The sequence below is a fragment of the Fistularia commersonii genome, chromosome 3, assembly GCF_037954325.1.
Source record: "Fistularia commersonii isolate RoL2024-O1a breed Wild chromosome 3, RoL_Fcom_v1.0, whole genome shotgun sequence".
In the NCBI taxonomy this organism is placed as follows: Eukaryota; Metazoa; Chordata; class Actinopteri; order Syngnathiformes; family Fistulariidae; genus Fistularia; species Fistularia commersonii.
In genome coordinates, this window is record NC_141286.1 from 18,976,403 (window position 1) to 19,233,483 (window position 257,081).

At 38.5% G+C, this 257,081-nt stretch overlaps 2 protein-coding genes across 2 annotated transcripts; both read left to right on the forward strand.

Annotated features, from left to right (window-relative positions):
* Nucleotides 1-3,917: 3,917 nt before the first annotated feature.
* LOC147235776 (protein kinase C-binding protein NELL1-like) lies at nucleotides 3,918-222,281 on the forward strand. The gene is made up of 20 exons (XM_086143989.1): nucleotides 3,918-4,090; nucleotides 4,535-4,663; nucleotides 40,039-40,189; nucleotides 55,423-55,593; nucleotides 82,639-82,735; nucleotides 87,822-87,894; nucleotides 88,123-88,205; nucleotides 92,373-92,507; nucleotides 94,047-94,149; nucleotides 95,336-95,409; nucleotides 99,202-99,301; nucleotides 100,624-100,752; nucleotides 144,142-144,267; nucleotides 158,889-159,011; nucleotides 187,980-188,075; nucleotides 197,872-198,012; nucleotides 208,526-208,719; nucleotides 212,795-212,971; nucleotides 213,222-213,446; nucleotides 215,799-222,281. The coding sequence occupies exons 1-20, from the start codon at nucleotides 4,042-4,044 to the stop codon at nucleotides 215,847-215,849; spliced, it is 2,427 nt and encodes an 808-aa protein (XP_086000115.1). The 5' UTR covers nucleotides 3,918-4,041; the 3' UTR covers nucleotides 215,850-222,281.
* Nucleotides 222,282-242,126: 19,845 nt separating this feature from the next.
* Nucleotides 242,127-244,217, forward strand: LOC147235777 (uncharacterized). Its single transcript, XM_086139879.1, has 2 exons — nucleotides 242,127-242,843; nucleotides 243,798-244,217. The coding sequence occupies exons 1-2, from the start codon at nucleotides 242,127-242,129 to the stop codon at nucleotides 244,215-244,217; spliced, it is 1,137 nt and encodes a 378-aa protein (XP_085996005.1).
* The last annotated feature ends 12,864 nt before the right edge of the window (nucleotides 244,218-257,081 follow it).

Below are 257,081 nucleotides of genomic sequence, written 5' to 3' on the forward strand. Positions count from 1 at the left end.
AAACTAAACAACTATATAAATAGAGCAGGAATAGAACAAAAATAGGCAGGATGCGTGCGGGCTGGGACCAACAAGGATAAAAAGGACAGCAGAGTTAGGGCATGACATGTGAATGGGTGAGGTAGTGAATGGGGTGAGATAGTGAGGTTGTGGTCGCAAAAGTTTTTGGGAACACTGTGGCAAACAACACAGTGCACCGGAGAAGCGTTATATAGTCCCACCAGCGAAAGAAGAGTGTACAGGTAAATAAATAAGTCAAGAAAGAAAAGAGATAGAGGTAAAGATAGTAGGTGCTGCTGTGACAGGCTGCCATCTTCCAGTGCCATCTGGGAGAAGCAGTTCAAATGTAACCTAACGAGTTAACTGAGTAAAAGCTATAAAGGTAAGGGATGCACATTTATCAGAAGACTGTTTGTATTTCTTGTTTCATGTTTCTATACCTTGCTGCCATCTGTAGGAACTAAAATTGATATGAGGGTCAAATGTTGCCAAAATCAACTCAGCCTGGCAGCATGACACATGCATAATCAAGGTTAAGACTTGTTTACTTTGTACTACAACAAGCAGATTGACTGTGGCCACAGAGATGGCAGAGCGGGGTTCAGGTGATGCTGTTACAGTAGGGTGAAATGGCAGGGATGCAGAACAAAAGGAATAGTCCCACAGCATTAACCTGTATAAAAAAAGCACTTACAGGACCGTCTCAGAAATTAGAACATTGTAATAAAGTTCTTCATCCTCTGTAATTCAATTAAAAAAACAAAAATGACTTTTTCATGATATTCTGATATTTTGAGATAGGATTTTTGAGTTTTCTCAAGATGTAAACCATAATCAGCACTTTCAAAATAATAAAAGACTTGCAATATTTCAGTTGATTTGTAATGAATCCAGAATGTATGACATTTTTGTTTTTGTAATTGCATTACAGAAGATAAATAACTTTATCACAATATTCAAATTTTCTGAGACAGTCCTGTATAGCAATTATTCACTTAGTCCAATATTCCCCCATTTTTCTTTTCACGTCCAATCCCACCATTGTTTAACAGGAAGACATTTATTTTTCACACCTTTGCTTGAAATAACAGTTTGAGATGGTGTCATGGAAACTGCGACATACATGGAGACATTCTGTATCACATGAAGCCCTGCATGTTAGTACACAGCTGTCCATGGTGCCTTTTTTGCCCAACATCTAGTCACCTTTGACACTTTGTTGTTAAACTCCTTAATAGCTGTAATAGAAGTATTGTCAATTCACAACAGAACTTGGACAAGTGTACTGTTTTGAAGAAGTAAAAGTTTCTGTCATCAAATTTGTTATCATTGGGATGATTGTATTTTCTTGGGTTTTGAGTGGACGCAGCAGACCTCTAATGAAAGGCTGTGTATCCTGGAGTAATATTTCAGCCCTATATTAACAGTTCCCACCCTGAAAGATTATTTCTGTATCTTCCAATTCAATTTTCTTTTTCTCATTTATGTACGCAAGATTCTAGGTAATGATAATGGTTTCTATTTTCAATACTTGATGAGCTTTTTAATATCTAGTCCTTGTATACATTGGATTCTGCTGAAATGCTGTTTCACAGTTCTTATATGAGATGATGGGATGTCAAGATATACCAAGCACCAGAGGCAGAGGTGTATGGTGTTGTGAGTGTCGGTAGCAGTTTTAACAGTATAATTTATTACACGGTGAAGGATATCCCCTCTATGATAAATTTGCCTGCATTAATAAATCTTATTGTCTTTTCAGGACTGTTAAGGCCTTCCATGTTTCATCCCATAAACTCAGTGATTAACCACATTTTGCACACAGAGAGGTCAGTTGAAGGCAGGTTTTTAAAAAGGGAGAGGAGTTCAAGATAAGGGCTTCACTTTTACATTACATGTGGAAGATATGCGATTAAAAATGCAGACTACAGTGTTTTAACCTGCCACACTGTAATATTCCTGCTGCAGTAGAGACCAGACACGGAATTTTAAAGAGATGAGAAAAATTTGGTGACTTGTTGGTATTAAATGTGTTCTTTTATGATTCCTTTGGATGTCATTGAGATGGAAAATGACTGTTTTATGCATGGACAAAATAAAGACTTGTAACTTTGTTCATTGTGAAACCTATCAGTTTATATAATCCAGTATCAGACAGGGTCATCAGGTTGTAAGGTAAATATAAACTGCACATGCTTCAAGTTACTGCCATTGAATACTTAGTTGCCAGCATCTTGAACTGTTTTATTTGTAACACTGGAGTATTGATTGGCATGATACACCGAGCTGCCACAATTAAAACTGGAATTAACATTAAGGTATCCTGTAAAATTAAGTGACTGCTCAACAACTGAGTACCAAAATATGATGCCAGTTCAAAGATCTGCTGATTGAATCTTTTTTGTATGTATTGTATGTATTTTCCTCACATTTCATGTCTGATGCAGACAATGTGGTATTTTTTTGAACTTACTAAAATAAAAAAGGATCTTACTGCATCAAAATAAAAGCCTTTTGTTGAACTGAGACCTGACTGTACAATACTTGTTAAGTATTGTTAAGCTACAATCACACAATGGTGGAGTCCAAACATTTTTGGAACGCTTTAAAACCCAAAGTCAAGCTTGGGAACAACAAAAATCAAATAATGTGATACATTTCCGAGTATGGTTCAATATTGGTGGAAAAACTAAATAGACAGGATATGACAAATCATGATTTTAAAAGCTCGATACCTAACCACAAACTGTTCTGATCACTGCATTTAATATCCTTGCTGTGAGTCAGTGAGTTCAAATTCACACTTCCACAACTGTACTAGCTGCTATGCCTTTTCCACAGTTCCGGATCAAAATGTAGTCAAGGTGTTACGTGTTCAAATAAGAAGAATTCTGGCTTTGACATGGAGGGCTAGAGGAATGTGACGGTTATTGAAATGAGTTGTAAAATTCATGGAATAGCAAGCTGATTTTGGACAACTGTTGGTTATTTTATTATAATGCCTTAAAGGCAGGATAAATTATCTTTTAGTCCCTGTCATCTCATGCCTCCTGCAATATGTAACATCTTTGTATTTTCCACTTCACCTCTGGATCACTGATTAGGGCTGCAAATGTTGCTTTTGTTTACATTTTAATTTGACTGAGCGGAACAGAATTTTTATTGGTGGAAGAGGCAGTGCGTGTTCCCTAACTGCTATAATTGTGAAGCAGACAGCAATATTCTTCCCCTCAATAGTTTGTGTTGATGCAGGTGACCCAAACAATCTGACAATGTACACAAATTAAGGTGAGGCAGGAGAAAGGAATGATGAATGGTTCTCAATAAGGACATGTCCCAGAGGAGAGCTGCTTTTATAAATCCCATGGATTCTCTCAGGCTAGGTGGAGGGAAGTGAGAGGAGAGGTTGGTCCATGGTGTGTGTGTGTGTGTGTGTGTGTGTGTTGGGGGTATGCTTTTGGAAACAATTGAAAGAAAGGGCTGTTTCTGTAATTGACAGAATTTCGATACATCTTTAAGCAATAGAAACACTGTGCACCGTACGGCATCTTTATGGAAATAAGTCAGCTGTTACATTGTCAAGCGTATTAAACCGAAACTATTTGAATAATATCATCTGGAACAACTTACTATCGATTATAAAGGATACCATCCCTCCACCCTGGATCACTTTTCTGTGAGAGCTCCTTTTCTCAGCTCACAAATGGGAAGTTTCCCTGGTTCCAATTGCTCTGAATAGGGGGGCGTCGCAGAATAATGTGTGAGGTCCTCGTTTTATCTTCTATCTACCGTCAAGAACAATAAGCTATTCGAATAAAGACGCGTGGATTATTCTTCACGGTAGACGTGACTATCCATTCATAGTCCAGTCGTGCGAACCGACTTTGATTGGTTTGTGGTAACCCCTCGGTGTTTTGGACCGTTCCGCGGCGCCTCCATACCCAGGCGAAGTGCTAGCTGCGCACAGCTCCGGACCAGAGCGGGTTCGGTGTGAATACAACGCAGCGCACGATTGTGGACTCCGGAACAACTCCATCATAAATGGATATTTACGTGACTTTGTTATGTCTTTTCTTTTTTACCGAACCGGGTGAGTAAAACTACACGATCATTTAGATAGGCTCTGTACATTTTTTTTTTAATTTACATTTTACGTGACACGCGGAAGTATGTCAGTTCATTTTTTTTTCAGTTTTCATTTTTCAGTCGTGTTTACGGGCAGATAAAGCTGGATTATTTAATCACCAGCATTCTAGGTGGTGTTTGATCTCTATAAGGGTGTATTATTTAAAGGTTAAAATCAATGCCACCTCGCACCTTCTGCGCCCACTGCACCTACCGCTGCGAGAGCGCAGGTGTAAGGCTGCGGACTGACACTGCACCTCTTTAGTGTCCTGCATTTAACAACTGAAACCAACAGGAAATTTGGGCGCCCACTATGTGTTTTACATATAATTTTATTTTCAGTCACGAATCCCACAGGTTTCATCTTATTTCCAATCACGTGCTATAACCTCCATCCTTTTTTCGCCAGCATTGGCTTTCGGGTCAGATCAAGAATACCAGATGGATATCATCAACGAGTTGGACCTGGCTAACGCCACCTATGGAATTACCCAAGTGGCGGGGCTTCACAACAGCAGCAAAGCCTTCATGTTCCGAGGTGAGATAAACGCCGACGGGATCTTTTCCGCTCGCAATAAAGTTCATGCAAGCTTGCCTGTCGTCCCCCCCTCCCTCCTATATGCCGCGGGGGCGCGCGTAAAACTCGTCCACGCTCCTTTGTTTCAATTGTCAGTGTGTGAGTAAAAGCCACGCCGTGCACTGTCACCCGGTATAACATTATTAGCGGGAATGCCCGCGGACCAACCACTCCGGGGAGTCTACTCTTATAATTGCTCAACGTCTTAATTTGTCCCGGCCAGCGGTGCGCACTTTTTTGGACACACTTGAGCGCGCTGTCTCTGCTGGGTTTCTGCAGTTTAAGGGGGACGGGGGTGGTGGGAGGTGAAAAAGATCATCTCTGTTACTCATACAGCAGCTGACAACCTGGCAGCAATTTTCACAGTATGGCAACATAGAAGTATTCAACAGCTTGCAATATGCAGTGTACAGCTGTGCCTTTGACAGCCTGTATACATTAGAAGCAGAGGGGTGCATTGTTCTTAAAGGGGAAAAAAAAAATCAGCTGATAGTCATTGATTTGGCTGTATTTGCTGGGTCCCAGTTGGAAAAATAGTCTTTCCAAAAACTGTGAAAAGCAAACAAACAGACTTTCAATATTCTGTCAATGCAATAATGTAATTCAATACAGTTATCTCGTCATTATTTTTTGGAGGGAGTGGGTTTTTCTAATGCAAATAATGCAGGCTTTGACTAGCTTATTGTTTTCATTGAACAATAATATACCACATCGTAGATCAGATGTGAGTGCACAGAACATGTGGTGGTAATGTTCCAAACCTCAGGACGAGGTAAAAGGCTAATCTAAATGATGTCAAAGCTTAGAACCCTGAGGTTGTTTTGAGGTGAAAAGATCTAACCCTACTTTGCATGGTATCTTGATTTCTATTTAATATGTCATTAACTTTTAGCAGAGGCTGCTATGTTAAAGAATAGATGTTGGTGGACAAAAACAGATGTGCAACTGTGAGCCTCTGGTAGAATGGATGAGAGTGCTTTGCACCACACAGAAGCATGTCACTACTCCCATACATGCACCCCTCACACACAAGCCCTTAGATTTTGGTAATTTTCACATCGAAGCATGGTCCACGTGATATGTTTGTATCACGTGGACCGAATGTAATTTTCACATCTGAGCATGGTCCACGTGAAACAAACGTATCACGTGTGAAAATTGGAAATGAAGAGTGAAGAGTTTTTCTGTGCTATTGTGATTTGAATATTACATAATGGGCTGAAATATTTTTAGATTTTATTTTTTTATTCTTACCTGCCGCATACCTGTTTTCAGGTTTCAACAAAAATGTTAGCAGGTATAATTTAAAATTAGCACATGCTGTGTGTTTGTGTGTGTGTGTGTGTGTGCATGTGTTTATACGTGTGTGTGTGTGTGTGTGTGTGTGTGTGCCTATGTGTGGTATTGTTTTCTAGGCAGCTTGGCTGATGTGCCAATGGCTCAGACTGAATGAAGCCAGGGCTTCCTTGGCCAACCACCACTGTGTTGGAGCTGTCCAAGATTCTGGGATAGGGGCCATACAGGATATAGACCCTTCGTTTTTTATTTAAAACACGGCACCCACATTCCCAGGCTCCTACACTCCTAAGCTTCAAAACCGATTTCCCCGTGGTCTCCAACTTGTTTTTATCATGTGGGAAACAGGAGACTGATCCATTGGAGAACATCAGACCTGTGTGTGTGTGTGTGTGTGTGTGTGTGTGTGTGTGTGTGTGTGTGTGTGTGTGTGTGTGTGTGTGTGTGTGTGTGTGTGTGTGTGTGTGTGTGTGTGTGTGTGTGTGTGTGTGTGTGTGTGTGTGTGTGTGTGTGTGTGTTTTGAAAAGAGGCTTGTACTATGCCCACCCTTGCACTACTTTCATGCTCCTGTAACCCATATGGCTCCACAAAGCATCTGTAATCACAGCAACAAGCATAGTTGTTCAGAAATGCAATGTTAATTTTCATAAATCAAGGATTGTCTGTTAAAAGCTGTGCTGGAGCCAATGTTGAAGAGTGACCCAATTGTCATTCATGATGATTTATTGATGCTGTATGCAGTCATATTGCACACTTGGTTCTTTATCAGACTACTTTTTTGGTCCATGATTTTTGAACACATGCAATTAAAGTGTAATGGTTGTAATATGTTGGTGTTCCAAGTGGTGCTGATAATCCATGTGTGTCCTCAGCTGGGCACAGTGAGCAGCCTCTCTTGTCACCCTTTTAGCCATTGACTGACAAAATGATAACGCTTTGCAGATCTGCGTTTCTACATGTCCTCTCTTCCCCAAGATTAATGTTCTGGTGCACTTCCTAAAAGACATCTTAGGGACAGCAGAAGGGTACCAAAAGACTGTTCTCAGGTTATGTACTGACCTTTGAATGAAAAAAAAGAGAAAAAGGTGGTAAAAAAAACTAAATTGGCCCCTGCTGAGGACTAATAACAACACATAGAAGTTAGCTAATTGCTAGGATATTATCATATCTGCATTGGCTTGTAGCTGAACGAGGGGAATATTTTCATCAAGGAAACAATTTTCTTTTTTTTCATCCCCACTAAAGCCTCAGTTTTCTACCTCATTATTTGAAGCCCTCTTGGTGGTTTAAATAACATTCATAATAACTCATCAAATGTTCAGTAAGCATCACTACAACAATTTAGTAATGACCACAGGATTTACATATGTGGTACATACTGGCAATAGAGGAAATTCCAAGGCACCTACCTATTAACAAATGCCCGATTTAACACTGTCATTATTGGCATCCTTTCTGGTTTTTGACTTCAACCTTGTTTTTTGTGCCAATTAAAGAGCAAACTATACATACTTTTTTTCTCTCTTTTTAAGATAATTACTTCTAGTTGTTTTTCAAAATAAATGGGTGACAGCAAATCTATGCATTGCAATTTCGCACATTCTTATGATGAATTTGTGAAGAATCAGTTCTTAAAAAAAACAAAACTATTTAAATCCCATTTTTAATTAAGGCCAGTGAGTTTGGTCCTTTTCCACAATCCCTGATCTTGTGTTTCTGCTCTAACAATATCTTGATGTCCCTCTCCTATGATGTGGATCATATTTGTCCCATAATGAGAGCTTTTTGCCAATGTCTCAGTCTGCTTTAGCTGTTACAGGGGGGCAAAAAAGTATTTAGTCAGCCACCAGTTGTGCAACCTCTCCCACTTAAAGAGATGATAGAGGCCTGTAATTTTCATCATCACTTCAACCATGAGAGACAGAATGCGAAAAAAATCTAGAAAATCACATTATCTAATTTTTAAAGAATTTATTTACAAATTATGGTGGAAAATAAGTATTTGGTCACCTACAAACAGGCAATATGTCTAGCTCTCACAGACCTGTAACTTCTTTTGTAAGCGACACCTTAGTCAAGTTGCTCAATTGGATTTATCTATCTATGTAATTATTATATATTTTAACTGTGAAAATGTTTTCATACATGCACCTTATACATACAAAATTCCATACAGAGTGCTATACTTGGGTTTCTTTTTCAGCAATCCAGGCCGTCCATCTTGAGTCAAAACTTGATGAGGATCAACATATAATAAAGGTTATAGCAGACATCTAACACGGTAGCAATTTCTGCTGATGCTCTTCATTAGAAGGCTTTTGATTGGCTATGTTCTGCACGAGTTCAACTCCATGAACTCTCAAATTCATAACACAATTGAAAAATTGTTACTGTCTTTCTCTAGTGAACTGACACTGATATTTGTAAAAGCCTCCATAATGGACATTTATCATTGGCGTTTTACACCTGACACAGGTCTTGAGTATCAAGGTCTTCTTGATCATGGAGGAGCTTTATAATAGTACTTGGAAGAAAGCAACCCTAGTGTTTTTCCTCAGCTGATGTCAAACTGGTATATTCCCCTGTTAATACATTTTATTTGTGAAGCAGAGCGAGATTTCTGAAACATTTTAGATTTTCTACTATGCCACAAAGGTCAAAGTAATTGGTCATAACAGAAGGGTTCCAATCAAAGCTATAGAATTAGCTTATATGTAGCTGAAAAATTTTCATCAGATAATGCACGGCACTAATTGTCAGGAACATACATCTTATGAAATTGGAGACTCAAGAAGAAACAATAACTGCAGTCAACCTCGGGAGAGAATAAAAATAAAAATTTAATGCAAGATACCCTTTGCTGGGAGTAGAAAGCAGCCTCTATTCTAAACAGAATGTTGAAATGTACTACTCCTAGTCATAATTGTCAACATTCCGACAAAGAAGTTTGATTGGACTTCATGGAAACTTGTGTCTGAATATTTTATAAATAACTGGCGGTGGTATGTTGGTGCAGTCATAAGTGCTACCGCCTCACAGCAAGAAGTTCCCTAGTTTGATACTGGCAGGGGGCCTTTCTGTGTGGAGTTTGAATGCTTGTTCCCTGTCTGCTTGGGTTTTATTCCACAAACTTGCAGTAGGTAAAGTGAAGAATATAAATGGGTTTCATGTGGCCCTGTGATGAACTGCTAACTCATCTAGGACGTACCCTGCCTCTTTACCAATGATCAATGGTATTGGGGCCAGCCCTTGTGCAACCCGGAGTGCAAGATAAGTGATATAGAGAATTAATGAACGCTTTAATGAATTGACAGCACAGGCTTTAAACAAATTGTAACAGATATCAACTTCAGTGAAGCCAACATGAAAGATTAACAAAATTATTGCTCATAGGAATAATTACTCTACACTTAAGTCTAGAAATAAATGCCATGCATTGCAAAGTTAAATGAACTTTTGCATGCAGTAGTATTTCATTTAATTATAGACAAGAGGGGTTTTCATTATGGAGAGAAAAATACTTTTCTTCAATATGATTTTTTTCCAATTTTTTTTGTTTAGTTTGAGCAATAGCAGTAATGACAATGCATATATTTATGAATAACTTTTCATCAAGCTGGTGTAAATAGAGCACTCATACGTAGTCCTCCTGGCAAGTATTCTCATGATTTTCTATAGAGATATACTCTTCTATAAATCTGTGAATAAATTGATGAAGTTGCCTTTCATGTAACCGTAATGTAAATAATGTAGTGTAATGGAATGCATAATAAATCAGAATCTCTTTAATTGCCAAATCTTCAATGTACACAGAAATTTGATCTGGTAAGACGGCTCCTTAAAGTAGGATATTAAAGACGACAGTTAAAAGTCTAAGAGAAGAAAACAATAACTTCACAACAAGAATAACACAGAGAAGTTGAATCCATACCCAATAAGAAAGGGGGCAAGTGTCTTTGGGAATGGTGGGATGATTACAAAAAAAATGTTGGGGAGCATGAATGCCTGCGGGAAAAGGCTGTTCAAATGTCCGGTGGTTCCGGTCTTGATGAATATGGCTTGGTGGGAGGGTTGTGAACAGGCAGTGAGCTGGGTGTGAAGAATTCTCCATAATCCTTCTAGCTTGCTGCCTGGAACTACCATTGTGCAGAACACCCATAGGTTCCTGTTTGTGGCCCGTGAGATGACTGGCTGTTCGCACAATGCACTCTGTGTTTGGTGTGGCCAGAGGATGCAGGGTACCACACAGTGATGGAGGAGATGATGACACTTGATGGTGGTTCTGTAGAACTGGTGTGCAAAATTTGAGAGACATTCATCATGTGTCCCAATAAGAGGACTCATCGTTGTGTTTGATGAAGCCCAGGACCGGGATGTCATCTGCAAACTTCGCCAGGTTTATGGAGGAGGCTGGAAGTGCAGTCATTGATGACCAGGGAGAACAGATAAGGGGAGAGGACACAACCATGTGGAGCTCTGGTGTTGGTGGTGAGGGGGGCCGATAGAAGGCTACCAAACCGTACTCATTGCCTTCTGTTGGTGAGGAAGTCCATAATCCACTCACAGATAGTACGGGCTACCTGCAGCTGTAGCAGCTTGTTGTGCAGACGGCCTGGGAGGATGGTGTTCAGGCTGAGCTATAATCGACAAACAGGGTCCAGGTGCTGGAGAATGTGGTGAAGGCTGAGGTTGATGGCATCGTCCACAGAGCGGTTTCCTCTGCAGGTGAACTGTAAGGGGTCCACGACAGGCTTAGTGATTGTTTCAAGAAAGGACAGGATGAGTCTCTCAAATCTCTTCTGTCAGAGCAACAGGTCTGTAGTCATTCAGACATGTTATCCTGTATTTCTTTTGGACTGGTATGATGAAGAAAGTTTTGAAGCAGGATGGCACATGATATTCATCAATGGACTGATTGAAGAGGTGTAAAAACACTGGGGCTCAGTGTTGCTGGAGAGACACTATCAGTTCCAGCGGCTTTCCTAGGCTTCAGTTAGGAGAAGACCTTAATGACGTCCTCTGTTGACAAGGTGAGGGTGGGGGGGTTGGAGGGTGGAGAGTGAGGGAATTGGAGGGGGAGTTGAAGGGAATGAGACATGTAAGGAGTGGGGTGATGAGCTCACAGTGTCAGGGTTCACAGCTGATCCCCGTCGTAATCTGCGCCAGCTGCAGCAGATGCCGCTAATCGAGATCCCTATAAAGGGCAGCGGCACTCTCTGCCTGGCGCCGGGGGATTGTGGTCTTCATGGATTACTGTGGGACCCTGCCACGACCCGGACCTCACCCCTGCCAACCCGGACCTCACCCCTGCTATGACCGGACCCCAGGTAGGACCTCCTTTCCCTTCCCGAGTCACGGCCGGGCCCAGACGGCCGGCGTGACCTCTGTTCCCTTCCCGAGTCACGGCCGGGCCCAGACGGCCGGCGTGACCTCTGTTCCCTTCCCGAGTCATGGCCGGGCCCAGACGGCCGGCGTGACCTCTGTTCCCTTCCCGAGTCACGGCCGGGCCCAGACGGCCGGCGTGACCTCTGTTCCCTTCCCGAGTCACGGCCGGGCCCAGACGGCCGGCGTGACCTCTGTTCCCTTCCCGAGTCACGGCCGGGCCCAGACGGCCGGCGTGACCTCTGTCCCCTTCCCGAGTCACGGCCGGGCCGAGTTGGCCGGCGTGACCTCTGTCCCCTGCCGCAACCCGTACTGTTGAGGCCCAGCCTCTGCCGTTCTGTCTGCAACTCGTCCTGTCTGCATCCCGTACTGTTCAGTCTGCCACCCTGCCTGGGGCCCGCTCCGTCTGCAATCCATACGGTTGAGGCCCAGCCTCTGCCGACCCGTCCAGTCTGCAACCCGACCCGTCCAGTCTGCAACCCGACCCGTCCAGTCTGCAACCCGACCCGTCCAGTCTGCAACCCAGCTTCTGCCGTTCTGTCTGCATCTCGGCCAGTCTGCAACCCGTCCCGTCCAGTCTGCATCCCGTCCAGTCTGCATCCCGTCCAGTCCAGTCAAGGCCCAGCTTCTGCCGTTCTGTCTGCATCCCGTCCAGTCTGCATCCCGTCCCGTCCAGTCAAGGCCCAGCTTCTGCCGTCCAGTCTGCATCCCGTCCAGTCTGCATCCCGTCCAGTCTGCATCCCGTCCAGTCTGCATCCCGTCCCGTCCAGTCAAGGCCCAGCTTCTGCCGTTTTGTCTGCATCTCGGCCAGTCTGCAACCCGTCCAGTCTGCAACTTCAACCGAATAAAAGCGCTTTCCACCCATCTCTGTCCCGAAGTGTGGTTCCCTGCTCGAGTCCGCCCCAGCACATCGTGACACACAGTGGCTGTTAGAGAAGAGGGAGGGGGAGGTAAGTGGAAACAGGGATGTAGCATGGAGTGACTCAAACCTGGTGTAGCAGATGTTGAGATCATCAGCTTGTCAGGGGAGGTATAGCAGGGCTTTTTCTTTTGTGATTTGTGATAGTCCTGAGAGTTCTCCAGACAGCGGCAGGATCATTATTGACTGAATCACGCCCTGGTCAGGCTCTTTAGATCTCCTTGGCAGATTTAATGGCCTTCTTGAGGTCCTGCTTGCCCAGCCTCCCCATGTCCATGTCATCCTCTCTATACGCCTACCCTTTCTGGTGTCTGAGCTCTCAGAACTTCTGGGAGAACCAGAGTTTTTTGTTAGTATATCTTGTTATAATTTTGGTTGGAAGGTAGATCTCCTCACAGAAGCTGATGTAGGACCAAACTGTGTCTGCAAAATTGTTGTTATTATACTTGGTTCCTTTTGGTGACTCCCAGGCTGTGGACTCCATGCAGTCCTGGAGTATGTCCATTGCCTCTCATTGCCTCTGTAGTCTACCACCTCACTGTGGCCCTGAATGGTTTGACTGACTTCAGTTGCTGCCTGTATGTAGGAACCATCTGTATAATATTACATTACATTACAGTCATTTGGCATACATTTTTAGCCAAAGCGACTCACAAAAAGTGCAATTCAGTCACCGAAGATCCGAAGTACCAGTATTCGGATGTCAGAAGTGACCACTCAACCAAATAGCCATCTCAGATGGCATTACATCGTTAATGGTTTTTTTTTTTTCTGGAGAGGTTGGGGGCTAAGTGCGATTATTAGGGTAGTGCTTGGTGAAGAGGTATGTTTTCAGCATGGTGCAATGGTCCGAGTGGTGTGTGGGGGATGGAGTGGTAAGAAGGTTTTATGGTGGGGTAGAGATGATCCAGAGTTTTAACATTGTGTGAAGCACATGTCACCCGCTGTTGGCAGCTCAGCAGCTCCTGAGAGATTACATGAGTTAAAATCTCCCATTACGAGAACTACCAAGTTTGGCCGAGAGTTTTCCACAGTGGTGATCTGCTTAGCCATCCGCTGTAATGCTCCACGGGCAGGGGTTTGCGGTGGAATGTAAACACCTGTGAAAGTAGCAGAAGAAAACTCTCGGGAAATAGTATGGTCCCCAATCAATAAAATCTGATTCTAGGATACCACAACCATGTTGGTGTAATATCACTGCATCCGTGCACCAATTATTTAGGAAAAAGCACAAACCTACTCCTTTGAATGTCCCGCAGGCTTCTGTGTCATCGTCCACTGTAAGCAGCTGGTATCCAGGTAGCTCTACTGGCGCATTTGAAACTCCATCATGATGCCAGGTTTCACAAAAAACAGAGACTTCCAGAGGAACTCTGGAAGTCCTTATTGGACCTTAACAGTATGTGGAATTTGTCAATTTTATTGCAAAGACATCACACATTGGACATGCAAATGGCAGAGAGCTGAGTTTGACGTCTTTTTCTTCATCTGTGCCTCTTGTAGTGCCGGGTAGGACGCACATGTGTGTTCCTGGTCACTGCATCCCGGCAGGGATGCAGTCCTTCATTACCTCCTATGGCGTCAAAGAAGTTGGAGAAAAATTGAGAGGCATCAACTTCCATAAGAGTAGGGGGGAATTAGGTCGCAAGTATGATGTGTTCCATGTAGATAACCCTAAAATACAGGAGGTCATGAAGAAGGATTAGGCTAAAATATCAGTAGATCAAACCTTTTTTGGTACCACATGTTTAAAAAATGCGAGATGTCTTCCTGGTCTGAGCCAATAGCCATTGACCCACAACACACCCTTTCAAAACCATCAGGCATTACAGACCTAAAAAAGGAGAAAACTTTCTATGATTTAAACAAAAAAAAAAAAAAATCCCAAGCAGATTTATTAACATTATGGCTTACTTCTTAATATACGGGTCTTAAGAAAACATTTTAATGAAACAATTTTTTTTAGGTTGTCAGCACCAGGCTAAATTACTTGGGGGAATTAGTCTGGCCCCACCCGACTTCATTTTTGATATTCTGGAGACATTACCAATCGCTTCAAATTGAATACTTAGCAATAGCAATAGCTATCACGCGCAGTCTTTTAGTTTATCCTATCAAAGTAGAGGGACAAAACATAGAATGCACTATCTTGTTTTGAATCTAATGCAAAACCTGTTCCAGACTAACATGCAAATTAAAACTATTGACTTTCAGTATGATGCTGTGTAACTTGGCTTAAAAAATAGAAGAAAAGCTATAATATTAACTGGTGACGATACTGTGCATCAAGATGAATACGTCATTTTCCATAGCTGTGTTCTCATGCCCAGTAATAGGTGTTAAGGAGGAACAAAAAGGCGTTTGCATCATTGCAGGTAATATCTGTAATACCAGTATAATGCCTTAGTATAATGTATGTTGAAAAAAGGTTTAGAGACAATCTCACTATCTGCTTTTGAAGGAAAATGTGTGACATGTAAATGTCTTTCCAATACCTCTGAATTCAATGCATCTTTCATACTGTTGTATCACATTTTGTTACATTATCAAAATAGATGTGTATTTACTTTACAGAAATGTTGCAGAAAATGCATTTTATATTTTCTGTTATATCTAGACATTAATAAGGTGAGATGTTTTTTGAACATAAGAGTACAGGGGTACCCTTTTGGTCAAAATTTGAAATTTGTAGATTTGAAATTAACCAACTTTAAAAGATTCTGTTGTCTATGCTTGTGCCAATATTGTAATTGCCTTCTGATGTGGGCATTTCTTGCATAGAACACATGGTTGTCCCCTACCATTGACGTACTGTTCTGGCATTTATTTTTCTGCTATCCTATTGAAGTGTATTTTACAAAAATGGTCACCTTAACAGCTTGTAGTCAATCAATATGCAGCTGATTATTTACAGAAGTCTCAACTCAAAGTATTTCTTATTCTGAATCATTTGCTGCTCAGAGTGCCACAAGAACATTAACTGACTGCATATCTACTTTGTAGCTTTTTAAGATTGGTGCTTTTGCATCTTTTGTGCAACCATATTTATTTCATATAGCACTCACAGTTGCAGTTCTAATTAAGTAGATATTAGAAGCCTATCACAGTGCAGCCAAGCTTGATTTGACAGCTTTCTCTGAGTTTCTTAATGATACCTTGAATCTAAAATAGAGTTTTAGCAGTAGACTTCTAACCTCAGAATACCATGGAAGGAAAAATCTTACTAGGGCATTTTCATAGGCTCTCAGTTTTAAATTCTTAGTATTAAACCAGGTCTCTGCACATTACTCTTAAAAAAACAAAACAAAATATGTCCGTCCATTATGTACTATGATGAAATGATATATATATTTCTGACAGCCTACAGGGCTGGAAGGTTTGGTAGCCCTCGAATGAATCTGTGTGCTGTCTTATGATAGAGATAAAACCAAGCATCCTGTTGCAGAATGGATAAGGAAAATCAGGGAAAAAAAACAAATAACGCTCACTTTAGCAAGCCTTCCAGATGCTGCTGTAAAAATAGCCTGTAGATGGTAGTGGGAGTAATAGGTAATGACACATGTGGGAACCCTTGATGAATGTAAATATAATTGCATAGAATTGCTTGCATGATGTGCAGTATTTCGAGATGTTTAGAAATTGAAACCTTTCAGCAAGGTCCCGTCTGTCTGTGCATCCCCGCTGTCGCTATTTATACCCGTTTGCCCCTCAGATTACAGAGGGGAGCCAGGTTGCATATGGCACAGATATTACAGAAAAAGCCACATGCAGGCCGACCCAAACGGCTGTAGGCCGTTCACAGGCTGCATGCAGCTAAACAAGGCTATGGCCACAAAGCCTGCACAAATCCCATCCTCTGAAAGCATGGGAGGCTATCAAACCTTTCATCTTTTATGTATGAGTCTCCTGGCTATCCTACTGCTGGAGGAGGCGAGACATTGGTCCCACCTCGCAGGAACCTCAACGGAATTATTTCATCTGAATTATTCATTGTACAAGAGGGTGATATCTTTTAAAGGGAAAGAAATGTCTCTATTGCGCCCCTTCTGTCAAATTAAAGGCAATGTGTGAACAATGGCCTGACAAAAGGGCCTTCAGCTGAATGTGGGACACACATGGGCATCTATATTTGATTTGACACAGGTGACCAGACAAGATAGACCCGACACAGTTGTATCATTAGTTTCAAGGTCAATTTTCATGTGCTGCATCTCCTAAGAAGACAGTCCTCCTGCATCTTTGTTCACCAGTTTTTGTGAAAAATTAGTGTGTTTCAGGCGGAGGCTTGGAGGAGTCTTCACACAAAATACCTTTTACCCTTTAAATTTTTAGTCCAAAGTCCAAAAAAGGATTATTCAGGAAGATGATACCACTTCTGTGCATAATTGGATGTACGGTACTGTTGATCAGCTATCATGAGTGTGCCCTTGATTGAAAGTTTCAATATTTACACAAAATTTAAAGTAAGAAAAGGAGAGTGAAATATGTCAGCTTTGTGTAACCACTGGAGACTGAGTTACTTATTGTAAACAAGATGCTAAGCATTTGCATTTTGCCCTTTGTTAAAATCACGATTCATATTTGAGCTTTAGCTGGTTTCAGTCGGACAGAATAAGTCACCTTAGACCAAAGATTCAAACTGCTGCCTGTAACATTGTTAAAGAGGCCAACTAATTTAACCAGGCTGAGACAGTGGAGAATTTCCCAATAAGATGGAGTATTGACTGGTGAGAAGTTGAAATGGTATTGATCGATATTGATTAGTTGGGCAAAAATAAAATATTTTCAGTATCAGAATTTGTTAATTAGTTTTTGTTTCATTAAATTACTTTTTATCATTATGACATGATATGAAATCTACTAACCAACACATTTGAGAAATTATTCATTCATCATGGGGATGTAGACCAGCGGGATCTGTGACCCGTAGTCAGGGTTGCAGGGTGGCTGGGTGAGAGGCGGGGTACACCCCTTGTCTGTTTTCTAGTCAACCTCAGGGCCACATGTAGAGACAAAAAACTCTCATTGTATCATTCACACAGGCAATAAAGGATCTCCTTTAAACCTACTGCTTTTTTGTACTGTGGGACAAAAATGGAGACCCCAGTGGAAATCCAAGAAGACACAGGGAAATCATGCAAACTCCACTGAAAGGCAGAATCAAACAGGAGCCCTCTTACTGTGAGTCAGAAGCACTATCCACCGTGCCACTGCGCCTGTATGGTGCATTACTGAAAAGTTAAAAAACTATAAAATACAGTCATTGCTCTGTTATAGAAGTCTTGACAAAGGATTTTAAGGTATGTCAGTATGTTTCAGATAAGACAAGCACAAAAACTATTATACTTGCTTGGATGACATTTTTCAGTATTGTTCTAGGAGTGAGATCTTTGTGTGGTTTAACAGTAAGGTACTGTGCTCAATCAAAGTACTTGAATTAAATTCTTCAGCTATTAATTTAAATGGCAGCAAATGTACTAATGAATAAATAAAACAACTACTTCTTGACAAAATGGGTTCTGAATCTTATCTTACAACTTCAGCAATTGTAGTTGAACATTTCTGACCACCCACTGCACAGGGCGTCAATTAATGATGATCAAAAGACATCATAATCTGATAATGAGATGAGATGATGAGATGAGAACAACTTTATTAATCCCGAAGGAAATTGTTGTGCCAGAGTTTCAAGTAAAAAACATAACAGTAATAGATAATAGTAGAAAGGAGGAAAAATAAGAAATACAATTAAATATGAATTGTCCTAACTGTTAACTGTAACTACAAAGATTGAAGACATGAGACTTTATTTCTGTCAGACTTCAGTTTATTTTAATTAAAAATTAGGCTGACATCAAACTACAGTGTTGCACATACAACCAGCAAAGAACTACATTAAAAATGTTTGGATGATCAATTTTAATAATTTCTACTCCCCTTCCCTCTCTCTCCCTTGCTCGCATAGTCGCTCTCTCTCTTTGCCACCCTAAACATTTGAGACTGAAGGCCGCCCACATTTAGCTTGGATCTGTTCAAGATTTCTGGCTGGTAAAAAACAGATTTTCACTTGTTACTGTTGCCAAGTTGTTGGTTGTGGGGAAATGTTGAGTCTATGTTAATACTTTTAGAACTATCTACTTCACGATTTAAGTGGCCTGAGACAGTGCTGTTGTGATTTGGTGCCATATCAATCACATTTGACTTGAACACTTAGATTGAGCAATGTCATTGTTTGGATTAAAGGGGGCAGAGGAAGCAATAGACACATGCCTTCTTAAAATTATCCATTGATTTGCAACCTCTTCGTTAATATGGACGGATTTATATATATGAAGAGATATTAATATGTATATTTTCAAACTGAGCAAAAATAATGCCATTTGCAGTATCACTCATCTTTATCCCATGACTGAACCGTGGCACAGTAACCTTGCTATGGACCGATTTAACTCCTCTCTATTTTTTGCTTATTTAAACTCTTCGCAGAAGATGCAAGAATGAGACTTGCTATCTCTATCAAGCGCCTGATATAATTAGCTCCACTTTTTCTTGCCTGTAGCCATTGCCTTTGTTTTGATCGTATCGCTGCTGCACTGTAATTGGAGTCACGTTCAATTGGGTAACTGAATAACCCAACATAGATTGGAAATAGAATTTCTTTGGTTATAACTAATTTCAGGTAATTTTTGTACCACTTTCACTTAATGCAGGATAGGCTATATCAAATGCTAAGACTTTTATATTTAAAAAAAGCAGCCAACAAAGATGTGGAAAAAATATTTAATAGAATAGTTCATTGATAGTCTTCAATTAGCTGTTTTTGTTTATTTATTTAGTGAAATGCTTTTGCTCCAAAGACTGTAGGACTATAGGGGTGATGTGGCTCTGGTGATAAGAGCTTGCCTCCGAACTTTCCTTGTTTGATTTCCAAGTTCCTCATAGTCTGTGAAACTGTTATTGAGCTAGACCCTGAAAAGTTGTTGCCTACTGCTCATTGTTCATCTGCGACAGGTTAAATGCAGTGGTCAAATTATGCTGATTTTGTGCTGTATTGTACTGTGATAAAAGTAGGGCTGTCCTTTTTTTGGTTGTCACAAATGTAGCACAGGATGAAATCATTACAAAGAGTTCATAATCAATTTCATGAAAAAAGATTTAAAAAAATAAAGAAAAAAGTTCTAATAATTAACTTTCTTTTTGATTTCTTTTGAAAGCAATACTACTGCTTGGAGTGAGCAGCAGAGTTAAAGTTGTGTGTTGCGTGACTGAATCCCCTAAGGTTATCTTGACAGAATTAGAGTGTACATTCCTTTTCTTGTAAGTTGTTTTTGAGGCAGCCAAGGAGCTTGTGATATCTCAAGAGCAAAGACAGCCTGTTGGAGTGGCGGGTACTGTTGTGATAGACCATATTAGCATTAAGTCATTGAGGCTGAAAAAATTACCCTGTCTTTTCTTGAAAAAAAAAAAAAAAAAAAAAGTGATGATGTTCAAGAAGGTAACTGAAAAAACCTTAAGATTGTGGTTTTAATTAAAGTTTTTCCCCTGCACAATATGGGATCATTAGCATCAAGCATGAACAATTCATGGTGCGATCCCCACGGTGCCAACTCCATATGCATACAAAGAGAATATGACACATTTAAAGGGATATTGTGGTGTGAGAAGGAAGGATTGTGGATAGGAAGGGGAGTTCCAACTTTATTTATCAAACACCAACACAACAACTCACAACGAACTTCTGTAGACCAACATACCTGGGACCTAAACCATGCCCCAGTTCCAAGTCCCGTGGGGTGAGAGGCCACATCATGTCTGCCACACAGCCCCCCTCAAAACACCCAGAAGAGACTCCTGGAAATATACAAGTCTCTCTTGGGAGGCTTTAGCAGTTTGCCATAACTACTGCGTCGTCCCTTGGTCGAAGAAGCTGGAGACACTGGACGTCGGACCTGTGGAGGCACTGCTGAGGTCCTGGAAGGAGGCCAACCTCGAGTGGAACCTAGTAAGGAAACACAACTTCACCAGCCACACTGTGTGCTAGTTTCAGCTGATACAGCATCACACGCTTCTTACGCTTACCTATAACGTACCTATAATGCACAAAACGTTCAACCCCCATCATATGGGGGTTGAAGAGGCTAGTGGTGAGCAATGTGTCGCACAAACAAACTGAGCATGAGCTCTGCAGGCACCAAAGACTGCGGAAAACAACGGTGAATGCGGCCTGGAACCCGAGAGCTGCTGGTCAAGAAAGGATCTGCAGTCAGACGGGGTGAAGGAGCAGATCTCTTGGGCAAAAATTCCCCAACTCGTAGCAGCTGATGGAGAACCAGCTTGGCAGTGTAGCGTTGAGGTCATCTTTCGGAACTAAACGCAACCCTGCGACCACACTAAGCAGTCCACCCATTTGCTATCCGAATGCTCAGGATGCAGTGCTGCCTTGAGGGAACGGTGGAACCATTCACTGAAGCCATTAGCCTGTCAAAAGCACTGTACTTGCGCTCGCTCTCCTGCAGTTTGTGGCTAAAGAATGCGAAAGGCTGCCATGCATTCGCCACACTCTGCTCAACCGCAACCCCAACGACAGTATCAGATGCATCAGTTGTTAACTGAATTGGACAGGGGCAGGATTCCACGGCAGACGGACTATACCTCTGTAGCAGAAGCTGTTTGTGAGCGATGTACTTACAGTGTTGCGGTGGGCCACACAACAGCTGCAAGACTCTCCTTATGGACTGCTGGTCCAGTGCAGGGACTACAATGAAGTACCTGGCGTTGTTCGAGACAGTTCTACACAGGTGGAAAAACGCCTCGACATGCTGGAACCGGGAGGCTGGGTCACTCTGCCAGAACTCTGGGGGTGTCAGGCCACAGCAAGGATGACTGGCTGGGGTAGATGGGGCAACGTGGCTGAAGTGTGGTCACACACTCAGTCTGAATTAGATAGAACGGGGGTCAGCAATTTGGTATGGGAAGGAAGGATTGCGGAGACTAAGAACAGTTCCAACTTTATTGCACTAACACCAACACCAACTTCTGTAGACCAACATGCCTGAGACCTAAACCATGCCTCAGCCCCTATCCCTTGGGGTGAGAGGCCATGTCCCTTAGTGTCACAATATGATTAAAAGAAGGAAAATTAAAACTAGCTATCAAAAGTTGAAGCGTTCTTGTTATAACCATATAATAACCATATAAAAGTAGAACATAATACAGCATTCATCAGCTTTTAATAAGCTGGTTTTAGATATTGGTCTGCTGCTAATCACCACAACATAGAGCCATTGTCTCTGGCAACCTTTAAACTCAAGTTGAAGCCTGTAATAACCTTTTGTAAATAGAGAGTATATCACTGCCTCAATGAGAATACCTTGGCCTACCAATTTCACTAATTTGAATATTTGAAATTGTGAGTTTGACGTGAAGCCCTTCTTCTCCGGTTTGTAGGGTATTTTGGAAGTTTCAAACAGAGGGGAGGCACTCAGGCAGGCCATGTAGATTTCCCTGGTTTACTGACAGTGGGTTTGAAAAGCTTCAGATCAGTTGGTTGTTATCTGACGTGCTGGTTGACAGCCTAATTCTGCTGCGTTTTAAGCACCAGAATTTCAGTGATTTTTTATACACAGTATGGGAGTCTTTTTCAAGAAAGAAAGCTTGATTTAGGATAAAAATGTCATGATGTGTTGTTGCCATGATTTTCATCAAACCTGTGTGTGCTAATGGAGTACTTTGAGGCTGATCTACCCCGAAACAAACAAAAGGTATATTTAACACTCACAGATGATTCTGCTCTTAAGCTTATCAGATTTGTATTCCCAAGAAAATAGGTGCATTATCACTTTATTCTCTTTGCTTCCCACCTCTCCTCCTTTTATCGCTATTATATCAGTATCTCCATTCACTGTGACATATCAGAGGAGACAGTTCTTTTCCTTTTTTTTGAAACTATCCGCAGTCCATGATGGCATGGAAGCCAGACCTATAAAACAAAATTTGAGAGCAAATATTTGACAGATTATGCAAAAAACAGGTGAAAGTAAAAGTATTGACCACTGAACTAAATCATTTCTAAAGCATCAAAGATAACTCCAAATTTGCCAGAGTTCTATAACTGGATGGTTAAAAAGAACTTGAATTGTGGATAAAGAAAAAAAAAATAGACTGAACACTGCAAAAAAACAAAACAAAAACTGTACAAAACACAGCACATACAGTGATACAAAGAAGGTTTAGCTCTGTTAGAACCCATATAAATGCTGCATTGCTTTTTTTTTTCAATTTTAGAGGAAATCAAATCTCTTTATTTAATCTTTCAATTTATTGGTAGGGTGTAGCAATACTGTATCTCTTTTCCAGGACAAATATCTTGATTGTTTGTAGATATATATACTCTGTTTCAACTATTGTATTTCCTGTTATTACTTTGATGTACATTTAAGAGCCAATAAACTCAGTACACACTGCCTTAGTTGGGTTTATGACTACAATGAAAATATGAAAAAGGCTCATTGCATTTTCAAATCCTGCTCTGGTTACTTTCAATCAGGTGGCAGTTGGGCAAGTTTGCCACAGCTAGAAGGTTTTTACTCAGGTTGTTGACTTCCTTTGACGCTGCTGTCAACAAATTCCAGTATTGTGACTATAGTCAGTACATTTGAATGTTTCTTTGCAGCTAGTGCACGTGTTTCTTTTTATGCTTAGAAATTCAATCAAATTGACACATTATGAGATAAATTCAATGCCTATTCATTAGAATAATTTGAATGCTGAGACTTTCTCCGTGCGTTTAGCCGACAGTTCAGACATTTGAATCTGAATACAGATATAGAAGACTGGAGAAACCACATAACCACAGAAGTCTAATTATAATTATTATTATGATTATTAATATTATTACTGATTGATCTCGCTATCTTTTTTGAATCTTATTTTGTGTTTAAAAGTAAAAATAAAGACATTTGAGATTACTGGAATTTTTTTTTAAACAAAGCTTTTCTTGTGAAAAACCTGATGTGGCCAGACTCTGCCTCTAGCGGCCCCCAGTTAAATTGAGTTTGAGACGCCAGGTATAGAGAGCCTTTGAGTACGGTGGAGGGTCAGTTTTATAACTGAATGTCATAACAAGAGGTTTAAATATTTAGGGCTGTACATTGTAATCTAACCAAATGTTGCATCAAGTTCCAATTATGTTCATATAATTAAGAAATGCCATCATTTTACTACAGAGAGGCTATTTGGAGGCTTTTTGCTAAAGCATGGCCTCAAGGACAGCAAGGTCACATTCCAGTGTTCTAGATGCCACAGACTACCAGGAAAGTTATATATCCCACAGATATATTGGTTATAATTAATATTCTGTCCTGTGTCATGACACCTGTCTCAGAACTAGAGTTTCAGTCTGGATTTTCCAGTATGAATTCTCTACTAAATATCATAGCTTGGCCAAAGCTAAGATTGATGTCCTCCCTTTTAGATTAATTCCCCTTTGAGAAAGAATTAAATTCTCTGTTAAGAGGCTTTTTATTGCATTCATTGCTCAGAGATTTAAACCCTACTAACTTTGGACTGAGTCAGAAATGTTCAGTCAGTTTTAGTTCTGTGAAGATTTAGAGTGATATTTTAATCAAGATAGGATGAACAGGCTGGAAATATCTGGTCCATATTGCATTGTATTCCTGTTGTATCTCCTTTTTTTAAATGCATCACAAAAATACCTTTTAAAACCACAAATGTGGTTGGTCGTCTTAAAAGCAGAACCACAAGGGTATTTATAATTCTGACTCGGCAAAACAGTTTCTAAATGTTGATCTCAAATAGCAAAAATATCCAAAACATATGTACCCAGAAATCACATTTGGATAACTGTGTAAACATTGTGCATGATGGAGTCACATGTACACCATGGAACTGCAAAAGGAAAGAACATCCAGTTTAATGCCAAGGCAGAAGAACTCTCTTAAAAACCAACAGTGTATTGTTTCCAGAGAGTCCAGCAATTTATAATCACAGAGCTTCTGTGCGTAAACGTGTAAATGTACCTTATCAGAAACGGCTGACCTGTTTGTCTGTGCAACGTCTGTTTTGCTGTTTTTAACTTTCAAAGAAGAAAAAAAACAACCCGGTAAAACTGTCCAAAAATGAAGTCTATATTTCAACATTGTGCATTATTTTTCTACAAATAGATGGTTTCTCACACCTATATATGATGCTTTTAGTGTGCCAGATACTGGGAAGAGAACAAACATTTAGGCTAATTTTCATCACACTGTGGAGTTTACTCAGCATGAGATGAGTCATAATTGTGATTGAATCGCTGAACTAATATGATTAAAAGAGGGAAGTTAAAGTGGCTCTCCTGTTGTTGTGGTGCAACAGAGAGAAAAAGAAAATATGTTGAATGACCTTTTTCTATCCACATAAACATTTTTTATGTTGTTGCAATTTTCTGTTTTAAATTTTGTCATCACATAATGTAATCTCTTTATGTATTTCAAGCTGTGATGTAGCTTTATTTATTAATTTTGTTATTCATTTTGTCATCTGAGTTTTCAGTCTTATTTACATTATTTAAGCAATGTCTTTCTCTAGTCCAGTAGTATGGATTTGCCAATTAAAGCTGTTTTCTCATGCTTGCACTTGTCAATACTGAAATATACTTAGCTGAGCACACATGCACACAAAGTATTATATTAGGCTGTTTTGCTAGTTCTTTAATATTTTTACTACCAATTAATTCCTTTTTCAAACCATCCTATGTTATCCCGTGACAATTTAGTTCAGGATATGCAATCTCTGCCTGCCCCTTGTAAACAGATGTATAAAGCCTTAACTTTACAATGATAAATAAATGAAGCACCTCAAAAGAATGTAAGCTGCCATTTCAGTGGTACAAAGCTTTATTTATTCATGTTTTTGTCAGCATGTGCTATATTTAGCTTACCTTGTCATGGGAGAGACAATTGTGTTTGTAATGAGGAAGGGCAAACATCTGTAATGCAGTTTGTTTTTAATAATGTATTTTTTTTTTACTTCATAATCAACCCAACCACATTTCATGTCAATAAGCTCCTCTCCACACTGAGTCTCATAAGAATTATCTTTTGCTGACACATGTTGAGAGTATTTAAAGAGATGCTACTATACAAAGAAGAGCCTAGCCTTTATTTGCATTATTACTTGATGAGTTGCCTCCCATTTTTTATTGCCTCAAATTAATGCATTATTTGTCAGGCTAAGAGATTGAGTTTTCTGTTGTTTGTTCTGCCATGGTGTTCTTCTGACAAACAACAGGATTTTTTAAAATGTTCCAGTTTGATATTCAGTAATCTTCAATGAAGGGATGGGACATGAGCTACGGTAGAATCTCTAAAAGGATAGAACAAATAAATAAGTAATAAGAACTTTTAGGGGGGGGGGGTTTATTCCATCCATCCATCCATCCATTCGTCTTCGCCTGTTTATCCGGAATCGGGTCGCGAGGGCAGCTGCCGGTGCAGTGAGCCCCAGACCTCCCTCTTCCTGCCACATGAACCAGCTCCTGTGGGGGGACCCCAAGGCGTTCCCAAGCCAGCTTGGAAATATAGTCTCTCCAACGTGCTGGTGTCGAGATGGGGGGAAATCAATATGACCTCACCTGCCCGGCACCTCTCACCGGGAGCAACTCCAGAATTAAAGAGTCCAGCCCCTCTTGAGAGGCCTGGTTCCAGACCCCATGCTGTCAGTCGTAGTGAGTCTGACTATATCAAGTCGGAATCTCTCAGGCTCTCACTCCAGCTTGGGCTCCTTCCCCACCAGAGAGGTGATATTCCATTTTCCAAAAGTCAGCTTCTACAGCTGAGGATCAGAATATCAAGGTCCCCCACTCTGGCTACGGCCTGGTTCTCACTGCACTCAGCCCCCTTGGCCCTTTCTGTGGGTGGAAAGTCCAGGTAAAGAGGTACCCAGGTCGTTCCTTCGGGCTGTGCCCAGCTGAGCCCCATGGGTGAAGGCCTGTGCATGAGGCGCTTGCCACCGAGCTCTGCCCCTACCCTTGCTCCAGGGATGAGCCCCAGGGAAAACTGGGTCCAATGGTTGTCGTCTTCATGAGGGTCTTCTGAGCCACACTATGTCTGGTCCCTCAACTGCCTTGGGTGATCCTTCCAGCGGCATAGAGCCCCTGACAACATATCTCCCAGGATCACTGGGGCGCGCAAACCCCTACACCATGCTAAGGTGGCAGCTGACAGAGGGGGACATGTTATTATATAATTGAAATAGATTATTTGTACAGTTACAATAACTGTACAAATTGATTTTTGTACAGTTACAGTAACAACACAGTATTGCATTGATTTATTTCTGATATGAATGATCGTTTATGTCCTGACTTGAGATATCAGAACTGTTCTGAGGGAGAAAACTGGACACTTTTGGTTGACCTTTGGCTGTATTATCTCTTCATGGGTCTCTTGCCTGAGTGTTCTGTCCTGATAGCTTATCTCCCAGGGCTTCTCTGCATGCTGCCTGCACTGTACTGCTTTTCATGCTCGCACCAGCATTGTTCCTTTTTTTTGCTCTTTTTCCTTCTAGAATGAAAAGAGAAAAAAGGGGCTGGCAAGTGTGCAAATTATTAAGGAAGCTGCCATAAACATGGCTAAGTAATTCTGAGGTTATTTGCTGATTTGCTTTATTTGACACTTAATGATACAATGTTATTGAGCTGCCACGTGTTGATTTATCATATAAATAAGCAGAACAGCACCAACACACACACTGTATGCTTGCTTATCTTTCCAGTATGGAGTGCATGGCTAATTGAGATAAATTGCTGTGTAAGCAAAGTTGATGATGGCATGACAAGTCTGCATGTATCACACTGTACTGTTCTCAGATTTATTAAACAGTCTGGCAATCTGTGCAGTGTAGAGACAAAATATGGGCAACAAAGTGACTGCTTAAGTATACCATCATAATCTGGGAAAAAAAATCACCATGAATGGAACAACGTAATCCCCATGAAGCGTCTGCCCTGCTTGTATTCAGTGCGATGTACAGGTTTACGTGGTTTGAAGCACAATGTGCCAGCGGTGGTGTTAGAAGCAGCAAAAAGGAAGACTGTATGAACCAATGGGGGTGGGGGGGGTGGGTGTAGCAGATTACATATAGAGTCTCAGCCTAGAGAATTGTGAACAAATGCACATGCACACACACTCATGGAAGCAAATCCACTCTACTCAAACTAAATTCATGGCACCAAAGACTCTTGATGAGTAGTTATATTAGAATTTTAAATGATACTTTAAAAGACAAACTAATAGAAATTCATCATACTGAATTGTTTGCAATGTTACACGATCCCAGAGTTTATCTTTTTACTTGAATGAATATATATCCTGTACGCACATAGCATTGCAATATGAAGAGTGGAGTGATGTTTAAGGCTAGTATTAAATTTGCTTCCACAATATGGTAATGTACTCTGCAAAGGACCACATTAGAAAATTGCTCCAGAATATGAAAATACTTTATATACTCTGTCTGTGTGTGTGGAATGGGGGGCAGAATGGAAGCCTGAAATAGTTAAACCTCAGAAGGGAAGAGAACCCTTAATAATCCAACAGACCAGCTATTGTTATTGGCAGATGGTGAGGCGCAAACCTGAGCAGCGATGAGAATATATAATGGCTATGGATTTATATTAAAGACAGAAGCAAAACTCTAATGCAGAAAGAACTGATAAACTTGACATGTACTGTACATTTTTGGATTTTTCTAAATTAACAAATAGTTAATGAAAGTTAATCAAACAGTTCTAACTCCTTTGCCATTTGCAGTCTCACATTAAACAAAATTATATTTACTGTTACTCTTAAAAACTACCATCACTATTCCTATACATACACTATATGGCCAAAAGTATTCGCTCCCCCATCCAAATAATGAAATCAGGTATTCCAATCAATTCCATGGCCAATAAAATCAAGCACCTAAGCATCCACTGTTATTTATTTATTTATTTAGTTTTTTATTCATTGATTCATTCATTCATTTATTTATCAGGAACTCAGTGAATTCCAGTGTGCAACTGTGATAGGATGCCACCTGTGCAACAAATCCAGTCAGCTGTATTGTAAGAACATAGAAATGTTTGGGAACGACAGCAACTCTGCCACAAAGTGGTAAGCCACTGAAATTGACGGAGCGGGGTCAGCAGATGCTGAGGGCCATAGTACGAGGTCGCCAACTTTCTGCCGAGTCAATTGCTACAGACATCCAAACTTCATGTGGCTTTCAGATAAGCTCAAGAGCAGTGTGCAGAGAGCTTCCTAGAATGGGTTTCCAGGGCCGAGCAGTTGCATCTAAGCCACACATCACCAAGTGCAATGCAGAGCGTCAGTTACAGTTGTGTAAAACACTCCGCCACTGGACTCTAGAGCAGTGGAGGCGCGTTCTCTGGAATGACTAATTGCACTTCTCCATCTGATGGATGAGTCTGGGTTTGACAGGAGAACTGTACTTGTCTGACTGCATTGTGCTAGGTGTGAAGTTTGGTGGAGGGGGATTTGGTGTGGGGTTGCTTTCCAGGAGCTGGGCTTGGCCCCTCAGTTCCAGTGAAAGAAACTGAAAGATTCAGCATACCAAGAAATTTTGGACAATTCCATGCTCCCAACTTTTTGGGAACAGTTTGGAGCTGGCCCCTTCCTTTTCCAACATGACTGGATCAGTGCACAAAGCAAGGTCCATAAAGACATGGATGACAAAGTCTGGTGTGGATGAACTTGACTGGCCTGCACATAGTCCTGACCTCAACCCAATAGAACACCTTTGGGAAGAATTAGATAGACTGAGAGCCAGGCCCTCTTGTCCAACCTCAGTGTGTGTGTGGTCAAAAATTCCCATAAACACACTCTGAACTTTGGGACAGCCTTCCCAGAAAAGTTGAAGCAGTTATAGCTGCAAAGTGTGGACTGACGTCATATTGAACCCTATGGATTAGGAATGGGATGACTCTTTAGTTCATATGCGATTCAAGGCAGGTGAGCGAATACTTTTGGCCATATAGTGTATCTCAAAGATTAAACTACAAATACTAAATGATTGTTCATACTATCATCCCTGATGCTTCCAAGACCAGACGTGTCAGAGCTGTTACTGGACACACTTTTAACATGGTGATGTGGTATCTCTTAAAATGTTATTCTCTGCTTATACGGATTTTGGATTTATTTCCATATTGTGATTGAGATCATCTGCCAAAGTAACCCTCTAGCTCTTGTGGTTCTGTCAGCTGTAGATGAATGACAGTTCTTGATGTAAGGCCTTTTGAGGGAATCAGGATTGACCTACAGACTCTTGCTATTCATTCATATCCACTTTTCACATTAAATTAAATTCCTGCAGGTTTTAGATTGACCTTTGTGAGGTACTGTGTTGTAGATTGTGAAATATTTGAGATACGTTTGTATATATCTTTCAGGAAGTATACTGTTGATCATTTGGGAAAAGGTAGAAACATCCCACAATCTTTACTATTATAAGTAAAAATAATATAAAGTATCTGAATAATTGTCTTGCTTGTATATTCTATAACTACCAATTTTGCTTAGTTGGGTTTAGATTATATTATGTTTTGTGGGCTTCATTCTATTGTAATAATATATGCCAAAGCCAGGAGAAATAGTCAATTTTTTGTATTTTATGATATGTTTTAGAATTCCAAGTGCAACAGAAATCATGTCAAAATACCCACTTAACAACTGCCATTAAAACAGTTTTACTCCAGTTTGGCACATTTCATTGTAAACTATTTGGTTTTGGGGTAAGGGGGGGGCACTAACAAAAGGCTTTGCGATACTGCACATAGTTACTGTTATTTTCATTTCGGTAGTTCATTTAATCATTTATAAGAAATAATATGGCAGCTTTGTTGTTTTTTTCTTTGAACTTTACAAATACAGATTTTGTCTGCTCAAAGTGTTCATTTCACATTGTGTGTGAGTCAGAGATTAAATAAAATAAAAAAAAAAAACAGCACAAAATAAATAATACAATATTTGGACAATTAAATAATTTCCAACTGCAAGTATGCACTTTCTTTTCACATACATTTCATAAACACATACTGTACACTTGGTCCAGAACCTCAATATACATGGTTCGTATTGGAGAGCAAAATTCCAATACAGGGTCCCCCCAGAGGAAAACAGATGTTTATTTTTCAGAGCAGTATAAATTATTCTACTTGCTGAATCTGGGCTCCGCATCATAGCCCTTTAAGCAACAGCCAATGACTCTACTGGAGATTGATGAGCTCATTTCTATGTTCCAACATATTTTATTATCAACCTGTGCTCAGTATGATAGCTGCGATAAAGAGCTGTAAGATCTTTCAGAGGCAACACCAGTTGAGCTCAACTTTACAGGATGTTGTGTGTGGCCTGCCTCATTAGATCTGTGATGCTTAACCTCATACCAATGATAGATCTTATACGGTTTTAATGTTTACAGTCAGATTATATCCTTGCAGTGGAAGGGGAAATCTGGAACTGAATCATCAATGTTTTATAATTTTAGATTCATTAATTTTTCAGTAGCCTTGGAGTTCTTCAGAGTTCTTCAAATGTGAGTCAAGTAAACTTAGAGGATTGCTGAGAGCTCACATGCAGTTGTAGGATGCTTGAAAAGCACCTGTTCAAGTAAATCTTACTCCTTCTCTGTCTCTCTGTGTGAATGGCTTTTACTGCCTGTGACATTTTAAAAGCCCTCATTCCATAATTTTCCCATTTACATCTTACTCAATCACACCATGGTGTTTTTTTGTGCATCACCGTATTTATTCAGTTCTTTCCTTTATTCTAATCTTGTTACATCTGTGCTTAAGCTGTAGGATATTTAATAGAAAACTTAAAAGGCCTGTTAAGGAGAAATAAGTACTTTCCTGATCTCAATCCTGAGATGGGATGATGAGTTTACCTTTTTTTTTCCTAATCTCAGGATTCCATTTCCAGTCCCATCTAAGCTCTTTATTCTCAATTCCAGGCCAGGCCCTGTTATGCAGTCCAGACTGCTCTCTACTGCAGACCCACCTTGAGCAACGAAAGCAGGCTAGCTCCTCAGAGACAGTCTGACGTGTACTCAATGGATGACGTGCTGGCATGCTTTGATGGGTTCCTTTCAGGATCATGAGGAAAACAAAAAAAAACTGTGTGTCCGTTCATGTTTTTTATATATATATATTAGCTTTCCTCACGACCGTCAAAAAAAAAAGGATGTGTATGTTAATGTGTGTGTGTGTGTGTGTGTGTGTGTGTGTGTGTGTGTGTGTGTGTGTGTGTGTGTGTGTGTGTGCGTGCGTGCGTGCGTGCGTGCGTGCGTGCGTGCGTGCGTGCGTGCGTGCGTGCGTGCGTGCGTGCGTGCGTGCGTGCGTGCGTGCGTGCGTGCGTGCGTGCGTGCGTGCGTGTGTACACGTATACTGGCCTCTTTGTCCACCACTGGCTGCTGTTTGAAACCTGTACTATTCTTTACCTTGAACATTTTTTTTTTAATGATGACATGGTAGAAACTGACTTAACATAGATTGTGACATAGTTTGTGTGATATCTCTCACCATTAATTAATTTAGGATGCATAAAAAGTAAATTACTACCTACGAGATCACATTGTAGAGATACATTTTTTCCATCAAATAGAATGCTCTATAATAAGCAATCCCTTAATGGAAAAGTGTGCATATTCTTCTTCAGGTGAATAGCATGTTAAGGCACTGTTGGCAGTCCCCGAGCTGATGGTTCATTTCAAGCCTGAGGCTCTTAAAAGCTTAATTGAAAAAGAAATTTTTAATCACATGTGAGTAATATGGAAAGACCTCCTCCTCCTGTGCTTTGGACAATGCAGAAATGTGTGTGTGTGTGTGGGATATATACATATATATATATATATATGTGTATATAGGCCTTGCGATTGACTGGCGACCAGTCCAGGGTGTACTCTGCCTCTCTCCCAGTGACATATATATATATGTATATATATAATGTGTGTGTGTGTGTGTATATATAATGTGTCTGTATATGCCTGAATAGAGATGGATTTTCCTCACAGTTTAGCTGTCCTGACTCCTTATACAATCTAAGATGATAAAAGTGTGATTTCTTTTGCCTGTTATTTTAAGTAAACATACTACAGCATTTTTTGATCAGCAGGAGACTCTCACAAGGCTTTTTAAAGCAGCCCTGTAAGAAGGAATAACAGCAATTTAAGCCTTAAATAAATTTAAGGATTTGTTGTGTTAACATAATGACTGAAGTTTTAACATTGATGAGAAAATGTAGTTATGCCTTAAAGTATGTCTTTAAATTTACAGTTTGAATATAAATCTATCAATTTAATCATCTGTTTGAATATGCACATAGCTGTAAGATGTAACCTTTGCACCTTGACATTTTCTTGTCAGTCATTGCCCCACTTCAAACAGGCCTTCTCCAAACTCTTTCCTGATTTACTTTGTGCCCTTGGCAAAAAAAGTAGAGGGTAGTACAATAATGTGCTTATCTCCTTGTGACACTGTGACATGAGTTTTTCATATCAGGCCAGACAGACGTCCACACAGAATCACTGGCAGCGACTTGTGAGTGAAGTCCCTCTGGACTGTGGCTTTACTCCTCTTCCTTCCTGGCAGTTTAAAAGGCCATTTGTAAGAGTTAGACGAGCTGTGGATGGACCAGTGCTTCTCTTGATTTAAGTGCCAAAGTTTGGAAGAAAAGGACTAAAGGTTGTTGCAGATGGCTACACTGAGCTTCATCTGCACCTGACAGTTTTGTTCCACAGCGGAATAGAAATTGAAGGTTTTGTTTATGTTTATAACCCTCAAATGCCTCAGCAGTGGTAATAATGAGGCTGGCTGCTTAAGTTAAATGTTGGGCTCCACTTAGGGACACATAGTTAGTGTAGACATTTGTGGAAAATTCTCTAGAAATTATGATAATACAAATTAACAAAATAATTATTTGAACATTTGCTATAAATTGCCTCCCATGATGATGCCAATCAGCTTTAGGATGCCCTTTCTTTCGAAAGTGAAAGTTGTTAGTGCTGTAAAACTGTGCAGGATTCTATAACACTTTAATTTTAATGAAAAGATTGGTTCCAAAAGATGAGTCGGACTTCAAAAGCTGATCTGGGTCACATTTCACTTTGATTGACAACCGTTAGCTCAATTTGAATGTATAAGGACGAGAATCATAGCGGTTGAAATGGAAGGATGACAACAGAGCCCCTTGGAACATCAGCATACTTAAATGAGCCAACATGGCACAGCACAAAAAATAGAGTTCAAGATAACTGGCCCTGATATTGCATTATTTTCAATGTTTTTTTTTCTGGTGATACTTGAAAGGACACAACCAAAGAAAATGTATTGCATGGTTGTCATCATCAAATGAGAACAAATATCTAGTAAGAAAAAAACAAGTGTTTTTTCCAACTTTTGAGTCAGTCTGCTTGTAGGTGCTAACCATTGAAGTGAATGAAACAAAAACAATGCTCAACACTTAGTTGTTTTGCATTTCGTTCCGGGACCGCTGTCCTCTTCATGAGACTTTCAAAATAAAGGATTTGGACTGCACATTTTAAGAGTCCATAAATCATTTGATACATAGAAGGAATGGTTTTGTAGTGCTGCAACATTTCTCTTTATACCTGTCAAGTACTGGGGTATTCACGCTTTCAGATTTTGAAGATGCACTGGCTCATATGCACTTAGTTGTGCTGATGGCCAGTCATTTGCTTCTGTTTCTCCATCTGAAAATGTAAGTACCGTAATTTCCTGACTGTAAGCCCCTACTTTTTTTGACGTGCTTTGAACTCTGCAGCTTGAATGATGATGCGGTTAATTTATGGATTTTTTTGGGGGGGGCTAACAAGCTCCACGCCACCGAAACATTAAGCCTGGTCACATCGGACCAATGAAATTGATGTGAAATTCTGAGGCTTTCAGTTCTGACATTCGAGAAGTAGACTTTAATTGTTTTAGTGCACATGAGGAAGACGAAAATAGTGATAAGTTGGAGAAGGACAAAGTGGGGATACAAAATAGATAGATGAATGGACTTTTCCTTGTTATTATTAATCTTTTTCACCAGTAATGTTACCGGCACTGTTTGTGGGATAAAAGCATTTCCAGTATGCATTTGTGGATATTAACAGCATGTATTTAATTAAAAGTAAAAAAAATATATCTTTCTGTGTAACATCTTTCTGTGTAATTATCACATGTTACAATGGGGAAACCTGTGGCTTATAGACAAGTGCTGACTATATATGTGCACATTTATTTTCTTTATTTATTTATAGCTGGTGGGCTCAGTAGTCCAGAAATTATAGTGTCATGAAACACTGGCCCATATACTGTAGTTCTGTGGATGTGGTAGAAGTGGTAGAATTCCACAGTCCTAAATTGTGTAATTTAACTAACCGTTCACACTATTAGGAGGAACATTTGCTTGAGTGAAAACACCATTCATTCCTGCAAATGGCAAAACCAAAATTTTTTATTTCTTTATTGTTATTTTGGCAAACTGGGTCACTGTAATAACTAGAATTGTGTTTCTGTATGATCCAGGATAAAAAAAAAAATACAGGGTTGTAGTACTTTGTTTCTTAGATACTCTCAACACATACATGATAACTGTGATGCTGGGTTTATTTTGCATTTCTTCCCCATCTGCATTGCTGGTGTTCTCGCTTAGACTTCTGGCGTTTTTTCAAAAGAGTATTAAGAATTATCCATAATCTCAGATTGCATCCCTCAGGTGTTTTCACTTCTTTGCTGAAGTCTAACCTCTTGTTGGTACATTATCAGCTCAGTGCAGCTCAGTGCAGTTTTGATAACTCCCAGCTAGTCCTGCTGTGGATGGTAAGAGTCCAATAACAAACATTACACAAGTGTATACAAGAAGTGATAAGTTAAACTTGGCTGTTGTTTCCGACAGAGTTATTGTCCGTAACATGCTTAGTGCAAGCTTTTACTCCTGGAATTTAATTACTAACCAGATCTCATATTCTTTTCTAAAATATTTGATATGAGTTTCCTGTTGATTTTTTTTTCCAAGTGGAATTATATTGTTCATGATTGCTGTATTGCCAGGGGAGCAGTTTGGGGTGCAGTGTCTTGCTCAACAACACTCCGACACACTTGAAGGAGCTGGTAATGAAACCAGGCATTTTTTGGTTCCAAATACAATTGTTCTACCTCCTACGCCTCGCGGCCCCCCCAGTGAGGACTGATTCCACTGGGGCTCAAACCCAGGACCCTCTGCGTGCAAAGCAGACATGATAAACGGTGCACTATGGAACCTTATCAGTTGGCTGTGCTTGTTAGGTCATTGTGTTTCGGACATTATATCATCAATCTGACTTCCGTTCTGCGTGGACCTTGCAGAACATACAGTATTTATCATTTCATGTAGCATGTGATATAATGAAGATACAGATTTGTATTTGGTGATAAAATGGGAGAATGTAAAAAAATGTTTTCCCGAGTGTGGAAATATTTTTCTATCGCTTCTCGGTATCGATAACATATATCACTCTTTTAACCCCTTTCATAACTGTATTGCAGGTATTTGGTCATGTACATAGGAGGGATAGTGAATATTTTGGTCGAAGGATGGTTGGAACTGAAAGGCAGGATGCCTAGAGAAACACCAAAGACAAGATGTATGGATTTAGTGAAAGAGGACATGAAGTTAGTCGACATGAGAGAAGAGGATACAGAGAGTAGAGTAAGATGGAGGAGGTTGGTTCACTGTGGCAACCCATTAAATGAGTAGCCAAAAGGAAAAGAAGATTCTTGGGTATTGAAAGGTGGAATAAAGCGTGCATTCTAATTACATTAAGTGACGTTATCCAAAACATTTTGAAAATGGAATTGTATGTTCAGAAGCAGTTCAATGTAGCAAGTTTCAGTTGTGAAGTGGCTCTGTTCTGTCTTGAGCTTTGCTTTTTGCTTTATTTGGCCTTTCATTCTGGAACCATTTATGACATTTTTTGTCATAAATGTCATAAACATTTTCTCGACATTTTCTAACATTTTCTATGACATAACCTGATCCTATGTTATTCAGTGCAGTTCTTTGTAGCATGATCATTTGCAAGACATATGAGTAAGAAATGTCGTCATTAAAATTATCCAGACCTTAGCTAAAGAGGTATCACTTCAAGATATACAACTAAGTTAGTGATTCTGGAGGACCGAAATATTTGACCTATAATAATGTAGGAAAACTTGGTTCGAAATTGTATTTTAACAAATGTTCTGACTTAGAATATGGGGTTGATATAAAGAACCAAAACTTCTCATGTAGGTATGCAGCCAGCTTTTTAATCCACCATTTTAGTGTGTTTGTGTGTGCACGCGTGTGATGTCCATAAATAATTTCAAGGTATTGCTGTTCACTCTGTATTTCAGTAAGCTTGCCCTATTCTGACATAACTATGCTTTAATGTGAAACTAAAAATGCTCTTACCCACAACATTTTACTCCATAGGTGTTTGGAGAAGGAACACAAGTATAATAGAATCAACAACTTTGCTATTATCTGTCTTTTATGAGTGGTACTGAACTATGTGGCTTTTCTGAATGTCAAAGAAAAGATATCTAGGTTTGAAGGTTTGAAAATCAAGAGATTAAAAAAAGGAAGTAATGGCTGTATGTGAAGGCAACATAGGCGAACATAACCCTAGGAAGTACTGTGTACACCACTGGATGTGTACACCACATACAGGGCAGTGTAAGGTAATGAACCCTCTAAATGTTTCTGCTGTTTTTCGTTGGGTTCATAATAAATATATAAATACATATATACATGTAATACTTCAATCAGTTGGTTGTGTTTCTCAATTATGGCTTTGGGAAACCTCTCCTGCTACACATCCATCAATCAGTTTATTAATCAATCCACTTCAGTGCACTAATTTGGGACTGAGTCTCAGTCTTGGCAGACTGAGTCCATTACTTGAGATGTCACTGTCCTCATTAAGGCACTCCAGCTCAATCTTTGGGCAAAATAACTAGGCCAGATAAGCTTTATAATTCCTCCAATGTTTTCTGGATTGATCACTAGGCCTACTTCCAGTTGGACATGCAAGGAAAATCTTTCACAGTTGAGGTCCATGATGAATTTTTGTAATATGCTTGAATCATTTGTTATGTCGTGGGAAAGACAGGGACAACCATCTCAACTTCGCTTTCTTTAGATTTTTGATCTACTTACCGTGCCTCGCAAAGAAGAAGTGGGACACTGAGGGGACTGAAGACAACAGACAGAGTACAGGGAGATACAGCGTTAAAGATAGAGGTAGCAAAGGCAAGACAAAGGGCGTATGCTGACTTGTATGCTCGGTTGGACAGTAGGGAGGGAGGGAATGATTTATACAGGTTGGCAAAACAGAGAGCTAGAGATTGAAATGATGTACAGCAGGTCTGGGTGATTAAGAATAGAAAGGGAAATGTATTGACTGATGCTAGAAGAGTGATGGGAAGATGAAATGAGTACTTTGAGGGCCTGATGAATGTGGAAAATGAAATAGAGGGAAGGGTAGAAGAGGTTACTATTGTAGACTATGAAGTAGCAGAGATCAGCAGAGGTGAAGTGTGGAAGGCATTGAAAAGGATGAAGAATGGAAAGGCAGTTGGTCCTGATGATACACTAGTGGATGTATGAAAGTGTCTAGGAGAGGCAGTAGTAGAGTTTATGGCTAGAATATTCAACAGGATCTTAGAGAGTGAGAAGATGCCTGAGAGATGGAGAATAATTGTGATGGTGCTCATTTTTAAGAACAAGAGGGATGTGCAGAATTGTGGAAACAATAGAGGGATACAGTTGATGAGCCATACATTGAAGTTATGGGAAGGGGTAGTGGAAACTAGACTGACAGCACAAGACAGCATTTTTGAGCAGCAGTTTGGGTTCATGCCTATAAAGAGTTCTACAGATACATGCAGTATTTGCTTTGAGAATGCTAATAGAGAAGTACAGAGAAGGTCAGAGGATGCTGCATTGTGCTTTTGTAGACCTAGAAAAAGCATACAGCAGGCTGTTGAGACAGATACTCTGGAGAAGCAGAGAAGTATGGTAGATGGGTGCAGGACATGTATGCTACTTGTGAGACATTAGTAAGGTGTGCTGCAGTAGATGTAACAGAGAAGATCTTGGTGGAGGTGGGACTCCATCAAGGATCAGCTCTGAGCCCCTTTTTGTTTGCTGTGGTGATGGACAGGCAGACAGATGAGGTTCGACAGGAATGCCCGTCGACCATGATGTTTGCAGATGACATTGTGATCTCTAGGGAGAGCAGGGATTCGGTTGAGGAAAATCTCAAGAGCTGGAGATATGCTCTGGAAAGGAGAGGAATAAAGGTTAGTTCCAGCAAGACAGCATATATGTGTGTGAATGAGAGGAACCCGGATGGAATAGTGAGCCAACAGGGAGTGGAGATCAAGAAGTTGGAGGATTTCATGTACTTTGGATCAACAGTCCAGAGCAACGGAGAGCCAAAGAGGCAAAGAAACGGGTTCAAGCAGGTTGGAATGGGTGTAGAAAAGTGTCAGGGGTACTATGTGATAGAATTTGAAGACAAGGAAAGGTTGTATGCTGCATGGTCTAGACATAGTGACAATGATGAAAAGACAGGAGGCAGAGTAGGAGGTCACAGAGATGAAGATGTTGAGGTTCTGTTTGGGAGTGACAAGGATGGATTGGATCAGGAATGAGTCCATCAGAGGGACAGCACCTATTAGATGTTTTGGAGAGAAGGTCAGAGAAGCCAGACTGAGATGGTTCAGTCATGTACAGAGAAGAGATAGTGAATATATTGGTAAAACAGTGCTGGAATTTAAGACTTATGGAGGTAGTGAGTGAGGATATGAAGGTAGTTGGTGTGAGAGAGGAGGATACAGAGAATAGGGTTAGATGGAAAAGGTTTATTTGCTGTGTTAACCTCTGAAGGGAAAAGCTTAAAGGAACAAAAGGAGAAGAAGACCATACCTTTAAAGAATGTTTTTGCCACCATGCAAAACATGCATTATATTTCTTTTGGCCATGGACCTCATTGGTGACCTCATACAGGGGCATTAAAGTGGTGATAGTTAAATTGAGAGATTGGATTTCTCAGGTCTTTCACAACAAAAGCTCCATGCTGTGCAGAAATCACTATACTGATCCACTCGTCTTGTAGACATTCCAGCTGGCCCATTTCCTATAAGAGAGGTAACATTTCATGTCCAGGGGCCAGCACACCCAAATCCTTTACTCTGCCTCAAGGCCATATGATAACACACCTGACCTTGAGGGCTCCCCCAGTGGGTAGAGGGACCACAGGGCAACAGTTCTACATAGCTTTTTCAGGCTGTGTCCAACCAGGAGTCCCCCACCTCTTTTTTTCCTGCGTGGGTATTATTCAGCGAAGGATAATCACATTGAATATGTCTTTGGAGGTTCTTAGTCATCCAGGTCATGGCGAATTCTTGTTGAAATCTTCTCGTCTTGGCACCTGGATTTGAATTTCTTCACTTGAAGATGTTTCACCCCTCATCCGAGAGGCTTCTTCAGTTCTGAACTGAAGAAACCTCTCATTGAGGAACACATTAAGGAAGCAGGCAGTATAATGCCTTTTATAATATATGTATAATGTATAATGTAAGTATAATGGCTTTTGCAACAGATACAAATTAATGATTTATCTTGATTTTCTTTATTTCTTTTAGATGTGGGGAGAGCAGTTCATGCTCCGGCTCACATCACAGAGAAAGTTGTGCAGCTGTTCAGGAGTAAAAGTGAATTTACATTCTTGGCCTCCATTCAGCAGAAGTCCTCTACATCAGGAGTGATATTCTCCATCCACGAGTCTGAACACAGGTAATCCATCTGTAATCCTCTTCATTTTGGCCCGCAGCTCCTTTCTAGCACAACATTACTTCAATGGATTACTGATCTCTCTCATTTTAAATTAAACCATGGGATGCTTTTTCACGTACTCACTGTTTGCAGATAGTGGTTGTTTAGAAAAAGCCAATTTATGTGAGATTATTCCAATGTGATTGCAAATCAGGAGGTCATTGGAAGGCAATTCTCTGAGTGGAAAAATTCAAAGCACCCTCTTGTATGCTCCACGTTACAGACAACCCTCCATGTAATGTATCTGGAAGATGAAGGCAAAATGACAGGCATGCTGATAAAGTTTCTTGTACATATTTATGGAAAGACCCAGCTTTCTGCGATTATTATATTGATAACTTGAGTGACCAAGTACTTAACAGGATCATGCATAACCTGAACGTTTTAACATTGTTATTATGTCAGCATAGATTACACAAAGAAAGTCTCAGGGGAAGTATTTTTTATAAAAAAAAAAAGCATATTTAATGAAATTATGGTTGGTAGACAACCTTGAGTGGCAAGAGTCAGTTCTCTTTACTTATGTTCTGTTCAAAAGTGACTTGTTTTAAAAGGGCAGGCAATATTGATTCCCCTCCACTCCTTTGGAGGTAAAAGCCTTGAGTTGTGTCAAACAAAAGCAAATCGTACACGAAGGGAGAGTGAGATTGAGGCCCCTTAACTGATGGAGTGAACTTTAATGGAAGAGGTCCTTGTAAGCCTTGTTTTAGGAAAGCTTAAACAAAAACAAATGTTGTTAATATGAGGTAAGATTAAGTACTTTCATGGTAAGTCTCAAATTTTTTATTCAGTTTTAGTCTCCGCCTCCCCATTGCAAGTAACATCTTTGTTGTCAGATGTTTGTTTTAAATTTAGTTTTAGTTTATTTTATAACAAACTAAATAGATCTGTAATAAATTGCAACTGAGCCAGTGAATCTACAGTATCACTTTATCTTATCACTCGATCTTCTCTTACTCTTGAATCTCCAAAACTAGCTGTTTGGGTGAGCTCTCTTTTGTACTGGCAAGATAGTTGTAAAAATGTCCTGGAAATGATCTACCCTCATCTAACCCTATCTTCTGCATCTTCTTCTTTCAAATCAGCAAACTTCATATAATTTTCACTACATCCATTAATTTCCCCCTGTCTGGTAATTTCAATTCCAGCATTCTCCTATCCATTTTCAATGTCCCTCCTCTGTGTATGTCCAAAGTATCTAACTCTAGCCCAAAAAATCTAATATGTGCTGTCCCTCTGATGGAATCCTTCCAGTTCTTATCCATCCTTGCTACTCCTGACTTTTCCGCAGTGCCACTGCCTCTAAAAGAAACATCATCACTGGTCTCACCACCATTTTGTCTTGCTGATATAATTATCACACGTCAACTTCCCTCTATCTGTTTCAACCTGCATACACCCTTTTCTTAATTTTTTTCCACAGTGTTCCGTACTCTGGACTGTTGACCCTAAATACTTAAAAAAACCTCCATCTTCATCTCTACTCCCTGTAACCTCGCTGTTCCACTTGGGTACCTTCTCATTTCGGTGGAGGTTCTCACTCATCCAGGTCATAGTTAATTCTTGTCAAAATCTTCTACTTGTAGCAACTGGACTCGATTCTCTCCCCTTGAAGATATATCGCCTCTCATCCGAGAGGCTTTTTCAGTTTTAAATGGATGGTGGGGAGTTTTCAAATATAACCAACAGGCTCTGATCCCTTATACTGCTCATTCTTATTTTCAAAGCAAATACTGAATTGAAGTACTCTTTCTTGGTAAAAAAAATCATTCTGCCGCTCAGAAATGCCAACTCCTGGCCTTTCAAACATCCACTATTCTTCCCCAGAACCTAATGATGTCATCAACTTAATTCATCTGTAGCTGCAACAGCTCTGCATATCTCCCTTGTTCTTAAAATCCACACCAGCACACGTCTCAATCAGGCATCCTCTCGCTTTCAAAGGTTCTATTGAATGACCAAGTCAAAAATACTACTGCCATCAGGACCTTTCGTCAACCCTTCATAGTAATCTTTGCACCTTCTATTACAATTGTTGCTCCTGTCTACATTTCCCTCTCTATCCAGAATCACCGTAACCCGCTGCATGTTCTTCCCACATCTATCTCCCTGCTTCCCCAACCCGTATAAATAAGTATCTCTTCCTGTACTGTCCAACCAAGCCTACAATTCATTGTATATCTTTTGTTTGGCTGTACAATGTACTATACCTTCACCGTATGCTTCTCCCTGTACTCCTGTCTACTCTATTCAGTCCCCTCAGTGTCACTGTGTCATCTAGAAGTCTGATGCAATTGTTCAATCATCCAGAAACTCCCGCTGACCACCCAGAGCCTGTCTCAATTCCTCCCTGAATACAACAGCACTTTTTCAGTTTCCACCGCATGGTCCTCTAGTTTTACCTTGCAACCAAGATCATCCCACACACCACTATCCAATACTCTCTGCTACACACTGTCACCCTCCTCTACTTTGCAGTCTGATTGACATCAGATTTCATCTACATAAGATGCAGTCCATCTATGTGATCCTACAACCACTCTTAAGTTACCCCATGTTCCCACTTCCTCTGTGATAGAGGATTCACTTAAGCAAAGTTTACCACCATATCCCCCTCTTTATTCCTATCCTGGATAGAAAAAACCTGCTCATCAGTTCCTTATCCCCTCTGCTGTCTACAACATATTGTTGATTGAAGCCTGTATCTAATGTGTTACCATTTTCTTACTTCTGGGGGGTATTCTGCATCTTTCTTTTCTGCAAGCTCACATCCTATCTCCCGGGCATATCCATGAACAACATTGAACATCACACCTTCAAATCCAGCTTCAGAGTCACCACTCTGTCTGTGTCTGACACTCTTTTCACCTCCACAACATTGCTAACAAACTTCCTCCTCCAGATAACTCCTACTTAATTTTTCTTCGCACCAATAACACGATAGAACAGCTTAAATCCGGCTCTTAAGCCTCTATCATTGCCATGTTTCCACTAGTCTCTTAGATACACACTATATTCCCCTTCTTTTTCTGCATCATGTCAACCTACTCTAGCTTTTCCTCTCATTTGCCAATGCTCAAAGCCCCTTCTCTCAGTGCTAGACTTTGGCTTTCCTCCTCTTTTGCTGGCATCTTCGACCCACAGTAGCCTGTTTTCCAATAATATCCTCGACTGATCCAGTATGAAAGTCATGGATGTGATTTGCATATTTAATTTGGCATAGGTTTACATCTGATGCCCTTCCTGGTGCAACCCCTGCATTAATCCAGACTTGTGACTGGCACAAGGGGGGGGGCGTTGCCTTGTGCCCCCATGGGACAGCGACAGCGTGTATCAGAATTATACATGGTAACATGATACTGATGATGAGTATTCAATACTGATGAGTATTGAACATCAACCCTTAGGTCAATATTTTTAATTCTTGAAGAAAAATTTAAATGCTAACACACATTGCTTTAATTTTAAGGTGACCCCAACAATATCAGTGTTATCATTAATCCTCTAACTTTATGATCTCTTTCTCATTCACATTACCCCCTTGCATAATTGTCAAACAGTGACTGAAAATTGAGTCTAAATAGGGATGACTGACTGATTTGCTTTAGTAACAAAGACTGTAAGTACGTCCTCATCTTGAAATTAGTTTTAGCTAAATCTGATATTCAGTGTCTCTTGCATCTGGAAGTAATGTTTTTATATGGTTCCTTGACATATAAAGTAAATACATTAAAAAAAAGATTAAATTACATCAGTCAAAAAAGAGGTAGGCTGAGTAAATGTTGCATGCAATGCAGCATATTTGAAATACAGTACATTTCAGGAGTGAGTTTTTGATGTGGGGGAGGATCCTCTAAAGTGCCCTAGACACTGAAAATATGTTGTATCTTTTTATTGAAACACCTAATTAAAAATATTGATTCTGAAAAGTTCATGCATTGTTTATTACAGGATTATTACAGATGGCCCATGTATTTAAAAAAAGTTTGGACAGAAGAGGTTGGTCCAGGCTGTTGCTTTATTCCATGGACTAATAATTTCCCTTTGGAAACTGAATTATATGGATTTTTTTTAAGAATTCAGCCAAACTAAGTTGTAGCAGGCTGTAGTTATTTTGGGATGTGTAATTTTGACTAACGCTCTGTAAGTGTAATTAGCTCTGTTGTGATTGGCTGAGCCAGGACTTTCCCATTGTAGACTCACACTCCTTTGTGACTACAAATGTGTTCAGAACCTTTGCATCATCTCTTCAGGCCCTCAACGCACTGTAGAGCCCAAAATGAATTCCTGTTCTATCTTTCTATAACACATATCACCTGTTCAGATAGATAACAAAATGCTGAATTTGCTACTCAGGCAAATCCATGTTTTCCTCTCTGTGTCTTCTATTCTTTTTCATCTTTCTCTCTGCCTCTTCCCACTCACCTCCTGTGCTAGTGCCACTTTCTAAATATGCCAGTATTCATCCATTCTTTCATTTTCTACTGAGCACATCCTTCACCGTTACACCCCCCAAAATAATAAAACAAAACGAAAAAAAAAAACAACACCTTTTGAATGTAACTATTCTGTTACCTATTGGAAAAAATAAAATCCCTTTTTTTGATTGGATGGCACGGGCGAATGGAAGGGAGAGCTTATTGCAGCTCCATTAGGCTGAATAGAACAAAAGAAGCCTATTTCTGCATAGCCAGCACTTCCATAGTTCCCAGACACATTGTCACTGTCAACAAGCGGCAGTACATTTCTGCCAAACCAACTCAGAGTTCAGTCACTCTCTCCCACTCCGTTCTTCCCACCTGAGTACTCAATAACATAAGATGCCCTGCCAGCTCCTACACTTTTTCATCTGTTTGTCCTTTATCACTTGGCAGGCTGCAACTCCAACCATCCCACTTGCAGGTTTAGTTTTATTTATCAAGATTTCCCTCGGTGAAAGTATTTCTACAGCTATTCTAAATGGGCTGTGCCGTCTTTGTCATAATACATGACCTTAAAACATAGCAAAGAGCTAAAGGAACAAAGCCAACACTTAAATTCTATTGTAGGAGTTGGTCCAAAACACATTAAAATCTTATACATTTGCTACATTTCATGTCAGCTTCATGTTTTCATTTGACATTGTTTTAAAAATGTGCAAAAAACATCTGTCATTTTAAGTATCTTTGCTCTTATTTCATGTATTGAAGAGAATACACAATGGATTGCTTTAGTTTCACTATCAAAGACACCTCGATATTTCTGAGATGTTCTATTTTGAAATTTATATTTTGATTGATATGATATTCCTTATCTTTTATGTATCCTATTAGTTAAGTTAATTACTCGCTATGATGTGTGTCAAATTTTAAGTTTTAAGATTGGAGATGGGATGATCTTGCCTGCCATTTTTATAAAGATATTGAAATATTGAAATTTAAGTTTGCAACATGATAAAAAAGCAGCACTAGCAGTAAGTATCACACAATCCTTCACAATCTGGATTTTGTGGCACTCTCTTGTTTCTCTGTCACCAATATAATGTTTGTTGAAAGATTTATTATATACCGTGACTTTCTATCGCTCGAGTAATGTCTGTCATATAGTGTGTAACACAATTGTTCTCCATAATTGCCCAACAAACTGCAGAGAGAAGTCATAAGGTGAGGCAGACAGTACTGTGCAGCACCTGAAGGCTGATGTATGATCTGACAAGTGCTTGTTTTCTTGCCATCCTTCTACAGTAAAAGTAACTAAAAATGTAACTACAGATCAAAATTGAAAATGTGTTGTACACCACTCTATACTTTCATTTGGTTACAATGATTATATGTTTAGAATACACTGAGGGTGCATAGCACATTTGCTTAGTTCTTTTTTTTGTCTGAGCCAAATATGTTCGTGTGTGTGTGTGTGTGTGTGTGTGTGTGTGTGTGTGTGTGTGTGTGTGTGTGTGTGTGTGTGTGTGTGTGTGTGTGTGTGTGTGTGTGTGTGGATGTGTATGTGTGCCTTAGTGAGACAGAGGAATGCTGATGGGATTAAAAAAAAACATTACCAGTGGTCAATATATATGCTGACAATTGAATAGGGAATACGCTACTCTTTTGATTCCTACAATTGTAAATCTTACTCTTTAGGAGTCACTGCCACACGAGTCATGAACCTCACCGCATGCCACTGCATAAGGCGTGATGCATGATGGAGAGTTCCTGAATATAAAGAGCTGATCTATTTTATACCTTTGAATGGTTCAAAGCTGCATCAGCATTTAATCCAGGTTTCTACAAAAGGGTATAGGGTGCTGAGGATGTTTCATTAATCCAAAAAGTAAGACTGTCTACGTGTGCAATTTTTAATCTCTTTCTTAACAAACTAAAGTGTTGAGCAGAATGGTCTTGCATGAGGTGTCTTTGTGAGTGTGTGCATGCATGCAAGATAAAAGCACATGCAAACCTGTTGAGTTCAAATGTGTCCTTGTTGCTTTAGGATACTATAATGGGGGTGGATTGTCAGTTTGCCCTGTATCAAAAAAGTAATGTCCTCTCTGTGCATCTTTGAGGTTTGGCAGCAGTTGTTTCTGGTTCAGTGAGAAGGCGTTTGTTTTAATTCTCAGATTTAGAGTTTGATGCTTCTGAGACACTGGGGTTTCTGCATGACTACTCATTGATCCTTGCACATATGAGTTTTTTATCCAGCAACTGGTTTCAGTCTAAAGTGTACCCTCTCAGTTTACCTCCCACAGCTCCTAAGAGTTTTTTAACCTTATACCTTGCGTCCCGAACCATGTCTCTCCATAGCAAGTTTTTTTGTTTTTCTACATTGAAACAGCAAACATTTCAATTTGTTTTGCAAGCAAAGAAATTATGTTATACTTTATATATATATATGTTTTAAGAAGGGAGTAATATTTCCTGCTGTATGCCCAGTTTGTTGAGGGCCACTTTGGCTAACAAGATTTCCTTTGACAGTAAAAGTGTACCTATCTGAAAAAGAAAGACAACAGAATTAGCAGATTAAGACATTTTTGTGCAGAAGAATTCTCATGAATTAAGTTGTTGAGGCTGTAACAAGACCTGTCATTTACACCAGAACCTGCTCAGACAAAATGGATACGAATCCTTTTGGTGGACAGGTTGAAATGTCATGCCTTGAATTTGGACCTTGACTTTAAGATATATCCATATTTTAATTAAAAAAAGGAAAAGAATTGATTCTGATTAATTTTAACTTTTTTTTTGATATTTTACCATTGGCAAAAATCGAAATCTCCTGCTATGGAAAGGGATTTAGGCATAAGATGAGTACTCGCACCTCTGAAAGGTACTTGTCACCAAACTCCACTCCTCTGGCCCATTTTCAGTTGTATTCACTCTGAGGAAAATGATTCAATACAGTGCAACTAATATTATTCCTTTTTCTACTTCAGAATTTTGTCCTTCTTGTGTTGAATTTCAGAAATGTGCTCTAAAATGTGCTTTTCAAATCCTCTGTAAGGATAGGCAGATGTCAGAATGGACAAAAGTCCATCAATTCCTTTTTGTCCATATATTTTGCTTTACCTGTCAATTCTTTACTTCTGTTCTAGTTTAACCATGGAAAGGTGAAAATACATTTTCAAAAAAGACTAATAGTGAATATTAAAAAAAACAAAAAAAAAAAAAACTCACATTTTGTCATTCGGCACTGTTGGAGGAAAAGAACTGCAAACATATCAAAAAAAGATATTGCTCTCACAGGTTGAGAGAGAAACTACTTGTTCACTAGCAACAAATAGACACTTGATTATGTACTCTGAAAGGCACATTTTGTCAGAAGTTTGAATGACAGGACCGTCCTAGTGCCAAAGAGGAAGCCAGCCTTTGTACACCTATCTGACAGACGAAAGACCCTTGAGACATCAGACTTTGTTGCCCTCATCCTCATGCAAGTAAAGAGCGCAATGAATTGGCAGCAAACATGAGAAACCCAAATAGAAAGTAAAACGAAATGTGTTAATTTTGTAACATTCATGCAAAGTGAAATCAGCAATATTTGTTCTCCATCTTGAGCAGCGGGCAGCTATTAAACAACCCCTGGGGGGGTGTTAAGGGTAAAGTATTTTGCTCAAGAACACATTTACAGGTGAGGAGAGTCTTGGGATGTGAACCCAGAAAGTTTGGTTCCAAACCAGACGTTCTTACCAAGAATACTATTTGACTCAATTTCAACGACTTTATAACTATATTCAAATGTTTTCAAATTACTGATTTGAAAAAAGGAGGCCATTTTGCATTCTCATTTCCAGGAGATTGCATTTCATCTCTTGAATGGTATGCTGCTGAACATCATTTGTTGGTGCTCAAGTGAAGGACTAAAATGTTTCTGAAAGAGAAAAATATGTGAGATCTGTAAACTCCTCTTGTTTGTGGTGGCATGTATCCTAATCACACAGCACCATATCTGAAGAGTTCCTGAGAGTTATCTTGTCTGTAGGATGTATCTTGTCCAGGTAACTAGCCTCACATTGGACACAAAACCATGTGCTGTGACTTAAGTGACAAGTGCTTTATCTGATTACCCCTCAACTGACCTACCTTCTTGTCTGCAAGGCAACTTATTTCATACAAATCACTGTACAAGATCAGAGAAGAAGATAAATGCCTTTATTTGCAATTTTTCTCCTCCTTTATGGTCATTACCACTTTGGCTGTTAAAGGGCACCTGTCATTTTAACATGAATACTTAGCCAATTAGAAAAAAAGTGGAGCCCCATGATTTTCAGTCTCTCATAATGGCACTTTAAGAACTTGTTTGTCCTCAAGAGATAAAAGCCTCAAGTGTAAGACTATTGAAAGCCATAGATTGGGGTTACAATTTCGGGTTGTAACTTTTTGGCATTATTTCTTGTTTGAGAGTCAGTCTGATGTCAAATGATCATCCAGAGGTCTTTCAAATTTTTTGGGAGATTGCATTTTTTCTAGTGGGGGGTCTTTTGTTCGGTTTCAAAAATGCATCCCTTTCTGTAAATGATTTGTAAAGAATGTGTCGTGTGTGGTAAAGTTTTTGTAGCCCAAAATGGTTGGTGCCTGTAGATGCTCAATCAAAGCCTTAGATGAATAAGGCAGTTCTAACCTGCCTTTACCAGGAAACATCACTGGTGTCAAAGACCTCAAAACGGTTTTGGACACAACATCATTGTTGACAATATCACTGTGAACATTGAAGATCCATAGAGAAGACAACTGTTTTTTTAATTTCACTTTTTTACATATCACAGCTGGCTCATCCCTGTAGTCAGGTCTCTGGATAACCTTAAAGTTGCAACCACTAGCCATAATTGAAGGACTTCAATCAATTATTTACTAAATCCAGGAACTCCACAAGTGTGATCCTGTGATGGGTAGAGCATTGGGTCTCAGAGGTAATCCTTGTCACATTTTCCGGGTCTGAGTCAAGACATCGGTGGTGCATTTTTACCTTGCAGTATCTGGTTTGCCGCCTTCTCCCCCCATTTCACAGACATCCCTGAGTGTTGACCTCCCTATTGAGCAGATAATTGGCTGTCAGCTGCTCGTTATAAAGTAACTGCATGACACCGGGGGTGATCAGAAAGGACAAAATGATATATGGCCAACCCAGCAATCTTGGGCAGCCATTCATTTCCCAAAGTTTTCTCTAAGAAATGGTGTAAGTGCATTTTGATGAAGACCACTTGTCACCTCAACAGCTTCTTTTCACAGTTGTCGGGAGACCCCTCTATTGCCAACAATCAGCCCCTCAAGAGACATGGCCTGCAATTCAGCCACGTTCCTGTTTATCAGCAGAAAGTATGAATTGCAATCTTTCCGAAGGGTGGTACATTTCTAACATGATCGAAAACCAAAAACCTTAGGGCTCCATTCTATGTTCTGAAATATAGCCATATTTACATCATGTGATAATATTTAATTCATAAGCTTATATTCAGGAAATGGACAAGAGGAGCAGTGCAAAGAGTAATGGTCAAAGCAGCAAAATTTTATTGGGATTTTTATTTTCAGTCTGGGTGGTTTGTGAAACTAAATCTCAAAAGGAGATTTCAATAATTTTAATATGATTTTCTTTTATCTTACCTTTTGTATCAGATAAAAATGAAAATTTTATCTGATGATAAAATCAGATACCATCCGTACCAATTAGTCTGTGCATTCTAAAATTGTTCATATGTTTCTCATAATACCATACCTTCATTTGTTAACACAGAAAAGCTTTATACACCTAGAATTTTGTTCTCATATGTTGCACAGTCACAGCAATTGAAGCAGGAATAAGAACATAGAATTGGTTATTACAAGTTCATGATTGAGGTCTTCATGTGGAAATCAATACGAAATTTAACAAATATCTGCCAGCTACCGTCTGTCAAGCAGATGGACACACTAGACAGTCCATATGAAGGAAAAAAAAGATTTTCAAGATAACCATAATGGTGTTAAAGAAAATAGTGAAGCTACAATGTCAGGTATTTTTTGTATTTTTCTGTTTCACTTGAAATTATGTAGCAAAAAATGTCGATACTGGTAAGAAAATCACAATCGTGAGTGTAAACACATAGCCCAATTCAAGCCATTGATTTGTAACACAAGTGTCAGTCAAATCAGTGGACAGGATTCTGATTTTTTGATACTACTTAAAGGAGGAGAAGTAAAAAAGTGTTTTTTTTTCCTTTTGGAGTAGTCTGCTAGAGCAGCAGCTTGTCAGTGGCTGACAGGAAAAGACAAGGCACACTTCTGAAGGGGTACCATGGACTCAGTGCAGGTGGTGGGAGAGAGAGAAGAATCATGGCAAAGCTATAATGTCTGAGGAACCATGTCTTTAACCTCCTCACTCAATAGAATTCATTGATTGATTGATTGATTGATTCATTCATTCATTCATTCATCCATCCATCCATCCACACATTCACTCACCCATACATCCATTCACCCGGACGCCCATAGGTTTTGCTACTGTAATCATTGTTGTACACTGCTAGTTTTGCACTTTTATACAGGTACTTTATATGTATTGTTATTTTTTTTCATTTTTATTCCTTGTTTTATTTTTATTTTCTGTTCCTTGTTTTTATTTTTATTTGTTCTGATATTTATATATCTTTGTGATTGTGTAGTGCCTACCGCATTATCCACTTCCGCTGTGTGTGAATTTCAATTTCCTTACTGTGGGATGATAAAAGGAATATTCTGTTCATCTATTTTATTCAAAATTCCATCTGAAAATTCACGTTTGTGCCAGGTGACTGAATTTTAGAAGTCTGAAAAATGGGCGCGTAATATGGATTGTAAAATTAGCATCTAAAAAAATTATAATTAAAATGATCACAAATATAATACAAAACATATGCCAGTTTCAACGATTAAAAAAAAAACTTTTAATTAGAGGGGTACTTTGATCGATCTGCCATGTTTAATATCTGGTGTGGTGAATATGAATACAAACAAACTTAAGGGTTATGTTTGAATGAATGAATCAATAAGCCTTTTTGGTATGAATTTGAAAATAAATCCTTCATCTCATCTAAACCTTAAATCAAATCTGTCAATTTGCTGGCTATTAGTCTATGAACATCAATCCATCTATCCATCTTCTGCCTCTTATCCTGCATTCAGGGTTGCGGGACCCTATCCCAGCTGTCATTGAGTGAGAGGCGGGGTACAAAATGGACTGGTCCCCAGTCAATTGCAGGGCCACATATATAGACAAAAAATATTATCTCGGGGCTCTTTTTCCCATCATTTTCCCACTTGCTATGCTATGGGACAGTAGGAGGAAACTGGAGAACCCTGAGGAAACCCTTGCAGGGGTAAACATGCAAACTCCATACAGAAACGTCCCCTTGTCAGAATCAAACCAGGGTCCTTCATGTTGTAAGGCTAAAGCGCCAACCACTGCACCAACGAGCTTTTTTTTTTATATGCTTATTAATATCGCCCCCAATATACACACATGTATACATCAAACAAATAAAAATAACCTAGAAAAGAAACGCAGATTTGTTTTCCTTTAAAAATATTCTAATCGGAGAGGGCTGTCCTACAATGCAAGCCATTTTTTGTGCTCTTTGATATGCAAACATGACTTTTGTCTTTGACCGCTTCTGATCCTCACATCTGGGAATTCTTGGGTCTAGACCGTGACTGTAAACAGAAAATTGGCTTTGTAAATCACGATTTCTAAGCTATTCATCCTCAAATATACATTTTAGATGTTGTTATTACTCATTGTTTATATTTAGCTCTGAAGCACTAAAACCGATTGCCCATTTCAAGTGTCTTTCAGGCATGACTCATTACAAATCGTCATCTTGCCAATGGATTATTCCTCTTCATTAAAAATGTCCTAATGTGCAGATACAAAAGCTATCACTAAATGCTTCATAAAATAAATGCTGGCTGTGAAGTAGAGTTAATGCCTTTGATGATTATTTCATGAGTCAGAGCGAGATACGCTGTGTCTGTGTGTTCAGAGAGTCCAGGCCTCTTAAAGCCCCGAGGAGGCTTCCATCAATGGAAGCAGCGAAGCTAGAGAGCCCTCATTCTTCTTTTACTTTTCACTCCATGCAAATGGCTCTTCTCCATTTAACAAGTATCATTGGCTCCGTTTCCTCCATCATGATGCTCATAAGCATTCTGGTCAGTTACGATCAGCACGACTATAGGGCGATATAAAGTGTTTGATTCATTTCAGACATGGTCAAGGACAGTTTAGATGCAACCTGTAGAACTTGCCTGCATTTGTCATTCATCTGTACACATTCATATAAGAATTAGCTGAACTCTATTGTCTGTAGACAGGAATACTTGCAATTTGCTTTGTTTCCCCCACAAGCTAGATAGCTTTGAATCGAGAAATAGTTTGGGTGATAAACACACTCTCCAGATATTAACAAAATTATGTTTCAAGGGTATGTTGCAGTCTTCATAGATAATTAACTTGGTTTGTAGTTCTTTTTGTTTGTTATTAACCATTCAGTCACAGTTAAACTATGCGTTGTCACCCCCTTACCCGCCTCCACACACACACACACACACACACACACACACACACACACAAACAAAGAAAAAGTTTGGCCTGGACATATTTTCAATCAAGTGTTTTTACAAAACAGTTACATGGTACAACCCTGTGTTTTTGGTATGCACAGTTCCATATGTGTTTAATGAGTTTTGATATAAATAAATAACTTCTAGAGAAGATGCATATACCATTTTCTACTGCAGGAGTTCAAAACATTAGTTGTTGAAGTTGTATTTTGATCAATTGCATCAATCAATGACATTTCTTATTCTGGGAAAGCCGAAATGTATGCAGACCAGACATCCATCTAATAAGCACCTTTCCTGCCTGATGATTATATACTACAAAGATTGGCATATTTTGTTTGCATTGGTTTAGATAATTTCTTCTCAATTTCATCCATTTTTCCAACAAGAAGATGAATATGTCTGCTAAAGCTCAGCTGTGATTGATATTCTACAGGGAAGGTTTACTTTGCCTCCTTATAAATATGCATTAGCGCTGTTGAACTTTTGTATTGAATGAGCTTGATCCCTGTGTGTGTTTCCATTTGTGTCGTGTACCACAGTATATTGGAAAAGGCTAGGTTGATGCCTGTTTCAGGTCATGTGCATATGATCTACTTTTGACAGTGTTGGTGTGTCTGCGTGTATGCACGTGTTAATGGGCCGCTGCCAGGCAAATGGTTCCACTGAAGGGGTCATTTGCAGCCACAGGGAAGCTTAAATGTCACAATTGGTTGCCCACGGCTTTGGGCGGCTGTGGTGACTGGCTGTCTTGCTCCTAATTTACCATGGCTGATGAGGGTGGAGTAGAGTGTATCTAATGTTGGTACAGACAGCAGGTCTAGAGACTGCTGTTACAATAAAAAGTATGGCCAGCAGCATGGAATGAGATGTGTGCTCATTCTTAATTAAAATTATAGTTCACACACAGCCGTCACTTTGCCCATGTGTATTTTGCTTTCCTTTAAGTGTCAACATATTAAGTTCTTTGTTAGCTATATAAAAATCGTATGGCTGTGCTTCAAGACAAAAAAAAAAAAAAAAAGATATATTTTTTTTAAAGTCTGTTCTTCACTGGATATTTTCTACGCTTGTATCATGCTGGCACGTAGTTAGCATTATTCAGCTGAATATAATCTGATAGTTTCTTTTTCCAAGACTGCAAATGTGTGGATAGGTAAAGTTTGTGTCAATGCCGAAATAGACTTATAATAATTAGACCTTATTAATCCCTCATGGGGAAATTCATTCTCTGAATTTAACCCCTCATTGATGAATCATGAGCAGCTAATGTGAGCTTATTAGTGAGATCATCCTCTTTCCTTTCCCAAGGTTTTGAAGGATCTGTGAAAAAGTTCTAGTTCAGCCAGCAGTTCTATAAAATGCGTCTCGATTTTATAGAGTATATCTAAAATATAGAAAACTCTTTACTCGTCACATTCAGCTATACGTACAGTACATCAGTGAAATTTGACCACTCCATTTAACCCAGATGAACCATGAGTAGAAGGCAGACACTTTGCAGCGCCAGGGGGGCAGTTAGGGGTTCAGTATCTTCCGCAACAACATTTCCGACAGGCTAGGAGGAGCCAAGAATTGAACCAGGAATGTTCGTTTCCAAGGATTCTTTGTTTTGTCAACAAACCTTAGACTTAAATTAAATATTATTACAATATTATATATATATATATACATATATATATAATATTAATATTAATTATTAATTCCACCTGAAGTCGGAATCAACATGTATTCAAATAAATATCAACATATAACAGGTGGTTAGTTGTAGTCCTTTTGCATGGATCAAAGAATGTAATGACAAAAATGAACTATTGAAAGTCTGTGTCACCTTGGAATTGAAGTGTGTCTAGAAAATGTAGTTCCAGTTCACTAAAACCACCTGGAAAAAATGTATATGCAACCTTATTACTTTGTAATGGACATATTTAATTCACAAACTCAATGTCATGTTCAAGTTAGAGCAATAACCGTTTTCGGCCATCATGCCAACTTTTCAACAATTTCAAACTTAGTTTTGAGTAGATGATATGATTGTTCTCTTCACAGCTAAATATCAAATCAAATTTAAGGTTTGTATCTCCACTATTCTTTACTTAGCTGGGATGAAACCCTGCATTTTTCTTCTTGCTCATCCTTTCTCCTCTCTTGCAGTTACTTTGAGCTGGAGAGCAGCGGTGTAAGAGAGGAAATACGTTACCATTACCGCTTCAAGGGCAAGCCACGCTCCGAGTCCTTTCCCTACCGTCTTGCAGACGGCCAGTGGCATAAAATCGCCCTCACCATCAGCTCCTCCCACCTTCTGCTGCATGTAGACTGTAACAGGTAACACACACACAAGGATATTCTAAATGTCTTTTTAATAAATGTATGCACCAATTAATCTGCCCTATAATCTTTTCAGGTAATGGATGTAATGAGCTATCAGAAATTATAATTAAATATGGTTTGCTTTGCTTTCTGTGTAGAATACAGACTGTTAACATTGAAACATTCAAGGACAAATTAGCACCCACACATATTGTACAGTATCAAGATGTCTGTATACCTGTATTTGGCTTGGAGGTTATTTACTTAGCTCACACATTCGATAATGTAGTGGAAGGCAACAATGATATAATCGCCTTATCGATTGAGCTGCAAAGGTCTTTTCCTGAAAGAACTCTCAGTTGGGGCTGATCTATAAGCATGCTCTTCAGCCGTGACAGTCGCTCCAAGGCCTCATCTCCCCAGAGTAAGGAATTTGTCACTTGTCTTTGCCTCTGGTACCAATTAACAGTTCTACTATTGAGAAGCAGTGTAAATTTGATAGGTGACAATACTCACTTATGAATGAAACGCAGGGGAGTGTAATGTAGTTGAACTGAATTTTCAGAGGTGCCTATCAGTTCTATCATGATGTTGGTTTCTCTGTTAATTATTACTGTAGTGGCTGTCAGGCTCTACAGTGGTGAAAGTGATAGAGCATGTGATTTTTTTTGGGGGGGGGAATCAAAATTTAACATGACACAATTGGAAACAACTTTTTGATTAGACACTTGGAGAAAAGCTGGATTCATTTTGTGGTGTGAGATTTTATGAGTTGGTTTAATGCTGTCAGTTGTTGCTCTGTTAATCTCATTAAGTTAGGTTTTATTTGTGGCTGTTCAAGACTTTAACTCATGCAATATAAATAACATTGTTTCATTGTTACTACTGTTTGGGTTAGTTTTGGCATAGAACCATACATTAAATGGCAGTGTGAACATTTAAATGTTCACACTGATGTGTTGCTTAACATTTCTAAGAGATCAATTCAAGACTCCCTCAATACTATTTACTTGATTATTTGGTCTTGTTTCAGTTTGTGTCTTTAGTTGTTGTTTAGGTATATAAAGATAATCAACCAACATGTAAAAATCTTTTTGGCTACATTGGGCTCTCAGGACTCTCCATTCTACGAAACTACCATCTGCACCTTGCTTGAATAGAATTGTGGCTTTAAAATTTCACCTCATTGTTAAAATGTTGGGTCACTGTATCACTTTTCATCAGGCATACAGGAATTTGATAGGGATTTTCATGTCAGAGTCCCTAAGTCTAGCTCTTCACTGTTTGACTTTTGCTGTGCGTATCCTGGATAGTTGATAAGACGAAAATCCCTGAAAAGGTTTAGTTGACCCTCATATTATGTTAAGGGTCAATTTGACCCATTTCACCCATTGAACCAATGGGTCAAATTGACCCTTAACATAATATGAGGGTTAAATGGATTCAAACTATCCCAGTATTGTTGGGCACCGTCTTCAGCATCACCATGAATGCAACTCAAGATATTAAGTCTGATTAAGGTAATTTAATTTTTTTTACAACATTTTCAAATGATTGGTATGTAAATACAATTGTTACTTGAAATGGTCTGTGTGCTTCCTCAAAGAACATTTAATACAGGAAGAAAGGGTTCACACAGCATCTGGCTCCATAAATGCTGTAGTATTCAGTAACCTTCAGTAACCTGTGGTTACTGGAACAGAGACTGGAAGCTGATAATCAAACTAAGTTTCAATTCTCTGAAGGACTGAAATATAATGAGATTAAGATCAATAAGAACAATAATAATACCAATAATAAGAATAACAAACCCGCTCTTTTGTTGTATTACAAATCCCGTTATTTCAAAATAGGGCATATTTTGATGTATTATTTTTAATCTGACACAAACAGAAAATGTATTTTCTTTTTCTTTTTCCTCCATTCAGTCAAAAAGACTACATTTAACACATTTACATAATATATAACCAAAGTAGAGATTTCATTATTGAGTGGGGACTGCTGAGGGTGTAGGACAGAATTTCAGTTAGTACAAAAAGCTATTCTGAATTTCATTTATAATTCAAAGTGTCTCTTGAACTGTTTATCTGCACGGGGAACAGTCTGATTAAACACAGAGAACTGAGAATTTAAATTATTCTCTTTCAACAATTAATGATAATATGGGCATTTACTATAAAACCAAAAACAGAAAGGAAACTAAAAAATCCTTTCAACTTGATCTCACCCACAATCAGAAATAATTTCTCCATTCGGAACAAATTTTTTAGACCAGTTAGCCTCAGAATTTAGGGGGAATTGATTTTGGCACCGAACACTTCATTGATTTCAGGGCCTTTTAAATACTTTTCAGCAGCCATAAATGTTGAGGAGTTTAATTTATCCTCAACAGTGATGAGCAGAGGTTAGAAATTGATAAATGATACTGATTTTTATTCTTAATATCCCTTTTTTATATAATAGCTGTGTTAATGCTAAGTGTTCAACTTGAGATAATAGGTCTTTAACAAGATTAACAAGGTGGCTGCTTGGCAGTTAGACATAGATTTTTCTCTTCGTTTTGACTACGATGTTTTTTTAATCATTTTTATTAAAAGAGACGGATAAAAATTATAGTATTTTATTGTGCCCAACTGCGTCTGTGAATTTGCTCATTTTGAATACATGTGACAAATCTTACTTAGTTTATCACTGACAAAATCGATGAAAATTTCTCTGACTATGGTATGGGCTTTAATCCACTTGGGATATAAGTGCTGAATTACAATCATTCCCAGAATCTATTCTTTCTGCACCTTATTGTCCCTGTTTTTCTTGTAATAACCCACCGTGTACTTGCAATAATGGAGAAGCTGCAGTGCTTTGTGTCCTCTGCTAGACATCTTACAAGATTTCATTTTGTTATTTTATCATCCATTTCATCATGTACATGATTATCCACTTTGGACGTACTTCTTTTATAGAAAAGGATTTAGAGATCTGCAGTTTTTCAAATTCATATGAGTGGTAGTTCAGTCTGCTGATGGTACCATATGTTTTGGTATTTTAAAATACTTTTTAATGCTATCTAACAACTGCTTTTATCAATCCTGTGCTCAATTTATCAGTTAGTTGCAATAATTAAAAAATCATTATTTTTTAAGCTTGTTATACTTGCCATGAAAATATATTAATGCCAAACTAGGTTCATATAACTTGAGATGATACTAGAACAAGAACACTCTGCACCCATTACTTTCCCCATTACTTATTTAAATTTCTCTATATTTATGTATATATTTCTTGATTACAAATGTATCCGATGGTTAGCCTGCTGTTCTCTGTGTAAATACTTATAAATTATGATTGCTCAGGAAGCTTTCATAATTTTTCATAAGTTACCTGACCTCAGTTTTTGCAACACACATTTTCAGAAATTCCCATCTAAACAGGGACCTGCGGAGAAAGCTGTGAACCCATTGTGGACTTATCTGACAAATTTTCAGTCTGTAATTGTATTTCCTCTTCTCAATGATTAAAGCAGTTTGCCTTGAAGCACATCCACTTTGCTTATTCATTGATAAACGTGTCTACGGTCTGTCACGCCAATAACTGAATTTAAAAATGCCAATTCAGAGACAAGGCTTAAGCCTCTAAGATCATGAAAGAGATATTTCTTTTCTTTGTTTCACGCCATTGTATTAAGTAAGATTGGTACTGCACTCGTATCATGTCTGCTAATTAACAGTTTCCCTAAAAATGCTGTCTCTACATCAGATGTCTCAAACTCAGTTTACCTTGGGGCCACTGGAGGCAGAGTCTGGCTGAGGCTGGTCTGCATCAGCTTTTCCCATAAAAAAAGCTTTGTTAAAAAAAAAAAAATCCAATCTTCTCAGATCTCTTTTTTAATTTTTTTTTAGACAAAATAAGATTGAATAATTAAGAATTAAGAATGAATAAAAAAAACAATCAATCAACAATCAAATTGCTAATGATAATAATAACAGTAATTAGAATATTAATAACAATAATAATAATAATAATAATTATCATTATTATTATTATTATTATTATAATCATCATCTTCATCACCATCATTTAATTTCTCCAGACAGCAACTATATGTAGTTTCTTCTATATGTCAGTCTAGCAGCCCAGTAGCAGTCTTCTTTGTTTGTATGCTCGAAGTTCATGTCTTTTATGATGACATGAACACCATGGCATTTGTAAATTGTCGAAAGTACTGGGATAGCGGTGACTGCCCACGGATTGTTATCCCCCGTGCTGTTGTTAGAGGAAAAAGAAGCGGAAATGACACTGCTGTTGTCGTAATTTGTTTTGACCACTTTTACATCATATAGAAATATATGTAATATTCATGTGAGGCAGTGCAAATACAATGCAAATAGCGCGATGCAAATAAAAAACAATGACACACAAATAATGGTGCAACCCTATAATTGGTTCGGGTTTCAGGGGACTGTTATTGCCGATGGACAGGTGTTGTTATGTGACTGCAGACTACATTAGTCCCATACTTTTCCTGTATTTATGTGATTGGCCCTTCAGCCCGATTTCAATTTTCACAGTCAATAATATGGCAAAAATATTCAGACCAGTGGACTTTACAACACATTTGAATACATAGTCCAAGATTGGCTGCCTTCAAACATGTCTGGCATATACCAATTCATACCTGCCCAACACCACACCAATCAGACATAAAATCAATAAATAGAGGAATAGAGTAGTATAAACTACTTTTAGGTAAAAAAGAGGAATGACATTTTTCATACACTTTAGAAACCTTGTTTTTTGAATAGTAAGGATGACTGTCTGTTCTATTCTACCATGATCAAAGATTCTGAAGTGCTTAACACTTAGAACTTTGCCCACAAAATCTTAGAGACAGAAAGTTATCCAAGGCCATCTAAGAGCAGACCTGTGGGCTTTATGTTTTAGTAGAACAATTTATAAAATCATTTTCTTTTTTCATCTAACCATATCCATGCCAACTACAACAGCTCAGATATCCTATGTGTACTTGTCAGAGTGCAGAGGGCAGTTCTCTGCAGAGGGCAGAGAGAAGTTGTCAGGTACAAAGTATATATATTCAACAGAGTCCAGGAATCATCACTGGTTTCAGTATTAATTTAGGTCATTCTAAGCCTGTAAATGTTTAGAATATGAAACAGAAGATTTGTTGGTTTTAACAATCAATCAAAAACAGCCATAGGGAAACACCTTTATGACTCTAACATTACATTTATATCTGATCCCAAAGCAAGAGATGCACATTACTCTTATAGCAAGACTTGGATGACTAAGAAACTCCATAGACTTTACTCTGATTGGTGAAAAAGTATTTCTTGTGTGTAGTCCAATGAGAAAAAGGTTTGCAGGCTGCGAACTAAAAAACTGTGAACTAAAAAAAGCTAAACGAGGAGTTTCATTAGCTTTCGTTTGAAGCTGTTTCATCTCTTGTCCCCAAAGAGAACCGATGAGGAGAAAACATAAACTGTACTTTAAGGCAGGCTCAAAATTCACATCCAAAAGATCACACATTTATCAGAGCCCTGACAAAACTACTTGCCAAAGAAAAGGGGGCTGCAGTAGCTGGCAGTGAGAACTGAACAGCAGTGAGAACAGCAATGACCTTCTGGGAAACACCTACCAGTCTGCATATGAAGTTATCTTCTGCATGAATTATTAACCACAAGGGTCAAACCTAATGGGAGAACCAACATCAAAAATTTGATTGGCTATTAAGACCCAAAATAAAATGATGTCTCTGAATATTTGTTGGTGGAAACTAGTGGTCTTTTTATACACTACACTTTCTGTAGTTGCTGACATTGAACAGGACTCAAAATGATACTGAGAGAGAATGACACAAGAGGGGTCGGTGAAAGATGTTGGAAGTTAATCATAAGGGACCAAGAAAGTCAAAAAGTCTGATCTTCAAATGAGATGTAGGTCTCTATTTTCTTTCTTATGGTCATGCCTTAAACTATTATTTTCAGTAGTCAGTAAGTGTTACATTTTTGTATTGATTTATTGAGCAGTTCATCTATGTCAAACATTAGTGTTGGTGTAATATTATATTATATAGTCTGTTCACTTTAAAACTTAATAAACTTGTTGCGTTTAGGGGTGGATGTGGGTAAACACCTTAAAATTCAGCTGAAAACACCTCTTTACTACTATAGTAGCTAACCTCTTAATAATATTACTGTTTTGATTGTGATCATAAGGATTGCTTAAAATGTGAGATTTAGTGTTGTAAGGTTCATCAATCTATGTGGTGTGTCTGGATTGTGTGTGTATGTATACATAGATATGTATATATATGTTAAATAAAGAAAGATATTGTCTTTTAGATTTATTTCATACTCTATGCAGCGAGGGTTTATTTGTTTAACAGAGTGGGAACAGTCCGTGAAGGAATTACCTTTTTTTTTTAATAAAAAAAAACTTGAGGGAAAGCAGGTATTTTAAACATGTCAGATAAACAGGAACAGGTGGGTGAATTATTGTAGAAACAGAACATTGTGATGTCTAGCATGCAGGTACAACTGGTAGTGTCTAACAGGAAGGTATGCACATGTTTTTTAAGAAGGTTGGCAAAAATGAGGCAAATGTATTCTGACCTTGGACTTCAGAGTCCAGTAACTGCTGTAGTTATACCAAGGAAAGCTGAGCGCAATCAACAGGAATAAGTGGGGTCAGTGAAAAGTAATGGACCTCTAATCAACTCCAAACCTACGCTTTTGCATGAGCAGACTCAATTCACCAAATGTGCAGCTTCTCATCAGATTTCTGAATGTTGAATTCACTGACAAACAATAGATTGATTTTTTTTTTCCATAACTCAAGTGCCAAACTATGCCGGATCGCAGTTTTATAATAGCTGTAGCTGGTGGATATTGGGTGGTCACCATTTCTAAAGTTCAATGGCCAGTTGAGTCATTCAAAAATATGAGAATGAACATGAACATTAGTGGCTCTACCCAATTCTTAGCAGAAGTTCAAATTGTACATCAAATTTACTCATGGGACTTGTCCAGGTGCAAACACCAGACCTATCCAAATGATGGAAGTATAGGGGCGCAATAACTCATATTCCCTTCACCTTGATAACTATCAAGAAATTTATTTGTGTAATTATGTATGATTATGTATTCCTGCAAATTAAGTATCGCGGCTTTCTTAGACAGTTTAGTGTCTCTTTTGACATCATAATATCGAAAATAACCAGCTTCAATGAGTGTTTATTTTCTGCACAGTTGCAAATGGTTAAGACAACAAAGAGGTTGTAGACCAAAGCTAAAATAGCAAGGGTATTTATAATTATCATTATCCATTCTCCAGGCTGTGAACAGTTGTCTTTGAATAGTCCAAGAGCTGGGAATTATAGTGGTCCACCTTTAGTTACTTTCATTCAACGTTGGAGAGACTGTTGATGTGCTGTTATGAAGGTCCAATTTTGAACATGGTTCTACGATTTGAATAATAATGAAATGCGAGGTTTTGGGTACTGCATTCCAGGGTTAGCTTTAGTCTTATTGTAAAAAAAAAACTATTTCAAAATGGACTACACATCCACAAACCTTAGAAAATGCCAGGTTTCACCAAACATGCAGCAATTTTTACTAGCCCTTAGTTGGGAAAAAAAAACAATTCAAGCTGTGACATCTATATTGACTACAATGGGAATTTGATCCTGGGACTAATGAGTTATAATTTCATTTTAAACTCTGTATTGCCCAACTGCCCAACTTAACCCCCTCACCTACATTTTATGATCCAATCAAGATTTGATTATTTACTTTGCTCTCATTTGTGTCACAAATCACAACAAACTTTTTTTCTAACTGGAACGCACACAGGAAATAATTTTTCCCCCATACCAGTAATGTCTATGGAGATTCGCAGTCATCAAAGTCATGCTGTGAGAGTAATGTGCTTCTCATACTTTGGGAATAAATGTAAATGTAATAAGTGAAAAACATGAATGTATTGTGAGAAAACATAAAACTTTCTTCAACCTAAATGGATGTCATATTATGCCATTTATGAATCAATTTATATTTCATACTTTTAATATGTTGATAATGCAATCAGTGGTTGCTCTACCAAAAGCAAAGATTTGGTAAATGGCAATGATTGTGCTTCAAGAGCATTTTTATTCTGCTCAGTATGTTTTGAATTCTAGCAGAATTCTTTTGATATCATACTGTGTCTAAGAAATGCACACAAAGTTGTGAAAAAACTAAAACAAAATCATGAACGCCGCATTCCACAAGCATATTTAACAGATCCTGTAAATGTGTGTCTTAAAGAAAAAAAAAAACAAAGTTTGTGGTACTTGGCCTAATAGTTAAGTAAGCTAGTAGGTTGTTGTGTGTAGGTGGATGAGTCATACGAAGAAATTAATGGAAAGAATACCTTTTGTGAGAAACAGGATGGTTTCATGCCAAGTAAGAGTAACACAAAAAATCATGAAAAACTGCTCTGGTGTTGATGAAAGATGAAAGTTTGTCAGGAATGTTCAAGGACTATGATGTTTGCAGATTACATTAAGCTTTGTAGAACAGGTGGAGGAAAATCTAGAAAGTTATAGGTATAAAAGGATACAACAGATGGAGAATGTTGTTAGTTGCAGTGTATAATAAGACTATCAGCTATAATGAAAGCAATCATGTGCAAGAGGGTTTCTGAGGGAAAAGACAGGAGATAGAGCTGGAAGTAACAGAGGTGAAAATATAGAGGTTCTCTTTGGGAATGACAAGGATGGATAGGATCAGGAATGAGTCCGTCAGAGGGACAGTGTATGTTAGGTGTTTTGGAGATGAGTCAGAGCTCAGGTGGTTTGGGCATTGTTTGGAGAGAGATGGAGAGACAAGATGGCTTTTGTGGTTGGGCTCTTGTATATCTGTCTGCCTGCCTGTTATGACTTCCCTGTTTCTGTTGCTTGTTGTAAAAAAATATATATACTTACATCTGGCATATGAATGCTGGAAACTACTGGATCTATTATTTTTCACCTGAAAATTAGCTCAAACTCGTCCAGGATGAGCAATGTCTGTTGCTCTATCTCGGAGTCCTTACTTACCTTTGGTGGGTGGCCTGTTGACCTGCCCAAAGAAGATGTCCCAACCCCAGGGGAAACATAGTGGGTTAGGGATGAAGCTCTCTCCAGGAGCCCTTTCTGTTGGATTTTGATTGGCATACCATCTTAGAAATGCTTACAGCTCTCTGGATTCCATCAACCCCTGCTTGTTTCTTGTAGCTGGTTTGGATGTTTACCCAAGTACCCCATACCACTGCCGCCACCACTTCTACAGACAAGGTATGAACTTCGGCAGGCTTCAGCAACTGGCTTGGGCCCCTTGCATGGTTAATGTCGGCTCTGTTTTTCATCAAAATTGACTGATAGATGCTAGATCACTAGCAAATTTAACTTTCATGTAGAATAAGTTTTTCATTCTACTGAAATAACTCACAGCTAGGTGCTGTTTATATCCCTCCCAGCTCCAACAGCAGGAATCAGACTCTGCTCTACAGTGAACCGTGCCAGGCCATCAGTGAGCAACAGATAGCAAACCCAGATGGATTCATCATCCTCACTAGCGATTTTAATCATGCTGATCTCAAGACTTTCCTCCCAAAACTTCACCATGTTGATTTCCGAACAAACAAGGTCAACACCTTGGACTTAGTCTACACCACCAACATAGGAGCATACAAATCTACCCCTCTCCCCCCTGAGACTCCATGACCACAACACTCTTTCAACAGGGTAAAAGTCACCAAACCGGTTGGAAGCAGATGCGGGTGTGGCTGGGGGGGGGGCTCCTTGCTCTCCAAGACTGCTTTGACACAACAAGCAGGGAAATGTTCAAGCATGCAGCCACCTACAATGACCACATGGACATTGAGGAGTACACAGACAGTGTTACATCCTATTTCAGCAAATACATTGATGATGTGACTCACACCAAAACCATCATCACCCAAGCTAACCGTAAGCCGTTACTCACAGGGGATGTCCACCAGCTGCTGAGGGACTGAGACAATGCTTTCAGAGCCAGAGATTAAACTGGCCTGAGAGCAGTGAGAGCCAACCTGTCGCGGGGCATCAGAAAAGCCAAATGCAACTACACTAAGATAGCCCGTTACTTCAGAGACAGCAGAGACTCGTGGAGCCTGTGGCAGGGTATCCAGACCCTCATGGGCTACAAACCTGTGCCACAGGTCTGCAACGACAACATATCTCTGCTCAACAACCTCAACAGCCTCTTTGCACGGTCCAACAAACATCCATAGAAGACCTCACCACCCCTACACAACCATGCCCTGTGCCTGTCTGCTGTCAACTTGAAGAGAACACTCTCCACTATCAACACCTGGAAGACAGCAGGCCAAGACAACATGCCTGGTCGTGTGCTGAAGGATTGTGCAGAGCAGCTCAACAACCTCTTTCACGGATGTCTTTAACACCTCCCAGAGGCAGATGGCTGTTTCATCATGCTTGAAATCCACCGTCATGGTACCTGTGCCAAAGAAACCTGCCCCATCCAACTACAATTAGTAATGCCCTGTACCAGTGACTCCAGTCCTCATGAAGTGCTTTGAACAACTAGTCATGGTGCACATCAAATCCATCCTTCCCCCTGCCTTAGACTCTTCAAGTTTGCATACCGGGCCAAACGGTCCGCAGAGGACGCAATTCGCTTGTCTCTCCCAGAGACTATGAGAGAATACTGTTTCCAGATTTCATTTCAGCATTCAAGACTATAATCCTGCAACAACTTAACAATTAACTTTCACAGCTTGAGCTCAACACCTCCCTACCAACTGGCTGCTGGACTTCTTCTGTGAGAGGCCACAAGCAGTATAAGACAGCAACAACATCTTGAGCAGGATAACACTCAGCTGTGTGCTCAGTCCTCTCCTCTTCACCCTGCTGACTCATGACTGCACACCAACCTACAGCACAAATCAAGCAAGCGAAAGCCACCACACCCATCATGTACACTTTCTACCGGGGGGGCACCATCAAGAGCATCCTGACAAACTGTATCACTGTGAGGGACGCAAGCTGCACCAACTACAACAGAAAAGCTCTGTAGCACATTGTCAATGCAGCTGGAAGGATCATTGGTATCCCACTCCCCTCCCAGAAAGACATACACACCACCCATCTCACTCGCAAAGCTTCCTCCATTGTGAGCGACACAACCCACCCCGGTCTGTTTAGCGTCCTGCCCTCAGGGAGAAGGTACTGGAGCCTCTGTGCCCGCTCCACCAGAATCACAAACAGCTTCATACACCAGGCTGTTAGGATGCTGAACTTCCTCCCCACTCTCTCACTCCCTCCTCTATGCCATCCTCCCTCTACCCAAGATTCTGAAGTCTCTCCCCACTCCCTCCACTTAGCCCCGCCTGGCCCCCAAAACACTGGACTCCGACAATATATTAGTCAATGTACAATATATGCACTGTTTTGCACGTTGCACTATTGCCATTTTTGCATGGTTACAGTAAAATCCTTTATGTGGCAACTGACTTTTTATGCTTTTAAATCCACTTTTTTTTGTCTCTGCTATTGTATTATATTACTTAATGGCTGTTTTTTGTACCAAACTGTACAATTAACTCTGCCTCTACTCTCTAGATTCAAATTCTAATTACATATATTTATACATTTCAGGTTTTTAGGCTATTAAATCTCTATCATCCTTTCACCTCAGTACCAGTAAATTGCACCTGAATAGATTCTATACTCTATAATTTAACGCTTGTTTATTTATTGTGTACTTTACTATTAATGTGCACTCTATTATTATTTTTTTATGTCACTGTGGAAAAGCGAAAAACTTCCCGATTCCTCTGTACGTCTAGTTCATATGGAGAAGTTGACAATAAAGCTGACTTTGACTTTTCATCTCCCTTGGATTGGATTCCTTCAGTGTAATTGAGTACTGGTTGGTTTCTCGTGAGCCCGGAACTTTTCCGGACTTCTGCCTAACTTATTTCAAAGCACCAAAAATGAATCGAGGAGGAGTCATTGTGACTCGTTCCTGTCACCACCAGCTTTAAATTGTTGCTGTTTGAATTTGGTCAGTCAATCCCGGTACTTTGCGAGTGATTTACTGGCCCTCTGAAAATGCTAGAGATTTTTTATGATTTTCTGTCTGAAATTCTGAAAAATATGTTCAGGTCCTAATTGTTGGAATTTTAACATCAGGGTATGGTGTCCTAATAAGCTATTGGCAAGATATTTTAGAAAAGTTTGATTGATCATTTTAATCTAGAACAGGACATGACTGACCCAACAAATGGACCGGGAAACACTTGACCTGGTGTTATCTTATGGAACATCAGCTTTTAAAGTGGAAATTTGTGATGCGGATCACATGTTTTTATTGTTTAGTGGGCTCATTCCTTGTACTATTTAACACTACAAACTGAGCATTCCTATGCACTGCTGTCAGGTGTTTGACACCTCTTCTCCAGCACTGTTCTCCTCTGATTTTACTTCCAACTTGACTCGATGTCTCCTCCACCACTAAATACTAAAGAATTCATCTTATCGTTTCTTTCCATGTGCTCATCCATCTTGAGTTTGGTAGCCAATTTTGAAATCAGGTACCCTAAACAAAGTCCTCAGTTTTGGTCTATTGATGAGACTCCATCTGTGAAAGGGCTGTGCAGGAGAACAGAATGCAGGTAGAGGAAGGATATAATGCAGGTGTCTGTCAGCATCCTGAGAGATGGTTATCATACAACAGGCAGTGAGGTATGAAAAAAAAAAAATCTGATTTAACTGCATCCAACTGTCATAATCCCCACATTCTTTTTAGCATTCTTAGTGCCATTCTAAATGCCAGTCTTAGTGGTCCCTGATTATCAGGCCTGGAATCCTCTGCTGAAATCTGTGAAATATTCCCCCTTTGCTTTATCATTAAAATTGCATCTACTAGAGCCTAGAGCTGTTTTTTTTAACATTGACCCACTCAAAGACCTATACCTAGCTTTGATCCTTCAATTTTGTCCAATTTCATGTCAATCTACAACCACCTGTTCATTTCAAGTCATAGAAGGTTATTCACCAGCAGCTTGTAGTCTCCTCCTAGAGACTGACCATGTTTTTAAGGTGTTTCTGTCTATGATCAAAACAATATGTAGTACTGAATCTCCGCTGTTAAGAGTCTCAAATGACATTCTGCTGGCCCCTGACTTTGGTAGCACGGATATCCTGGTGCTTGTAGTCCTTGCTACAACATTTGACAATATTGATCATAACATTTTCCTGTCTTGTCTTGAACACTGGGTTGGTATGAGGAAGGTGAAGCTCCAGCCTCTCCCGTGGTGGGCTACTAGATTCTATCCTCTGACCCCTTCTCCTTTTTCTATGTCTGATTCAATAGGGGTTCGTTTTCAGGAAATATGGTGTCTTATTCTACTTCTGAGCCAATTATCACCAAAAAAATGGAAGTGTTGAAACATAGCATGAGTTCTGTCCAGTGTCAATAAGAGTGTTTTGATTATATCACACTTTGGATGGTTCTTAACTTTCCAACTTTTAACAAAGGGAAAAAGTACTTGTTACCATGTGGTCCAGGCCTCAGCCCACATGCTGATCTTCGTTCTTTGGCACCAATCTTAAAACCTGTTGCCCCCTGGATGTTTTAATAAGCCCTGATTTTTAAATTAGGTAAGCGGATAACCTCGTTTTAAAAAAATGGCTTCTTTTAACTCGAGCATATTTCAAAAATGAAGGAGTTCATGCCTTTTTTATTACTCATTTAAGTTTTTGTTGCGCCACTACTGGAATCAGCCAGACTTCTGATGCTAGTCTTCAGCTGTTGTAGAAGGCTGCAGTTTAACTTTTAATTGGAACATACAGACAGCATCGCATTTCCCCTATCAAAACATCCTTTCATTTGGGACTCTGTGTGCTGTAGGGTCCATTTTAAAATCTTAGTTTTTGCATATATATGCTTCCATGGCATGACACCACCCTTCCACCTCCTTCCTCTGACCTCCTTAAGCCCTACGCTCCTTCACAGTCCTGAAGATCAGTTGATCAGCTGCTTTTCGTGGTCTCTAAAACCAGGCTGAAGCTTTGAGGGGATCAGGCTTTTACTGCAGCATGCGCTAAAATGTTGTATGATTTGTCACTCCTCATTTGACAGACTTTTTCTCTTCCTGTTGCGAAAGCCCTTTTGAAAGCACAGTTGTTTTATATTTGACATTTGTTTCTAAAGTATCTTAGATGTGTCAAATGTTCATGTTTACATGGCTTTTAAATGTATTTTATCATCATAATGAAGCAATTTGGTCAACTTTGTTAAAAATTTCTCCCATTACAAGGTGCCCTATTATATGTTGTACACTTGTCCGTATTGTATTATTTGTTGTAATTCTCTGAAATTGTATATGGTTTATTTTTTGTGCTTCATAGGTGAGAAAGTGGGTGAAAGGGACATTTAAAATGCATTATATCCCTTCCATTCCTTCTGAAACCTCTGTATTTATAATATATAATATATAAAATATAACAATATTATATAATATATAACAATATTAGTTAATGCTGACTGGTGTTCTGTAAAGGAAACCATATTATGAGTTTGATGTAGGTTATGAATGAAAAACTGTGTTTCATTAGATACTCAACTAATTAAGTAGGAGAAACATTGTGAGCACTCCGCCTTGAAGATGCTATAATGATACAGGTCTTACCGCTTTTCTATCCAGCAGTCAGAAAGTCATTCTCCTGTTCTCATTAAAAACACCAGTGAGCTGGAAGGTAACATTTTTTCTTTTTTTTTTCCCCTTTTGTTACCTGCCAACGGGTTAATCAACCTTTGCAAAACTATCATAAGGATAAGAAAATGACCTGAAATGGAATTTAGTCTGAAATGGAACATTAGGTCACTGACATTGCACTTTCTTTATATCACTTGTGGTGTAATTTTTTGCACAGTTTGAGAATGTTTCTGTGTAAACTTTATGAGATGTATTAAGATGCATGGCTATGTATGTCATGGTTAAGCCATGCATACAGAATGAGACATGTTTCTATGAAGAGCTGATTCATGGGTAATATTCAAATTTCCTGTGAAGGGCAATTCCAGGGCCGCTAAATAAACCTGTTTTATTCCCTTCATTACTTGATCAATGATGGCTCAGCCAAGATTGGGCCTCTGCAAAATATAATGGTAATGGGTTGATATCAGGTTAATGGTGTCACCTGATGCTGTCTGTTCCCTTCATTTGGTGGTCAAGTATTGGCTTTAAGATATTGTCTGAATTTAAAGCCCTTCTGTTTGACCCAGTTGTATTGTTACAGAGCTTGGCGCAGTTAAAACAGAAGAAACTGTATTCTTTACTTGAGTCTAATCAGTAGTAGCTTCAACAGAATAACTTTAGATCAATGGCTCTTGTTCCACTGCAGAAACTGAAACTGGGTTCTCCAAGTAGTTGCTACTCCAGAGTATTGAAGAATTACAAACATTATTATAAAATCTCAGTAACCCCCTCTGTCTTTTTTAATTTTTTTTTCAATATTTTCTTAATTGCGCTCTCCAAGAATTGTGGAATTCACAAACAAAACAGGGCTATTTTTTTAATGACTCCAGATAGTCTTTATGTATACCATGTATAATTTTAATCTGATGATGAAGACATACTCAAAGATATATACAACTTGAACCCTATCAGAGACAGTTTTATGTGTCCTCCCCAGATGATAATATCCTCCTTTGTTGGTGTACTGTGGATAGAAGGGCCTACATAAAACTGCTACTTTACTGTACACAATTTTCCAATGCATGCATTTCTAATTAACAATGGACATGCTGACCAACAGTGTTTGCATTTGAGCAGTGTCTGTTTTCTTGTTTTCATTGATTTTTGCTCTACCTTTGTAAATCCTCACCAGTAGTAAGTTGTAGTTTTTTTTTTTTTCACTTCACATGTGATAAATGCATCTCCTTATGTCATGAGTTATGATCTGTGGAACAAACACTGCCTCGTAGTCTTCCCTGAGCCTCACTCATACTGATGTTTAAATAACCTAACTCTTTAAAATAAGAGGATGTGAATCCTCTCCCACTGGCACTCTGTGTTGGTATTGCTGCAGTCTTGTGTCAAGTGTGATGAAGTGTGTCATTGTTTTGTTGAGCCAAGCAGAAGCCAACTTACCTCCTGCCAGGAGGAACCTGGACCCTGGTGGCATTGAGCAGGTGTACCAGGAAGACCCAAGGGACACATTGCTATATACTTACACTCAGTAGTCTCTCCATGCCACATTTTATTCACCTTCAGAACATGTCTGGAGCTTTACAATATTTTGTCTTATCAGAATTGAACAGAAGCCTCTATCAACAGATAAGGTCATTTTTAAGGTGAAGTAATTACAGCTCCCTGTGGCAAGAAGAAAAGCCTGTCTGCTTCTCCTTTGGGAATTTTATGATAAAGCCATATTAGTTTCTATCTTCATCTACATACTCTAGGTTACACCAGCCATGTCCTTAGCACCAAGCTGGTAGTAAAGAAATATGGGTCATTTTGTCCATTAAACATGATACATCTGCAAGATCAGTGGAATATGCTCTAGTTTCACATGTAATTTTCTATCCTTCTCGTTTACAGTTGTTCTGCTTCTTGCATTATATTTCTTTAGTGTGAAAGAGAAAAAGGAAAAAAAAATAACAAAACATATTTCAACCGTGTGAAATCTCTATGCCTTTCATTTCTAAAGCAAGATAACTTTGACTGGATTTAAGAGCAACCGGATAAAATGAGTGGAGTTGCTAGCTTGTCATCTCAGAATATAATAGCAAGGTCTTTCAACCACTGTTGGTGGTGGAGCTACTTTGAGTTGGGCTGGTAGAGTTCGATTTATCTGCAGCACTTAGGAAGCATGAATAGAGACTGACAGATGCCCTTTCAGAAGTAGAGGCTTAAAAGTATAGCTATGGTGACCGTTGCTTGAATATACACCGATGTTTCTGGCAATGGTAAGAGCAGATGAAGAAAGAACAATGAGATCAACATAATTGTAATTTTTTTTTCAATTTTTTTTTAACCACTTGGGAGCTGCTTAAGTGAAAGAGCAAATTGAGTTTAAAAAAAGGAAGGAAATGGATAACAAAGAAACAAACAACCTACAACTAACATTCAACCAAAAAAACAAAACAAAACAAGATTTGATGATGTTCTTAATGTCACACATTATGGGATCTTTTAAAGCAATTTGTTTTTAATGGTCTATGACTAATTGGAGCTGTGAATATCTAACCAGTCAAAAAGATGACTGGTCCTGATAACTGCTTTTCTGAGAGAACATATAATTGAGAGAGAGCAGAAACATTGGAAACATATATATTTCAGCTGGGCGTGCAACTAACCTGAAGATACTAGTGATTTCAACCATCCACCCTTTTTATTGCAATCATGCATAGCAAGGCAGCCGTAATAATTGACATTTTTATTTTGAGACATTAATGTGGAAATGAAAGTGAGAGATGACCTATTAGTGGCACTGCCGTGCATAAAGATAGTGCATACAATACTGAGATATTAAAGTTTTGAACAGACATATTCTTGTTTTTTTTAAACTCAATTGTTTTTGTTTTTCTCTACATCAATATGACCGGTACATATAGCACATATAATGATATAACAGGATCATGTCGTGGCATGAAATTTTAACAGAAATTTCAGCAATGAAAAAAAGGAGGGTGAGTGAAAAAAAAATATTGAAATAAATCCAATATATATTTGTAATATGAAAGAGTATGATGCTTATGCTTGGGGATAGTCCCCCCAAAAAAATTATTGTATTAGTAAAGACGTGTCAAGTGCCCATCGTTTAGTAAAATTAAGCTTCTAAAATCTTAGACATAATCTTTTTAACTTTTTTTATTTAACTATCAAGATTAGTCTGGTGATGTGAGTGAACAGCTGCCCAGTCCTTTTGTAAATTGCTGAATGTATGCATTTCTGTCTCAAGGATACTACTACAAATTATAATAAAAACAATATTATTATTATCAATAAGAATAATAATACACATTGATTGTTGGTGCCTTTTCTAAACCGAGGGACACCTTACAAAAAGTTAAGAGAAAAGATAAAACGATTAAAATAAGGTACCACAGTTGGGATTGAGATGACAGAGAATAGGCGTGTTTGAACAGATTGCTTTTGAGGTTTGATTAAAATTGAGGGAGAAGGCATTTCTGATGTTGGGCAGGAGTGGGATGTGTGAGTTCCAGTGCCAGGGAATAGAGTATCCCAAGGTTCTAACAAAAGCAGGGAGAACAACAGGTTGAGTCTTGGATGAGGATGTGAGAGGACAGAAAGAGGTAGCAATATGAATAAGGGCAGATAGGTATAGAGGTGGCGGGCTGTGGATTGACTTATTGGCGATAGGCAATATTTCAGGGTGGCACAGTGGTTAGTGCGTTGGCCTCACAGCACGAAGGATCCTGGCTCGATTGAGACAAGGGGTGTTTGCATGTCTGCGTGGGCTCCTTCCATCGTCTGAAAATATGAACCAGGTTAATTGGAACAAAACTGGAAAATTACCCTGAATGAGAGTGTGATACCCCACCTCTCACCTGACGGCAGCTGGGATAGGCTTCAGGAAGGATGGAGCTCCCAGGATGGAATATTGGAGTTTTTTTTGGCAGTAATCTATGTGGGAGGTGACTAGGCTACGGACAAGAATGTCTGCAGTATGTGGCGAAAGAGTTGGAGTCTATTGATATTGCATAGGTAGAAATGGGCAGCTGATATGGGATATAATGGAAAGGACAATATGTATCTAGGAAACCAACCTAAACTCTTTTGACTTGAGTAGAGGCAAGGATGGAGGAGTTGTCAGTGTTAATGGGTAATTGAGGCTGTGGCAACAAAAAAACAAACAAACCACTGTTTTCTTGCTGTTAAATTAGAAAAAGTTGGAGGAGAATCATGGCTGGGTTAGCAGTAGATACAGAGCTTTGTGTCATGCAACAATGACAGTTGATGTGTCAGGTTAGGGACCCTGTAAATGATAAATAAAAGAGCCTCCAGAACTGAGCCCTGGGGCACAGTAGCGGAGATAGGAATGGAATGTGAATAATGCGATTTAAGCTGGATGTACCGAGTGTGACCAGAGAAATATGAAGTGAACCAGAGGAGGGGAGTGTGATGGATGCTGATGGATGTGAGAGATTGTCAGTGGTTGCACTCAGGATGAGGATGGTGAGGAAACTAGACTCAGCTGCTATGAGAAAGTCATTGGTAACTTTTTTTTTTTTTTTTAATATATAAAGCTGGCTCTGCACTGTGAAGGAGGCGGAAATCCAACTGCAATTAATTGTGAAATTTTGTGATTAATGACGTGTGAGAAGCTGGGAGGTGACAACCTTCTCGATGATTTTGAAGATAAAAGGGAGATTAGAGGTTGGCCGGAAGTTATTGAAGTTGTATGGATCTGAGACATTTTTGGAGAGCCGGAGTAATAGAAGCAGTTCCGACTGATGAGGGAACAATTCCAGGACTAAAGTGAGACTGGATAATGAGGGTAATGAGGTGCATTGAAGATATGCTTAAAACTAGAACTGTGGGGAGAGGGACAAGCTGGCAAGGAGACTTTCGTTTTTAGAATATTTATTTAGACATCAGTAATGGAGGGGAGAAGGAAGGTTCCCTAAAGATTGAAAGATTGAGAAGGGGGGAATGAGGCGTCTAGAAACAGTAGCTACTTCAGAGGCAAGTTAGAGGTTAGAGATTTTGGAAGTGAAGAAGGACATAAGGGAATTAAAAAAGTCAGAAGTCAGTAGAATGCATATGAGATGGAACAGTGCCCAGGGGCTTGGAAATGTCACTTGGACTTAGATTCATCGGAAGCGATTAAACCAGAATAGTAAATGGATTTGATTTAGGAAATGTAATCCTTATGAAACCTAGTATGGTTAATGCACAGTTCCTTATGTATGGTTAGTCCTGTTTTCTTGTAGAGGCATTCCTGTAGGTGTCTTCTAGCTTGAGGAGATGTGAAGTAGGAGTGAACCATGGTGCAGGGTGGGGGAAGGAGACGTATTGGTGTTTGAGCAGTGAAAATGTGTTGAAAAGATTGCTGAGCTTGACATTGTAGTGAGCGCACAGTTTGTCAGGGGTTTAGAGGTTGTGGGAGTGAGGGAGGTCATTAATGGCAGATAAGAAGGCATCCAGGTAAATATTATCTTCAGTACCTTATGTCTCAATTTGACAAAATATGTGGGGTCTGGCGCAGTGGTTAGCGCTTGTGCCTCACAGCAAGAAAAACCCAGTTTTCCACTCTCTGTGTGGAGATTGGAATTTCTCTTGCATGTCTGCATGGGTTTCCTCTGGTCTCCTCGTTTTTGTCCCACAATCCAAAACCATGCAGAAGGTAAAGTGGAAAAATTGCCCAGACGTATGAATGAGAGAGCGAGTGTTTTTTTTTTTTTTTTGTGTCTATATGTGACCCTGCGATCAACTGGTGAATGGAACATGGCGTACCCCATCTCTCACCCAATGACAGCTAGGATAGATTCCAGCATCCTTGTGACCCTGAGTGCAAAATAAATTAAAGATAATGGATGGATGGATGTTGAATTTGTGTTTATGTGTATTTGTAGACATAGACATACATTTGTGACTATATATATGGGGGGATGATACAGAAATAAATTCAAAATTCACAAAAATTCTGCAGTCCCTCAGGGTTGTGGACCTGCTGTTGTAGAGCTTTGACTTTTACCAAAAAATCAGCAAAAAAAAAAAACTGAGTGGTTGAAGATATTTAATCACTTTGAAATGGTCATTAACTGATGTGATGAAATAGTTTAATTATGAGTAGTTGCAGAGGGAGATTCAGCTAAAGTCAATGGGGGAACTATAGGAGCACAGACAGTAGATTCAAATCTGAAACACAACTTGTCCAATGGACTGAAATAATTACAAGTTGAGCTTGAAGGGAGCAAATGGAAGAATTTAACCCAGCTGCAGCTGTTGCAGAGAAGTCAGAAGCTGAACATTAATCGCTGTCAGATGGTGAACAGGGCAGGTGCCTGTCATGAAGTTGAGATACAAATGTCAGTCTCACTGTTAGTGGAGCGACAGGCGCCCAGGTTATCTTTCCAGCACATCCTGATTTCTGCTACATACACTTTTAACTGCATAAGTAGTCACCTGGAAGTACACCAGCCAATGGAAAAGAAAACACTGGAATACTTAAGTAATTTCTTCCCATAAAATGTTGGTAGCAGTCAGATTCACCCTTGTTTGTAGCACACCGCTTTTACCCCAGTGTGTACAACACAGTGCTGAAAGAGCGGATATTGTCAGAGCCCTTGTCAGGGTCACTACATCACAAGGAGAGTAAGATAAGATAAAGGGGATTTTTTTTTTTTCAGCCGCAAAACAGTTATAAGTATCAATAAATATGAATATAAATATAAATAGACAGACAATTAAGAAAAGCAAAAGACATTCACAAATAAATAGACAGCACAGGGAACAACAACAGCAACAACATCAAGGATAAGAATAAACAGAATGGAAAGAAAAAAAGACAATAAGGGTGAAAATAGACAACCAAAACTAAACAACAGCATAGACGGAGTGACAGTAGCAATGACAAGAATAACATAAATAAACAAAAAAAGGCAGGATGTGAATGAGCTGAGATCAGCAAGGATTAATGAATAAATAAATAAGATGAATAAATAAAATAAGACAACAGAGTGAGGGCATGACACGTGAATGGGTAAGGTAGTGAATGGGGTGACATACTGCGGCCATCCTCTGAGGTAGTCCAGGATCCAGGCAGGGATGTAGAGGTTCTGGAAGACCCCAGCAAGCTGCCCAGCACACACCTTGAGGACCCTGGGACTGATGTTGTCTGGCCCACTGGCTTCGCACTGCCTCAACCTAGTGAACTCCCTCTGCACCTGGCTGGAGGTGAGGGTGAGGCCATGGTTGGGGAGAGGGTGGAGGGGAGAAGTGTCTGTGTCAGTATTCAGAGGGATACTGTCCAAGGGAACTGCCAATGTGCGGGAGGAGGTGGGGGAATAGTGGTTGTGTGTATGAGGTGGGGGAGTAGTGGGTGCGTGTTTGAGTACTTTTTTTTTATCTCAGGGAAACCTTAGTGCCTGAAGGAAAATGAGAAACAATTTAAGGGGACAAAGAACATGCAAACACCACAGAGAAACTTCTTCACCACCAAGATTTTTGTTATATTAATAAAACTAACTGTTTTTGCATTTAAAACAATCTGATATTGGTTCAGAACTCAATTAGGCGGTTTGGCAATTGAAGACAAAAACCTTGTATTTATAACCAATTTGAACAGAAGAGAGATTGGATAGAGAAGGTTACTTGAGGGGAACCATGGCAAAAAAGATTGCGGTGAAGAATATGGGGAATGGACTGTTTGTTGATTATTTAATGATTTGCTGAATTTATAAGAAAGGACGTCTAGTTTATTATTAGATTAACAATCCTCCAAGAATCTTGATCAGAACCTTGAGATCTGCCTCTGAAATCAATAACAACTGGAAGTCAAGCTATTAAACAAACAGACAAGACATAAAACTTGGAGCAACAGGACATTTAATTACAGCTATGTGTTCTTTGTGTGTATTTACACATACACAATACAATAGGTCCTTTAGCTGTGATAGATTACTGTTAAAAACAACCATGCATCTTAACCACTATCAGTCAGGCCTTTTGTGACTCTTACAGATTAATTTTATTGCACTACATGGCCTGTTGGATCAGGATCTTGAAGACACCATCATTTGCAGCCTAAGATAATCATCGGTGTTCACATCTGTGCTCAAATCTAGTGATACTAATAACTACTATTACTACAACTACTACTACTACTACTACTACTACTACTACTAATAATAATAATAATAAAGGGGTAAAGAAGAAAGAACTTACTGTACTTGTCGAGGGAGTTGCATCAGTTGCATCATTCACAGATTTTATGTGACTTAACAGTGCACAGCAATGTTTAGTTAATGGCAGTTAATGAATATTTCCTGCTGAAATGCGTTTATCTTCATTTGCTTCTGCGATACCATTATTTTGCCCATTTTAAATGCTTTTGATTTAGTTGTGTTAGCCTGACAAGGGCAAATCCTCTGTAGAAATGTGTTATGATTCATATATGTTTGAGTCACATTTTTTTCCATAATTTTTTGATTTATTCCAATTAGACCAAAAAGAAAACATTTACAAGAATCATGTGAAATAGAGAGTACATACAGTGGCCATTAATTGTTTTGACTTTGTTCGGTTTTACTATTAGGGAGTCAGTGACTAAATACAGAACTTCTGTAATGGAGTGCATCATTCGATCTGTAGAGAGAACGACACAAATAAACACGGTCTCAATTAGTGGACAATTGAAAGGAGTCTGGAGCTGAGTGTGGCCAATAGATGTTGGCAGAGTAAATGACGAAGGTTTTGATGGAGATTGCTCTTTTAACGGAAAGTCACAGAGGCTGCAAAAACCTACATTTTGGGTCATACTTTTGGAAATGAAAGCTGTTCGTTTCAGAATTTTCTGACATGTAATCTCCAAGTTACACAGACACAGTCTTTGACAGTGTTTTGGGCATCATTTTGTGTCCATGTTCTCTTATCAGGGGCTTAACGTCTAGCTTGGGAAATAGCGAGCCAGTATGACTTAAATCCTGCTACTTGTGATTTAATGTAGTTTATTCAATTCAGTCACCAGTCCATCAGCTCAGCTCGGAGGAGAGTAAAGTGAATAAGTGTGAGATGCTGATATAGTCTTACAGTGCTCTAGCTCTCTATGGCTGTAAGTTTTTTCTTTTGTTTATCCTCCCCATTTGAGGAAATATTGGCCAATGGTCTGCATTTGGCTTTCTCCTCAGTCAATTGAGATGAGCCTCTACACTGGCTGCTAGTTATGGATGAAGTGGTATGTGTGGTTCATCTTCCTATTCCCACCATCCACCCAACACTTTTATTGATCAGCATTCTCCTTTGAATGTGCTATAGCTGCAAAGGCAAATTGGAAAATAAAGCTTCTCCGCTACTCCCACATTCAAGATTAGTGCCTGTTAATGAGAAATAAATTCTCAATTATAGTTATTCTATCAGCTCTCTGGCTAAGGCTTTCTTGGACAAATGGACAAATAAGTTAATTCATTTATTGCTATTTTTCACAATTTTGTTTTGGGAATAATTATTTTATGAGAGGTAATGACTCAAATGACTCACAGAATTGCTTGACAATTTTCGAATAACCGATGTATTGTTTATATCGCCTCTGCTATTTTAGTTTTTAAATGATAAACTTGAGAGTTTGCAGACAAACTAGAATTGTCTTTTAACTTATCAGAACTGTTGCATGCAGACTGTGAAACATCAGATAAACCTTGTTGCAAGTTTAATTAGATACTTTGTTTCCTCACCATAAATAGTGATGTAGATAAAAGAGGTGGTTAATTTTGATATAAAAAATGTCAACTGTCACTTTATAATTAAATGTTTTCTCTCAAATTTGTTTATAAATATATCATATATAAAGCAGTCCAACATGACTAACCAGATCAATCACTGTTTTTGGTATAAACCATATTTGGTATAAACCATATTATTACATGGTAAGACATTGTTCAGAAGAACAGTGTGCTTTAATTAAAACATTAATTGGAGAGGGGAAACATATAAAGAAGTGCAGAAAATGATAGGCTGCTCCGGTAAAATTATCTCCAATGCTTTAAAATGGAAAGCCAAACCGGAGATATGTGGAAGAAAACGGAAGACTACCATTCGAATGGATCGAACAATAGCTCCAGGGACATCAGAGACTGTCTGAAGTTACCTATGGTTACTGTGACAATTAGATACTTGTTTCAGGCTAATCTGCCGTCAAGAAGTCCCTGCAAAGTCCCACCGTTAAAAAAAAAAGACGTGTTGGAAAGGATACAATTTGCCACAGAACATATTGACTGGCCTAAAGAGAAATGGAGAAACATTTTGTGGATTGATAAAAGTAAGATTTTTCTTTTTGGGTCCAAGGGCAGGAGATAGTTTGTCAGATGACCCCCCCCCCCAAACCCTGAATTCAAGCCACAGCACATTCTGAAGCCGTGAAACATGGTGGTGCAAGTATCACGATATAGGGTTGTTTGTCTTACTCCGGTGTTGGGCCTATTTATCGCATACCAGGAATCATTGATCGTTTTGCTTATATCAAAATACTTGAAGAGGTTGTGCTGCCTTATGCTGAGGAGGAAATACCCTTGAAATGGGGGGTTCAACAAGACAACGACCCCAAACATACCAGTAAGCGAGCAGCATCCTGGTTCCAGACCAACAAAATTTAGTTTATGGAGTGGCCAGCCCAATCCCCGGACCTTAATCCAACAGAAAACTTGTGGGGTGACATCAAAAATGCTTTTTCTGAAGCAAAACCAAGAAATGCAGAGAAATTGTGGAAAGGTGACAAATCATCCTGGGCTGGAATACCTGTTCAAAGTTGCCAGAAGTTGGTCGACTCCATGTAGCACAGATATGAAGCAGTTCTCAAAAACAGTTGTTATACAACTAAATATTAGTTTTGTGATTCACATGCAAAAGCCTAATGTTTTTTTCAGTTTATTGAGTAAATGTTTGAGTTTGTTATAAAGAATGCAGACACTGCTATTTTTTTGAACAGCCCAATATAATTTGTCCCTCATTTTCTGTAAAGTAATTAAAATATTTATAATTTTTTTCTTCATGTTGTGATGTAAAATAATTCCCAGTGAATAGAAAAAAAAAACATATAGGCATTTTGAGCTTTACTTATATCTTAAAAAAACACTGCTGTTATTTTGAACACAACTGCATATACTTTATATCAAATACATATCAAATATCATAGGCAGCCAAGAGTTTAAGGGGAATAAAATCTCCATCAGCAAATGGTGTATATTTAAACTCATGAAGAATAAGTGCATTTGCTATACACTTAGGGATAGGGATAGTAGATCAGAGCTGTGTGAGAGGTTCAGTTATTCAGAGATCTCCTGTGCTCAATTTTAATCGTTTGATGTTTTTACATCACAGGGAGTAATTTCACCCAATGCTAATTAAAAAAAAAAAGTTATTTTAGTAGTCTAAAATTGCATACTTCGGTCTAAATCACACAACTGACTGTGACAAAGTAAGTGGAACTGCGCAGTTTCTGACCTTTCTTGCTCACAACTCTCACATCCTGTCCTCAAACCTGTTATTGAAACAGCCCTCCCTACAATGACAAGTTTTATTTTACATTGCAGTGAATTTTTTCTCTACATTTATGAGGGTCTTCTTTTTTCGAAGTGAATTATGTGATAGATAATGTGAAAGTGGTTTGAACATAGTCGTTATGAGAGAAGAGGATGCAAACAACAGGGTTAGATTGTGGTAGATGATTAGGTGTGGAGACCCCTGAAGAGAATAGCCAAAATGAAAATAAGTATTTGAGAAATAGCTGCAATTCCATTTCTATTTGAAATGCTTTCTGACAAACTGAAACAACGAGAAAGAGGACAAATCAGCTTGAGCAGATTTGCTGAAGCGAGTTGGTTTAGAGCAGGAGAAGTCTGACAAATTGTTCTCTGATTTCCTGAGAGAAGCTCATTGGTGCTTGCCAGTATTGCTCACCTCAGTTGTGGAGAAAAAATACTGAGTGACGCAGAGGATGTTTGTCTTGGTAATGCTAAAGCTTGTTTGTGTCTATGTCGGGAATCTTCAAGTTAATCCTGCCCACTTCCCGGATCCAGGTATCAATTCTGCGTTAGAAAGCCGTGAAGGCAGACTTACTGTCATGGTTGAAGAGAACAGCCTTTGCTTTGCACTCTCAACTGCCTGCATTGGAAGAGACGGGGAGCCGTATGAGCTCAGTCTGCTTGAGCTACTCTTGTATTTAGTTGTGTTCAATCCATGTCCTTGCCAGACCAGGGCAAATAAAGATTTGCTTATGTCTTTTTTGCTTGTTGTCATTTTAATTTTTTTTTTTTTGTGTTTTGGTGGCAGGATTTATGAGAGGGTTATAGATCCTCCTCAGATGGAGATCACCCCAGGCAGTGGAGTATGGCTTGGCCAGCACAGCCACAAGCACGGCCTGTTCAAGGTAAGCACGAAAAATGACACCAGCCTCCACTAATATGCAAACACACATGCCCACAACTCCCTCAAGCCCCTGAATGTGTCTTATATGTAAACTTGTTTGGTATAATTGGATAGATTTGCACTTTCTACGAGCTGGAAGAGACCCAAGTGGAATATACAAGAAAGAAGTATCAAGAGCTCACAGAAGCGCCACATTAAACCCAGCATGTCCTTTGAAATGAGTATTCCCAAGCACATAACAATGCCGTTGATTTTTAATCACTGCTCGTTTTCCAAAACTCCTTCATGTGCCCACCGCAGGAACAGGATATAACGGAATATGGAAAAACACGCACATGCTACTCCTGACCCGACTTAGGTCACCCTCCCACAATGCAATCAATGGCTCTTTAATTTTTTCCTATGTAACGTATTGATTAGCTGCCAGGCCCTGCAATGGTGTTAACTGTTTTGACTGTGCTATAATGCTACTGCTGCTTCATCACTGCCTGCTGTGTCTTGCTCTCTACCTATTTCTCTTTCACACCCCATAACATTAAGACTTCAAGAAGCTCCTTCTAGAGGAAATCTCTGTTCTTGAAAGATGCAGCTCAGTCATCTAGTTCTCTGCTTGCAGTTAGCTCTGTACTCTCTCCTCCCTCTATGTGCCGGGAAGGCTCAAAAGTGATTGTCAGCAAAGAGACAGATGGTGTGGAAACACGCAGAGATGTGTGAAGTGACAGAAAGGATGAGAAGATTTCACTTTTAGGGTTACAGAAGCTTGACTTGGCATGTTGTCTGACAGTTTCAACTGTAACACCTTGAATCATGGACCTGTTGCTCAGTTTAACAGATGACCTGTCATTCCACAATCTGAGTCTGCTACCGACATGAGTGAAACACGTGGCTGAGGTTCTGCATTCGAAAGCCTCTTCTGGTTCCACATTATATATGTAACATTAATTCTTGTGCAAGACATTATATTACTAGATACTACATAAGGTTTTGACAAACAACTTCATAGTATTACAATTTGTATTAATTTCAGGTGTATAATACCATACTGCCAGACTACAAGTTGAGGTCATATGGATGACAGTCAAATGTAGTATATGTAAGACTCCTGATAATGAAAAAAGAGGTTGAGGGAAGAACATAAGAGATATTGTCTAGCGCGAAGGGCTGTAAGCTTGAACGGTAATGCATTTTTTATACATGTGAAGGAAGCATTATCTGACTAAGGGTGGTTGTCAAAAAGCTGTCTAACCCCCTGAAGAAAAAGAATGAGCATTGCCTACATAGACCTCATGTTAAATCCAGAGAATGATGGAGAATGTGTGGGGAAATGCAGAGAAAGGAATATAGAGGCATGATATAAAGTGAGGTGAAGAATAGTCAAGAGACAAAGAAGTATTGGGCAATGGTTAAAGTCATAGTTCTGATCTTTGCAATTCAGTTATCAGTAGTAGGATAATTAGACAACTAGGCCTTTAAATAAATTGCTTTAAGCCCTTACAATAGCTGGAAACAGTGCTATGTCTTTTGCCACTTCCTACGATTGGCCTTTTCCTCTGACGGAGCAACTATAATAAATTATCTTTATCTGAAATCCATTGTGCTAAGGATGCTGATTCCTTGGGGGCTATGCAGACACATTTGGAGCCAATGGTTTTGAGAAATGCTCAGTATTTGAAGCCCCACGGGGCATTAATGAATCTAACACTGGCACTGATGCTCAGCTTGAAAGCATTACATAAGGCAGTGCAATGACACAAAAGCAAAAAGAAATCTCAGAAACTCAGCTTTGAGATCCCTCACTCTGGCTGTTTTCTACTGCCATTCATAATTCTTGTCTTACTTACAATTTTTTCCCATTGTATACAAACATTGTGCAATTAACAATTCATTCATCTTCTTATTTATCTATTCATATTCTATGTATGACAATCATGAACTATGCAGTAGTTCACAGATTGGTGATTAGTTAGCTTGATTGCTTTTATTGATTAATTTCTTTTAGTCTGGGGTGATGTGTTTCAGTTTGTTTTATTCATGAATACACCTCATCATTAAATTAACTAAACACGTGGTTAATAGAATTGTAGTGTTTTGTAGAACATATATATATATACACACACAGACATATATACATTTAGGAAATATATGTAGGTATATATATATATGTGTGTGTGTGTGTGTGTATTTGTGTTTGTATATATACATATATGTATGTAAATGTGTGCATGTGTGTGTCTGTGTGTGTATGTGTGTATGTATATTTGAGGGTTAGATATGCAATATGCATACATTGACCAAAATTTTGTAAACCAATTAGAAAAGCAAGGCAGTTACTAATTATCAAATGATTCTGGCAGAAATTCAGGCAAAGAACTTGCCAACCATACCTGTCTTATTACTATTATAAGAAACAGGCTAACAGGTTATTATGGCTGCAAGAGCTGGAAGACAATGAAGATGCAAATTTTGAAATATATCCCTCACATACATACAAACAAACTGTGAAGACCGTAAATGTCTATATTCATGTCTTAGCTTACAGCATAATACCAAATGTTACTCCATCCTTAATACAATATTAAACCCTAAAAGAAGTCTCAGAAAACTTTACTGATTCATCTGTTTCACAAATGAATACAATAAAGATATCAGCTACAATGCGGTTGATAGCCATAGTGGTGGGTGAAGCAACAGCAATATCGGGAAGGAAAAGCATGTCATATTAGTGACTTAGGGAGAGTTGGAGAAGAAGTGGGCCATTAAAGCAGTAGTGTTCAGCCTGGGGAGCAGTAACCCCTAAGCTGGGAGAATTGCTCCAGCAAATTCGAGGAGGAACATCTGAGATCCCTGTCAAGCCTATGTGTTCCCGGGACTGTTGTAAAAGACATAAGTTAATGTATATATATCTGTGTATACACATATACACTGTGTCACTGTATGTATAAGGTTAAGATTCAGTTTTGAAAATTATCATTCTGCCTTTTGAATAGCTTACCTTAGATGCAAAATTATATACAGTAATTGAATGTGATACTGGTTGAACTAGATGCCAATAATTATATTTCTTGAAAATAAGAAAAACAATTCTTTTCTTTTGCGCTCTCAGAAATATACTCTTACATATGTTCTTCAATTTGATAATTTTATGATTTTGTCCTGGGTAGCTAGAGGTGCAAACATTTCTAGATGCTTGTCACAATAAAGATTGCAATGTTTTCTATACAGTCTGAGCTGGATCAATGATATATCTGAAATTGGTAAGATGATATGCAATCATAATAATTTTCACATATTATAAAATGCACTTCTATTGCATTCTGTGTTGTACTTAAGCATAGAACACTTTTTAATGCAGTTCTCTTATTTTGTAGAAAGTCTTTTTTCCTGTTATATCAACACACCCATTGTGTTGAGTCTTTGTATTTGAAGTATTATTGTACTATCCTTAAAGTTATCATTTTTTTATTCTTAATTTTGAATATATATGGTGTTTAGTCTATGTTTTGTTGCATCTAGTGTTGATTGTAACATGATGGTGGCTAATGAAAATGCATAGAACATAAGGTAGAATATACTGTATGTGACTGTTTGTGCCCTTATTTGAATACCACAATGTTATTATCCATAATGTTATACAAGAACCATTCTATATAATCCTATGAAATATTTAATAGTCTAACATGTAACTCTTTAGGGGCGTTTTTTTCTAACTTCTCGTGTAAGCCTTATGAAATAATTCAGCTTAACACAACCATACATAATTAACTGGATTTCTTTTGCACTGCAATATGATCGCACTGAATAATATAATGAAATGCATTTCCGCATTCTGCAGTTATTCGTGGCACTTATTAGAAGCACAAGTAAATGACCATGATTAGAAAGAATTATTGCTTGCAGTTTTGCTGAGAGGCATCTTCTATATTTCCGACACGCTGTTTACATTAATAGGAACAGAACATGGAAAAGACAATATAATGCACTTCTGTTCAACACTGCCTTCCACAGGGAGTTATTACTTCTCCCTCAGTGCTGGAAAAAAAAACAGCATTGAAGCATTGTGTTGAAACATATGCACATCTCTGCCTCTTTCTGTGTACTAGAGAGAGGGGAGATTTTATGACTTCAATTCGATTACCTACTGATCAGTGACAGTGATTTGTGGTCGGACCCTATATTACACCACTGGAATAGACATCCGTGATCTACACCTTCATTTTCATTCTGAGTGACACTGACAATCTATTCCAAACTAGCCACAACTCACTCAGTCAGACCGGGTGATCGTGTTTCTTCTCAATCTGTGCTCTGAGTTTCTGCATCTCAGACCGGTCATTCTGTGAAAAATAGCTGCTGCTGGCATCAACCAAGCCAGAAAAGCTAATAGATTTCAATACACATAATACAAAGATGAATTATTGTGAATCGTGCAATTCATTTACTGCCAGCCAAGACATTGCAAAAGGGAAGGCTCTGTGTGTCTGAGTGTATATTTGACAAATTTAGCTGTTCATTTAAGTTGGTCACTATGGTCATCATGCATCTATATTTCAGCCCTGCATTCTTGATATAGCCTATAAAATGATTGACAGAGGGCCCAGAATCATCAGTCACCAGGATTCTACTTTTGCCAGCATATAAAGTACATTTTTCTCATAAATGGATGCTTCAGATAATATCCATAGTCTTGTATCTATTTTTGAAATTATTTTACCAGCAAAATATAAATAATATCAATATATGCTTGTAATGGATAAGGGTGTTTGATACCACAGTCACTTTTTGTTTCATAGGTATGATTTTTGCAGGTTTAAATTTAGTTGAAATTGTGAAATTTGCCTATGAATTGTGGTCACAATATGGATGAAGTGCTTTTTTTTTCCATCAAATAAAATCATCCAGTCTAATCAATCATATATCTGATTATGAACAAATATATTGGGGTAAAATGGGATAACATTTCTCACTTTTGACTTCTTATCTCACATATAATCTCTAACAATTGCAAGACAGCTAACAGCAACTGGAAAACATGGAATTCCACAGAAGTGATTTTTCTGTCTCCTAAACATTTTGTTTTGTGTTTGCAGGGCATTATTCAAGATGTAAAGCTGATATTTGCTCCCAACGGTTACATCTCTCAGTGTCCCAACCTCAACCGCAGTAAGTCTCATGAACAAAAGGGTAAAGAGCTACTCATCGTTGAAACTGATAAAGTGTTTTTGAGGTGGTGGCCTATACCAGCCTCCCTTTAGTCTTTTTTTTTTGTTAAGTAAGATAAGTAAGCTAGAATGCTACTTCTGACTGAATCCCATATCTAAACCTCTTGCTTTTTTTCTGCTTTCCAATCCTATTTTGTTTGGTTTTTGTGCTTATTTTTCCTCTGTTGAGCCTGCCCGACCTGCAGTGATTTCTTAAGCCTGGTGCAAGGCATTATGGACCTCCAGGAATTACTCGCCAAGATGACCCTCAAGGTAAAAACAATGAGGACACGATGAGTTCACCACAATTTTAAACATACTGGTCCTAATATACTTTAGTACAAGCTCTGGTACCATAAATGTTCAGGAGACCTGCAGATAGACGAAGAAAATGAAAAAAAAAAAAGAAATCAAGAACCAGTATTGGTAACATTAGCCTCCTGTTGTGGTGAAGGATCCATTCCAAAACTATACTTATCCTGACCTTTGCTCCACATTGCTGATATGAGACGCAGCAAGGAAGATGCAATCATACAGGTTTTAAATGGCCTTGTGTTTTTACATTTTGAAGCAAATAGCAATACAGTGTACCGTGAAGAATTGACTAGCCTGGAGTATATAAGATGGTATGCCAAGACAGAGTGATGAATTGAGATGGCAGTCAGATGGGTTTGTTTGTCCATTGACTTGAAGCTCATCATAATATCTCACTATTTATAAAAAAAAAAAAAAATCCAACAACTCCTTTCAGCATTGAGCAAATAGCATAATGCAATTCTAGTATGCTCATTATGTAAACAGCAGTAAAATATTCACAAATCAAATTTCACACTAAACAGTATTGTGAAATAACACCAATTACCTGATGTCAAATTCTCTACAGTAGAGCAATCACCTTTGGAAGTGAAAATCCCTGGTTCAATTCCCGGCTACCCTGTCGCTGGTGGACAGCAGCTTACTGCTCATGGTTCATCCATGATGGGTTAATTGCAGAGACAAATTTACTCACAGGGATGAATAAAGGATAAATTATCATTATTACTGGAAATGAAATATCTGCTTATCTCTTCCTCACACATTCTCACAACATATTATGCAGTCACATATGAAATTACACAACAATAGGTGAAATTAGTAACAATATAATATATAAACAAATAAACAAATAAATGAATAATTAAGTGCTTATTTTTAACATCTCTTGGATGCTTTGCACCAATGCATGCTTATTTAATTTAATTTACAAGGCTGTGAAACGCTATCTTTCTGAGGTAAGTAAGACATGTTTAAGTGCGTATATTGTTAAAAATGAAATCTAAAAGTTTTTTTTTCTCTTATTTTGTGTTTTTAGACTGGTTGAAGTGTCGTTTTATTGTCTTCTTTACTGGCAATGAGATGGTCGCAAGGGTGGTGCTTTTGACACATTCTCCCGCATTCCATTCTTTAAATGGAATATGTTGTCACATATTTTTCTGTCCTTGCCAAAATGCTGTCTCAAAAAATTACATATTTCATCAACAAGAAACCAGTATCTTTACAAAAAAAACAGTTTATTCTTACTTCCCTGTAATACTTTTTTCATCTAGCTTATGTCAGGAATTTATCCATGTATATCTTCATTTATTATTTTTTGATTTTTTTGCAAGTCATCAAGGATAGATGATGCCCAAAACAACATCTTTACAATAAAAGTCAAAAGTCTTTCACAGCCAATATAAGAGGATGGAAGCGAGCCCTAAAAGAAATTAAGAATATCAACTTTCCAAGAGACCATAAATGAGTATCTTTGGTAAATTGAGACACTTAACGATGCGACTTCCGGCAACCAAGGATTTCATTTGGAACGGTAATATGTCTGACCTACTTTAGACCTTGAAAAACAGATTTTTTTTTTTCAAATGAAGTCTTGCAGTGACAGTTCAAATCCAATTTTTAAATGTTAAACATGTTTTGGACCAGTTCAATTGTTGGTTTTAGCTAAAGTTATTCTATCTGGGTCATTGTTTTCCTCTTGGCTTTAATATGTTTTGCAGAAACAAAAAAAGGATGTCAAAATTTTTCATTTTGCTTATTTCTTTTGCTCTCCTTTTTATTGTTTTACATATTTTATTTCTCAGTATAATCACAAATCAGCACGGGCCTCACATGAATAAAATGCTAATTCGCTTAAGCTAATTCGTGGGAAAAACTTAATGTAGGCATGCCGACTTTGTCCTGAGGAAGACCATCTCCATGCAGGACTGGAAACGATTTCGTTGTTAACATTTTCCATTTGCAGTGTACGATGTCACCTTGACACCTTGTCACCTTGTACGATGTATAATTGAACATTAAAGCCCAAGCTGCCTCACACTAAGTTACCAATGATTTTCCTGCATTATTATCTGATCTGTTACACACAAGTTTGACTCAAGCTCTCAAAGTAACCACTGTTAATGTCTGCTCTCATTCTGCCGCAAGCACTTTGGTTTGTCACGAGAATTAAAGAACTTTGGAAACCAAAGTTCAAAGTATTTTTAGTGTCTGAAGAATGTTATTGAAAATGATTGGCATGCCATTTGATTGCAAAAAAGGCACCATGAGATTCAGATTTTACCTTGGTAGAAGCCTTTTCACCGGACAAATCTGGCAATATCAGATTCCTCTGGCCCAATTCCTAGATATTACGGTTTAAAACGGTTTCACAAGCACAGGGTGGGAAAGTTTGATTTAAAGACTGGCTCCTTAGTAGTATCCCCAAAGAACTGGCAGGCATTTATATGGGATATTTACGAACACAAAGTTGTTACCAAAGTCAAAGAAATGTGAACAACCTGCGTGATAAGCACGAGAACTCTAATTAGTGAAAATGGCAATACTGCTGTGTTTTCTGTATGATTGGTTGTGGACCTTGCCAGTCATTTCCCCTGCAGTATTTGGTCCGTGGCCTTTGTTAATGTCCAATAAAAATCCAAAATGAATTGAGGGAGCACAGATTAATATCCTGTTGTGATTCCATCTGGTGAAGCCTGGCTACGCTTTCTTTTCATTTATTCTTGGCTCAGAAAACTGATGGACAACATTATTATTTCAAAATCCAACCCGCTGATTTTTAAGTGGAAGCACCAGTCTCTTGTGTTTATTTTATTTTTTCAGCAGGCATGAAATAATTTCTGAAATAGTAAATAAATTCTATGGATATTAGACAATCCAAGATGGTAATTGCTAATCAAAAAAGCGAAACAAACAACTTCCTTTATCTTTAAAGCTGATGCTCCTGCATAATGTCATAGGCAAATTTGTCATAAATGTTGCCCTATAGACATACAGCCAAACAAAGAAAAGCTTTCTTGTTATTAATGTTATACCTCACTGCTTTATATATCCACCTAAGAAGACACATGTCAAGCCTTTGACCCTTTTTTTTCTGATATCACTTTGCCATTTGATACTCACAGTGCTGGGAGAGTATCCCTTTGATGCAGCGTACTAGCTTTTGAAATGGTCTTTCAAACATTTTGTTTAGGGCTTTGACAGCAAACACATCTCTCCTGCAGCCAGTGAAAACCCCTTTAAGTAAAATAAAAAGCTACGATGACATCCAGAATTCCTGTTTTGTTTTTTTTTTTCTTATAAAGTACTATCCTTGCTTTGATAGCCCTCTTTTTCAGCAAACAGGGTCTGAAGTGATGCCTCAGTAAAACAACAAGAGCCTTTTAGTTTTACAGTTTAGTTGACCTATACTGATCAGTAGTCATTTATTGAATTCCCCAACCTTTTCAACGAACAAACCCTGACTGCACATAGATCGGATGGTACTGATGCATGTGGACAGCCCAAAAAGGACAAACAACTGTATAGGAGTTAAAATGATAATAAAATATAATGATAATAATAATAAGTAAAATAATAATAATAAATGAATGTGGGGTGGCAGTGGTTAGAGCTTAGGCCTCGCAGCATGAAAGACTCTGGTTTGATTCCAACAAGGAGACCCTTCTATCCCACAGTCCAAAAACATACAGCAGTTTAAATTGTAAAAAAAATTGGGAAAATTGCCCTCAAGGAGTGAGTGGTTGTTTGTCTCTATATGTGGACTTGCGATAAACTGGCGACCAGTCCAGGGTGTACCCCACCTTTCTCCCGATGACGCTGGGATAGGCTCCAGCATCCCCCATGACCCTGAGTGTAGGATAAGTGGATTAATTGATAAATGAATGAATAAAGCTATCAAGGATCTGAGCTGTCAGTCCTGTCTGTTTTTTGGCATGATTGGGTAGCTTACGGCCTTTAACATGACATGAATGATTTTGTTATTTGTTATTATATTTGTTATTATAGCTCATTAATAAAATTGTGCGAGACACACTGGAGGACTATAGAGTAGGCAAAGGTGCCTTATTTTTTCCTGACTTTTGATTTTTTTTTTTGTGAATCTGGTGACTCTTTTGTTGTCCTCAGTTAAACTATGCAGAGTCCAGGCTGACCCAGCTGGAGGGCTGTCACTGCGAAAAGACCTGCAGCGCCAACGGCCAGGTCTACAGGGACAAGGAGCTGTGGGTAGAGCCTGAAAACTGCAGAAACTGTGCATGTAAGGTGAGGGCCCCCACCATTCTCATAACAAGAAAATTCAATTGTCTTGAATGTCTTCTAGCTGTTGCACAGTAAACACCCCACTGTGGGACTATTCTATTCTATTCTATTCTATTCTATTCTATTCTATTCTATTCTATCATTTGCTGTTGTATAATGCTTACATTTCTTAAAACCAAGAGTCCATCCCATGTCCAAAATCTTGGAAATAATTTCTGAAACAGGTTGAGACTTAAATAACATAGAAATGGGTTTAATAATTTAGATTCACACAATAATTGTGATAATAATTTAGATTCACACAATACCTGTTTACCTTCCCCTCAGGACTCAGCTTCCTTATTTGCACTGCCATGAGGCCTTCATCTCTCCCAGTCCGACATGTCTCTTCCCGCTTTCTTCATGCTTTCTAATAAACCCTCCTGCCTGCGCTCATACATGGAAAACCGACTTTGAAATGTGTTGAATCAGGCCATTTGGTTCCCTCAGGTATTAGACTTGCTGTATCATTGCACAGCCAGCACAGGTTTGAGTTTGGTTGGTCTGATTTCCTCCTGCGGACATACCATTAACTGATATCCATGGCATCCCAAGGGAACCATTTCCAATGACTCATGAAATGAAGAGGCGCTCACAGAGAGAGATATCCGCCTCCAAACTGAAGGCAGGTCCTTTGGGCTTCAATAACTACCTGCTATCAGCAGGCAACTCAGTTTCAGGATCCATCATATGGAAAATTCGTAAATATGATAGCTATCAGATCCTTTAGGAGATCTTGATATGCAAGACTGAACTTTATCATTGATGAAATTATTGACGGCAAGTGCTGTGAATGTAATACACACCTCATGCTACCTGCATTATCCAAGGTACAATATTTTGCATGCGCTGGAGACAGAAAACGATGGCAATTTGTTTACTGTGTCAATTTTAACACAGTTCCAATGATGTATTTCAACAAGTGTTAGGTATTTCTATTTCTAATGTAGTCTCAGGGGGGCACAAGCCAGTGTCTTTTTGGGCTGGTCCAAAGCCCAGATGAATGCAGAGGGTATTGTATTTCTAAACAGTAAGTTTTCATTTTGATTTAAAAGACTCTTCTGATTTCAATTCATACCCGTTCATTTAAACTGTATAGTGTTGCATTTTTTTCCTGCAGAGACCTTATCACACTAATCAGTTTATTCAAAGTACATTTTCATAATACAACATGAATCCAACTTTAAAACTGTTCACATCCACGGTTTTAAGTTTGTTTTACCTTGGCTATTGTATGTAGATACATAGTGTGTGTGTGTGTGTGTGTGTGTGTGTGTGCATAGATATATATATTTCTAAGTATATATCTATACATATACTGATCTACTGATCTATACACTTCTCCCATGTAATCACATTTGGTACTAAATATTGTAACATTTCCAGTACTATTTTGACGTATCACCATCCCTCAAATATTTGCGTTATGTATTGGAAGAATTTTACATTTTACATTTACATGATCAACTTTTTTTCCCTTAATTTCTGTTGTACTTTCTACAGAATGGTGTGGTTGAGTGTCGCAGAATTTTCTGTCCTCCTGCAAACTGTTCTGAGGACTCGCTGCCTGTTCATGTGGATGGAACTTGCTGTAAAATATGCAGGCGTGAGTATTGAACAGAAGCTGACCATAACATTTTGAAAATCCCCCAATATGATGAAAATTCTGGAAAACAAATACTTGTAGCCTATTTTGAGCAATGGTATTCAAACTGCTCCAACATTTCAGTTGTAACATTAAAATCACAAAAAGGAGGGGGTATTGTCTCACATAGTATGCTATGTATTTAATAGTTTTGCATAATCTTTTTGAGTTATTCCATACTGTTCCAATGCAAGAGAGTCAGTTGTTATCTGAATGGAAGATTGAGTTTCTCTAGTCATATTTAGGGTTTAATCACATGCTCCTAAAAGAACGTTTTGAGTAAACACACTATTGAAAATGACAGATGCTGAGAATAACATGATTTTATAAAATACAAAACAAACAGTGCCTGATGGCAAATCGGCCCATATTGACTGTCCAACATATGATACTTTATTGCTTGGTGTGTGTGTTTGTGTGTAGGGGGTGAGCGTGTAGGCGTGAGAGAGACAATTAGCGAGACCACAGTCCTAACAGCTAGCCTGCGTTAAAAATACATCCAATCCAAAATCTTTATCTTAGTGGAAGTTTGTGCTGTCAAACCAAAACTAAACAGCCAAATTCAAAGCACACAAGGTTATTATAACTGTTTAAAGCCCTTGTACACCGGAACACCCAAATCCCATTTGTATAGACTATCCTTGAATAATCCAGACCTCCTCTGCTACCCTGCATCCCTCCACATGCTCCTTCATGCTTGTCCCATGTGGTACTCAGAACTCTGGCACAAACAAACGAGGAAGCTTTGCTCCAGAGTTGTTACTGAGAGCTTCGCGGTCCTGCACCCTAGAGAGGAGAAAAGCAGGACTCCATATGCCATACTTCATTTTCTATTTCTGCTTTATTGCCAAAGGAATATGCAGAAGGGACTCTGCTGTATTCTTAATGTGCTGCTACATGTTTGCTTTTTTTTTTTTTTTACATTTTCTGCCTATGCACATCTGCCAGGAACAAGTTTGTTCCAAACAGAACTTTTTGCACTTGTTTTTTTTGTTGCCATATAATCTGAAAAAACATTTGTTAGTTTTATTTAATGTATCATAAGAGCTGAGACTCGCCAAGGAGTCATTGTATTTCTTGTATTTCGTAGTTGATGGACTAACCTTAACAGAATGTATATTGAATCGATTGCCTTTTCTTCTCACAGCAAAATGTACTTACATGGGTCAAGTCTTTTCTGAGGGCCAGCGCTTTTTATCGAAGAGCTGCAGGGAGTGCAAGGTAAAGCTCTTCATGGTCTTTCATGTTTATATATTTTCGCCCTGTGGTTTAGCCTTTGCTTTTCAGTCGGGGTATCATTTTGATCATAGATTATGCTTTTGAGTGAAAGGCATGTGATGTGTGTGTTGTGAATGGTGAACGTATAAATATGCTTTTCAATTAGCCAACAGAGTCTCAGTTTTTTTTTTCTCCTCCCACAATATGTTCAATATGCCTTTTTTCTATCTCTTTGAGATAGCCAGGTGATTGGAATAACTTATGAACAGAGAAACACAAAGACCTGGCATGAAGTAGAGCTTTATCACTGCATGGACGATAATTAAAGTCATTACTCCAGTTTACAATGGAACAGTAGTGAGTTTTCTTCACTGTGAAGTGATTTATCTTTATAGACCCTGTTTTAAAATAAGCATAGTATGCATGAAATTGCCTCCAAATAGCAACACAGTAGATAAACTCATTATTTGCTCAAGAGAGCCTAAAACATAATTTTAACAGTGGTGGGCATTGTTTCGTGTAATCACAGCCATCCTTAACTTCCTAATGTCTATTCTGCTGAATGATTGGTATGTAAAAGTCTTTTAAAGAACCTGCTTACTTCAATGCTTTCCTTTCAGTGTCTGTAACCAGAACATATGTGTCTTGGTATTTATAATTTTTATCATGTCTCAGTCATTTTTTCGGGAAATTCTCTTTCGTTATGATTGATCTGGTCTGTAAACCAGCATCATTGCTCTATCACTGCAGGTTTGGTTTGAAGTGGGAGAATTAGCGTGAAATCAGAGAAAAATATCTCTGTCTATAAGCCATAGAATCAGCGTGAAATCGGAAAAATATCCCTATCTATAAGCTATATATTATTCTATATATTATTATTTTTGTATGTATTGTAGACAGGGAGATTGGAGAAGAAGCTCAAAGCATCAAAGGAACAATATTTGGCCTATATGTATAATGTAAAACAAATATATTTCCAAAATTGTATTACTGCTGCTGTTCAAAAGTCCATATGAGATTTATTTTCTACTTTTTCTCTGATTTTCTTTTATAATCTGAGTGTAGAGTTATGTGGAAATTTGGCCGTGGATTTTCTTGAGAACTCGAACTGTATGAAATGGAAAAAAAACAAAAGCATCAATTTGTAAGACCTTTTTGACCAATATTCAAATACTGAACAAAGACATGATATTGATTGTCCAAAGTTATTTCATATACTTTTTTTATAAGTATTTGTTACATTGGATATGACTAAATATAGTCTAGTATAAACTTGTTATGATAGTGCAAACTGGGGTAAATTCTCACATCTAGAACAATGAGGAATAAAAATGAGGTGCTTTACTGCTACTTTATGTCATTTGATAGGTGTGTTTAGCTTTGATTCCAGAAGCATATATTGGACAATGAGTTATACTTCACTGTTGTTTAGCTAAAGTTGACATGAGAACTTTGTTGAACTTAAACAAATTAAAAATCTTCCATCCACTCCAAAAAACTAAAATGTCATTAGTGTGCAGTGGTTTGTTAGAGTGGAAATGTTTTGGGGGTACACATAAATTGATAACGAGATGAATTATGATGTCTGCTGCCTCTGGAATAATGATGAGCGCTGAGTATTGATCAAAATCAGGTTAAAAATAATCTCATTAAAGCTTATCTAGTGCTGTTAAACTTGAAATTCCCACAAGGGGTTGTTCGAATATGTTCTAGAGCTGTTTGTTGAGTCTTAAATCCACTTGAGATGAATCATATGAATTTGGAAAAACTGGCCTAAACCTGTAAGAACCAGCATGCATCACACTTCCACCACACAGTAGATGAGATGACCTTGCCCATAACTGCTACTCTAGTTTATTCAATATGTTGAAGATGGTGTTTAGTCTTTGTGCTGTCCATTAAAGTTCTTCCACACAAAAAATGTCAGTTGCCATAACAAACCTTACCTTGTACATGTTGGCAAAGTCATACTGGGAAAGAAATTGAGCCTTTTCCCATACTGCTGTCACATTTTTGGAATAATAAACAATTATGCTAATAGACTATTTAGCACCCTTGGTATCCCCATCCATGGTACCAACATGGATCAAATCATTTCCTGAGCGAATCAAGAAAAAAAGTGATTCTTGCAAAAGAGGGTCTGTCACAGTCATTACTTTTGGAAACAGAAGTCAAATAATAATTCTGTGGACCATGAAGCCAAGCAATGTGCAATAGCAACAATAGCTTGATCAGCATACATTTCAATTAATTGCAAATTACTTAACACTTTCAGTCACACAATGACATCCTTGTCTGCAGATTGCTTTAGAAATGCATATCAAGTGAGGTTTTTATCAAGACATAAATCAATTATCAATTTATCAAGACATAAAGATTATTTTTTCTGTCTTTTTTTGTTTCTATTTTTTTTAACCATGACTTAACATATTTCACTCACTTTCAGCAAGCTATTGAGAAGGTAAAATACATGATAATATTGTCCATTTTAGTTAAGATGTATTCCAAATTTATTTCATTGTTTTATGTAGGGCGTGGCTGAAATTATGTGACTAGCAGTTATAATGTAAGACAGTCTCAGTTGCTTAGTCACAACAAAACCTATTCCCAGACTGTTTTTTTTATAATTTTTTTTTTTTTCAAATACTCTTGTACGCTAAGTCGAAGCATGAGTCATTCGTGCTTGGTCCATGTTTGGTTTAAAATTTTTTCTCAAAAAAATTATTGAGAATCTGTTCTATTGAAATGATGCTGTCCATGCTTTGACTGAGCACCAAGATAAGTATGACTTTGAAAATGTTGTTAAGGATAAAAGCATCTTGGGGCATTTATTCGAAACTTCAGACCTTGAGAGGCAGAACAGGGGTGACAGCAACTTTGATACAGCGGCTGCCAGGCTTGTGCTATTCTGTGTTTGCTATTAGTCTTGTGGGCCCAGAGGAGGTGCAGTTTTATCAGCCTTTTTGTCCCCTTTCTTTGGTGGTTAATATCTTCCCTCTACATGTGTTATCTACATTCTTGCCACCCTTATCATTGTGAGGAGGATGTGTAGGCTATATTGTCATTGCACCTCATCCAGGCACAAAATGGAGGACAGTTACCACCAAAAAATTGCAAGTATGTTTACGAAAAGAAACTGAGTTTTGTGTATTTCTGTATGTGAAGAATTGACACAAAAATATGTCTGTGGATCCTCAGGTCCTCACAGAGATATACTAAATAAGGAGGCAGCAAGCCAACATACTTTGCTGCCATTCTTCCTCATAAAGTATCATAGTTCCTCTTTCGGCACCCTGTAATGTGCATTAGTTCTTCTAATTTAATGGGATTTAATTAAAACATAAACCTCATGTTTTGGAAGTATTGATACATAAAGAATGTGTATATAAAGCCACAGGTTGTATTTAACTGGTTGAATACTGATCACTGTCTCTTTAAGCAGGAATTATTTAATGCACATCTGAACACATGCTGTTTCTTAAATTATGTTGGGAAACAAAGCTAACAGAAAATGCTAAGGACTCCGCAGTGCTGTTTGCATTTCAATAAACTTCCTGCTACATTTTACAAGAGCTAATAAGACAAGTAGGAGCAGGTTGCAGAACATAATGGCTGGAAGTGTACTGATTGGTTGGGGAAACAAAGGGAACAGCGAGGACTGATGTGAAGGAAAGCATCCAAAATCAAAAATCATCACACTCTAGATGCTGGCATGCAAATGAGCTTGATCTTGAATAAAAGTAGTATGTTTAAGTGGTCACTGAGCTGCATGGTGCCTCTTACCTGTCCCTTCAGAGCGGCTTGATGGTGAAAGTCACAGAAACATGCCAAGAACTCAACTGTACCATCAGTGAACAAATCTTACCAGATGGCAGATGTTGCAATGTTTGCAAAGGTATGTTTTCCCGTTCCCTGTAGTCTTTTCTGTTTTATGAATCATTCCATTGTATGTGTACACACACAGCCCCCCTGCTGCTGGTCGATGAAACACGGCAATTTTTCTGATGGCTGATTCAGGCTGTTCCTCCGAAACATGTCTTTCTGTCTCTAAAACCCGTGTGAATATTCCTTGAATCATAGGCATATCCATCATCGCAGCTCGTTGTATCTGCTGTGGTGCACCTGTCATAGCAATTTCCAACAATAATTTGGTCGGGGAATAAAAAATTAATTTGGCAAACGCAGTGTTTACAGTGGACCTACAGTGGCGAGGGTGAAGAGGAATGCAAAGGAAGTTGGCTCTCTGGCGCTCAAGGCTATTATGCGTTACCACTATATCTTCCATCACAAGCCACTCTGAGCTGCATCTGCTCATATTGAAGACGAGAAAATCACACTGCCTCTCTTTCTATCACCCAATCGGTCCATCTGTCTATCTGCCATATCACATTTTCACATGGGGCAGATCTGTGTGTTACTTGGCTGAAATTATATGGAAGATTGGTACTGAATAGCAAAGTTCTTACCAAGGATACTGAAAATACATGGCTTAAAGGTGCAGCGAATCAGCTTTGACGGACTGCTCCAGCCAATACCACTGCTGATGTTCGCAAGTGGGAAATTACCTACCCTTACGCTTCGATTTTCATGAATTGTCTCAATGTCAATAGAAAAAGCTGTTTTGATGAGTTAAAGGTCATCTGTGAGATCAAACTTTATGATGATTTGGTACTTATGAAATAACCCTTACTTATGAAATAATCTTTAGGGGGGCTGCCATTAAAAGATATATTTGTATGATTACTCATGGGTTCTGACATCTAGTTGAATATGCACTACCTGCAAACTTGGAAAATGCTGGCTGAAAAAAAAAGTGTGTCACGAAGTAATTTTTTGCTGCTGAGGTTATTTATTTATTTGTTTATTGATTGATTGATTGATTGATTGATCGATTGATTGATTGCTGTTAGAGGACTTGTAGAATGTATTTTGAGGAACTTCTTTTAAAAGTAGATCAGCACATTACAGTAAAATAGACCAAAAGTACAAAAAGAAGACGTTGCTCCTTTCATTGCTGCTTAGCAGAACACTATTGAGCTTTCCACTCTGATGTTGTGCTTTTATGCTTCTTTGCATTGCCAGTGTGGATGTTTGCATATGGATATTGCAATTTTTATTAAAACAGAACATTTATTGCACATTCTTGTTTCTGACTGCTGTTTTACTGTGATTCTAAAACCAAAGTAACTAAAGCTTACTTTTGTCCAACTCTCTCAGGTTATGACTTTTGCACAGAGGGGCTCATTTGTGGAGAAAATTCTGAGTGTAAAAACCGGAATACTAAAGCAGAATGTGAATGCAAGAGCGGCTATGCCTCCATCCATGGGGATTCAACTTACTGTGAAGGTAAAACTCTACTTACATAATTTCAGACTGTGCTGGAGCTCTTGAATCATAATAACCTCTCTATTCCGATGTTGAGAGGTGAAAAGGTGATAGCATTTAAATCTCTTTTAAGGAGTTCTTTAAGGAGGGTGAAAGCTACTGAACGGCATTTATGTCATCTGTGTGAAGAGACATTGAAAATCCATTTTAATCAATCCAATGCCTCCTGCATATTTGCGATGTATTTAGGGAGGCATTGAGAGCTTTTAAAATCACCAAAAGTTAATAATCTTCTTGAGAATTTTACATTAATTACACTACAACATGCTTTCCTGACTTTGTTTTTCTAATAGCTTTGGAATTGAGCTGCCAGACATGAATCACCACATTTCACTTTCAAGTCCATCTATTTGCATAACATTTGACTGTCATTAATTTACCATTTTCTCACAAACAGCAAGATTCAAGTAAAAGATATCTCAAAAGTATCAAAACACCCAACCATTTACCACTAGTTAACAGTAATTTAGGGTATCTATATTTTTTCTCTTTTTCCTCTTGCCATCATCATGATTTGAGACATTGAATTTTCTTGCTGATTGTTGGCGCTGAAGACCAAGAGAGGTTGTGTTGGATCCATTATATCTTTATTTGTTTATGAGACTTGAGATGGTGGGATTTTTTTTTCATAGCCCTGTACAGTTGTCTTTGGGTTCAAGCTACAGCATACAGAATACTCTGAACATGCTGAGAGCTTGGCAGCCACGAGCATTTTACTCGGTTTGCTTCTTTTTGATCTGCATGGAAAAAAGGGTTTACAAAAAGCTCTGCACTCCAATCACTGAGCACCATTCCAGTGAGAGAAGGGATGCGCTTATTTTACCATCAGTAGTGTAAATTGAAGTTATCCATGTTCGAGGTTCACTCACATAAGGAAGCTTAAACATCTTTTGTATACAGTTTTGGTGGGATTTGTTAAACATGAAACCGATATGTTCTTGGCTTTATCCTCAGCACCATGTTTTCTTGATTTACGATTACATTTTCTTTTTCAGCGCATTTCCTTTTAGTATGAAACTTTGCCTTCTTATACTAATATGTCAAGATATATTATTCTGAGGGTAGTACATTTTTGGCTGTGTTTCATGGATGGATATTATGCCAGCCTGTGATTTTGAATTGACATTAAACAGAACCTAAATGCTTTCACAATGTTTTCTTTTTGTAATGAAAATTTGTTTATCGTCCTTCCTTCAAACCATGCACTGCATAGGGTTTAATGCAAGCCTTTTGTGGTTCTACAAATTTTGACTGGGCTTCTTTTCATCCCTTTTGAGCAACATGTTCTATTCTTTGTCATGAGTTGTTTGACCTCAACATTTATATCAATGTTATTATTAATTTATTTAATTTTGAAATGAAATAAAAACTAAAATTATATTCAGTTTTTAAGACAGTTGTATCATTTGCAGAAACATTCTACTTGTATGATATTAAGTCCTTTTTCTCTAGCTTGTTGACAACCGTATCTGGTTTTGATTGGAGTCCATGACATGGAGGCATTATGTTTCTGCCTTTTGAACAAATTAAATGTGGCGATGATCAATCAGCCATCTATCAGTCTCTTCAGTGGCTTGCTGTGTAGAGGCAAGTTGAGAGACGGGTGTCTTCCACAGACATCTGCTTTGGCATCGTGTCTGCCAGCAATCAGCTGTGTATCAACTGTTATATTCCACTTTCAGTGTCCTACTTTGAGGATTAAATATGGAACTGCTCCCTATAATGTAACATGAAATGCAGACTGTAATTGGCAAGAAAAGTGTCAAACTGGAAAGTGTCTCCTTCATTTCATATGCTATAGGAGAAAGTAAGTTGTGATGATTTTAGTTTGGGACTCAACTCGGAATTATACATTTTCAATGTGACAGCATTTTGCATCTGTCTACAGCAGCTTATGTTCACAAGTCCTGACTCCAACAGCTAGAGATAGGATGTGTAGGATGTCTTGATATTCTAAGCCATCTGTCTTTACTTACCAAAAGCTAAAATATGAACATTACAACAAAGCCTTTATGAAATATATTAAATATGTATCAGAGCATGTGGGCCAACATCTTTTTCGATTCATGAAATAGGATCATCTGAAGGTCTTATATACTGAATGTTATGATCAGATTCCCTCCTGCCCCCTCCAACACAAAGACACTCTTTTTTTTGGCTTTTGGGTAGATGTTTACTTACCCTGGAGAAAGCTTTAGAGAATACAGTGGTTATGATTTACTGGTTTTGAAAGCAAAGAAGAGACAACAGAAAATACAAAATATAATTGTCCATACGGGCACATTGAAATGTTGTCAGTTGTCTCATTTTTGTATTTATTTGACTTTGATTTTCTCAATGTACTTGCTCATCTTTGTCCAAATCCAAGTTATCTAGCCCATGCTGTTATTATAGCCTTCTATTTTCTGAACTAGGAAAAAAAATCCACTTCTACTAAGAGTACCCATCACTGGTAGAGCACAGAGCTGCCATAGAACTGACTAGGAATGCATGCTAAAAATTGCATTTGTTGATTTTTGTCTTTTAAAGTACAAGAAAATCTGAAATTTACTATACATAATAGTTAGTATTTCTCATATATAGTACAGAATGTATATACTGGTATATTTTTTTCTTTTTTTGACTTATTTACTTCAGTAAATAGCAACCATGTCCTCTGCATCTTCCTCTCACACCAGTTGACTTCATGTCCTACTTCACTACAACCATAGAACTCCTTAAATATATATGGCATATTCAACAATTATATGATTATTTGTTGTTTGTTTTCCCCGTAGTTTATTCTTCATTTCTCTTATGAAATGAAAAACAACATGTCATTGTTGATTATAGATTTACTGCCTACGAGTGCAAGATTCCTGGGTCCAATTGAGCGCACCAGTTGTTTAGTGTAAGACTGATTTATATACAGTTTTTTCTTGTGTTTGTGTGTGTATATATGTAGAGAGATATTAACATAACAGTTTTATATCCTTTTACAGATAGAATGTGTTGATTAAATGTTTTATCATGACCTAGAAAAAGCATATGACAGGGTGCCAAGAGAAGAAAGATCATGTGAGAGAATAGATGACTTGTTCCAATGTATATTCGGCATGTCACATTGTTGAACTTGTAGTGATTTGCACCTCATCTTGTCTCATGAGGTGAGAGCCCCCTAGCACTGTTAGATTGTAACTAATGTAACAAACTTAAAAAAAAATAGGCTTTTGATCTACTTTTAAACATTGTGATGCAAGTCTTCTTATTTGTGTTGAAGAATTATGGGGCACCATGGTGCTTTGTTACAACATTGTGATGTTTAAATCACCTTTATTAACAAGGGATAGGACTGAGCTATATGTTTCATCGCTTCAGATAAGAGAGGCTATCTGCCTGATAAGGTCAGTCTATGGAAGTACAACTAACAACAGAAGCACCGGTATCAAAGTTCAGTTGCGTTAAATGCAGTGAACAGCAACTTCACTCTGTTGTCTGTTTTCTTTGCAACTCAATACATTAACCAACGGTGCATTTTAACATTGTGCTCAAGGACTTATATAAGTCTTATTCTCTTCCTCAGCTAATTTATGCTGTCAGTCCAAGTAGATATGCCGGAGGAAAGACACTCATTAAAGCCTGCATTGTTATATGTCTTACACTTTACTAATTGTTGCTTTAATGAAAAACCTTGCGTTGTTGAAACATAACAATCCAACTGACTGAAATCAAAATCCAAATAAAGAAAGAGCTTTGGCTGAAGGCCAACAATCTAATTTGCTGTTCCTCATAATGCTGCAGGGACCCTCCACCCAAACATCTCGTTGCTATCGCAGAAGGCTCACTGTAGCAAGAATGTAATGTTAAGTAGTAGATCTTAATTCATTGCATACATATTTTTAAAGGATAGAAAGCCAGAGCTTTTCGGTTAAGTGAGATGTTGGTAAAGTATTTCTACAGACGCTTATTATGGAAAATTTTCCCACAATGAAACAGTCTCATGGGTCAGTATAATGATGTTATCTTTGCTTATTGTCCTAGCAGCTTTTACTTAGAACCCATCTTGCCTTTGAGTCATGTTTATAGGTGGCTTTGCTCCACTGCTTTCCAGCTGTTTGGCTTTGAGTTGAATTTTGGCTTAACTATCATGCACTTGGATATAAAAACAATATATAAATATGTTGTGTTGCATCTATACATGTCACGCTTCCATGCTTGTCAGTCTCAGTAAGAGCTTCATTCTTCTGTAGTTTTATTTGCCCTATAGACTGCGCTTGTGCTTTTTATTTTTTTTTGCTATGGGTAATAGGATTAGAAGCTAGTGTGCGGCCGACATTTCAAAGCTAACGGGGCTATTTTTGTTTGTTCAGCTAGCTTTCATTTTGCTTTTGGAGAAGCTGAACTCTTTAGGTTCAAGACTGACTTCATGATGTGTCCCCTTAGCTACACAGCTCCAGGGAACCACTTTTATGATGTCCCTGATCCCCAGCTGACACCACAGCACATTTCAGCTTTTCCTTTCCTCTTCGCTCTCTTTCTCTCTCTGTCTCTCTTGGTTCAACACTCACTAATAACATGCCCTAAGTTTGGTGAAAATCATATCACAATCATAATTCCAAGACTTTTTTGGGCCAGTTTTGTTTTAAACTGATAACTATGTTTAATTTCTACAATTAGGATAGGTAATATTTTTGTAGCTTATCTGAAATAAATTTTGAAATACATGTGATATTGCACACCATCAAGAATGTATCATTTTCAGTGTGATCTCACACCATATCAGAAAAATAATGCTTCAAGATTAAAATATTAGTTTGGTGAGATTTTTCCCATCTCTAACCAATCGCATTGTTTTAGAAGTTGTTGTTAGAGGTAAGGATGTTGTAATCATCTGTGTGAAAAAAATGTGTGATTCACTGGGTAACTCAATTTTGGGTTGACAAACTGAAGTGATCAACTGACACATGTTGATAGTCATCTATTGGGTTCTCTGTAGGAGCTCTGCTCCAGAGGTTTTACAAAAGGGATGTGATGAAAAGGCACGAAAATCCACCAATGATTGCACTTCCTTATTTCTGTACATTTTTGAGAGTCCTTGGAATGCATCTCAAGAATAGTAGAGTTCATTTTGTCGTTTGTTTTTTTTTGTTACCTAAACTCTTTCATACATAGATTTTTTTTTCTTTTCAGATATTGAACATACACATTATACATTTTGGGTATTTGACCTGCAATACTTTTTGGATTCGGGTACACCAACCACTCCTGCAAAGATTTTATTGATATTACACACAGGCTTACTTTTGTTTCCTACAAGGTTAACTTGATGATGATAGTTATATTACTCATTGTACTACCACTACTACTACTACTGCTGCTTATTATATTAATAACTCACAGTATGTAAGTAGTTTTATTCATTTACATCATCTTTACCGACATACAAGGTTAGCAGAGAATATTAAAGATGACCGTGAAACCACATTTCTATCTTAGACACTTATTAAGTAAGCAAGGACACTTTTTGAAAGTACAGCTACTACGTCTAGACAAGCTCTGTCCGTGGTGCTGAAAGGCAAAATACTGGCAAAGAGAGCTTCTGTGTTCAGCGGATGGAATGACTTGTTCTTGCTCTGCTGAAGCCACAGAGAGTAAGGACTCTTGCAAAAAGGTCATTGAAAGTCCTGTAATAAATTACAGTAATTTCACTTTATCCTTGTGTGTGTTGCTTCCCTGAATCCCTCCTCTCTTCCCACCTCTCAAACTCACTGCTGGGTGGCATCCATCTTTGCAATCAGTAATACACTGAATTCAGGTGTTCCATCCCTGTCCTTGGCATTACTCCCATCTGTCCCCTGATTCATCTAACAGTTATTTACCCTGCATGCTTCCATTGACTCTCAACAGTTTAAGCTGTAGATATCTGGATGTTAATCCTTGCTGTTTTGCTGGTCTGTGAGATAAAATGTTCCCATTTGCACCAGCATTGAGCCTAAGCCCACATATGAATACGATAAAATTCACAGTGTCCTAGTTCATGTAGTCCTAAACTGGGACCCAACCACAAAAATCCATGCAGGGGAAGCAGGTTTTTTTTTTTGTGTTCTAAATTGGTAGAAAGTAGATTTCCATGTTATTTATGTTCACTTATTTGATAAGCAAATTAACAGTTCTTTTTTTCTTTTTTCCACCTGTTGTTTGGAGGTCAAGTAACTTGAAAAATATATATCTAGCACAATTGAGAGTTACAAGTACTTCTGTGCCAATTGTTGTCGTAGACAAACAAATACTTGTCTTGAAATAAGATAATGTAATGCATTGTAATGTAATGTAATGTAATTATTGATCCCCATAGGAGGAATTCGAATGTTGCCGCAGCACAGAGCAGAGGACAGGTATCAAAAGAGATTATACAATAATAAAAAGGAAAAAGACAACAACAGTAAAGGGATAATAGTAGGACAGGAGCAAAGTGATGTGAGTGGTGACAGTTGTAGGTAGTGATCAGTAGTACAGATGAGACTCTGGACTTTCAGAATTGTGTGCTGCCCAGACTGCTGTTGGACATTTTGATAGCCGTGGGTACAAAGGGAAATCTGAAGGGTTCAGTGAGCTGCACCGGGTTGAGATGATCCGCTGTCTGAATGAGTTGCCCATCAGCCAAAGCTCATTGTGCAGAGGGTGAGATGGATTGTCCAGGTTTGCTTAAAATTTGTCCTACACCCTCCCCTCAGTTACCGTTTCCAGACTGACCAAGTGTAGTCCCACCACTGAGCAGGCTTTCTTCACCAGTGTGCTGACCGTGTTTTGGTCTTGAGGAGCTCGCTATAGACACCAAACAAACTCAGTTGCCTCACGAAGAACAAAATGCTCTGACCTTTCCTTTAGAGGACATCTGTGTTATGTGTCCAGTCTAGTTAAAGTGGATCCAAAGGTACTTTTAGGGGTCCACTGTCTCCACTTCTTCACCTTGGATGGTGATTAAAACAGGTCTCCTCCGGTTCCTCCTGAGGTCCACCATCACCTCCTTGGTCTTGATAATGTTGAGCTTTGGTTGCTCCACTCAACAAATCTCTCAATTAGATTGCTGTACTGCTACAAGAGGGTGAAGAGGGTAAAGAAGAATGGGCACAGGACCGCACCTTGGGGCACTGCAATACTACACGCCATGGCCTCAGATACACAGCCATCCGCGTGACATAACATGGCCATCCTGTGATATAATCATTGTGAAAGTTCATTTTTATTTGTATTTGTTGGTTATTTTTTAACAAGATCACCACTATTTACGTCAAAACCATCTTAATTCTACTATCAAATATCAGGTCATTCCATCTCTGGGTAGGATTTTTTTTTTTGCGATACAACGGCTGTTTTTTTTGGGTAGAGAAGTGGTAGCAGTATGGTTGTAGAAGTTGCACAACTGAAACACTACAGGAAAAATTGCGCCTAACCTCCATCCAGGCAGCCACAGTATTTCAGCACACTTGACTCGGTTTGCTTTATTGTTAATAGATTTTCATTACTGTTACATTCCCACTATACTTATTTTATTGTTTTCATTCATTTTTTTGTTTTTTTATTTTTAATCTTTTTATTGTGTCTTTCGTAGTGTATTTCATTAGTGCACTTTATCCATCATGCACCAAATTTACAACTGAAATTCCCTCCTACTCTCAAGGGAATCAATGCCTCTATCTGTTTTTACAGAAATTAAACACTGCTTCCCCTCCAATAGAAATCTTGAATGTCGACAAACCCTGACATGTTTCAGGCGTAACAGGGGGTGCAGTGCTATGTGCTGTCATGTGCATGTCCAATGTGTGATCTCTTCAAAATGAAATCAACATAATTTTAAGAATTAATAAGACCTTCAAATGAACTCTATTGTTTTTTTGTGAAAGCTGGCTTCATGCTGGAGGTTCAAACACTGCAGTGGAGTTACAAGAATACAAGTTGATTAGAGCGAACTGTGACAAGGAAAGCTTGCGGGAAATGGAAGGTGGGAGGTTTGTGCTTTTACCTACTGATGCATGGAAGCAGTGATATTGCAACAACAATGTTACGTTATCCTGCCATCAGTTTTTATTGAGTATAAACCTTACTACTCACTGAGAGTTCTTCTCCGTTAACCTCGCAGGAATTTACTTTCCACCCAAGCCCCCGCCCACAAAGACTCTGGGAAACTCTCGGCCAAACTCAGCTTTTCTTGCAATGGCAGACTTTATCTTGCATTATCCCTCTCAGGAGTCGCTGAGCTACAAACAGCTGGTGACATTAGCCGAACATAATGTTAAAACACTGGACCACTTCTACTCCATACCGTAAAACCTTTTTACCGCTCCAGCCCCTGCACCCCACCTGAGCACTCAGACCCCCGCATCATAATGATGGTTCCTACATACAGGCAGCAACTGTCAATCAAATCATTCTGGGCCACATGAGAAAGTGGACTCTAGAGGCCGTTGAACTTCATGGAATCCACAATCTGAGTGTCACTGAGATGCCCTGAGAATTACAACAACAGTTTTGCAGACACAGTATGCTCCTACATCAGCTTCTGAGACCAGGTCTGCCTCCTAACCCAAACCATCACACGCTATAATAACCAGAAACACTATGACTCCCTCATTCACCCCTCTTAACCCTTAACCCCCTCTGCAACCCCTCCCCCTCCCCTCCCCCACCCTCCCACCCCCACCTTCTCAATGAGTGACATTATTAAGGCATTCGCTCAGCTAAGGTTCTAGAAAGCCCCTTGACCTGATGGTGTCTCCCTGGTAACAATGAAGCTAGTGTCACCAGTGTTTCACACATCTGTAATAAGTCTATCTCCGAATGTCATGTGTCATCCTGCTTCAAGACATCCGCCACTGTACCAGTTCAAAAGAAAAACAGGACAACATATCTGAACCATCGCAGTCATGAAGAGTTTTTGAGAGACTCATCCTTCCTGTCCTTGTCCTTTTGACAAGGAACCTTTCTGTGTGCTGCTTGCATGTTCTCTGCATGTGTTTCCTCTTGCCGTCCAAAAACATGCGCAAGGTTAATTGAAAAAACATGGGAAAATTACACAGATTTGTATATGAGAGAGTGGGTGGTGTTTGCAGCAGGGATGGCTCTAGCATCCCCCTCGACCCTTAGTGCAGGATAAATGGTAGATAATGGACCGATGGATGGGTTAATGATTTGGCAGAAAAAAAACAAGAACAAAAAACAGTTTTAATAGTGTCATCCGTTCTTCGTCTGCCAGGTGAAGATATGAAATGCAGTCAGTTCTTGACATGGATGGCGTTTCTTCTCAGTTTTTAGCTTAATCACCCCCAATTCTTTAATTACAGTAGAGACTGAGGGGACTAATGATCATATTCCTCAGTGTAGCAATGACACAATTATGACAATGAGAACATCATTCATTTCCACTTAGCTCAGCCAATGTCCTTGACCTTTCTTACTCTCACACATGCGCACACACACACACAGACACACGCACACACACACACACTAAGAACTTCATTGATCTAAATTATTATCTAATGCAAGGGTTCTTAAAGGATGGGTTTTTGAAAGACACGATAGGTACTCAGTGATGTATCCTTGTCATTTAGATGGCAAGTAAAATCATCCCCAGGTTCAGCTTTGTCCTGAGAGTGATTTTTAATTTTTACAGTACATGTCCAGGATTTTCCCCGAAGGTAGCTCTCTGCTCAGCTGCACAAAGTGTGATAGCATTCTGTGGTTTATGACCCAAACGCAACGTCAAGTTATATTCACACATTCTTTAACAGCTCACAATTAAACGGAAACATCATCTTGTTACTGTCATAGCAGTAATTTAATGCTCTGGTGCATTTGTGATGAACTGTGACTTTATAAGAAACCAGGATGCCACACCATATCTTTAATGAAAACATACGCTGTGGGAAGAATTCATTCATTCTGCAATTTGCATTGGATGTATTCTTTTAAAAACGAACGTAAGAAACAGAACACCTGCAATTTTGCTTTATGTTATTCTATTCACTGCACAGATTAAATGAATTAATGAATGAATAAATAAAGTTACATCCATACATACATACCAATGTAATTCTAAACTCTAGTAATTCTATATCAGATTTACTGTTGACCAGTTTCAAAATAAGATGCAGAAGTTAAAATATAGAGAACGATCCATCGCTATTTAATTAAAAAAAAAAAAAAGCTTGTTTCTTCTCTCAACCAAGCTAAAACCAAATTTTTTAAACAAATTTTTTGGTCACCCAGGTAGTTCATGGTATAATATTTGGTAGACTTAGCTCTGGCTGGGCCGAGTGGTCAGCATGTGACTGAATAGTGTGAAATGTTGGGTTTTCAGGCTCTTCTATAAATGGGGATATTTTAGATATTAAGTCACTGTTAACTTTAAGTTGATACATATGATACAGGCACATAATCAAATAATTACACTCCTGGAATATATTGACAATAGTACCAAATTATTTTTGCAGTGTATATGAACGCTTTTAACAATGTCCTCTGTAACTCGAGGTCGGGCCTCGAGGTTGAAATAAACAAAACAAGGAATAAGGAGGGTTATCAGAAAGAGATGCTCTTGGGATGTTTGAAATAACATTTTTCTTCAGACACCATTCCTGACCATTCCTACACTAAGTACATATTTACTATGGATAAATCAACCTGTGAACAGTTGGGGTTTTTATAAGGCTCTGGCAGGAATAGTGCTAAAGTTTGAGGAAATCCTTCCTTACTCACTGGTGTTATGGACAACGAAACACATGAATATATTTTATGGAGAAAATTCAGGATGGCAAAAATGTTTCTAGAATCAATGTCTAAGATCCAGTGTTTTCTACATCAAATTCACCTAGCTTTTTTGGTTCTCACCACTCTCTTGACCCTAAAATGATCCATTTCACACACAGTGTTTGCTTAGTATTCTGTCTTTATTCAGCAGATGTGTAATTTTCCGTTCTCCATTATAGTTTAATGTAACAGTCAAACTAAAATCTTGAAAAAAGAGTAAACACAAAAAATAACATAACTAGGTTTTATACAGACTTTGTTTTGATTACCAAAAAAAAATATGTATTCTAGGATGATGATTAACCATTGATATATGTCTGTCTATATTTACCATGGTAATCAATAATTAATTTTCTCCTCCATTTTTGATAGGGTATTTTGATCCACTTTTATGTCCCTCAACGTCTCACTTCAGATGCCACCAACAGTCACTGTTTCCACCAAAATATGTGAAAGCAGGACAGTATTTCATCCACCCTCTGCAGCTTATGTATGTATATGGTTTTGAGATGGCTATTTGGTAGAGTGGTGACTTCTGAATAATAACTACTGGTACTGTGGATCTTCGGTTATTGAATTGCAATTTTTTGTAAGTCGCTTTGGATAGAACCATCTGCTAAATAACTGTAATGTAATGTAATGTCTTATCCTGCACTCAGGGTTGTGGGGGGTGCTGGAGCTTATCTTAGCTGTCATCAGGCAAGAGGCAGGGTACATCCTGGACTGGTTGCCAGTCAATCGCAGGACCACATATATACACAGACAGCCATTTACTCACTTACTCATCTGGGGTAATTTTCCTAGTTTTTTTCCAGTCAACCCTCTGCATAGTTTTGGACTGTGGGGGGGAAACCAGAGAACCCGAATGAAAGCCACATAGACTCAGGGAGAACATGCAAACTCCACACAGAAAGATCCCTATGTTGAATCGAACCAGGGACCTTTTAATGTCCTTCAATGTCGCACTTCATTTGCCACCAAAGGTCACTATTTCCAACAAAATACATTAAATCAGGTCTGTATTTCACTTTATGTATTAGGCTTTGTGTGTGTGAGTGCATGTGTTCAACCAACCACAAGCTTGATGTATCATAAATCTGTTGTTTTTGCACTCTACAATGAATCTTTTCTATTTTTACTTCCATCTCCATTTCTATTATATTTGTGTGTATGCATGTGGGCATTGGCATCTGCAAATCTGCACTGTGTGTGTATTGGAGAGGTAAGCCAACACCAGGACAGTTGAGTGACTTGATAATTGAGCACTGGGTTATTTACATGTAAGATCATTTAATGGGTCAGACAACTGAGATGGTATCCTCTGCCGGGAAGCTGGTGACTTCATTAAAAACAGCAATGGTGTGTAATGATGTGATAAGGCTTTAGCCTGTCGGCACAGCAGCGTGTTGACATCCAGTTCCATTACCATAATGACAGGGCACGTCTTATAGTTGGGACATATGGTGTCTGTTTGATTGGATGATTTTGGGTTCAGTGATCAGACTTCCTTGGATTTTTATGGAAAATGTGACCACATAACCCATCAGAGATCTGAAAGGTACCCACATGTTCTTGTCTATATGCCACAGAAAAAAATCTACACAAAGAGAAGGGATGTCATCATAGTCTACATCTCATAAGCAAAAGTTGAAAGCCCTTTCTCCTGATGCTCCTTGTTTTGCATTAGTTGTGTGTTTTAATTCTATTAACTTGTCCAGAATAAGCCTTCCAAAGCAGACCCAGGTTAATGTCATATTGCTCCACAAGAAAAACTGAATATACGCTTCCCCATCATTCATGTGGCCTAAAATTAGCCTGGATTTTTTTTTTTGTGCAAAGCTTCTGAACCCTGCGAGTATTAGCATTTGTTTTTTGCTCTCTTTCTGCTTTAAATGATCAAATTTGGGTTAGCTTTTATTTACTAATTAGTTTGTGAAAGTACCAGTCAGTACTTAAAATTTCCATGGAAAGATAGATTTCCATACAAGAGTCATTACTTGTCTGATTAGTTAATGCTTAATCATATATTGCAGCTCATTGAGTACATTTGTATTGTAAGCAGCCCGAGTTTTTGCCCTGGCAACCACCGAAGCCGCATGACACTTGGCTTTCCCTGTACCTGTCAGCTGCCTCCGGAGCCCCACAGGCCAGAAAGGACCGATAGGACTTCTTCCTCAGTTTGACAGAATCCCTCAATGTTGGAGTCCGCCAGCAGGCTGGAGGGTTGCTGCCCCGACAGACGCTGACCACATTGCAGCCGCAGCTCCGGTCTGCCGCCTTGACAATGAAAGCACAGAACAAAGTCCTTTTGGACTCAATGTTCCCCCACCTCCCTCGTGACATGCTTGTAGTTCTGTTGGAGGTGGGAATTGAAACTCCTTCTGACAGGGAACTCTGCTCAATGTTCCCAGCAGACCCTCACATTACGTTTGGGTCTGCCAGGTCTGATCGGCATCCTCCCCCACCATCTGAGCCAGCTCCATCAGGTGGTGATCAGTTGACAGCTCTGCCCCTCTCTTCACCCGAGTGTCCTGGAAATGCGGCCACAAGTCTGACGATACGACCGCAAGGTCGATTATAGAACTGTAGCCTAAGGTGTCTTGGTGCATATGGACACCTTTATGCCTGAACATGGTGTTTTTTTATGGACAATCCGTGACAAGCACAGAAGTCCGATAACAAAACACCACTCAGGTTCAGATCAGAGGGGGGCATTCCTCCTTTTCACGCCCTTCCAAATGCCCACGTAAGCGTTGAAGTCTCCCAGTATAACGACAGTAGAAGCCCTCTCTAGCAGCTCCTCTAGGGACCCCAAGAAGGGTGAATAAAATGAATTGCTGTTGGGTGCATAGCCACAAACAACAGTCAGAACCCGTCCACCCACCTGAAGGCGGAGGCTGGCTACCCTCTACCACCGAGTTTAACCCCAATGTGCCGGCGCTGAGACGGGGGGGATCGATATGCCCACACCTGCCCGATGCCTCTCACCAGAGGCCTGGTTCCGCACCCCACACTGTTTGTCGAGGTTAGTCACACTATAGCTATTCGGAATCTCTCAGTGTCGCGCACCAGCTCTGGCTCCTTCCCCGCCAGAGTGGTGACATTCCATGTCCCAAGTGTCAGCTTCTGCAGCGGAGGATTGGACTGCTAAGGTACCCTCCTCCAGCTACTGCCCGGCTCACACTGCACCCATCCCCTTTCAGCCTCATAGCCGGTAGCCCAGGCGAAGAGGGACCATGTCGTTCCTTCGGGCTGTGCCCGGTTGTGCTCCATGGGTAAAGACCCTGCCACAAGGCATTTGCCACCGAGCCCCGTCCTTGGACCTGGCTCCATGGAAGGTCTTCTTACTCATACTTTGTCTGGTCCTTCCCTTGGGACCTGTTTGCCTTGGGTGGTATTAAGCCTCGGACAACATAGCTCCCAGGATCACTGGGACATACAAACTCCTCCTCCACGGTAAGGTGGCAGCTCATAGAGGCGGCTGTCAAACCATCATACGAAATTTACCAGTTTACCTGACTCTATTATTTTGGCTTTTTGAAAGCGATTTCCCAGAGCTATAACCTTGGGAGTTGAACAAAAGAAAGTACACAAATTACGTAAAACTCAATGGCAATTCACATTGAAGGCGAAAACCTATTTTGTGAGTAGAGATGGCCTATATACCCGATAATTAACTTAAGTGAAATGGAAACAAGTTTTTCCCCCAGAAAATGTGTCTTTAGGGACTTTGAATGATATTCAGATTAGCACCTGCAGAATTACTTCACTCTACAGCTCACACTAAAGCCAAACAACATCTGTGCTAGTGATTGGCAGAAGGTTAAACACTCTCTTATCTGCTAACACAGGATATATAATCACAGAGGGTTGTTCACATCACATCCCCCCACCTACATGGCTGCTCAGTCCACAAAGCCACAACACAGGGAGCTATCGGGCTATTAATCACAGGCAGAACAGCAGTCGCTGCCTGGTAGCTAATAATGTTCATGTAAGGCCATTTCAGGGATCACTCAGATGTGAATTTCATGTATCATACCTTAGAGTTGCTGAACTCAGCTACTTTAATTTTTTTAATTTTCTTTTACAAAGCACATAGGAAACAAAAGAATGTCTATTTAAACTCTTTTGTGGACACAATGTCAAAGTGCATTAATGTGCGCAGAGCACTCTTGCAACAGTAGTTTTTCCAAGTCAATATCGAAGGCCTCATACTCTTTTAAATGGTCAACAACCCGTTGGTCCTAATGTTTGGGAACGTGTCCAGTGTTATGATTTTATATTCCAAATTCAAATTTTGTTTCGATACACAACAGTATCTTCCAATTCCACCATTGTCTTGGCCACATTAAAAGATACAAGTAACCATCAGTAAATGTTAATTCCAGAAAGCGGTTTTATTCATCGGGCATCAATGTTTGAGGAACAATTTCAAAAATAGTGTTTTAAAAATTTAATAAAGAGAGTTTTTCTGTGTCGTCAACTGACAACCCAAAGAGAAATGAACTTGTTGCAGTGCCATTAGATACTGACTGTCAGCACTGTTGCTACAAATTCAGCATTGAGCAATTATCTAAATGATGATCCAACCTTTTTTTTTTTCTTTTTTTCATTTCACAATAAAAGATATTTTTCACATTTTTTAATTTTTGTACCCTCTACATCCATGTAAAGGGTACATGGCCACTTTTCTTCCTCATCCCCCTCCTTTTCCTTTTCCTTTTCCAACTGTGCAACGGAGATTGATAAAGTTTATTCTGATTCTGATTCCTTTTTTCCCCTCGTTCTCTTCTTCATCATCATTGTCATTTAATAATTTTTTTTAATAGTACAGGAAAATTTTATTATTACGGGGGGGCGCAGTAGGTAGCACTTCAGCCTCATAACATGAAGGACCCTGGTTTGATTCTAATGAGGGGACCTTTCTTTATGGAGTTTGCAGGTCCGTATGGGTTTCTAGTTTCCAAAAACATGCAGCAGCTTGATTAGAAAAAATTGTGTCAATTTCCCCGAATGATTGTGTGAGGGAATGTTGTCCTTGTATGTGGCTTAGCGATTATCTGGCGACCAGTCTAGGATGTACCCCGCCTCTTGCCGGATGACAGCTTGGATAGGCTCCAGCATCCCCCGCGACCCTGAGTGCAGGGTAAATGGCAGAAGATGGATGGATGGAAGGAAAATGTAATGTTATGGCCATCACCTGGGTGGTTTGTGAGGCGTAATACTGTGTGAGTTATTAAGGCCAATATTGTACTTTGCAGGGACTAATACTGTATGGGTTGTTATGGCCCATACTGCGTGGTTTGTGAGCCAAACTTGGGTGTTGATACTAAGTACTGTGAGGCTGTTGAGGGTGCTGACCCTAATGTGTTTATTTTCAGGTAGCAGGGATTTTGTTTCCCTTTTTTTTTGTGTCACACCTGCAGAAACCGAGGTAGTCGTAAGTCGTCATTACGAGGACTATATGTGTTTTATTACTTTCTTGCTATGAGCAACATCAATGCCCCCTACCTTCATTAGTTTGGTCTCTATAACTTTGCACTGTCTTTTACAACCTTTACATACATCTAGGAATACCATTTACATCTGGTTCCATGTTGCTTCCCTTCCCCTCTCTGATCCAAGATGTAACAGGTAAAAAAAGTAGGAAGCACAACTGACAGTCTTTCATTGTGCAGACTGAGTTCTAAACTAACCAATAGCTGATGAATTATTCAATCTGTCACAGTCTTGGTTTTGAAATCTGAAACACTAAAAGTTCCCTGTTTCCATGTTAGCCTCTGGGTAAATATGTTGTAACTGCACCTGATCCCTGGGTAGGTATACTAGCATCAATATATCAGGTTTTCTTTTCGATATTTATTTCTTTATTTTGTGGATGTTTGTGTCGAGATATGTGCGTGTGTGAGTGTGTATGTGTGTGATGAAAATATCTTTTGACACTCAGCATGTTTTAAACCTAATTGTGATGGGAATGCTCGAGTTACACTAGGTCAGGGTCGTGGGGGGCTGTAGCATATTCTGTCTGCCTGTCTGTCTGTCTGTCTGTCTGTCTGTCTGTCTGTCTGTCTGTCTGTCTGTCTGTCTGTCTGTCTGTCAATCATCTGTAATCCCTATGAATATAGTGCTACTAAAATGTGATAATATAGGGATTACATATAGATGGTGCACTACACTGCCTGGAGAATAGTGATCAACTAGATTGTTCCTCTACTTTTTTTCCCTCTTCATCCCTGCTTTCAGCCCCACTTACATGAGTTAATGAGCTCCCTGCTCTTGAATTGAAAAAAGATAAAGAATACTTTAAAACTGATTATTTTCCATCCACTTCAAGTTACCTTTATACCCGAAACGAAGGTTGATGCAAGAAAGCAAGACTGTGACATCGAGTTTTATCGTATTAAGAACTCCAATTGGTTTTATGCTGAGTGACAGATTCCAATCCAAGATGGCGAGCCCAGCCAAAGTAAAGACTGAGGACGGTCAAGATATTGGATCACTTTGAGAACAGATAAGACACCAAATAAAAGTACTCCCACTGACTCAATTCACTCATTGGATGATACACATTTATTTTCTGGGGGGGATACTGTTTGGAATTTATTTTTGGATGAAGGAATGAATTATTTTTATTATTGCTTTGAAGATTTTTTCTTTTTCCTGTTCATTTAGTCAGTTTTTAACTGTTCAACTAATTTTCACTGGTTTTTATTACTTTTGTAAAGACACCTTCGCCATACCTCTCTCCCGAGCTAGGTAGATGTTTAGTGCTTGCATGTCCAAGTCCACAAGTGCTACATCTATCTATCTATCTATCTATCTATCTATCTATCTATCTATCTATCTATCTATCTATCTATCTATCTATCTATCTATCTATCTATCTATCTATCTATCTATCTATCTATCTATCTATCTATCTATCTATCTATCTATCTATCTATCTATCTATCTATCTATCTATCTATCTATCTATCCATCCATCCATCCATCCATCCATCCATCCATCCATCCATCCATCCATCCATCCATCCATCCATCCATCCATCCATCCATCCATCCATCCATCCATCCATCCATCCATCCATCCATCCATCCATCCATCTCCAATTCCTGTCATTTATGGGCTAATTGACAAAATATTGACAACTCTTTCAGCAAAAATTGTATGGGTTTCTATCTTTGTGTTGCAAAGACCAGATCATGTTTAGCAAATTGATGGGAGTGTTCGATTAATTGCATAATACAAGAAGTTCCGTTACTGTTTCTCCACACATTTGCTTTTAGAAAGCTGTCTGATTGTGTAATACGTCCACATTGCTTCTGAAGACAAAGCTACACACCTTATTGATGGATGTGTATGTATCTGTGTGTATGTGTGTGTCTGTCTGTGTGTGTGGTATACTGTTACTTCATACCTTCTGTGTTTTTAGATTGGATCAGTATGGAGCTGCTTCTACTGTGACATGTTTACATACTCTGGTAACACACGGTTGCTATGCGGACCATCTGGTTCTGGTATGAAGCTATTCAATGGCTGTATACCCATAATATATTAACAATTTTCTTTAATTCTGATACACACATTTTATTGGCTCCATCTACATAGCAACAAATGCAGTGAAGCTGAATGTTGATTACAAAAAAATAATACCAAAATAGCATTTTTTACTTACCTACAAGATGGATTTTAAATTGGTTAGAAAGGGATTTTCAGCCAAATCTAGTGGACATACTCTACATAGAGCAATTATATAATTGTCTTGGTAAAAGTACTACTGTAGACCATATTCACCTTTGAGTCTTTTTTCAAGCCAGAAAGGGTAAAAATTCAAACAAGCACCTGGTTTCTCTCAGAAAGAATTGTTGGTTATCATATGTAAAGAGAGGAAAAGCATGTTTATGTAATGTTCATAATATCAGAAGGCCATTGATGCTTAGTTGAGGATAAGCAAAACTTGCTCACGGAGCTGTGTCAAATGATTCATCCACATTAATGAAAACCAAGAAGAGGAGAGGAAGTAGCCAGACTGACTGATATTTTCATCATGTATCATTGAGCTGGTTAAAACAGCAGTTGCCTTTGCCATTCTGGAATGTGAGTCCATTTTTATAGCTGTTTTTATGGATTAAATATATATGAGACATAATGTATATTTCATCAATCTGAATGCCTTATCTTGTTGTTCTCAAGTACTGTGTAAATATCTGACAGGAAATTGTCAACCTTGGCTGAACTTAAAACTGGGATAAAGTCTCTATGGTATGCTTTTAAAACATTGATGACCTTTGCCAAGGTGATTGAAACATGGAAAGACAAAAGGAGGGAAGGAAAATGTTATCCTCTGCTGTCCTACATCTTGCAGTTTCATTCTCATGCTCATAAGAAATGAGTTCCTGAGATTGCACAGGGTTGATGTTTACTGAGATCACCTTAAAACTAAAGGAGAATGACTGATTAAGATCACTGCAGCAAACTGCAGCATCTGTAGTTCTCTGGGGCTTTTTGCCCCCATTGCTATACCACTGTCTGTTAACACCATCTTTTTAATATAACTTTTATTTATTCATATGTATATTTGTTTGTTGTTTATCCCCTTTGCTCAAAACATAGGCTATCCTTAGACCTTCTACTCTACCCATTCAGCTCACTGCTCACATTGTCTTCTACTACAGCATGTCTATCTTCATGTCTTACAAATTTAAATTTCTCTTTCTAAATGTTCAACTATTGATCGCATATCCAATGAAATCAACTGAATAGTAAATCTCTGGGACATGACAATAAATTTACAGTAGAATTTACAGTTATGCCAAATGAGACTAAGAGTCATTTTGGCTGGTAAAAATACAGTACCGGTATATCTTATGTAAAAATGGATAAATGGCACACATACATCATATTTGATCTACTAGTGAATTTTAATGAATATGTAATCAGACCGCTTGTTTTGATATGAATCATCAATCAGACATGTTTTCAGATCCTTGCCAGCACTTCAAGTGGCAAGCCTTTCTCTCTCCCTGCTATTTGAAAGAGATTTACAAAAAGCATGGAATTCTGTTTAAAGTTTTGTTTCTTTATTAATTATAAAGGACCATGGCAGGTTGTTAGTGAACATCTTTGGCCCCAGCAAAGGCATGTTTGTGGAATGACTAGCCTCTCTTCCTTGCTGTAGTTGGTCTTCATCAGCAATTGATAAATTCATTTCTAAACAGAAATTGTTGTTTTTCTATGCTTATTATAAACACTGACATGTTTAAACCCATTTTATTTATTTGATCCCTGATCCAAATTAATTTTTTAAACAATGAATCCATTCAAGTTGAAAAGATTTAAAAAAAAACAAACTTGTTGTTATTTATTACCCCAACCAACCTGGTCCCCAAATCTTCCCCCTCAGAATTTTAACCACCACTTTCCCTCCCATAGTTGCCCGCCTGACATTCTCTCCTTCTGCTGGCAGTTACCTTATGCTGAGTTATACAGACGCACACACATACAACAGGCTGAAAAACATCATCCTTATTTTTCCATGCATGTAGGTATGATGTTTGCCGCTGGAGCCGAAGCAGGAGCACATCTGACAGCCTCCTCACCCATCCTGCCCCCACATCCTGCTCTGCACCTCCTCAGTGGCTACATAAGATATTTATAAGCATTTTGATAGTTTTCTTCCACTCTCTATCATCTGAGGTGAATGCTGTCATGTCAGATTAGTCCAAGAACCCTGTCCCTGTTCTGCTATTCACTGAACACTCCCGCATGTTTCTATTTAGACCTCCATAGGGTTTGCTTTGAATTATTAATCATATACATGTTATTAACTAGCTCCAGTGGCTCCAGGAGCCGTACTACAAGCCTTGTCTTGAGATGGAATGAAAACAGCAAGGCATTGATTAGACTACAAGCATATTTTGAGGAGAAAAAAGGATACCATGAAACAGGGCTACAACCTAAGCCTTTTTCATCGTTTTGCACTAAACTTTACATCCCATATGCAGTGTCGCATAGTAAACCATGGAGACACATGCATGAAGCATTCCCACACGCACACACACTGGCACAAACACAAAAAACCAAATACAATTTGTTTTAAATAAAATTAATAAAACAACATTTTTAGCACTCCTAATTAACAAGCATTAAAGAAACAGCTATGAGTCCAAATAAATGAATGAATAAAAATAATATATATTTCTTATATTTATTTATTGTGTGAAAACATGACCTTTCTGCTTTCACTTTTGACTTGAATATGCATGCATTCACAGATGTGAATCCACACACACACACCACTTGTACATAGAGAAAATGGTTTTGCCACTGAGTAGGGATGAATGGTGTTCAGAGTAAATAAGGTGATTTCCATGATGAAATAGAGTGATAAAAGGCAAGGGAGATTGTACATCAGATCCCTTTCCTTCACTCTATTTCGCTCCTGTTGACTGCTCATTCAGCAGGATATAACCTGATGGAGAACACACACACTCAGAATACGAAATGGAAACTGAAATTATTTAGAGATGAGCAGGTGTAAGTGGTATGCTTAAAACCTAACTGATCCTTCATTTCACCTTCATTTCACCAGTGGGTGACTTGAAGTCAAGAGGGTAAACCAGTATTTTGACTGCTATGGACTTCACATGATTAAAATAGACGACCAAGTAATTGGTGAGCAGACAAAGATGGAATCAAGGATGGTACAAGATTTACAAAAACCTGCAAGAATGTGATTGTTGAGCCGCCAACTACAAATGTTTTTTTCATATGTTCAAAATTCAGATTTTTAATGACATTTATTGAACTATTAATTAGGATTTATCTATTTATTTTTAATTTTCCTGACATAAAGTCAGGGAAATAATCATCCAGGCAGCAACACTCGTCTCTTGAGCAGTGTCGTCATTTGAAAATGCTAGATTTGTATACTTGTGATTAATGGAATTCTGTGGGGGTATTCAAACTGAATTGATATTCAAAATAAAGTACCCACCCTATACAAAGCATTGAATAATAAGTGTTTGACTGCATTTCGTTTTTTAAATTGATGGTTGCAGAAAAAGAAGACAGGTTTATTCAATCAACAATGAAAAAAACAAAACATAAAATATTTTGCTTATATGATATGTATTAGTTTATTAATTTACCCCCTCCCCCACATTTGCTTCAGTTGAGAATCCTTGCAACAGGTGCACTTCAAACTGCATGACAGAAGATATATGACGAAACTGATTTCCTTGAGGGGCTACAAGGGACATAAGTCTTATGTCTTTCTTTCAGTGATGTAATGCTAGCTTTGATTTGGAGTTTTGGCAAGTTTGAGGTGATGGATGTCACTGCTGTCTCAATCCTTCTCTTGTAAAGAACAGCTAAGGGAAGCGATCACTCTGTCATGTGCATTAGAGGTTTTTCATTCAGTGGATTTTGTTGTTCCTGCAGGTTATTTGCCCCATAGGCACCATTTACTTTAATTTTTGACACTGAAGCAATTTCCATCTCTCCAGCTGTGCTGCTTTAAGACAGGCTGCTCAAGACGACATTGGATTCAGTCACTTCTTACAGGATCGTGACTCGATAGGATCACACTCTAGAGAGTAGGCATCAAAAGAGCTGTCTCTTTCAGTGCAGAGGCCTCAAAAATCAAAAACCTGAATTATACCAGCAATCAATTCTGGCAGTGACAAAAGAATTTAGGGGAAAAAAATACAATCCTGCTATATTATTTTTTAAAAGGGTAAAGAAAAGGAACTCAAGTGTAATGTATGGAAGAAATGAAAGAGACAGAAGCACCAGATGGTTTGTTGCCATCTGTGGAGGACCCTAGAAAAACAGCTTGAAGAGAAGCTTGCATGCTCAATAAATTACCTCACAGGTAATTGGATGATTCATTTGTGAGCACCTATCACAACCAACCTGTAAGATTATTAACCATATGATGATTCTCTGTCCCAGGTGTTTCAGATTTTAAGACAGACAGGTATGTAGTTGTCAATAAGAGATCCTAGGTGTAGAATTATTATACTGGGTGTCATAGAAATGTAGCAAGTTCTGCCTTTACTAAGGTTAAAACTAATGCAGGGTTAAAAGGTAGAAGTAGAGCAATTGTCTTTGGAACTGACCATTCCTGATTTGATACCCAGCTCCTCCCAGTGTGTCAAAGGGTTGTTGAGCAAGACACTGAACCCCTAACTTCTCCCCTGGCATGTCCACTTCTCATGGTTTATCCATGATGGATTAATAAATTATTATATCATTAGTTTGTGTCTATCCTCTTTGCTCTTGTCATGAGGGTACACTCACAACACTCTCTTTTTTGACTTACACACACACAGTACTTTGAATGTCTTTTTCCCTTTTCTCTCCTAAGGTAAGGTGCATGAACAACTTGTGGAGACTGGGGAAAAAAAATGAGAAAAATGGCTGACCTGACACTTGGCTGAGTGCGACCCTCTGCCATTTCCCCGCCCTGCCCACTGACAGTCCCTCCCACTGGGGGTGATAAAAGTTCACTCACTTTGTTGAGGATAAAGGGCAAGAGAGGAGAAGAACAGCTAAAAAGAAGACCTATTTATAAGAGGCCAATAATATAAAGTCAGGAACAACATCAAGTAATTACACACTCGCTCTGAGACACAAAGCTAGAATGTTAATTGAATTAATGTTGATACTCGATAACATACATACACAGTTAAGCCCAATTACATATTTAATATCAGTATCAAACCATTTCAGTTCTCATTCACGTAATTTGAATGAATTGGAACATTTAAAAAAGGAGGATATTTAATCTCTTTGAAGTTTAAAAGTACTGATCATTAATTAATGTATTTATGCCTTTGTCCATATTACAATGTAGGAATACGTTAACGTTTATCAATGCATTTATGAATGATTTATGAACACTTATTCATGAGTGAGTGTGTTGGTTATTTTAGTAGTGATGAAGACTGCATGAGCTGCCAAATATCAAACAATAGTATTTTTTTAACCAGTGCAATACATGCTGGGTTAATTACAAATGAAGTTGTCCTTGTGAACTTTGGCTTTCAGTTGGTGTTAACTTTCAGTTGTTACAGTACTGTATATACAGTAATAATGCCACATTGTGCCGCTGTTGGGAGCAGTTTCCAGTCCAAGGGAAATAAATGGACTCATGCTAGTCTACACAGCTTTCCATGAGGAGTGGGAAATTGCTTGTGGATGCACAAAACTTCCTAGGGATCCACAGCTGTGTCCTCGGTGCTTCTCTCTAGATCAGTGGTTCTTAACCTGGGTTCGATCGAACCCCAGGGGTTCGGTGGGTCAGTCTCAGGGGTTCGGCGGAGGTCAAGACACACATTGGTGATGACATCACTGCCAGCAGGTGATCACGCTTCATAGCTTGGCCTATCCGTGCTGCAGGAATTTTGGCGCGCTCAGTTGTAGTAACTTGTGACTGTCGTGATGGTACGACATGTGATTTCTTTCTTAATATTTTAATCCCTTCATACTAATTATGTCGGGCAAAAAAAGAAAGCGGTTGGAAGAATACGTACAATACGGATTCACATGTATGACGGAACATGATTGGAATCGATGTCCTAACTGCATGATTTGCAAAGACAAGATGAGCAATTCTAGTCCAGCACAGGGAAAACTAAGGGAAGGCTTCCTTCAGCTGCATGAAGATGGGAACTACAAGAACATAGCGCTTGCTGAATTCAAGGTGAAGGGAGCCAGATTCGATGAAAAGGCTACTCTGCCTGTTCTTTGCACCCATCAACGAAACGATCCTCGATCCAATAAAGAAGGGTTCGGTGAATGCGCATGTAAAACAGGTGGGGTTCAGTACCTCCAACAAGGTTAAGAACCACTGCTCTAGATGCATTTGCAGTGTTAAGCTAACAGGTGCTGCTAGTTTGAAACGGACACCTAAGTCAAACGCTGTCCCTACCGTTTTTTGTTTTTTTTTAAAGCATAAAAAGATTCTTGGTAATCAACTGAGCTTGCCTGAAGAAATGCCACAGGCAGGAGATGCTGGATGTTCTCCTGCGAGGATGTCAACAACCCGCTACTATAGAAGTAGCATCTGATAATGAAAGACCAGGCACTGACACATTCACAAAGGAAGCTGAGAACAAGTCACCCGGTCAGTGAGTGCAGCAGTCTGTAAGTCTATGTTGAACAGCCGATGAAAAAAAGTGGAGCGACTTACAACGGATCCTCTCTTTCTGTTAGCATTGCAACGCAGCAACTGTTGTTGACTCTTGCCTCTATGTGTCTTTGTTCGACTTTGTTTTGAAGCTCATTTGAACTTCTCTCTTCTGCGTTATCATCTTTACTCATGTCAAATGGGAAGGGTTACATAGATGAAAGGTTTACGCATTGTATGGTAAAATGAACGGGACAGAGCTGAGGCCAATCTTGTGACGTCAGTACCAAGACAGCATTGCAATGGCAGCCTATTGCAGGAGTTGAATTTATTTATTTATTTGTTTATTCATTTATTTATTTATTTGCAATTTTAACATACTAAGATATGTCAAGCATTTTTATTATTGTGTTTATGTAGCTGGTACAAATATGGAATCAAATAGAACAATAGCTTCTTGGTAACTGGGGAACCCCTTGATATTACAAAAACACGAAAAACATAGGAATAAAGCGAGTTTACTCATGATATTTTAAAGTTTTCTAGCATTGAAATGGTACTGTTTCCCCAAGGTTTAAAAGTAAAATGATTAATATAATAGGAATGTTTCAGAATACACAGTGAAAAAATTCTGAAAGTGAGGGGCAACCATCTCAAAATCTTTTCCCCTAAAAGACAACCACTTTTTTTTTTTTTGGAATATACCTGGAATATACTAGGTTGTCGCTACAGTAACATTGAATGGGGGGACTGAGCTGATACAGCAAAGATATGGCCCTTAGATGCAGGTGTTACTTTGTCATTGTTAAAAGTTTATACAAGGTTTTGCATTACCTGAAGATCATTCATGAATGGGTGATTTGAGTTTGCAACCAGCGTCATTCTCAAGGTAATGTTCAATTATTGGTGCACTTTTGCATCAAGTGTTAAGTGTTCTCACCTGAATTCAGTTTCCCCCTGCCCGGAAAAAAATGACATTCCAGTTGTTGCTCTTACTTGTCCTGTAAAATGGCTGTCTAAAAGATCCAACTACCAGTTTTGAGCATTTTCCTGGACTTTTCTCCTTGCCACAGCCAACATTTAATTGCACTTGATATTTAAGCGGCGGAACAGATAACATTAAAAGTGGCCCTTCCTCCTATTCGTGCTCGGGGCGTATTCCATTATACGCCTCTCATTTCCATGGCTGTCCTTCAGACTGCACGGAATGTCAGCTGCTCACGGCATCATGATACTGTATCAATTATAAAAGTTGAGGAGGCTATAGCCAGTCGGGAACTGATAGCATCTAAAGGCTAGAATAAGCAAGCTGATGATGGAGCTGTGGTATGTAGAAGGACACAGATAGTTGAGCTCAGACTAACTGTGAGTCACCACATAAACTAAGAAATTATGTAATTTATTTGAGGAAGAATTCCCTGTGCAATTTAATTCACATTTTGGGATGACTAATGTTCGGAGTGAGATGCCACTACCTATCTATATTAAAGAAACTACTGTTAAATTAAAAAAACTTGGCCAACCACACTAGATTTAAGTTATCAAATTATGATATCAGAACTACTATCACTGCTGACCACATCTACAGTTGTCCAGTCTTGTCATAAAAATGAATATATACATATATAATATTTTATTTAGCAATATAGCAAAAATGGGTTGTAAAACTGAAGAAACAGAGACTGCAAGCAGTCATGTTGAAGAAAGAAAATATGTTAAACATTTATTTTTAGATCAGAGATTCTGTTTGTGTTTAGGTTGAAAACAAAATTTATGACGACTGTTGAATTAAGCATGGAACGGTGATACAACGCATTCCCAAGTGAAGCATATTTGGTGCATAGAGTAAGTATGCACCCACACTCAATAACCCCCTCTAATAGTAACCCAGACAATATTTACTAACACCTTTGTTTTTATCGCAATGTAATAATTCTGAGCAAATAGATAAAAACAAAAAAATGTAACAACCGGTACTTTGATTCTGACACTAGATTTAATGCTGTTTTCTACTGTTCGTTGTCCATATTTTGTGAGGCCTTTTGTGGTCTTGTTACCAATGAGGTAAAAAAAAAAAAAACACAAACATGGGCACTAGCCTGAATGAGTGTTCAGACACTGGGATGTTAGATTTACTCACAGCACAACTTAGTGCCAATGAGCATTTGCTGCACAAGCTGGGTCATCAAGAATATACACCACAGGGTAACTATATCTTACATCAGGCATGTTTTATATTTATAGTTTTTAAAAGGCATATATCCCTGAAGACCAAGTCCTGATACATTCCATTTCAGAATCTGAATACTTTATTGATCCCTAAGGGGGAAACTGCTCTTTGTTGCAGCAGCTCCCACTCATAGAATACAGATGAGAAATATAGGCATCAATGTGAAACTAACAGAACTTAAATCCCATATAAAAATAAAGTTATGTAAAGTATATACAATTATATTTACCAATATATATTCCAGGTTATTGCACTATAAATTAATCATTTTCGTCGCTATGCTTGTTTGAACAGTGCTGATTTTAGGGCCTACTGGCATTGACAAAATGCACTTCTTTGTGCTATTTTTATTGTAGAGGATGGTTGATGGATCATTTATAAGTCATCAATCTCTTGTTTATAAAATTCCTCATTATTTCATTAACATACCATCATATAATGTCTTTGAGGCATGAAGAGCAGTGATGAATTTAAAGTAAAATTAAAAACAGAATAGAGGAGAATAATATTTGATGAGTGATATGATTATAGCATTATGAATAATGTTTTTTTTTCTTGAGTTGCAGTAGGCTTTACAACATCAATGTTTTTGTTCTTCATGTTATTCATCATTCTTCCTTAATATCTACCTGGGAACCTGTCAGAATGTCATAAGATGGAACAATATCATTAACATCTCAGTAAGTGAAGTGTAGAAAGAATGAAGATGATTAGTCCTCTTTGAGTAGTGACTCATTGCCTCCTGGTTTCACAACTATTGTACATTGCCAGCTTAATCAGGCTGACCTTGAACCTGAGTGAAACTTTATCATCTTTTTCCATGGTCCTCAACTGAAGTGCACAGTGTGTGTTGGGATGAGTGCAGAGAATTGAAAAAGCTGATAGAGTTGTATGAACATGACAAATGGTGATACAATGAGGTGGCACAATGGTTAGTGCCTCAGGCTCCCAGCAAGGAGGTTCAGATAGGGGGGTTTTCTGTGCAGAGTTTGCATACTGTTTCTGTTTCTGTATGGGTTTCCTCTGAGTTCTCTGGTCCCTCCCACAATGCAGTAGATTAATGAGAGTGAATGGTTGTATTTCTCTAAATGTGGCCCTGTGATTGACTAGCACCTAGTCCAGCTCACCTTGAGCTGCCACCTTATCTAGATGGAGGGATTTGCACTTTCCAGTGATCCTAGGAGCTATGTTGTTGGAGGCTTAATGCCTCTGGAAGGCTCACCCAAGGCAAACAGATCACAGGTGCGGGACCAGACAAAGCATGGCTCAGAAGACCCCTTATGATGAAGAATACGATTGGACCCAATTTTCCCCTGCCAGGATGCGGGTCACAGTGAGCGAGACAGTAGCCTCCCTTTGGCCTCAGGTGGGAGGATGGGTTCTGACTGTTTGTGGCTATGGACCCAACAGTACTTCAGTTTACCCACTCTTCTTTGAGTCCCTAGACTACTTCTGAGACCTCCTCAATCCTGTTGAGGAAGCAGAGCCGGGGGACTATTTCCAGGGCTGAAGTTTCCGAAACACTCAAAAAGCTCTTCAGTAGCAGGGGCCTGGGGTTGGATGAGGCCCTTCTTGGGTTCTTCAAGCTCTGGATGTCGTCGGGCTGTCCTGGCTAACACACCTCTGCAGCATTGCGTTGATGTTTGGGACAGTGCCACTGGACAGGCAGACCAGGGTGGTGATCCCCTTTTCTAAAAGGGGGAATCGGAGGGTGTGCTCCAACTACAGGGGGATCACGCTCCTCAGCCTCCCTGATAAGGTCTATTCAGCAGTGCTGGAGAGGAGGGACCACCGGGTTGTTGAACTTTGGATCCAGGAAGAGCAGTGTGGTTTTCGTCCTGATCATGGAACAGTGGACTAGCTCTATACCCTCGGCAGGGTCCTGAGGGGGCATGGGAGTTTACAGTGTACACAGTCTAAGTGTCTTGTGGCTCTGGAGAAGGCATTTGATCGTGTCCCGCCGGCAAATCCTGTGGGGGTTGTGGGGGAATATGGGGTACTGAGCCTTGTCACATGCGTTGTTCAGGCCCTGTATGACCGGTGTTGCAGCTTGGTCAACATTGCCGGTTGTAAGTCGGATTTGTTTCTGATGTGAGCTGGACTCTTCCAGGGCTGCCCTTTGTCACCGATTCTTTTTATAACTTTTAAGGGTAGAATTTCTCAGATCAGCCAGGGCGTTGAGGGTATCTGGTTTGGCGGCCACGGGATTGAGTCTCTGCTTTTGGCAGATGATGTGGTTCTGTTGGTTTCATTGGTTCATGATCTCCACCTGTCACTGGAGCAGTTCACAGCCAAATGTGAAGGGGCCGGGATGAGGATCAGCACCTCCAAATCTGAGACCATGGTGCTCAACCAGAAACAGGTAGAGTGTCCACTCTGGGTCGGAGAAGAGGTCCTGCCCCAAGGACCTCAAGGAGGTTGAGTATCTTGGGGTCTTGTTCACAAGAGTTGGAAGGATGGAGCAGAAGATCGACAGGCAGATTGATGCAGTGTCTGCAGTGATGCGGAATCTGTACCTGTCGTAGTAGAGGGAGCTGAGTCGGAAAGTGGAGCTCTCAGTTTACTGGTCGAGCCACGTTCATACCCTCACCTATGGTCACGAGCTGTGGGTAGTGACCGAAAGAACAATGTTGCGGAAACAAGCTTCCGAAATGAGTTTTTCCGCAGGGCAGCCAGACTCTCCCTTAGAGATGGGTTGAGAGGTTCGGCCATCTGGGAGATGCTCAGAGTAGTGTCACGGCTTCTCTGCATAGAGAGGAGTCAGATGAGGTGGCTTGGGCATCTGGTCAGAATGCCTCTAGGATGCCTCTCAGGGGAGGTGTTCCGGGCATGTCCATCTGGGAGGAGGTCACAGGGAAGACCCAGGACACGCTGGAGAGACTATGTCTCTAGGCTGGCCTGGGATAGTCTTGGGATCCCCTCAGAAGAGCTGGGCCATGTGGCTGGGAAAGGGAAAGTCTTTTGCTCTGTGTTCCAGCTGCTGCCCTCACAACCCGACTTCAGATAAGCGGCGGAAAATGGATGAATGGATAGCCCAGGGTGTACCTTGCCTCTCACCTAATGAGGATTAGCTCCACCTCCCTCTGACTCTGAATAAGCAGTATAGAAAATGAATGCATGAATGGATTTAAATTACTTAAATTTCTGTTCCAAAAATAAAGAGTGATGGCAAAACCAGCCTGACAGGACATATCAGTATGAAAGTTTGTTAACTGAGTTTGGTAGAAAAGGAATACATTTCAACGAAGTATCGAAATCTGACAGGAAAGCAAATATAACATAAAATAGAAAATGAATAAAGAGATGAATATTCTTGTATACCGAATAATTAGTCAACAGAACAACAAAATGTCAAACATAATTTTTCATCTTTTTTTTTTTCCATGTGGTCATTATGAAATATTTTATAATATTTCATATTATAATATAATATCATAATATTATATTTAAAGGAAGAAAAGCTCATGTTTTTCTAATAAGATTATAGCTTGCTGTGCTGCCTCAGAACTTGCACGTAATTCATTCACGGTATGATTTTTGTAATATTGAAATTTTAAACACAAACTTCCTTATCATGATCTTATCTCTGAAGTTTATGTGTGAGTTCATTTCACAGAGTGTCAAAGTTTCTGTTCACATGCTGGGAGAAGCCAAATAGGGAATCTTTATAATAAGGAAGTTTGCATATAATATTTCAATATTAAAAATATCATACCCTGAATTAATTATGTGCAAGTTCTGAGGCAGCAAAACAAGCTATAAACACACAGTTGTAGTTGACAACTTTTTGGCAAATTGCTGTTTAGTTACCGCTCCACTTACAAGATGCGCATCCATTTGAATCTGTTTTTCATCTACCTGATAATTATTGTCTGCCCAATATTGACTTTTATAACATGACTTTTCGACCAGCACATTTGTCAAATTAACAAACTGTGGCTCAGTTAATTGGTTCCACTCTAAGAGTTTCTCCTTTCCACACATTAAACACACACCTGCTTTGCAATAAGAAAACTGGTATGCATTTCCCTGGAGTTTTCATACAAGCAGTGGAATATAAAATCAGTTTATTTTTGTTAATCTTTTGACTTGACCTTTGTTTGATTCTCTGTTGTAAATGTAAGTGTAAAAATGCCATTCTTTGCTCCTTCAGTTTGCAATACGTGGCTCGAGCTTTATGTTTGCTGGTTGTACATGCCCTGGTTTCTTTAAGGTCGCAGAAAAGTGAAAAAGGAAAAAAAAAAAGAATATTTCATCTCAATTGCTAATTTATTCATCCATCTGCCCACTGTGTCTGAGTTTCAGTTCATAGTAGAAGGTTAAGGTAGTTTATATCATTTAGATGAGAAACTGAAGCTTTATTTGGATTTCAATAGTAGGCATGGCTCTTGCATATTGCTGGAAATATTAAATAATTCACTGTTTATGGTAATGATGACGCTAATCATTGCTTGTATTCATATTTGTAGTAGTGAAACACAGAGATGTCAAACTCAAACTTGATAAACATAGTTTCTCTTTTGGTCAGTTGGTTACTGAGCTATTCTAATTCCAAACAATCTCAGCCTCTAATATTAAGGAGTACGGGTTACAGACTGCACTCCCTCCTCCTCATTTTCTTTTCTGCTGTTCTTTTCATGGGTTGCCACATCAAATTATCTCCCACCATCTCACCCTTTCCTCAGCTTCCTCTTCTCACACAACAACTATCTCCCCGTCTTCTTTTGCTACATCCATAAATCTTTCCTGTCTATCTTAAGGCCTCCTGCCTGGCAGGGCCAACCCCAGGCAGCAACGTTTTGTTCAAGCAATTTTCAGCCCAAGAATAGTTTTTACATTCTGTTCAAGCTTCATCTTTACCTCAACAGGCCTTTGCTTTGCTCACTGTAACGCTGGAGTCAATTGAAAATTCAAGTGTGAGTTTGAACATTAGCAGGAAATTGAAAACGCTGTAGTGATGGCATCGGGCAACTTTGCCGTGACAACAAGACTCCGGGGCGCTGTTTCCTTTTGCCTCAATTCATCAAAAAGTTAATCTAAATGTCCTTGGCTATCTTCTCACTTAACCCTAAACAGCATGGTGGGCAGTATTTGAGGTTAGAGCCTCCCTAATTGTCAGTTCACTCATTAAACCATTTTTTTTTTCAATGTTCATTATTTTATTGAGCTGCTCCAGTGCCATCTCTCTGGAGGATTCAACCTCTCCCTATCTTTTGGTCTCCCCAGAATCTCTCCTCTCTCTTATGGAACCTGAAGTGTGTGTGGCCTTTATTGAATGGTTTCTTCTAGGTGTAAAAAATTGTCTTTTATGAAAAAGTAAACTCAGCTGAGCAATATACACTGTGTGCACAATTATTAGGCAAGTTGTGGCAAGTTTTGAGGTTTAATTTGATTATTGTAGAACTACAGTGCTCTTTGTCAATCCAAAATGCTAACAAACCCTCAAACCTGAACATTTAAGTAGTCAAAGTGAAGTTTCGGCTTTCCTAAGAGAATATCTATATGTACACCATTATTAGGCAACTATTAGTAATTATTAAATGAAAAACAAAGATTTTGCCACCTCATTTGTTTATTTTCACCTGTCAAAGAGAGAATAATAGTAAGCTCAAAATTTACAAAGAAACATTATTGAAATTTGAAAAAAATAATAAACATCAGTTACCAATATAGCCACCCTTCTTTTCGATATTAGTCACAAGCCTATAATTCACTGAGTCAGTCAGTTTCTTGATCTGGTCAGATTCAACTTATTGTGCAGCCACAACCACAGCCTCCCAGACACTGTTCAGAGGTGTACCATTTACCGTCACTGTAAGTTTCCTGCTTAAGAAGGCCCAAAAGTTCTCAATAGGGTTTAAGTCAGGTGAATAGGGAGCCATGTCATTTGTTTCATCTTTAAGGTCTTTACTGGCCAGCTGTACAGTGGAGTACTTTGATGTCTTGCATAAAGATATAAGTCTTTTTGATAGATGCAGACTTTTTCTTGTACCACGTCTTGAAAAAAGTGTTCTCTAAAAAATTGGCAGTATGTCTGAGAGTTGATTTTGAGTCAATATTCAACCTGAAAATGTCCAACTACCTCATTTTCAATAATACCTGCCCATACCAGTACCCCACCTTCACCTTGCTGGTATTTGAGTCAACGTGGAGCTCTATGTAGGTGACTGATCCAACCACGGGCCCATCCAATCTGGTCTGTCAAGAGTCACTCTCGTCTCATCCGGTGATGGCATATGGCTCCATGACAATTTTGAGTTGAAAAAGAAAAAATCAGTTTGGAACTGATTTTAAAATACTTGCGATATTTCTTCATAATACGATGTCATTTTAGAGTAAACGGAAATTTGTTTTGAAGATAAATTTCACGGGTCACCCGTCAGTCAGGTCAGGAACCATTGGCTTCCGAGCACATCCGGGTCATTGTGACGGTGAAGAAAGTAATTTTATCAGATAGCCAACTAGTTTATCCGCGTCAACCCTCGTAATGGAAAAGATGGCAAAAAAGAGAAAAGACGATGATTTGCATTTGGATCTGCGGTATGTCTAATATGCTATGATAAAATTGCATCGATGAAACAGTCAAATATAAAGCGGCACTTCGAACGAATCCATGCAGCACCAGAGGTCGCGTTAAAAGTAAGACATATTTAATTTATCATACGTTAAAAATACTATATGGCTCTCGATAATATATATTCAGAAATATTTGGCTTTTGTGGCTCTCCCAGTCAAAAAGGTTTCCGACCCCTGTCTTAGATATTTCAAGAGTGCTGCAGCCCTCTGAAAGACTTTTTACAATTTTTTACTTTCAGGGTCAGTGAAATCTTTTTTGGCCCATTTTTCCTGACAATAATTTTCACAATTATGCACACCTTGAGATAGGGTGTTGACCTTAGACCACACTGTCCCTCGTTACACAAATACATATCACTTGATATGCATTAAATCCAATAAGTGTTCAAGTTTTTACAGCTTGGTGTTGGAATTATGGCTAAATTGATGATCTGGTCAAAATAATCTCTTGCCCAATAATTGTGTACACCGTGTAGTTAGAGTTGGATCAGTCTGCTAAATTGGAAGGAGCAATATCGGATAACCAAATTATGCAGAATCCTTACTAAAAATGGCCTATACAGATGAAGTATAATTTAAAAGATTGGTGACTGATTCTGTCAATCAATTGATTAAAACATTATGAATAATTCTGTTGGTTTCTACAAGTTTTAGAGTATGTTTAAAAATACTGAATTGTAGAGTTATGGATGTTTGATCGTTGCTGATAAAAACATGCTTTCTCATGCTAATTCACAGTCATAGTGTATTTTCAGTAGGGAACAAAACTTTTCAGTGTAAAAAAACATATGCCTTCAATTTTCCACATACAAACAAACACACAAAAAAAGAAAATTTACATAATATTTGTTATGATATGTCACCAGATTCTCATAATTGTAGAGAGTGAAGTACTGAAACTAAGAACCAAAAGCCAAACATGTCAGACAGAGGTCATGTTTTACTCATGTGTTTTTCTTCCTGGCTTCTCCTGGTTGTGCAGAGAAACTAAGATTATTCGTGTTGAATCCTGACAAAGAAAAACATACCCAGACAGAGTCACATTTTCTTGTATTTTGTTATTTTGTGGGCATCCCTTCCAAAACTCACCAATATGACATGGTAGGAAAGGCAAATACTCACCGATCCAGCATTCGTAAGTTACAGACAACCCTTCACCTTGGAAAACTTGCTTAAACTCAGACCTGTCGCTGTAATAATATCTGTTCATCTCTGTGCATTTCCCAATAGCCACTGACACCACCCCCTGATTATAACTGAACTAAGAACAAAGATTGACATCAAACTAAAACTTGAAGTTATATTCACACATGCACTCAAACAAACGTTTCACATCACACTTCTTTCTCTCCTGAGGCAGATGCAACTGGATAAGAATGACAATGAACCCAATTAAGCGCTCGATGTCATCAAATATTTACACTGATATCCGTTCCCATGTCACAGAGTTACTGCCTGTCACTGAATAACATTCGTTTGATGTCTCATCGACTCTCTGTATCTACATTTTTTCCACGATCCCCTGAGTTTCTTACTATTTTTTTCCAATTATTTCTTCTTTAGTTTTTGTTCTGTATGTTTTTATTGTCTGTTTTTTGTCATCATGAATCATGAATTGATTATTGTCAAATGAATGAAGTGATTCACTTATATTTTAGAAAAGCATATTCATATTCTTGTAATTTCTTTAATGTGATCATTTGTTGTTTCCTAGCAACCATTTATCAATGTTTGATGAAGGATGAATTATTCTAATTCAGGTATCAGGTTGTCTGCAAAACAAATTTTCAGGAGGAACAAAATTGAATGTATCAATATTTAGAATTAATGTGTTTTTGTGTTGCAGTAAAGCAATGCGACCATAGTCTACAGTACATCCAATCATCTTCTGCCCCATCAAATTGTGCAAAAACAAGTTACTATTCTTAGAAGTTAAGGAGGGAAAAATGTCTAGCGAAAAAAAAATAGTACAACATACATACATACACCAATTTTCCAGCAATGTAAAACACTGCCAGCCAATAAAATGTACATGGTCTTGGTTTAATTAATTAAAAAAAAAAATCACCAACAGAAAAAGGATGCTGATAACTAAAAATGGTTCATTGATTTAAACTTTATCAACTCTCAGCCAAGAGAGCAAATCATGTAGTGTGCAATTGATTTTGAGGTCTTTCACTTTAAATTTAATGTCATTAATGGACTTAGATCTAGCTACGTCATTTGTCATCCCTTGTTTTCAACAATTAAAATAATGAAGCCTTGTTCAAAACTGAGAACTTACTTACCTTCTCCACGATAGACAGCTAAAATACTATTTATACATGTGAGCTGGAGGCTACATATTTATTTCCAGACACTGACTTGAGTATGTGCTTTAGTCTTAAATACTGCCATATGATTATGTACCTGCTATATATATAACTTATGTCATCTGGGTTAAGTGCACGATTTCAGTTTCAACTGATAAAAAAAAAAACAAATTATCTCCTGTGTTTGTTTGCTTTTATGATTTCCTCTGCAATGTTTTCCTGAGCTCTAGAGTAACGTGGTAGTCAGTAAAATAGCTATTAAGCTTTGATTGAATAGCTTTGCTTGAATAGTATTCCTGCCTGAACAGGTTGTACAAGTATCCCTCTCGGATACACAAATTGTTCTGGTATTCCTAATATGGATGGCCTTTTCATTATTTCTTTCTAGAGAATGTCTGTTTAAAGGGCAATCACTGAGCAGCATGGTGAATGTTAGTATCTTTTTGGAGATGCAAAATGACAGGTAGATTATAACTCACTGCTCAAATGTTTCTGTTCCCTAATTGAGAACCACATCATCATTCAGTTTCCAAACCCATTAGCTGTTCTCTGCCAGATAATGCAAAAATTATTTTTCTTAGCAGGCCTAAATATCCCGAGGCAGGCCATCTCCTGAGCCATATGATCCTTCTAATATATTGAACTTGGTGGTAACAACTATAAGGGTATTTAAGCATTCTGTTTGTTTCAATCCTAAAAAAAAATCTCAACGGTAGATAAAGACCGTTATGGCTTCTTAATTTTGATTTATCACTGGTATTTTTTTTCTATTATTTGTTGACAATTTGGAAATTCAAAGTCCTTTTGTCTACCGTTTAAGCCATCTAAGCACTATGTTGGCTTCACCAAGGAGACATAAATCGCCCTATGCAAATAAATTGGCCCTATTATCCAAAACTATAATTTTGGATAATAGGGCCTTTTTGTCTGTTTTCTGTCTGACAGAAAAAAAAAATAAAACAGAAAAAGGGGGACATAGAGGAGTCCATGTGAGAGAAAATTATACTAATATGGCTATAACACCGAGGGAAACCTTCTATGGGTGCTTCTTAGGGAAAAGTTTAAAATGTATAATGTAATTTTCTTTCATTTTAGATAATTCATGGCAATAATAGAATCTGATAGAAAGTGTGATGCTCCAATGCTCATCACTTTGTTATGGATATACATTTACAGGCTTAATAACTTTCAACCAAAATGCAGTAACTTCTGTGCAATTTCAAAGACCAGGATGAAGTCACCATTACCACATTAATCATCATTATATTGAATACAATCAGAATAAAATGTGTTCTATGGGTCTGAAAAGTGTAGCTATGCATGATCAAATTTTTATAAAACACATTTGTAAAATTTCAAGTGGAGACTGATATTCATCAGTAAGACATACAGACAGGAGTTTATACAACTAAGAATAGTATTGTGAGGAAGAGGGGGCCGCAGCCGGAGGAGTGAGGCCCAGACCACCCTCTCATAGCCACATGGTCCAGCTCCTCTGGGGGGATCCCAAGGCGTTCCCAGGCCAGCCTGGAGACAGTCACTCCAGAGTAAGCCCCCCCACAGGAGGCGTCAAGGAGGCATCCTGACCAGATGCCTGAGCCACCTCATCTGGGTCCTCTCTATACAGAGGAGCAGCGGCTCTACTTGATAATTAGAAGCACTGAATTAATGAATTTGGGTTCTTTATAATTGAAACAATTTAATTCTCATTAGAGATTTAGAATACTCATGATACATCGTGGCATCGCTAGTTTGCTGTAGGCAGAAAAAGAAAAAAAATTCAAGTTAATGCTGCCACATACTTGTATTGTTGCGTGTCAGTGCTCATACACAGTAGCTTTGCTCCACAGACCCATAATTAATAACTGAACTTTATTATATTGTGCTGGCCATTTCCTGAAACACATTAGCAGAGACGTAAAAAAATCCTGCAGTAAAAAAAAACAAAAAACTGATAAAGCAGACCAGCCAATAACAGCTGGTAATACTACTAACTAGAATCCAAACCATCAGTTTTGACCATCAATCTCACATTTGCATTCAAGGAATATTCAGTTAATGGGTAGTCTATATTATAGCATTTATACCTTTTTTTCCATTTTGGTAGCATGTGTACAAAGCACAGGTCTCATGGGGTAACAGAATAAAATTTAATAGTACATGAATTTTAGATTTAATATAAGTGCAATTGGTTCAAACAACAAACATTCATGCCATTTTCAATTAAACATTGTTCTCCCTCTTTACGCAGTCCAAATATCTGTGCACAGATATTTGTGTCTACAGTGCTAAAGGTCGGAGCATAAAACATAACCAAATTTTATATTTCATATTTATATTCCAAGTATGTCCTTTTCCCCACCACTTTCAGTTGAGTTATCACATAATTGCAATACGACAGTAATCCCTTCAGGTCATGTTAAAAATGAAAATCCAAGATAGAATATGAAATGGCCAGTGGTTTGTTGTTTAACTGTGACTTAAAATTAACTTTGTAGTAATGCTCAAAAATATTTTACCGTAATTCAAATTTTATAAAAAGGCAAATGCAAAAATAGATCCTATCACTTTAGGTTAAACTGCTTAGGCATATTAGAGATCTGCTATACAACTCAAAAGGTTTGACAACTTCAACTGCAACACAAGAAAGCAGCCAGCACATTGGTCAAAAAGAGTTTCAGTTTTTGATTTAATGCTATCAGCTACATCAGTAAGTAATAACTCTTGCTGTGTTGTGTAAAGCTGCAGTTTAAGATGCATCGTGATTCTATTGCTGTGCAGTGCGTTGGTTTCTTTTTAATTTAGCATGAGTGAGTCATTTACTACATGCAAACATATTAAAAAAAAATAAAAAATCAATTGGTTAACACTTTGTTGGCATGTGCAAAACCGTTGGTTTCTTTTTAATTTAGCATGAGTAAGTCATTTACTACATGCAAACATATTTAAAAAAAAAAATCAATTGGTTAACACTTTGTTGGCATGTGCAAAACACTATCATACATGTGTTTTGCTGTGTGGGGGATGAAAGCAGATCTGCCATAAAAAGGTACTGTTTAAAGTCCTTCAATTTTGAACCATTTTCTTTGTTTTCTGAACTTAATTAGCTTCATTGCCAAGCTGTACACATGACAAAGTACAGTTTAAGTACTCCAACGTATCTAAATCGTATTATTTGAGCAGTCTTAGAATTTCCTTCAAATAGTGCTTCAACTTTATACCAGATGTGCACTACTTTCTCTCAATGTCCCTATTTTTATGCTGTGTCAGCTTCCTCATAATCCCAGTTAAAGGATGACATAATGGTCAGCAGCTTTTAAGTCATTTTGCCAAGATAAAGTTATTTTGTGATATTCCTTGTCAGATAATCCGAGCTCTGAATTTAGTACAATGTCCATCAGTGACATCAGCTCTAACCTTTTTTAAAATAGGGCTGAGATTTTTGCTTTTTCTAGGTCTGCTCCATAATGTTCATTCCATCTCGTGCACCATGTCTCTTCTCCAGGTTCTGCCCCCACCGTCAAAAAACAATTGATTATAATTGTGAATTAAGTGAAAGGCTGTTTTACTGTCCGTTGGTCAAGGTGCTCCAGCCCCTTTGCAACCTGAGAAGATTTAATGAAAATTCTTTTCGCTGTAGTAAGACAAAAAAAATTGAAATGGTAGTGTGTGACTAATCTAACCAAAATGCAGGATAATCTCTTACGTTGCTTGATAGTCATAAGTTGTATACTAAGAAAAACTTGAACACAAGAGACCCCCCCAATAAAAAAACAAACAAAACAAAAAAAAAAAACACATATCCCATTGGGAGAATACTTAAGTCCAAATTAGTTTCCACATCTATGTAGGAGGCAGACGCTTGAGCCAGGGAGCATCAAATGGACAAAAAATAGCTGCTCAAAGAGACTGATCAGCTGCAATTGCCAAGGTCCTGAGCCAGATAGATTTCACACATGCAAAATACAGTCAAGGTTGTTTAAGGAACAGATAGTAGTCACATGGAGACTTTATTGCTGTCATTAAAGAGTACCTTCTATTAATCTACAGTAATGTTGATGCTGATATTGTCCTTTTACACAAAGAGATATACAAAAGGAGTCTTAATTTTGGTCACTTTTAGCTCAATGTCTCAAAACTCCATTAACTATTCAGTCACACGTTTAATGCACATTGGTTTTCTACATTTGAACATCTAGGCATTGTCTCACACAAACATGCACACAGTCCCATCTTGCCTTATTTTTAGCTGCTCCCCTCCCTAGCCCTGACCTACATCACAGCATGAATAAAGCAGCAGAGATGAAGAAAGTGAGCCCGGGGGGGAGGGGGGGGGGAGACAGTAGCAAATCCAGAAAAAAAATAAATAAATAAAAAATCTCTGTGTGAAATTTTTGTCAGCTGACCTCACCTGATTCATCGCTTCCCAGGGGAGGCTGCAGAGGGTTAAAATTGTCACATAGAAAGACCCAACAGAGCTGTCAGTGGATGCCCCCCCACTGGAAGCTAACCAAAGCAGCAAGCTAATATTTTTAAATAAAGGCAAGAGCATTTGCAAAATCACTGCCTACGTATCATAATCCATCAGTCTTCCCCTGCTTATCCAGAGTCAGGTTGCGGGGGCAGCCGCGGAGCAGTGAGGCTCAGACCTCCCTTTCCCCCACCAGAGTCCAGCTGCTCTGGGGAGGGGGGATCCCAAGGCATTCCCAGGCCAGCCTGGAGACCATCTCTCCAGCATATCCTGGTCTTCCCCATGGTCTCCTCCCAGATGGACATGCCCAGAATACCTCCCCTGGGAGGCATCCAGGAGGCAGCTTATGATGCCTAAAAAGGGTTTGCCCACATTCTGCACCAGAGCACATAAGATGTGTCATGGTTTTCAGAGGGTGTGCCTGACCCAAATACAAAAACACTCAGGAGGTAAGGCGTCAGAGGGGTTCACTTACAAACGAGACGAATGGAAAGCTGTGCCGGGTCTGGGTTATTTCTGGAGCTGCAGGAGTCTCAAGAACTTGCGAGGAAGGACAAGTCATAGGTCTCTGGACTTGGGAGCGTGGAAAGCTTAGGCATCAAACTCTGGAGCGAAGACTTTGCAAGGAAACCAGATCAGGACTCAGGAGCAAAGAGATGATGATCTTATAGATGAGCTGAAGATCCCCACACCCCCCAAGAAAGGATGACTGGAATCATGGCAATGCGTCCATGTGGAGGTAGCCGCTATAGTTTAATGCTCTGCTAGGGAGGGGCTGGCAACAGGCTCCTTTCAAGCTTGGCCTGACAAGCTGCAGGTGTGCACTGCACCCCAGCTAAAATCCATTCTCCCACTCAAACAGACTCACTGGTGAAGAATTGAGGTGAAAGGAGCTGTGCACACACAACCTCAGATCCCAACAAGATGAGCAACTTGAATGGCAGAGTATTGGTTTTGGTTAAGTCTAAAATTGGATCTGGGCACTGTTTTGCAGCCTCCCACTCATCTGCGGGGAAGAGTGGTGGCTTGCAGCCCAGGGAGACCTAGAAGGGGGACAGACCTGTGGCAGCAGAGACCCAGGGAAGGAACTGCCTCAATTCAGGAGGGTTTGAGGACGTGAGGCATCAAGTTCCTGATTCATCAAAAAAAAAAAAAAAAAAGTTCCTGATTCATCTGCTCAGTCTGACCATTGCAATGGGGATAGAAACTTGAAGTGAGATAGACTTTGGTGTTTAGTGTGATGCAGAACTGAGGCAGAACTGATAAGGGCTTAGCGTGGTGCAGGAGGTAGAGCAATCATCTTTGGGACTGAGCATTCCTGGTTCAATTCCCGGCTCCTCCTAGTGGCTCGAGGTGTTGTCGAATAATACCAGAGTAATAACAGGATGCGCAGAGAACCAGTGAATGAGCTAAGCAGACTACATCGATGTGGAGGTCACCAATGTAGTTTAACACTCTGGCACCAAAGGGTTGGCAACAGACTCCTTTTGAGCTTGGCCTGACAAGACCTGATGAACCGCAGGGTGCACTGCATCCCAACTGAAATCCATTCTCCCGCTCAATCAGACTCACTGGTGATGAACTGAGGTGAAAGAGCTGCATACATAAACATAACCTCGGATCCCAATAAGATGAGCAGCTTGAATGGCAGAGTAATGGTTTTGGTCAAGTTGAAAATTGGATTTGGGCACTGTTTTGCAGCCTTAAAGCAACTAAATACATTATGATTTCCCCTTTAGAAGATCAATGTTTTTTTACACTGAAGCACAACAAAGCTGTGTACACCTGAATACACCATCCATCTCTCTTTCATTGTTCAATCCAATGCTTTTACAGAATATTGTCAAAGGATAAAACATGCTGACAAAATAAAAAGAAAACTGGGTGCTATATGTAAGTCAATTACATACTTCATACAACTTCATTTCAATTGTGAGAGGAAAGTGTGAGCTGAAAAGCTCAAAGCAAGAATATGAAGAAAGGATATGGAAATACTCTCTTTACTTTCCTGTTCCACCTAAGTGGTGGAAAGGCCCTTTAGCCTCCGGAAACTAGTTTTATACTGCAGAGATCCACATAATTCATAGTATACATACACACACACACACACATTCAGAGGTTTAGTCATGAAACGTTTGCTTTTACTATTTCCTGCATCTATAAGCTCTAACCTTTAACCTATTTAACAAATTAACCTGGCCTCAAACACATGTGTGTATATATATATATATAAAATTACATATGCATTTATATTTATATATACTGTATATAATTGGTTTTTTTTGGCAATATGAATATATTGTCTTCTTCTCGTTTTGGCTTTTCACTTCATGGGTCGCCACAGCAAATCAACCTTCTTCATCTAACCCTATTCTCTGTACTCACCTCTCTCAAAACAACTACCTTCATATCTTCTCTCACTACGTCTATCAATCTTCTCTTTGGTCTTCCTCGAGACCTCCTGCCTGGCAGCTGCAATTCCAGCATCCATCTACCAATATATTCACTATCCCTCCTCTGTACATGACCAAACCATTTCAATCTGGCTTCTCTGACGTTCTCTCCAAAACATCTAGCATGTGCTGTTCCTCTGATAGACTTATTCCTGAATATGAATGTATTAAAATCTGTATATTTGGAAAGATGGCTATGGTTATGGATTCATGTAAGCATTGATATATTAAAAGTCATAATGGTTCCTGCTTATTTAAAGGAAATGAGCACTCAGAGAGCTGCTGCAGCCTTTTTCATAGGCTGCATTTGGAGAACCCCTCTCTGTTATAAGGGGAATGATAAATGAATAAACCAAGCAACTGCTTCTCTTCTCTTTGTCCTCAGATATTGACGAGTGTGCAACCCAGATGCACTATTGCCAGTCCAACACAGCGTGTGTCAACCTTCCTGGTAGCCATCACTGCGACTGCTTGCCAGGCTTCATCAGAGTCGACGAGTATTCCTGCACTGGTATTTCTGTTGATCATATATTTATACACAGTCTTTCTCCAGCTCTTCCTCCTTCTCACAGATGCCACTTAGTCACATTGTCTCTAAAAAAACAAATAAAAGGAAACATGCTGTTCCCTATATTTAAAATACTATTTACACTTTTAATTATAGAAAAGAGGGCAGACAAATGAATTTCTTTCATCTGTAATTAATGTAATTAGCATTCAGTTAGCAATCAGTTTTATATATTGACCTGTTGAACTGCTGAAGTTGTGTTTTTCTTGATTTTTGGAAGGAAACTTAATTAAAGTTGAAACAGACACACACAAAAGCACACACATACACCATCAATATCAGTGGGTGCACCAGAATATGGTGCTCATGAAGTGAGCATGTGCAGTCACAAGAAATAACTGCAACTGTCAAGGAATGTACATGGACTGAAAAGTACCCATTGTACTATTTCACAGCTAATCAATAGAAACCCCAATTCTTGTTTGTTGAGTCACTGATGAGAAATCAGACCAAACACATGAAAAGGTGATTTTATATTGACTTGCCTGCAGTCAGTATACTGATTAAAAAATAATCTCTCTAGTGAAAAAAAGAGCTGAATGTGCTGCATGAATGTTCTATCTAAGCTTGTATCTATGAATCATTACTTGGCATATCAATCCCTTTACACAGAGTGCATTAAAACCTGTTTGAGCAAAGCTAGCTCACTGTAGTTGCCTCTGAAGAGATGTTTTCTTAAGAGTGAATAGGATGTGGTTGTTTGTTCATGTTTTTTCCTGGCAGTGTTCTTTAATTTGCTTTGAGTTGGCAGTCACATAGGGACAGGCATCCATGGACAATCAATCTACTTTGCAGCTTGTAAACCGTCCTGACTGCTGACTTGGAACCCAAGAAACACTCACTACATCTGTTGGGAGAGATAAATCCTATTGCCTCTCCATCTGCTTCAGCTCAAGGGCTTCCGTTCCTCAACATGAATGTAAAACTTGGTTAGCGTTCACAGTGCAGATTGGCAACTGTTCCTTCTCCGGTACACAGTTGCACATTAGCTCACGCAATTGGTGTGCCATGCTCAAATTTGAATTGATAAGCTTTATTGTTTCAGTGTCGGAGAATGTCATTGGGTATGATATCATGCGTATGTATATTCACTACACAGTACAGGACACACACAAAGGCATTTTAATTATATGTCAGGAAATAAACCAAGGAAATTGAAGTGATTTTTGACTTAAAATATAAAAGTCACATCGACAGTTGATTGTGTTTGTATTTCAGTGTAATTTTACTAAGCTGTAGAAATTTTGGAAATACGACCATGTGTTATATTTCTGAAAATCAAGTGGAAAAAAAAATACCAGGATGGAGACAAAGATATTTGATTGATCTTTTGGAATAAAGGCTTTTGATGAGATTTCATAGCGACATATAGCATAACAAAACTTCTCCGTCATACCCAAAAAGCTACATCTGATATTTCAACCAGTGGGAAGAGAGGGTCCTGCATAGTCTCTCCCATCTTGTTATATTAGTGTTAGAGTATAACACTATCTATAAAATGATGGATTTGATATAAAATAATCATAAAATCAATAATAGCATGAAAGTGTTATCAAAACGGAGAAATAGATATATTTTTTATTTTAGTATCTTTTATGTTCCTCTCCAACTGATACATGGAAGATTTTTATTTTATTTTTTGGGATTTCTCTTCTACTCTATTCTATATGATATTATATTATGTATTTTACTCATTCATACAATCAAGTCATTTTATAGAAAGTACTAAATATGAAACAAAAAACTGCATTATATTATTATTGTCTTTGACATAACTTAAAAAACATAATGCATTTCTTAAGTTTAAGTGTTTAACTAGTGTTTAGTTTTATTACTTAAAAACATTTGTAAGTGTAATCACAAAAAAAAAACAAAAAAAAAACCACACTTTTTCGTGTGTTTCCTACTTAAAAGTGTATTTTTACTGCAACGGAACGAAATATGACTTTAAGCAAGGGAGCCACATGAACCATGCATATCAAGCACAGCTGAATGGACTGCAGGTAAATTGTGTTAGGACTCAGAAAAATATGTCTGCTCGAGCCTACATGGCTCTGGGCATTATGCACACATCATTACGGGCATCAAACATTTTAATACCATCCGTGTACAGGCTGCCCTTGCATCACCTTAGAAGTCTAGAAAAATGTACTCCTGATACTACAAAAGTCAGCAGCACCAACTTGAATGAAATATTTCCTGCATTGTAGGATTTCTACATACCATCTATCAGCTTTTACACTGGACATTCTTTTCCTTCTTTTTCTGTCGCTCCCCTGTCATCTGCCAGTTTGAAGAGCCTGTCCTTTGTGTTGACAGGGCTCTGTAAACAATGGAAGGCTGCAGTAATTGTCGTTCCACTTGATTTCACCTCTGTGGAAGCAGGCAACAAGCTCTGGGGAAACAGGAGGGTCAGAGAAAGGAACGAGGTGGCAGGAAGTGTGAAATTCTACACTTTCCTTGTCAAGATGTCACAAAACTGCTGTTGTATCCCTGTTTATACAGATATTTTTTTTTCTTATTTTACATGTGTCACTCCTAAACTAATCACTCTGCATTAGTCTCATCAGTTAAACCATGTGGGTTGAAAAATTATCACTTTTCTGCTTTGGATTTTAATTTCATAAGACCAGTTCATGAAATTATGACGTGCAGTATTTACAGACAAATGCCTTGAAGACCGTGTCAGACTAGTGAAAACAGTGTTGAATTTTGATCATTTGTTGATCCGAGTTATAAGGGCACAATTATGCTGGTCATGTTACCCGTGAAGTGACGGCATCCCGCCATTAAATTCCAGTGTGTCCACAGCAATGCAATTTTCAACAAGTTGAATTGAGAAATACAAATGATCCCTAAATGTCCAGGAAGTGATAAAATGATAGAAGGCTGTTTGAAGAAAGATGGGAAGGGGAATACGTTATTGCTTTACAATGACATTTTATATAATAATTTTTCCTTTATTAATCCCCATGGGGAAATTCAATTAACCCATCATGGATGAACCATGAGGAGTAGGTTGCTATCCACCAGCATTAGTGTCTCATTGGTTTAATAGCGCAATGAAAGCGAACACATCTGGTTTCCTAAGTGGACAGTTACCATTGTCTTTCACTTCAGATATGACTTGTAATAGTTCAGTATCAGATGTGATTCTGGAAATGTTGGTCAGTGCCAACTGTATACATAACTTTGGGTATTAGGGGGCTTGTTTTCTTTATTAAAGAGATGCTTCTCGGGCTCTAAGTCTCATTGAGTAATTTGAACAAGGGGTGTGATTATCAATTTTCCCTCCTTTGCAAATAAGAGTTTTTAGCTCAGACTTTGTGATTAATGGGGCAATTTTAAAAGCCTCATCACTGCCTCTGCTTCTTGTCACCTCAGGGCATTTTGGATGTACAAGGGGATGAGGGATTCCGTACCGTTATATGATTGACCAACAGTTTCTGATGATCTCTTTGTAAATTTAACCCAATTTCATTTTATCCGTACCATTTCTCTTCGTATCAGTTGTACCGTAAACTCCATTGTGTCCATACTAAATGGAAGTCATATAACAAGGCCATTTGTGTGTAAGTGTGTGTGTGTGTGTTGTGTTTGTAACAAACCATAATTTTTATGTTAAGAGCTGATGAGAATTACATTTGTTTCCTACCTTTTTTGTCAGTATTGCAGGACATCAATTCTTTATTTCATTAAGTGTATAAACTGAAATCCCCAATGTGAAAATGAATACAAAGCAATTTGATATGGTATTGTAGAGGGATTTTGCCCAGCTTGTGGTATTTTATACAGTATAAGATTGTGCTTGGTTATTTACTTTTCATTATATTTGAGTAGTGTCATGACATTTAGTCAATATAGGAAGAAAACTGAAGAGACAACTTGTAATTTTCATGGTCAAAACTGTAAACACATTTAATTGTTGGATGTATTGGCACATTCTGATAGTATGACCATTAGTCAACAAGAAGAGGAAATTGAGAAATTTTGCTTTTCAAGTATGACTTTCCTAAGCATCACATATGTTTGAATCTGCTGTACATTTGATCGGAAAGGAAAATGCACGAGTGGGCATGTTGAAAACATCCAGCATCCAATTCTACACAGCTTCCTTTACACAAGCAGCCAGAAAAAGTTAGAAACTTGGTTCTAAAAATAGTGAATTATTTAGAGCCAATGATATCCCCTGGAGCTGCAGGAAAGCACAACAGAGCTCAAGGCAGGGTGAATATTTGACTTCCATTCATCAGGTGGCCAAACACAACTTTTACTGAATGCTAATGCTGCTCAGTATTTGCTGGCTATATAAATATGCAACTGGCTGCCGTTGCTATTCAGTGTCATCCCTAACTATAGTAGCTCACCCTGAGCTCACCCTGACGTCTTTTTTTTTCCTCATAGGATTTGGTTTTTCATTAAAATCATTTGAGGTTTGAGGTTAACATATTTTTCGTTGATCAATATCAATACTTCGACCACTGATGACTGGTTTATTATCTCCGCTGCAGTGGTATTTAAACAGTGTTGATTAAATGTAACAAATTTATGTGTTTTGTTTTTGTTGACTAGTCTTTTAATTAGACAGCAGCCATGTTACCACCTTTGATCCTCTAATATATCTCTTACCCTTGTCTTCACTCCGCTGATCAATGAAGTGACCTTTGTATATTTTTTTGTAACCTAAAAATAACATGCTGAATCTCAGCTGTAAGATCGACCAAATGGAGCTGCCATTAATTTCATGCATCACTTGCAATATAGACTCTCAAAAATTCTAACAGTGAGATAGACCATATCCCCTCAAGATGCATTATATGTTTAATGAAAATGTAATCAAATCCATTTCCAATTATACATATAATGAATGTGGAACTCAGGTGTGACATACTTAAAAACCCTGGCAACCCTCCATGTATACATTACCTTTTCAGAAATGGAGGTCATTCTGTCAGGCTGGCTTGGTACCAACCAATTTAATAAGTTCATCAAACACAGTTTTGGTAGCAGTCAGATAAGTTTCCTTAGTCCATGACTTCATTCTTTATAATTGGCTCTTGGATGCCAAGAGCCTTATTTAGCGTCAACATAAAGGTTCTATGGAAGGGGACTTATGTATGTATGGATGTATGGATGTGAGTGTGTGAGTGTGTGTGCGTGCGTGCGTGCATGTGTGCTAGCAAGCATGCATGTGTGTGGTGTGCATGGGCACATGTGTGTGTGCGTGCAAACGTACTTGTTATCGTGATCGGACAGCTGCACAACCATTTCAGCTTTGCATTGATGCCTGTCTTTTAAATGCATTTTTTTTTGCTTGTTTAATATGTGGTATGTTTCTGTGATGCTTGTCTTTTGTTGTCCATGGGTAGAATAAACACAATCTGCATTATGGGTAGAATGTCTTCTAATAGAACATATTAATGGACCATGCTCACATTTATGTGGATTTCTGCCCAGGCATCTTTACATCCTTGAGCGGTATATTTAGTTTGGCAGTAATTGCATTTTGATTGTTCTTTGTTCCTACTGTACAAATATACAGACAGTATTACAACAGTATAACAAAAGAGAACACTTCTCTAACTTTAATGTAATTCATTATGCAAATGAAAATATAACGTAAATTTAATTGCAACTTACGAGGAACATTTATAGGTTATTTCGTGCTTTTGGGATTTAATCATAGTAGACAGTTGTAAACACAAACCACTTTAGCAGATGCTCTTCTCTCCTGCTCAAACAACCTTTTAAGACAATTCACTCATCTAAAATATAATCCTAGCCGTAAACATTTATGATGAGTAGAGTGTATGTGTTTCTGAACTGTGAAAACAAGCAGTGCAACCGCTTGTCTGGTTTAGTGACACAGGCATAACTAACACAGGCACATACACACATGCACACATTCATGTTTTAATCATATACTGTTTCTCCTGTTTTCACATGGAGAAAAGCGTAGAAACAATTTAAAAAGTGTATTTATAGTTTAAGCACACACGCTCTTTGTTCTGCAAAGCAAATTGGCAAGCTATTCAAAACTAATTGCAGGTATGTTTTATCTTATGAGATAAAAAGGTATAAAGACTGGATAAATAATTTGAATCATTGCACCAAGTCAATGACATTTAAAGGAGAAAATTGATTCTTTAACTTGTGCACTACGCTACACTCAATTTTTCTTGCTCCCAAACCGCATGAAATGATCACATGACAAAGCAATAATAAGTCATACATATTATCACAAAAGGGATTACATAATTAATAGAGAAATCTCTTAAATTGTCAATAGTGGAGAGGCTGCCTCCTATTCAATCTGAGAGGTGGAAAATGAATCCATTGTAAAAATCACACAGGCCTACCTATATAATGATCATGATTATAAAATTATTATTTACTTGTGTAAGAAGGGCAAATGTTGTTTATTGCTCCAACCACCACAGTTAGTGCAATATGAAAACAATTAAACAATTGCACAAAGGGACACAAATAACCTGGTTATGTGGGACCACATTTTTAGTGGTTGCATTAACCTTTATATTAGCATCAACTTCAATAGTCGTAGTCAATCATTTAAAAGTCATTGCAAGGATAAGAGGACGGCTGTGGGCAGCAGACATAAAAATGAATAAGGTCAGACAGGTCAGAAAGAATGAGAGGGAATGTGTGTGATGCTATATTAATGTAATTAATGTCATAAATTCAGAGTAAGAATGTTTTTTCGTTTTTCTTTATCTTGAGCGCGCAACAACAGCTATCTGAAACCTTGAGTTGCTTTTTGCTGATGACTCCATAAGTGGGCAGACCGTGTCAGACTAAGGGTCACACATGAGGTTCCTTTGGGTTATTTTGAAGTTAAATGTATATCTGACAGCCAAGGTTGCAAATGCCTGTTCTTGAAACACAGTTTTTTTATGACGGTAGAAAACAACTCACAGGATTAAGCAATATTATTCAATAAGAAGGATTGTCTCAGTGGAATAAATGCTGTTATTTCATCCTACCTTGCTATAGTTTATAATGCAAAGGGTTTAATATTCTAAAGGAAAAAAAAAAAGTCAAAATAAAATTCGGCATTTGAAACCATTAATGAATAAAGGGGTTTAGAATAAAAGATATTTTAGCCTTCTGTGTTGCATATCAGCTTTTGATATTTTCCTTCCAGTGTTGCAAGTCAGTAATAAAGGCTTAAATATAACACTCACTTGCTTTTATCACATTTATCTAAGTTGTACGCTAAAAATATGCTAACAGCAAACAGTGTTGAATGCAGATTGATAGTTATTTTTGTAATCTTCTAGTACAATTTCAAACCTTTCCAATTTGCTAATTAACCAGCATGTACTATATTAACATAAAATAATTAAAATAAACACGTTCATGTTTGATATTACCCTCTAGATATCTCATACTTTGGGTTTGTTGGTAGTCATTGATTTAATGAAGCTGAGCTGGTGCTCATCAAGAGCACTCAGTCCATTTTGTTTATCTATTTCAAATAAATTTGAAAAAACTAATACAATGCCTGGGTTACCACAGAATTATACATCATGAGAACTCATTTTCATTATTAAATGAACACACAAAGGTTATCTGGATGTGTTTGTGGTTCTATATTCAAGTAAAGAAACTGAAGAGAAGGAATTACAGTTTAAAATGTGCACATGGTTAATAGTACTGCTGTGTTTTTGCATCCAGCACAAAGTTATTTGATGCAATAGAGGAAAAACCAGAGCAGCCAGAGAGACAGTTAATAGAAGAAAAAAAACATGTATATTAAACATGTTTTTTTTTCAAATGTGTTTATTTAATCAAAACTATTGTGAATTATTCTGAATACAGAAAACATTTCATGGAACAAAAGTGGTATGCATAGCCCAATGCTGTTGTGTGATGATAAAGAGAATATGCTGACATTACCATTTTCATTTCAAATATATAAACAAGAAGTCAATCAGAATCTCAAGAGAAAACACGCAAAGCCTTTTGTTTATTCCTCCCTATGTTGTTTTTTCAGGACTCACCAAGGTTTGCAAGTAGCTGCACTCAGTACCAGTGTGCAAGACATAATTAATTGACTGTGGGGCTAGAAGAAAATTGTGTCCTGAGCTCTGAGTGAATTGCTGCTAGAAAATTTTTAATTTGACCCAAAAATTTTCTGACTATCTGTGTCCCACAGGCTAAATATTATGGCAGGAAGTCATTTTTTCTCCTCTCTGACCTAGGATTGATCTTAGCTGAGTTCTCGTTGTGCTATGGCCACAATAGGAAATTAGTATGACTTTATTTAAGTAAAACAGAAAAAGTGTCAATTCACCTTGAAAACATCCTGTTAAGGGGTTCCTAATGTTCATTATACTTCACATTTCTGTACTGATCTTCTTTTCAGTATTGAATAAGATAACATTTGAAATACAGACGTGTTTTGGAAATACATAATTCTTTTTAGATGGGAAGCAACATATTTTCTTAACACATTTTATATATTTTAATTTGATTTGATTTACTTTTATTTTTCCAAGTCAAAATATGACTATGGAGCGTGTCAAAAGCATGGGTTTTTGTGTCAGCTATAAATTAACTAAACACATAGTCAAACACAAATTACTCTTAGCAAGATTGACCTTCCATGCTTTAACAAAAAGTGTTAAATTTAAGAGTATGACAGCACTACTTAAACTAAATGATTCATGTATTTATTTCTGAATAAGAACAAGAAATCTTGCTGTTTGTCACAGCTGGAACAAAAAACTCATAAAGGGGGTCATTCATTGACACCATGGAAGATGATTTTAACATTTATTTTGTTTTTGTCTTTTTGTGACAGAGAATTAGGTCCCACAAAAATGTTCTTAATGACTGCATAGCATGACATGGGTCTCCATAACAGCAGGTTGTAACATGATGAAGATAAATTGTAGATTTTTAAATTATGGCTATAATCAAAATATTTTCCCAGCACCCACTCTCTTCAGCTACTTCTTGGTACATGAATGTTGTGAAGTGGGCAAACATTTCTCCAACTTCAGCATGTTTGCTGCTTTGCTCTTATTGCCCACTGATTCCCTTCCACGGCTGATTCACCATGCTCAATCAGCTGAAAAAGCTGCTGATATGAGCGGACTAGTGGCAGCATGTGGGGCAAACAGCTAACTCCACAGATGCTCCCCTCGGCCCAACCGTTGACCTGACACGTTTATTTACACATAAAAAAAAACACGCTTGTTTACAGAAGGAAAAAATGGCATCAATACAAAGAAAATTTCACCGGTGAAAGAAAACCGAAAGCCCACAGAAGAACTCGGAAGGTGATATCAAATTAAGATAAATCCACATGCTAATTGAAATGGGCAATGAAAAATGTTGAATTCAGGAGAAAACAAAATATGATCAGAATGCTGGTGTGTCTACGTTTTTTTGAAACAAGGAAATATTGAATTATTTAGCCAGAGCTGAAGGTGAAACTTCCATATGCTACTTAATTTACATTCTGAAACTCACCTCTGTCTAAAAGATTTGAGTAGTGATTGAAAAAATGTAATCTCTGCCGACTAAATGGGTTTCTCACATGATTCAGTTGGCCTGGAATGCTATAATGTGGAAGAAACTGTTTTGCCATCAGTGTTCTGTAATTGTGTTAAATGGAAATATAATCATTTTGGTATGTATTCATTAGTGTGTTGAAAGTGCAGATATTCCTCTTGACTGTGCAATCTCCTGTCTTTAATTTAAAGAATCATTTATCATGCATCATTAGCCCAACAGTCCGGGGTTAATATATACCTCAATCAGAGCCTAACACTGCATCAATCTATAAATATCACTGATTAGACCAAGCCTGACAAAGACATCCAGCATATTCAGACAACACATTTTGTCAGTGTGTCCAATCACTGACTCGATATTTAACTTCCTTGCCATTTCTCATTAACACGTATTGTTACCACATTTTACAAACCCAATGGGATATATTATAATATTTTTAACTGAGAATGAATGCCTTTTATTGCCCCTGCCATATGTATAATACAAAATCTGTAATTAACTTTTCAGTCAAAACCTTTTACAACTGACTGCTGAAGACAGTAAAATATTAGATACAATTTAGAAATCTCCCTGGATTTATAAATATAAGAATTAAAGGCACAAGTCAGGTTATGGTTTTTCAGTCTTTATTTTGAAGTTACAAAAAGCATGTTTCAAATATCATCGAAGGTCACAATTTTGAATTGTGTAAATTAATAAAAAAATGTGTTGTGTAAATACATATAGACACACAAAATGTATAGATGGTATTCCTACCAAATATTTACACTAGATATCATTCACCACTTCAACCATACAACAATGGCCTCAGAGCTGCCATGCGAAGCGCTAACCAGGCTTGTAGGCAAGAAAGTGCAGGAACTGAACAACTAATATCTTCCAAAATTTTAACACTATCATTTCATTGTAGCCTGTTACTGTTCAATACACTATTTACATTTTGTTTGGGGTATCAATATACAGGACTGTCTCAGAAAATTCGGATATTGTGATGAAGTTCTTTATCTTCTGTAATGCAATTACAAAAACAAAAATGTCATACATGCTGGATTCATTGCAAATCAACTGAAATATTGCAAGCGTTTTATTATTTTAACATTGCTGATTATGACTTACATCTTAAGAAAACTCAAAAGTCCTATCTCAAAATATTATAATATCATGAAAAAGCAATTTTTTGTTTTTTTAATTGCATTACAGAAGATAAAGAACTTATCACAATATTCTAATTTTCCGAGACAGTCCTGTTGTTGGTTTGGTTTGTTTGTTTGTTTTTGCTGTCCCCTCCATCAGCTCAGGACCATTAGCAGTCTAAATATTTAATGATGTAACTCTCACTTTATCGTGCCACCAATAATCTATTTTACGTTTTATGCTCAACACATAACCTCATACATATTCCAGCAACATTCTTGACATTAACCCTTTAGTTCAACATTAGGAGGAAATCCTTGGGAACACAAAAGCTCAATAATTTCTAAATTTCTTTCAGTTGCTCCAGGGCTTTATGAGTACCAGTCATTAATTAAGGAAAATATATTAATCATGACTCCTACCAAAGCTTTTGCATATTAATGTGTAGTGAGTTTGAGACCTTGTGCGCCTTATGTGGAAGAAGCCTCTGGCCTAGTTCTACATGGAACTTAAAATCGTACTTAATTGGCCATAAAAAAAGATCCTGGGGGCCTGCAGATCTGCTGTAAATCCCAGATTTTTAATGTGTTTATAATCATCTGAAAATCATGTTATATTCTAACTGAAGGTCTATTAAATAGTTTGATCAGTCTCTCAAGCTCAGAGGAAAAACTTCAGTCAATTAAGTCATTCCCTTATACCTGTTTGTTCCATATTGATATTCAGTACAAGTTAGGTATTGATTTCCTCCCACTTTTTTATTGCTATTTTTGAAAGGTAGGAATTACCAGGCTATTTCACTGTAATAGTAAATCATTTAAACAGGGCTGTGTTGGCTTCAGGTAATTTCCAAAACATTGTAATTGGGATCTATGAGGGTAGGCCTCATTAGCTGAACATGTAACATGTTGGTGCGATGCAGCTGTGACTAATTTGCTGGAGGTTTCTGATGTCGAAAGACATTAGAAAGAGTTCACAAATTCATCCAGATATTCGCTGTTGTGACGCAATCTAAAATTCATATTGCAGATGGATATTCTGCATTTTTCTCTTTCATTAACAGTGGCATAGCTCTTTTATTTTTTCATTTTTTCCCTGTAAGATATACATATTCATTAGTGCACTCTCTATGACTGCATTTAATGGCGAGTATAGTTGATTACCAGTGATCGTAGCTCTGCCTCAATAATGACAGGTGTTAATAGCAGTTTTCATAGTAAAGAAGCATTTACGATTTTAGTGTTCTTTATCGAACACATTTTCACACAGACATTTTTGTGTCGTATTTGAATACGAATTTCCAAAAGTTGCTCTTTTATTCGAATTGTCACAATGTCTCGGCCTACACTACTAGAATTGTGACCAGGCCAAGCTGTAATTTCTCTAATTTTGCCTGTGCTTATACAGTAATAGCACTTGAAAATCCCACGACTCACCCTGCTTGGACTCTGAACTCTTAATTTTACCTCGATTTTAGTTGAATAGGCTTTGGGCTATTGGCTATTTGTGCTATTTTGCCGAATCATTTTTTCATCAACTCAATCTGTAGTTATGGTGCCTATACATAATAGTTTTTTTGGATTGCCTAAACAGTAGTCTTAAACCAAACCACACACTGCACATGTATCCACACTACATTTAAAAATGTCTAATCTGCTATTGTATGTATTGTTTTTTTACAGATTTACGCTCAATATGAATCTCAGACAGTCTCTTATCAAAGACATGTAAGATCAGTCTGTTTAGAACAGAGATTGGATGCAGAATAGAACATTTCCATGAAATGAATTCATCTTGTTCGAATATAAGGCAAGCACATTAGTGTAAAGGGTACATTTCATGCGAGGGGCATTTGAGATGTATGACACTTCTCTGACAGAAGGTTCTGAAAGCAAAGCAACAAATTTTGAATAGCATCTTTGTACAACATTTGATGTGTATTTGATACACAAAATATACATTCAGGACTAAATTCCCATCAGATGTTCCTTAGACGGCAGTGGTCCTCCAAGCAAGTCTTTGTAATGATAAGGATCTTTAAACGTTTATAAAATCAAATGTTTTGCATTACAACTAAATTTCTGATGATAATGAAAGGTCTTTTCATTGGCTGTTTATAATAAATGGAAAAAAAACATGATGTGAGTAGAGACATGGGAAAAATAAATGCTTCTGTTAACAAATTTAGTAGATTTCATTTATACAGTACTTAGCTCTTAATTACTGATTTTATGGTCTGTGCTCAATCTTGCATAATTGCTTCAAATCTTTTTTTTTTTTTTTGGTGGGGAGGGGTGTCTAAAGCAGTGTGCTTATTGCCTGCTCTATGTTATAAAGCAGTGTTAATTCCCTGCACTAGCCATAAAACATAAGGTCACACACCGTATTGTGACTGGTTTTCAGCAAATAGCAAACAAAGTGAGAGAAAGAGGAGTTCATGGCATGAAGCAGACTGTAGAAAAGCAGAGCCGCAGCATGTACTTTTCATGCACTAAGTACCATCATGATATTAACCAGTCAGCGTTTCTTTAATAGAACTAAAGCAATCTACATACTAATCAAGCCGATGTGTGGTTCCATAAAGTAAAATCATAAATAAGATATTCCAAGAGATTGTGTTGAAATATCTCTTGTAAGGTTTGCATGAGACATGCCACTGTTTTTTTCTTCAGATAATGGTACCCATTTTCAGCAGTTTGACAAGTTTATTATTCCATACCATGTGCATTTATTCTGAAAGGTACTGGATCTAGCTAATAAAGACTTTGTGGATCATGGTTGATCCAAGAAACTCTGTATTATCATTATTATCATTATTATTATTATTATTATTATCATTATTATTAATGTCCCCTAAAAATTGCATTTTTTGTTTTGGTGAGGTGAAGGCAACTTTACACTTTTATTCAGTTTATGTATTTATTTATTCATCTATTTAATTATTTTTGGGGGGGGGGCAGAATTGTACATTTTATGGGTAGGAAACATATTTAAAACAAAAATCTAGGAATCTTATTTTGATTATGCCTAACAGGAATCTGATCAGATTTTTTCCCAGATTATTTCGCTAATCAAAGAGAATCTTGTTCAAATTTACAGTTGCCAGAAGTAAAAGAATTGACAGGTGTTAGAATTTAAATTTCAGCTTTAACTATAGTTCAAACCCTTTTTTAAAAGAAAACTTGATCTAAGAAGAAAACTTCTTGTTTGTTTGTTTGCTTCTTCATTTGTTTGTTTGTACTTTTGTGACTTAAATGTTGCTCTATGTAGCTATCAGTGTTCAAATTACTTTTTAAACCAAATGTAATTCAGTATGATATCCTTTCTTTTAAACTATCTACTTATTAATGGTCCAAATTATGAAACACTTGGTTTTACATCCTTACTAAGTAAAAGAGACACCACTCACCAGGTGTTTTAAACATGTTTAGGTTGAGACATTCAGTAGATAAGGTGAAGAACTCTTTAGGACTGTCTTTATTTTTAAAGATCTGCCTTTTGAGTTGAATTCCAGGTCAAAACAAAATCTGTAATTTAAATACAAAAAACTTCATATTGGTCACCATTATTGATCAATTTAATACTGAAAGCAAGCACTCAATTACCTGTTTCTTTATTTTTAATTATTCCCACTGCACATTAGAATCAACCTCATATCAGTTTGTCAGTTTGTATCATGTAAATTTGAAATGGTAGTCGAAAAAGCAGTCCTTTGGCAGTAAAGAATCTGTGACCTCCCACTTAAGCTTGTCAACCTTGTTCATCATCCTCACCTCAGCTTAAATTTTCCAATTACCTTTCCTTGGTTGCAAAATGCCGCTCTGTCTGAGAGTCTCTCTTACTCACCCTAGCCATCTCTCTCTCTTTTTTCTATTATTCTCTCACAGAGCATGATGAGTGTGCGGGCGGCCAAAATTCATGTGATGAGAATGCCATCTGTACAAATGCCATCAGAGGACACCTTTGTACCTGCAAGCCAGGCTATGTGGGCAATGGCACCCTCTGCAGGGGTAAGTTCCTGCCCCGGTTCATCCCACTGGATATGTAAACACACACTCACACAAATACAGATGACTGAGCCACCTCTTCACAATGTTATTTTATGTCTGGTTCCCTGCACCTTCACATCACCTAACCAGGTAGCAGCTGTCGGGAGATGAGAATTGATTCTTGACCAGTTTCAGCCTGCTGTTCAGCCTCATCCATGCATTCATACTCACACTACTTCCTGTTGACCTGTTGACCTGTGATTTGTAATATGGAAATGTAAACTATATAAGATAATACTTTATTGATCCCCATAAGGGAAATGTATTCATCACAGCAGTGCAACAATAACAATATCAATAAATAGGAATGTAAAAATAAAAAAAAAGACATAAACAGAAGAGACAAGTGACAACAACAACAGCAAGGATAAAAATAGGTAACAGAATGACAACAAGGATAAAATAGAAAATGGATGTAATATTGGAGCCTTCCGGCAAAATAATTTTCTTCGGGATCAATAAAGTTCTATTCTATTCTTCTATTTTATAGCAGAATTACAACAGGGATAAAACTAGATAACATCCATATTCATATACTAAATATCGTCATTGTTTGTATATTATTTTACAGTTAAACTTAAAAAAAGGGTTTTCATGTTGGACATGGAGGACTGGACAGTTTACCTCAGCACAAATATAATAATAATCTTAAATGTTTTGCAAATCAAGTCTCACAATTTATTTGCCTTTTTATTTGTCAGTTTTACAGCAGCCTCCTGACAAGTTTAACCTTCAGTCAGCTGGGCAGGTCCAACATCAAGTGGGCCGGCTGGTCATTTGTTTTCCCACACTTTGTTTTCTCACTTTGCCAGTGGCAGCTCTGTGACTCTAATTGGCAATTGCAAGAACTACCAGATGGTCAAAACTGTATTTTTTGCCAATATACACTGGATATTGGCCAAAACCAGCCACTTTCACTGGAGCACCAATTCACAACCGGTATCTTAAACACAGTCTGAGCACTTGGGAGGCATATTGCTCATTTTAGAGTGACTTCTTGTTTCATCATACCTAATAAAACTGGTAAAGCTGGAAATTTGCTATGTTAACATTTAACATCTCTCCTGCAGAATCCAAAAATATTATGTTGAAAATCTACGGTGTGTGTGTGTGTGTGTGTGTGTGTGTGTGTGCGCATTTTTTAATCATATTCCATGAAATACAGGCTTTCTATGACACTTGTCTCCATATGTGTTTTTTTCAGCTCAAGGTCATTATTAATGTCATTAAAAGGAAGCAGTACTGGCTTAAAATTAATACGAGGAGATGCAGTTGGGCACCTTATCTGTAATTACTGGACCCTCATGGTGTATAAAGAGACTCATCTGAATGTTGGCCAACTTGCCATCATCATAAGCTATGTAGAAAATCCCCTGGGTCTATCATCAGAGATGCAAAAACGCCTCACCTCAGGCTTTGAGAAAAAGGAGGAAAATAGCAATTTACCAATTCCTGTAATCCTAACCTAATTTGTTAGTAAAACATTTGAAAACAAATTACAAGACTCATTTTCATTCTACAGAGCAAGAATAGTTTTTCAAACATATTGTTTGAATTTGAGATTATGTAACATATAACACAGAACTACACATTAAAAAGTGATAGGGATAATATTTTTCCTTAGTAGATTCACACCAGCTTACCCAAAGAGGATATCTTCTCTTCACATTAAGGCAAGAGCACACTTTTAAGGTTTTATCAATGGAGAATTTAAATTTTCAACAAGCCCTAAACCTTAAAAAGATAAATAATTAATATGTACCCAAATAAGTTACAATTAAATTTTCACTTTATATTACAATTACGGTACTGACAATTTACAATTAATTTGTCAGTATTAGTAGAGCAATATGAATAATATCTTGAATAAAATATTTTTCTCCTCTTTATTAGATTTATTATAAAGTGTGTACCCAATACAGGATCTAGTGAAAGTTTGAAGTTTGTGAGTATTCAGGTGAATTTACGTTCTGACTCATGAATGTCAATTAAGACTGAGGGTGCTAAAGTTTATTTTGTAGTGAATCTACAAATTCTGTATTTGATAGAGGATCATGTTCATTGCAAGAATATGCCATCATTTGTCATCATCTGCCAAGTTTGGTTTTCATAAGTAATCTCCGTAAGCATGGAGCTAAATATGCAACATCACGAGAGAGTCTCGATAAAGGATTCCGTTGCGTGACCATTCCCAAATACTCAACCCTAACAGCAAGACTAGATTACCATTTCTGGTGGAACCCCAAATTTCTCCAATATAACTAAACAACCACAACTTACACTCACCTGACCACTGCAAAATATATAATTTGAAAAAGTTTACATTCGTGATAACCTTAAATTTTACATTTTATAATCCATTAACTAATCATGATTGAACAATTCACATCTAAGGACAGGCATGAGGCCGAGTGTTTAATTAAAATCCCTCGTTACTGGTAATCTTCCCATCTATTGGCTTGCTCTACATCCATATAGCTACCCATAAGTGATTTTGCCCTCCACAGTAAAACATAGTACAGATGAGAGCACTTCTATCACATCAATAATAAACCATGGAAAGTGAATCATGTGCTACTACCAATGTATGACCTTGTGTTATTTGATGAAATGTGAATAACTGTAAGGGGGGGAAATCAAGGAGAAGAGAAGACAGAAATAAAATGGAAGGACAGTAATAGTGATGGATAGGCACAATGTAAAAGTAGTGGGCGTGTCAAACTGCACCCACTGCCTCTACGGCTCATCCTCACAGGCATTCATAGAGCAGGTATGGTGAGCGAGAGATCAATGTACTGTGGAAAATGCACTCCATATAGATTCTGCATCTGTGTATCTCCAGGTGCATAAATCCTACATTTCCATATCAAAATATTAAACAAATGGCCCATAACAGCTGTCAATGCATATCTTTCTGGGTGAAGGTCATGATGTGACTTTCTTTTTTTGTTTATGTTAGTGCGGTCTTTGCTGATGTTGCACCCCGGAAGAAGAGATTCCTCTATCAATCTTCAATCTTCAGTTTTAAAAGTGTTACAGCCTTGCCAGGCCCTGGTGGGCTGGCCACGTTCACTCACCAGTCAAAGCCCAACTCCTGATCTCAAGCTGATTAGGAATCAGGAAAAAAAGCAGTGTATAAAACAGTAACACTAACCAAGAGTTTGCAAGATTAGTCCCAGATCTCTAGTATTACAGAGAGGTTCACCCTGTTTAGACCAGATTGCATGGGAGGTGCTCATTTTGTTGTGGGTGGGTGTGTCTAGGCAGAGTGACAACCTTTTTTTTTTTTTTTACCGGGAGGCTAGTTTGTCGCTTAGCAATGTTAATTGTTGCTGTATGAGCTCACAATGAAAATGAAAGGTGCAGTTCTAAGTATGTTAGAGTGCAGTATGTTAGACTGGTGCAGGACATGTATGCTAGCTGTGAGACAGTGGTGTGTTGTGCTGTATGGGTAACAGAGAAGGTCATGATGGAGGTGGGACTCCATCAGGGATCAGCTCTGAGCCTCTTTTTGTTCGCAGTGGTGATGGACAGGCTGACAGATGAGTTTAGACAGGAATCTTCATGGACTATAATGTATGTAGATGACACTGTGATCTGTATTGAGAGCAGGGAACAGGTTGAGTAAATCCAGAGGTGGAGGTGTGCTCTGGTAAGGAGAGGAATGAAGGTAAGACACAGCAAGACAGAGTATATGTGTGTGAATAAGAGGAACACAGGTGGAACGATAAGGCTACAGGGAGTGTAGATCAAGAAGTTGGAGGATTTCAGGTACTTGGGGTCAACAGTCCAGAGCAACGGAGAGTGTGGAAAAGAGGTGAAGAGAAGGGTTCAGGCTGGTTGGAATGCGTAGAGAAATGTGTCAGGGTTATTATGCGATAGAAGACCATCAGCCAGAATGAGAGGAATGGCGCACAAGACAGTGGTTAGACCAGTGATGTTGTATGGCCTAGAAACAGTTACAATGACGAAAAGAAAGGAGGCAGAGCAAGAGGTCGCAGGGATGAAGATGCAAAGGTTTTCTTTGGGAGTGACCAGGATGGATGGGATCAAGAATGAGTCTATCAGAGGAACAGCACATGTTAGATGTTCTGGAAAGAATGTCAGAGAAGCCAGACTGAGATGGTTCGGTCATGTTCAGAGGAGGGATCGTGAATGTATTTGTAGGCGGATGCTGGAATTGGAGCTGCCAGGTAGGAGGTCTCGAGGAAGACCAGAGAGAAGATTTACAGACTTAATGAGAGAGGATATGAAGGTAGCTGGTCTGAGAGAGGAGGATACAAAGAACCGGGTTAGATTGAGAAGGTTGATGTGCTGTGTTGACCCCTGAGGGTAAAAGCCGAAAGGAGAAGAAGACGATCATGGAAAGATTGCAAGTTTGGCTTTGGAGAGTGAATTTTCCTGTCTCCCTACCATGGTCAGGTTACCCAACATAAACAGGTTAACACTAGGTTAGTTTCATCATAAACTCAGTGAAACCAGCCTAAATATAATTAATTTTAACTGTAGTTTTTCTTTTTCGAACAGTCAGAAATTCTGTCATGAAAGGGGCTTCGTATAGGCCTCATGCATTTCACCTTGGCTTCAGAAAACTATAACTGAGGTCTTGATCCTACGGGCAAGAGCCTAGCTGTCTCATTCCCGGATGATGAAATCATAGCACATAGACAGTTTCAACATTGACAGGGAAGGGCTTCCCCCGATACATTAGCAGGTTCTACAAAACAGACAAAGTACTGTATTACAGAATACTATAATTCTGATAGCTCTGTCAATAAAGCAATGTCCATGAGAGCAGTAGCACTTGCAGCAGTAGTTGTGATGTGATAACGTTGCAAGTGGAAGTGCTACTTACTGAGCTATCAGAATTATAATATTTGTGTGTGTGTGTGTGTGTGTGTGTGTGTGTGTGTGTGTGTGTGTGTGCGCGCGTGTGCGTGTGTGTGTGTGTTTGTGTACAGATAGATAGATCGATAGATGTGCAACATTTCCTCTTCATGATGCCACATTCACCAGCCTTGACACAATACCAGATGATTCAGCTTAATACCAATAATTTTGTAGCTGATGTATAGAATCTTTTCTCGAATATGATATCTGTTTCAGGAATGTAGAGGAAATGCTTTTGGTATATGTCATTTACACTTCCACCATCTTACCTATCTTACTCTGACCAATTAGTATTATGTACGCGGAGAGTTGGAGTAACTGGCCTCTTTTTTCCCCTCCCCGTGAGAGCTCATTACTGTGCAGTGGCGACAGTGTCGGCCAATCGACCTGTGCCTCCCATCTCATTCCCCTCATATATCATCGCAGTCCCCTCAGGACTAAAAGAATTAGTCCGAGTGCGACAGCGACTTCCCTGCCTTTCCCTGCTAATGTTCATAAGAAAAAAAAAATACAAAAACGTGAGAAGGAAAAGGGTTTAGACAGCCTTTAGCATGGAGAGTAGGAGCCAAGGCAAATTCAGGTATCAGACTGTTTGATAAACTTTACACATTAATAGGTGTGATGAACATGTTGATGAGCATGCATTAGTGAAGGCAGATTTTTTTTACGTATTCCATCACTGTCCATTAATTAGGTAATTAAGAGAGAATTACAAGGGGAAATGTATCATTTGACCTTTTGTATTTGTTGTGATTTAGGACACAAAATGGAAGAGATCCATCGAGAGGGCTACCTTTTTATTTATTACAAGGGGTACTTTGTGAGTGGGCATGAACTGGCCTGCCCTACCCGTATCTCAATAAATTTGTTTACATCATGTAACTAGATCATTATTTAAGCATACAGTTTTTTTTTCTCTTATTTTCCCCCTCAGTTTATTTTTTTCCTACCTCCAAGTTCCCCTGCAGCCAAAACATCTATATATTCATGGTGTTTAATGTGTGTGGGACTGATGAAAGTGCAGCATCTGGCACTTGATGTCCCAGTATTTATATAAATGCAAAGGAGATGACATGTGTGAATCATATTCACTTTAATTATATCGCAAAGAGTTTCGCTCCTTTATCATAGATGCATTTCAAGCTGATTACAGATGTCTTAAAATATTCCATCTTCAAAAAAATGTCCACAGACACACTGTGTGGCAGTTGACAAATTTGACACAGCATTTTTCTTCGCTAATATATGCAGCACAAATACACTGCATTCCTAATTTGGCTTCCTATGTACAATGACTGTAATGCATGTATGAATTTGTCAGTTTTGTCTTTTGGGGTGACTGAAAAAAGGAAGTCATGGACATTTCTTTGAAAAGTAATATGTCAGGGTATCAGACTTTACTGGGGTTTGTCAAACCTCCCATATATAATGTATACAACAGATGAAACAACTGTTTTAAGGACAGGATTTTGTATTAATTTCCACACTAACTTTGGCTTTCTCTGAAATTATTTTGTATATTGTGATATCGCAAGAGAAAAAAAAAAAAAAACATGATTCATTGGATACCAGAAGATTACTGCCAGAATTACCCTATTAGATTTCCCCAGACAGGCTGCTGAGATGTGGCTGTGCAGCTACGTAATGTGGCTCCATCCTGGCTCTCAGCAGGGCCATTCCTCCTCTTACTGTCTGAATCTCCATTCCCTGATCCCAAGGGAGTTGAGCGAGGCGTAGGAATATTTGCCACAATCAGTCAGTCTACCTCACCCGGCCCACTTCCTCTCCCTTGCAGACTATGAGAAAGATGATTACACCTCAATTCTTTGTTCTATTACAGGAGAGTAATTATGGCTAATGTTGTTACAGAAATGCCATGCCCCATCAGTGTCTCAAACTAATGGCACAGTGGAGGTGCCTGCTGTTGATATTATGCAAACATTATGCAAAGACAATAGCAGTCTTTTTCTTCTTCAACCCTGAACCCTGACGCTAGCTAAAAACTCAATTAAAAGGGGATTAAGTGAAAAAAAGTAATTTCCAAATGTAGTGAATAATAAAAATGCATGTTGACACAAAAATGAAATAGAAAATCAGAATATTTGATGAAAAATGTTAAACAAGACAGGCACGAACACTTGGTTCCTTATCTCCATATTTCTGATATTTAACAAGCGCTTCACAACCTCAGCCAAGGAGACAAACACTCCTTCTTCTTCTTCTTCTTCTTCTTCTTCTTCTTCTTCTTCTTCTTCTTCTTCTTCTTCTTCTTCTTCTTCTTCTTCTTCTTCCTCTTCTTCTTCTTTCAGCTTTTCGCTTCAGGGGTTGCCACAGCAAACCAACCTTCTCTATCTCAGCTTATTTTCTGCATCCTACTCTCTCACATCAACTACCTTCATATTCCCTCTCACCACGACCATAAATCTTCTCTGTTTTTCCTGTAGGCCTCCTGCCTGGCAGCTCCAATTCCAGCATCCATCTACCAATATATTCACTATCCCTGCATCTCAGTCTGGCTTCTCTGACCTTCTCTCCAAAACATCTAGCATGTGCTGTCCCTCTGATAGACTCATTCTTGATCCTATCCATCCTGGTCACTCCCAAAGAAAACCTTAGCATCTTCATCTCTGCGACCTCTTGCTCTGCCTCCTGTCTTTTTGTCATCATAAATGTTGCTAGGCCATACAGCATTGATGGCTTCACCACTATCTTTTACATCTTTCCTTTCATTCTGGCTGATGGTCTTCTATCGCAAAGTACCCCTGACACTTTTCATCACCCATTCCAACCAGCCTGAACCCTTCTCTTCACCTCTTTTCCACACTCCACCTCTACTTATCTAGATTTCCTAAACCTGATCCCTTCTCCCAATACAGATCACAATGTCACCAGCACACATTATGGTCCATGAAGATTCCTGTCTAAACTCATCTGTCAGCCTGTCCATCACCACTGCGAACAAGAAGGGTCTCAGAGCTGATCCCTGATGGAGTCCCACCTCCACCTTGACCTTCTCTGTTGCCCATACAGCACACCACACCACAGTCTCACAGCTAGCATACATGTCCTGCAACAGTCTAATATACTTCTTTGCCACTCCACATTTCCTCATACAATATCAGAGCTCCTCTCTTGGCACCCTGTCATATGCTCTTTCTAGGTCTACAAAAACACAATGCAGCTCCCACTGGCCTTCTCTGTACTTCGCTATCTCAAAGTAAATACTACATCTGTACTACTCTTTCTAGGCATGAAGCAATACTGCTGTTCACTAATGCTAACTTCTGCTCTCAGTCTACTTTCCACTACTCTTTCCCATAACTTCATTGTATGGCACATCACCTTTATCCCTCTATAGTTGCCACAAATTCTGCATATCCCCCTTATTCTTAAAAATGGGCACCATCACACTTTGTCTCCATTCTTCAGGCATCTTCTCATTCTCTAAGATCCTGTTAAATAATTTAGTCAGAAACTATACCACTGCCTCTCTGAGACACTTGCACACCTCCACAGGTATGTCATCAGGACCAACTGCCTTTCCACTCTTAATCCTCTTTAATGCCTTCCTCACTTCACTTTTACTAATCTGTGCTACTTTGTGGTCTACAAAAGTCACCTCTTCTACTCTTGCCTCTCTTTCATTTTGCACATTCATCAGTTCTTCAAAGTAGTCTTTCCATCTTCCCATCAGTCTTCTAGTCCCATCGTCCCAATATTAGAAAGTCGCTACTCTCAGTCCCACTCTTGCCTTTCCCCTTCTCTCTGCTTCCGAAGATGCTTTCCTCTTCTCCTTCTTTGACCTACAGTAGCCCAGTTTCCATTGGTTCACTAGGTTATCGTTACCCCGGGCCTCAACCCGGGTATGATCTGGTTATTAGGTTTGATTTGCATGTTTGGTTTCGTTTTAAGCCAGGTGCCCTTCCTGACACAACTCTCTGCATTTATCTGGGCTTGGGAATGGCTCAGAGAGACACTGGCCCATGCCACCCTGAGGCTGCATTCAAGCAACCAAACACTAAAAATATATATTATTTTATTCTTGAAGCTCATTAGAGGAAAATGGTACTTTATTAAAGTACCATAGACACCTATTTGTATTATATGGCTTTAGCAGAACTGATGAAAGGTTGCCCAACCATGCAGACCATTACAATCGATCACAAGACTCTTATATAGATGCTTAATTTAATGGGGAGCCAATATAAAATAATTAAAAATCTGTGTTATTTGAGAGAACAGTATGAACTGTCAGACAAAAATATGTTGAGGATATTGTTAATTTCACCGTGGACAATCGCTAGTAAAGGGGGAAAATAGATTCCATCATAATCTGTGATTCAATTATCATATCTCTCTTTGGCACAATGATAAATTACCTCCATGTGGAAATGCCACAAGTGTGAAAATTTGATAACCTTCTAAAATCAAGTGTTGCAGGATGTGTATAAGGACTCTGTAATCACACCTGCAACCCCATAAATGTGAACCTATGTGAACCCCTATCAATGTGAACTTGGATATCTGCAAGGGAAAAGACACAATCTCAAGAGCCTATTTTACTGGTATTGATTATCTGGCCAGACTGGAATTGAGACAAAATGAGGGGTTAAGACTTCGTCCACCTTTACTTACTCCTCCATTTGAATTGATATTCCCTTTGGGAGAAAAAAGGTTACCATTATGTCATCCATTCATCTATTGTGATGCAGCACAAATTAGGTGTTCAGCATAGCTCAGTCAAAGCAAGTAATAAGATTATATAGATCAGCTTTGTTGGAAATGCTAGACTAATGATCAACAGCCCATTGCAATGCCTTTGTCAGGAGCAGAATGAGTATGCTAATCCTGTTAATGGTCCATTTCATTCCCTCGGACTGGGTTCTAGCCCAAGGGGTTTCAAATAGTGGATTTGAGTAGGGAGTCTAAACAGGTGCAGAGCACAAAAGCATCGACTACAGCTTTTACAACTTGACATCAGAGCTAATCACTGAAGAACCATGCCCCAACCTTTTAACAATGAGCATTCAGACTTGGGCTAATATACTATAAGAAATGAATGGGAGCAGGGGGTTGCAAGGAGGAGATGGAAGAAATGACATAGGGGGTTGTTGGATGCAGCCTTGACTTCCCCCACACATCTGAATCATTTAATTTTCTGTTTACATAATTATTGCCTGTCTTCATCCCTTTTTGACAACCACAAATTTAGCGGTTTGGTTGCTGTGTAGTGTGTGCTAGAGGGCATGGTGTTTTACAACATTTAATTGGGTGAAACCACACTATCTGAAGCTATGATTAATTGCAAATTTAAAGAAAAATACACTGAGGAAAAAAACTGCTTTTGAAGCTTTGTAGCAATTAACATTTGAGGCAATTATTTTTAGTCTGTGCCATGCTGTTAGATGTAGCCGCTGTGCTTTCTTGTGCTCAGCCTTATCACATACATACTTGTAATGTATTTCAACACAGCGGGCAAAAAATCCCAGTTCCCTTTCTATCTGAACCACGGGGTTTTATTTATATTCGTCTATTGGTGATCTTCTATTATCACAGTTTGCAAATTGAATAGTGTTTGTTAATATGGAGAAGATTATCAAAATCAAAAGGTTTTCACTTACTTGAGTCATCATGTAAAATGAACAATAACTAACAAAATATGGCAAGCAGTCCTTACATAACTTAGCAGCTTTTTTATATTGATGAATGAAGAATAATTATCACATCCATATAATACTACGACTACTACTAATAATAACAATAATAATAAGAATAATTCTCCCTTGAGCTTTTCCCATCAAGGGTCGCCACAGCAAACCAACCTTCTCTATCTAACCTTATTCTCTGTATCCTCCTCTCTCACACCAACTACCTCAATATCCTCTCTCAAACTATCTACCCTTTCCTGTCATAGTCCCAATATTCAAAGTCTCTCTTCTCAGTCCCAGAAACCTTGCCTTTCCTCGTATTACCACCTATTTTAGCTGTTGATGGGATTTTTTTTTGTTTTGTTGAGAACCAACTATTGTCAGAATCCTAAAACAAAGTGCTTTTGTCATAAGTCAGACAGCACCTTTTCTGCTTTTCAAAATCAGTCAATGTCATTATGGATAGATGTACCATAGCTTTATATAATCCTGTACACTAGGTGAATCTGGTGATCAACCACCTGATCTCCCTTTTATTTAGTCAAATTCCAGCATTATTGCAAATTCCAGGTCAATAACAACCAGTAATATATCTTTGTGACCTTGTTCCAAGAGCTGGCAGGTCGTCAAGTACTTTGGTTCTTTGACACAGAATGTTCATTTGTTTACTTGTCTTTGTTCATTTGTCAACTATACTCATTTTCTTGATGGAGTGGATCTCTATATAGGTCACAACTTAAATGTCTTATTTTGATTTAAAACACCAGTCTAAGTTCAAATAATTGGTTTCTAAGGCTACTCATTACTATGCACATCTACATATTTCCCACTTATCATAAAGGCAGCAGGGTGAGAACTAGAAATCAGAATTAATTTAAATCATTTATCCACTTGCTAGTTATTTCCTGTTATCACTGTTGTTCAAAGGACCTAGATACATGTATCACTGTTTTCTAATCAATAAGCAATATGACTGAGTGAGAGTATTTGAGAAATGTGAGAAACAGAGTGAGCATGGTTTGTGTATTTACTCATGTCTGATAATAGGGTTTTGATTTCATCAGCTAATTATTATTTTGTTTAAAATTTTGAGTTTCCACTAGGTGTTCAAACTTTGATCCATTTTTTTTCCCCCCTGAGACCTAACATTAAATTAGTCTCACCACACAGACTATCTTTCAAGACTGAATAAAATGAGGCAAATACCCACAATGAGGTACGATGATCACATTCACCCCCTTGGAAATAAGAGCATATGGTATAAATGGGATCGACTGGTGACTTTTCCAAGGTATACCCAAACTCACCTGATGATAGCTGGGATAGGCTCCTGCTCTACCCTACAACCCTGTGCAGGATAAGCGGTACAGAGAACAAATTAAATAATTTTGAGAAGATAAATGATAATTCATGCTATCTAAATATCGTATCCTTCTATTATGGTCAGACTATGTACCCTCTCAAAAATGTAGACCATATAACTTTGAAACTGGAAATAAACGAAGAGTCAATAGTAATGAAATTAAACATACATTGTGACCAAGGCTAAAGAGAGGGGATTACAGAAGGGGAAAAACACAAAAGCATGATACTAGTTTCAGCATCATCACTTCGTAAACATGTATGTTGAGTGGTTTCAGATGATGGTTAAATAGGCCATTAGATCAAAAGTTCCTGCTATTTACATGCCTCCTTGGGGGACCTTGAGACTTGAGAAAAGTATCCAACATGGGCAGATATATATCATTCTGGAAAAAAGGACCCATTACAAATCACACAAATGATATTGTCGTCTACCCATCTGGAGGTCACTGAGATGGAAGGACTAGTAAAGGTGTTTTACAAAGGGGGGTTTATTAAAGCCAAAGCCGTCTCTTGAGACAACACCGACAGTTTCTGTTCCCATCCCTATCCTTTGATACCAGCTGCTACTCTGCCTGATGAGGCTTACACTCGCATGAAGTGCACTACCATAAATGACTCCACATCTTATTTGCACATTCTTTGCCTTATTTAATGCAGATTTCTAAGATGTCAATTCTCTTACGCCTCTCAGATGATTTCTCTTTCCGTCTACTCTTATCTTTTATCCTTCTTTTGCCTCTAAAATGTGCATTTACTCAGAGACTGGTGTGACTCCTTTTTTTTGCCTTGTGTATGGTCTTTGTTATAAATGTATATGCATACATTGGAGACTCTTCAACATAATGGCAATTTTTACCAAGTAATATGTATTATAAACTTAAAAAGTTATTTTTAAAAGATGCGCTGCAAATGTATTGCTGCTTACTGTAGTCAGTGTTATGGCATTATAACTGATCATTGTAATTGTACTCTGAAAAGATGGAATACCCATGCTTTTTACACATGGCACCTGGTGGGATATAGCATATTTTAAAAATGTCTTGAAGGGGCAAAAGGGAAATTTAAGTTGTTAATTATTAAATTCAAACTGCAATGTTTGAATACATCTTTTTTCCACAATTTCATGATAATTAAAAATGTAAAAACTTTAAAAATGACTTTTGAACTTGAGAGAGATGTGAGCAAGGAGGATAACACTGAAGACAGAAGTCAAAATGAGCTTCAAAATCAAGACAAATTGGCGAGAGTTTGCAAAAGTCCCTATTGTGTGTGTGTGGTAACTGTGTTGCTATGATAACAGAGAGAGATTTTAGAAGCAGATGTACTTCACAGAACATCTGCTGTTCTCTGTAGACTTAAAAACTGCTGTGTTGACTGGGTGACTTGTCCTCAGCTTCATTCAAGATTACATCATTTCAGAGTCTTTCATCATCAGATGCTTCTTCTGTAGTAGTGGGTTGTGGATATCCTCCCAGGAGAACATCCGACGTCCCCTGCCTTATGTATGCTTGTGAAAGAAAACTGTAGGCATGGCGTTTAGCTTTAGTGTCTGTTTAAAACTACCAGCACCTGTGAACTCTTTCAGCAGCTTAGCTTTGCTAAATGTGTCAAATGCATTCAGAAATGCGTCGAGAACACTGATGCGTATACTTAGGAAGTTGTGTATGTTCAAAAGCAATTTTCCCATCTCGTTCTCTTGGAAAGTGGTGTAGACTAGCATCGGTCCCTGGAAATTGGACCCAAAAGCAGGCATTATTACCTGCTTTTGAGTCAGCATACTGAGCTGAAGTTCACACAAGTAACCTCCATACGTCATGAACCCAGAATGTATTGCAGTAGTAAAGCCATGGTAGCGCCCCTTGGTTAAAATGTTACAAATTAGAATGTTTAAAGAAATTACAGTTCTGTGCTTTTTTTTTAACAATACATACTAGTATTGGAGAAAAAGTAAAGCCTATTTATGCCTAAGCTCTCAGAGGTTGGGTTCTCTTTAATAACAAGGAATATGCTGCAACCTGGGGATTATTGTAATACTTTGGTCAAGCTCGTCGCCGAAAATTTGACTGAAGACAAAAAGCATACGGATTTAATGAGCTCATCATCTGACTAGTCTTTAAAAAAAAAAAAAAAAAATGAAAAAGTTAAATAAACTGAAGCAGTTTTCATGTACATGACTCAATTGATTGCAGTATAGTAAAAGTCATGATGCAGTTTTGTTTATCCAAAATGACATTTAAAAAAAATTAATAAATAAAAATGCTCAAAGAAAGGGAACACTAAAATAGCATCCTAGATTTGAATGAAATATTCTCATTAAATACTTTGTTCTTTACATAGTTGAATGGGCTGACAACAAAAGCACACAATAACCATTGATGGAAATCAAATTTTTTAACCCATGGAGGTCTGGATTTGGAGTCACACTCAAAATTAAAGTGAAAAAATAAAAACACTAAAGGCATATCCAGCTTTGATGTAATGTCCTTAAAATAAGTCAAAATGAGGCTCAGTAGTGTGTATGGCCTCCACCTGCCTGTAGTACCTCCCTACAACACCTGGGCATGTATCTGATGAGGTGGCAGACGGTCTGCTGAGGGATTTCCTCCCAGACCTGGACTAAAGCATCCGCCACTCCTGGACAGTGTGTGGTACAACATGGCGTTGGTGGATAGAGCAAGACATGATGACCCAGACGTGTTCAATTGGATTCAGGTCTGGGGAACAGGGGCGCAGTCCATAGCATCAATGTCTTAGTCTTGCAGGAACTGCTGACACACTCTCACCACATGAGGTTTAGCATTGTCTTGCAATTGGAGGAACCCAGGGCCGACCGCACAAGCATATGGTCTCACAAGGGGTCTGAGGAGCTCATCTCGGTACCTAATGGCAGTCAGGCTACCTCTGGTGAGCACATTGAGGGCTGTGCGGCCCCCAAAAGAAGTGCCACTACACACCATTAGTGACCCAAACTGGTCATGCTGGAGGATGTTGCAGGTAGCAGATCATTCTTCACGTCATCTCCAGACTCTGTCAAATGTTCTTAGTGAGAACCTGCTTTCATCTGTGAAGAGCAAAGGGCGGCAGTGGCAAATTTGCCAATCTTAGTGTTCTCTGGTGTTTGTCTGTAAGCACAACCTCCACCCATTTAAGCAGCACATTTGTGGCCTGCTGGAGGTCATTTTGCAGAGCTCCTCCTGTTCCTCCTTGCATAAAGTGGAGGTAGCAGTCCTGCTGCTGGGTTGTTGCCCTCCTAATGCCTCCTCCATGTCTCCTGATATACTGGCCTGTCTCCTGGTTGTGCCTTCATGTGCTGGATGCTACACTGGCAAACACGGTAAACCTTCTTGCCATAGCTCACGTTGATGTGTCATCCTGGATGAACTTCACTACCTGAGCCACTTGTGTGGGTTGTACACTCCGTCTCATGTGCCACTAGAGTGAAAAAAACATCAGCCAGAAAGCATCGGAACTGATCTATAGTCATCACCTGCAGAACTACTCCTTTATTGGGGATGTCTTGCTAATTGCCTATAATTTCCACCTGTTGTCTCTTTCATTTGCACAAGAGAGAGAGAATGAATAATAAATGTAACAGCAGCACTATTTTGCATAGCCTAAAACTTTAAAAAGAACATTAACAAGAACTCGGCAATAGGTGTTGCATTGCTCGTCCATTCTTTTTTATAGTAGCTCATAATTAGTACAGAGACATCAAATGATAATTAAACTAAATGAAAATTATTATAATTTGGCTCATAACCCTCCTCCAGACCTCAGTAGCTTGAGTCATGAGTAATTCTGGCATGACATTGAGCCTCTCAGTGCAAAACATTTTCAACAAAAAACGATTGTTGGCCAAAGTGGCAGTGCCCGCTGAGTACCTGTGTGACTGCGTGTATCCCAGTAAAGGATGCAGACAGAGGGAGTATTTCGTCCTGGTTATGAAAGCTGCTCTCATCCAGCTGCCAAGGGCATTCCCCCTTCTCAACCCCTTGCTCAACTGATGGGTTCATGCTACTGTGGCACTTTTGCAGATAACGATAGATAAAATCATTCATAATTCATGGGAATTGCCTATGTCCCAGTAAACATTTTGCAAGGCTGATTTGTTTTTTTAGAAAGATAGATAGACTTCCTTGTAAAAAAAAAAAATGTGTATATCTATTATTTTTTTAATCCAGTTGGTCTTTTCAGCTGTTTCTTATAATGTTCCTAACTAGTTCCATGAAACAAGTTGCTTGTTGCTCAGCTAGGCCAGCTTCCCAATGCATAAACATGGATGCATTTAGGTTATAGACGGTATAGTACTATCTTTATTCAAGCACTTTCAAAAGAATACTTAATTTTGGATTTTTTGTTAAAAATGATATAAAAATAATCAGTAACAATTATGAAATATTCTAAGGTTTGATAATTCATTTATAGAACAGACAAACATCACCAAAGTGATCTGCCTTTACACAAGGATTACATTATTTGGCAATACATTCATAGTTCGGCAGGTAGGGATGCTATAAGCTCATCAGTCGACTGTAAATCATTTGTATTGAGGACACTGACCAGTCATATGCCACCACGTTACCTCTTCTCCAGCATTGCTGAATAGACCTCATCAGGGAGGCTGAGGAGTGTAATCCCCCTGTAGTTGGAGCACACACCCTGATCCCCTTTTTTAAAAAGGGGGATCACCACCCCGGTCTGTCAGTCTAGCAGCACTGTCCGAGACATCCACACAATGCGACAGAGGCATGTTAGCCAAGAATGCCCCACAGCATCCAAAGCCTTGAGGAACCCAGGGTGGACCTCATCCAACCTTGGAGCCCCGCCACTGAAGACCTTTTTGACTGCTTCAGCAACTTCAGCCCCGGAAGTAGTTTAGTCCACCCGAAAGTCCCCAGCCTCTGCTACCTCATTGGAAGGTGTTTCAATGGGATTGAGGAGGTCTCTGAAGTATTCCTACCACAGATCTACAACGTCTCAAGTTGAGGTCAGCAGCTCCCAACTCCCATGGAGCACCCCTTCCCCCCTGAGCCCCCGGATGATGGATCAGAATCTCCTCGATGCCCACCGGAAGTTGTTCTCCATAGTCTCCCTGAACTCCTCCCACGCCCAAGTTTTTTCCTTGGCAACCACCAAAGCTGCTTGCCGCTTGGTCTGCCGGTACCTGTCAACTGCCTTCGCAACCCCTCAGGCCAAAGAGGCCCGATAGGACTCCTTCTTCAGTTTGACGGCATCCCTCACCACTAGAGTCCACCAGCAGGCTCCAGGGTTGCCACTCCGACAGGCACCAACCACCTTAGGGCCACATCTGTGGTCTACAGCCCAGACAATGGAAGCACGGATAATGGCCCATTTGGTTTCAATGTCCCCCACCTTCCTTGGGACATGGTTGTAGTTCTGCCGGAGGTGGGAGGTGAAACTCCTTCTGACAGGGGAGTCTGCTAGACGTTCCCAATAGACCCTCACATTATGTTTAGGTCTGCCAGGTCTGAACGGCATCTTCCCCCACCATCTGAGCCAGCTCACCACCAAGTGGTGATCAGTTGACAGCTCCTCCCCTCTCTTCACCCAAGTGTCCAGGACATGCTGCCATGAGATCAATGATATGACCACAAGGTCAATCAAAGAGCTGTGGTCTAAGGTGTCTTGGTGTCAAGTGCAAATATGGACATCTTTATGCCTGAACATGGTGTTTGTTATGGACAATCCAAGATGGGGACAGAAGTCCAATAACAGAACGCAGCTGGGGTTCAGATCAGTCGGCCGTTCCTCCCAATCACTCTCTTTAAAGTCACTCTGTAGTAGCCCACGTGAGCGATGAAGTCTCCCAGTTGAACAAGGGAGTCCTTGAAAGGAGCGCTCCCAAGCAGCCCCTCTAGGGACCCCAAGAAGGGTGGATAAACTGAACTGTTGTTGGGTACATAGCCACAAACAAACAAAAGTCAGAACCTGTCCCTCCACCTGATTTTGGAGGGGGGCTACCCTCTCATTTACTGGGTTGAACCCCAATGTGCAGGCGACCGAAATGGGGGGCAGTCAATATGCCCACACCTGCCTCGCCCCTCTCGAGAGGTCTGGTTCCAGACCCCACGCTGTGTGACAAGGTGAGTCACACTATATCTAGATGGAATCCCTCAGCCTCGCGCACCAGCTCAGGCTCCTTCCCTGCCAGAGAGGTGACTTCTGCAGCCGAAGATCAGACCGCCAAGAATTTTACCCGAATTTTTACCAGACTAAATATAGTATGTATGCAGACACCTTGGCCTTTTTAAGTTCAACCCATAACTGTAAAAGAGTCTCTGCCCACCTCATATCTACAGGTTGTTTGAAATGTGTTTATTTTCATTCCAGAGAGAGAAATCCCTGATAGCACCTAGTGGAATAAATTGTTGTGTCAGCGGTATAAATCAACCACCCCTTTACACCTTGACATGCATTATGCCAATTTTTTAATGCAACTTTAATCCATGCCAACTGCTTGGCCTGAGTCTTTCATTATGTTGTAGTTGCAGTCATTATTTATAATGTTCAGTAAATGTCTATCAGAGGACCACCAAAGGGGTGATATCCTGATATCAGCATCTGCTGGAAGACATGTTTTGATTTCCTTGGCTGGGCTAATTGATTTTAGTTTGGCCCCTAGTGGATCACAAAACAAGACAATAGTCATAGTCAAACATACTATAGTTGTAAACTTTTTTGTTTGATGTTTAATGTTTGATGTTTGAGATTCCTAATGGACAACCCCCCCCATCCCCCGTATTCACACACACATACACACATATATATATAAAGTTAAGCCTAGAAAATATTTGGACAGTGATACAATCTTCTTGATTTGGGCTCTACATGCCACCACATTGGATTTGAAATGAAACAGCTTCAACAGAATTTAACTGCAGACTTTAAGGTTTTATTCAAGGGTTTGAAAAAAAATGTGATTGAACATTTACAACTTATCGCAATTTTTAGACAAACGCTCCTCATTTCAGGGTCTCAAAAGTAATGGGATAAATAAATATAACCGTAAGTAAAATGTTACTTTTCAATATTTTGTTGAGAATCCTTTGGGGTAAATGACTGGAAGTCCGGAACATCACCAATCGTTAGGTTTCCTCATTTGTGACGCTTTGCCAGGCCTTTACTGCAGCCGTCCTCAGTTGTTGGTTGTTTGTTGGTCTTTCTGCGTTAAGTTTGTCTTGAGCAAGTGAAATACATCCTCAATTGGGTCGAAATCTGGAGATTGACTCGGCCATTGCAGAATATTCCACTTCTTTGCTTTAAAAAACTCCTGGGTTGCTTTTGCAGTATGTTTTGGATCCATCTGTTGATTTGGCCACTCCTAACATTTCAGCTATCTCTTTGATGTATTTCTTTTTTTTTTCAGCCTCAGGATGGTCTTTTTCATCTCCTTTGAGAGCTCCTTTGACTGTATTTTGTGTGTTCACAGCAACAGCTTCCAGATTCAAACACCACACCTGGAATCAACTCCGGACCTTTTAACTGCTAAATTGATGAAAGGTTACTGAGGGAAGAGCCCATGCTGCCTTGTTATTTTTTTTTTGTCTCCCTTCTGACTCAATTGTCCAATTACTTTTGGTCCCTTGAAAAAGAGGCGGCTACATATTATAGAGCTGTATTTCCAATTTTGATCAGCCTACACTCAAATTACAGCTGAGAGTCTGGACTTTAAGCCCATATTAATTATATAAATTTTATCCTGAATTGGTAAACAGCTAAAAAAACAAAACTTTTGTCACTGTCTAATTATTTCTGGGCCTAACTGGCTCTATACTCACACACACACACATTCACACACACACACACATATCTATCTATCTCTCTATATTTACATATCTATATACTGTATGACAATAGCTGACCCAGCTAACCTATAAATCATACCGAGACAAAGATGGGAATGCGCATCCATACATTCTGAAAAGACTAGCTGTCATTGTAATCAGAGCGTGTGGTCCAGTAGCAGTCCCCTAAAAATGGGCATAAAATCTCCCATAACATATCAGTTGATTTATTGACAGTAAAGCTGAATAGTTTATAGTTGAATAAAAGATGTTTAACAATGCTACTGATATATTCAATAATTCGCCAAGGACATGTCCTTTGTATACACCATCTGCAAAATACCAATGAGTGAAAACTAGAAATATTTAAATATTAAAATTATGTGAATCTACAACTTAACTTTCATTATGTAACCCATTGGATATGTATTCTGATGAATATCCTGGTTTTGATTTGGTGTAAGATATGGCAATTTTTTTAATTGTCATGTAATCAATGATAACACAATCAGTGATCAGCATGAATGAAACTTGAGTTTGAAAAATGAGTTTCCTCCACAGGGTGGCTGGACTTTCCCTTAGAGATAGGGTGAGAAGTTCGATTATCCAGGGGGAGCTCAGAGTAGAGCTGCTGCTCCTCCGCATGGAGCGGAGCCAGATGAGGTGACTCAGGTATCTGGTCAGGATGCCTCCTGGACACCTCCCAGGGAAGGTATTCTGGGCATGTCCATATCTGGGAGGAGACCACGGGGAAGACCCAGGACTTGCTGGAGAGACTATGTCTCCAGGCTGGCCTGTGAATGCCTTGGGGTCCCCTCAGAGGAGCTGGACCATGAGGTCAGGGCCTCACTGCTCCGGCTGCTGTCTCCACGACCTCACTCCTCATAAGCAGGGGGGAGATGGATGGATGAAAGGATGTTGCTAGAGAAGTAGCTGGAAGGAGCAGTATTGTACCTTTATAGATCTAAAAAAGTATATGACTGGGTTCTGAGAAAGGCCTTGTTGTAAGGCATGAGGAAGTCTAGGGTGGCAGGGAAGTGTGGTAGTTTTGCAGGAAATTTTTGAGAGCTGTAAGATAGTGATGAGGTGTGCCATAATCCCTGCAGAGAAGTTCAAGGTGGAGGTGCAATTGCTTCAGGGTTCAGCTCTGAGCCCCCTCTTGTTGGCTATGGTGATGGACAGGCTGAGAGATGAAGTTAGACAGGAATCACCATGGACTATTGCCGATGACATTGATCTGTGGTGGGAGCAGAGAAAAGGTAGAGGGAACATCTAAGAAGGTGGAGGTATGCCTTTGAAAGAAGAGGAATGAAAGTTAGCTGAAGAAAGAATACAGAGGATATGTGTGAATGAGAGGGATCCAAGTTGATTGGTAAGGCAACAGGGAGTAAAGACAAGTAGGTTGGAGAATTTTAAGTAGTGACAGCAACAGAGAAATGGAATGGGTGAAGAAAAGTGTCAGGTTGGATGTGTGATATGAAAGTATCAGCAAGAATGAAAGGAAAGGGATGTAAGATGGTGGTGAGATTAGCAATATTGTATGCTTTAGACGCTGGCATTGAGGAAAAGACAAGTAGCAGAGCTTAAAGTAACACAGATGAAGATGTTGAGGTTCTTTTTGCCACTGAACACGAATTAGTCCATCAGAGGCACATGTTAGACGTTTTGGTGACAAAATCAGATGACAGACTGAGACATGAGACACGAACTGGGGAGATAGTGAATATGCTGTATGAGTAGAAGGATGTTGAAGGTGGAGGCTTAGAGGAAGACCAAAGAGGAGCTTTATGGATGGAATGGAAGAGGACTTAAAGTTAGTGGGTGTGATAGAGGAGAAATGTGGTTAAATTGAGGCTTATGATTTACTATGGCAAAAAAAAAGTCCTGCTGGAGTTAAGTACAAGCTGAATGAAAGCTACTGCATATACACATTAATGTTACTCAATGCCATTCCAATCTTGAAGTTCAAAAATAGTTAACTCATTACTGGTATTACAGTCTAAAAAGGGATAAATCAACAAATTGCTCAAAAGTTCCTGATCATGTAATTTTGAATGATATTTGAATCCATTAATTGAAGGAATGTGTTCATCCATGTATTACCTTGAGCACTCTGTCTTTTTTCCACCAATGATATTCATTTTCTGTGTAATTACCATTTTAAATAGCATAAAACAAAAATTTTCTTTGTGTACTCCAAAGACCTAAAGGATTAATGCTTGGGTTTTGACACTCAAACTGCCAGATAAAATTGGCTAAAAGGGCTAATTTTTTCATGTTTTCAAATAGTTCCTACCAATGAGTGTCCCCTGGCCACCAGTATGTTATTGAGATAAAGGAACATAAAGCAAGGTCATGCAACACAGAATCCACCAGCCTCTGAGAGGCCAGTGCGTGAACTCAAAAAGCCCAAAAGGCTGATCACCGCAGTCTTGGACACGTCCTCTGCACACACTGGCACCTGATGATAATCACAAACCACTTTCAAAGTAGTGGTACCCGCCAGCCGTATGGGGAAATCCTGTATGTGGGGATGGAATAGTGGGGTGACATTGTTTAAATGACTAAAGGGCCCGAACAACCTCCCCCATGTGGCGCAGCGAGGCCAGCAGGCTGTTGGACAACCTCACTATTCCCAGGCACTACATAATGGCAAACTCCTTAGCCATAGCCAATTTTACCGCATCAAGCTGCAGTGCCGGCGCAAAAAACTGGTGGCCCTACAGCAGGATCAAAATGCTCTACACCAAGTTTACAAAACGTGTTGGAAAAGGTAGATGTCGTGAATAATGGCAAATGGCGAAAGACACAGCATCAATTAAACAATGCTTCATAAAAATCACTAGCAGACCATCAGCCCACTGAAAATCTGCGGTAATAGGAACAGTAATGGAGGTGATAACAAGGTTCCACTAAAAATGGCACCTGTTGAAACACACAGACACCAACTTAGTGTCGAATGCCGCAATGGAAAAACCATTAGTTGCGCTCAGTTGTGGACTGCCAGCGTCAGCCTGTGCGTCCACTCTATTTGGTGGGAGCAGGCTCTTCAGGAAGAGGGGGTCCAACAGACACCCTCTCCCTGTCCTTGAGTCTTTAACAAAGAGCTGCTCGCTGAGTCCACCTGCGATCACTCCCACTACTGGAGTACTGGACTTGGTGTTTTCCCGGTGCCTCAAACGACCACGAAGAGATGTAGCACCGCACCATGTCACTGAACTGCTGGTGGGAAAAGCAGAGGCCGGCTGTAACATCAAACTCTAGACAGTGAACTGTCTGGTAGCCAACAGGACCTGATCGGCCTCCTCCGACAGACCTTGGCAGTCACCTGCGGCCAGACACCAAGAGTTAGCTGAAGTAACGAGCAACAGAGGTGGGTGCTGGTGCGGGAAGATATGCGGGAAAAGCAAGCCACCTTCGTCTGAGCCTAGCAGCAAGTTGTCCATAAGGTCCATGGCCCTCTATCTGTCCTCTCTGTGGCAGACAGACTCTACCTCTGGCGCAGGAGCGTATCTAGCTTGTTGCAGGGCGTCACATAATAGCTGCATGCCGACGACAAAAAAGTATCTGGAGTTGTTGGTGAAAAATTCCAAGCAGAAAAAGTGCTTCAACATGCTGGAACCAGGAGGATGGGTCGCTCTGCCAGGACTCTGGGAGCTTCTCAGCAGTGGGAGAACAACTGGCTGTGGGAGTTTGGGCAGTATGGCCTAAGTGGATTCACACACTTAATCTGAGTTAGACATGTTCAATATGGGGATCACCAATGTGGTGGGATGAGGAAAGATAATAGAGACAAAAGCGAGTTTAAACTTTATTCCTCATCTCCTGAACCAAATCTAACAAGGGAACACAGTGAACCAGAAAACACCAGGGACCATGCGCCCAAGCTAACAGTCCTGTCAGGTGAGAGGCACCGTCCCTAGTGTCCACTACAACATTACATTAAAGGATGAAGATATCATATTCTATGCTTAAATTATGTAACTGTCACAGAAACTACCCTATTGCAAAGACCAATAGGGTAGCTGGGAATCATGTGTGTGTGGTTTGGGGTGCAATGAATTTTGTTTTTTTTTAATCTGGAATTAAGTGGGAACAATTAGTTATATTGCAGGCTCGTGTGGCGTGACTGTGGCCAGCAACAGCTATTGCTTTTAAAACAGATTTTTTACCGTCACCTGAGTAAAACACTACAGTATTTTCTGCGGTAAATCAAAGGGAATCCAGGTTACCAAATTGTTATTGTCCGATTTAATCAATATTTATACCAGCTACATAAAAACAAAAATAAAATCTCCCCACATATCTGAGTTTGTATAACATTGTAAAAACAAAATCGCTGTGTTGACTGACCAGATGCCTTGCTGACAGCTTCCTCCTTGATTATGCCGGTGACCAGTCTTTCATCATTAGATGCTACATCTGCAAGAGCGGGTTGTTGAGATCCTTGCAGGAGAACATCAGTGTCTCCTGGCTGTGGTGTTTCTTCGAGTGGGCTTTACTTGTTTCCCGAGGACCTTTTTTATGCTTGTGAGAGAATACTGTTGGCACAATGTTTGGCTTTAGTGTCTGTTAAAAACTATTACCCATGTGCTCTTTCAACAGCTTAGCTCAGCAAAATGCATCAAATGCATCTGAAGATGTGAGATCCTTAGGAAGTTTTGCGCATTCACAAGCAATTGAATGCTCCTTTTTTTCCCTTCTTGTCCCTTGGAAAGTTGTGTAGACTAGCATCAATCCCTTTGTTTATCTTGGGCTCCCCAAAGCAGACATTATTACTTGCTTTGGGGTAGCTGTACTGAATGAAAGAAACACTAGCAGAAATCCAAAGTTAACATGAGCAACATCTATATGTCTTCAACCCAGCATTTATTACGCTCAAACAATGGCGGCATCCCTGGGTTGAAATGTGTTTGAATTGCAATTTTTACAGAAATAACAATTTCTTTTCCTTTTTTAACAACACATACTAGCATGAGACAAACAGTGGGGTTCCCTTTGACTCTTTGATAAACCCACTGCAAATTGGCAGTGGGTTTATCCCTTCAAACCATTAGTGGATCAAGTCCAGGTCAATGTATGCATCATGAGACATGCATGAATGAAATGTAAAGTATAATATTTTGATTTTTAATTTCAGTTTTGTCTGTTTTGTTATGCTGGTTCAATAAGACAGCAATTCCATCCATACATATTTCTTCCCATACCTTTATCTTGTAGTCATAGTCAAGCTAATGAATCACACACTAGACCTTGGCTATAACGCTCATTAACTAAATCATATTTTGTTGATACCGGAATGCATTTCCCTGATAACACCAATGTTAAAAATTATCATCACCATCAATCTAATGAATGCAATGCAGGTTTTAAAGGAGGGGGGAAAAGAAGTGAAAAAATGAACATGTGTGTTTGTGTTTGTGTGTGTGTGTGTGTGTGTGGGAGGGGTCTTCAAACCTTTGTACACTGTAATCTCCTCTCACTGCATTCTTTCAGATGCAGTTGTTTGAAACGTCAGTTACACAATGACTGCAATCGCTGGAGTCATATCATGTTTCTTTTAAGCTCTTAACACCTCATGTCAAAACCCAATAGCATTAGTTTAAAACACCAATCACATTATACTGATGGTACTAGATAATTCCTGCTGGAGATAGATTAAGATACTAAATAGCTATTAAGCTTTAAGTATGAGGTTTATTAGTACAGAGGCAATCAGGCACCTAATGAGAGCATGCAAGAAACTCCTAAAATATTAATACTAGTCAGACTAATAGCTTTTGGCATGGATACATTGTTTTATATTTTGCAAGTATTTATTTGTTTGTATAATTTTTGAAATCCAGTAGTAATGTACACCACACCAGGAATTGCTACATATATAATGTGAACACATATTTACACTTAATATTCTCCCCCTTTTTCTTGTAGTTGAATTCTCCTTTCTTTAACTTTGATAAACTGCTCTTTCTCTCAGCATCTTTTTCTTCAACCCTCTCCCCATTGTTCTGTGGAATATTTTGCAAACAGATCAAATCATGCAAGGCAGGGTTGCCCTCTTCCCCAAGTTAAGCAATGTAGACCGCATACCTGTAATGATGACCACATACCCATTCTGTGGGTGCTATTCTTCTACAATATAATTCTTTTGTTGTAGAATGAAGAAAAGGCTCTTTAAAATAAAGAAATTGTTAAATTTTGAATTTCATATCATTGTTGTCCAGGTCCATACCGCTTAAGTCCATGTGTTTTTTGTCAATGCACTGCTTTAATGTTAAGAATATAATTCAAATATCTTGTGAATTCACAGCCAAAATTCATACTTTGCAAGTTAGAATATGTGTTAATCTTCCTCTGGTTATGTTAGAACTCGTATATATACAATAAACATCTTATGGATGCAACTGGGACTCATCCTCAGTGATGGATCCTGGGGTCATTGGGTGTTTTGGGTCTCACAACATCATACACCCTCACCCAGGTGACCCAGCTGGGGTTGATCAGCAGCAATTCACAGGTCAGCCTTCTTATTCCAAAGCAACCGGGGGGCCTTCTTTGTGGCTTCGCTAGCGGATGTGATGGCTCTCTGTTTTGCCGCTCTGGCAATGCCCAAGCAACTCAGGACTTTGTAAAAAGAGCGTCCTGCAAAACCCCTGCAGCTAACTTCTACAGGCTCATAGATGGTTCTCTAGCCTCTCCGACTGCACTCCTCCACCAGCTCCTCATACTTGTTTCCTCTCATTGGCTTCCTCAATTTGCTCTTCCGAGGGCAGGGGTCGGCAACCCTTAACACGCAAAGAGCCATTTGGACACGGTTTCCTCAGAAAATGAAACACTGGGAGCCGCAATTACTTTTTGACGTCTAAAATAAAGGTACTACTGTATGTATTGCTTTTTATTACCTTTACACTTTGTATGAACAAGTGTGTTGTGTGTTGCTTCTGAAATTCACAAAGTATTACAGAGAAAATTAAATTTTATTTTTGTAATTAACTCATTTTGAGCTTTGGGCTTTCAAAGCGTGTAGCGGAGCCTTGACCTGGATTTTAAAAATAAATCGGGAAAAAAATCACTGTGTCAGTTAACAATAAAAAATAAATATTTGCAAAATATCTTCATAAATATTTGTTTTACCTGGTTTATGGGACTTCTGCTCCTGAACTGCGCAATCGGGACTTCACCGGCTGGCGGGTATACCGGCTTCCGCAAGTGTAACGTTATTCTGAGCGGCAAAAAATGATAGATATAATTTTATTTAATATTTCAAGATCACAATTATCTTCCAACTTGGAACTAAAAGTAAAAAAAAGGAATCAACGCAAGTGAAATAGACTTCAATTAAATATTTAAAATTTATTTTCCTGAGCCACTTGGAGCTGCAGTGTAAAGATGAAAGAGCCTCATGCGGCTCTGGAGCCGCGGGTTGCCGACCCCTGTCTTAGGGCACCGTTAACTCCAATATGTTTAGATGTTTTGAAACCTCAGAGGTCATGATAATATCTGGATGGAGAGTTGTTGTCGCAACATGTTGGGGGAACCTCAGCTGCTTTCCCTGGTCAACCTGCAGCTGCCGGTCAGACGACGTGGGGAGGAGGCCTGTTGTTACATTTCTGTTGTGCCCGTTTCTCTCCAGCTTTGATGAAGGTGACTGCCTTTTTTTGGAGCATGATGGTGCTTGCCGGAGCTGATGGCTGAGGCTAAGCTCTCAGCGATTGCCTTAAGCACCTGGTCATGGCGCCACCGATAACAACCATCAGCCAAGGCCTTCGGGCAGCTGCTGAGGAGACGTTCTAAAGAGACGCTTCAAGAGCAAAGAGGGCCGTATGCTTCAATCATACAGTCTAAAAAGGCTCATCACACAGAAATGTGTTCTTATGATGCTAATCTTTCATCCGCAGACATTTTTGAAATGAGAAATTGGTTTGATCTGACCACATTTAATGTAATTCCATTTTATTGGGATGTAATTGGCATACATGTGGTTGTGTAGGAGAAATTAGGAAGAAAAAAGTTGTCCAACTGGACCAACAGTTTTTAACTGCTATTTGTCAAACTCTAGTGTTTCTCGCTGTTCATTGCTTAAAATGTTGACTTTCAAGTCTATTTGGCCTTCTTTTATGTCCATTGATGGTATTCTAATCTAAATTTGTTCTTAATCCTTATTATGCAGAAGTAAATTCAGCGTCTGAATTTTGCAATAGACATGTGTTTAGTCAACATTTTTTCCTGATTTAATGGACTACACCTGCAGCCACAGTAAAAGCATGACACCAAAGAATTTTTTTTACATACTTGCCCTGTAAACGTTGTTTTTCCCCTCTCTGCAGCAAAGTTATCCGCATATTTTTGTGTGAAGGACAGGCTTGTTTTCTCTGGTTGACCTGTAACACTCAGCATCAGAAAACACTTCCAAACACAAAATCAGTATGTATAAGCCCACATCACTGGTGTTACGTCCGGGCCTGGAGAGGAGAAACGAAGCAACATAAAATCAGATGTAATTGGTATTTAATAGTGCAATTTATTTTGGAAGCTTGTAAAAGAAAGTGCTGTGGTAGTTTCAGTGACCAAACTAAGGAAAAAGGGATTGGTTGGCTGCTGCTCAAATCCAAGAGAGGAATAAATCACACTTCCTATGTGTCCGCAGGTAGAATACAGAAAGGAAACAAAATCCATGCTACATGAAATTGGTGGAAAAACATAAACACATCAGTCAGCACCCCAGACACCCACATAGTATTTATCCTCAACACCCACACAGTATTTGGCCTCAACAGCCATGCAAGGATTGGCCTCAACTTCCCACACGGTATGACAATGTTTCCCCTTGGCGTACTTTACGTCAGCCGCCCCGTTAAATGGCTGTGCACGGCTTAAAAAGTCAGTTCATGGTGATTGGCCAGAGCTGATTGACTCTGCACTCAATCTTTTGTAGCACCAGCAGGAACCCTAACCCAGCCACAATATCTGTTCCAGGAACCTCACAGAACACCTGCATGATAAGTTGAAGCACACAGAAAGGGGGAGGGGAAGGTGCTGGCTGTAAAAAAAATGGCAAATCTGCGAGGCCTCAGATAAATTGCTTTAAAATTTAGTCAGATACATCACTGTTCACCCTCACGACATCTCACACTGCCGGAACATCAAGTCTTTATTTTGCAACTGCAATTACCAGGACAGAATGTTGCACTGAAATATGCTTTCACTTTTTTCTCTTACAGCTTTCTGTGAGGAGGGCTGCCGGAGTGGAGGGACATGTGTGTCTCCAAACACCTGTGTGTGTCCTTCAGGATTCACAGGACGTCGTTGTGAGACAGGTACGGCTTTTAAGATCACACATGACCCCTCACCTGTCTGGCTTGTTAAAATACCCGTCTTAATCAAAGTCCTGCTGGTTCGCAATTGTTTTGTATCAAGGTTCAGTGGTGACATCAATGTATGGCCATTAGGTCAGTTTGAGTTCCTGTGTGTGTGTGTGTGTGTGGGAGCGCGCACACCGATACACACACCTCCATCTACAACGGTGTGTGATAAATTGGACTTTGCAGAGATTGAGGATCTCTGGAGAGCTGTAGAAAAGGACAGCCAATTCCTTCCTCCTCTTCTTTCCCTTCTTTCCCTTGCAACAGGTGCAATCATCTCTGTTTTTTGTCAAAAAGCAGTTCCATGGCTGCCATGGTTTCTCAACAATTACTGTAAAATGTGCATATAAGGCTTGACATTTTTAATTTCTTTACAGACAGAAATTATATGGACTGAAAACATAATCAGTGGCAGGGTGTGTGCAACTTGTTCCTTGAAAGCAGACAATCCCTTAAAATTAATGACATAAAAACCTAATTGGTCTGATTACTAATTAACTGTGCCAGCTAATTAATTTCTCTCACTATTCTCTCACAAAATGAAATGGTATATCCACAGATCAGTGGTTTGCCTTGACACAAACATTGAAGGGTTTTTTTGTTTTATTTTTTTATTTTTTGAGATTACTGCTGCTTTTGGAAATTCTGTTGCATTTGAACCACCCCTTTTGTTATCCAGCATGCACAAATCATTCCCTAAAAGACCTAAATCAGGAAGCAGCAATGGTCATCAAAGATTAAAAATGATGCAGATAAGAATGTGGCTATCTTGCCAAGTGGATAGAATGGCTTTCTGGTAATCGTAAGGTAAGACTCTCAGACTCTTTTACCAAGATTGTTTTGAAGTGCCCTTAAGTGAAACCTCAAATGTTCTTTTTCAGCTGATAAACAACTTGCATCACAGCCTCCAGCATCAGGTATTAAGTGTATAAATAAATGGCCGAATCAGGCATTATAAATTGTATTGGAGAAAAGCTCTTCATAAAGGAAGCCCATTTATTATCCCACCTGAACCTGTAGTGGAAGGCAAGTTGTTTTGCCTCCTCTGTCCTTTTTTGTGTTTTTGTTTGGTCATTTTTGTCAGAACATTGTTATGGTGTTTAGAAAGCTGCAGTTGAACACAAGAGTGAAAGGACTAAGAGTCAAATATATGTAGAGATATTCATAGCTCTCCAATTGTTATTATTATTATTATGTATTATTATTATGTATTATTGTTATTATTATTATTATTATTAGCAACAACAACAATGGTGATAATTAATTATAATAATAATAATAATAATAATAGCAGTAGCAATACTAACAGTAATAATACATATATTTATGAAGGCCTGTCCATCCAAGTGAGTTCGAAACAAAAGAGATGACTTGGGAGTTCTTTTCCGTAGCATTAGCAATATCTCAAGAACTTCTGATACAAGGCTGTCCGTCAAAAGGTTTTGTTTCCATTAGGGTATATATCTCACTATTTTTATTTCTATTTAAATAAATGTGAATAAATGTGAATAATTGAAATGATCAAATGTTCTTTTACTTTCTGTCAAAGCCTTTCAACAAAACCTCTCTGCAACTAAATAGAAATGCTTTCTTCACTGCTTCTTGGAAATGGCAAGGCCGTAATTCAATGTAAATAAAATCAAGCGATGACTAATTACAAATGTGCTAATAATTTCAATCCAAAGTCTTCATAATTTGCCCTATGCAATATATCTGTCAGCTACATTGTTTTTAATCGTGGTCTCTGTGCTTGTCTTTGCTTTCACCTGCACCTTTCTCTACAATCATCAAACTCCAGCTCTGCATGTCTTCCACATTTAGCAACACAAAATATCCACTGAAAAATATCTGTGCTGCATTTGCTGTTGCATTGAATTTGATTGGAGCTGAAGGGAAGCTCTTTTTAAACTATAAGCAGTTCTTCTGTTTTGCTGGTCTTTTTCGTCATGGATAACTGCTGGAGAGTGTTTGTTGGATTCACGTGTTTTATTCTGCAAATGCTTTTCTTAGAACTGAAAAGTGAAATTCTGACCTTTTGATGAACTTCTCTTTAAAATTATGGATTCCACTTTTATTGTCAGTGAAATAGTAAGGATAACCCAGAGCCCAAATGTGGATCCTACAAAAAGTTTAAAAATCATTTCAAAGGATCCTTTTTTATCACTCTAATATCTATATGATTATGATGTATTATGGTATGCAAAAATTCATACACAAATTAATTTTTCAATAATGCAAAGCTTAGGAAAAAAAATAATGAAATGAAAAACATTTGAATATTTCAAAGAATGGACATATTATTTCATTAAAAATAAGAAAGATGGAGAGAGTGAGAGAAAAAAGATAGAGAAATGTTTCTATGAGAAACATGTGGGGTTGCATGTATGAAATCAGTAGGAGTTAATGTCAAACTGTGACTATTTTTACTGTAGAGGCTGAAGAAGAAAGTGACTCTAAAGTGTTACTCACAAAGATGGGGATGTGGTAAAAGTGGTTTACTGAAGTTCATGGTCCAGTACACAGCAATCAAAGACAGGGAAATGAAATACAAGAATAATGGAAAATATTTGAGTCACAATACAGTGTAATAAGTGTAATAAAAACTCCAAGAACCATACACATGAAAAGAAAACACATTGAAAAACAAGATAAACAGGTGCTCCGGGAAATTCATTTACTTTTTCTGCAAAAGGGGTCTCTTTTTTAAATGAAATGAGACAGAAATTGAGTATCTTAAGTACAAAGACTAAAAAAAAAGTCGCAGTCTAACAGCCAATTCACCCCTCGTACCCAAGGGTTCTTCACTTCTGATGGCCTGTGGGGAGTTTCCGAATATATCTGCCAGGGTTGTGGGCGGGTATAGGTTATGATGGTTTGTTACGCAGATGGAAGAGTTTATCGGCGGAGACTAGTTTGAAGGGGGTTGTTTCTTATGGTGGAAAAAAAAAATTCATGTACAACCAAAAAGATATAACCAAATGTGAAATATTTTTGTAGCATACATTTATTATTGTAAAACTCATGCTCAGTCAAAATGCTGAAACAGTGATGTGACAAGAAACTCTGTACTGTAAGTCTACACACACATTACCATAAATAGTGTTTATTTCATTATTCATAATTTATTGACATAGCTCAGATAAGTAGTTATCTAATGCTCAGTAGACCATACACCATACCAAAATAATCCCAAAATAATAACTTTGTGGGTCAATTACCACTTTCTTTCCCATCATAACTTCAAAGCCCCTTATAGCAGAAGCTATATCTGTGTGAAAAAATATTTAAAAAAAAATTATAGGTACTGTTTTGCAGTTAAGAGTAACCTAGGATTGTTCAGCTTCTTATCTTTTGTATTAGGTTGAAAAATTGATGGCAGGTTTTAATATCGAACTTTGATATTCTGGGCTACTGAAACAAGAATTGGTGAATAATGTGATTATATATATATATAAGTTAGTTAGATAGCCACAAGAGGGAACAAGGCTGGATGTATGGTGTATCCAGGTAATAAACGTGGCATACCATCCCCCACCCATATACAGTATAATGATTTCAATCCATCCATCATCCTTCTTCCGCCACTTATTGTATACTCAGGGTCGTGGGGGAGCTGGAGCCTATCCTAGCTGTCATCGGGTGAGAGGCGGGGTACACCCTGGATCGCTCATCAGTCAATCGCAGGGCCACATACAAACACGGACAACATTCACTCACTCATTCGGGGCAATTTCCCCCATTTTTCCCATCAACCTGCAACCTGAAACCGGAGAACCCTCGCAGGTCCCCTTGTCTGAATCCAACCAGGGTACTTCATGCTGTGAGGCCAAACCGTTTACCACTGGGCCACAATGCCGCTTGTTTGTTTGTTTGTTTGTTATTTTGGTCTGTTATTCTGTTGACCCTGACTCTGTCTGTCTGTCTTGGAACACATTTGGTTATTTCTACTTGCCTACATGCTGGGTTCACTTCCTGTGCATGCAGGATTCAGTGGCAGAGGCACTGCGGAAGTATGAAAATGTATGTAATGCATCCATTAAGGCATTTAAAGACACACAAACAGCCAGTAATTATTGAAAAGAGATATTCCAAGTGGTGTGCACAAGGGAGAGTGTCTGTTGCAAAAGATGGTGATACCTTTGGCATTTACTGTTGCTAAGTTCCCAATGAGCTCAAGATAAAGTTGTAAATTAGCCCTTATGATAAAAAATACTGTCAATCTTAATTAGTCATTTCTTAGTATCCAATTACTTCTGAGTGATTTGGTGGACTAATCAGATTTCCCATTTTTTAGGTTGTAAGATGTGTGACTAATTTTTGTGGATGGGGGTTAAAATGTTGACCATCAGGTCAGTTATAGGCAGCTTTAACAAATTGCAGAAATTACTAGTTATTTAATTGAACACAGACCTAATGTCTTGAGGCCTCAACATATTTTGGTGCTGAAAAGCCACAGTATTAAACAAAATGAAAGACACAAATAGTTTTATTTTACACTAGAATGGAAAGGAAACTTTGAATGTCTGACTTACTTCTCTCATTCCTGACACTTTTCAGAAAGATTGGTGGAGAGTGTTCAAGTTTATTTGTATGAGTGCCAGATTGTACCACAGCAAGGTCACCTGTCTGCTTCACTGTCATACAGAGAGAAGTAAGGCATCCAAAACAAACACTTTAGCTAACAAATACTTTCAAAGCACTATGCAGTCATAGGACTTATTATTTTTGAATGAACTGACCTTTTACTGCTTTTGAATAAAAACTTCTTACAGAACAAGAGACTTGCATGTGTTTAAGTGGAACAACATCTTTCTGTTATTATACATTAGGTGCTGTGACCAGTCACACACTTGATGTTACACATTTGATTTTACAGTCTCTTTGCTTATCGCAAGTTTGGTTCATCAATCAAAAGGATATCGTGCTTTGAAGGATTGTTTTAAAACTCAAGGGTAACATACCAAAGTTACGAGAGAATAACACGGGACGCCTAAATTGTTTTTTTTTTTTGTTTTTTTTTAGATGACATGTGTACATTGGATCTATGTTTGTGGCAAACTCTGGCATCTGTAGTTTAAACATAACAGGTACAACTGTGCTCACAAATGGTATCACTTAGTGGAGACCTTTTAAAGAGAACGATGTTTTCCCAAACTCGGGTCAAACTTTTACATGTATGGAAAGATGAAACATAATTACCAAAGAAGGATAATTGAACATTTAGGGATCTGTGGTGTTGGTTTCAAAACTATGATGTACAAGGTTTTACATCTTCTATGAACTAGAAGCTGGTGATCCAGCACCAGGCTCATTGTGCATCAGGATATGTTTGTCAAATACACTTTGTTGTTCAATGCTTCTAATCAAGCCAACATGTTAGAACTGTTACATTTACAGTGCAGCGTGAGATAATGTCAATAACAACCATCTCAGGTGGAGTAAAACAGGCTGAGGAAGGTAGGGGGCAATTTCCGAGAGGTGGAGTTCAAGGGGATGTCGTGGAATGAGAGCCAGACCTTCTGCCCAGGCGAATAGATGGGAGCAGGAGTCCGCCTCCGGTCAGCAAAGTGGCTGCTCTGCGGCAGATCGAAGTGACACAATCTCTCTCTTCGGTGGGGAGGAGTTGTGGCTGGTAGCCCAGGGAGACCTCAAAGGGGGACAGATCAGTGGCAGCAGATGTATGCGAGTTGTGAGCACACTCAACCCAGGGGAGGAACTGGCACCATTCAGAGAGGGTTAGTGGACGTGAGGCATCAGAGGGGGGGCTCAGGTTTCATCTAAACAGCACCGCAGGGTCGTTACAATAGCAATAGAGAGAGTAAGAGGCTGAACAGGTGTCTGGTATGTTAGAGTAGCATATTAACATCTATTCAGATAACTATAGCGTAAACAACATATCATTAAAGTTTAGCAAATTCTCAATCTCACTCCAAATCACTAAATCCGTTGAATTTTTCATCCTCTGCGTCACTTCTGAGCAACTCGGCCAACTCCGGAGGTAAACGGCACGCTCCTTCGTCTTCTGCGTGACTGTTTTTGGGACATGGTTGTCTATGCTCTGATAGAGAGGTGGTGGCGTAGCATGAAGCGGTAACACCAAGCAGGCTCTACCGTAAAGTAATTTATATTCATCTCCTTGGCAACTAGCTGGGCCTGGAGACATTCAAGCACCCATTTGTGAACTTGTTCCTCTAGTTTTGGGCGTCTAGCTGTTTTTGCTTTCTTCATTGCAGTTAGGGTATCCTCCGCTTTTCGCCAGTTCCTCACTAGTTTCTCACTCACTCCAAACTTTCTTTCTGCTGCTCGGTTAACATTTTTAGCTGCATATTCCCCTACTTGCAGATTGTAACCTCGAGTATATGAGTTTCCTTTTGGGGGTATTTGTGTTCAGTCTTTTTCAGTTGTCTTTATATGTTGACGTTTAAATTTTCCGTGGTACAGGAGTAATAGGAGTAGCAGATACTCGCACCTAGAGCACACTGTCGTAGCTGTCTGTCAAAATAACGAACATATGAAATTACCGTAGTTATTTAATATATAAATTGAATGTGAGTATAAGTCAAAGGACCAGCCAGACCATGAGAAAAAGTGTGACTTATAGTCCGAAACAGAGAAACCAATGCCGATTTTAATGCCAAAACCCTGCTGTGAACTGTTCACATATGAAAAATGAACAGTTTGTGTCTTGGCAGTGCCAGGATCCTTAACACACTTTCCATGGTCCTAGAATTTGCCAAAGGAAGATAACAAATCTAATGATAAAAATACATTTTTAGTGGAAATCAGTGTTTTAAATTGATGCAATTAATTTAAATCAATATATGAAAAAAAATATAACTGCAGAGGATGCATTACAAAAGTAAAACAAAAGGAAACAAAAATAAAACATTAAGTATTTATGCCACGTGATTGATTGGGAAAATTGAATATTTTGCGGGGACACATACATTTTTAAATCAATATGTTCCTGTTAAGATGCAGGTCAGAATATATGGTCTCATCATCATTCCTTAACTCAGACAGATTTATGGATGCAAGAGCTCTATGCTGACTTGATGTGCAAGGTGAGGCATGATCTGTGCCTCTGCACATGCTTTAATATATGTCAAGCTCTTTGTGGAAATAATTTTCACCACTGCATCACAATTGTCATGGGGTAGTGCCTTACTTTAAACAATGCTTTCCAACCTTTTAACAAACAAATTTCAGAAATACTGTTAATTGAGTCAATCAGAGGAGCTTTAAATCTTTATGGTACATCTCTGAGCCATTCTATATGATCTTATTTCTGTTTTGCAAACATGCGGCATTGCTTATTTGTTGAAGATTTAGCTGCTCTCAGTCATGAGTCACATCTAATCTTTATTACTTTTCAGTAGCATTTCAGAGAGGGAATCTTTTCAGTGTAGCTCTAACTGGATCTCTGACCTGAAAGGATGATAGAGGGCAGCCCTCCGGGCAGCTGTCATATCCTATTACTTATAGCACACAGGGCCAGCAAGAAAACCAAATCACACCCTGTTCAACCGCTTGCCCTGAGACTCTTAGTTTAGTTTAAAGACTGTAATTTGGAAAAGCTGCATGTTTATGTCATGAGAACATGCTACATCAGCATCAAGAGCTTTAAAAAAAGTGGAGCGATATTGATGTCCCACAATTCTCGGTGCTCATTGAATTGTTTTTATTGAAAAGAAATTAAAATGCCTTATGGCAAGAAAAAAAAAAAAAAAAAAAAAGAAATACTTGGAAAACAAAAATATATAACGCTTTTTTTATCCACTAAATTTGTATGATTATGATTCCACCAGGATGTTGCTTTATCTTTCACTGAATGAAGTGACAAGGTCAGTTGTATATGAGATATGTCACCCCCCCCTACACACACACACACACACACATGACCAAAGGACACTATTTATTTGTAATCCATCAAAATAAAATGTTTTTAAGAGACACAATTTCAAACCAGAAATTGTCACCTGAAGTAAAAAAAATACAGTGGGAAGAACAAGTATTTGATACACTGCTGATTTTTCAGCCTTACCAACTTACAAAGCATGTAGAGGTCTGTAATTTTATCTTAGGTATTCTTCAACTGTGAGTGTTGGAATCTAAAATAAAAATCAAGAAAATCACATTGTATGATTTTTAAATAATTGATATTTTAATGCTAACTTTTTTATTGCATGACATAAGTATTAGATCACCTACCAACCAGAAAGAATTGCAGCTCTCTCAGACCTATTAGTTCTTTAAGAAACCCTCCTGTTTTCCACTCATTACGTGTATAAACTGCACCAGTTTGAACTTCTTACCTGTAAAATAGACACCACTCCTCACACTTAATCAAACAAACTCCAACCTCTCCATAATGATCAGGACCAGAGAGCTGTGTAAGGACATAAAATTGTAGACCTGCACAAGGCTGTGATGGGCCACAGGACAATAGGCAAGCAGCTTGGTGAAAAGGTAACAACTGTTGCACAAGCATTAGAATATGGAAGAAGTTCAAGAATGACAGTCTATCTCTCTCAGTGTGGGGCTCCATGCAAGATCTCCCCTCCCGGGGCATCAGTGATCATGAGGAAGATGAGGGATCATTTTTCAGAAATAGGAAGATCTCATGCTCGAGCTTTTTGACTGGAACTAGTTGGAAAAGCACCTCTGTTGTTGGAACAGCAAAAAATCTCACCAACATAATTTTATCACAACATATTTCCCACATCTTAACTTGGGAATGCTAGAGCGTATCCTAGCTCCCACCGGGTGAGAGACAGGGTACAACATGGTTGGCAGTAAATATATATATATATGTGGCACACATATACTCATTTGCATATTTTGGCAGTTTTTCCCAATTTGGGGGAATTTTTGCCTGTTTTTGGACTGTGTAAGGACATGCAAACTCCTCAACATGAAAACTCCACACAGAAATGTCCCCTGATGGAATCGACAAGGGTCCTTCGTGCTGCGAGCACTGGGCTACTATGCCTCCTGCTCTACATATTTCCCACTTGGTAATTAACTCCCATGCCCTGAGGTCAAATTGTAGACTAGCTTATCTACAATAGATGTGTACAGTAGATGTGTCTGGGAAATTAGGCTTCTCTTTCAGTGAGTTGAGAACATATCTATACAGACACGCTAGTTTAATGAGCGATCCCAGTCTTTGTTGGTGTTTTTGCTACACTTTACATTTAGGTGATTTAATAGTGACTGAAGGTCATGGTACATTTGAGAATGGTGTGTGTGTGTGTGTGTGTGTGTGTGTGTGTGTGTGTGTGTGTGTGTGTGTGTGAGTGTGAGTGTGTGAGAAAGAGAGTATACAGGTATTGCTGCAGTTGAGGAGCAGACTAACTTCATACATAATGAATGAGAGAGATTTACTCTCCTCAGAACAACTGAGACCTAGCGCCTCTGGTTTGGGCATGTGCATGTGTCCATATGTCAAAGACAAAGCAGACAGTGTAGAAATGACTTGGTGATAGAAGGAAAAAAAGAGCAGTGCAGACTTCTCCAACAATATGCTGTGAACATAAAGACTTTCATCCCAGATGTGGCAACCCTGTCCCTGCCATAGTGGCACACTAATGTGGGGAGTTTGCCATACTGAAAAAAACACAGTTAAAATAGAGAATGGAAGAAACAGGAAGAAAACAAAAAACACCATACATATGAACTGACACTTCATGACCATGAAATCAAACTGAGAATCATGCTGACTGGTATATGTGTGTGTATGTTTCTTTAGATATCGACGAGTGTGCAGAGGGCTTGATTGAGTGTCACAACCACTCTCGCTGTGTCAACTTGCCTGGCTGGTACCACTGTGAATGCAGAAGTGGTTTCCATGACAATGGATCCTATCTACTTGATGGAAGCTCCTGCATTGGTGAGCATACTTTGAATTTAAAACATTCTTATGACAGCTCTTCTGCCTCTGCATACCTTCTACCACAAAGGAAATATCCACTTCCTCTTCCAATATTAAATTTGAAATGTTTGTGATGTGATGACAAATTACAGCAGGACTTGCACTCTTGCTTAACTTTTGAAAAAAATGATCTATAATTTTCTTGTTTTTTTTGTAATTTAGTTGTTTTTTCCCCAAGACACTATACCTGTTTTCTAGTTTAAATTGCTGTGGTACTATCTTGCAAACATAGAAATACACTTGCATGCTTTCCATCAATCTTTCACAGAAAGGAAGTCACAGAAAGGAAAGAGGCAAGTCAGACATTCAGAGTTTTCTTTTGTTTCCTCGTTTTTCTATCATCAAATGTAAAACAAAACTATCTATATCTTTCATTTTGTTCAATACTGTGGCTTTTCAGCGCTGAAATGTGGTGAGTGTATATGTGATTATGAGTCTTTTTGCCCCAAGCAAATGTAATAGAATTAGTTGTGGATGTTTATTTGCGATTAATCCAAACAACAGCAGCTATTCTCCCTCTCTTTCTTTCTCTCTCTCTCTACACATATCTATCTATCTATCTATCTATCTATCTATCTATCTATCTATCTATCTATCTATCTATCTATCTATCTATCTATCTATCTATCTATCTATCTATCTATATATCTATATATCTATCTATATATCTATATATCTTCTATCTTCTTTTCCATTTGGCTACTCCCTTCTGGGTGTATATATATTGCATATATACAATGGGGAGAGGAGGAAGGTGTGTTCGTAAGCAGAGATAGAAGAGGAAGGGGAAGAGTCTGGGACTGAGAGTAGGGACTTTGAATATTGGGACTATGACAGTTGGATAGAGAGTTAGTCGACATGATGCAGAGAAGGAAAGGGGATACACTGTGTGTCCAGGAGACCAGGTGGAAAGGTAGTAAGGCTAGACACTTAAGAGCAGATTTGAACCCATCTATTGGGTTCAAGTATGGAGACTGGCTAGGTCACTCAAGGACCTTGAGATGATTCTTACGGAGCCACTCCTTAGGTGCTCAGGCTGCTTGCTTTGGGTCGTTGTCATGCTGGAAGATCCAGCCACGACCCATCTTCAAGGCTCTTGCTGAGGGAAGGATGTTGTTGGCCAAGATCTTGCAATACAGGGCCCCATCCATCCTCCCCTCAACACAGTGCAGTCTCTCTGTCCCCTTTGCAGAAAAGCATCCCCAAAGAATGATGTTTCCACCTCCATGCTTCATGGTTGAGATGGTATTCTTGAGGTGGCACTCATCCTTCTTCCTCCTCCAAACACAGCGAGTGGAGTTTAAAGCCCTATTTTTGTCTCATCAGATCCCGTGACCTTCTTCCATTCCTCCAGCTTGCCTATTGTCCTATAGCCCATCCTAGCCTTGTGCAGGTCTACAATCTTATCCCTGATGTACTTACACTGCTCTCTGGTCTTGGCCATTGTGGAGAGATTGAAGTTTGTTTGATTGAGTGTGTGGACTGGTTCCTTTTATACAGGTAAGGAGTTCAAACTGGTGCAGTTAATACACAAAATGAGTGGAGAACAGTAGAGCTTCTTAAAGAAGAACCAATAGGTCTGTAAGAGCTACAATTCTCACTGGTTCTTGGGTGATCAAGTACTTATGTCATGCAATAAAAAGCAAATAAATTATTTAAAAATTGTACAATGTGGTTTTCTCGATTTTAATTTTTGGTTCCGACACTCACAGTTGAAGAATACCTTAGTTAAAATTACAGACCTTACAGATGCTTTGTAAGTTGTAAAGGCTGAAAAATCATCAGTGTATCAAATACTTGTATTATATATACAGTATATACCAGAAGAAATTTAAAATGTAAAATTTAAAAAATTGAAATTAATATTGGAGAAGAAAAGCACATTACAATTTGAGGGAATAACTGCTCTATATAACCTCTCTCTCTCGATCTCTCTCTCTCTTTACAGTATATACAGGGCGAGAGCGAGATTGGGGGGCACACACACACACACACACAAGCCTCCTAATTCCCATAGCTCTTGTTTGGATTGTTACCTGTCATCATGTCTCATTGTATAATGATCGACATGACCTCTGCTACATGACTGTGAAACTAGGTCCCCTGACTGAAAATGGCTGTTTTTTGCATACATTCAGTAATTACATTTGTTGTGTGTTTACTGAACTGGAACTATATCAGAACTGATTCTTGTTTCAAGTCCTTTCTGAGGCCATATGTTTTGGTTGGACCGTTGCCCATCTATATTTCACTGTTGGCAAATTGTTTCATTCAGCAATGGCACATGCTCATATAGCTGTAATAACCATGAAGATCATATGTCCACATTTTTATGAGTGCCATTGATTTATGAATAAAAACATGCAATATTCATTCTAACAACATTCAAGGCTGTACCCTTGTTTCATTATATTTGTGCATATTGCATATTTGCCCTGTGCAGAGAGCCAAATGGTTTCATTTAGCAAGAGAGTACCTGGTTGTAACTGCGTCACTTAGTTATGGGTCTCCTCATATATTTTAGCATGCTGTGTAGTTTACCTTAGACTGCAAAGTAGATGTGAGCTATAAATTGGGTGACACTTGTCACTAATCTCAGGACTACAGCTTTTTATGAGCAGAGTGCCGACGCAATAAAGTATCACAACGACGTTAATCAGATCAGGCTTGTCCTGAACCAGCTGGCACTTTAAATTCAGCGATTGAGATCTTGATCACAGGGTGTTTGTTATTGTCTTTATGTCCTACATTTCTCACAGTTAAGTCTGGATTCGATAAACAGTTTCTAGTTAGTGAGGAAGAACAAACACATTCATTGCCAATACTTTATACTGTCAATGCAGTCTAGAGGTGAATTATGAGAGGAAAACGCTTTGATGACGAGTCCAATGTAGATGTTATCATTGCATTTTTAATGCAATTTTTTTAATTTTCACTTTTTTTTTTTATTTCACAAGCTGCAATCTAATGGTATGCAACACACTGCAGTTGTGATCTGGAATGGAGAATTTTTTAGGAGTCTCTCTCGATTTCGTCATTGACAAAAACAAATGGTTTTATACCTGTTAGACTACATGCATACATGCACCACATTTCATCCCTCCACCATGAAGTCTCTAAGGCAGCAGTTAAAATAAGTACAAATGACAATTTAATCGTTAATTTCTACTCGAAAATTTCCCGGACAGAGGTGCATCTAAACAGAAATAGTTTTATTTAGTAATGCGAGGCCCCCTTCAAAGCAGACAGCAACTGTGAGTTGACCATAAAAATCAATTATTGGCTGCAATTTGTTCAAGAGTTTAATGTTGTTAGAGAGAATCAGTGAGCTAATTTAATATTTACACTTTCGTATGTGCATATTCAGACTTGTAAAATTTGGGACTGAGCACCAGATATTTAAGGAAGAAGCTATTTGAACTCATATATTGACTTCATATAATTTTGTTTTTCAAAAGAACAAGTTAATAATTGATATATCAATGCTTTTTCTGAACAGCCAATTCAGCCTATTTATAAGAAATGCCACACATTGCTGCAAATTGGAGAATACAGTAAATTGATGTTTGTGAATATTACCCAGCCTCAAGGGGCCACAAGCCATGCTCTTCCTTAGTTGGTCCCAAACCCTGATAAATGCAAATGAATGTCATTTGACATACAACTTTGTGTTAAACTGAACGTCGTAATCCAACGTACTTGACTTCCATACCGGATCAGCCAAGGTTATCAACAACAATCGGCATCCATGGTAACTTTCTGGGGACCGGTGTTAATTTGGCTGCTATGGGTCAAAGACAGAATGGTCAAAGTCATGTTTAGAGAAAGGATTTTGAATGTTGGCACTATGACAATAAAGCTGGAGAGTTGTGGACATGAAGTAAAGGAGGAAGGCGGATATACTGTGTGTCCAGGAAACCAGGTGGAAAGGCAGCAAGGCTAGAAGCTCAGGAGTGGGATTTAATTTGTCCTGTCATGGTATTGATGGGAGAAGGAATGTAATAGGAGTCTCTTAGGAAGGTTACTAAGATAAAAAGAACATCAGATAAAGCTGGAAATTGAGGGTATGATGCTCAGTGTTGTGAGTGGTTTACGCCACAGGAAGAATATGAATTGGAACAGATGGAGACCCGTTTTAGTGAGCTAGATGAAGGGATGCAGAGTTTCCACTGGGGTGAGAACAAGGTAATTGGTGCACATTGCAATTGACATTTTGGTGCAGGCAACAGTGGTGTGCATCTTTGGTACCCAGGATAGGAATGCAGCAGGACAGATGCCAAAATAATGGAATGGATATAATGAGTACTCTCCTTCAGAAGAGGCAGGGGCATAGGGTAACTTATCAGGGTGAAAGTAGAGGCACACAGGGGGCCTACATCTTGTATCGATGATGAAAACTGACAGGGGTAGGTGAGACCGTCGTCAGATAGCATAGGGTGGTTGTGTCAAGGATGACTCTGGTAGCAAAGAAAATTAAGAAGACAAAGCCAGAGCAGAGAAGAAGTAGTAGAAACTGAAAAAGGAAGAGTGTGTGTGGTATTCAGGGAGGAATTGAGACTGTCTCTGGATGGTCAGAATGAGCTTCCAAGTGACTGGACAACTACAGCTAATGTGATCAGGGAGACATGCAGACAGGCATGACAGTACTTGGCATGTCATCTCGAACAAAAGTAGATAACAATATTAAGTGGTGGAATGATAAAGTGCAGGAGTTTATACAGAGAAAGGGGTCGCTAAGAAAAAGCGGGACACTAAAGAGAGCAGACAGGAGTACAAGGAGATGCAGTGCAAGGTAACAGTAGAGATGGTAATGGCCAAAAATAAGCAGTACAGTGACCTGAATGATAGGTTGGACGGTAAAGGATGAAATGAATGAATGTTTTATACAGGTTGGCAAAACAGAGATAGAGATGGAGAGACATGTAGCAGGTTCAGATGATTAAGGATAGGGGTGGAAATACACAGGCAGGTGCCAGAAGTGTGATGGGAAGATGGAAAGAGTGCTTTGTAGAGTTGATGAATGAAATAAATGAGAGTGAATGACGAGTAGCAGAGATGACCGTAGTGGAGCATGAAGTAGGAGTGATGAGTAAATGTTGAGTGAGGAGGCCATTGGAGAGATAAAGAAATAAAAAGCAGTTGGTAAAGCCTGTTAAGGTATGGAAGTGTCTCAGGGAGGTGGTAGCTGTTTTTGACTGTTTGAGGCTGTTTTTTTGTTGTTTTTTTTCGGGGGGGGGGGGGGGGGGGGGTCTTTTGTTTATTCTGCCTCCAAGACCGAAAAGTTTTCTTTGTCTGTCCATGGATATCATGGATAGAATCAGCAGCTGAAAGCAGTTGTCCTTTTGCTTTTTTCCCTACGCTATGCGCTGCAGAGGTTGCATTGCCAAATTAATGTATTATGTTAAAAGCCTGGGGGTAGAGATGTGCCTTTAATAAACAGATTTTGCATTAAGATAAGGATAATAACTCCTCTGACTCCCTGTAGAAGCTGTGTGTGCATCAATTCCTCTTTCTCCCTCGCTGTCTCAGTAATTGACATGACCTTTCCTTATGGGCTGCCTGGAGATATAACAAATAAATATAATTTAAATACCCAAATACTGAGCTCTCTGATGCTTTTTAATTGGAAACATCTTTCAGAGGGATTTCTTCATTTCCTGTTACCATGTGTCGGTGTCTGTGGTTGTTTAAATACATTTTTTCATAGTGAGTATGTTAATTAGTGTCTTCATGTTAAACACAACATGAAGGTGTGAGTGTAGGTTTTCTTGTTAGGTTTAGGCTATACTCGGCCAAAGGGGGGGTTGTGTTTGGTTCCTTTTCCATAATTGGCATGCATAAAATTGGGTCTTCTTTAAGCAGAGGGTTGTGGCTGAATGAGGTGAATCATGAAAAGCATTAATCCATCAGCAGTAGAGTACAGAATATCATACTGCTGGAGATTTCATGTTGGGTATGTAAATAGTCTGTTGCCGGAACAATAGATTCACAACTGAGCTGCTTTCCTCTGCCTCCTTATCCACCAACATGACACTGCAAACAATTATTGTTTGGTATTCAGCTTTTTGACAGTTTATTGTCATGGTTTGTGGAGCATTAGCATTAGCTCAGTCTTGCATCCTCTTTGAGTGGGTCTGCTTGTCAGATATCTCAATGATGTTCCCTTAAGGAAATTAAAAGAAAAAGAAAAATGAGGCAAATGATTTTCTTATGTGCATAAATCAAATTGATGCTACATACACATACAAACTGGCTTACAACATTTTATTTTATTTTATTATTTTTTTTTAATTTTATTTTATTTTATTTTATTTTATTTTATCTTATTTTATTTTATTTTCATAAAATTTAATCAATATAGAAATCCAACTATATATTTCAATTGCCTCAGAATCCAGATGTGGCGCCCATAAATTGTTATGGAAATTCATCATTTAGGTGTGTTTGTTGCAGAATGGAACACAGCAAGCAAATCTCCACTTTTGGTGCAGAGAAATTTGAGCCCATGATGGTGGTGCAGTGGATGGTGGGAGAAGTATTTAAGGCGTGTTGTTAATAATAGAGAAACACCAGTCAACACAGAGACGGCTTCTACATCAGTTCTCTTTGGTTTAGTTCTATTTTGGCATTCTGCTGCTAGAGCTGCACATTCTCTCTATTTCATTATCTAACACAGTGGTCCCCAACCTTTTCACCACCGCAGACCGGTCACCGCATGACAATTTCACTGCAGCCCGGGGGTGGCCTCAGAGCACTCTGACTCGTGACTGTTTGCTATCATAACGTTTAAATATCCCTTCAAAATAAGAGTCAGATATGACACCAATATATTTATGAAGAAAATCTTTATTTACATGAACATTTCAAACATTTCATAATATGGAGTCAATGTCAAGAAACCTTAATAGTGCATTCGCATTGACTGATGTGGGGGCCCTCAGTAATGTGTTTCTATTTTTTTTATTTCAAAATACCGGTTGCCGCATATTATGCAGAGTGGGCTTGGTATGTGATATCACCTACCAGGATAAAACAGTATTTCAAGTAGGACTCCTGGTATTGTCTGTTAAAAGCTGTCTTTTTAGGCTCTTCCCCTGTCTCTTCACTGGGTCTTTTCCCCGTCTCAAAGAAACTCTCCAAAGGAGTCTGTTTCTTACTCATTTTGTTAGCTTGTTCAGTTTTGGCGCACAAGTGACACAGACGTCACCGGGAGAATAATTTTTCAAAATAAAAGGTTTTTCAAAATAAAAGATTGTCCAGACTTGGATAATACATAAAGCGGAAATAATTAATTATTTCTTGTGCGGTCCGGTACCAATTTATCCACAGACCGGTATCGGTCTGCAGCCCGGGGGTTGGGGACCACTGATCTAGCGCAACAACATGTTTTTTGGCCCTTGAAATAGTCTAAGAATAAAGCATTAAATATTTATCTTCAGGCTTTTTTTTCTCATTGTCAGGAGGAATTTGTGCTGTTTCCAAAGTCTGTATTAATACTGGTGTTATCGAAAACACTGGGCATTGCAAGAAAAGAAATCTGATCTGGGCCCCGCATCCTCATCCCCCCCCCCCTGCCCACCAGCAACTTCTAAGGACAGCCCCCCCTTCACCTCACCATCCCATCTCCTCAAATCCAGACACAACTACTACCTGCCCTCCCTCCCCCTGCCAATCAGCAGCTGCTGAGGACAACCTCCTCTCCACCACACCATGGCCTCACTCCTACCTCCAGCCAGTTGCGGAGGGAGTTCTCCAGGAGCAAAGCCAGTGGGTCAGATAACATCAGCCCTAAGAGCCTCAAGGTGTGTGCTGGGCAGTTTGCTAGAGTCTTCTAGCACCTCTTCAACCTCTCTCTGGGGTTGCTGAAGGTGCCTGACCTCTGGAAGACCTCCTGCATTGTCCTAGTACCTAAGAAAGTCCGAGTGCTCTCAACGACTCCACTAACGTCACATGTCATTAAGCCATTAGAGAGGCCTGTACTCCAACACCTGAAAGAATGGTTATCTGCTTTCCTGGACCCTCTGCAGTTTGTGTACAGGTAGCACATCAGCATGGAGGATGCAATGATCCTCCTGACACACAGGGCCCTATCCTTTCTGGAGGATGCAGGAATCACTGTGAGTCACCTTCTTTGACTTCTCCAGTGCCTTCAACAGCATCCAACCCACCCTCCTCAAAGATAAGCTGCTGAGTACACAACTTCACCCTGACATGACTGCCATGACTGATCTTGGACCACCTCACAGGACGCACCCCCCATGACCCTGTGTGTAGGATAAGCAGAAGATGGATGGATGGATGGATAATCCTTCCCATCCGCAGCACAACGAACTGTGACTGATGGACAGCTCATTCAGCCAACGGTTCATCCCGCCTCAGTGCAGAACTGAAAGCTTCAGACGCGCCTTTGTGCCCATGGCTATCAGACTGTACAACAGTAGTCTGGACAGCACACAACTCTGACCGGCGGGGATGCATATACGCTACCTCCCTCATTCACACGTAATGTCCTAATTCCGTTATCTATTCTTAGCCTTGTTCTTGCAACTCCATTCTCATCCCACTTATCTATTTTTATCCTTGTTGATTTTGTCCTTTTAATTGTCTCTTCTATTTATATTTATATTCATAATTATTGATATTAATATGCTCTGCGGTTGACTGGTGACCAGTCCAGGGTGTACCCCGCCTCTCACTGGATGGCAGCTGGGATAGGCTCCAGCATCCCCCACGACCCTGGCTGCAGGATAAGCAGCATAAGATGGATGGATGGATGGATGGATGGATGGATGGATGGATGATATTATGATTGTTGCTCTGCTGTGACATACAAATTTCCCCAATGGGGTTCCATTAAGCATTCTCTTCCCTTCTCTTCTCTTCTCTTCTCTTCTCTTCTCTTCTCTTCTCTTCTCTTCTCTTCTCTTCTCTTCTCTTCTCTTCTCTTCTCTTCTCTTCTCTTCTACTTTCAAGGCCTCCTCAATCCCCAACATACACCTTCCAATGAGGAAGCAGAGTCAGGGAACTTAGGGGTGGACTCGCCTATTTCTTGGGCTTCATGTTTAAAAAGCTCCTTTGTGGCAGGGATGAAATCCGCCTTCCTTAGGGCTCTGGTAGTTGTGTCTGCAGCATTGCGCAGAAAGCGGGGACAGTACCTCTGGAATGGCAAACTGGGCTGGTGATCCCCCGCTTAAGAAAGGGTGTTCAGACTACTGGGGTATCACACTTCTCAGCCTCCCTGGAAAAGTCTACTCAGGGGTGCTGGATTGGAGGGTCCACCAGGTCATTGAACACGGGAGGAGAGGGGTGGGGTTATCTCTCAAGGATAAAATTCATAGACACAGCCGGAGTGTTGAGGGGATCAAGCCCGGTGACCTCAGGAATGGGTCTCTGCTTTTTGCAGATGATGTGGTTGTGTTGGCTTCATCAGACCGTGATCTCCAGCTCTCGCTGAAATGGTTTGCAGCCAAATATGAAGCTGCCGGGATGAGGATCAGCACTTCCAAATCCGAGACCATGGTCAGGGGGGATAAGTTGGTCGATAGAGGCAGGGCAGTGTTAAGTAGTAAAAAAAGGTAAAATATAGTTCTTTTATTTCTTTAATCCCAACACTACATCGGCTTACTTCTATCTACTATACAAAAGTTACACTTTTTTTTTTTTCTCAGTGATTAAACTTATAACAAATACAAAAAAAACAAAAAACAAATTGTGCTTTTGAATTAAGGTTTAATCATATGGCTTGGCTCTCAATGTCTTGAACTGGATGTCTCAGGCCACGGATGTCAGCAGGGGAGAGCAGAACGTCTGTCAAGGAGACTGGTGTTTTTATACCTCGCATTTGCTGGGGCTTTGGAAAGTGAAGTGGCACAGGCAAATGATTTTCTATGCAGTATTGCCATTGAAAAGCAGATGGAAGTGCACAGGTTTTCCCATTTGTCAAGAGGAAGTCTAAACTGTTGTGTTGCTTTATTTAGCCTACTTTAACCAACCAATGAACAAAGACTTTGTCAGAGGTCACTGAAATTGATACAAGAGAAGCAAAATTATAAATTTTGCTTTGGCTAGAATTTTTTACTTAAAATATCCTACTGGAGAACACTATTTGTTTTTTGTTTTTTTAATTGCATGGGCTTATATGGAGAATGTCACCCTGGAAATTATAGACAGGTTGCCAATTATGAAATTAACTAACCAATGAGTGAGTTGGATAAAATATGTCAATACATACCTAAACACGAAAGGGATACGGGATATACCTATATATAGGTATATAATGTTAAACCTGCAACATATCGTGGCTCACATTGTTTAATAGTGGTTGTTAACTTCATGTGTTTTATCTCAATAAAGCAGGATTTTATTACCCTTGTTTTCATCAATATAATTTCTCTAGACATTTCCCCACAGTTTTATTACAACATCATCCATGAAAGGATTCATGTACCATGACTGGCTTTCACTCTTCTAGATATCGATGAGTGCAGCTTGCAGACGCACACCTGCTGGAACGACAGTGTGTGTGTGAACCTCCCAGGGGCCTACGACTGTGTGTGTACATCGGGTCCAGGATGCAGTGGGGACTGTCCACAGGAAGAGGGTATCAGACGCAACAGAGAAGACTGGAAACCCAGCTATGACCTCTGTGCCATATGCTCCTGCAGGGTAAATCATAAACACACTCTTACAAATTGTCTGCACTAAGTGGTGGTGGTGTTCACAGTTTAGACTTTTTTTCATTTAGGTTTAGATGTTACATTTTAATAAATGTTAAATGAGACAATTTTTCAGTTCCTGAAGATAAATATTTCATGGTTGTTTTAAGTTACTCAGCCATAACATTATAACTCCTTCGGGTTGGACTATGCATGGCTTGAGGTACCGTTTAATAGCACCACAATGTGGATACTTTAAAAAGAATATTCATAAATCATAGGCTCTTTAAAATTCATATAAAAATCATGTTGAAAGAAAGATTATTTGCAGCGCTGTTATAACATGTTGCATTTAGTGTGTCACAGATTTTATCTTTGTGGCTTATTATGTGGATGAATCAAGTACTTAGTATAATAATCAAGATTTTTTATTTGTAACCTAGATTAAATCATACATGTATTCTAAAAGACATTGAATACTCACTGACTAAATCTTTTTTCTATTTTAAACCATCCATAAATTGTAAGACATAAGGTGTCTATTTTACATTGTGACATAATGCATGCTTCCAGTCAAGTACATAGAAAATTACTTGTTTCTGTCCTGACTTGTTTCTGTCCTGACAGAATACAAAACAAATAAATCATCATCATAAATATTACACAACTTTAGATTACTGCAACCCCTATGCTTTGCAGCCATACTGAGAGTTAGGTTGTTAAACGGAACTCAATTTTTATTCCTATAATACATTTGGGAAATGTGATTGAACTGATAATAAAGTAGCTTATGAGATAGTAACCCTTGAAATATATCCCTACCTCATTATGACAGATTACAACGGGCCAGAATGCTAATTGGGACATTGAGCAACAGCTGGTTGTATGAATACTGTCTAATGTAATAAAAAGAGTTTGACCCCTCATTGTCACTTAAAATATCATCGTGGGCCTAACATATGGTGTTTTAGCTATCCTTGGTCAAAGCAAGAGCTCCTGAAAATAATAGTCTACCCATATTCTGAACTTGATAATAGTCCACCCATATTCTGACCTTCATGGTAACATGAGAGTTGAAGGCAAAAACAAAATGAAATATGTGGTCTATCGAGTCAATGGATATTGATTTCTTAACTTCCTCAAGGTCCCACCAATTCACCAGCTGAGTTTAATTAACAGTTAAAACAAATGTGTGAAATTCCTTTTATTCCATTCGATTTATTTTCTTTGCTACTTTAGGCCATCATTTGTTTTCTCTCTTTTAAAGACATTCATCAGTGAACATGGCACTTGGGAACTTTGCAGTTTTACTCAACTTGTGATATAGTTAAGTTGTATTCAGGTTGTCCAAGTGCTCCCTGAAGGAAATCCATATGAATCCAATCCACACCATGGAGACATTGGAAGGAGATGGATAACTGTCAAATGATTTTTAATTCTATATCCTACGTGATTATGAAGCAGTAGGAACACAAAACTAATGAAAATTATGGAGTGTAAAATTCAGAAAAGCCTTTACAAGCTTTGTCGATTTCAGGAAGTAGCAGGTGGAGCAGGATAGGTTTGCGAATGATAGCAAAGCTCCTTCTTGTTTAATTGTCATTATCAATTATCAATTTACAACATCATAAATTTGAATTTCATCAGATACAAATGTTGTTTTTATCAAAGTATCATATAGCATTTGCATATTCTCTTTTCCTGAAAGTGAAATCAGAAGGCCACTTTATGTCTTGCCAGCAAATCATGATTTGTAGTAATTTCCAAACAAACGCAGGGCAGTGACAATAAAGATCAAGGCTATTAGAATTTGCCCCTTGGTTACTGTTTGCATTGATAAAACATTTGCTCTGTATTACACTTTTAATAGCTTGCAGAATGATTTTGTGGCTCTCATACGATTTCTAACAGCCCTTTTAGGTAACACTTTAATTTTGAAAACGTCTGAATGTCATGAGTAGTCGGAAAGCTCAGTTTTTTGTAAAATAAAAACCAGTGCCCAAAGGAAATGAAAAAAACCCCTTCTCACTATTAGCATTAAACGTGTAAATGTATTAGTGATACCAGTTATACTTACCTTGAATTCGCCATCTTCAGTCGGAGACTGCATTGCCAAAAGCAGTCTTCAGGTCTTAAGGTCTAAAACAGTTAGATATAATATATGATATGATATGATAAGATATGATATGATAAATCTTAAAATTAAATAAAAATTGTTTCCCAATGGGTTTATTGCAACTAAACTTATCATGCTGACCAAACCTTAGATTCCTGATCATGATATGCTTCATGTTTAGCCTGCACAATATTTACATTTTTTTATCTACTCACTGAAACAGATAGGTTTTGCATGTATATTAAAAACCATTGTTATAATCATAGAGCCCTTATCATTGAAGTGGTGATTACCGAGACCTCTAGAAGAGACAACCTGAATTTGATTTGTCACTGTTTTTATGAGATACCTCACTCTGTAATGATTTGTTTTACAAGTGCATTATACTTTTCTGCATTGACATCATAAGTTTATGAGCCAATTGTTTATATTTGTTTCCCTTTTCCTGATAATGAGCCACTGGGTGATCCAGACGTGAATGTTGAGACCGACAGCCTTTTGTTGTTGCAGGCATCAATTTTTTTGATGACAGAAATTGTCAGATCCTATTGAACTGGGATCCATTCAAACTTTCTGCTTGGTGAGAGGCTTTTTTCGGTTGCCAAGTGCTTGCTTAGAGAAGGAATGCTGGGTTTCTGCTAATAATTCCTAAGAGTGTACTCTTTGGGGCTATATAAATAAAATCTGACTTGACTTGACTCTTAGCCAGGCAAACTTTATTTTTATCTCTCCCACTCAGTAGAAGTAGTCAACTTGCCATGTTTGTCAGTAAAGTGAATACTTTACAATATCAACAAGAGTAAAATGTTTATTTTATTTTAAAACATGCTCATACCCCTTCAACAGCCAAGGGGTAGTAACACAGTGCAGAGTGAGTCACAGCACCAATGACTTTAACTGATCCCTTTTGAAACTGACCATAAATAATTCTGCACACCCACTCTCATCTCTACGTCAATTCACACTATAAAATATACAAATGATAAACTAAACTCATCTGATATTGTCATCAAAAATGTTGTGATGCTGAAACAGTCCTTTTAATTACAAATAAAATATTGCAGACTGTCATGTTACAGTCAATTGTTTGGAAAACCCAGGGAACCATACAGTGTCTATGCAACTAATTTTGAGAAGATATAGACACATCAGGTTTTGGTATTCCACAGCCTCTCCCTTGTGGTGGGATGTACACCATTGACTGTTTTCAATGAAAGGCGCCTGACAGATTTCTTTAGACATATCAGTGTTGTACATTAACTATGGATGATAACGAACAACAATTTTCCATGTTTACATCTAAATAATGGATCAAATTTATCTCAGCAACATCATACTGTGTGTTTAAATATGAATTCCAAAGTTTGATTTTTTTTCAGTTAATCACAACACAATTTAAAAAAAAGAATAAACAGGGAATGGTTTCTTTTTTGTTGAAAATCCCTATTAAAAATGAACAGCAATGTCTTTAGTCTGGAGGGTCAACTACTGAAGGGATTATCTCTGCTCAAGTAATCTAATTATTTTTTGTCAAGAAATTATAGTGATTTGAATTCAAACAAACATGCCCAACTGTTGCTGTGTCAATTGTTTTAATTCATTTTATGAATTATCTCGTTAAAATGAATCAATTAATTCATTCATAATATATTGCTGACTGTATTATTATTAGTATTATTATTATTATCATCATTATTGTTAATGTTATTATTATTATTATTATATTGTTATTATTATTATTATTATTATTATCACTATTACTATTATTATTGTTGTTGTTGCTGATCATGATAGAAATGGGCATGAGCCTCCTTGTTTGGCTTCAAAAGTGTATTGACTTCCAAGGCTATAAGCAAATGTCTCTGTCTGTTGTCTGTTTATGAACCCTTATGTGACTTTAGCTTCATCAGAACCACAGAAATGACATGAGACTGATTTGTTCATGTCCCATGTGAATATTATTTTATAGGATGGTCAGACCTACTGCAGGAGAAAACCCTGTGACTGTGAAGACCCAGAGGAGGATCTTTTCTGTTGTCCCAGTTGTGACAACAGGCCCAGCAGTCAATGTTTGGACCAAAGTGGACATACACTGTACCGCAGCGGGGCGTCCTGGTTGTATGGCTGCCAAGAGTGCCGCTGCATGGTGCGCACACACAGACAGAGACACACGCTCACAAACACTCGCGCTGTCACACAGTCATCCAATCAAAGCTTACTTTCATAGCAGAACTCTGATGATCAAAAATCAGCTCAGTGTTGGGCTAACCAATTACATTAAGTCAGGCCACAGCATTGAAGGGCCCCCTTTGACCATCGATTGTTTGTTTCTTCATCTCTCTCTGTCTCTTTCCTTCTGTATCTCCGTCTCTGTCTCCGTGTCTCTCTGTCTACAGGAGGGGGAGGTGGACTGCTGGCCTATCATTTGTCCTGTGCTGATGTGTGAATATACAGCAGTTGCAGAAGGCAAGTGCTGCCCACGCTGTGTCACAGATCCCTGCCTGGCCGACAACCTGTCCTACGACATACAGCAGACGTGCCAAGACTCTGCAGGCATCACTCGACTCAATGGGGACACATGGCATATGCCCAACTCCCCCTGCACCACCTGCAAGTGCAAGGTAGGCAGAAGCAATATTAAGAGATTACCCAAATTTTCAGTTTACTTCAGAGAAAATGTTTACAGACAATACATTTGGCGGTTTTAATGTCATATTATTTGAACCTGCATATTTACCTACTGCTTATTCACGTAAATTCAACAAAGCGACCTGTCAACAATTACTCATGATGACAGTGAAAACCTCAGTCAGATATTGTAAACTGTGTAATAAAATTCGACAATGTATTTTCAGAGTAAGTGTTTCTATAGTAATACTACAATTGTTTCCCTACACATATTTATGACAAGTGTTTTGTTGATTTAATTGATAGATGTATTTTATATACACAACATTTTGCAACACAATACAGGCTGTAAAAATATAGTCAGCCTCTGCCACAGATGCATTTACTGGTACTGTGATAGAATTTATTTATTTTTACTGACTTGTTTTTTTCAGATATGTGATAAGTAATAGAACTAGATTCAAGATATTGTCATTATATTCTTTATTAAGTATTATCGTATTTATGAAAAGACCTGCACTGTAACCAACACCCAAAGTAAATGCAACAATTGTCTTTGATGCACTGTGGCTCTATAGCTTAATGTAGTTATTGTTTACAGATATGCAGCTCTTTTTATTTCACAACTAATGAATGAATGCAGTGGCCTCAATCTCAAACCTCTTTTTGTGGGAGCCTAGCAAGACAGTGCAGATTGTCATTAAGTTTTCCCTGCACAGAGTAATACACTTCTACCAAATATATCTATTCTTTCATGTGTATTTTTCTTTGTGCATACAAAAAATTCCCATCTGAGACTAAAGGAATCCAGAGCGCATATACTGTGACATGTATGACATGACATCCATGACTAAAGGAAAAGGTACAAGACAGTGGTGAGGCCAGCAATGCTGTATGGCTTAGAAAAAGTTACAATGACGAAAAGACCGGAGGCAGAGCTAGAGGTTGCAGAGATAAAGATGCTAAGGGGAGTGACGAGTATGGATATGATCAGGAATGAGTTTATCAGAGGAACAACACATGTTAGATGTTTTGGAGAGAAGGTCAGAGAAGCCAGACTGAGATGGTTCGGTCATGTGCAGAGGGGGGATAGTGAATATATTGGTAGACGGATGCTGGAATTGGCAGGAGGTCTCAAGGAGGAGAGAGGAGGATGCAGAGAATATGGTTAGATGGAGAAGGTTGATATTAACAGAGTTCCAAGGGTCCCCAGGTCATACAAATGCATTAAGAGCACAACTATATACTGCATGCTTAATACAACATGCCAATGGGTCAAGCAAACACTACAGGTCAATAACAGAAGTATTGGTCTCCTTGTCACAAGCTCAGCTGCACTTTTTAATCATACACCAAGAAGAGCAAGAAGACCATATATTGTATATTCAGTCAGTTTTAAATACAGGCAGTCACTGAAGGATGCTAGCTATGTGTGCATTCGTTTATGACACTAGTGAAATGGAAAGAGAAGCAAAACAAAAATAAGGGGGTTGCATCTCTTCACTAGATAGTTAAAAAATATTGTGGAAGAAAAGTGAGATAGAAGTTTAGTCACAAACAACTGTTAACATAAACCTGTGTGCAGGACCTGCACCAAATGCATCAAATGCAGGACCTGCATCAAATGATGCTTTCAATGATGAGACCTTTGATAAGATTATGCTTTATTAGTAACAAGTCTGGGACGCTCTGACTCTAGCAGTTCTGAATACCTAATTTTAATCAATATATAACATAATTATTATCTAGCCTTGTATATTTCATGTTTTTTATCTCTATTGTATTCTATTTTTTCTATTTTCTTACCCTTAAATACGCTTGCAATTCCATGTGAATATATGTCCTTGCAACTCTTTATTTTATACTCCCAAGGACCAAACTAGCAATGGCAAAGATAATTACTTATATTCATTCATTTCATACATGCACGGATGCACTTTTCCCTGAATAAATGCAGCTGTCCACTATTTTTTTTTCTACTCATTCTAATATAACTTACTCCCATACTTCTAGAGATTTCTTTATTGCTACCTTTCAATTTAGATTGACATACGTGATTGTTTAAGTTAATATCTTGGGTTATCTATCTATCTGTCTAGGGCTGTGATTCCTACAGTTACTGCATATATCTGAGGAAAAAAAGGAACAAATGAGAATTAAAGCTAAAAACACAAATATATATATATATATATATATATATATATATATATGTATGTATATATGTATGTGTGTGTGTGTGTGTGTGTGTGTGTGTGTGTGTGTGTGTGTGTGTATATACATATAGGATTATATATATTTTTTTGACTAACTTTGAACTTTCCTGTCTTCTATGCTCTGTCATTCAGAATGGGAGTGTTTGCTGTTCGGTGGATCTCGACTGCCTTCAGAACAACTAGAGCTCTTCAACCTCTTCCTGTCTTTCAACTTCTCATGACTTGTTTTTTCACTGTGGGGTTACCATTCCCACCCCTTTCATTCAACAGTTTTCCCTTTGGATATTAGATGGACTCTTGCTCACATAGGTGAACACTGGTGTGTCCACTGAAATCACATGAACACACACACACACACACAAACACGCACGCACACTGGACAAAGGGAAGTGTTGATGATCTGCTTTTTTCCAGAGGTAGTGTGTGTGTGTGAGTGGCTCAGGGGGACACAGTTGGTTATGTTACCTTCCCTGTAGTCACTGTGTTGTGTGGTTTTGTGTTTTGTGTTGTCTCCATTTCAACATGTCTTTAGGAAACCAGTTTACTATGATGTTTAACATCCCAAACCAGAGACAAGCAGCCAAGTTTCATGAGCAGTTATTTAGGCTAGGGCCCAGTACTCCAGTGTTGCTTAAATGTAGGTTTCTTGATCACCAAAGAGATATAAAAAACAATAATTCAGCACAATAACTGAAAGTAATGCACCATATTCTTCTCTTTCTTTTAGTAATAGCATCTCACACTGGCTTGCTTTTCTGAAAAGAAAATAATAGAGTTCAAAACAACATCTTGAGTTCCTGCTGTGATATAATTGTTACAATGTTACCCCAAACAGATTGAATTTCTTTTATAAATTAGATTGATTAATTAATGAATTCATATCTTATTGTTTAATGTAACATGTGTTTTACCTAGGGCACTGGATTGTGTTTTATTTGTGTTTTTTTTTGTTTGTTTGTTTGTTTTCCTTACACCTTATGACTGTAGTAAGAAGGAATATATCAGACTAGTGCACATTTCTAGGGTGCATTGCAATTCTTAGTCATGCTTGTATTAAAGCATCAGCTGGCTTATACGGCAAACTGCTTTTATGTGCTCCAAAATGTGAGGCTTGATACCAAGGTGTAATTCTAAACACTTTTCATAAAAGAACATCTGAAATGAAAAATTATACATGATAAACTCGATAAATCTATTTTTCACAGTTGCTGTGTATTATGGTCAGATGAGAAGTTTGGAGGTTTGATGGCTCTCAGCATCCCTTTTTCATTTCTTACCACATCTATTTTCATTTACTCTCACTGCACCCAATTTATGAATACCTTCAAGGAATACTGTTATCCATAATGGCAGGCATTTACCTCACCTGTAAATTAGTCATTTGGTACAACTGTATGCATTGGCATTTGACATTGGGCGTCCTTTTGACAGCCTGATAGGTCCTTTGGGGGTTATATTGCTTGGAGTCATTATTCAGTATCTCGATTGGGACATAGGTGTATTGTGTCCTACTAAGCCATTATCAGTTCTGTTACATATCTTCTTCAAACACTGTGCTCCCCTCTCATAAAGTCGACTGCCAGAGAAGCAACCTTGGATTTTCTAAGACATGAAAAGTGAAGAAGTGCATATTGTAAATATGGAATAGATATATTTCAAACATCAAATTGTGAGCTTTTTAGAAGGACACGTAGCAATTTTTCTGCATGTTTGTTTATGTTATAATTTAAAATTTGAGACATAAGACTCGAGACCTTTTTATTGCTTCTGTTCTGCCTCACTGTCTGTATGCATTTTCACAGAGATCTTGTCGTCAAACTCGATGATGATATTCAAAGCATTATATCGGAACCTTAATGAAAGGAGTCGACGGGCACGTTCAAATGACCAAAGTTGCTGTGTTCACATGTCGCGGTCCTCTTGTGGTACATCACAACACCTACAATTTTGAATGATAATATTCTAGCTTTGTGTGTATTCTGTAAACAAACAAAGGCTGAGTTGAAAGATCTCAATATGAAAATTACTTGTAAGATTGGATATGGCTGCTGTAGAGGATATGTATGACTAAAGAATTGACATACTTTGTTGTTGTAAAGTATGATCAGGGCACTATGTAGGCATGTTTATCACATTTACAACAGAGGCCATTAATATGAATCATGATTTACCGCTGTATATTTATACAGAAACAAACTGCAAATATCAAATGTCAATCACAGTTTAATACTGTTATTTGTAAAAACTAAAACTTTGCCACTTAATATCTTTGACCCTGTTCAAAATAATTCACACATCACGCATAAGTGTGTATCACAATAAAGAGAAACGCAATTGGCAACGTTATTATTAGCTTGATAATGATGCATTTTTTCTACTTTGCTTTGATTTGGACTTTCAATACCGATGTACTGACTTGTTTTGGGTGACTGTCAGTACACATAAAGATACCCTTTTTTGGAGTCATAAAAATGTACCCCTTTCTCCTATACCTGTATTGAAACCAATTTAAAGTTAAGTTAAAGTAGGTATCTGAATTAAATAATTAAAATCACAATTCAATCTAGCGGTATTTTATTGACAGAGTTCTTTGCTGCAGCTTTAATAGTATGGATATTTTAGACTGGCTTACTCCCATTTGGATAACGCAATATAGCATTATAACTAGATGTCTGGCCTCGTAGAGAAATCATGTCATAAAAGAAGATCATTTTTACGCAATGAAAATATTTTCACAGATGGGTTTCACTGGACCATTTTTGAGAAGGCAGTGTACCCCCCACCCCCAGTTTTATTCAGGTTGATATTGCAGTAAATATCAAGTGGTTCATAAAAACAGCTGTTAGCCTACTAAATTGTCATTTTCAGTAAAAATTTAGCCCAGCACTGTTTATTTCTGAGGCTGGTGGTGGATCTAAAGATATGAAGCTTTGCAAGTAATTTTAACAAAATGCAAGTAGCTCGGTTGGTTTTAAAACAAGCTTGTGAAACAATAGTGCACAGTTGTTGTTTTTCACTGATACAGGAAATTTAATCGGTAGTTTCAATTTGTGCATCAAACTCTACCACCTCCTCAGCCATATGGCAGATACAAAGAATGAATGAGAAATTTTAAAAGGCAAGGGGGAGGGGGGGTTCATGAGATAATTAAAGCCATGTCATGCCGGCCTGGATTTCAGTATGCCAGGAGGTCACAGTGTGTTGAATTTGTTTGCAGACAGCCAGGCTCATTAAAGCGGGACAGACCAGTGTTTTATGGGAGTTTTCTTTCCGCTACAGTCAACACAGTCATAGTTATAATGCTGCTTTGCTCTCCACCACCCGGTATGTTTTTCATTTTCTATTACTCAATGGTATGTTTATACAGATACATAAACAACAAAACAGCTTTTGGGGACATATATTGAAATATCTTTAATAAGGTACTCCTTGCAAATTAATCAGCATTATCATTCTTCATCTTCGATTCTTCACTAACCAGCATAACTGGTAATACTCGACATAATATTTGCTCTTCAGAAGAACTGTATTGCTTCCCTAGCAATAACAAAAACAGAAAAAAATGATTTAAGGTCACGATAATTCTTTACAATTGAAATGAAATAATCTGGTGTCCTCTTTTATGCGGTGTTAGGCAAATCATCTGTAACTAAAAATGTTCTTGGTATTCCCCATCAGGGTTGAAAGAATTGTTGTCACTGAAATGATTATTTAATGTTAAGAGATAAGTCTAAAGCTATTTAGCAGACATAGAGAAGAAGAAGACAATGTATTCTCAGCATCCCAGTCTCATAAATAATGCTTTCAGCTCCTCAAATTATAATGCTTTTATCCTCTCCAATGGAATAATCAAGATTCAAAATTCAAGATTTTAAGCATTTATTGTCACATGTGCAGTGTAGAAATGTGTTTCCCTGTACAGTGAAATTCCTACTTTGCTGTCCGCAGTCCATTTGAATATGTGCTGATCAGAACTTTATTATAAATTTGATTATCGATGTGAATATAGACACTCCAATAGAACAGTGGCAGTGCAATAAGATATTTGAGTGCACCTTGGTGTGCAACTCACAAACTACAGGTGCAAGTATGAGTGCAATTCAAGCGGGCAGTAGACTTTACATGTACAAAAAGAATGAGTGTCAGCTGTTTAAGGGTCTGATGGCAGTCGGTTAGAATGATACACTCCTGTATCTCCAGCCGAAGGGTATGAGTGTGAACAGTTCATGTTGGGGGTGGGCGCTCCCGTGGACTCTGTGGTGGTAGATGCTCAGCAGAGAAGGCAGCGGGATTCTGGTGATCCTGTCTGTAGACTTTACCACTCACTGCAGGCGTCTGCCATCCAGAGCAGTGGTTCTGCCGTACCACACAGTGATACAGCTGGTCAGAATGCTCTCAACAATTCAGCTGTAGAAGTTGCTGAGGATCTTAGGCGATGTGCCAAAAATCCTCAGGATGTACAGGCGCAGTTCAGCCCTCCTGAGGAACCAGGTGAGGTCCTTGCTTATGTGGATAACCAGGTATTTGAACCTGCTCACCCTCTCAACCTCAAGACCTTGGAGGAACAGTGGCCGATGAGGTCTCCTCTCCTTCCTCATGTCCACTATCATCTCCTTGGTCTTGTCTGTGTTGAGGTTGTTGTCCTCACACCAATTCACCAGACTGGCCACCCATATTAGAGGCAGAAGACATTCAACCTCACAATCAACCTATTTGCATCTATTTCATATCGGCCCACACGTAAATGGGTGTCTTTAGCGGAATCATCACAAAACAGTGGTTAAAGTAATGAAAACGTGAAAATGTTGATGTTTGATGACCTGGATGGGGAAAGCATACTTTAACTCTTTTGCTTTAGGCATTTCTTTAGAAATTGTCTTATTGTGAGTGTCTTTAATTGTACCTCTGACTTCACCCAATCTTGGCCAAACGATGTATGTCATGAAATAATATAACATAAAATGTTTTTCAAGAGTGCAGACCTGAGATCTATCCACTTTTCCAAGCACAACTGACTGTTTCTGTCCTTGTATTGTGACACAGAGCTTGGCTTTCTCAGGTGAAAAGTATTTAAGATATTATTACTGGTACAGGGAAGTTAAGTTGTTTTTTTTTTCAGTTCTTACCACCATATCACCTTCACAGGACCTCAGGCTCATAAGTAATTTTACAAACATATTTATGAGGAGAGGAAATATCAGACTGACTATAAGTTTCTGTGATTCACAGTCAGTAATAGGCCTTTCAAAATTTCCAAGCAGAAAATCGTATATCGTGATCTTTATTTGTGCACTCCATGAACAATAAACGTACCACAAAAAAATTATCACAACAGTAAAACAGCAGTCTTAAATATTTGTCTTTTTCCATCATTTCCCTTCTTCCTCCACCTTCACTTGGACAATGTCCTTTTTATTCTGAAGCATAGTGGTCAATTTATTGATTTGGGGAAAGTGATACTGGGTTGTTTTGCCTCTGGAAGGGACAGTGCATTGCTCTTACACCTCAACCCCAGTGACCTGGTATTTGTATGCCACCATATATGTCCATCTCACCGGTGCATTGCTCTGTGTACTCTCCTCCATTTTCACTATGCCTCTTATCTTGTAAAAAAGTACACACACGCACATGCACTAAATTGAAACAACGTGATGTAAATGGTATCTGTACTCTTTGAAATTGAACAAAGCAATTGAAAGCAAACATTTGTACAAAAGATCCTGATTACTCTCTTGATTTATTTGATAAGACATATAATGAGAACTGTAAAACACTTTGCAAGTCTGTGTGTAAATGTTTTTACATACTGAAGATATGATGAAATTATACAGTTTTTTAATTATCATTGTAGTCATTACTAATGTGTTAATTTTAGTGAACTAACTTTCAGTTTGTGTTTTTGGTTGTTTTGCTGTAAATACAATGTAAAGTGAAGGGGTCTGTAAAGAGAGTAAGACTATTTGAATAATTCTCACAACCACAGCTTCTTAGGATCAAGGTGTTGCAAGTTGAGCACAAGAGAGAGGCAACATTTATATTGTTTTTACTATTTCTTTATTTTTGTATTTTGCCTTAACCCTTTTAGTATTTTTCATAGTTAATGTAAATGTCTTTCTCTTTCTCTATGATCAGTATTCTTGATATCTTGTTGTCAGGAGAACCGGCTTGTTGTAACTAAGACAAATGATTCACGATTTGCTGCATTGACAAGCCCTGTTACTTGTCTGTACGTACGAATCTACAAATTATTCTCAAGTTAAAATAGAATGATGTACAGGTTTTGGGGGAAAAAAAAGAATCTGATGTTGAAGCTGACTGTTGTTCTTGATTCAGTTCCCACTGATGAAAAAAGCCATTGTGTTGTTCCTTCAATGTCTGACTTCAAAAAGAGGCAGTTTTGGACCTTTTTAGATTCCGATGTGCTTGTTCATGTTTTTAGAGGACTGCAGTGGAGGAATCCACCAGATACAGTGACTGTTTCTTCTCCTGATCAAAATCGGCCAACTTCCTGTAATTGTACTCAAAGGGTTAAGTGTCATTTGACTTGAAGACTGTGTCGTGATAAGAGTTTGCTGTAAAAAAAAAAAAAAAAAGTTAATAAATATTTTAGTTGTTTACTCTACTTGTGGTGAGTATGTGGTATCAAAGTGTGATGATGACCTATCACTGGATTTCGTGGTGTTCTCGATCTTACGATCTTATGCCCAAGATAAAAAAAAATGTGTGTGATATCATAAGAATTGCCCCATTAGCTGACATCTCTTTCACTCAGAGTCTTTTGCATGATCAAGTGGGTACCATTTTGTAAAGTTTATTTTTTAATCAGTGTTTCTATGGATAATGGAAAACGTGTGCAATCTGAAAACTTTGCGCTAATTCTTCTGTCATTTTAAAGACCAAAAATGACAGAAAAGGACATCAATATCATGTAGATATCAACAAAATGATAACGAGCAAAGATTAAAAACACATTTAACTTTTTTTAAGCAATAGTCCAAGCATTTGAACATAACAAATTAACATGATGCCTTAGATACTTTATCAGTGGCCCGTCCTACTAAATGTCTATTTGCTGAAGTTTATTATGATAACCATTTCACATTTAATCATACTAAAAGCCCTGTACCTTGACATGCTACAATTCACAAGTAATAAAATGAGTGGAAATGTGTTGCTACCAAAAAGAAAAATAAATGACTGATTTAACGTCTTAATAAATACATTTATTCCCCACTACAAATAAAACAAATATAATGATGATAATAATAATAATAACAATAATGGTAAAAATATAAAAAAATGCAGGCTTATTTCAGTTATAAAATTTTAAATCCATGTATGTTCTGGTTTTATACAATAATATTTTTTCATGTTCATCCCAAAAAAATCTTTGAGGGGGTTTGTCCCTTTTCTTGTGTCAATATTTGTGTCAACATTATTAATTTCTTGAGTCACATTTCTATGTATATTTGAGGAATGAAGGTCAGATGCCACAAGTCAGAATATGTGTGTGGATGAGAGGAAATCCAAGTCAAACCCTGCATTTACAGGGGGTACAGATGGGGAAGGTGGAGAATTTTAAGTACTTAGGGTCAACAGTCCAGAGCAATGGTGAGTACGGTGAAGAAACGTGTGCGAGCAGGTTGGAACAGGTAGAAAAAAGTGTCAGGGGTAATGTGTGATAAAAGAGTATCAGCCAGAACCAAAGAAAAGAGTAGAAGACACTGGTGAGACCTGCAATTATACATTGTTAGAAGACACTGGTATGAAAGTGAAGAGATAAAATACAGACGAATAGAGATAAAAATGCAAGGTTCTCTTCAGCAGTTACGAGGATGGATAGGATCAAGAAACAGTCAATCAGAGGGACAGTACATGTTAGATGTTTTGTAGATATAGTCAAACTCAGATGGTTTGGACATGTGCAGAGCAGAGATAGAAAATATATTTCTATTTGTAGCAGTTTGCTGAGTTTGGAACTGCCTGGCAGGCAGACTAAAGGAAGATCGCAGAGATTTATGAACATTGTATAAGAGCCCATGAAGTTAGTTGGTATGAGAGAAGAGGGTGCAAAGAATAGGGTTAGATGGAGGCAGATGACTCACGGTGACGACCCCTGAAGGGAACATCCAAGCAGAAAAAAGATGTGTTCTATGTATTTCTCTTAATTCATTAATTATTCATCTTATCATTATAGTTCGTTTGACAATCAAATACATATTTTGCCTCACATTGAGTACACCCACATATAAACTGTGCTGCAATGCAAATTTCATTTGGACCAAAGATAGGAAGAACAACAGACTTAGTGACCACCAGATAAACTATCGGTGAATTCATTAATGGAGAGAGAATAAAATCTAATTTTCTTCCGTTGAGATTCATCACAGTTGGAAAGTCTTTCCACAAATATCTTTTGGAAAGAAACTCAACAACAATCTCTGTTGGAGGAGATAAGGAGAAATTTCTCAGCTGGTGTATTATCTCTCATTGCATCTGAACATTTCTTAAAAGGTTTAAATACTTTTCATTGAGGTCATTTAGACAAAATTAGGAAGTACCTTTTTGCATTCATTAGGATTCTCCATATCCTCAGGGATGAGGATGTTGAAATTATCTTTGGTAGTGACGAGGATGGATAGAATCAGGAATGAGTCCATCGGAGGGACAGCGCATCTTAGATGATTAATAGATGTAGTGAAAGACGACATGACGTTAGTAAGTGTAAGAGAAAGGTATAGAGAAAATAGGGTTAAATTTAGGATGTTGATTCACTGTGGCAACCCCTGAAGGGAGTAACTGAAAGGAAAAGAATGAACAGAAGAGGCTTCTCCATAAAAAACATCATGAAATAAAAGCTTTTGATACTGTAACAACTGCAACTTAAATCAATACATCAATCTGCCTAGTTTATTTACTCACTCAATGTTAGTTTCTTCATCAGAATAGACAGTAAATACACCATTTGATTCAACTCACAATCATAAATTTGATGTTTATAATAATTTAATGTTCTGAATGACTGTAAGACATGATATTCCAACTTTGTTAGAGGGATGCCATTTTACTCGCAGTATACTCCCATTGCCAGAGGATACATGTTTCATAACCACTCTAGGGGTCCTACTAAAATTGAATGTTGGCCTTGTGTAGCATCCATCCCCCAAATACAAGGCAGGTGCCATGCTAAGTTGCTTACTATTCATGGGCAGGACCCATGAATATCACTTTCAAGGGCATGGACTTATAAACTCTCAACATCTATTAATTGCCGTATGGATGCTTATTGGCTGGCTTCACCTTGCATCTCTGCAAGAATGAACAGAGGTGACAGTACTAAATTAAAAACTGTATTTATATTAGTAATGTGTAACATTGAGAAATGCATTATGGTTTAGAACAAATGTGCTTAGTAGTCAGGCATTTCTGCAAAGTTACTTTATTAGTCAGCACATCCCCGTCTTCCATCAGCAGTCAAATTGATCCCCATTCTAATAGCATCTCTTGAAAAGCCAGGTCAGCTAGATTAGAATGCAGGTGGCAACAAACAGCGCTCCACCTCTCAGGCTGAGAATTAATACGTTAATTATGTGCATATTGCTCATGTTAATACAAGGATTAAACCCCTTCAATGCTTTATCGGCACCCCGACCAATCAATAGGTGTATAATTTAAAAGTGCAGCTGAGCTTGTGACAAAAAGACCTATACTTCTTTTATTGACTTGCACAGTTTGCTTGACCCATTGTCATGTTGTGTTAAGCATGCAGTATATGTTTGTGCTCTCAATACGTTTGTATAACCTTTGGTCCCTCGGAACTCTGTTAACATATTACCTTATTAAAATCTAAGTGTATTGAATATGAAACCCTGTATGAAGAGATGGAAAGTAAGAAGTCAGTGTTTGTAGTATCTATATCTATATATCTGTCTTCTTCTCCTTTCAGCTTTTCCCTTCAGGGGTTGCCACAGCAAGTCAACTTTCTCCATCTAACCATATTCTCTGTATCCTCCTCTCTCACACCAGCTACCTTCATATCCTCTTTCACTACATCCATAAATCTTCTCTAAGGTCCTCCTCGAGACCTCCCGCCTGGCAGCTTCAATTCCAGCATCCGTCTACCAATATATTCACTATCCCCCCTCTGTACATGACCGAACCATCTCGGTCTGGCTTCTTTGACCTTCTCTCCAAAACATCTAACATGTGTTGTTCCCCTGTTAAACTAATTCTTGATCCTATCCATCCTCGTCATCTATCTATCTATCTATCTATCTATCTATCTATCTATCTATCTATCTATCTATATAAATATATATATATATATATACACACACACACACATACACACACACACACACACACACACACACACACACACATATATATATATATATATATATGGGTTTACATAGGTTTGCTTTGAATCCCAATATTGGAAGACTGAGAGAATTGGCTCCAAGAATGCTCTCAGAACCCTGTATGACTGAACTACAAGACTTGAGCATTTAATGCAATTTAACCATCAACAGTAAGCTTCCACCATGACTTTCACAAACCCACCCTGACTAGTGCCATTATTTTTCCGTCACAACTTATTAACTGATAACATTTATCAATTAGTTTTGCAAGTTTAAATTGGAAGTGGCATGCAGCACTGGGACACAGCCTTGCACAAATGCCAAGCACATATAGAAAAAAAAAAATACTGGACACAAATTCATTTCTGAAAAGACCTTGTCAGGGGATGTTCACAGATGTGCTGGTCTCTAAAGTCCATGTTTATCACTGTGAAGATAAGGAATTATTCCTTATCTTCACAGCCAGCCAGCCTTTATAAAAAAGTAAAAAGCATTTACAGTAAATTGTTTAACAGCTCAGTGCTTGACTCTTCACTTTGTGCCTCTTTATTTATTTACCAAAAAAAAACAAAAACAAAGGCAGACTCTCCCACCAAAATATCTAGAAATCTGCTGTTCTTCATCACTTAAGAAGCTTATTCAATATAAAGAGAGAACATATTTAAAATATCACAATAAATTAAAAGTTTCCCTTGCTAAAATGAGGTTTATATTTAAGCAGAGAGCCAAGGATAAATTATTTTAAAGAAGATTATTTAAACTTTGGGATTATGCTATACCTCTTGCTCATAGCTCCTTCAAATAACTAAAAAGAAAAATAGATTGCATAACACTGAATAATTACATCTAATTATATATTCCCCCAACTCTCCGCGTCCCAGAATTTTACTGTGTTGATGTGATTCATTTTCCAACAGCCATGCTGTTAAATCCTCAATCTGGGCCGTGGAGAGAAACTGGGCCAGATTTGGATGATCAATAGACATTCTAGGATAACTTCTTATCACACATGACATGCTGCTGCCTCCAACCCTGTCATCACATTCCTCTGCTTTCACACTTACTGACTTTGAGTATTTGGATAATAACATCAGCTTGCAAATTTTAGGCATTATCAGTACAGTCTGCTCAAGCCTCCTTTTCTGCACTTAATGTGTTAATGTACTCTGTTTCAAATCACTTCAAAAATCTTTGCCAAGAATTCCAAGAGAACAAAGTGCATCTATAGGATCATGTATAAAAGGTTAGTCTTCTTACTGTTAAATATGTGTGAGAAAAATTGTGATTGGAGGTTTCGAAAGAGTTCATTTTTATGCATAATTTATTTATGCCTACATTAATTTTATGTTGGCCGACAGGTTAATATTGTTTGTCTGTCTTAATAGGGTTAGAAAGAAATAATTATGTCAAATTGACAGATCTTGGTGAAGTGGTGAAGAATGGTCAATGGTTTGATATATGTAATAATCTGTAATAATACATACATTTATGTATGTAGTGAATGCAAAAGTCATGGAATAACTAAAATAGTTTTAGGTCATTGAATTGTATATTTCTGGATTTTTGGTATATCTGATTTACAAAATTTCCCTGTCTGAAATGTTTTTTTCAGATTTTTTTTGAACATTTTTTGGAAAATTTGACATGAATTCTTTAAGTTGCAGCTGCTCTAAATCATAGTTGCTTTGGTTAACAAATTATAAAGGATATTTCTCAAGATGAGATATAGGACAGCGCGCAAGAATTAATTTCTAATATGGAAGAATTAAACAAACAACCCGCAAATTCAGGTTCAACTTTCCTCTGATAACTCTGATAACTTCCTCTTAATTCCAATAAGCAGACGATGTGATAATATCACACGAGTTTATAGAATTCATGCCTGTTAAGTGATTTGGGCTGCCTATGTTCAGCTTTGAATTATAGGCAAGTATGAATGCACAATGGCAAAATTCTTCCAAGCATACAGTATATGTGTACTAATAAGTATACAATGTAAAAAAAAGCAAACAGTACAAATATATGAATATACGCCGCAGCTTGAATTCAGTATCTAGAAGTAGCAGAGGGGATTTAACTCTACTATCATAGCAGCTAAGTCCAGCTCAACAAAGAAGAGCAACTTAAAAAATATTGGTTTAGACTGCTTTCAAGATTCGGTAAATGATCAGTAGCTACTATGTTGTTTCGGTCAACATGACATTATAACCATCATTCAATTTTCCAAGCTCATAAAAAGAGAAAGCAAACAACCAAGTGAATCTCACATTCTTTAATTCTGTCCCGGAACACGGTGCTTTTGCCAGAATGGATAATGAAATCCATATAAAGCAAGCTCCACACCACCCACATGCTTGCAGTTTTCCACCCCTGCTCCACACTGCATTTTTGCATTTTGATTTTTATTTGATTTATGTTATGATTCCACAGGATTGTTAGCTCATTTTGATCAGAGTGCGTATTGCATCTAAATTTTAATTGATTTATCAAGTGAATTCAATAAATAATATATTAAATGTGAGTTCTCATTAGAGTTTTTTCATTTAATACCCCATATTTGGTAAACTGACAATTCTTTTCAAATTTATTAGTCACTTAATTTAGTTATTTATTTGACTTTTGCTATATACTATATTAGTTATGCATTGATCGGATATCTGAAAATGTCTGCATTTTCAACAATCAGTGATGAACTAGATATTTAAATTAGACACATTTGAGGCACAGTGATCATGTTCTTACATACATATTATCCTCCCATAAATCATAGATGCATGTGTGGTTTTGCATGAATGTAGTTATTAAACCAAGAGTCATTATGTGTTTGTGTGCCTGTCTGAGCAGGGCCTGCTCAGTAAATATGACTGGAACAGATAACATGACTTCCACTTGGTGATGAGACAGGAAGAAAGGTTAAGGGAACCCTCAGAGAGGCATGTAATGAAGCATTGTTTGAATAAGAATACACACTTATTCACAAAAACATACACAAACACACACACACATGCGTAATACACGTCCTGACACACAGACACAGGTAATGAAGCATTGTTGAAGGTTGAGCCTGGCTGTGGCTGATAACATCCAGTTGTGCCTGATGGAGGACAATGGGCCATAGAAATTGAACCACACTGTGAAACTACTGTCATAGTTGCACATTCACAAACACAAGCACACACACGCATACACATGAGTGACTATGCAAACTGAGATGGATGGATCTGTGTTAAAAGTAGTGGTAAATGATAACACAGAGACTTGAAGTGGAAGTGGAAAGGTCTGCAAAATGATACTTGATTAAGGCCAAAAAAAAAGCCGCAATGTTATATAAGTTTACCATGTGATAAACAGTGATTTATCATGAATACATTTGCTTAGCGAGTGTAAGAAATAAAATGCGTCCACACAGGTAATCCATTCGTGGATTGTTATCTACACATGGACTTTATTTCACGAGACATTTATTCCAATTGGAAAATGATTATACATATGATTTTATGGAACTCACTTACTGTATAATGTATCATCTTAAGTAGCATTGCAATCCAATGTGATGCTTGCAGTCATGTCTCACCTCTGCTTTATATCCATCATTTTGTCATTCCCTGAGCCTGCTGCATCTCACAAGCTTATTTACTTGAGTGAAGTATTACTGTTAGAGGTGGAATTATAGCTATGTTTTCCAGAAAATGAAAAAAATATATGATTGTTTAAACCTATCCGCAGCACAGGGTCTCTTCAACTGTAAATGTACTTGACTATTGTACCCAATGCAAGAACTTCCTTGCAGATAGAGTTAACCAGGGAGGACCAGGTAATCTCTTTTTAGGCTTTGGATAACAACATAATGCTCTTGTCCTTACTTTTGTAGTTTGAACAGGATTATTTTGCATTTTCTTATGGTGAGGACAAATGTTTTGTTTACTTGAATAATGAGGCGATCTTGGTGTGGCTCAAGCAACAGAGAAGTGTGAGTGCTGGAAATGGATTCTAAGAGTCAATTAACCCCATGTATATGGAGGTTGCATTGCAAATCAAGTCTTGAATTTTAGATCGCATGCAAATTAAGCCTGAGGAAGATTGCATGCTTTACATTATGAAAAGGGTGGCATCAATTTCACTGAGATAATTTTTGTTATGCAGTTGAGTTAAGAATACACATTGTGGAGAGAGTTTGAAATCATTTTAAAAATACTGCATTAGAATGTGGTAAGCAACCGAACGAAGGCTCTCCACTGGCAGGTATTTTAATATAATATTTGGTATTATATTATATTTGTAATATTTCATATTATTTTCTCTGACTGCATTTATGCAGTAATAGTCATATTAGCTTAACTCAATCTTCACACACCATTAATTAACAACCCCCACTGTGCTGGTGTTGTTTGTTTCTACCAACATGTACAACAATCTAGGACTACCTCCCATGCATGAGCCTCTGTCTGTTGCCAAAATACTGTGACCTGGTTTGCAGACAATCTGCTACCCAATGTGCATCAGGCTGAAGACAGGGTGAGGACCCAAGAGGCTGACCTATAGGGAGCAAACTCTCTGCAGCTTTCAGGCACAACTCCAAACAAGTCAACAAAAAGTGGGCTGCCATATCTATTTATAGTTATTTTGGAGGGCATTTCGGAAATCAGGTGAAATAGAAGGCAAGCTGTGCAATTCTTAATGACAACATTTAAATTGTGCAAGGGTTCATTCTCTCAACAGTACTTGAGTGATTGTGAATTTTCAATTTATTCATTAAAAACAATGAAACCAGGTTCTATTTTGTAGATTCATATGTATCTACCAAGTGCGCTACTCATTTTAAAGCCATAGATGAGATGAGATGAGATGAGATGAGATGAGATGAGATGAGATGAGATGATGAGATGAGAACAACTTTATTAATCCCGAAGGAAATTGTTGTGCCAGAGTTTCAAGTACAAAAACATAACAGTAATAGATAATAGTAGAAAGGAGGAAGAATAAGAAATATAATGAAATATGAATTGTCTAACTGTTAGCAGTAACTACAAAATCTGTTTTTCATCTGTTTCTATATTGCTCTGTCCACTGCATCTTACTCCATCAAACCCACTAACTACATTACTTCCTTCCCCGCATCCACATCCTCTTTTTTTTCACTTTTTCTCCTGACAGCCAGTTCCATCTCCAGCATCCTTCTTCCAACATACTCTCTGTCTGTGCTATTCCCCTGTCCAAGCCACCCTTAAACGGTACAGGGTCTTGAGTGTTCATGCTGGTAGCATGTGCACAAGCACATATTCTATGTTTGGAGGACCAAAGACAACATATGCAGTCATGAATCCATGCACTAGGCTTGAAACTGATAACATAATAACTCATGTTACTTTAGCATTTTCCATATTTGAACATGATTATTAATAACTATTGTTAACAACAACAGCAACTACAACACTAACAACAACAACAGTGATAATAATATTAATATTATTATTATAAGAGAGAGATACTGAAAAGTCATATCTGACAATAAGCCCAAATTATTATTTTGATGATGAAAAAAAAGCTAAATTAATTACTATTCATTCAGCCCTGAGTGGAACTATTATCTATTTGTCCATTGAAACATTGATGTCCTGTAAATTAACTCACTCTTCTGCATAACATCATTATGTTGGTTAATAGAGCAACAAATAAGACAACAGCTATTTGTATGACTTTAGAACTTCCGAAGAGATATGTATTTTGGTGGTTGTATTTTGTGTAACCCAGAACCAGACTTAGTATCTCTGTGTGGTTGCTTATTGTTGGTCCACTGTCCCATGTATGTATGAATAAACACTAAATGTACACTAACACTCAATGAATGTGTAATGAATGACGCAACTGAAATTATTTCAAGAAAGTGAGGTCATCATTCTAATGCATTAATTGGACTAAATGTGATTTATCTAATAATTGAACCATTAACATAGTGTGTATTAATATGCATTCTATCCAATCAAAATACATTTAAATTGGCTTATCCAAGAATTTAAGTTTTTACATTCATAATATGGGGTCATGGGAAGTTTGTTTTCTATGCAGTCATCTTGGGTCAATCTAAAACCTTTCTCTCAGGCTAAAATGAAAAAAAAAAAAAAAAAAAAAAAACCTCCCAACACAGCACCACGATAATTCAATCTCCATAATGAACATAAGACTAATAGCAGGGGAACTGAGTATTAGAATAGAAATTGCTATTACTACCAACTCAACATATTAATGACAACATACCTATATCTGAAAAATGATTCATAAAACTTTTCTATATCTACAAAAAGCCATATAATATTTCTCCCTCCTAAATTCACTGCTGAAACCACCCCACAGTGTTGTATCATGGTCTACGGTTTTGGGCCTGTCACCATGTGGTATAGATGAGCCATTTTCATCTTTGCCCTCAGCACTTACTCAGTAAATACCAAGGCCCCTTCTGAGTATTGAATCCCTCTTAATACCCTGCAATCCCTAACAGCACTGGACAGGAACAGAGACAGAAGATTGAGCCTCTATTTTGAAGGGATAATTCTTCATGGGGTGTCGAGGAAGGTTTCTGGGTTTTCCAAAAATCCAGAGCAAAAAATATGGTGTGTCTATTTAGTTTTAGCTCAGAAATTCTTGTTCTACAATTGACTATATACAGCATACTACAATACTACAATACTGTGCATGCATAAAACAAAGAAACAGGATGAGATGTCAGTTAGTTCTGGACCAAGTCTTCCTGTCTTTGATAAGTGTCTGCTGGCAGCTGACAAGATCATCCCTGCGAACGCCAAAATTGGTCCAAATGAGAGAGCAGCATATCAATAAGTAAGCAGTGCAGCTATTAATGGACCGGCACTGGCCCATTTATAGCCCAAGTTAGACCAATACACATGTATTGATGTTAGTTTCTTAATTGAAAGGAACAAGATACACCTGAAAATTGGTGGATATTGGACCAGAAAGCTAACAGGGTCTGGCTATATCATGAGCTGTTTGATTTTATACACATTTTCATCGTGAAAATTCCAGTGGAAATGGTGCATAAATAATGTTATGGGAAAATTAGTCGTATGACACTTCAAAATTCATTACCAAGTTGAAGTAAAAAGTAATAGAACTATCTTTCATTTCAAAATCAATCTAAAACTAGAATTATTTTAGAAAGTTCACCAGGATGTCTTGAAAGTCAACAAGACCAATTGTGTTGCTTTTTTTTGGTAATGTTATTTGGCACAACGACTTAATGTAAAATCAAGAAAAATCAAGCAAATACATTCAAACAATATATTTAGTTCTGTGTTCAGAAAATACCAAAACTTCTCACTTTCTTTTATGTCAAAGTAAACTTGCACATTCAATATTTCTGACAGCCCTTGCAGTCAGGGGGCTTTATCTTTGACAGCTAGGTCAGACTGGTCACAAATATAATTGTATGGTGTACAATTTTCAATCAACAACATAAATTTTTTGGCGGTAGGTTTTTCCTCCTACTGGTGTTAACTTGACCTTGAGTGCAGACTATGAACACATAGTATTTGTTCATATAGTGTTCATTATGTGTTGAAGTATATTAGATTATCCTAGCATTTCAAAAGCAGCAAAATGCAAGCCAATGATCCAATGATTAATTATTGAGTTTTACTGCCAAATACAAGTATCTGCTTGAAATGCCCATTACTTTAAGATCCACACAAGGGGTAAGTAATGTCATAATGATGTAATGATTCTTAAAGATTGTCAGCCAATAATTTGCAGTCATATTTTTACAATTTTACATAATTGTATCAGTAAATAATATTGAATATGTGGAGTTGTTGAATTGAATGTAGATTGTAATCTTAGAGGACCACAATCAACAGCAGGGCAGAAAATTCCTGTTGACACAGATCAGCATGACAGGATACCCCACCGGTCAATTTACATACAAATAACTCTCCGGAGAGGCAACAGTTTTGCATATTTTGTACACGGGCCAGGAAATCCTGTAGATGCGACCACTGTGTCATCTGATCAACGTATGCAAATATCATGAAAAAATTGTCTTTACAGGGATTGTATTTTTAAGTGTGTCAAAACAATGAAGCATTTTTCTTCATTGGATTTATGCACACACAAAAGCACATCATTCTCTGCTGCCAATCACATCTACTTATAGTGTTATTTTGAGAGTTGGAATAGTCTGCCATATCTTTCTTCCAAACCTCGTACAATTGTTAATCTGTGAAAAAATGCAGGGAATTGCTTAACCAACCGGAATGCACAACACTTTCAGAAACATCAAGAAAAATCACATTTTAATAGTTTGGTCTCTTAACAAAGATAATATCTTCTGCCACACTTTTGCTAATACTGATCGTATCACTGACCATGAACCTAACAGTCAAATAAAATAATACACGAGGGCTTTAAATCATATCTTTATAATGTAAACCAATGTAAACAATATCATGATGTATCTGTATGTATGTGAGTTTATACATGATAATGGAATATCTGCATATATATATATATATATATATATATATATGTACACACACACATACATACATATATACAGATACACATTTGTTGAAATCATTTACAAAAAAGAAAAGAATGCTGGCATTTCCTACTAGCAAGAAGAGAATAATCCTCATCCAAACAACTCTTGATATTCCTGCTGTTTCATAGTCATGAATAACGGCTCAGTCAAGATTTTGGATAAAAAAATGTCATGATACGATCCATTATTTTAAAGAAAGAAGCGTTTTACCCAAGAAAATGCTGCTTGCTTTGTAAGCTGCATGTGATTGATGATTTCAATCACTCATGACATTCAACAGCAAGAGCAGAAATGAACCAAAGAAGAAGGTGATAAGATAAGTTTAAGCTCTGTGACTGGTGGTTATCATATCTGCAGATGGGGAAAGTGAGGACTGAGCAAGAACTCAACCTAGAACCAATGTTGTGAAAAACTGCATCGCATGTACACTAAAAACTCATCGTAAAACTTGGTAATCCTTGAAAGAAAAAACAAGTGTTTCCATTGCTGGAAACATCTTTGTCAAATATATCGATATTCATAACAAACCGTATAACTTCACAATGCAACATTTTGATCATCACCAGCAGGGAAAATATAGGAGTGGGGGCATAGATACTCTGAGTGATGGCATAAATTTCAAAAGATAAGCCGTAATTAAAATGTAATGATGAACTGTGCATCACTGTGGAGAGAGCTAGCACACAACTGGTAAAACATGCACACTTACCTTATAAGACATGATCATTTTATTTATTTTATTAAATGAAAGTATTTCAAGAATCCAAGAGGCTTCATCAGTCAAACTGAAGAAGCCTCTCAGGTGGGAGGTGAAATGTCTTCAAGGGAAGAAAATCAAGTCAATTTACAACAAAAGAAGATTTTGACAAGAACTGACCATGACCTGGATGACTAAGAACCTCCACAGACATTACAACAATAATTTAGGGTCTGAGCAAAAGAATGAACAACAGCACAGAACAAGTATGATTAAGGATAGCTGGAGCTAGAAAATGCAGTATATCTCAAGTGGACAGCCAGAGGAGGGAAGGCTTGGTGGACCAGGGATGTCAAGTGGCGGCCAAGGCTGCAGGGCAAGCAGCCTGAACGACCCAGAATAATGGACAACTCCAAAAAATGAGACAGGGACCACCTGTGGAGGCTGATGTCATTGTAAATCCCCCAAGAGAGTGGCAGTAAAGACAGTTATTACTCCAGCTCCTTAAAACCATCTTTACAGGTGCAGGCACATTGATGACCTGGGCTGTGGTTCCACATTGATGTCGGGTTCCTTTTGAAATCTTGAAGGACCCGTGGTCAGAGATTCAGGAGCTGTACAGGTGAAATGGCATGAAACGGCATGTTGAGATCTTTGACACTGAAAACACCTCGGAGGAGCCATCTAAACTGTTGTCTACAATCTCTGTTCGTAGACCAAAGTAAAAGCACAGTCTCAAGAGTTCTATGAATGCCCTGTCATACAGGACAAAGGAACCATAAAAGGCTCAGACAGAGCCATACTCTTTACCAGCCTTTTATATTGCTTTAAAATCCACTGAATGGTATTCATTATTTCATCAATGCCAACATAGGTGCCTGCTTTGGTGGTAATATCAACTCCAGTCTAAAAGGATCACTGCAGAAAATAGAGCAATATAGCAAAAAGGAAAAGAACATAGGGTGCACAGGGGACTATGCAGATAAATGCGCAAGTAAAAGACAGAACCCAAGACAGGAATACAAAACCAAACACTCTCAAGTCAATATTCAAGTTATGAATAAGAATCAAAATCAGGTTTTCATAAGAATTGACAACTGGACTCCCGTTGGTCAAATAAAAGCAAAAACAAATGGTTACATTTTGTGCCTGGAATGTTCAGATAGTAGGTAGCTTTGATTTGGTATAAGTTATTAATCGGACATTTACAATCGTACAATCAGAGGCTTATGTAAGAGCAATAAGTTTTGCTGTTGTCAAAAGCCGCTATCCAATATTGCTGTTTATGTATGTATGGGGAAATCTGTCTGCATAAAGAGTCTATTTCTGTTTCTAAGAGCCTCAGTAGAAAAATAAAGTGGAAGGTTTACATTTTTTTTCCTCACTTCATGTTCATATTGGTCTGTGTGGCCTTGAGGACATTAAAAATATCACCGTAGGAGATCAATGACTCAGTACCCAAACAACAAACCCATAATAATATTAAAGAAACTGTCAATGTGCTCACATACCAATGAGGCAAAACAGCAGAAGGAAAACTCATATGCTTGTCAGATATTTGACTGATATTCTGAACCTATCAGTGGAAAAAAATAAGCTCCTTCAGCTGGCACAAACTGCTTTTGTTTGGACCAGGAGGGGCACCCACGCACCTGCCCAGTGGTGCCGGCTAACTGGAGACATGGCGTCATCCGAGCCCATCCGTCCATCTCTCTGGCATGGAATACAGATAATGCTGCCTGACAGCATGGTGTCCTTTGAGGGAATACTGCTTGCAGTCAGCGAGCACTTCCTGAAGTCTGAAGCGCCCGTCCACTAGCTTATTGCTAGCGCCGTGGTCATCAGTGATACCTTCGTGCAGGCTACCCCTGGAATCTTGTTTCAAGGTTCTTAACTTACAACTCCTATTACAAGTAAAAGAATCCAGTGGCAAAATTTCTCCGAAGAGGAGCTGGCGAGCCATGAACAAGCGACCACTGGAAAAGTGGACAGTTGACCTCAAGTGGAGGATTGTGCACGGCACCATAGCAACAAACACAAACATTTTGAGCCCGGGGTGACAGGAGACGGTTTGTTTTGTTAATACCCTGAAGCATTGCCTCGTTTGTTTATTGAATGCCCCAGGTTGCTGCCACTGTTTACTTTCTTGAAGGGTTTATTTCTTGGGTTGCGGGTTACCTTTATTTTCCAGTTATTTATTTTCAACAACAAGTTGAAAACAAGTTGGTGACCAAGGGAATAACAGGTCAATGATGGCCTAAAAAGGGATCATTAAGACTCGGTTAAAAGTAGATTTTGATTTTTTTAGATTTTTATGTTATTGATTTTATTTTCTGTAACCAACAACTTTGGGGACTTTATACCTACTTGGGTGATAGAGGGCATTTTGTGTTCTGTCAACAACCATGCCGAGTTGATTCTGAGTTGATCCCCTGCCACTGAGCTATACTGAGTATCTTTACATGTTCTCATTGAATGTTCTTTTTATTATTATTATTTTTATTGTTCTTCTTCTTATATTTATTCTTATTATTACATTATTATTAGTTGTGGTTGTTAGTTGTGGTTATAGTAGAAGAAGTAGTTGTAATCATATTAGCTGTTGTTGTTGCTTTGGACACCCAATGATAATTTTAAGGTACCGGTACTTCATTTGAATCACATGGGCAGGTAGACTCACCCTATTACATAATGTATTATAATCAAGTGTTTACACTGATGTATTTTGACTAAATATTGGATACAAACCAGTCGAACTAATACAGCAAAGATTAAACAAAACTACCTCTAACATAAATTGTAGCAATATGGCAACACCTTTCCTACAGCAGCACCCTAAATTCATAGTTATCCTATGTTCGCATCATACAGAGACAAAAAGCAAAATTAAGAGAAATTAAATAACAAACTGCCAAGATAGGCCGAATGAATAAAAAACAGACAGTAATGCCGTCACACAAATTATAAATTATAAATGTAATGGTTGAGAAGGTAGGAAACCAGGAGACAGAGTAATTACTGAGATGGGTGTCTAATAGGAAATTGAAGGTGAAAAGTTCAAACTCTGTCAAAAGCAGGAGAAAAGTAAAGAGAGACAGCCAAAGCCAACATCTTTAGAGATCAATTCTTTCTAATCCAGGACACAGTCTCACATTAATTAGGTTTTAACCTCTTGTACTTTTCTTAAACCTCCTTTCTCTGTCTCATTTTTCCCTCTCACTGATAAGGATCAGTTACCCGACCCACAAAAAATTCCCCCCAAAACTGAGAAAAATCAAAAATTGACTCCCAATGAAAAGTACTCTTCATTTCAGAAAGACACCGTCTTCTTTGTTAATATCTCATTATTTAACAATGTAATTTTGCTGAAAAATTTAAGATAATTTCCAAGCAGATACTGAGGGATACAGTATGTATCACAAACTAAACACAATGAGACTGTCAGTTCGCCAATTAAAAATGGACTAAGCTGTGTAACAGCTTATGGAAGCCCATTTGCAATGCCTGATATTATGAATGGGTAATATTCTGTGTGGTATTGAAACTATAGTGTAATACAAAACCATAAAAACTTGCTATTTGTCAATATTGGGAATATCCCATGCAGGATAGCTCATGGTTTTTCATGCAGTTGACGCAGATTACATTTTTTGCACATGAATGTCAAACACATATAATGTAGCTTCTCTGCAAAGATAAGCCCTTTAAATCAATATGTAACTGCTCAATAGGTTTGCATGTAAGTTCAGGAGCAAAGTCATTCCAGTGCTGTTTCATAAAACTATTCTGCATCAATATCTGATAGCAAATTCTTGTATCATGACAGGGAAGCCGTTGTACTTTCCCATATCTGAGGTCTCCATGAAATCTCTAAATCCTTTCAAAAAATGCTATTTTGGGCTGTTCCAGAGACTAAATGTGGTGTGATATCTTTGATTGCTGAGTAGGTAGTTCAAAGACAGCTGTTGTCATGATCTTATCCCCAAAGATAGCCTGTGACACAAGACTAAATATGTCAGAAATTGATTTTCCTGATGTGACTGCCGTATTGATCTACAATTACCAAACACACAATACATATGTAGCATGAAATGACATGGTAATCAAATCACCCTTTGATGCTAAATCCAAACAAACACATGGATAGCAACTAACTACTTTAAACTGGACCAATGGTCCATCCACCTCCTTCACTTCCTCAATGAACTTTTTTCGACCTTTGCAATTGTAAGTCTGGCAGACTTGTTTAGTTTTGATTGATGGCATTTTGTTCACTTCCATCATTAATTAAATGTTATCTTCATGCCATCCACACAAATCAAAAGTGATATTTTATCAAAATACATCAGATCATGCTACATTATCTTGCTTTCAAAATTTCACGGGGCTGCTACTCCCATTAATCTCTCTGATTCCAGAATCAATCATTAGACCATAGTATACAGTTGTGATGTAAACTGAGAGTCTCGGCTTCGAGCACAGCTTCTCTTTACTACAGCAGATCTGTTTGATGCCAACGTTAATGTCTGTCATCTCTTGCTAAAAGCAATAATTACAATCATAATAATAAAATGATTTATTAAATTCTATTCCTGATATTGAAATTTCCCCATTGTGGAATAATGAAAGGTGTTGCACATGTGAAATTTGCTGCAAACTATTACTGTCATAAGTCATAGTTAAAAGCTTGAGTCCCAAAATCAGATATATTTATTATATATATATAAATACATATATACACACACAATATACACACCAAATATATATACACCATGAATATATTTACCAACTTAACCATGGAGCTCTATTTAGATTCATGAATGAATGAAACACATGAATTCATGTGAGTTTGTTTGTCATTTCAAATCATGCTGTATTTGCTGACATTATCACAAGCCTTTAATCCATTCTCACAACAGCTTTAAATGAAAGAGACCATACCTAATCAGCTAATTTCTTTGGCATTCAAAGGGCCAAAAGTAAGAATGAAATCATAGGTCGTGAAGTAGATAGGTAGAGGGGAGTTTGTTTGTGATATAAGCAGCAGTATCACCTATACGGTGAAATATGTAAATTGACAAAAAGCGACTGGAGCCATTAATTCAGTTAGCTCCCCTCGCCAGATCTGAGGAGGTTTTAAGCAAAAAAGGATAAAACTTCAAGCACAAGGAAGAAAGTGCACCTGTGCACACACAGCTGAAGGACACACACACACCACAGATAGTATAGAGGGACCGAGCATATTTAACACTGAGAATCTCCATATGTCAGTATCCCCTGCCTTTACACATACAGTAGCTCTGGCTAGTTATAAATGTAATCACAAAGTAATTTACGTTATAATTTTGTATTGCATTACACATTTTTCTTATTTATAAAGAGGATAAACAGACCTGTGTAAGTTGTTAGTGTGGTTTAGTGTGTTGGGGTAATACCTCCCTAATGGATATAATAATACCACAATAACAAGGCTTAATTTAGAATTGTGCCATACTCCTACTCCACTCCACCTATAAAAAAAACAAAAACAAAAAAGATTTGTCCCTGTTCGTTTCAGTCCTGTAACTTTGTTCACAGCCATGTAGGTTATGACAGCCAGCAGCTCTACAATTAATAAAACACACAAAGCTCTGCCACCTGGCGACTTAAAGCCCTGACCTGAAAATTTAATTGGTAGAATGCAACAGGTTTTCTAATCAATCAGTTAATGGAAATTTAAAGTCTGGTCTAATTAAATATATATGTCCTATATAGGGATACAATTTAAATGCATTTAAATTTAAATTTAAATGCAGCCTCAGGGCGGCACTGGCCCGTGCCTCTCCAAGCCTGCCTTGGGGGGGCACGGAGCAGTGTCTCCCTGTGCCGGTCCCAAGCCCGGATAAATGCAGAGGGTTGCGTCAGGAAGGGCATCCGGCGTAAAACTTTTGCCAAAACCAAATATGCGAGACAACCAAAACTATACCATACCGGATCGGTCGCGGACCGGGTTAACAACGACCGCCATTGGTACTGATGACCTACAGGGTACTAATGGAAATTGGGCTACTGTGGGTCGAAGAACAAGAACAAGAAGAAGAGGTGGAGTGCGTGTTCGGAAGCAGAGAGAGAGGAGGAAGGGAAAGAGTCTGGGACTGAGAGTAGGGACTTTGAATGTTGGGACTATGACAGGAAAAGGTAGAGAGCTGGTCGACATGATGCAGAGAAGGAAGGTGGATATACTGTGTGTCCAGGAGACCAGGTGGAAAGGTAGTAAGGCTAGAAGCTTAGGAGCAGGCTTTAAGTTGTACTATTATGGTACTGACAAGAAGAGAAATGGAGTAGGAGTTATCTTGAAGGAGGAGTTTGTTAGGAACGTCCTAGAGGTGAAAAGAATGTCAGATAGACTTATGAGTCTGAAACTGGAAATCGAAGGTGTGATGCTCAATGTTGTTAGTGGCTATGCCCCGCAGGTGGGATGTGAATCTGAAGAGAAGGAGAAGTTCTGGAATGAGTTAGATGAAGTGATGCAGAATATTCCCAGAAATGAGAGAGTGGTCATTGGTGCAGACTTCAATGGACATGTCGGTGAAGGCAATAGAGGGGATGAAGAAGTGATGGGCAGATTTGGTATCCAGGATAGGAATGCAGAGGGACAGATGGTGGTAGATTTTGCAAAAAGGATGGAAATGGCTGTAGTGAACACCTTTTTCCAGAAAAAACAGGAACATAGGGTAACTTATAAGAGCGGAGGTAGGAGCACGCAGGTAGACTACATCTTGTATAGACGAGGTAACCTGAAAGAGATTAGTGACTGCAAAGTAGTTGTAGGTGAGAGTGTAGCCAGACAGCATAGGATGGTGGTTTGTAGGATGACTCTGGTGACAAGGAAGATGAAGAGGACAAAGGCAGAGCAGAGGACAAAATGGTGGAAGCTGAAAAGGGAGGAGTGTTGCATGGTTTTCAGGGAGGAGTTGAGAAAGGGTCTGGGTGGTCAGGGTGAGCTTCCAGATGATTGGACAACTACAGCTAGTGTTATCAGGGAGACAGGTAAAAGAGTACTTGGTGTGTCATCTGGAAGGAAAGTAGATAAGGAGACTTGGTGGTGGAATGAGGAAGTGCAGGAGTGTATACAGAGAAAGCGGTTAGCGAAGAAGAAGTGGGATACTGAGAGGACTGAAGAGAACAGACAGGAGTTCAGGGAGGTGCGGCGAAAGGTAAAGATAGAGGTAGCAAAGGCAAAACAAAGGGCTTATGATGACTTGTATGCTCGGTTGGATAGTAAGGAGGGTGAGAATGATCTATACAGGTTGGCGAAACAGAGAGATAAAGATGCAAAGGATGTACAACAGGTCCGGGTGATAAAGGACAGAGAGGGAAATGTATTGACAGATGCTAGAAGAGTGATGGGAAGATGGAAAGAGTACTTTGAAGAACTGATGAATGTGGAAAATGAAAGAGAGGCAAGGGTAGAAGAGGTGACTATTGTAGACCACAAAGTAGCAAAAATTAGTAAAAGTGAAGTGAGGAAGGCATTGAAGAGGATGAAGAGTGGAAAAGCAGTTGGTCCTGATGATATACCTGTGGAGGTGTGGAAGTGTCTAGGAGAGGCAGCGGTAGATTTTCTGACTAGATTATTCAACAGGATCTTAGAGAGTGAGAAGATGCCTGAAGAATGGAGACAAAGTGTGATGGTGCCTATTTTTAAGAATAAAGGGGATGTGCAGAATTGTGGCAACTACAGAGGGATAAAGTTGATGAGCCATACAATGAAGTTATGGGAAAGAGTAGTGGAAACTAGACTGAGAGCAGAAGTCAGCATTTGTGAACAGCAGTATGGCTTCATGCCTAGGAAGAGTACTACAGATGCAGTATTTGCGTTGAGAATGCTAATAGAAAAGTACAGAGAAGGCCAGAGGGAGTTGCACTGCGTTTTTGTAGACCTAGAAAAAGCATATGACAGGGTGCCAAGAGAGGAGCTCTGGTATTGTATGAGGAAGTCTGGAGTGGCAGAGAAGTATGTTGGACTGGTGCAGGACATGTATGCTAGCTGTGAGACACTGGTACGGTGTGCTGTAGGGGTAACAGAGAAGTTCAAGGTGGAGGTGGGACTCCATCAGGGATCAGCACTGAGCCCCTTCTTGTTTGCAATGGTGATGGATAGGCTGACAGATGAGGTTAGACAGGAATCCCCATGGACCATGATGTTTGCGGATGACATTGTGATCTGTAGTGAGAGCAGACAACAGGTAGAGGAAAATCTAGAGAGGTGGAGGTATGCTCTGGAAAGGAGAGGAATGAAAGTTAGTCGCAGCAAGACAGAATATATGTGTGTGAATGAGAGGAACTCGGGTGGAGCGGTGAGGCTACAGGGAATGGAGATCAAGAAGCTGGAGGATTTCAGGTACTTAGGGTCAACAGTCCAGAGCAACGGAGAGTGCGGAAAAGAGGTGAAGAGACGGGTCCAAGCAGGTTGGAATGGGTGGAGAAAAGTGTCAGGGGTACTATGTGATAGAAGACTATCGGCCAGAATAAAAGGAAAGGTGTACAAGACAGTGGTGAGACCAGCGATGATGTATGGACTAGAAACTGTTACAATGACCAAAAGACAGCAGGCAGAACTAGAGGTTGCAGAGATGAAGATGTTGAGGTTCTCTTTGGGAGTGACCAGGATGGATAGGATCAGGAATGAATCTATCAGAGGGACGGCACATGTTCGATGTTTTGGAGAGAAGGTCAGAGAAGCCAGACTGAGATGGTTCGGTCATGTACAGAGAAGAGATAGTGAATATATTGGTAGACGGATGCTGGAATTGGAGCTGCCAGGCAAGAGGTCTCGAGGAAGACCAAAGAGAAGATTTATGGACGTAGTGAGAGAGGATATGAAAGTAGCTGGTGTGAGAGAGGAAGATACAGAGAATAGGGTTAGATGGAGAAAGTTGACTCGCTGTGGCGACCCCTAACGGGAAAAGCCGAAAGAAGAAGAAGAAGAAGAAGATAGGGATACAATTTAAACACTGGGACGATTTTGCTTTCCAGTTATGTAGTAACACCTAAGAAGACCACCTTTTTGGAAACAAAGTAAAAAATACATTTCAATAGGTCGTATTTGATGAGAACAACAAAATAATAGCAAATCAATTATAATCTGTGATATGCTGCTTGTAAACTTGCAATGAAAATAGGATTGTCAGTCTCCTTGTCTTTCCTCCATAAAGAAAGTATGCCTGATCACTACTTTGACCTATTTCCAGAATATATTGGTATCCCAAAAAGTGATGACTGAAATAAATTATGTGTTTTACTATCAATACTTCAATGGAAGCTGAAAAATCTGAACAGTTAACTTTTATTGCATTGCAATTTTCACAAGCAAGGGGACTGAAATCTGATTTGATAAACGTCTGGTTGTCTGTGCGATTTCAAAAACAAATATAGATGAGTATGTTCAGTAATGCAAACCTGAGTTTTCTTTACTCACATAGTCCAAAAACCTGCAATCAGCATGGGTGAATACAATTCAGAGCATGGATGGTTGTATGTGTAACTCTGCGATTGGCAAATGGTCACCTCTGTTCAGTATATGACCTGTGAATCTTTATATTTACAGTGCCCCAACAACAGAAGAAATAAAAAAGTATGATGAAAACATATGTTCAAGTACTTAAAGCAAGTTAAGATGGGTTGAGCCCATTCTAATAATAGGAAAAGACTATCATGTTTGGCTTTTTGTAACTTTAGAAGTAATAGCATCATTTGCATCTTTCTTTTTTTCTTTTCAGAGCTTCATCACATACTATTGTTGAAGAATTAGTCATACAAAAACATATCTAAAATTAGCAATGTGTTATTTTCCCTAACTTTGACAAAAGAATAATTGTGATGTTTGGTTCAATTGTAAATTGGGGGAAACTTTATATTAAATGAGCAAGTCATATTATTCAACCACAGAACTCGTGTCTCTTATGGTCTTCACTGTTTTTATTTTTGATGAGGGGTCTAGTGAGTTGTTGTCCTTGGTAAGTATAAAAAAAAAACATGTTTTTATTCAGCACCATCAGGCATTAAAGTCTTTAGCAAAGTTACCCAACCAGACACTTTTGCCCAGTGTGAGATGAATTGCTACAGCCATTAAATTCATGTTAATAATTGTTTCTGCAAAATCAACTCAGAATTCAAGAACAAAAGAATGAATAAAAGAAGGTGACGGAACACTGCGGAGTTGAGAGGGCGACATGTCACACTATTGGTGACTTAAATTCTAATGAGAGGCATGATGTCCTCAACACAAGAGTTTAATCATCTCTCATGGATTCACTCTTTGTCCGTCCTCGCTCCAGATTAGATCAGTCACCCCTTTTAATGAAATCTTTCAGGGAATGCGCAGGCTCTCGGAGGACATCATATTCAATCTGTGATAATGTCAAATATCTGCATAAGTCACCTATTTATAATGGCTAGGTATATTACTTTGTTGGTCATCGAGGGTCATAGCGCTAATGCTTGTCAGCTTGTCAAAAAAAAGAAAAATCTGGCAGCTCTGCAGCCTGTGCTCTAAAGGATTCAGCCCAAAGTGCTGCACTGTCACGCAAAGCGACAGACACGGCTTTCAGTTTAGGTACCCATAACGAACGAGGTTAGAGAATACAAGATCTTGTCATGTGCTTTCAAACAGAGATCCTGCATGAATTCTCATTTGCATTCAATCTCTATCTCCTCCAGGTTTCTATCTCAGCTATGTCGAGTCATGTGGATGAATTCTCAAGATTAGGAAAAGCTTCATTTCCCCAGGTCAATTTCTCCTGCAAAACATAAATGTCTCTTCCTATACATATGGAGATAACTGAGTTTCTAATCTGTTTTTTTCAAGTACATTGTGCATGACAAAGACTACAGACAGGGACAACACCCAAAGAGAGAAACCAGGGGAAAGTTTAGACTACTGCAGGTCCTGGTTGGATATGAAAATAGAACTTAAACTTGCCACCGTTTTCTCGTGTTTCCAATTATGAATATAATTATAATTATTATAATATAATATAATTTATGTTGAATCCACCAAAAAATAACAACTCCCTAATGAATTGTTATGTCATATATATTTTTAAATCCAACACTTGTCTGCTTCTGTTTTTGTTTTTGTTTTTTAAATCTTTGCAATCCCCCATCAAAAAAGAAAAATGATAGTATGTATCATTTAATGTAAAAATTTGGCTGAATGTACACTTGATTACAAAATTTTCTATTGTTGGATTTATTGTCTTATAACATGCAAACTGTAATTCTTAGCATCATTGTATTCCATCTTCACAGACCATGGATGCCTCGTGAGATAAAATGTATCAATCTGTAAAATCATAAAATAGAGGAGATGCAGCAAATAAGGCTTGGTGCCCTATTTTAGAAAACTCTCCAGATTCTCCCACAGATTACATTAAAATCCCATTGTGTTTTCCGTCTACTCCAGGAATCATTGGCAGAAATTTCAATAGATACCCTGAGTGTGTGATCACATCCATTCACTGAAATGTTCATCCTGCTTCTTTAATTTCAGATTGTATTCTTATGGTTAAAAATGCTTTCAATATCAGATAAAAAACATCATTCTAAGACCTACACATTCTGTTACACACAAAATACCATTGGAATTGGAATCACATTTCAATTAGAAAATTTTATTCAAATGTACATTATGAAAAAGAGCTTCAGAGCTTTCTGTAAGATCTAAAATCTGTATACTGTGGAAAATGTCTCTTTTAGTCTTCAAATTGATCAATTCATGTTCAGAAAACCAAAAAAAAAAAACATTATTTTTGTCAGTTGTTAAATACATGGTGATCTGCTTGAAGCAGCTCATAGTGAAGCATCTTGTTCAATCTCCCAAATTAACTTACTGAGCCCTCCTCATGAATTTTGCTTCATATGAAAATGAGCAGAAAGTTGCTGTCTATTTATTAATTAATTTCTTTATTTGATGGTATTTAAAGCTTAATGGACCATATTTTAAGGATTCACTGACCTTTTCCTTTCTTAGAATTTTTTTGGGTCATTGCAAGTACTCTGTGTAAAAGCACAATGCATGTGGTCATAAGCTTTGTTATAGCCTTGGCAACTGTAACCTAACATTCTCCATCAGATATTTTGGCTCCCCTTGGTATCTAGATTTTTTGAGGTGATGCTTTACTCCGGTGGTGGCATTTCAGTGGAATTTCTTTATGAAAGTACCCAAATTACACACTCACAGAAATGACACCAAATGGACAGTCCTTGAACATGGCAACCAGGTCTTTTCTGTCAAGCTGATTGCTGACTGGGTGCACTGATAAGTGTGACTCCTGCTGCTGCAATAGCTATTTGTTGCCAAGCCTCATCTTTAGCTATGGCATCCCAAAACGCTATCTTTATTGGACCCACTGGAAGGCTGTTAAATTCCATTCAGTGTTTGTTCAAAAAGGATACATCAAATTATTTGTTACTTGTATGGCTGTAGTTACCTATGACTAACTGCAGTTCTTTTACCACCAATGCTTTTATTACACACAGCTGGTGAGAAGAGGGGTGGAAATAGTTACTATTTATATCAAGCAATTTTTTCTCATAGCAATTATAACACAATATAACATGTTATATCATATTATATAATGCACACAAATATTAGAGAAATTAATTAATTCTATTCATCTTGTGTCAAGGTTGCTTTAAGCCTGGCCAGGCAGTGTTGTAAGATCCCATTAAGTCTTACAGACAGATGCATGTTTGTGAGTAAAGTAGGACATGTAACAAAAAGTAAAGACTGAAAATAAAACAATTTGCATATTTCTGTGATAGTTTTCTGAGCAGAACGATTAGGCTTGGGTTTTTTTTTTATTCTTGTTTCTATGGTTATTTTTTCATATTTGAAGCACAATTTTTTGTGTTGATATGATGGAAGTGGTGATAGTAAATACTTTATGAGCCTTTAAAACATGTGTCTGAAATACTTATAATGCAGTCTGCGTCCTTGCCTTGAAAACTGTAGTGCATGTTTTTTTTTTTAGTTTTGTTCTTTATTTTTTATGCATTTTTTTTCTTCTCAGTAGGTAGTCCTTGCTCCTGTAATGGACTTTTGCCAACACACAGGTCTATTAGATTTTTCATCCCATAAATTAATTTAATTAACATCAGCAGCATAGGGTTGGAGGCCATGTATTTCTATCCCATGAACTTGAACAAAGCAAACAATCATATCTTAAAGACATGTTTCCTGTTCACATCAACAATCACTTCATTTTCAAATGTTGTGTACATTGTGTTCATTTACAGTCAGTTTCATTACAGTCCAAGGTTGTTTGTGGTCTTGAAGATGATCATCAAAACATACAAGCAAAACAAACAACTACCCTTAATGTTGACATCATCTGGTGCTACACCACTGCACAATGTTCAAATATTTAAGGGAAAGGCAAAGTAAGTAAACAAGCTATGCAGCTAATCGTGTGCAACACGTACACATGGCAACATGCACTCTTAGTCCCAGAGGAGAGGTTAGACCAGATGTAGGAGAATGCGAAGCAATATAAACACTGGGACAAATGAAATGGAAGACAAGAATTAGACTTGAGGTAAGAGTTTAATTCACAAGTTTTAGTATTTGTAGACATGGAAGAAATGATAAATGAGACACTGTGGGCTATCATCTAAAAAAAAAATTAATGTGGTAACCTTTCTCTCTCAAGGCTTCAAGATAAACAAAACTCCTCGTGCTGAACTGAAATTTCATGTTAATTAATTAAGCTTCCGGAGCTTCATTGGGGCAAATAAAATGTAGATTTTAATTAAGAGCGGAGGGTGCAATGTTTCCATGGCTTTCAATATAATTAACTATTCATTTGTAAATTAATTTAAAAAACTCCATTCTTGTCACTGCTATGGCATTTGCTGTGTTGTTAGCCGTTGTTTCTCTGAAACGAGTAAATATTCTTTCAGTTTTAGATATTTTTGTTGGTGTGCTTATATTGTTTTTTTTTCAATGTTGGATGAATATTGATTACATGTCATGAAAAGAAAGAAAAAATCCATGAAGTCAAGCTTGGGAAAGATGAGCATCATCCAGAATTGCAATGTATATATATTTCAGGTGTACACATTTTCAAAAAGTGATTATCAAATCAAATGCAACATCATATTGCAAAATTGAAATGGGTTCAGAATGCAATATATTAAGTACGTGTTTTATTTTGTACTTGCCTGTTCCTCCAAATGTTTTTGTAGAAACACACAAAACACATGAGGACCACACTAATGGGTTACAAAAAAGCAATTTACGGGGCGTTATCATTTTAATTACTCATCGTATACAGCCTGTACGCTGTTTGTTTTCTGTTTAATGTGTGTGATATAATGATTTGTTCTGTCTAATTGTTTAATTGCTCTTCTACCCTTCTTTACTTCTTAATGAGACACTCATCTCCGATTAACCATTTACCTCTCAGGGCTTAAGGAACCTTGGGTCTGCTCTAATTTCTCCAATATTTTATGAAATCGCATAGGGATCAGGCTGCATCTATTAATCTACCCCCCCCCCTTTCCCCCTCTCTTCCTATTTCTGTCTTCTTGCATTAGCGGGACCTAGATCGCAGGGCCATAAACACTTTCATTAACCAAGTCTATGTTTTTGTGAGAGGAATCCAGATCAGGAGGAGAACATGCAAACTCAAAACATAAAAGACCATAAAATTCCTTCCCTGTCTTGCTCTGAGTACTAACCTGTGCACTATTGCCCTATATATGTATGAAAGTATATGTGTATATAATGTTAATCTGCGTTTGCATATACATACATATACATATTTGTGTATATGTATGTATATGCATACATATACACAAATATGTATATGTATAAGCATAAATACAATGTATTGATACAAGAGACTGTAAATGTCAATGTCCAAGACAAGGTCAATGTGGTAACACTGAAATTCCTTAGACTGTAACTAAAAGAAAAGAGGGTTCACATATGTCTTACTTGTTTTTGGTGACAGTGGGGCAAATATCATTAACTGAATCAAACATTTGTCAGGACCTGGACACTGAGATAATCCACTGTTAGACAAAATGAGACGGACTGAGAGAAATTGGGCTTGAATTAAAAGACAGTAATACATTTCAATAATACATAAAATACAACTAAATCATCTAATCATCATCAAAAATACAACATTTAAAAATGCATGTAAAAAGGCCGTAATGGAAAAATGAAAAGGGAAAGTAGCAACATGAATGAGGAAAATTAGGATGACATACAAAAATAATGTTCAATGAAAAGTATAGATGGAATCACATTAGATTACCTCCTATGGTATGTCTTTTTCAGTTTTCTGATTCTTTTTGTTAATATTAACTTCTTAATATTTCAATTTCTAAATTTGCATTTTAAAAGCTCTGTGAAAATAAAGAAGGCATAGCCACTGGCTAAATGAGGCTCTGAGGTTTTTGGGGCAGAGAGGCATCCAGAGGCTACTGGGATGAAACAGTTAAAAACGGAGAAGCACCAGTCCTGATGCAATTTCCTCAACTTGATGAAAGTTTAGATGCTAAGGGGGCTCATGCTAGACTCCTAACCTACTGCTGCTTCACCTTTAGAATGATGTGGAGTAGCAGTGAAGATGCTGACCTCCTTTCCCCGGTGAATTTGAGTATGTAGACATATTGACAAAAAAGTTGCACTTTCATCAAGTTGAAGCCACTGCCTCCAAACCATTTGTCACTTCCTTCAGCTTTCCTCATGATACCTTTAGAACCTTCCTTAAGCCAGTGGCCATGCCCCTGACTTTACATACTGCGCTGAAATAGCAAATGGAAAACTAAAAAAAGACAAAATCAATTTTATGTTTCCCTTTGGCATTTTAAGTTTTGAATCTTTGCTTTTCTCATTCATTAAGCTTTTTTCAGTTTAATCCTTAAACTTCCAGGTTTTAAAATTATTTTTTTCTAATATGCTATTACCTTATATTTTCATTTTGTGAGTAAATATTTTCCTAGAACTTTGAATTATTTTCCTTTATCAGATGACGCATGTAAAAGATGATGCTGAAAACCCAGAAACATGCAATTAAAACAATTTCACATAGATTTCTCTCTTCATTATTTCCAAGTACATTTGGTCCTGATTTAAACCCATTAGGTTTGCTGAGAGATTTATTTTTAATTGAGGGAGTCTAATAAGGCACAGAACCCCAACATCTATCACAGGAGATCTACAGACATAGCCAGAGGCCAGCATTCACACTCGGGCAAGGGTAGCCAGGAGGCACCATACCCGATCAGTGAGCCTTTGCAGGGAAAATTCCAGGAGTCACACTCAGCATCAAATCACAGCTGGCATCAAATATACTGCTTAAAGTCATTATTCACTTTTATGTTGCAGCTGCCTGGCAGTGGAGAGGTATTGGCTCTCCCTCTGTCTCTTTTCTGGACACTAAAAAGTTACCCACATCCCCCATTGACTCACAACTTCCTCCTCTGTATTCTCTGACACAGGTTGGCAGCAGAGATGCTCTTCTCACCTTCACATTGTTCAAAGGATTAAAAACTTTGTACTAAGCAATTCTGGAAGTTAGGAGCTCAGCAGAAATAACAATGTACAACCGAGAATGGTGTTGGCTCTTTAAGAGTCTCACAAAGGAAGTTTTCACAGAACCCCTGCCTTGGACATTTCTTTTCTCGAAACACACTGTCCACCTTTCATTCAGTGGTTCAGGGGGATTTTTTGCTTGCAAGAAAGAAATATAAAACCCATGCGACTGATACCTTTGAATGTGCATGAAAGTGGAGTAATTAAAGTTGAAATCACTTCTGTTCTCATATCTGTCCTTTTGATGAAGGAATTTTGGTGGTATGCAATTTCATATGATACCTTTGGGGCAAGTGTGGCTACCCTGTGATTGTGTGGTGCTGGCAACATGTCTGACTCAGAAAAAAAAAATCCTCATCAGGAACTTTGGACGTAAAGAAAAGAAATAATACTAGAGGCCCCAACACCAAATTTAGAAAGCAAAGAGTGACAGGAAACATAAAGATGGAAATCTTCAATTGGATTGTAGTTTTTAATTGTCTAAGACAAATTCAGACATGATTTCATGTCTTACGCAATATATTTAGCTTGCTCTAATCCTGCATCCTCATATAGCAGCCCTCTGTCATAACCCCCATTACATTACATTTAATTTTCTGTTACAAGCCGTTGCAGCTGTTTAGAAAATCCAACATAATGGTATTCATGAAAGTGCAGCTACTATTCAGAGTATGAACTATTATTATAAAAGTGTATATTTAGTCAAAGCATGATTTCATTCCATCACAATTTGGGTATTTTGCCAGTTCATAAGCTGAGAAAGTAAGATATTGTATGATGGAAGCATTCAATATACTATTATAGAAAGTGTTATAAACCTTTTACATTCGCAGGGGCATTTTCCAATAAATGTTGCTGCAACAAATTTGAATCTTGTGGTGAGGAACAACAATTGCTTCTTGCTTCATGTATGTCCTAACATAATATTTTCTAATTCGTACTTGTAATTTCAGATGACTTAGACAAGATTGTGACTCCTCCCTTGTGACACATTAGGACATCCAACCTCAACTCAATATATTGCCAGAAGACTACAATATTGGGTAAGAACACCCTTGGAAATTTGCATCCACACTATGAGAACGAGTCCTAACTGTCCATGGTGCTGAAACAACAATTTCTCTGAGTCAAGTTCAAATACTACTATAAGCAGTAATTTTGGATTTGAAAATGATAAGTTGAGCAAAATTTAGAAATTCCTCTGCGGGTCAAGAAAGAAATAAAATGGGCATAATCAGGAGAACCATATTACAGTAAACCCTAAACAATATAACAGAACAGGAATTCATTAAACTAATGTTGTCTCAGCATGTGAGTGAGTAGCTAATGACGGCATTCATTCTGACTTCAGTACTAATTTAAATTTGGATCCATGACAAACATGAACTAAATGAATAATTTTGCTTAATTTACATATGTCTAACTGTGCAACTGTGTAACCAATTGTGGTCATTAAAGGAAAAAGAAACAACATGTATTTACATAATAATGATGTCTTAAAGAAACAGAAAATAAGACATTTGTGGATTGCAGGGTACATTAAGAGAAAAAAAAAAGTATTATTTCTTTATGAAAAAATAATACCAATAACAAAAGAAGTAACCCATTCTTTGGGGATGCTTTTCTGCAAAGGGGACGGGACAACTGCACCATATTGAGTGGAGGATGGATGGGGGGGCATGTATCACAAGATCTTGGCCAACAACCTCCTTCCCTCAGTTAGCGCCTTGAAGATGGGTCGTGGCTGGGTCTTCCAGCACGACAACGACCCAAAACACACAGCCAGGACAACAAAGGAGTGGCTCTGTAAGAAGCATCTAAAGGTCCTGGAGTGGCCTAGCCAGTCTCCAGACCTGAACCCAAAAGAAAATCTTTGGAGGGAGCCTAAAGTCCAAACTGCCCAGTGACTGCCTGGAAACCTGAAGGATCTGGAGAAGATCTGGATGGAGGAGGGGGCCAAAATCTCTGCTGCAGCGCAAACCTGGCCAAGAACCACAGGAAACATCTAATCCCAAATACTAAGTTCTGTTTATTTCTGATGTATCAAATACCTATATCATGCAATAAAAAGCAAATTAATTACTTTAAAATCATACAATGTGTTTTTTCTGGATTTTTGCTTTAGATTGCGTCACTCACAGTTGAAGAGTACCTATGATAAAAATTACAGGCCCCTACTCTACTTTGCAGGTGAAAAAAGCTGAAAAAATTCAGTCTTCCAAACCCTACTCTTTTGTCCGATTAAACAGTGCGCCTTGTTAAAAAATCGGTGGCAAGACCAGGGAAACTGCTCCTTTTCTGGACTCAAAAACTGTGGTGGAAGGAGAAGAGGCTGAAGAGGAAATTTGGGTCATTACTGATATCGTAATGCTATAATGCATTGACAAAATTTCTGCTGCGGTACAGGCATAAATCATAGATGCAACATCCTTCCCAGATAATAACAAATGACTCCTCTTGACACCTCAAGCCAAGTGCTCAATATGAGGCTGCTCCTGAGTAGTCAGACAAAAGAATCTAGTATTTGACATTGAATAATTTCACCACACATAGATGCACACACACACACACGGATAGGTATAATGGATGCGGTGTACATATACACACCAGTCATTTACTTGTCTCCCTCACACAAAGACTGATTAAATCATAAGGTATCAAAAAGGAAATTATGGGTCCCAGTTCCACAAGTTTCCATTACTAGCCTCTAATCCGTTTATAAAAGTATCTTTTTAATGGTGACCAAAGCCCTGTGTGTATGTTGTGTATGAGGTAGAGGTCATCATACACATGAAGCATGGGAGGAAGGTTAATGTCAGCCTTGATCTGACTGAAGCTCTCATCCTTTTTGTATCCAAATCTCCAGTGACAAAGCTGGATGATTAAATTGCTTTCTTCTCCAGGTCTCATTGACATTGGTGATACATGTGCCAGATGAACACAGGTCACTCACCCAGCGCACTGCTCAACAGCATCAGCTCACTGAGTAACTTGGCCTCATCACCAGGCTAACATATTTGCCTCTCTGGAGTGGAACAAAAAATTTCCCAGGATTGGAAAACCTTCTTTATACAAGAGCTCCCATTACTGGTTACTTTAAGTATCGGTTTGACATGTTTTCGATTGATATGCTCAACCAGAGGATCCTTTCCCTCAGTTGAGCAGAGGGTTTATTCATCTAGATTCACAAAGTGTAAATAGAACTACAGCAGGTCTTATTAAGTGTTAGCACAGTACCACCATGGTCTTATTTTGGTTGTGGGCCATGGAACGAGTAATTGATAAGCTTTAGGAAGATTAATTTTATCTACCTATCTCTTTCCAAACATGACTTAAATCATGGCACAGATGTCAGTCACATATTGCTCTATCAACTGGCTCCAACAAATAGGCTTTTCTTTCTCCAGTATATTTGTTCACATAAGACATGTCACTAAATAAAATAGTCTAAACAGATACCAAAAAAGCTTGCTTTTGTACCATTGCCTCAAGACAAGAGCTGTACAATCATCTAAGAAGGTAGATGAAACATGATAATGCCCTATGGTGACCCAATGTGCTAAAATGATAAAGTGCCTTCCACGGTGCCCTTGTAGTGGATAAAATTTGACAGCTTTCTTGATAATTGTGTTTTCTTGGTGATATTGTATCTGGATGCCACTGTTTACATTAAGATTTTTTTTTCCTTTTGGCATTTTCTGATCATTCACTTTGATCACCCACTTTGTGACATTTCTTGTCAAGCTTTATGTGGTGTAGTGCAGTGCAGGGATTGGTATCTGTATGTATTTTGCTTGTATTAGGATACCTTTTTTGGATTCATAATTCATTATCTATTGTTTATTCTACTCAGGGTTGCGGGCTAATAGAGCCTACCATTGGGCAAGAGGTTGGGTACAAACAAGCATTCACTCTCATTCATACTTTTGACCATATTTGCCACACTGCATAGTCAACTGTAAAAGGAAACTGGAGAATCCTGGAGCAAACCCATGCAGACTTGGGGAGAGCATACAAACTCCAAAGTCTGTTGGATCGAACTAGCAGGAAGTAACCTTCCTGCTGAGAAGCAGAGGTGGAAACCCTAACCGCCACCATCGCATTTATTACTCTAAATTATCTTAAATAATGTCAAACTGAGTTTTGTCAAATATAAAGATATGCAATTTCTTCTATTACTTGTATCATCATTATAAAACCAAAGTAGTGATTTTGCAGAGAAACAGGAAATTAAAAAAGGGTTGAAAATTTGTCTCTAAAAATACCATATCGGTATAGACTTGAATTGAATATTCATTTTTCCCAGCAGCCCATGCTTTTCAAAAAGCAGTCTAGCTGTATAAATGATGAAAATTCTACTTCATAAAATCAAACCTCAAAACTGACTGCCATTTCAACCTCCAATCATATTATTGGCTAAGAAATCTCCAGTGTCCAAACCTAGGGGTCCATGTCTATATTCATTGAACATGGCCAACTCTGACTATCATTGTGTATTTTTACTGGATGTCATATAAACCTCTAAATCAGATTCTATCAAAAGTTTACCATTACATCCCTTAACGTTGGCCTTGAACCTGTCCTCTGACAGCTATTCCCTTTAGTCCTACCCCCCAAAAATAACTAAAATGAAGGTAAAGAGAAAAGTATATGTTTCAGTGACTGCTTTTTTATACTAAAGAGGAAATTATGAAACCATTAGAATTTCCTCTAAAAATGTTGCTCTCCTTTCTTTGCTGCATTAAATCTGACATGTCTCAACTGTCTTTCCAGAGATCATGGAAAGCTGTTAAGCTCCCCATTCAGGTTTAGACAGGTAGGGCTGACAGTAGAGCAGAGAAAATGAAAGTACTGCAGGGAGAAATAATGATCCAAGCTTTACTCTGCTGCTATTGTCAGAAAAGCAGATTTTTTTCTGACAAATGAGTTCAAGCAGAAATCTACCAAACATGCAGTTTCACTCCTCCTTGCTGCTCCATCACCTGTCTGTCTCCGGTGGTGCACGGGACACAGTCATCATGTATTCATGAGAGCTGCATGAATATGAATACAGGAAGGATACATTTGACAGATTACAGTATAAAAGAAGTAGGTAGCGTGACACAATTTCCTTGGAGAAAGATGTTGCAATATTTCTGAAAGCCTTTTCTGTGATATCAAAATGAACACTCATGGCTTGGATTTGCCCACAGACTTGGGCTATATGAAAATAAAC

Coding starts and splice junctions, on each gene's coding strand:
- LOC147235777 (XM_086139879.1), top strand. CDS start 242,127: ATGACTCTGGTGACAAGGAAGATGAAGAGGACAAAGGCAGAGCAGAGG. Junction 242,844..243,797: donor CTGATGATATACCTGTGGAG/GTGTGGAAGTGT, acceptor ATAAAAGGAAAG/GTGTACAAGACAGTGGTGAG.
- LOC147235776 (XM_086143989.1), top strand. CDS start 4,042: ATGGATATTTACGTGACTTTGTTATGTCTTTTCTTTTTTACCGAACCG. Junction 55,594..82,638: donor CTGCATGTAGACTGTAACAG/GTAACACACACA, acceptor TTTTGGTGGCAG/GATTTATGAGAGGGTTATAG. Junction 99,302..100,623: donor ATGTTGCAATGTTTGCAAAG/GTATGTTTTCCC, acceptor CAACTCTCTCAG/GTTATGACTTTTGCACAGAG.